The 264592-nt window shown below is 50.5% G+C and overlaps 4 protein-coding genes, 1 non-coding gene and 1 pseudogene across 16 annotated transcripts; 3 read left to right on the top strand and 3 right to left on the bottom strand.

The window, feature by feature from the left end:
- Positions 1 to 755: 755 nt before the first annotated feature.
- AK8 (adenylate kinase 8) lies at positions 756 to 133270 on the bottom strand. Its single transcript, XM_012744104.3, has 13 exons — positions 133137 to 133270; positions 130212 to 130296; positions 123242 to 123291; positions 120751 to 120864; positions 112090 to 112158; positions 94397 to 94478; positions 90405 to 90476; positions 88941 to 89141; positions 85327 to 85458; positions 77366 to 77455; positions 56167 to 56308; positions 2317 to 2397; positions 756 to 1115 (listed from the first exon to the last, which is right to left on the bottom strand). Exons 1-13 carry the CDS (start codon positions 133218 to 133220, stop codon positions 878 to 880), a joined length of 1440 nt encoding a protein of 479 aa, XP_012599558.1. The 5' UTR covers positions 133221 to 133270; the 3' UTR covers positions 756 to 877.
- Positions 133271 to 133812: 542 nt separating this feature from the next.
- SPACA9 (sperm acrosome associated 9) lies at positions 133813 to 143658 on the top strand. 3 transcript variants are annotated; one of them, XM_012744110.3, is made up of 5 exons: positions 133818 to 133966; positions 138935 to 139113; positions 141704 to 141906; positions 142523 to 142670; positions 143590 to 143658. In XM_012744110.3, exons 2-5 carry the CDS (start codon positions 138970 to 138972, stop codon positions 143599 to 143601), a joined length of 507 nt encoding a protein of 168 aa, XP_012599564.1. In that variant the 5' UTR covers positions 133818 to 133966; positions 138935 to 138969; the 3' UTR covers positions 143602 to 143658. The 3 variants fall into 3 exon arrangements, with proteins under 3 accessions (XP_012599560.1, XP_012599559.1, XP_012599564.1); XM_012744106.3 differs by having other exon boundaries at positions 133813 to 134031; positions 142523 to 143658; XM_012744105.3 differs by having other exon boundaries at positions 133815 to 133966; positions 142523 to 143658.
- An 853-nt stretch (positions 143659 to 144511) lies between these two features.
- Positions 144512 to 144628, top strand: LOC142874633 (U5 spliceosomal RNA). Its single transcript, XR_012922292.1, has one exon. It is a non-coding gene; the product is annotated as a U5 spliceosomal RNA (small nuclear RNA).
- Positions 144629 to 144865: 237 nt separating this feature from the next.
- TSC1 (TSC complex subunit 1) lies at positions 144866 to 197927 on the bottom strand. 9 transcript variants are annotated; one of them, XM_076009150.1, is made up of 23 exons: positions 197839 to 197927; positions 189264 to 189326; positions 180649 to 180834; positions 179169 to 179272; positions 178054 to 178206; positions 175530 to 175674; positions 171842 to 171996; positions 171394 to 171467; positions 164204 to 164379; positions 163400 to 163515; positions 162964 to 163075; positions 162533 to 162651; positions 160827 to 160896; positions 160246 to 160350; positions 159412 to 159970; positions 158214 to 158257; positions 157402 to 157553; positions 156481 to 156663; positions 154634 to 154744; positions 153750 to 153872; positions 151061 to 151248; positions 150814 to 150975; positions 144866 to 150360 (listed from the first exon to the last, which is right to left on the bottom strand). In XM_076009150.1, exons 3-23 carry the CDS (start codon positions 180752 to 180754, stop codon positions 149841 to 149843), a joined length of 3477 nt encoding a protein of 1158 aa, XP_075865265.1. In that variant the 5' UTR covers positions 180755 to 180834; positions 189264 to 189326; positions 197839 to 197927; the 3' UTR covers positions 144866 to 149840. The 9 variants fall into 9 exon arrangements, with proteins under 9 accessions (XP_075865265.1, XP_012599554.2, XP_075865264.1 ...); XM_012744100.3 differs by having other exon boundaries at positions 157402 to 157568; XM_076009149.1 differs by having other exon boundaries at positions 162533 to 162654.
- Positions 197928 to 205488: 7561 nt separating this feature from the next.
- LOC142874730 (uncharacterized) lies at positions 205489 to 205628 on the bottom strand (annotated as a pseudogene).
- Positions 205629 to 229787: 24159 nt separating this feature from the next.
- Positions 229788 to 240876, top strand: GFI1B (growth factor independent 1B transcriptional repressor). Of its 2 annotated transcripts, none has more exons than XM_076009152.1 (7): positions 229788 to 229956; positions 236436 to 236554; positions 237000 to 237131; positions 237589 to 237860; positions 238437 to 238574; positions 239529 to 239793; positions 240065 to 240876. In XM_076009152.1, exons 2-7 carry the CDS (start codon positions 236455 to 236457, stop codon positions 240241 to 240243), a joined length of 1086 nt encoding a protein of 361 aa, XP_075865267.1. In that variant the 5' UTR covers positions 229788 to 229956; positions 236436 to 236454; the 3' UTR covers positions 240244 to 240876. The 2 variants fall into 2 exon arrangements, with proteins under 2 accessions (XP_075865267.1, XP_012599598.2); XM_012744144.2 differs by having other exon boundaries at positions 239628 to 239793.
- The last annotated feature ends 23716 nt before the right edge of the window (positions 240877 to 264592 follow it).

The raw sequence follows: 264592 nt of genomic DNA on the forward strand, positions 1-264592 counted from the left end.
GCGCACTGCGGGCCCGGGATGAGTCGGCTGCTAAGCAGGACAGGCAGCGGCGGCAAAAACACCCGGCGGGCCGGATAAATGTCCTCGGCGGACCGCATGTGGCCTGTGGGCTGTAGTTTGAGGACCCCTGGTCCAACACATGGCCGTCCCTCTGGCGTCTGCTCCTGGGCCCTGAGGGCTTTGCGCACCCAGAGGGACTACTTCTGCCCACTCCGTGGGACCCGAAGGAAGCGGGCCTGGAGCAGCAGCTAAGGCTGTCTGGAGCTGCGCTGTCCAATGTGGCAGCCGCCAGCTGCATGCGGCTATCTAAATTAAAATTTGTGAAAATTAAAATGTAAAAGTCATCTCCTTGGTTGCACTAGCCACATTTCAAGTGCTCAATAGCCACCCTCAGCTAGTGGCTGCCCGTCTCAGAGTGCTGCGGGATGGCGCCGCTCTAGAGACGGTGGCGTTTGTAAAGCTGGCTGTCTTGGGTGCTCATGAGTCCCGGCACTGTGCTAAGAGCTTTGCTTAATCCCCCAGCAACCCGGGCGGCAGCTACCATCATCCTCACTTTGCTGCGAGGGCAGAGAGGCTCTGCGGGTTAGGTGACTTATCCAAGGACACACGTGTGTTGGGGCTGTGTTCCCCGGGTCTGACTCTGGAGACCCGTCTGACGCTCTGAACTTCACCACCTCCCTGGGCTTCACCTGTCCTGTGTTTCCAGACCCCAAAACAAGCCCACCTTCCAGCCACCTCACCTTTAGGACACGTGAGACTGTACCCAGCACTCTTTATTGGCTGTACCCAACACTCTTTATCTCCACTCTTTAGTGGAGATTTCCAGAATTTGGGGGTAGGGGGTGAACTTGTCTCCCTGGCCGATGCTCTGAACCCATCAGGGGACTTTCTTGGGCAGGGGGTTAATGATCCCACTCTCCACGTACTCGAAGACCGTGTAGGGGTCCTGGTCCCCGTTGAGGGTGATGGCCTGCTTGTAGAACTGCTCCAGGTCGGCAGAGTTCCTGTAGAACAGGTCGACCTTGAGCTTCACCTGCTCTTCGGAATCCTTTGGGTTCTGCAGGAGACGAGCCTGGATCTCCATGGTGGGAGGCGGCTTGTACAGCAGGTGGTACCTGCACAGGAGGGGAGAAAACAGGTGACCCATGGGCCGGACCAGAGGGCGGGGAGAAAGACACCGTGGTCTATTGCTGACCAAGTTGGCATGCCCTGGGCACCACCACCACCAGCAAACATTTACTGTGCACCAGCTGTGTGCACACGCTCAACGGGGGCCTGGAGCCACAGGGAGAAACAATATGTGGCCCCTGTTCGAGGGAGAGGATAGAGAGCAGTGACAGGACGACAGAACCCGCAATACACCAGGCGTCAAATTCACTGCGCCCTCTCTCCGCCTCCTGCCTTCTTCCTCTTCTCACCCTTCCGCACAATACCTATCGCGCACCTGCTCTGCGTCTGGCATCACACCTGCCGTTGACAGTGCCATGGTAAGCGAGCCGGCTGTTGACGCCGTGCTTACAGGCCTCACAGTCAGGTGGGGGAGTGGAGATTATAGTGGCAGCTCTGAGTAGAGGTGACAGGAAGTGCCACAGTCACAGCAGGGGAGATCCCAGGGACAGGGAGACATGAAGGCCACAGGATTTGACATGGGTCAGCTAAAGATCACCCCCTAGGAGCGACGACTGCAAAATCGGGGCTATGTTTTAGAAAAACCCTGGCTTTACCTTCCTGCCCACCCACCCACACTCTGGAGTCCCAACCAGGACGGTTGGGCGGTTACCAGGGAAGATGGCCGCACCTGCCCGTGTGCGATTGGGGGAGGTTTCAGTTGCATTTCAACGTGAATGCAACGACTGTGCTTGGTTAGTCTGCAGAACTCAGAATTCACCTGCTGCAACTATGGGAAGGCTCGAAGGTGGCCGTTCCCATGGGGATGTGCTTGTGCAACAGCCACCTCTGGGAGGCATCATGGCTCAAGCGGAGGCCCGGGGAACCGCACAGGGGACACCAAGCTGACGCAGCTGTCTCCCACGCTGGGCAGAGCTGCTGAACCCGGGAGAGAGCGGGTGAGCACTTCCCCAACGAGTTGCTACAGAGCTTTAGACATTCACTTCCTGGTTACTCTTCCAGGCAGGGTCAATAGATACCGCCCAGAAGAGCCAGTTGGATGAAGCCCATTTCTAGAGTCTTCCTCCAGTGGCAGCCGGTGTTATCCCGTGGCGGCTCCACCATGGCACCGGTCGGCCCAGGGAAGGGGCTCCCCAGCTGGTCCCCGGCAGCCCTTGCAGGGCCAAGCCCCAGGACCCCAGCACAGACCTTTCTCCTGTAACCGGATCGGTTCTCCTCAGCGTCAGCCGCTCGATGATGGAATCAAGTGGCACATTCAGGAAAAACACCCTACAGGAAAAGAACTATATTAATTATGTCTTTTATCCTCCGCATTTTACGATGGTTCGGCACCCTGGGGCCTTTCCAATCCGGGAGTGACTGCCCCTCCCAGGGCTAATCCCCAGCGATGCAAACAGCCTGCCTGCGACCACGCCTTCCACACACAAGCCACCAACCCAGGGCCCGTGTCCCCAAGCCCCGCCTCCGTCTGACTCTCACACCCCAGGCCAGTATTCTCCCTGCTCTAAATCAGCCCAGGGCCAGGAACCAGGCAGCGGGAGACCACCCTGTAGCCCAGAGCCCACCAAAATTATTCAAACTGCCCAGTCCGAAGCTTGCTGTGACTTGCCTAACCTGCCTCTCCGACTCCCTTCCTTGGGGACCACAGAGAAGGCAGAGGACCATGCTCTCCCCTCACCTTGCTGCCCCCCAACTGGCTCTGGGGCTCCCCACATGGCCCTGAGTGGCGTGGCGCAGCCCCTTCTCTCAGGGACTGTAAGAAACTCTCCTTCCCATGGCATTGACTTGTCTGTATCACCACTCGGTTACCTCTATAAACTGAATTTCAGGGACAATTAAGACAAGAACCAGCACTGTGGCCACCTGGGGAGAACCTGGGCTGGACTCCTCTCAGCCCAGACCGGGCATCCTCCCTGCAGGTGGGCAGAGCCGTCAGGGGTGCCAGGAGACCAAACCTGGAGCTCACCAGGGGAAGATGCGGGGCGGGAGGGCTCCCGCCAAGGGTGCTCTCACTGCCCTGGTTCGGGGACCGTCCCAGCCCCATCACTCCTGAGGCAGGACTCCCTGGGTGAGCTGCGGGACAGCAGGTGCGCCCTCCCCGCAGGACAACAGCGTGTCCTCTGGAGTCACACAGGCTTGGATTAGACTCCCCCCCGTGCACTTGCCGTGTGACCTTGGCCACTACCCCGCCTCGCTCAGACTCGGCTTCCCCGACCGTAACACGAGGCTAGTCACAGTTGCCCAGCGCTGCAGACTTAATGAGAGAAAGCGTGTGACGAGCTTGGCGAGGGGTCCCTGCGGACTCAGTGCTCAGGCGTGGCAGCGATGATCATTTCATCACCGTCATCGCCGGATACTGCCCCTGGGCGTTCATGCGCCCGATGCCCGGGCCCTGCCTGGAGGGGCGGGCGGGGTGTTTGTTCTTTCTCACTTTCTCTTTCACACAGGGGCAGGACACGCAAAGCCACAAGCCCAAACCAGAACTCAACTGAAAAGACAAAGTGTCCACTTCCCCTAACTCAGGACTCGCAGACTGGGAGCACCTGGGACTACATCTCCTGACGCCCCAGTTGAAGTGGTTTAATCCCAGCCCCGCTATTCTGGGCAATGGAACTCTTTCTTTGTAGAAAACCGCAGGAGCGTGGTTCTCCACTGGGGTGACTGTGTCCCCTCGGAGACAGTTTGCAATGTCTGGAGACGTTTTGGTTTTCACAGCTTGAGGGGGTGCTCCTGGCAGCTAGTGGGCAGCGGGCAGTGGCGTTGCAAAGCATCCTACGAGGTACAGCACAGGCCCCCACGAAGAACGATCTGGCGGAGCACATAAGTGCAAGGTGGAGAGACAGGCCTCTGGACCCGGGGTGAGCAGAGGGGACAGGCAAGAGGCGCGGCTGCTTTGGCCGGGAGAGGCAGGGTGGGGGCAAAGCCCCTGTGTCGGTGGCTCCTGCCCACAGAGCGACGAATCTCAGTGCTCAGACGTGGCAGCGATGATAATTTCATCACTATCATCACCGGATACTCCCCCTGGGCGTTCATGCGCCCCGACCGCCTGCAGCTGCATCAGAATCCTCTTTGACGGTATGGGATGCCGACTCCCCGGCCCAGAAATGCTGACTGGCAGGCACGGGCAGGAGCCCAGCGTTGCCCTGGCCACTGGGGCCACCGCCTTGGAGAACACCCGGGTCGGGGAGTCTGAACCAGGCAGCTGCAGGGCCTGCGAGCCCCTGGGAATGAGATGCAGACTGCTGACCGCACGCGGGAACGTGTGCTTCTCCGGGTGCTGGGTGGCTTCGTGCCTCTCATCAGATTCTCAGCGGGGTGCCGGTTCTCAGAAATGGTCACGAGCCACTGGTCTGAGCCAAAGCCTCACGTTTTGCGGAGATGAAGGACCTGGCCTCGGGGGACTGGGGGCGGTGGCAAAGCTGCGGCTGCCCCATCCCGCACGGCGACCTCGCGCTCGCTGCCCTGGGCTGGCAGACGCCTCCGACTGTCCTGATTCCCTCCCGGCTGCTCCCTGACCCCTCTCGTCCCTGCGGCCCGTTTGGAACACGTTTGCGTCATAGTCCCAAAGGACACAGTCCTCAGGTCGTAATCCAAATGTTGTGATCATGAGAGCCAAGCGCTGAGGGAGGGTCAGCGTGCTGCCCGTCGTGTGCGGGCTAGTCGCGGCCCGGCAGGCGGGCCCGTTACCTTGCTATCGTCGTATCTGGAAATTAAGTAGGTTTTAAGGAGAGGCACATGAGCTCGGGGTTGACGAGGGGTGGATTTGTGGACTTAATTGTAGGTGTCCAGTGACTGGATTAAGGAAAACCTGGACCCCTGGGAGGGCCTTGCTTCGGGTGTGTCTGGGAGGGTGTGCCCAGAGGGGTCGGACTGCCAGCCTGACGGGCTAGGCGGGGAAGACCTGCCCGCGGCGTTGGCGGCACCACCCGCTCCGCCAGGGCCCTGCAGAGAACGGACCCAGAAGGTGAACCCGGCTCTCTCTGGAAGCCGGGACACACTTCTCTTCCGCTGCCTGGGACGTCAGAAACTTGGCTCCACAGAAGGGCATCATCCCAGTGCTGACTCTGTGTGTCAGCACTGTGTGTGTACGTGAAAATGCTGAAACTTCCTCAGTATATTTTTTTTAAATTTAATTTTATTTGTGTTTGTGTGTGGAGACAGAGTCTCGCTCTGTCACCCTGGCTAGAATGTAGTGGTGGTGTCATAGCTCGCTGCAACCTCCAACTCCTGGGCTCAAGCGATCCTCCTGCCTCAGCCTCCCAAGTAGCTGGGACTACAGGCATGCGCCACCATGCCTGGGTGATTTTTTTCTTTTTCTTTTTTTTTTTTTTAGTGGAGACAGGATCTCGCTCTTGCTCAGGCTGGTCTCAAACTCCTGAGGTCAAGTGATCCTCCTGCCTTGGCCTCCCAGAGTGCTAGGATTATAGGTGTGAGCCACCGTGCCTAGCCAAAACTTCAATAAATGAAGAGCTGTCCTTGTTATACATCTACATTTGTGAAAGATACGATTTCTTGAGATCTCAGCTCTTTGGGTGACTGCCTACATGGTTGGGACCCATCATGGTTTTTGATCAATCTCGTTAAAAGACTTCAGTTGTGTTGAGATGAGAGGATTGCTTGAGCACAGGAATTTGAGGCCAGCCTGGGCAACATAGCAAGAATCTGTTTCTAAAAAAAGAAAGACTGAGGTTATCTGTTATGGTATTTTAGACGACCACAGTTATAAAGCTGAGTGCACACAGTCACCAAACATCGTGGTATGTGTTTATAAATTTCACTTTTTGACCTATTTCATTATGAATACTATTTGTCTGTTCATAACGTTAGACCCCTGTGACTGTCCTTAGTATGCCTTATGCTTGCAAAAATATGGATCTTACTATTGCCTATTTTATTGTGTAAAGCGGCCTGTAAAGTGTTCTGCTGTGTTTTAATGTTTCAAATAAATCCCATTTTTTTTTTTTTTTTTTTTTTTTTTTTTTTGAGACAGAGTCTCACTTTGTTGCCCAGGCTAGAGTGAGTGCCGTGGCGTCAGCCTAGCTCACAGCAACCTCAAACTCCTGGGCTCAAGCGATCCTCCTGCCTCAGCCTCCCGAGTAGCTGGGACTACAGGCATGCGCCACCATGCCCGGCTAATTTTATATATATATATCAGTTGGCCAATTAATTTCTTTCTATTTATAGTAGAGACGGGGTCTCGCTCTTGCTCAGGCTGGTTTTGAACTCCTGACCTTGAGCAATCCGCCCGCCTCGGCCTCCCAAGAGCTAGGATTACAGGCGTGAGCCACAGCGCCCGGCCTAAATCCCATTTTAAAATGTAAATTTACTTCTTCCAGAATTACATTTTCTGAATTTCAGTAAAGTCTAAAAGTTTGATCTTTTAGGATTTCAACATTTGGGATTAGAGAATTTGGGACTATGAACAACTTCTGAGCTAACTGGTTCCAGGGCTCCAGGGCTGGCATGAGGGAGGCCCAGAGGTCACCATTCTGAGCACTGGCTCCTCCTGGCCACAGGAGTTGGTTCATCGTGCAGGACCGATCAAGCCAAGACAATGAGAGGCTGCCCCGGAGCTTGCTGGGGAGAAGGAAGTCTCATTTCTGCTGAGGCTGCAAAACTGATAAAATGGAAGCCCAGGGCTGTCTGGGGACTGCACCCAGAGAAAGCCTACCTGAGAATGAAGCCCAGCCCAAGAGAGCAGAGAGATGGCGAGAGACATTGTTTGGACCCTGGATCAAGCTATGCCTGCAGCCAACCTCAACATTTCACTGACATGAATACATAAATCTCTTCTTTCGCTTAAGCCAGTTTGAACTGGGTTTCCTGCAGGTGCTACCCAAAGGACACCTAATAATACACTAGTCTCCCCAGCATCACTTGCTTCTAGGAAATGTGAGACCTTTAAAAGTCCCTGGTCCCTGAGCCAAATGCTCTCTCTGCTTCAAGGCCAGCTTCTCCCACGGCCTTTCGTCTCCCCTCTCACTTCGCCCACGCTGTTCGCAGAGCTTCGCTTCCGCCCGTCTCCGGGAAGCCCCCCACTGGCGCCTGGAAGCGGCAGCCGCCCCTCCACGCAGCGATTTCCCAGCAGCCCGGCGGGCTGGGAGCCGCGAACATCCACTTCTTCCCTGCACGTGCTCTCGATAATGACTTCCGTTCACAACGTGCTGCAAAATAACAGGCACCAGACACAACGCGCGAGGCCGGGGAGCGTGTAAACACGGGAGCGCAGGTGTTCCAGCGCGCTTTCATCCCTCACGCGCCGAACACGCCAGCCCCCCGGCACCGCAAGGCCCAACAGCAACACCAGAGCACGGCTGTCACCGTGGCTGGCGGCTGGCGGTGCCGCTCCGGCTGCCGACGCCAGTAGAAAGGAAGCCAGTTTGGAAATCCCTGATAATTGAAGCTGCTTCGTAAACAAACAAGCCCCAGTTGAAAAAATTTTAACCCAGCGTATCAAGACTGCTTGTCGTCATTCGAGGGAACGGCTTGTGAAAGGCTGGCAGATCAGAAGCACGGGGACGCCCAACTGGTACTTGAAAGGCGGCACTGGGAAGAGGCTCGCCGAGGAGGGCTGCACTCCACGCTGGAAGCTTCTGATTCTCCGGGCTCTCGGTGCCGCAGGGACCATGGTGCCACGGGGGCAGGGGGCAGGGCAGCCCAGGCCCCTCTGCAGGGGCAACTGGCCCATGCCTGCCGCCCTTGGCTATTTATTTACAACAGCACATCCAGCAAAGGGAGGGTGGTGAACGCAGAGAACACTCAAAGCCACGCCGGCACACACTCGAGCAGACACTCGCGGTGTGCCAGCGCAGCGGGCGCTTGGATTGGCCCGGGGAGGGCGCTGCGCCTGAGGCATTTCAGGCTGGTGGCTGCCTAGGGAGGGCAGGTGGCAGGTGCCCGGGAGGCCTCTCATTCCTGCTCCAGGTGGGGAGGCTGGACAACGCACCAGCACCGCCTCAGAGTCGGTTAGCAACGCGGAGCTCAGGCGCCGCCGCCCACCGCCACATTGGACCCGCACTGATCGGAGGGCCGCCCCCATCCTCGCTACTAAACCCAAACCTCCAAGGCAGGGTGTGGGAGGCCTGTGTTCCAACATCAGCAGCTCAAGTGGCTCTCACGCGCAGGTGTGTTGGGGAAGCGTGGCTCCCATCAGTGGGCTCACCCTTGGCCGCACACTGAGGCCTCCGGGGAGCTTTGAGGACACTGAGGCCGGGCCCCACCCCAGAGGTTCTGCCGTCGTTGGGCCAGGGTGAGGCCGGGAATGGGGATTGTTAAAAGCTCCTCAGGAGCCTGTAATGTGTAGCGAGGGTTGAGAGCCGCTGCTCTGATTCAGTCTTCCTAGCGTGCCAGATGGGGAAACTGAGTCCCAGAGAGCTGAGGGCCTCACACTGTCACCTGGGCTTTGGTGTCAGACACCCAGTGACACCACCCTCAGAGCGTCCCCTCCACTCACACTGCCAGAGGCTATGCTTGGGGGGCAAAGGGGCCTTCTTCCTCAAAGGCCCTGAGGCCCATGCCCTGCTCCGGAGCCAAATTCCCTGGAAATTAAGTGAACTGATGAAATTCACGCTGGACCCACGGATAGATTAGGTAAATCGAAGGGTGCGACGTACAATAACCGACTTTAAATGTGATGTCCAGTCCCGCCCAGAGGCAGGGGCCTGCCTGTGTCGGCCTCTGACCTCGGCCAAGACGCCCCCACTGACTGCGAGCGACACCCTGCGCAAAGCCCTACGGTGATGCGGGGAGCCACCGCCCCACGCCGCTGCAGCGCTGCTATGAGCGTGCTTTTAAAAACAGAAAAGAAGTGCTGGCGAGGACGTGGAGAAATTGGAACTCTTGTGCATTGCTGATGGGAACGTAAAGTGGCGCAGCCTCTGGAAAACAGTATGGCAGCTCCTCGGGAAATCACTCCTAGAATTGCCTATGACCCGGCAATTCCACTTCTGAGCACAGACCGAAAGGAACGGGAAGCGGGGACTTGGACGGATACTTGTGCAGCAATGCTCATAGCAGCGTGACTCACAACAGGCTAAAGGCGGAAACAATCCAAATACTCATCAATAGACGAGTGGGGACACGAAACACAGCCGTGTCCCTTAGCAATGGGGACGCATTATGAGAGATGGATCACTCTGTGCACGTCACAGGGGCGCTTACGCAAGCCCAGGTGGCACAGCCGACCACACGCCTCGGCTGGAAACCGGGCACATGTTACTGTACTGAATACTGCAGGCAGTTCCAACACAGTGCTAAGTGTCTGTGTGTCCGCACGTAGCTAGAGACGAGGCAGAGTGCAAATCTGGTAATGTGATCTTACGGGACCGCCGTCATGCACGTTCCATTGCTGACTGAGATGTTGTGCAGTGCATGACCGTACATGCAACGAGATATTATTCAGTCTCACAAAGGAATAAAGTTCTGACACATGCTCCAACATGGATGGACCTTGAGGACATTATGCTAAGTGAAACAAGCCAGTCACAGAAGGACAAACACAGTACGATTCCACTTACACGAGGAACTTAGAGTCGTCAAATTCATGAAGACAGAAAGTAGAATGGGGGTTTCCAGGGGTGGCGGAGGGGATGGGGGTTAGTGTTTAATGGGTATGGCATTTCTGTTTGGGGTGACGAAAAAGTTCTGGAGACGGATGGTGGTGATGGTTGTACAACCACGTGAAGGTACTTAATGTCACTGACCTGTACACTTCCCATACAGTTAAAATAGGCCAGGCACAGTGGCTCACACCTATAATCCCAGCCCTTTGGGAGTCCAAGGTTGCAAGATTGCTTGAGGCCAGGAGTTTGAGACCAGCCTGAGCAATATAGTGAGACCAAAAAAAAAAAAAAAAAAAAAAAAAAAAAAACCACACAAATTAGCCAGGGCTAGTGGCGTGTGCCTGTAGTCCTAGCTACTTGGGGAGCTGAGGTGGGAGGATCACTTGAGTTCAAAGCTGCAGTGAGCTATGATCGTGCCACTGCACTGTAGCCTGAGCATTAGAGTGAGATCCTGTCTCTATTAAAAAATTAAATAAATAAAAATTTTTAAATGGTTTAAATAGTAAATTTTATATTATATATATTTTTACCCCCCTCACTCCCACACATAAAGCACTACGGTGTAGTTAGCAGACATTATGGTGAAGGCAACAGGGGGAGAGGAGTTCTCTGACCTTGAATAAACTTAATAATTTAATGAAGTTCTGAATATATACATGTATAGAAATAAATGGACAGAGAAAAAAATATGAGCCATATGATAGTACTAGTTATACGCAATAATGTAAATGCAATACAAATTCTTTCAGAAGATAAAAGAGGAAGGAATACTTATCTTATTAGGCAGTCTTTCCTGATACCAGAATCAGACAAAGATATTACAATAAAACTACAAACCAATATCCCGCATGAACACAAATGCAAAAATCCTCAGTAAAATATTAGCAAATTGAATCTAGCAATATAGAAAAAGAATAATTTAAAAAAACCCTCACAGCAATTAGAAATAGAAGGGAAATTCATCAACCCAATAAGGGGCATTTATGAAAAAACTATAGTTTATGTCACACTTAAGGATGAAAGATTAAACACTTTCCCCCTAAAACTGAGAACAAGGTAAGAATGTCCACTCTCACTACTACTATTTATCATCATACTGTAAGTCCTGGATTATGCAATAAGATAAGGAAATAACATGCATATAAACTGAAAAGGAAAACATAAAACTGTCTCCATTTGTAGATGACATGATTCTCCAAATACAAAGTCCCAAAGAATTTTTTTAAAAAGCCACTAGAACTAATACGTTCAGTGATTCACAGGACACAAGATCAATATACTAAAAATAGACTTTCTAGATACTAGCTATAAACAATTGGAAGTTGAAATTAAAAAGTAATACTTATAATAGTATAAAAGTGAACTATCCAGGTGTAAAGCTAACAAAATAATATAATGTCTGTGTGCTGAAAACTACAAAACACTGATAAAAGAAATAACGACTTAAATGGGGAAGCTATACCATGTTCATAGACTCAGAGACTCAATATTGTAAAATGTCAACCCCCCTCTAATTGATCTATAGATTCAGCACAATCTCAATCAAAATTCCAAAAAAGTTTGTTGAAGATTCTACACAATTCTAAAATTTATATGGAAATAAAAAAGAATTAAGGCCGGGCGCTGTGGCTCACGCCTGTAATCCTAGCTCTTGGGAGGCCGAGGCGGGCGGATTGCTCAAGGTCAGGAGTTCAAAACCAGCCTGAGCAAGAGCGAGACCCCGTCTCTACTATAAATAGAAAGAAATTAATTGGCCAACTGATATATATATAAAAAAATTAGCCGGGCATGGTGGCGCATGCCTGTAGTCCCAGCTACTCAGGAGGCTGAGGCAGAAGGATCACTCAAGCCCAGGAGTTTGAGGTTGCTGTGAGCTAGGCTGACGCCACGGCACTCACTCTAGCCTGGACAACAAAGTGAGACTCTGTCTCAAAAAAAAAAAAAAAAAAAAAGAATTAAAATTATTAAAACAGTATTGAAAAAGAAGGGAAAATTAATTTTAAGACTGACTACAAAGCTATCATGATCATGACATGTGGGTGTTAGTTAAAGGACAGACACATAAATCAAAGGAATAGAACAGAGTCCAGCTCAAAAAAAAAATATGGCCAATTACTTCTAATAAAGGTATTAAGGCAGTTTAATGGAGAAAGAATGTTTTTTTCACCCATTGGCGCTGGAATAACTGGACATCCATATGCAAATCAATATCGTTATCATTATCAGCCTGACCCATACCTCACACTATATACAGAATTTAACTCAAAATGAACCTCAGACCTAAATGTAAAACCCAAAACTATCAAACTTCTAAAAGAAAATCTTTGTGACTTTGGGTTAAAGATTTTCCTAGGTATGACACGAAAATCATGATCCCTAAAAGAGAAATTGATAAATTAGACTTCATTAAAAGTCTAACAATTTACAACGTCTGCTCTTCAAAAGATAATAAGAAAATGAAAGGAAAGCCACAGACTGGGAGAAAATATTTACAAAACTCATATCTAATAAAGGATTTGTATCCAGAATATACGAAAATGTGAGCTATATGTACAACAAACAACATACTCGAGGAGGCACGAATAGATCCCTTGTTACCTTAGAATTTCCAAATTTGACATTCCAGTTGGGAAAGTCTGGTCTAGGAAAACAGTGTCCTGAAAAGGGGCCCAGCTGCCCGCTCCTTCCATGGCAGTGACACTGTCTGGGCTTTAAATGAAGACTCAGCCTCTGTCACAGGGAGCCCCTTTGGGGACTGACACACACACCCGGAGCACACGCTCCCCAGGTGGGCTGCAGCTGCGGCCGGCTGTGGAGTCATCACGGGGTCTCTTCGCGAGGGGAACTTTGCCACCGAAGATGGGAACTGGAGAGAAAGGAGAGCCACCAAGAACAATGCAAAATGACACCGTAGGTGAACACTCAGAATGGTCTGCTTATCTTTAACTAAAACGTGCTGCCCGTGACAGCACATCAGGGTGAGACGCAACACAGAAGCTGTTGCCAAATCAGTCTGCCAACGGTGGCAACCGGCGGAGTGCCCACACAGCACGGAGCAGGAGTGGCTGTGTTTTTGCGGGCTTGTCGGGACAAGATCTCCGTCTAGTCTGCAGGCAGAGACGAGTGTGAGCTCTACCCAGCAAATGGCTGCCTGGCTCTCTTTTCAATTGAGGTCTCATTAGCCACTTAGGGTCCATCCTGTAGGACCCGCCCTTTGGGGCTCACATTTGTCCACAGTGTAAAAGAAGACTAAACCGTGTAGTTGGGCGTCCGTGTTGTTAGACACGGGGCAGCTGTGGTGTACCTTGGCGGGCGCAGCAGGCTTGGGCGGCACGGGGCCGGAAGGAGGTGACTGAGAGGATGGGTGCAGCAGAGCGGGGGCGGGCAGCTGTGTCCATAGTCCTGGAGAGGAGTGACCGGGGGTTGGGGGAGAAGGTCCGGGAAGCCTGTACAGGGTGAGGCAAGGGAGGGTGAACACCCCGTTGCCTGGGAGGGAGCCCTCTGCAGCGTGGACGCCCGGACCTACGCTGAGGAGGGAAGAGGAAGATCAGTGAATGGGGTTGTAGATTTGGGGTGAGCAGCTAACGCAGGTGCTGTAATATACATGTGTCTTTTACCAAACGGCATTGCTAACTTAGTAAACAAACCATTCCAAGTCCTTTGTTATTCTTTACAAAATGTGCTCCTCTTTATTATAAGTGAAAAACAACAACAACAAAAAAAAAAACAGGCAGAGAGGCAGCATTCCTGTCTAGGGATGGCCACATTTGGGGACGGCAGCTAGCAACGGGCAAGCTGTTAGGGGGAGCGAATTGGAACGGAAGAGGAAGATGAGCTTTGAGGGGAGGGAGGAGAGCTGCCCTGGGAAACTGGGAAGAAGGGCAGTGCGTGTGCGAGTCGTGGAGAGACCGCCCACCGCACACGCGAGACCAAGACGAGGCCCCTGCAGGAGTCACGCTGCTGAGTCACCGGGTTGGGCTGTCTAAAGACGGGAGCTGGGGTGCCCTGGCCGGTGCTGTTCTCTGCTAAGTGCCGAGATATAATAAATAATATATATAATATATTACATATATATAATAAACAAGCTAAGGGTGAATGGGTGGATGTCGGTACGCGGCCAGCTCTGGTGTCAGGGAGGCCTAATTCCATCTCACAGAGAAGCGCCCCACGACTCACTGGGGTTGTCTCTCTGGTCCTCCAGGCAGGGGTCCTGGGCCGCAGGTGCAGGATGCAAAGATCCCCCTAACAGCCGCCAGAGAGGGCTGTGCGCAGGAGAGACCGCTGTAGGAAACAGTTTGGACAAAAGGCCTTCCTGGATTCCGGAAAAGGCCCTGGCCAGAATTTTTAAATGTTTGCTCTGTATCTTTTGTTTTTACTCTAGCAAGAATAAAATTTGCTAACTAAAGGCCAAACATCTCTACCTCTTTTTAAAACCCCATGCACTGTGCCTCCTGCCCTCAGGTAGCACCTGTGATGTCCCCTAACTTCTAGCTCCCCACTCCTTAAAAACGGAGGCTCCTGCGGGCCATTTCTTGTGTGAAACTGCACGTAATTGACAGTGGCAAATCTACCCTGGCTGCGTCTGAAAGCTCTCCAGGGGCAAGGCAAACGCTCTCTGTGGCTGTCATTAAATTAGCGAGCACGCCTGGTAGTTTACCACGTGCTGTACGACATGCAGCAGTCTGGTTTAAGGAGAATGACCCGGGTATCAAATTCCTGCACAATCCATCTCCATTTTAAAGTCATCTTAAAATGTCTGCCTCCTTCACCACCGGGAAGAAAGAGAATCATTCCTCCGCACGCCGCCACCCGGACGCTCCCCAGACGATAATGAAACACGAGTTGTCGGAAGCCACAAAGTTCTGCAAACTTCTCCCCAAAGAGAAAGGCAGATGAGTTTAAGGCAACAATGACAGTAGCCAAGCGGAAAGCTAGCCGGAACCTCGGAAGCAAACCCTGTAGCCGACATCCCTGTGGACCCGAGACCCTGGCCCTTCCTTGGGGTGAGGGGAGTGGTCGGGGGACCCGGTAGGGACAGGAGGTGTGGAGTAGAACTTTCCGGTAGGCCTCCCCCAGTACAAGTCACGCCCAAGCATGTGAAAGCCGTATGTTGGCCTTGGGTCCCGAAACAGGGTCTGTGCCTGAGACGCCTCGTCCCTGGGGTCAGGAAGCCACGCCAGCAAAAGGCCAGACCTGTCCTGAGCTCTTGAGGCTCTGTGATTTTTAAGTATCTTAATGTGGGCAGTTTTCACGTCCTCATGCCTATTCCCAACGACTGTTCAGACTCTTTTTTAAAAATTTAAAAATTAAAAAATTTTTAAAATCTGCTTTTCTTGTTGTTCTATTTGATCGGCACAATTTGATCACAATAAATGTGTCCTTCATAGCTCAGGGTAAATTCAAACATTCCCCAGACAGTGCAAATAACCTGTGTTCAGCCCGTCAGTGTGCTGCCCCAACAAGACTCTCCTGCACTTCTAGCCAGAACGGCCGGGAGGGGCGGTTCAGGAACTTCTCCCTCGGGGGGCCCTCTTTCTCGGTTGAGGCAAAGAGAGTTTCCAAAGGAAGCAACCCAGAGTGTGATTTGTGAACACTGTCACAACGAATAAACCACGATGCAGAAAATATGGTCAAGATATATTGTTATGACAAAAATCAGGCTGTAAATCAGCTGGGATAGTCTGATCCCATTTAAAAATGTATTAAAAAAGAGAGAGAGGCTGGAACATTAAGAATGATCGTTCCTGAGTAGCACTATGAATGATCTTTACTTTCCCTTTTTAGTTCCACTCTAAGTTGAAAAACTTTTTTTACAATATATTATGTGACATCCGTAAGGAGAAACAAAACAGAGTTTTGTCTTGTCTTGTTTTGTTTGAGCCAACATCTATTCACATGGGAATCAGGAAGAAAGAAAAATGTTCTGTGCCTCACCAGCAACACCCTGCCTTGCCTTGCGGGGGCCAGGGCCCGGCTCCGAGGGGGGCGGCAGGCTGGGGGGCAGCGGTGACGCAGTGGCGGAACAGGCCTGGGGGGGGGGCAGGGTCCACGCTCTGGTTTGGTCCCACATGGCACGGCCGGCCGGCAGTTTGCTGGTAACCCAGCTTTGGGCAGGGGGATGGAGCGGGAGGATCCCTGATTTGTAGCATTTGCCAGTGACCCTGGTGTAAATATTTTCAACATAGTCAATTTCAAGTTGCCAACTCGATGTCACCAAATGAGGGGCTGGTAGGAGACGGTCACAGTGCCGGCCACTCTCGCACACCCCTGAGGCGGAGCAGCGAGTACTGCCCCCATTTCATGGGTGGGGGCGCTGGTCGGTCAGACAGTCCCTGTCTGTCAAGTGCTCGTGTGTTGAGCCAGGCGCTGCAAACGCACCGTTTTCTTTAGTGCTCACAGCGCCCTGTGAGCTACAGGTGCTGGCATTACACTTACTTTTCATGTGAAAAAAACAGAGTCCAGAAAGGCCAGGTACTTGTACAAGGTTATTTGGCTAAAAGTGGCAGAGACTTGAACACAGGACTGATTGCTCCCAAGTCCATGCCCGTGACCACCCGGGTGCTGTTTCTCTCCATCACAGAGCCATCTTGCACTGAGTGGCCATGCATTACGGGCTGGCTTATTTGCTTTGAGGTGCGAGACACAGAACAGACGATCTGGGGAGGTGAGATGGAGGAGAGTAGGGATTCCTCAGGACACAACGGAAGAGCAGTACCCAGGAGGGAGGCCGGGTGTGTGGACTCGGCCTCTGGCCGGCTCTCCCCTTGCATTTGGGGATAAAGGACAAAGAATTGTGTGCCTCTGGCCTCCTCCAGAGCTTGGACATCCCCATCCCCTCTGGGGCCACATCCCGTACCTGCATGGGGGGTGTCCAGGTGTGGGACCCCATCCAGGCCTTGGAAAACATGGTCAATGAATGGCCGTATTCATTCTCGGGGCTGCACTCTTAATCGAAGGCATTCGGTTAATCGGTTGTCACGCTGGGAGGGGTGGAAGAGGGTGATGGATCCCAGTGTCCAGGAGAAGCACTTCGTTGAGGTGGCATCTAGTGTGTTTATCCTACTCTCAGAAGACAGTGGATCTGGGGGTCCCAGCCTTCACCTCACTCTCATCTGCCCATCCCCAAAGTACCTGGCACCTGGCAGTCCCAGCCTTCCCTGCCACGCAGGTGGGGTTGCCCTTTTTCTTCATTTCCTAGGGGGCCACAGGCACGTTGAACCACCCACCGCAAGACCAGCCGGTGCGTGCCAGGTCGTGGTGCACCCATCCCAGCAGCTCTCCGCTGCAGGTTAGGGCACAGGGGCACACTTTGAAAACCCTGGCCAGCGTCTTTCCTTGGCTCCAGGCAGACCCTGTGTCCCAATTCCTCCGAGCGTTGCTCTCTCACGCCCTGCACGCTCGGCGGGCCAGTGATCAGGGCGAGTCTCTTGGGGACAGGCAACAGCAGTGACCACACCCCTGGGTCGCCCTTCACCTCCGTGTGGGTATTCGAGGGGTTTGCCTCCCCACCCATCTTTGTCTTGTCCTGTGTGCTCACAAGGCAAAGTTCCCGCATGTTCCTGGAAACCCACCACCTTCCCTGGGCACTGGCCAGAGGCTGCACCACGCCGTCTACCTGGTGCTCAGAGCACCAATCCCCGCAGGGCTCAGGGTCCCCTTCCACAGTGGGAACACGGACCAACGCTGATCCTTGCACCGGTGTGGACACCAGTTAGGATCCACCGGCCGGCGGCAGCCCCAAAGGAACATCTAGGTCGGTGAACATTTCCTTGGTGTTCCTTTCCTGTGGTGTGGGCAGCGCTGGGAGGCTCCACTCAGATCTCTCCCACGAAAGAGTGTCCTGCTCAGCACGGCCAGCTGACAGCCCCAGCTGAAGTGTCTTTGAACCTTCACTTACTTTTTTGGTGGTTTGAACCACACTTTCTTTTTTCCTTGAGGCAGGGTCTCGCTCTGTCACCCAGGCTGGAGTGCAGTGGCGTGATCACAGCTCACTGTGTCCTTGAACTCCTGGGCTCAAGCCATCCTCCTGCCTCAGCCTCCTGGGTCACTGGGATTACAGGTATGAGCCACCATGCTCAGAGTCTCCTTTTTTTCATCTTTACTAAGACACAATTCACCCCAGTAATGTGTCCAATTCAGTGGTTTTTAATATATTCGGAGTTGTGCACCCATCAACACAATCTAAGTTTAGAACGTTTTCATCACCCCAGAATGAAACCCTGTCCCCATAGACAGCTCCCAGCCCCACAGCAATCACTAACGTGCTTCCTGTCTTAAAAGAGTCCGCCAGGGTTGTTTTCAGGATTAAAGATGATAATCTGGGTCGTCCTAACCCGCGGTGGCCCGCGGGCCACTGTGCCAGGCCTCGTTCACTCAGCCTGATGTTTTCAGAGTCCATCCGCACTGGAGCGCGTATCGACACTCCGTTCCTTTCTATGGGCAAACAGCGGTCCATTGTAGGGACAGACCTCATTCCGCTCTTCATCCATCACCAGCTGATGGGCTTTTCACCCAAGCTTTGAGCCAGGGTCACACGCCTCTGGAACAGCCCCTGGCCGGGGACTGAGCATGGCAGTGGCACCAGGCCTGGCTGTCTCTGCCCAGTGCAGCCCTCCTGCCGGGGGCAGCCCTTGCTCTGGAGCTCTCTGCAGAGCTGGCAGGGACTGCCTACGTCTGCATGTGATCCCGGCTGCCCTGCCCATCCTGCTCCAGCCCCTTTTCCTGGTAGGGGTGTCGCCTCCTCGTTAACCCTTTACATTCCTGACCCTGCCTCAGGGTCTGCTCCCCAAGAACATGTCCACCCGAAGTGCTTAGTGCATAATAATAATAATTCAGATAATTAATAATTATTAATTGTAATTAATAATTAATAAATGCAGATAATAATAATAATGCAGAATGTCCATGCGGGCCTACATGCCATTGCTCTTCTAAGACTGACCTCCACGAGGTTGTCCAATCCTCATCACTGAGTGTACGAGGCAGCAAGTGTCACTATAACAGATGAGGAAACTGAGGGAGAGAGTTCAGCAGCCTGCCGGGGTTCCCTAGCCAGAAGTGGCGGAGGCAGGATTCAAACCCGGGTGGCCGGCTCCAGTGTCAGTGCCCTTGGCGCCAGCACACCACTGTGACTCTGCTGAAGGACAGGGGACAGAAGGAGGGCTTGGCCGCCCACCGCTCGGCTCAAACCACGGAGCCCGGACGCGGATGCCGGGTTTAGCTTGTGCTCCGGGGTCTGCGCTGGGAGGCCCAGGTCCAGCCCAGCTGGAGTCAGAGTCATCATTCTCCACGTGAGCCGGTCGTCTGAAAGGGATTCGAGGCAGGAAACGGGGCAGATGCCCTGCCAAGGAGGCCCCGCCATGTGCCTCCGCTCTCGGCGTGACCCGCCACTGAGCCGACCCCACCGCCGTGGCTCTGGGAGCAGGTGTGTAGGACCTGCGGCCTAGGGCCACCTGGGAAGCACTCGCACCTCCTTGTCACTGGGGAGCACAGGGGTGGACCGGCGACTAATTTTGAGGTTTCCTTTCTCCAACCCAGTCTCTACCAATGACAAATACTGCTTTCAAATCTGTCTCCGTTGCAAACAGTCACATAAGCACATTCCGGCGTCCCTCAGTCACAGCACCGGCTCTAACCTCTGCCAGAATCCCACCCTGGGTCTTTCTGCTGTACTCTGTAAGGGACCGCAGAGAAGCCTTTGTGTTCACCCTTTCTGCAGCCACAGCGCTTGCACGAATCCCTCCATCCAAAAGCGTTTTACCTCTGGGCTTCAATTTTACTCCTTTGCCTTCCATTACTCACCATCATCATCGTCGTCGTCATTGCAAGCCTCTATTGGTACTCACAATGTGCCACGCGCTTGTGCTGAGCATGTTTCACACGTGTTGTCTCATTTAATCCTCGTGGGAAGCACGTGGCCCAGGCACGGGGATCCTGCCCGTTTCAAGGGTGAAAAGACTCAGCCCCCGAGAGGGGAAGGGCCGTCTCCAGGCCCGCCTGACTCCAGGACGCTCTGTCGCTGCCCTGCCATGTTCCCATATGTAAAACCGTCGTGCCTGTTCCCTGAAGTTGTTAGAGCACGCGTGTGGTCTCTAGTGAGAGTCAGGGGACGGGCAGCGCGTGCTGGAGCGACGTAGGGGGTGAGCTGGACCCCACCCCGGGCTCCTCTGTGTCCTGTGTTACAGGGCACCGGCTCCCTCCGAGGGCGGGACCGCTCCTTAGCTCGCCTCGGTAAGGACAGGGCGGCGCACGGCTGCCTCTCAGGGCTAAAGATAAACACCGAGGACTCCAAAAGACCCTTTATCCCCAATCACAGCTGCCTTGCCTAAGGAATCCGCCACTGTGGTTGTTAAACCCACACTTTAATTACTCCAAAATTATGTTAAATCCTTGCATAAATATTGCAGTGGCATCTTCTGAAGAATTTCATTACAGGAAGTTGGGTTGCTGCCAGCGCTCTCCACTAAAAAGTAAGACGAGAATAGACACATGCAAAAAAAGAAAAAGACGGATATTGTTTTCAAAATAAAAAAGCAAAGAGGTCATCCTTTGTCACATCACCCGAGTGTCAAAGAGAAACAGTCTCAGGGTAGCAGAAATCTCCCATTTTACAGACTGAAGGGGGGGGAATGCCCTTTACCCCGCCAATCTAATAGGTTTTACTTCTGGAAAAACCCAAATCTGATTAAATATTAATAACCAGTGGTATTAATTAAGGGGGAAAAGTCCATCAAGAGAACCCCAATATGTTTACAGTGTCCCCAGGAAACTGGGAAAATTCACAATCAAGTGTGTAAATGTTCTAAAAAAGGGTCCTGAATATTTTATGAATATTTGTCATAAAACAGAAATAATAACCACTGTGCAGAGCTATTAGAATTAATATTTATGCTGCCCGCCATGAAATATTCATGGGGACAGAGAAAGGGGGGCCGTAAGACAAGAATTAATTTACACTGGGCTCGGTTTACCCGCTGGCTTGATGTTTAAAGACGGTTGACAAGCCTCCATATGAATCCGCCAGTCACTTCCAGCAGGCTGAGGAGTGGAGGGGGCGGAGGCGGTCCGGGCTGCTGACAGCTCACAGATTGAGTTTCTGACAGCCCTTAAAAAACCTAAACGGCCCCCCACCTTTCTTCCCTTCTTCCATTGCCCAAGGCGCTCTGTTCTGCCACCGTTCATCCGAGCTCCCCTTCCATCTGCTGAAATTAACGAATTAATGAGCGCGATTCGCTTTACGGTGGGGCCCTATGAATGTTTACAGGCGATTAAATTATAATGCGGGGCGGCTGTATAATTCATGAACCAATTAAAGGAAGTGTTAGTTGATTTGATGGGATGAGGACGTACAAAATGCATTTAACTAATGGGGAACCGCGGGCTGCCCAGGGCCGGCTCCCTCTCTCGGATTACGCGGCTAATTGCTCGACTTTACGGGCCGGTCACAGATAGCCATGCATATTTCATTGTTCTCAAATACTTCAATTGTGCGCGTCCGTGTCTCGGCTGTAATGTGGAGAAGCCGGGCCAAACTTGGGTGTAGTTACAGCGCCCGGGCTGGGCCTCGGCAGAAACCCGAGCTGCCGAGTCGGGTGTCCGGCCATTAGGCGATTAAAAAGGCTCAGCATACGATCACCTTTGTTTCACTGCAGGTCTTCGGGACACTGGCTGGGGATGGCCCACTGGGGCCCGGATCCCCTTTTATTTCCCCAGGAGGAGGGACGGGAAGTCCACAGCCCCCTGTGCTGTTCCCACCCCACATGCCCTCCACAGCCCGATGTCCAGAGGGGTCACTGAGAGCCCAGTGTCCCCCGCAAAGACCACCTGGGGCACTTCCCAAGCTGAGGGTTTCCTCCAGGACTGACTTTGTCCATCCATACAAGGTGGCCACTCAGGGCTTCATTAAATGAGATTAGTGGCAAACTTGGACCCAAACTTGAAGCTCTGCCACCAGCTCTTGGAGTGCGCTTGGAAGGAAATCAGCAGAGAAAAGCAAATGCACCTGCCCGAGAAGGAGCAAGGTTACCCTGACGCTCGGGAAGAGCGAGGACGCTCCCACGATTCTGTGGGCTGCAGGACCGAGGAGATGACGTTGGCTGGCCGACTTCCCAGCTGGAGCAACAGGTTATCCAGGTCAGGGAGATGCCGCCTTCATGCCAACACTGCCAGCTGACTGTGCAGGGGGCGGGTGAGCCTCCCAGCACGTCTCGGATGGTCAGAGCCCTGCAGGCCTGTTGGTCAGTCCTCTGAGACGGTTCCCTTCCCTCCTCTGGCTTCCAAGGCAAAGCCTGGCTTTCACACGAGCTAAGCACCCCCCACCCCACTTCGCCACCTGCCCCCAAGACAAATTAAAAACCTTGTGCTGACCATCCTCAATACCCCTGTGGATGCCTAAGAAAGAATTTCTTTTGCTCCCACTTTCACACCCACAGCTATGAGTTTGGCCTGGACGCCCGGGCGGCGCTCACACCCTGCCCCAGACAGAGGGCTGCTTGGCCAGGGGCAGGCCCCGGGTTCCCCATCTAGGATGGAGAAAGGGATGGCAGTAGCTGGGGAGGATGAAAAGTGCTGACCCACGGGCTCAGCACTGGGCTGGCACATAACAGTTGCCCATGTTCTGTTAGCCGGTACTGTCATCTGATGTTAGAGAGTCCAACTCCACACCCAGGGAGGCTAAATCACCTGTTTTCTCCTCCCCAGAGGCACACGGCAGTAGGGTCGGCGTCCACCCCTCAGCTGCATAGTGGACACTGCGCTGTCAGATTTAGCAACCACTGAAGTCTACAAGAACACCATATGGAATGAGCAGATTCTCTGGTTCACGCACAGGGTGTTTCTTTGACTAAAATCCAGGTCGGAAAGGTTACAGGAACCCAAGGACCATGGGTGACAAGAACACCCAAACAGTCGCCACTTCAAGGATGAAAGAAGAGACAATTGCAAATTAAACATAAGTTAACTCATTCTAAAATATTTAATTGGGGCTTAATTTTAAAAGTAACTGGCGATTAGTAGTCAAGCTGGATTTTAATGCATTCCGGTTTAAAATAAAAACAAACTATCATTAATCAAATGCACATATCATCTCAGTATTCTCCATGCACAAGTGGGGAAACTGAGGCCCAGAGGAGCCAAGCAACTTGGTTCAGAAATATCTTTTAGGCAAATACTTGTACAAGTACAAAGATACATGGGCAAGATTTCCTGCTCCTGAATTACCTATAATAGCAAAAATCTGGACACACATATGTCCACAAACAGGGAGCTGTAACAAACTGAGGCACGCTCATCTCCGGCAGCTTTTGAAAGCAATGAGGCAAACCTGGAGAGAGAAAGCCAACACACCACTTTATGTTAAAAAAAAAAATTATGTAATAACATGTATGATCTGAGTCAGTGTATGTTTCACAGGAGAAGTAAATGTGGTAGGACAAACACAAAACTGGTTATCGTGATTATCTCGCGGGGGGGGGGGGTAGAGTGGGCTTGGGGGGGCATGAAAGGGTCTTTTTCCTTTATACATGTCTGTATTTGTTTTACAATGAGACTACTATTTCTACAATTAGGAGAAACACTGATTATGAAATCACAAGAAAAGGGTTATTTAAAAAAAGGAAAAGTGTCAATTTTAAACTACAGGACCAACATAATGGTCAAAACGCGTATGAATGGACTTTCTCCTGCAGATCACACAACATACGTACAGACTTAAAGTTCAACGTGTCTGAGCACCTGCCTCATCTCCTGTCCAGCCACCCTGATCTCGGCGTGGAGTCAGCACTTGCCTTCAACAAGAGTGGGCAAACCGGAGACAAGGACATGACAGATGTTGGCCACTGGGGACAAACGATGAGATGATCTCCCACCCAGTGCCAGCTTCTCAGGTGCCCAGCTGCAAGAGCGGTCAGGCAACAAAGTGTGACTACCTCAGTGCAAATCAGCGCCCCTGGCTTAAGAAAACTGACTTATGCTCATTCATGCATTCATTCATTCATTCAACAGATCCTTACCCAGTGCCTCCTACGTGCTAGGCACCGGCTGCCCCAGGCCCCTCGGATCTAGCGGTGAATGAGCCGGACAGAGCTCGAGCTTACCCGGCATGCTTATGTGCAGATGCATAAAGACTTTCTGTCCATGCTACTTGGGATTGCGCCGTGATTAAAACATGTAATAAGAAAGGACTAGTTCGCAACCGGCAAAGGGATGAGACAAGTTTTTTGGTAAATGTGGTTTGGTCAAGAAGGATGAAGTCCACACTAATGCCTTGGGTGGACAGTTTTCCTATGAAGTGGCCCAGTCATTAATCAGCTAATATTTACAATATTCCTTATGAGCTAAGCATGCTACGCAACATAATCTCATGGAATCTTGTCCCTGTAGGAGCTAGGCACGACCACCGTCCCCCCCTTGGTAGGTACTGACACTCAAGGAAGGTGACGAGCTGCTCAAGGCTGCATCCCTAGAAAAGGCAGGCTCTGGGTTCGGGCCAGCCGGGCACCCCGGCCTGAGCTGCAGCCACGGGCGATGCTGCCTCTCTGGGTGCTCCGACACCTTGTAAGCGCTCCGGCTCTTAGCACTGTGCCGAGAACATGCAGGCGCCACCTCGCCGAGGGCCTGGGACACGCGTGTGATCGTCGCCCCATTTCACGGATGAGGCCACTTGCCCTGTTATCAGCTACTGAGTGGCCCCCGAGGACCCACAGCTGCTGGACCCCAGCACCCCCATTATGCGTGTTTGCCAAATACAGGACTTCTCTAAGTGTTCTACCTGTATCATCGTATTTACTCTTGTTTGCTTTCTTCAGGCAGGTCTGTTCATCATTTACTTTTTATTTTTTTAATGTGAAATTCGCAGGACATAAAATTAACCATTTTAAACTGTGCGATTCGGTACGTTCACAATGTTATACAACCATTGCCTCTGGTTCCAAAACATTTTCACCACCCCGAATGGAGCTCCCCCCATTCCTCCCCCCCCCCCCCCCCGCACCCAGCAGTCATTCCTGCCCCCCTCGCCCCTGCCACTGGCAGCCGCTACCCGGCTTCCGTTCTCTGTGGATTTACCTACTCTGCACGTGTCATATAAATGGTATCATACAGCACATGGACTTTTGTGACTGGTTTCTTCCACTCAGTGTAATGTTTCTGAGGTCGTACTTACTCCTCTGAAGTATTAATAGTTCTATCACTAGCCCCATTTTACAGATAAGAAAATAGAAACCGGAAGCTCAGAGGAAGGAGCTTGCCTGGGACCAAGACGCTAGTCAAGGGCAGAGCCAGATTCCAATCGGGCCTGATTCACGAGCCCATGTAACAAGTGTCCCAGCTGTGACACTTTCAGTTTTGCTTAAGATGTTTTTTTTTTTTTTTTCAAGATAGACTGACTGAACGTTTCCTGCATGCCTAGCTCAGGTCCTAGGCGTCAGCTGCTCGCAAACCGCATCCCTCTCCCATGAGCCTCAATCCTAACTCCTGCCACGTGGCTCCCTGCGTCCTGGAGCCCACCCTCTGCACAGGGCAGCCCTCCGGCCTGGGCGTGCACCTCCCAGCTCCCTGCAGGGCCCCTCTCACTTCCTTCGGGACTCTGCTGAGATGTCACTGCCCCCGGGCCCACACGCAGAGCAGCACCCAGTGTCTTCCACATGGCCAGCTCTGTCCTCCTTGCAGCCCTCCCCCGGGGAGAGGACCACCGTGGATTTGGTTACGTTTGTTCTAGCCTCAGCATCGTCCCTGCAGGCACGTACTGTGTCGTGCTGCTGTCTGCTCTGATGTCACCTGCTAGAACAGTGCCTGGCACATAGTAGGTGCTTGATTAACTTCCTTGGTTAAATTATACTGCCCTCAGGAATCTAGTCCTTTGAAGGGTGGGTCAGAGCAGAGAGCAGTTGAAAGAACGAGTGGGGACGGCCACGGCCAGAAGCCACATGAGAAAAACTGACGTGGAGAACAGAGGCTACTGCGGCGGGCCGCTGGGACGGGCTTGCCGGGGGCTGGAGCGCGTACTTGCCATCTCTTTATCTCCTACACGACCTGCTGCCTCTGCCGTCCTTTCCTCGCAATGCTGACTGCAACTTTCCTTGCGTTGGTGCCATGAGCAGGCTCCGGGGGCGGCCCTGGGAGGCCCTCTGCGCCCACGCCTGAGCTGGCCTCTCCTCCCTGCCTCCTCTCACGGCCTCGCCGGGCCTCCCCCACCTCCACTCCGCACATCTTTCTGTTCATGGAGGTGGCAAAGACCCAGAGGAGACACAGCTCCGTGGCCTTCCCAGCATAAGTTATAGTACTTTCCTAAACACGCCAACTCTGGGGCGTCCCCCTGAGCTTCCCTTCTAGGAAGGCCACTGTTTCCTCTCAAACTTCTAAGTATGACAGAAGCTCTAACCTGTGCGCTAGCAAACACATAGGCTCAGCTTCTAGGCATCAAATAGGACCCCATGAAGTGAATCCCATCATGACACGGAGCTATCCTATGAAAGCAGCCTCCGAGATTCCCCGAGAGCCGCAGCCCTCCTGAATCTGTCCCCAACTTCAGGCTGCATCCAGAGAAACCAATGGAAATTAGGTGCAGGGTGCACCTTAGACTTGATTCTTTGCCGCTGTAAGAAACCTGGATTTGGAGGAATGAGGAACACCTGCCTGGAAGTCCTGACTAACCCCAAGGCCAGCCCTGTGTCTTGGCCTTGCCAAGAACAGACTCCCCTAATCGCCTACTGAAAAGAACCCAGGGTTAAACTGTTTATCTGGGTGACGCTCCCAGGTCAAACTTCTCAAGTGAACCTGCCCAGGAGGTGAAACCTGAATTTCTAGATAAAGCTTCTCCCTGTCCTGGGCTGGGTACACAGAACTGCAATCTGAAACGTCTGGGTTTTGGTGGCTGTCTGTGAACGAGTCCATTATTCCGGTCCCAAGCCTGCAACATCATGGTGGACTCTTTCCCCGGGGCCGTCTCCCTGCAACGCTCCCGCTCCGCCGCGCTGGCGCTGGTGAGCGCGGGCGCTCTCACGGGAGCCCTGAGCAGCCGCCCGCAGCGAGGCGGGGGTAGTGCTTGCGAACGTGCCGTGCAGTGTGTTTAGTGCAGTAAAGGGCTGTGACACGACATGTGTAATTAAGACCCTGTTTTTATAGAGTGTCTTTTAAAACGTTGGAATATACATATACTAAAATGCTAACATTTGTTACCTCTGGACCTTGGAAATATATTTACTTAGCCACATTCTCTAACCTTTCCATAATAAATAGATGCCTGCGTGATAAGAGGTTTGAAGCGCAAGTATGCAACAACCACCTTCGCCACATCCTGCCCGCACCCGGTTCCCCCAGTGGCTTCCCGTGCCCTCTCCTGGCACACGCCCCGCTCCCGCCTGCCCCCTTGCCTGGACGGCCCGCCCTGCCCCCTTCCCCTGGCTGGCTCCTTCTTTTCTTTCAAGTCTGAGCTTAAACCACCCTTCCTCAGAGGCGTCTTCCCTGACCACCAAATCCAAACCTGCCACCGTGCCCTGCTCACCGTGCCATGCAATTCTCATTCCGCGGAAAGCATGCTGTTGCATGGGTGTCTCTCCTCTGCCTGGCTGCTTAACGGCTGCCTCCTCCTGTGGGAATGTGCGCTCCCTGCTGTAGCCCAGGATCGGGGACAGTGCCTGGCACAGCGCAGCCCACGACAGATACTTGTGGAACGAACAAATCAAGGTGCGAGTCCTGCCCTTACCACCAAGAACCCAGCTGCCACGACTGGGCTGAACACCCACGCCAGGAGATCGCAGCAGCGCTATCGTGAGCTTTAGCCATGGGGAAGCTGAGGGTCAGGGATGCAAAGTGACCTCTAAAGCCCCCCTGGTCGGCCAAGGTCCTGGGCTCTCTTATCCTGCCGCTGCATTGCCAAGAGCCTCCCTCCCCGTCAGCGGCTGGGTCCGGCCCTGCGGGATGGGGGCTCGGCGGGCAGCAAGCACTGACCCTCCGTCTGGCCCCAGTGCCGGGCCCCACGATTCCTATCTGGGAAGAGTTTTAGTGGCAGCAGCCCAGTTGGATTTGCAGCGCAGCTGCACACTCTGCTTGCTTAGACGGTGAGTGTATTTAGGGAGACTGGGGCTGAGCCGTCCTGGACTATGCCCCAGGTACTCGTATCCTGGTCGGGAAGCACCAGGCGTGGCTCAGGCTGGCAGCTCCTAACTGGGTTCCTCGCTGGAAGACTATGAGTCATCCTCCCCTGGGTGGCCCTGTCGGGGATCTCCCCTGGGGAGAACAGGAGGTCCCTCCATGTTTACGAACAGCAGGAGACAAGTGCTCTCATGCTCATTCCTGCGGCCTCCTGGGTGGCGCTAGGGTGATGGTGGGGACAGCACGAGCATGCAGTGGAGGGCCTCCTCTTTGTACCTACTCTTCACCTCTCCCAACAGCCATCTGAGCCGTCCTGTTATCACTCCGTTTCACGATGGAGAAGGGGCCCAAGGTGAAATAACGGCTCCGACAGTGCGACTCAGAGGGCAGAGCTGGAGCTGGCGTCTGGGCCGTCGCACCACGCTGCTGTCCTCTGCGGGACTCGCTGCAGGCAGAGTTGGCTAACAGCTCCCTGAGAATCCACTCAGCTCGGCACAAACCCCCGGGAAGGAAGAAGAGAGCACGCAGCCACCCAGGGTCTCTGCTGCAACCGCTGCCACGGCGAACGCAGCAAGGTCAGGAAATGGGAAGCAGATGATGTCCTTTGATGTTTCTGAAGTCCCTCGGCCACAAGTGGGCACGAAGATGCATTTTGGTTCAGGCCGGAGATGGCTATTTGCATTCCATTATCTTTGAGCACATACAAGTGGGGACCCATGACGGAGCGAAATCAGCTTATTGCAGCGTGAGCCAAGGTGACATGGAGCAGGCCTTTGAGACGAGCGGCACCCAGCTTGTGACATGTGCGTTGACTCACAAGTGATTCTGAGAGATTGCGTCTTCCTGGAAGATTGGTAAGCATGCAAACAAGGGACAGACCGAGACCCCATCCCTATCTGTATTATGCGTTGGTGTGAGATGTAGCAGAAGCCACTCCCCCTTTGATAACTAGTTTCCATCATGAAAGCCTGAACTTTCCAGGCCCCTCGCCATCCCGCTGCACTCCGCGGCCGCCGGCTCTTTCTTGCGCTGTTTCCTAAGGGAGCACTCCAGCAAAGAGCAGCTCCTCTTCTCCCTCCCAGCCACACCTGTCTCGCATGATGGACCCACACTTTCCAACTGCATTCCATCTTTCTCCAGCCACTTAAAAAACAGGCCTTACAGCCAGAACATTACCGCTGACCCGATTAGCCATTCTTTGCTGATATTTTTATCAGCATCTTCCCTTCTTTTAGCTGACAGGAGCGAGCGCTGGCTGTCGTGCCAGGATTATTTGGATTACAACCTCGGTTGTTTAAAATATTTAACAAGCGTTTGTATTTTCCATGTGTCAGGGACCTGGAACGCCACTGTCCTGGCACCCCCTCAATTTTTTCTGGTCTAAGATGCCTTGCAGGTGCCAGGGGCCCTACCTTGCACCCCAAGAACTCTCCCTGGGGAGACTGCTGTGTGTTGAGCGCCCTTGAATCCCTTCCCTCCTGATCGATTGCGCAGGCTGAAAGGCAGACCCCAGAGGCGCACTTGTGGCAAGGGACCGTAGTTAGCTGTGTCCAAACCTGCCCATCCTGCTCCTGGGGAAGGGGCTTTGGAGGGCAGGACTACAGCCTGCCTCCACAGGTGGCTGGTGTCTGGTCTTTGCGTCTGCGGAGCCTGCGCTGTGTGCACACGGCCCTCATCCCAGGGCTTAATCAGAGTTTGTTGAATGAGTAAGTGGCCTCCCTATTTTCCGAGATCTGCAAATCACCAGCTGTAGCAGCAGCAGCCCCAGCAGCAGTTGCAGAATAGCATTCTGGGGCCGAAGAGAACCCCAGGCAATCTCAAATCCTATAGGCAGAGTTTCCTCGGGCCAATGGCTATTTCCAATTCTCAAAGATTTTCAATAAAAGAGGTTTATTCTGCAGCTGCTCTTGGTTTGTTTTTTTTCACCGTTGCCACCTTTGCAGACACTAAAATGTTCTTTTTGTCCAGACTCTTACTGGTGCATTTAAATTCCCTTTCCTTTTGTTTTCCTCTCATAGGAAATGTATAATAAAAACAGCAGCTTACTCGTCTATGGAAAAGACTTATTCTCCCAAAAAGAAGCTTCCAGATTCTAAAGAGGAAGTTTTGAGGCCAGCAGCTCAAGCCATTTTTTTTTTTTGTCTTTTGCAGTGTGCAGGGAAGGGCTGCTGCTGGGGGCTCAGCTCTTTCCTGGAGGCGCCTCTGGCGTGGGGCTCTGGAAACAGGGCAGGGAGCCCGAGGGGGACCGCCCGCAGCCTGGGAAACCATTGCATGCTCTCAAACTTCCACTGCCCTGGGTAACAAGTGACTTTTAGCTAAATTCTCCACTGACCACAAATCCACGTCTTCCCAATGGCGGGAGGGATCAGCACCCAGGGGCCACGCTTCACGCACGAACTGAACCTCAACCACCCTCTCACCAAAGCCGCAGCACCCCACCAAGATGCCTGGAGACATCCTCTTGCCGAGTGAGAGGGCCAGACTGCCCCACAGTCTGGACCTCAAAATGCCCTTCTAGGCCGGTGCAATGGCTCACACCTATAATCAGAGGTGGGAGGATTGCTTGAGCTCAGGAGTTCGAGACCAGCCTAAGCAAGAGCAAGACCCCAGCTCTATAAAAAATAGAAAAATTAGCCAGGTGTGTTGGCACACGCCTGTAGTCCCAGCTACTGGGGAGGCTGAGGCAGCAGGATTGCTGGAGTCCAGGAGCTTAAGGTTGCAGTGAGCTGTGATGATGCCACTGCACTCTAGCAGGCGTGACGGAGCATGACTTGGTCTCAAACAAACAAAAACAACAGAGCTTCTGTAAGCGCTGGATGCATATCACCTAGCTTATTTCTCACCATACTCTGGCAGGGAGCCTTTCCTGCCCACACGGCTGCTGCACCAGCCTGAGGGACCACAGCAGGTCAGGGGTCTCAGGCGCGTTCTCCACGCCTGGACGGCTTCCCCTGCACACCACAGTACACAGGGGGCCCCCTGAGCCAAGCACCACCAGGCTGCCTGGACTCTCCGTACCCAATAGTCCCCGGTGAGTGCTGTTGACGGCTGGCATCGTCCCCTCCCCGGGCCAGTCTGACCCGCTCCCCAGGCAGCTGCATCTCTGCCGGCTGGATCCAGATATCTGCAGGGCAAATGGCTTGACGCAGCACCGAATTGAGTGCAGCCCTCGATTGCAGCTTCTCAAATTAACGCCTGCACAGCCATAAAACGACTCACTCAAGATCATTATCGACCCTTCATATATAACTCACTGGATTGGTATCTAGAGAGTTCTGCCTGGCTGATTTTCTCTGTTCTTCTAACTACTACACAACTAAATGTTTCACAAGGCCATTTCTGCCCAAAATATTTATGTTCTCAAATGTTTATTAGCCTCTCCGTCATGATCAGGCTTTTATGAGCACTCTATACCAACTGTGAATTAAATACATAATTTCGGAATGATCGTATTCCAGTTTGGTGCTACATTTGTCTCTATTATGCTGCAGCAATTGCCGTGGGCACCCGACAGATGACAACTGAATGCGTTTGTCCAGGGGCAGCCAAAGTGACTGACATTTCAATCCAGAAGCAGCCACGGGGATTTGGTGATTGCCACCATTAGCAGGAGAGGCATTTCCATAGCCCACTGGGATGGTTGCAGGGTTTGGGAGCAAAGGGCACAGCTCCGGAAGGGCCCTCCCGCCCTCCCGCAGCGCAGAGCCCCTCTCCAGCCACCAGCCTCTGGGAAAGGAGCCCACCAGCTCACGGCACAGGAAGAAGACAGACAAGGAAAAAAGAGACGTTCTTCCTCTGATGAGCAGCACCAACTCTTTTATAGAACAATCCGGGCTATGCCTGGGGGCCTATCGGTTAATCCAATCCTCTCTGGGAAACACAGAAGGAACCCCAAGCCTGAAACAAAATTGCTACAGTTTATCATTCATATTTACCTATAGGTACTACCTCACTGAACACAACTTCACACGGTGTGCACTGCTAGTTCCACTTTGCAAAGGGAGAAACAGAGGCTTAGAAAGGCGACACAATTGCAGAGGTGAAGAGAGTCCTGTCTCGGGCCTTCACCGTTCCTGCCCCCTACACTGGGAGCCCTCCTTCCCCCGAACATCTCATAGCTGCCCGGCACTCAGCCTTTCCTACCACTTCTAGAAAGTGCTGTGGACACGCCAGCCAGCAGTCAGTCCTCGGGGGAGCCCAGCAGGTCTGCTCTTGGGGGAGCTCTGTGTCCTTGCTTTTCCTAAGTGTGTATCTGTGCTCCAAAAGGACGGGTGATCCTGGCAAGTCTCTACCACCCTCCAGATGACAGTGAGGACCTGAGTTAAGAGCAGAGCTTAACTGGAGATGCATCTTCCTGCATGCCAGATGCACACGACCTGTCCCGACCATACGTCAGCCTCTGCCCCTGCACCTAGCAGGGCTGCTGGGCGAATTCGCCTCCAGCTTCTCAAGCAGGCAGTGCGGGTCTCACGGGAACCACTTCCCTTTCCTGATGGGCCTTCACATGCATGAGGCTGTCACGTTTTAGCTGTGGCTAGCCACTCAAAGCACTAAAAATTGAAACGATTATCATTACTTAAATATTCTACATATCTATCCAAAAGTAACTGCTGTGGGTAACATGGCCATTCTTGAAATAAAACATTTAGGCATATTCTAAATCCATCATTGAGCCTAAGGAAAAAAATGTGCTGCCTAAAACTTAAGTTTCATGATGTTAAACATCCCCACAGCTTGAGCACACAGGTGGTAATTCAGCTGAACTGTACCACTGACTTAGGCAGGGCTGTGGCTCCAGGGACTGGCACAAACATTTTGTCTGGATGTCCTTGTGGTGTGCAACATGGCATCATTAAACTTAATTACCCTGATACCAAAACCAGACAAGGACACACAACAAAAAAGGAAAACTTTAGGCCAATATCCCAGATGAATATAGATGCAAAAATCCTCAACAAAAGACTAGCAAACTGAATCCAGCAGCACATTAAAAAGATCATTCACCATAATCAAGTGGGATTTATCCTAGGGATGCAAGGATGGTTCAACATATGTGAATCAATAAATGTGATGCATCACATCACCAGAAGGAAGGATAAAAACCAAACAATGAACTCAATAGATGCAGAAAAGGCATTTGCTAAAATTCAACATCCCTTCATGATTAAAAATCCTCAATAAGCTGCGTGTAGTGGCATGTGCCTATAGTCCCAGCTATTCAGGAGTCTGAGGCAGGAGGATCACTTGAGCCCTAGAGTTTGAGACTAGCCTAGGTAACATAGTGAGATCATGTATCTTATTAGGAAAAAAAGAAAGGAAAGGCATTCCATGATCATAGATAGAAAGAATCAATATTGTGAAAATGACCATACTATGAAATATCAAAAGTAATCTACAGATCTAATTCAATCCCTATCAAAATACCAATGACATTCTTCATAGAAATAGAAAACACAATCCTGAAATTCACATGGAACCACAGAAAACACCAAATAGTCAAAGCATTTCTGAGCAAAAAGTACAAAGCCAGAGGCATCACACTACCTGACTTCAAAATACACTACCAAAGGTATAGTGACCAAAACAGCATGGTACTGGCATAAAACAGACACACAGACCAATGGAACAGAATAGAGAGCCCAGAAATAAATCCATGTATTTATAACCAACTGATTTTTGGGGTGCCAAGAACATTTAGTGGACAGTCTCTTCAATAAATGGTACTGGGAAAATTGGATATCCATCTGCAGAAGAATGAGACTAGACCTTTATCTCTCACCATATACAAAAATCAAATCAAAATGGATTAAACCCTTAAATGTAAGACCCGAAACTATGAAACTACTAGAAGAAAACCTGTTGGGGAGCAGGCCACAGAGCTCTGCTGCACTGCATTTCCCACCTGCCCCTGTGAAAAACTGTCTTCCATGAAACCGGTCCCTGGTACCAAATAGGTTGGGGACTGCTGCTTTAGGACATCAGTCTGGGCAAAGACTTTTTTGAGTAAAACTTCAAAACCACAGGCAACAAAAGCAAAAATAGACATATGGCGATTACAACAAGCCAAAAAAGCTTCTGAATAGCAAAAGAATCAATCAACAGAGTGAAGAGACAACCCACAGAATGGGAGAAAATATTTGCAAACTATTCACCCAACAAGGGATTAATAACAAGAATATATGAGGAACTCAACTCAATAGCAAAAAAAAAAAAAGGCCAGATAATCTGATTAAAAATGGGGAAATGGCCGGGCATGGTGGCTCATACCTGTAATTCTAGCAGTCTGGGAGCCCAAGGCGGGGGAGATCGCTCAAGGTCAGGAGTTCAAGACCAGCCTGAGCAAGAGTGAGACCCCATCTCTACCAAAAATAGAAAGAAACTAGCTGGACAACTAAAAATATATAGACAAAATTAGCCGGGCATGGTGGCACATGCCTATAGTCCCAGCTACTCAGGAGGCTGAGGCAAAAGGATCGCTGGAGCCCAGGAGTTTGAGGTTGCTATTAGCTAGCCTGACGCCAGGGCACTCTAGCCCAGGCAACAGAGCCAGACTTTGTCTCAAAAAAAAAAAGGGGGGGGGGAAATGATGTAAATAGACATTTCACAAAAGATATACAAATGGCCAGCAAGCATATGAAAAAAAATATTCAACAACACTAATCATCAGATAAATGCAAATCAAAACCACAATGTGATATCATCTCACACTAGTTAAAATGGCTATTATCAAAAAGAAAAAAAACCAGATGCTGTGAAGGGTGCAGAGAAAGGGAAATTCTTATACATTGTTGGTTGGGAATGTGGATTAGCGCAGCCACTGTGGAAAACAGTATGGAGGTTCCTCAAGAAAACTAAAAATAGATCTACCGTATGATCTAGCAACCTGACTGTCGGGTATACAGCCAAAGGAAAGGACGTCGGTATATCACAGAGACACCTGCACCCCCATGTACACTGCAGCACTCTTCACGATAGCCAGGGTAAGGAATCAACCTAAGTGCTCATAGATGTATGAACGGATAAAGAAAATGTGGTGTATTTACACGAGGGAATATTATTCAGCCATAAAAAAACAATGAAATCCTGTCATCTGCAGCGACATGGATGGAACAGGAGGTCATTACATTAAGTGAAATAAGCCAGACACAGAAGGACAAATATTTCATGTTCTCACATGTAGAAGCTAAAAAAAAGTTGATCTCACAGAGGTAGAGAGTAGAATCGAGGTGACCAGAGGTTGGGAAGGGTGGTGACACGGAAAATGTTGGGCAATGGGGCACGGCCGCCGGCCGCCTCCCCGTGGGTCCGCATCTCCGCGGGCCAGCGCTGTGCGTGGCCAGTTGGAGGGCAGGCTGCCGGGGCTGGGCCCCAAGGCAGAGCGGCCCAGGGCCCCGCGTGCTGGAATACCCCTGGGGCCCACGTGCCACCGCCTGCTTCCGGCTGCGCTGCTTGTGTGATCCTGATTGGATAACTTTTGAATCCCACTGTTGCTGATGGGATGTTAAAGCTTGATGCTGATTGGATGTTAAAGCTTGTAGTTGATTGGACGTTTTTTGAGCACTACCGAGGGTATAAAAGCAGGAGGAGCACAAGGGCAGAAGGGCAGAAGCTCGGAAGATGGGAAGAGAGCTGTAACACTAGGTGGGCTGAGCCTGCTGGGGAAGAATAAAAGCTGTTCTCCGACTCTTCGTGTGCCGCTCGGTTTTTTCCCCCCAGTCAAGAGCTGTAACACTAGCTGTGCACATTGCCGCAACAGGAGGAGATGAAGAGAGGTTGGTTAATGGGCACAAATATGAAGTTAGATAGAAGGAACAAGTTCTAGTGTTCCACAGTACAGTAGAGTGACTACAGTTAACAATAATTTACTGCATATTTCAAAATAGCTCGAAGAGAAGATTTGAGACGTTCCTAACACAAAGAAATAGATGATAAATGTTCGAGGTGATGGATTTCTTAAATACCTTGATTTAGTCATTATATATTGCAGGTGTGTATTGAAATATCAAATGTACCTCATTAATATGTATAATTATTATGTATCAATAAAAAATCAAAGTAGTTAACTTTTTAACTGTGCATACCCTTTGGCTCAGCAATTTCATTTCTATGGATTTTTCCCAAGGAAATGACCAAAACAAATGCACACACAAAAACAAATACAAATGCATGTGCGTGTGTGTGTGTGTGTGTGTGTGTGTGTGTGTACATATGGATGCTGGTTGCTACATTGTTTATAATAGGGAAAAACAGGAAACAAACATCTGCCAACAGAGGGCATTTAAATACGTTATGATACATCTGCACAGTCTAATACTAAGCAAACATTTAATGAGTTGTAGCTTTATATGATGATAGGGAAAGATGTCCACAATATTTTATTAAGTGAAAAAGCAAGTTAAGGAGGATGTATGCATGATCTTATTTTTTGTTAAAAATTTCTGTGTTTTAAAATTCACTGGAAAATGAGTCCCAGCCTGTAGCAGTTCCTTAGTTGGTTCAATCAGCCATTTGTTAAAGAGTGAGCACAATGCAGCCCCTACCCAGTACAGGCCCTACCGCAAGGGGAAGAGGCAGCCAGGTAGGCAGAGCCCTGAGGGAAGTCGGGCTGGGAAGGCACGTGGGAGGGAGGGCCGTAGGGGAGGCCATCAGCATTTCCAAATGCAGCTGCACACAAGGTTCAAGAGAGGCTGAAAAGGCAGAGCAGTCCTGCTCAGTCCGGGCACCGTCCTGCCCTGCCCCTCCCTGGCAGAGCCTCTCTGGGCCCCCGTGTTTTCCAGGCAAAATAAGAGACGTCACTGATGGATGATCCCTGAGAGCTCTGAAATTGCCCGCTGACATCCTCCAACAGCAAGGCTGACTCGAACCCGAACCCGGAACTCTGGGGAAACTGGGGGCCAACAACGGTTTCCCCGGATCTTTAGCAGAATGGACCCCTCCCTCCAAACGCTCCCCGGGGCGGGGGCCACCTGGTCTTCGTGTCCCCAGCCTGGCACGCAGGGTGCCGTCGGCCGAGCGGGTGAGAGTGAGTGAGCGAAGGCGGGAAGCCGGCGTGCGAGGAGGTGCGTGCGTAACAGGGCTCCATCGAGGTTCCAAAGGAAGATTTCTCTAAAACAGGGTTTTCAAGGTGAGCTTGCCGGTGACAGCGCCACACGCTTGGAAGAAAACTCGGCAGCAAGGGTTCCCATCGCTCATTTTTTAAAAAGCTGAGCCTTTCAGCCCCGACTGCCACTTGCCATTCCTGCTAGGTAATCAGATCGCGGTTAATTAATAAAGCTGTCAGGTGAATCGCCCTTTCTGGTCATTAGTATCCTTTCAGAAAGAGAATCCTGCCATCCCGGCCCCATCCGCCCCTCGGCTTGCGGCGCAATTAACTTAATGCTATGCAAATGAGAGGCTCTTCCCGTCATTAGCTCATAGCCACCAATGTTAATCGCATAATTGGGCCTTCAACAGGGTAATTAGACACGATTCCCTCCATTAGTCTTACAAGGCTAATTATTGTTGAGAGGAGAGGGGGTGCTCCCAGAGCTCCACGCGAAGAGGGGCATCTGGTTACAGCAAGTTCGGGCAGAACGTCCGCCAGGTAAGAAACGGCAGTCACAATCCCCATCAGGACCTGCTGTCCCCACCCATCACGGGGCGGGGCCGGGCGGGAGGGGCGACGGGGACGTGGGGAGGCCTCTGGGGCAACCGTGCCTCTCGCCTGGGCGCTGGGATGGAGAAGAAGAACGTGGCATTCAAAAGCCAACGGGAAACAAACACCCGCCATCCTGGGGCCCTAGGCCCACGCAGCCCCAGGCCCCCTCGACAACGGTGTCAGCTCAGGTCCCTCGCGTGGTCTCTCTGGGCCCCGGCTGCTTCCTCTGCACTGTGAGGCGGGCGCACTGGGTGCTGGCCGGGGGCCTCTGGGTTCGACTTCTGTGGATCTGAGTTTCGGCGTGAGAAAAGAAAGCCCGGCGACCTGGCTGGGGCTGGGCTGGGGCGGGGTGACGGGAGACCTTGCTGACCGGTGGCCGGGAGTGCGGGGAGATGCGCTGGGCCTGGGACACATGCCCCGGCTGTAACGTGAGGCCTGAGGATAAGCGATGGCTTCCAAGACAGAAAGTGGGTCCTGTTTCAACAGTCAGATGACCGGCCGCCTGCCTCCTGGCCAGTGTGGGGAGGTGCCGTCGACGGGCCTTGAGGGTCCAAAAGGCACCGGGCTGGGCTGAGACCGAGGACGAGGCTTGGAGGAGCGTGGTGGCCTGCCCCTCTGAGGGCAGGTGTCGGCCAGTCCTGCTGCCTGCTGACCCAGCCTCTGTGCCTGGGACTCAGCTGGCTCTGCAAACAGGTGCCGCATGACCAGGGGACCCACGCAGGCTGGGCTCACTGTGCCTTCTGTCAAGGCCCAGCAGGCGGAGGGGTGGGGAGAGACCCCCGACCCCCCCCCCTCCCTGGGGAGGGAGGAGCTCACGGCCCAGGCCAGGTGCAAGCACTCAAGAGACGGGAGGAGGGGTTCTTTGCAAAGGGGACGGCAGGGCCAGGTGTGCACCTGTGTCAGGGCGTTACGGAGACTCTGCTGTGCCAGGGCTCCGAGCATGGGGGTCCAAAGGCCGCGTCTGAGTCCCGCCCCCTCCACCACGACTTGCTGCGAATGGGAGCAAAATGCCCGGCCTCTCTGAGCCTCAGTTTCCTAAGCTGAAAAGTACGAGTGATCCGCCCTTTCCTGGGTGTCGTCCAGAGGCTGCTGCGAGACTCACCTGTGTCAGACGAGCCCGCCCAGCACCTAAACCGGCGACTCCCAGACTTTTCTCCCCGAACCCCAGACTCAGAACGTGCTGCCTGCTTGATATGCTGCCTTGATGTTTTTACGGGCTGCATTGTGTCACCCCCAAAATTCACGTTGAAGCCCCAACCCCCAGAACCTCAGAATGTGACTGTCTTTGGAGACAGGGCCTTTAAAGGGGCGATTAAACTAACCTGATGCGCTAAGGTGGGCGCTGATCCAGTCTGCCCCGCGCCCGATGAGGGAGGCATGGGTCCCGCGCACAGAGGGACGCCTGGGCAGGCGGCAGGGGTGGGGTGGGGTGGGGAGGCGGCCGTCTGCAAGCCAGGGAGGGCCTCAGAGGAAACCCCGTCTGCTGACGCCTTCGTCTTGGGCTTCCAGCCCCCTGAACTGTGAAAAATAAAATCCTATTGCTTAAGTCACCCAGTCTGTGGCATTTTGTCATGGCAGCCCAGGCCAAGCAACAGATTTCTAACAGGCATCTCAACCTCACCGCGGCCAAAACCGAGCCCGTGGTCCCCTGCCGCAGCCCCGCTCCTGCGGCGGCCCCCCTGGTCGCAGAGGCCTGGCTAGTCCCTCCTGCCCCGCTGACACTCTCCGGCCACCCGCCGCTCTTCTGCAGCGCCCGGCCCGCGAGGGTTCTGACAGCGCAGTGGCCTTGGAAACGTCAGAGCGTGACTTCCTCTCGCCACCTGCACGGCCACCCCCCTGGTCGCCTAGATGATTGACATCGAGCCCCCCTCAGCAGCTGCCGCCTGGCTCCGGGGCCTCAGGCCCCCGATCCCTCTGACTCGCCGCCTCCCAGTCTCTCCTGCTCTAGCGCCAACAGCCTCCTCGGGGTTCCTTAAACTCGGCCGGGCAGGTCCCCACCTCAGGGGCTTTTCGCTTGTGGTCCCCAGGCCTGGCCACTCCTCCCAGACTCCTGGGGCTCGCGCACTCCCTCTAAGCCCCTGCGCACGGGACATCCGAAAGGCCTTCCCTTTCTGATGACATTGTGCAGACCACCGTCTCCACAGCGTCCCCTCCCGTCCTCTCCCTTCCAACTGCCCGTCTGCCCTGCTCCCCCCCCCGCCCCATCTGACAGGTCTCCGTAGCACCGGCATGCTATGCACCTGTTGGTCACCTACGGCCTTTCTCCCTCCAGCTAGAACAAGAGGCACACGATGGCAGAAGGTTTTGTTCCCTTTTGAGTCCCAAGAACTCAAGCAGTGCCTGCATGTGATAGATACTCCACAGGTATTTGTCGCATATCTCAATAAAGTCATCGCCATCTTACCTAGGAGGAAACCGGGGTTCAGAAACGATAAATAACCTGCCCGGCATCACACAGCTAGGATTTCAACCTGGCTGCCCGACCTCAGAGCCTCTTTCTTAATCACTGTCCTAGGACGCTGTTCCCTGTCACGAGAACAGCACGAAAAGGCTTGCGGAGGCGCAGAGCAAGGAGAGGCATCAGGGAAGGCTTCTTGGAGGAGGTGGCATTTGCGCTAAGCCTTGTAGAAAAGATAAAAGGTTTGGATGAAAGTCCCTGGTGTTTTGAAACAGCCTGAGTAAAAACTCTGCTTTTAGGAAACAGGAAGTAGGCAGGCGTGCTAAGGTGTGGCGGTGAGAAGGGAGTGGTGGATGGAAAAAAGAGGAAGCTTGGGCCCTCCCTCCTTCTTTGACTTCAGGACACTGGCTTCTCCTGCTCCCCCCACCACGGTAAGAGTGAGCTTCTGACCTGGCAGGTCTTTTTCTTATTTTGATGCATGCAGCCTCTTCCTAGGATCTGGAATCCATGCTCCTGAGACAGAGGCCCATGAGAGAAAAGAGGGCATAACGCCAGGGCCCCCGGACAGACGCTCTGCCCCACGGCGGGCGTGGGCTGGCGTGGCCGTGGCCTGCCCACGCTGCGGGCGGTGGGCTGGCATCTGCAGGAATCTCAAAGCCAATGAGGAGGCAATGCCCGGAGTTTTACAATCTCATAGAAAGTAAAGCTGCACTTCTATTTGTGGAAGACTTTTCTTAAAAGTTTTCTTATATATTAAATAATTTCTGTGATATTTAGGAAGAAGAGCTTCGGGCTTTTAGACATCTGCCACCCGGATCTGGCAGAGGCCCAAGCTTTTAAAGCACAATGCCGGGTTCAGCAGTTCAGCACTTTAGTTATGTCTCTAAGGAAGATGGAAAATTGAAGTACGTTCTGATGTCTCCCAAAGTCTCCTACGGGTAAAGAAAAACAAATATGATTTCTCCAAGTCATCTCAGCATCTCTGTCCTCCTGCCTTTCTCTGGGAAATGAATTTAAGCGAACGGTCGAGCATCGCGCCTGCCAAAAATGGGGGCGCCTCCATCAGAGCTCGACTCAAATGCCAACTACCCCGGGCGCTGTTCTGTTAAAGGTCACCTGTCATTCTCCACCCGCGGCCTGGAGATTGCTTTGGAGCTCGACTGCCGCGGCGGGGCAGGCGTGTTTATCTTCTCCGATGTCTCATTCAGCGCCAGCGCAGGCTGAACTGTTGCGGGTTGAACACAGCCCACGGGGTCCCTAATAAGAGCCTGGAATCCGCAGGGGAGAGGAAATTGAGACGTGCCAAGAGTAGTGAACCTCAAAGCGGGGAAAGGGACAATCAGGCCGGGTGGGAAGGGGAGGTTTTCCGGCCACGGAGGTTCTCAGACACCACAACAGGAAACGGGGAAGTCGTCGCTTTTTCTCCGAGGGACGCGTTGACCCAGAGTGACACGCTCAGAGCAGAGAGTGGCAAACAGACCCTGGAAACCTCTCCCAGGCCTGGTGGAGACGGCAGGAAAGCCAAACCTGCGATGGAGGCAGGGCTGGCGCCTCTCGGAAAGCTCTCGGGAAAACACTTTTAAATGGTAAATAAGCAAACTGAGTTTCAACACACTGCGTGAGATTGACAGTGTCTGTTCTAAACTAACAAAATGACCCACCAAGAACACACCATGCAGATCCCTTGTTATGCGGCATGGGCCCCTCCCTTCCTCAAGGTCACACTCCCCGCCAGGACAGGCCACCTCTCCACGGCCCCTGGCAAGTTCCCCCCACCGGCCGGAGGCGCCTTGGGGACCGCATAGCCCAGCCCGTTGTCGCGTGGGCTCTTTCCCTCTCTGCAAATCCACTGTATGTTTCACTCCAAAAGATCCTGGAGACTGCAGGCAAGGAGTTCAAAGGTAATGTACATTCTCCACGTCACTGCTGCAAAAGTAATTGCTCGCTCGCTCTCAATGACAGACAACACACCTAGTAACAGACTGTCATAAACTTAGCTTTAACCCAGGAAAGACGCAGCGCTGACCTCCCACATCGGCTCAGAGTCGTCCCCACCAGACTCCTTCTTACGCAAACACTGGAAATAAGGAGTAAAATGTCAACAGTCCCTAGGTGGGAAAATAATGGGAGAACTTTCCTTTTTCCACCCCAGCTCTTATTGACTGAGAGATTAAAATGCTACAACTCCAGGGGCTGTGGGCTGATGGCCTGTCACCGCCATTACTAGCCACATCCTTGGGCTGCAGGCCCAGGGGCTGCAGGCCCAGGGGCTGCAGGCCCAGGGGCTGCTGAGCTTCAGGCTGGGTAGGCCAGCTGCCGCCTCCCCCGGCCCAGCCGTGCTCTGCAGGCCCCGGCGAAATTCTGCAGGAGGCAGCACTTGCTTCTGCCACAACGCTCTGAGAGCCGCGGGGCTCAGGGCGTGCTGCTGAGCGCAAGTGGCGTGAGAAGTGCAGCGGTGACACGCTGGTGGCACAGGAAGGTTGCCCGTCGAGGGGGCGGAAGACCTGAAAGCGTGGACCCCAACAGCCCCAGGACGCACGTGACAGCAGCGCTTCGAGAGATGAAGGGCTGCAGGGACGGATGGCCTTTGGGTTGAGCCTTAATCTCTCCAGGGAACCTGCGCAAGTGGGCCCCGACCTCAGAAAGGAGAAGAACGTGGACTGAGGACAGGCCAGTCCCTTCTCGTCTGTCCCCACGCAGGGCAGGGGAGGCTCCTTCACGCGGGCTGCCGTGGCCCAGGTTTTGAGTCACGGCTAAAATCTCCTGTTTCCCTTTCCCGGGCAGTTTTCTAAGGCCCCACCCCACCACTTCTCTTATTATCTGGCTCCTGTGTGCCACCTGGGGACAGGTTCTAGACAGCTCCAGACAGCCACTGTGCCTGGGGCCTCTGAAGCCATCTAACTCGGCCAACCCACAGGGAGGCGGCCGAAGCTAGCGAGCCGCAGGCCGCCTGCCATCCGCGAGCTGCCTTCCCCGGCCCGGCTGCTGTCGTCCTGTCCCCGGGCACGGCCCCTGCGTGGCCTGGCAGCCTTCTCCCATTTGGAGCTGTGAGAAAGACTGCTGCCTTTCCCCTGTCTGAGTGTCACGGTGCTGTGCTTCCTGTCAGAAGATCTTTAAATCTCACAGGTGATGAAAAATACACGTTTTTGAAAGACTGGTTTCAAAGCTCCGTTCCAGCCTGCGAGGCCGTTCTGCCTCGGAACGTCCCAGCGTGCCGCGCTCCACGGGACCTTGGTCTGTGTGCGGGACCACCCTCCTGCCGCGCACTGCCAGGCGCCTCTCCAACCCCTGCCCGACCGGCGCACAGGGCGGCCGGGCCACGACACCTGCAGCTGGCGCTGGGCTGAGGACTGGTCTGACCTTACGCTTCGGAAGCTCCGGGCCCCACGGAAAGGCGGGAGTTGCAGTGCCTTAGTGACAAAGGCAGTTATACAGGCGGAGCCTACTCGAGCCGGGCTGTGCCAACAGCCCTGAGCATCACCTCTACAATCCTCTCACCGGACGTCCCCAGCGCTGCCGTCCCTGGTTCTGATTTGAGGAAACTGAGGCATAGAGGAGCTAACGGCCTGCCCAAGTAGAAGAGAGCCGAGAGGGTCGGCACTGAGGCCACACCCTTGTTCCCCAGCCCCGCCGCTGCCCCGTCCTGCGCCGCAGAACGCGCCTGGCTCCCCCAGCAAGCCCAGGTTCTGACTTTCCATCTGTTGCTAACATTATTATCTTGGTTGTATGGGGCCTTTTCCAGTACACGGATCCCACCCACACACATTTCCTCAGCTCGTGCGTCCACTCGGCCAGCGCACGGAGAGGTGAGAAGGGCGGGGCCATCGCCCCACTCGATGGTTAAGGAAACTGAGGCTCGCATAGGTTAGCTGGCGCCCCCTGGACCACTTGGCCAGTAGAGCAGCAAAGCAGGACTGTCAAACAGGCGGTGAAGGGGCAGGCAACTCTGCAGCGGGAAGCACGGGCTGTAAGAGACAGCAGCCGGATGTTTGAAGAAAGAGGAGCCCCCGCAAGAGGCACCCTCCGCCCCAGACGCTGCGGAAGCAATGGCCACTTCCTCCAAAGCCGTCCAAGCTGAGGCTAAAGCCTTCAGTCCCAAGGTGGACAACTGTCTAGCAGGGCAAGGGACATGGCAGGCCCTTGCTGCAGGCCCTTGCTTGCATCAGAGGGACGTGGGGATCCCGCGGTGGCCACCGCACCGCTACTGTTGGGACGGGGCTCGTGGCTCACCCATCTTTAAGGAAGGTCTTTCTTCCAAAAATGAAAGGCACCCGTGGAGCACACAGTCAATGATATGTATTCCAGCCCATGTCTGGCAAACTCTCCGATGACAGCGGCAAGGCAGGGTCACGCGGGTTCTATTAGCTCAATTAATGAGGAGTAAGATAAGGCTAACACCCTGCTCGTCCGCGGCTCAGGCGCAGAGCTGCAGTAATGGAGTTATTAACCTCCGTCGGCCGCCGAATTTTGCTGCTGATTCCAACTCCATTTCCTGGTTCAGGCCTCCATTAATGGGCTGTTTATTATCCCTAATCCACGCCAGGATCAGCTGCAGAACTATGAGAGCTTCCTGGAAGGAGCGGGTGATAATGAGAGAGAGAGAGAGGGAGAGGGAGAGGGAGGAAGGGGCAAGAAACCCTCTTTATTTTGCATTTTCATTTTCTTCTTTGTACTACTGCTCTCCTCTTAAGAAACTATAGCGTCCTTCTCAATTTTGACCAGATTAGAAACAGCAAAGTCATTATCCAAGGGTTTCATTGTTTTGTCCCCCAAAAGAAATTGTCATATGAAATGAAAAAGTAAGAAGCTTTTAAACCAAAGTAGAGGGCTCTAACATTTAAACTATATGCCAACTCAGTTTTTAATTCCACAATGTACCATAATATTCCATTGTTTAAAATTTAACATAATTGAAACCAAGAAGTCAAACCAGCATTTAGTGGAATGATTTTATCACTGTCGTTAAATGCCCTGATTAGAGCTTCTCAGTCTGCCTGGCTCAACAGGGTCCTGAACCTGAGGGTGATTTGTCTTTGACTATTTCAGGGCCATTCTGCCCCACAGGATGCCAGGAGAACGGGTCACCTTCCCAATTCCAACCCAGCCAGAGCCTTTGAAATGTCTTCCAGAGGTTAGAAGAGCAAGCAGATTGCTAACAGAAAAAATATTTTTAAATAGCAATAAGTTATTTATATCAACCCATAATGAGTAGATATAGCAAATACTCTTTGATGGTCATCCCTTCAATATGTGCCATTCTAGCCTTTTTTCATAGAGCAGGAATTCAAAACCACATGGGTAACCATCATAATCAATGTTTTTGTATACTTCTTAACTTGCAGACAAACCTGTAGCATGCCTACGCTGGGGTCATGAGTGTGTAAGTTGTTATGTGAGAACAGGAGAGAAGACAAACCCATGTCTCTGTGACAGTCTGCCCCAACAGGAGGCGCTGTGGGGACAGACACACCACACACACACACACACACACACACACACACACACACACACACACACACACGGAGCCAGTGCCCGTCAGCCTACGGTATGTGTCTGGCGCCTTCCAGTTATAAATCACACGCACACGTATTCCATTTCCTCCCCAGAGCAGTCGTACTGTGAGGTTAAAAGAGGAGAGATTATTGCCCCATTTGACAGATAAAGAAACTGAGATTAAGCGTGTCTTTGGCAAACTAGCTAGCCAGCACCGGGATAAAAGCTCTTGCATAAAGGATACAACGTCAATGGTTTAGAGCAAAGAGCTAGGCTCGGGGCTGGACTCCCCCTTGGTCTTGTCCAGCTGTGTGGCCTAGGGCAAGGGACACGCTCTCAGCTTCTCAAAAGCCGGGTGCCTTTTCCCTGAGCAAACCTACTTCATGTGGCTGCTGAAAGGATTAAATGAGATGTAAAGCAGTAGCCAGAATGGAACATTCTGGGCCAGCCTCAATGGACCTGCAGGACTACTGAGCGGAGATGTCCCATTCGGAGCCACCAGGGTTTGTCTGCAGGGCCTGGCCCCGGGAGATCAGAAGAGAAAGCAAGCTTCCGGACCTGCCCGGCCGCAGGCTGCGCGGTGCGCAGTGTTCGCCAGCCTCTCTCCCCTCCGCGCCTGCCACACACAGGAAATGCCTGTGTGTCAAACGTCCGCTTAGCCAAAGCCAACAACAACAAACCCAGCACCCAGGGAGAGCCAACGCAATGAGAAGAGACCCAACACTGTTTTCCCAGGGATGACTGAACCCCTCGGGGCTCCCCTGGATGTGGGCCACACGCGACCGTCTTATTAAAACAATGATTAACACATAAAAATGCAAAAAGTTGCACAAAAAGGGTCTGGGACACAAATAAGCTAATCAAAGATATCATTCTTGGGTGATTTTTTTGATAGTCTTAAAATTTAGTCCAATGGAATAGACAAAGAGAAATACTAAAGAAAATACTAATAAAACGCCCGCCACCATCTTGCTGAATTTCATTGCCACTGAGGCATCTAAGTCCCTCCTTTTACATCTTTTTCCAGGGATTTCCAAAAGATCAGGACCAAGACCTTGGAGGAGGGTTAAGGTCGCAGCTTGCCCCACCCCTCCCTCCCTGCAGCTCCAAGGGAAAGGACGATGCAAAAAAAATAGTTCTGCCTGATACACTACAAACTTCCCAACATCAATCAGAATCCTATACTCCCTCTCTGTAGTCAGCATTAATTTTAAAAGAAAATACTGTGCTACAAACTTGCAGCATGAAATGAATTATTTTACAGTCAGGCAGAGGGCAGAGTTGTGGATGTAGCCTTGGATAGTTCTTTGTTTCTTTCTTCTTCCTTTTTTTTTTTTTTTTTTTTACTATTATTATGTTTTAACAAACTTTATAGCCCATTTTATTTGTTCTCAAATAACTTTTTCTCCTTCTTTTCGACACATCAATTACTTGGTTTGTTTCCCTCACCGTATGATGTTGGAATCAAGAGATTGATACTGCTCAGTGGAATATAATTTAGTATTATGTGCCATGGGTTTATGAGGTAGAAGTCAGACAAAACATTGCATTTGAACACTATCCATTTATTAGTTCTAAGAAGAGATTTATATTTGACAAGGAGACAATAACTTTGTTTTCTGATAAGCCAAAGAGGTCTATTTTTGTGTCTAATACACAGAATAGCTTACCCTTCCCCAATAACTCTATTTACTAGTGTGAATATATTTTAATAAAATTGATATATATGTAAATTTATTTTAATCTAATTTCATCGAACCCTCCTAAAAAAGAGCCTTTGTAGATTGTTTTCATACCTGAATTATAGATTTCTGTGTCGTATTCCCAGATTGATTTCTGGGATATAATTCTGTCAAGATTTCCTCCTGGTGTCAAAAACAGCAACACCACAGCTAGAGTGTTTTATAATTGGCATCACAACCAAACCAGAATTATGGTCCTGATAGTCATCCCAGTGGTAGGCGGATTCATTTTAGAATATTTCTTTCTCTCTTTCTTAGTCTGCATCTGGACTTGAAGGTTTACGGCTAAAATTACTTTCTGAGTTAATCATAAAAATGTTTAATTGAGAGCTAAGGTGGTGGAAATGGAAGAGACAGAGACGAGAAAGGAGGAGGAAAAACACACCTTCAATGAATACCGGGAGGTTGATTAAACAGCAAGGGATTAAATCTACATTGTAAATAAACACATTTTTTCCCCTCCCTGTCCTCCACCCTAGGGTCAAATAAATTAAATTGGCATTATTTACTAAGTCTTTAGAAAGTGATTTTTACTCCATGGAGAATGCAGAGGTGTTTACTTGCAACCTTGCTCTAAATCAAATTGGTTCTTGAATATTCTTCCCTGTACTCTTTCGAACAAACATGCTGCCCTCCCCCACGCTGGTGCACAGGCTCAATAAACAAAACAGTCGTTTTCCCTCCAGGCTCCAGAAAGCCAGCACTAGATTCCCTCCCCACCCCGCCGTGTTAATGACACCCGACCCTGCCTTCTTTGCAGTGACTGTGGTGCATGTCCCCCAGTGCCTTTCATCCCCGGGTAGGGGACGCGCACACGCAGCCGAGCAGCTCGCGCTGGGGTCTGGTGCACCCTTACGACAGGAGAGAACAGAGCGCGGACGTTTAGCCACCGGGAGGTACTCAGTCCCCAGAACTTCACAGGCAGCTCCGGCAGTACAAGAGGATGCTCAGGTTAAGGCTGGGGCATCCCTGCTGCCCTGGACCTGAACAGAGGCTTCAGTCTTCCCAAGGGGGCTCTCCAGCCCGGGCTCCACGGAGACAAGCAGAACAGGGCTCGGGAGAGTCAACCGGGGGAGGCAGAATAGCGCCACCCCCATGACGCTCCCCTCTAACGCCCAGACTCTGTGAGTAGGTTGCTTTACATGGCAAAAGGGACTTCACAGATGAGATTAATTTAAGGACCAAGATACGATTAGATTCTCCCAGGTTATCTGGGGGGTGTGGGTCAAATCTACATGTGGGGCCTTAAAATCTGAGAGCTTTTCCCAGCTCTGGCCAGAGGGAGAGATGTGTACAGAAAGAGGGTCAGAGGGTGGCAGCACTGCTGGCTTTGAAGGTGGAGGGAGGGGCCACAAGCCAAGGAATGGGGGTGCCTCTAGAAGCTGGAAAAGACAAAGAAATGGTCCCTCCCCGGGAACCTCCCAAGGGAATGCAGCCCTGACAGCACCTTGACTTTAGCACTATAGAATTATGAGACAACACATTTGTGTCACTTTAAACCACCAAGTTTGTAGTCATTTATAATGCCAGCTATAGGAAACTAATAGACCAACTCACAGTATTCTTAGACAAATAACAGTCTAAGTCAAACAATGATTTATAAAACATATCTATCTTGGGACCCATGTACCAATAAAAGGAAAGGAAAAGGTCATAAAAGTTAAAAAAAAAAAAAAAAAGGAGGATAGATAATGAATAACCTTTACTCCAGGAAACATAAGTACTTTTCTTTCTTTCTTTTTGTAGAGACAGGGTTACACTCTGACGCCCTGGCTACAGTGCAGTGGCACAATCATAGTTCACTGTGCCTCAAACCCTTGGGCTCAAGTGATCTTTCTGCCTCAGCTTCCCGAGTATCTAGAACTACAAGTGTGAGCCACCGTGTGCCCAGCCCATAAGAACATTTTCGATAAAACCTTATCAGTATACTCAAAATTATTTAGAGAGAATAGGCTCCATGATATAGAAAAATAAAGAAAAGATGACAAGATTTTTAAAAATGAGATGCAAAGAAAGCTGACAAAGTTAAAGCAAAATACCTAAGAGAAAAGTAAAAGCATTATAGAAACGAAAAACAAATGAGAAGCAGCAAGAAATAAACACAACAGAAAATAATCAGCTATCCTGAAGGATGGATTTGAGAAAATAGTACAGAAAAGAAAAGAAAGAGATAAAAGCTACTAGGAAAAAAAAACAAAAACAAACCACAATGATGAAAAACAGTTGGTACGTATCTAGCATGCACATAATTGGTCTTCCTGAAGAAGAAAACAAAGCAAATGAACAAGGAAAATATTAATATGTTTACTAGAAAAAATTCTCCTGAAATACCATAAGTAGAAAGAATTCATAATGTCCAGAGAAAAGTAAAAAAGAGAACTGAGTCTGAGACTGGGCCTGGTGAATGTAAATGAACTTAAAAGGTAAGGGAGGGAGGGAAAGAGAGAAAGAAAGAGCAAGATCCTAAAAAGAAGCACATTCTCTGTGATGGAAAAAAATTCTCGCTGGTCTCAAATGTGACTGCAACTCCAGAAGATGTCAGAGACTGGATGCTGAGGGCAGGGGCAGGGTGGGGGAAGAAATACTATCAAAGAATTTTTTTGCCAGATGTTGTTTACAAATAAGAATAACGGAGACATTCTCCCAAGTATGTAAGAATTTAGAAAGTTTAGTATTTATATACCCTTGCTGAAGATGACTCAAAGGTATAATCCATTCAAATGACAGATAAATCAAAATTAATAAATGAGGAGGTTGAATTACATAAACAGCTGGTGTTGAATTCCTAATCTAGTTTTAGAGAAAATTGAAAACTTCATAAGTATAGTAATTATAGCCTAAACCAGAATATAATTATTATATTTCTAGAAAGAAAAGCTTAATCAATACCAATTAAAAAGAATAATCTGTGTATAATAGACTGGCACAAAAAAATTTCAGGAAGTATCTGTCCTTGCCTCCCCCAAAATGGAGAGCAGATGGGGAGGAGGACGAGGAGGGAGGGCGTGTCAGATCATGTTTCCTTTCAACTTTTATCCGAAGGAGTCAAGATATTCTGCTGCATCTCAAAATTGACAAATTGAGAAACATAGGTTTAATCAAATCATGCGAAGAGACTAGTAAAACTAGGAACAGATTAGATCATTTTCTAATGATCTAAGGGGGGAGAAGAGAAGTTAACAATAACAAAACTCAAAGAAAACACATACCAGAAAAAAAGAAAAGACAGCAAACAGAAGACACCATGTGAGCCCTAAATCAGCAGCAGGAAAGCTGAGAATCAATCCAGTCTTCACCAGAAAATGCTCAGAGGCTCCCGCTGGGGTGCCACTGTGGAACTGGTGGCGAAAACAAGAAGGACTGGTTGAAATTTGTCTGAGAAGAGAGTAAGCCCTAGAGCCCTTCCTCACTCCATCCAGCTGTGTGGGTATCTCTCCGCCACTTCAGTGCAAGTTAAAAACTTACTCTCTAGAGAGGATAAAGTACCAGCTCTTTGGACTGAAAAATGCTAAGTACAGATGACAGTCCGAGTCTATACCCAAAATACGGGAATTGGGTAAAAAGGTCCATACTACATGCAGCATGTGAGGCCTCCTCCCCCTACCCCACTTCCCACTGTCCTGCTTCTCCTCTGGTCCCCCCAGACCCTGGCAGCAAGGCCTGTGCCCTCCAGCAGGAGATTGGACAAGTCCTCTCTGGGGAGTCTAAGGGGGAGGTTCTGCACAAATGGCCTGATTATGTCACCCCCCCTCAGTGAAGGCTAAGTCTACGGGCTCTAGCATGCACCAAGAGCTCCCAAATAGCTTTTTAGTGTCCCACTTTTAGACATGAGCAAGCAACCAAGGGTAATCCAACATCTAGGGGGAAAAAGACTCTATCAAGAAAGACTGAGACTAAGACAAACAAAAATTCAACAGAAACAGACTATGGCGGAGGGAAAACCCTCCCCCCACCATTCTACAAAATCGAACATGTCATTAACACTTTCAAGAGAGAAACAAATCCATAAAACAAAATAAAAAAACTGCAAAAGAAATATCAGAAAACAAAAAAAGAGCTCTTGAATATTATAAAAATAAACAAATATTATAGCAAAAATTGGAAATTCAATTAAAAGGTTGGAAGAGAAGGTTGAGGAAATCTCCCAGAAAGAAGAGCAAAAAACAAACAAATAAAAAAAACCCAAACAAAAATTGACCCCCCCACACACACAACAAGCAAAAAACCCCCAAAGTATAAGAGAAAAAAAATTTTTTTTTATATATTTAGAAGGCCAGTCCTGGAGATCCAATACTGAAATAACAAAGTTACAAAGAGAAGGGGGAAAAAAAGAGAAAGAAATAATTAACAAAATAATTCAAGAGAATTTCCCAGAACTGAAGGATACAAGTTTCCAGATTAATTTCTGATACAATAGAGTAAATTTGACCCATACCAAGGATGTAAGTGAAATTTCGCTGTGAAATTTCAGAACCCTGGAGACAAAGGGAAGAGCCTACAAACTTCTAGAGGGAAAAAAAAGTCAAATATGAAGGGTCAAAAATCAGATTAGTATTGGACTTCTTTATAGCAACACTGGAGATTCAAAATTCTGAGGGAAAAGGATTTCCAGCCAAGAATTTCTCACCCGATCAAATCATCCAACAAGTACAAAGATAGAATAAAGACACCTTTAGATATGCAAGGTCTCAAAACATTTACCTCCCATGCCACCTTTCCCAGGAAGCTACTGATGGATGTGCTCAACCACAACAAGGTAGTAAACCAAGAAAGGAAGCCATGTAACACAGAAATGAAATATTTCACATGGGAATGGCGTGAGGAGAATCTTCAGTGTGGCAGTGAGTGGGAGTCCCAGGATGACATCTGCGTGCCAGTCATAGAAGGTGACCTCTTCAATTCGGAGCAGGTGTGTTGCAGGTGCAACAGCCTACTGCTGCTGTTGAACTAGCCTTTTAACCTGGGAAGCAACAGGAGGTTATGCTATGTCAAACCAAGCAACTATGTAAGAAAGAAGATAGATGTGTGATTCGGAAAACAGGGACTGCAACTCAGAAGAAAGGCAAAGGGAATTCTTCTGATTATAGTAAAGAAAAGTCCTAGAATATGAGCCACTTAATAAGCTTAAAGAAAAAACAGTCCAAACAGGAGAGGAATGAGTGTGACCAAGAAAAAAAAACAAAAACTGGAACTGATAGATTATATAATATGATGGCCTTTGTGGAAAATTATTCTGAGAGGCTATTATAAGGTGTGGAAATGATTAATAAATAGGTACAAAAAAAAAACTCGGTAAGTGAAAAAGAAGGGTGATTATTAACTTCAGGAAAAACAGAAGGTAAGAAAGGAAAGGCAAAGCGAACAAAGATCTAACTCTGAGCTGAGTTTCCTGGAAGAACCAGACAGCTGTCTGCCTGTGGCTCTCATTGGTCAGGACTTAGTGCTGTGGTTCCACGTAACTGTGAAGAAGACTGGAAAATGGGATCTCTTCTTTTGAGATACCATTGTGCTCCTCCAAGAGCTGCTGTTTTGTTGTTACCGATGAGGAAAAGTAGAATGAATATGGAAATAGACAAGTAGCTGTTGGCCACCGATGGCCACATTCATCATAAATGCATTTCACAATGGACACATAGCTAACATAAACCTTTATGCACTAAGTAACATAGCACCAAAATGAATAAAGCAAAAACTGTAGGAAATACAATAAAAATTAATAGAAATATAATGTTAATAGGAGATTAACAAATCTCTTAGTCCTTGAAAGGCTGATAGGTCACCCCCATCAACAAATAACAGCAACAACAAAAAAAAAGATGCAAGGATATAGAGGATCTAAATAATAAAATTATTTAATAAGTTTGGCTTAATATATACATTGAACTCTATAAATTAAAATTTAAAATACATACTATTTTCAAAAACCTGTTGAATTATTATCCACAGAATAATTTTCAAAAATTTAGAGGCTGTACTTAAATAAATCCTCCATACTCTTTACTAAAATGAAAAACTAACAATGAAAGTTGAAATAATAACAAAAATGCCAACTTCCTAGAAAAATTTTTAAACTCTCCTAAAACACTCTCAAGTGTAAGAAAAAATTAAATCATACTTTCAGAATACCTTTTAAAAAAAAAGAAAGAAAAGAAAACCCTATGAGACATGGCTAAAGTCATAAAAGAGGATAATTCAAGGCCTTTACCATTTCTGAACCAATCAAGAAATACAGAAAATAAGTGAATTATGCATTTTGCCTATACTTTGAGAGAAAGAACAAAATAAGCCCAACATAAAGAGAAGTCATTAATCAAGAGAAACAAAATTTCATGACTATACAATACAAGAAAAAATGTAGAATTGATAAATAAATCCAAGCTTCCTCTGGTAAAAAAAAAAAAAAATTAAAAAGTCAGGCTACTAAACTAATCCTCAAAAAGGATGAAAATACAAATACATAAAACAAGCAATAATAAAGAGGAAATAACTACAGATACAGAAGAAATGGGAAAAAGCCACAAGATATTCAAATTATGTTAATACCTTTACAGACACAGAGGAAAGGGGTGATTTTCTAGGGTAAGACCAAGCATGAGACAAGAGAGAAATTCAAATTGACCAAACACCATGAACAAAATCAATTTGTTAACAAGCTACCTTTGCCTGAAAGAGCCAGCTCCAAGAAACAGTTCGAAACTCTCCCAAATATGGAGAGACAATGAAAATCCATGAAATTACCTTATCACTGATACTAAAGCCTGACAAAGCACACAAAAAAAGGAAAAAAATTCTAATCCATATTACATATGGATATTAACACAAAAAACCTAAATAAAAATGTAATCAATGTAGCCCAGCAGTACCTCAGTCTCCCATAGCTGCCATAACATGTGAACACGAACTCAGCTGCTGAAAAACACTCATATTGATCATCTCCTAGCTTCTGTAGGTCAGAAACCTGCTATCGCTCTAACCGGGCTAAGATCGAGGTGTTAGCCAGGGCTCTGGTTCTTGCCTGGGCTTCACTGGTTGTGAGTAGAATTCGCTTCCTGCTCGCCGTCTCCACAGCTCCCCATGCCCAATCTTTGAGCCAGCATTGGCGTGTCGCTCTGAACCTCTCCGACTTCCTCTTCTTCCCTCGCTCAGAAGAAAGCTCTGCTTTTAGGGCTCATTGATTATTTTGGGCCCACCTGGGTAGTCCAGGATGGCCTCTCCGCTACGGCCAGGTGGATTAATTACATATGCAAAGTCCCTTTTGCTGCATAACGTAACATTCAGAGGTGCCACACCAGAGGGCAAAGACCATAACAGAAAAATTCTCTCTGCCACAAGCAGCACTGAAAATACAGTGTACCGTGCCTAAGCCAGTATCATTCTAGGAATGAAAGGCTGACTTACTGTTGGGAAACCTACTCACATAATTCATTACCTCAATACATCAAAAGAGAAAAAAATATTAAATTGTCTCAAAAGATGCTGAAAAAGTCTTTATAAAGTTCAACATCAACCCCAGACAATTTAAATCCATGAAGCTATACTTCTTTATAGAAATTGTATATACCTCAAACCAAAAGCCAGTAGTGCTTTAACGGTAGCATTACCAGGACAGCCCTTTTGGTCAAGAAAATATCGCCCTGTCAATAATGACCCTGATCTGCAAGTACTGCCTGACAAGAGTAAAAAGAAAAGTATAAACATTGAAAGGGAAGAGGCAAAAAGATGAATATTTGTAGATGACATAATCGTCCACCTGAAAAACCCAAGAAAATCAACTAAAGAACTATCAGGAATTGTGAGAGTTCTGGAAGGAGGCTGGAGTATAGAAGGAATAAGCCAAAATCAATGTCTTTCCTATACTCCTGAAAATCCATTGAGAAAATATGGGATGAAAACATCTTATATTATCAACAAGAAGAATGACAGATAACACGATACCTAGAAACACGCCCAAGAAGCGTGAGCCTGAAGAAAGTGCTGATGGTTTCACTCAGGGGCAGAGACAAGATATTGGCATGTCAAACTACAATAGATTAGTTTATAAACCTAAAGCAATTCCATTTAAAATTTCAACGTCATCTTCCCTTGTGCATGATACAATTGTTATGGCATTCCTTTGGAGTAACAGACATGCAAAGTAGACCGTAAAGGAGAGCAGCGAGAGGACCTTGTCCCGCACTGGCTACCGAAGGACAGAGTGTGAAAAACCGCAGCAGTTTCAGCCGCGCGGCACTAGCGCAGACGTACATAAATCCTGGGAGACTGGACATGCACGTGGACAGTGGCCAGATCATAGATAAAAATAGAACTTGAACCCACAACCTGCAGCAACCTGCCCAGGAAGCCAAACCGCAGTCTCTGGCGCAGCCAGCCGCCGCGGCCAGGACTGGCCAGTAACTGACAGCTCCCCTCGTCTTTGCCCATTTCCGGGTGGGACCAGCCAGACAGCCAACGTGCGCCCTTCACCAGCCGCGTGGGATGCTCTGCTCCTGCGTGGCCCTCCCCGCTCCCCCAGGCCCACAGCTCCGATCGGGGTGCGGCTGCCATGGACAGCTGCCCCACTCTGCCTGCCTCTGAAGTCTGCCACGGCACCAAGCCATGGCGGCCGCCCCCTTGCTACTGCCACGTCTGACGAGGCAGCCTTTGCTTGTTTTCACTCGGGTAGTCTCTGTTGCTTTCCACAATACATGCCGTTGTGGTGAACTCTCAAGTTCAAAATAGTAGAGGGAGGACAGACCACTCAACAACATTGACCAGTGTTTGGGAAAATATGGTTAGCCATTTGGGGAAAAAAGGAACTCGCACTGCATGTCCACATCAAAACAAATATCAGCTACACCAACGATTTAAATGTAAAAAATGAAACAGTGAAAACAGTGAAGAAAACATCAGCTGATTTGTGTAACAACCCCACAGGGCAGGCAGGGCTGTTTGGTATTTACCACTGTTTACACCTGAGGAAGCTCAGGCCCAGCCAGGGGAGTGAGAGGCAGGATTTGAACCCAAGGCCGACTCCTAGTCTGCAGGGCAAATGGGGTGTGGGGGCGTGGCAATGCTGTGACCAAGAGAAGTTCCACTTCGGGAACTCGTGGAAGCTGTCAAATAGACCGGGCAGCTCACCTGTTGGGTTCGTAGCCCAGGGTGTCCAGCATGTGCGCCTGGTCCTGGTCTCGCGGGAAGCCGTGCATCACCCACCCCTTCTGAATGCTGTCCTGGTGGTCCAGGCGCTGCGTCAGTACCTTCACGACGAGGCTGTCGGGAACTGCAGAGAAAGGAGGCGTGTGAACACGAGGCCGTCGCCGCTCCGTGGCCCGTGGGCTCCTGACCTCGCCTGACCGCAGATTGAGCTGGTGAGGAAGCAGGTTTAGGTGGAGCCACGTGGAGCCACCTGGACAAGGCTGTGGCTGCCTACTTCCCAGGTCCCTCCACAGTCCCTGCAATAGGAAGAACATGGCTGCCTGAGGTGAGAAATGCACTGGGTGGCCTTGACCTTGACCTTTCCCTGACCTCGATAAGATACCATCCCCATCTGTAGCCATGGTAGTTCCCAACCCTTCAGTGACATTCAGGCAGTTTTTAGCCCTGTCTTAGTCTGTTGGGGCTGCTGCAACAAAATCCCATAAACTGGGTGGCTTGGAAACAATGGGAATTTATTCCTCCCGGTTCTGGCGGCTGGAAGCCTAAGGCCAAGGCAGACTCGGTGTCTGGTAAGGGCCCACTTTCTGGTTCAGAGACAGTGCCTTCTCGCTGCATCCTCACATGGGGGAAGGGTTCGGGGTCTCTCTCTTAAGGGCACTGACCCCATCCATGAGGGCTCCCCCCTCAGGGCCTAGCCACTTCCAAAGGCCCCATCTAACGCCATTACGCGGGGGGTTAGGTTTAGACATACACATTGTGGGGGGACACAAACAGCACCCCTGCAGGGATCCAGTTTCTGTAGCAAACGCTCTTCAGGGAAGCACGTCAGCCCCAGGTAAGTTTTAGTTTCCTCAAACAGGGTCGCGCTGGTGGCCTGACGCTGCTGATTTGTGATCCACGAGCAACCCCAGCTTGGCCCCTTCCCCCAGTGCTACCCTCCTTGATGTTCAGAACCGAACCCCTCTCAAGGATCACAGCTCTAGTTATGACTGGAGACGGAAATGCAGTTCTACGGAGAGTGAGACAGGGAAGCCCCTTGTTTACTCTGCGGCAATTGACATTTCCCTGAAATTCATATCTCTCTTCCCAGACTCATTAAATGTCCTATGTTGCTAATGTACTGCGTTCTAGCAATTTGCACTGCATTTCCTGCACTTTGCACTCATTTTTCCAGAAATACTTGGTAAATATTACCACTGTTTGCTATGACTGTGGCCCGTGTGGAGCTGCTTCCTACAGGTACAGTGGCAGCGAACTTGACAGTTTCTCTGGAGGCTGCACGGTTCCCCTCCTGCCAGCCACCTGTGGGTCTGGCGAGGGGCCCTAATGCACACGTTTGAAACCTTTCAAAAGGACCCAGCTGGCAGCCAAGTGAATGTGGGAGTGAGAGATGCAGAAAAATCACCACTAGCCACTCTCCTCCATGGCTGCGACTTGCTGGGCTACTGCCCTGTCGCCAAAGAACCATAAACCTCATTCTAAGTAATTTGCATTTCCCTAAATTTGTTCTTTCTCATATCCTTCTTCAACCTTTCCCCCCCAGTTCCTAGGGAAGAGCAGAAAAGGGAATTTGCTTTAACAAGAACATCTGGCTATGCAGCATGAGTGGGAAGTTGACATACCTAATCCCATCCTTCCCTTGCTTAGAACCTGCGGTGGCTCCCCAGTGCTCCAGGGATAGAGCGGTCTGCTCTCCATGCCAGCAGGGCCTGGCCGGGTCTGGGTCCCGCCTTCTTCCGGGATGGCTGTCCCCGGCCTTCACCTCTCCTCGCACATTCCATCCTCTCCATCTTTCCCCCACACCTTTCCCACGGCCACAGAGGAGTGTTCCCTCCCCAGAGGAGCCTCCAAGGACAGTCCCCAGCCCGGGTGGCACCTGTCCTTCTTGCCCTTCTTCACTTGCCACCCTGTCGTCACAGGGAAGTTCTCTCTGGGTGATTCTTTGTCTAGTATCTGCCTCTCCCAAGACGGTGGGTCCCTTGAAAGGACCGCATCGCGCTCACTGCGTGCCTGGCACACAGATGTGGAGCACGCGGACGGGACACTTCCCTTTCCAAGCGCTTTCTTGACCAGACTTTGGGGCAGCCAGGTGGTGGGGAGGAAAGCTCCCCAATCCTGTCTCATCTTAGCCCTGCCCTTCGGTGCTGACTCACCCCCAGGCAGTCTCCCAACCTCTCTGAGTCTCAGCTTCCTAACTGCCCAAAGAGGACAACAGGATCCACCGTGATGGGGGGACACCACGCGTGACATTCAAAGATGGTGGCTGTCATTTTTTAATCCAGGAGCTGTGTGTCAGGAAACGGTGCTTCACGAATATTGTCGTGTCTCCCCGTGGTCAGGGCGTCTGAGCACAGACTGCCGGCGCCCGGGATGAGGGATGACTGACTGCAAACCAGCCCTGCAAGCCAGGGGCTGCCAGAGAGACTTGGGGACCTCTGCCTGGAGACATCTGCTTACATTTCAGGGGCTATAAACCTAGAGACCCCCTCCTCTACAGCCCAAAAGGGATGTTCCCACTCCAGGGTACAGCTGGGGGCGGGCTGGCACCACCGCCCTCCATGAGCTCCAGTGTCACCATGCCAGGCTGCTTTTCTGCACTGCAGCCCTTGTGCACCCGGGTGCAGCTGGCTCCTTCCGCCTCGCCCTGGGAGGAGCCGGGCATGGGAGCTGGGCGCGGGAGCCGGCTCCAAGAGCACGTGTGACCAAGTAATCAGTCTGTCTCTGATCCGGAAACCTTGTGTTTTGCGTACGGAGAAATGGAGAATAAAAACAGTGTGTGGGAGAGATCTGCCGTGGAGCTTGCCAGCCTAAGCCTACCTAGATGTTTACAGACACCGTCACCTACAAAGGAAGCTAGTGCAGAAATAAGCCTTCCCAGGGATGGGGACAGTCACTGGCCATCCGGGCCGTCCCAGGCACTGTGCTGGACACGCGTACGGCAAGCGAGACGACAAGGGCTCCGCGCTCCTGACGTGTGCGTTCTATGGGAGTCAGCCAGTGCACAGGTAAATAACCATTTCGGACAGGCATAGACACCATGAAGAAAACTGACCAAATGACGGGCTGCTGCTGCAGTTGCACTGGGTCTAGGCTGACCTGGAGGGAGGTCACGTTTGGCTGAGATCCGAATGGTGGACCTAGCTGACACCCCGGGCCCATCAGGGCTCAGCTGCTCGGGGGCGAGGACTGCATCGGGCCAGATATGTTCTGACTGTCGCCCCCTATAATCGGCTCTTGCTTGGAAGCCACGCCATGCCCCGGGGAGGTCTGACCTGCTGACCACAGCTCTCTCCAGGGGCCTGGAAGGTCACCCCCCTTGACTGCGCTCATTTCAAAGTCGGGAAAGTGCGGCCCAAAGAGGCTGTGGGGTAGGTGACCTGTCCAAGGTCATCCGGCCGGTGGGTGTCGAGCTGGCACAGGGCTGTAAGCCCTGGCCCGGAATGCCCCCGACTGCTCTGTACCTCCTTGCCCGGTGGCCTCAGCTTGGCCACTTACGAACCAGTGCAGGACAGTTTCTCACCCCGGGAGAAACCTGACTTGAGAGAAGAATGGAAGGTCAAATAGAAACACAAAGAGATTGTTTCATTTTGTTTTTGCCTGTTAGCGAACGAGTTCCAGGGGGAATTTACCAATTTGCATCAACATTAAAACGTGCGAGCCTTTGACCCGGCAGGGCTGTTTCTAAGAACCGACGCCATGAGGATGGCGGCGAGGAGGGAAACGTGCGCGCAGAGATGCCGCCTCAGCTTTGCTTACGACAGTGGCCGCTGGGAACCACCTAGAGTGCCCGCCAGCAGCGGACAGGCTGGATCTGGCCTGGTGCATCTGCGCGACAAGACGTCGTGCGACTGCTTAAAAACACCCGAGTGTGTGTTAAGTCGGAAAGACGCCTGTGACGGGTCTAGACGGAGGAAGTCCTGACAGGGCGAGGAAAAAGCAGGTAAATAACAGCCAAGGAGAGTGGACTGGGACGCACGTGCCTGAACAAGAGAGAAAGGAAGAGTTTCCTCTAAAAAAAAAACAACAAGCCATCTTTTTAACGGAAGACTTTAAACACACATAAAAGGTCGAGAATAGAATAACGAACCTGCCGGTTTTTAGAGGAAACTATCTAATGCCTGAGAGAGGTCGCAGTGGCCCCGTGAGAAACCGCTCCAAAGGACAAAGGATGCAATCTCCCCAGAAGGCCATGGGTGGCTCCCCACTTGCGGGGACCTGGGGTGTGGTGGCCTCCGTCCTCCTAGCGCCACCAGTTCCAGAAGCTCTGCCCGGAAGCCTGGCATCGCGGGCATCTGCCCACATCTGCCCATCTTGGGTAATCCTTCGAAAGCTCGGACCCCAGCACAAGTCCCTTAAACCTCAGTGTGGAATAGTGACCCTGTGTCGGCACAGAGCCTCGGCGGGGCCGCGTGGCTAAGAGGCCGCGGTGGTCCTCTCCCAGCACCGGTTTCCCATGCACGTGGGGGGCTCCTCCCTGTCGCCCCATCTGGGTCAGGACGAACCAGACTGAGGCCACCGCCCCTCCCACTCAGTGTCTCTCCCCAGGGGCAGCCGTGCAGGGCCCGGGTTGAAGGGTGAACCCCGAAGCCCCTCGGCAGGGTCCCCCACGCCCACCCGCGTCTCCCGCGCCGGCCCCTTCGCAGCTGTTCCGTTTTCTTCCCGTGGGCCGTCGACTCACTTCTCCAGCCCCGCACGGCCCGACCAGCCAGTTCAGCAAAAACGCAGTTTCTGCGGAACAGCTCTTGCCTGCCGCGTTCTGCCACAGGTTTCGAGTCCCTTGATAATGCTGTCCATTTGCCCTTTCTCCTCCTCGCAGACAGAGACTTTCAGTGTGGTCTAAAGTCTTTCGCCATTAAGTCAGACGCCTCGGGCTTGATTTCCGGGCTTGACAGTTAACATCTCACCCTTCATGCAAGCTAGCGCCAAGGGCTACCTCTCTGGAATGTCCTGTCAGCCCTAAATTTAGCAAAGTGCAAGATATGAGTATCCCATTATTTCGTGGTTTCGGATTTTTGTGTGTGTGTGCGTGTGTCTGCGCTCAAGATCTTCCATAAAAGATGGCAGTCCTCGAGTTGACCTCAGGTTGTTAAAATCCCCATCCACTTATTCCCTGCCAGGCTGGCTGTGCCTGGCACAGGGCGGTGGGGAGCCATGGATCCTCCCGGGGCCCTCACCCCCAGCCCCTCGCCACCGGCCTGTCTTGGAGGGAGGGGCCCTGTCTGAAGGCCCAGGCCCCGCACCAAGCTCCCTCCTGCACATCATTCCCAGGCTCCGGACAGGAGTGCCGCCACCCATGAGGTGGCGCTGGACCGCACCGGCTCTTCTCCGGCCACTGGCCTGACTTCTGTCACCCCAGTCATGGCCCGCAATGACAGCTGTGGGGCGTGGGTTAGGGGAGGGCCAGAGAGGGCTGGAGCCCTCCCCGCTGCGCCACGCTGCCGCCTGCTGTCTGCACACGGAGCCTGGCCGGCAGGGACTGCAGTTTTCTGTCCGGCAGTTAGTGTCCCCGGGGCTCAGTGGGGGGACACAAGGGAACTAAGGGTGCTGGCGTTGACACAAAAAGGTAGGACAAAAATGAAGAAAAGGAAATAGCTCCCTCACCCCGTGCTTAAAGGTAAAAAAGACCCAAGGTTGATTGATCGACACACAATAAGTGGGTTAACCTTGTTGGTGCCCTGGGGCATGTCGGCAAGAGCTGAGGACCTTATCACACACCCTGCACACGCCCTGCACACGCCATCCCTACATGCACGCTCACGAGCCCACCTACACACGCTATAACTACAAGACACAGTGCGCGTACTCATGCACTTGCCTACAGACACCCTCCGCACACCTCCACACCCACACTGCACACCCTCGGACCCCCACGCACACACGCCCACATGCACATGCACGCTATATACACCCTGTCTACACAGCAAACGCCACACACATCTACACATCCATGCCCTCCGCACTACACACACCTGCACACCCCACACACATACACCCTCCCCACTACACACACCTGCACACCCCACATGCCTAGCCCTCCCCACTACACACACCTGCACACCCACACCCTCCCCACTACACACACCTGCACACCCACACCCTCCCCACTACACACACCTGCACACCCACACCCTCCCCACTACACACACCTGCACACCCCACACACCTACACCCTCCCCACTACACACGCCTGCACACCTACACCCTCCCCACTACACACACCTGCACACCCCACACACCTACACCCTCCCCACTACACACGCTTGCACACCCCACACACCTACACCCTCCCCACTACACACGCCTGCACACCTACACCCTCCCCACTATACACACCTACACACACACACCCTCCCCACTATACACACCTACACACCCACACCCTCTCCACTACACACACCTGCACACCCACACCCTCCCCACTATACACACCTGCACACCCCACACACCTACAGCCTCCCCACTACAAACACCCACACACCTACACCCTCCCCACTACACACACCCACACACCCACACCCTCTCCACTACACACACCTGCACACCCACACCCTCCCCACTATACACACCTGCACACCCCACACACCTACAGCCTCCCCACTACACACACCCACACACCTACACCCTCCCCACTACACACACCTGCACACCCCACACACCTACAGCCTCCCCACTACACACACCTGCACACCCACACCCTCCCCACTACACACACCTGCACACCCCACACACCTACAGCCTCCCCACTACACACACCCACACACCTACACCCTCCCCACTACACACACCTGCACACCCCACACACCTACACCCTCCCCACTACACACACCTGCACACCCCACACACCTACACCCTCCCCACTACACACACCCGCACACCTATATACCCACACACCTACACCCTCCCCACTACACACACCCCACACACCTATCTACCCACACACATACACCCCCCAACTTCTTCCCTTCTTGGAGCCTTCCCGGAACTCAGGGTGAAGGGGAGCGTCAGGGCGGCTCCTCTCTCCCCTCCCAGCTCGCAGCAGAGCACCCGGCCGGGCCAGGTCCCACCCACTGCTGACGGCCCGTGGGAACCAGGTGGCTGGGAGACTCTTAGACAAGAACAAGGCTGTGCAGGAGAAAAAGGGGTGGCTTTGACTTTGTTTTAAATTTCCATTTCACACATCCTGGTGCTGGACGAAGCAGGGCTCACACCTCCCCAGGAATTCTGGGAGCTCTGCCCAGGCCCGCGACCTACTGTCCCTGTGGTTCAACGAAAACTAAACTCCCACCATTTCCAGGGGATCATCACTGCCGGATGGCACTAATTCCCGGCAGCTGGGGCCCAGACGCCCTCCGTGCAGCTGTGACCGGAAACCCGAAGTGGTGAAGCGCGGGACCTGCCAGGTGCTGCCCTTCCTGCGGCCGTTTGTTTGTGGCTTACTGCCACCTGCTGGCCGATCCTGGGTGCTGCACCCAAGCGACAGCTAATAATAATACACGGAACATTTCCAAAGCCGGCAGGGAGAGCCAGCACAAACCGAGCCTGCCGGATGGGCTGCACGCTGCAATTCTTCGGGGTGGGTGAGGCCCACTGGGTCCAGATTGCTCTTTGGTAAACTTAAGTCAAAGCTCTTGTCTCGCTGGGCCTTGGTTCCCCATGTACAAGATAGAATGGATGTCTTCTACAATCTCTTTAGGTTCTTGACCACAGCATTTACAATGGCTCGGCAGACAATGGTGCCAGAACACTATTTTTTAATATTGGATTTTTTTTTCAAGTCCAGAGAGTGTTTAATACATTAGCCCTGGGGGCGCAACCATGCCACCCCTCCCTCACAGGAGAGCCACCGCTCTCTCTGCCTTCTCCGCAATCCACCCGGCAACAGGCAGGGACAAGAGCAAGCCACCCCCGAGGCATCGACAGGTCCATGGCCGAGAGGCAGAGCTGCCTAACAGTGGACTTTTCAATTGGTCCCTTTCTAATGAAGTTTTAGATTAGAAAAAGACCAAAAGTAGACATGCTTCTATAAATAACGGGTGCTTCCCTTAGCAAATTAATAAAACTTACTCAATAGAAATGCTCGGCTAGCCACACTGAGCATAAGTTGATAATTATTCTTATCTTAAGAATTTACCATTTTTACCTTTTTTCAATGGAGTATGAAAGTATCTGGGAAAACGAGAAGGGGTCAGGGAGGCTGAGCGTGAGCTGGGTTGTTTCAAAGTGCGATGTATTCACTCCGTGTACACTGCAGATCAAAGAGTTTAAGGAACATGATTTTCCTTCTGTTTTAATGAATTCAAGGCTCAAAATCAGTTTTTTCTCCCATTTCTCAAGGGCAGCGAGGATGCTGTTGCCCACGCACTCTGTAAGAAGTAAGTCTTGCACTCTGCTGGGGAGGCATGAAGCGAAGCCATGAGCCCAGTTTTCTGGGACAAAAAAAGACACAATGGTCTATTTAACATGTATGAATGCTATAGAGCACACCATGAGCCTGGCGCTGTTCTAAGCACGTATTTGTTCTAATACAAATATTAATTCATGTATTTTTCACTCTATGAAAGAAGTGGTGACAGTATCCCACTTTACAGATTAGAAAATTAAGGCACAGAAAGAGGAAGTGACTAGCCCAAGGCCACACGGCTCACGGCTAATGGAGCTGGGATTTAAACCCAGACCATGCGGCTCTGGGGCTGCTCGCTCGGCCTCCGTGCTGCCCACCTGCCTTTGGAAGGAGCACTGTGAGGAGGAGCACAGGAGGCCTGAATTCCGCCCTCCACTCTGCATTCGCTTGCAGCCTGCCCTTGGGTGAGTCACTTCACCTCCCAACCAGGCTTTCCTCCTCTCTAAAAAGACAGGATTGGACTCTAAGGTCACTGGGGTATCAGCAAGCCCCGAGGTGGCACCTCTGAAGTCACCCTGTGGCTCCAGCTCCTGAGGATTTATGAGGCTGTTCTGCCTCATGGGCACATGATGTAGCCAATCCTGAACAAAACTGAAACGCTCAGATCAAGCCTTCTGAAGTGTGGCAGGTGAAACATGGCCACACCGTCTGTGCTACTCTTCCCACGGCGTGTGGGCACATATCCAATCCCCTTCCCCTTGACTCTGGGCGGGCCTGATCGGCTAGCTCCATGCATAGCATCAGGCAGAAGTGCATTCTGGGATTTCTGAGGTCCTAAGCCTACCCCAGCCTCCCACCCCAACCACTGCTGGCCTTGGACTGTTTCCCTGGAATGTTTATTCCAGGGGAAGCCAGCCCTCACATAAGACCGACTGACCTGAGGCTGCCATGCTGTGAGGAAGCCCAAGCTAGCCACACGGATAGGCCCCGAGGAGAGAGAAAGAGATGCGCCAGGCATGGGAGTGAAGACTCCATCCTGGACACACCAGCCCTAGCAGATGCACCATGGACACGAATCAAGGAACCGAGTTGACGCCAGAACCAGGACCCAGACGTAGGTCTTCAGATGAGCTAGCCCAGTTCTCGTTAGCAGTTGGAGCCATGACAACTAAGCCCAAGTCAGTGCAGAGGCGAATGGAGTCAAGCCCTCCCTGCCTCGCCCTGCCCGAATCCTGACCCACTAAATCAGGAGCATAATAAGCTACTCAGCATTTTATGCCACCACATTGTGGGATTGGCTGGTTACGCTACAATCGATCATTGGAGCACCAGGGTTATGGCAAACCGGAGCTTTGCCAGTTCCCAGCTACCACAGGGACCAGGCACCAAAGCTGGGAACAGTCACTGGAAAAGAACGAGATACCCAAAAATCCATATATGAAATATACCTATTACCCAACAGGACTTGCTACCACCAACATTACTGCTACTGTGACGACGATGATGATGACAACCCCATTACTACTACCAATAGTAAGTAATCAATAATTATTTGTTGTGGTTGTGCCATGCACAGTGCTAAACATTCTATAGATGTCAGTCATTTTATGCCCAAAGTAAGCCAATGCATTTGCTACTATGAAAGCTCACCTTGCAGATGGGAACTGAAGGGAGCTCTGACAGGTGAGTGGCTTGCCCAAGGTCACACAGCTGGGAAGTGGCGGTAGGACCTGGAACCAATTCCACATGATTCTAGAGCCACACCTGTCACCACAGCCTCTACTGGGCTGCAAGCTCCCTTCTATCCCGTCCCTTCTTCGTTCCTTCAAGACTAACAGGGTCTCACCTGTGCAGGAACCTAGGCATCAGAGGGTGGCGTCTGGGCGCCAGATGCCAGAGGGTGGGCCTGCCTGGTGCTGCCCACACCACAGGGACCCAGGTCAAACGCCGCATGCTCACCCGTTCATTCACAAACGTCAGCTGAGCTCCCACCATGAGCCACGCTGGGGCTGGACCTGGGGAGCCGCCTACCCACCCCCACCCCCACCCCGTGGAGTAGACAGTCGGCCCGCAGACGGAGCGCGGGCAGGAACTCGGGCTTCTGGGGTAGGGAAGGGCCCCAAACGAGGTCGATCTTATCCCCCAGTAAACCACCCACAGGCTGAAGGAGATGAGGGTTCTAGCAGCAAGGTCGCGGACGGGGTAAACCAGAAGCGGTCTGAGGCGAGAGGTGAGAGGAGGTGCTCCCTCCCCTGCCTTCTGCCTCGCCTGGCTCCCCCGGGCCTCCGCGGAGGGAGGATGGGAAGAGGATTCTCCTGTGTACTCCGGGGAGGCTCTGCCCCCCTCCGCACCTCCCGTGTCTGCCTATCCCCACCGTGCCACCACCCTCTCTGCCCAGTGCCCCCGTCAGCCTCACTGTCACTGCCCCCTTGCCGCCCGGGGCAGCGAGACAGGTCCCTGGGCCTCCCTCCCTCCACGTCCAGCACGGCTGTGCCCAGTTCCCTTGCACAGGGACACCTCGGTGATGGCTTCTAGGTGACAAACCCCAACAAGTCCTACGTCCCTGACTGTGGGCCACTAGGGGACCCCCCCCCCATCAGACCCTGCCACTGCCGCTGTCAGCCCCACTCCCAGCCTGACGAGAAGGCAGCGGTGTCAGCTCCCGCCAGTTGAGGACATTTCTGGACGGAAAGGGGCTTCGAGCCGCACCTGCCTTAGGGGGTCTGCGAGGGGCAGGAGTGCGGCTCCGGCCGTGCCGGGGGCTGCCCAGTCGCTGCGCCAGGAGACCTCCTGGCTGGAGAAGCAGGGCCGGGCCTCCGGGGTCGGGCCTGTCAGGCTCGATTTCACAGCTGAGTGGGCTGGAGGTCCTGTTCTTCTCCGAGCCACTGGGGCTGCCGGTGGAGAGGGAAATGCTTCCAGAAGCTCTGATCAGAGCGAGGCTGACAGTGTGTGCTCTGGGCTCTCCTCGGACTTCCCAGAAATGTCTGGGCTGGGTTTGGTTTCGCTTTGTAACCAGGACGCCTGACACATAACAAGCACTCGGGAAATGTTCAGTCCGGCAAGGAGATCTCGGCTGCTCCCCCGTGGTGGGCCCAGCCGGGTGACAAGACACAGCGAGACACAAGCTGGACCCGGCCCCTGCTCCCACGGCGCCCACTCTTGCTGGGGAGAGAATTTCACTGAATGGATGCACGACTAAATCAAGTGTCCCCTACTGCCTCAGTTTCCCTCCTGGACCAGCCATTGAATAAGACGCTTTTGGTGACAGGTGCTGCAGCCCTGGCAAAGCATCATTTTAACACTGTAGAAAGACAATGTACACTTTCGTAAGGAAAGTCTGGTTTGAAAAAACAAGAAGATGGGCCCTCAGGGGCAGGCGTGGCCCTGTGGACAGGCAGGGGCGCCGCCTGCCGCATCTCCCTGTCCTCCCTACCGGGCCCTCTGTCCTCGGAGCGCAAACCCCCTCTCGTACCTGCTGCCGTTTGGCTATCTCGGCCACGCTTCCTCCTGGGCTGAAAAAGACTCCTCCCTATTTTCCATAAGGAAATCTTTGTAGCAGTCCCAGCGGAAAAGTCCAAAGTTTGACTTGAAAAAGGGAGCTACTTCAAAAGCATTGTCAGGCCGAGGTGAGGGGTCCCCTAAATGCATAAATTACAGGGGGCATCCATTGATCAACCTCCAGGCCACCCTGCCCTGGGGGCTCCTGGTGTGTGTGGGGGCGCCAGAGGGACCCAGCCCGACATCTGGGGAGGCAAAGCAGAAAAAAATCCACGTTGAATAAAAAAGTAAATTAGTGTGTTTATTACTTACTGCTTGGACTGTGTGTGTGTGTGTGTGTGTGTGTGTGTGTGTGTGTGTGTGTGTGTGTGTAGAAAAATGAAAGAAAAATGTAGAATTTTTTCAATAATAAAAAGGGAGTTGCACTGCGGGGCCCCTAAAGCTTGTGAAAAATTAAACTCGACGGATTCAAACTGTCCTATTTCCACTTCAAAAGAGAAGAGGCACTGAGCTCTTCCCAACTTATCTTCAAACGCCCAGCACCCTAGAAAGTTTCTTTAAAAAAATAAAGGCTCCTGTTCCCCCAAGCACTGTACCGGTTACTGTACCCACTGTCTCTCCCTCTTCTAATTATACCCCTGTGAGTCTATTAATCAACTTGTAAATTATTTAGAGAGCCATGCGCTGTCTTCAGCTAGTACAAACACACCACATGCAAAGGCTTGCTGGAAACGGGCAGAGGTCCCTCAGGGTCTGCGCTCGTGGTAAGACAGCTTGCAGCTCACTGAGGCTGCTCTGCTGAAAACAAGAAATAACATTCCGCTTACCTCCTCAGACGGGGAGATTTATTTTTGTCTTTCAACTCAGCAACTCCTTGCAAGTTTTTAACAAAAGAGGAAAGCTGGTCTATTGTCGAATCTTTAGTGTGCATTTAGTGATAAGAATATTAATTCCCCCTAAAAAACGAAGCACTTCAGCTGAGCTCTGATCCATGCCTCCTGGGATCTGGACTCGTGGAAGGCTCTCGAAAACGCTCGCAATCATCCCAATTTAGGGCTGGTTTGGCTTGTTTGTGTGAGGGTGGCTGCGTTTGCCAGGGTGAGGTCTCATTACCGGAAAGGGTGCAAATTAGAGCCTCGAATCTCCCTCAAATCTCCCGCCTCTTCTCGGGTTCTATTAGGCCATGAGGGACCTTCTCCAGACAGAAATATTTAGGAAAACAGGGCTGTGCGGGAGGGGGCACAGGCAACACTCGATAATGATCTGTCTTCCCCGTTATCTTTTCCACACACTAGGACTTTCGCTTTCAGGGGAAAGTTACTACCAATTAAATAGCTGTCTTCTCACCTGAAAGTAAGCACTGGATATGTCTAGCGTGCACCAAGGAACTCGGGCCTTCCAATAACTGAACTATTAACACTTTGGCTGCTGGGGAGATGCTGGCAGGGTCCCTGGGGCAGGTCAGTTCGGGGCTCATGGTAACTGGGCCAACAAGCTGGGGGCAGGGCAGGCGCTGGAGTGGGCGGGTCTCCACTCCTGGAGAGACAGGAGGTAAGAAACGCTAGAGTCTAACTCAAAAATCCCACTCCCGGGGCCATGCCCTCGCTGGTGGGCGCCTGGCCATACAGTTCCGACACGTCTGGCTGTTTTCAGTCTTGGCCCTGGGTAGCCGCTCTCTAGAGAAAGCCCCAGCAATGTGTGAGAATGAAAACGGTTACCAGGGCCGGCGCAGGAGCCAACCCTCCGAACCGAAGACATGGCGGTCGTATCACGAATTAGGCCCAACAATCTAGAAGGAGGTTACATCTGCCATCAGTTGCCACTGGGCCCTAATTGAGGGCTGAAATGTCCATAAGAAGAGCTAAAAACAGAGCAGACTTCTTCATGATGGAAGAGTCTGAACAACACCGTGAGGCTGATGACCAGGGCGGGTTTTTATACTAAGAGAAAATCGGGCAGCAAAAACCTACCTAACGGGAACCATGACCACTATTCAGGTGACGGGCACACTTGCAGCCCCGACTCAAGCGTCATAAAAGCCACCCATGTGACAGAAACACTTGTAGCTCTTCATATTCTGAAATAAGAAATAATAACAATAAAGGATAAAAATGGAAAACCAGACATTCCCACAAGCAAAGACAGAATGGAGAATTTCCTTGGGAAGTTCTGGGTCTCTAGAATTCAGAAATTTCACAAAAACCCTTTGGCCGGGCGCGGTGGCTCACGCCTGTAATCTTAGCACTCTGGGAGGCCGAGGTGGGCGGATTGCTCGAGGTCAGGAGTTCGAAACCAGCCTGAGCAAGAGCAAGACCCCGTCTCTACTATAAATAGAAAGAAATTAATTGGCCAACTAATATATATATATATAAAATTAGCTGGGCGTGGTGGCGCATGCCTGTAGTCCCAGCTACTTGGGAGGCTGAGGCAGGAGGATTGCTTGAGCCCAGGAGTTTGAGGTTGCTGTGAGCTAGGCTGACGCCACGGCACTCACTCTAGCCTGGGCAACAAAGTGAGACTCTGTCTCAAAAAAAAAAAAAAAAAAAAAAAAAAAAAAAAAAACCCTTTGGAAGGATGAGGCCCTGGGGAAGGGGCGCGTCGTCTGGAGATGGTGGCCACTGTGACACACCAGTGACTTAACCAGAGAAGTGAGGTCTGCCAGCTCCTCTGTTTGGTTTCGGAGGGAAAAGAACCTCGGCTTCGCCACCGTGGGGCCCGCCGGCGCCAACTGCCTCATCTTAAATGATACAGAAACAGCTGAGAACTTATTTTTCCAAAAGCCCAGAACGGTTTTTGCTTGTTTTGTACCAGCGTAGAAGTGACAGGTGCTTCCCAGCCACCGGGCTGCCTGACTCAAGCCCGACCCCGTCCGCCGTCTGGGCGCACTCTCCCGTCGGCTTTAATGGAGTTGCCTGCATAAAGACCTCGCGCAGAGAGCCCCGGGGAATAAATTTGCTCTGTTCGCTGCAGCTCGAGTCAGAATGAGTTTAGGAGGTCAGACCTATATATTTCAAAGTCCAGGGCACAGAATAAGCACCTCCCCAGCCCTCCGGCCATGGTGCCGTCGCCAAGCGCCTAGGATCAAGGGGCTGAAGATGCGCTGAGACGGGGGCCCTGGAGTCCCTTGCGCGGTCGGTAAATGTGGAAGGATGGGAAATGGCACAGTTATTAATTTTGCTGCTGATTCGAAAGAAGGAGGTGTTGGCAGCACCTGTGAGGACAGAAAAAGAACATAACGAAGTCTACAGAGGTCATGGCTGGGACATCTTGAGGCCTGGAGTGGGGAGACAGGAGCAAGTGGCTCCGGGGAAAAGATGACATCTGGATCTGCTCGGCGGAGCCAGTGATGGTGGTGACGAGCACTGCGAGGGTGGCAAAGAGGCACAACAATGACAAAGCCAGGCGTCTCTGGGGCGCGCAGCTCCAAGGTGAGCGGAGAGAGGGCAGCAGCCGGCACTGGCAGGGTCTCGGGGAAGAAAGACGGCCACGGGGCCGGAGCAGAGCGCCCAGCGGAGGCGGCCCAGCACCCAGAGGGCCGTGAGGAGTGGCCCCAGGAGGGACCCGCATTGCCTGGCTTGGGGGATGGTGAGGGTGAGCTGGCTACGCCAGTGGCTTAGATGGTAGGAAGCCCTGGCAGTGACATCTGTTAGCTCAGAAATGCCAGGGGCCTCTGGCCCACGGCCCTTGTCATAATCCCTGCTCCACTGGGAGCTCCCTGAGCCATGCAGCCTTTTGGATTTCACGTGGGAAAGCTCCTCGCACGCAGCGGGGTGGCTGGTGCTTTCCCGTGCTCTCAGGAACGCGCCCGCACCCAGGGCGGAGATGTCTGAAATCCGCCTACGACTTTGAAGACAGAGAGCTGGGATGCCTCAGCGGATGGAGGAGCAGCCATTGGCTGGCTCCCTCGTCTAGAAGCTCTGACAGTGTTGGGATGCACCAACCTGTCCTCGAGTGTCCAGGAGGGGCCGTCTGGTCCCAGGGCAGCGCTGGGAAGATGGATTCCACTGCCCCTCTGCCTTCCTCCTCCCAGCGAGGACAGTCGCTCAGAGGACTGGCCCCTCCAGCTCCCATTCTCGGCTTGCTGCCCTCGCCCACTGTACGGGGGGATTCCCTTCCACTCCTGCCTCCACTCAGTCAGGGCTCTTCCTGGGCCAGGTCTGGGGGCCCATCTCCGGGTTTCCACCATTGGGGTGTGGCCATTTATTGGGTGGCTTGTCCCCAGGCCTGGCCTTGGGTGGGTGGGTGGGTTAGGAAGCCCCCCCATGACCTGGGATCCCACCATTTCTCCATTCAATGCTTCAGGCAAACTCTGGGGTCTGTCTCCTAGAGGGTTCAGAACGCAGAGTGTGGGGAGGAGATGAGGTCAGTCACCACCCCTAAAATCTGAACAGTGGCACACCAGCAGGCCAGGGGGCCCCCGAGTCACAGGTGGCACCGATGCTCGATTTGGGAAGCCGGGCGTCAGCCGGGCTGCCAACGGCAGTTACTCAGAACGAGCAAGGCTGTGGTTGGCGAAGCAGACTTTCCTTACTCGGTCCGACCTTCCCTTCAAGACCAAATCCTGTCGAGAATCATTTAAAATTTCCTTCCTTTGCAGCTGGCAGTGAAGTGGGCCCCTGCCAGACCTGGGTGGTTCCGGCGCGCCTCCAAGTGCGCTGCTTTCCGCGGCGCCTCTCCGCAGCCCGCTAATGAGACCCTGTTAGTGGTTATGAATGTAAATGCATTCTTTGTTATCCCTGCGAGATCAGGATTAGTGAAATGACAGAATTTATTGCTTCTGTTAGGAAGATATGATATTGGTTGTTGTTGTGTCTTTAATTTTGTAGAAGGAGCAAAAGTATAGAGCTACATAGTCTAAATAAACAAAGAGCTGTGGCGGAAAAACTCTAGCATGAAACATTGAAGACCGAAGCTATCGAGGTCTTACTGACTTTATAGGAAATTGGGGAATGCGCGGTCTGGCTCCTTTGTATTCACCAAAACACAGAAGGCAAAAAAAAAAAAAGCAGCCCTGCATCTGGACCACCCCGGAAGGGACTCCTCGGGTTTGTTGTTAGTGGCAGATGAAGGAAGCCGGCTATGCACAAGGTTAACACACTTTGACTCAAGCAACTTCATTTCTGTCTCTATAAAAGGAACTAGCAATAGGTCCCATTTTACCCAAAAGATACGGGTTGAATTGAGTAAAGAAAATAGTGTTCATATCTGGTGGTTAATTAAGGATCTGTAAATGCCCAAGTTCCTACATGACAAAGGAAGATGAGCCTGCCTGTCAAATGGTGAGGAGGTGGAGGAAGAAAACTAGAAGGCCAAGGGTTTCACGACACCATAAGAATCAACATCCTAGGCCGGGCGCGGTGGCTCATGCCTGTAATCCCAGCTCTCTGGGAGGCCGAGGCGGGCGGATTGCTCAAGGTCAGGAGTTCGAAACCAGCCTGAGCAAGAGCGAGACCCCGTCTCTACTATAAACAGAAAGAAATTAATTGGCTCAGAATCCATAGGAACATGTAAAAAAAAAAAAATAAAAAAATAAAAAAAAAAAAAAAAAAAAAAAAAAAAGAAATTAATTGGCCAACTAATATATATAGAAAAAATTAGCCGGGCATGGTGGCGCATGCCTGTAGTCCCAGCTACTCGGGAGGCTGAGGCAGCAGAATCGCTTGAGCCCAGGAGTTTGAGGTTGCTGTGAGCTAGACTGACGCCATGGCACTCACTCTAGCCTGGGTAACAAAGTGAGACTCTGTCTCAAAAAAAAAAAAAAAAAAAAAAAAAAAGAATCAACATCCTAATGTGACCACATGACCTCCTGGGTGACCATGGCACTCCAGGAAGTCTGAGAACCAAAAGCCTGTGATGAGTCGTGCTTCTTTTTCCAAATAATTACTAAAACTACAAGGTTATAATGTGCCTTGAAGTATAGAGATAAAATATAGAATATGGGTATAATGAAAAATTAACAGAAAAAAGCTAGACAACCACAATATGCAAAGAGCACTTACAAATGAATTAAGACAAAAAATAGCTTACTTGCAAAATGGGCAAAGGGAAAAGTAAGTTAATAGGCTAAGGCTATAAGAAGGTAGTTCACAAAAGATAAAATATGCATGACCAATTATGAAAATACGTTCAAATTTACCAACCTCATTAATAAAAAACCACAATTAAATACAATTAACCACAATTAAACAGAAATAAGTCTTTGTCATCTAACAAATCAACAAAGACTCAAATGACTGGCTGCCGTAGGTAGAATAATGCCTCCCACCCCTACATAAAAGATGCCCACACCCTCATCACCGGTACCTGTGAATATGTTACCTGACGTGCAGATGTGATAAAGTTAAGGATTTTGAGATGGGGAATTACCCCAGGTTATCTCGATGGGCCAACATAATCCCAAGGGTCCTTCTAAGACAGCGTCAGGAGGGTCAGCATCAGAGAAGGTGTGACAACAGAAGCAGAGGTCAGCGAGAGAGACATCTGAAGATGCTACTCTGCCGGCTTTAAAGACAAAAGAAGAGGCCACGAGCCAAGGAATGCAGGCAGACTCTAGAAGCCAGTGAGGAAATAAATTTTCCCTCGGTGCCTCAGGAAGGAAACAGCTCTGCTAGCACCTTAATTTTAGGGTTTCTGGCCTCTAGAACTGTAAGATAAATTTGTATTATTATTTATTTATTTATCTGGAGACAGAGTCTCGCTCTGTCACCCAGGATAGAGTGCCGCGGCATCATCATAGCTCACTGCAGCCTGGGCTCAAGAGATCCTCCTGCCTCAGCCTCCCAAGTAGCTGGGACTACAGGCACTCATTACTGCACGTAATTTTTTCTGTTTTTAGTAGAGACAAGGTCTTGGCTCTTGCTCAGGCTGGTCTTGAGCTCCTGGGCTCAAGTGAGCCTCTCGCCTCAGCCTCCCAGAGTGCTAGGAATTACAGGCGTGAGCCACCGCACCTGGCCTAAATTTGTGTTATTCTAAACCACTAAGTAAGTTAGAGTGATAGAAAACAAATACACTGGCAACACGCAGAGATGGCAAGGACACGGAGGAAGCGAGCGCCACACGCCGATGGCAGGACCGTGCAGCAGTGCAGTGTCACGTGTCACTGTCACTGACGGGCATTACCACTGACTCCGTGCACAGCTGACCCTAAGATAACCAGGGACGTTTGTATGAATACGAGTATGCTTTATAGTATTATTGAAGGAGAGCAAATTTGGAAAACACCTAAAGGTTTACTTTTTGTAATTTTATATTTTGAAATAAAATCCAAACGTACAGGAAAGCTGCAAGAAGAGTCAAAGAATCCCTGCCTACCCTTCCCCAAGATGCACCGACTGTTAACACTGCTTCATTGCCCGGTCCATAGTCTTTCTTTCCGAACCACTAGATGCTTGTTAGTGGGGAATTAAATTATCGTCCAGTCATACAGTGGAATATTACCAGCAAAATTTAAAACCATATAAATCTATGTTAACTTGGTATCACATTCATTCCTTATTCAACAAATAATTGAATAAATTATTTAGGGTGCTAATCACCACCACCACCCCAGTAAGTGGGAATGTGGCATGGCTGCAGGGAAATTATGCTTGAGGAGACACATCAGGTGCTCTGCCGCTGCTGCTCCTGTGACTTCCTTTTTTTTTTAAATTTTATTTTTTATTTAATTTTATTTTTTTTATTTTAGCATATTATGGGGGTACAAGTGCTAAGGTTACATATATTGCCCATGCCCCCCTCCCCCCTGGAGTCAGAGCTTCATGCATGTCCATCCCCCAAACGTTGCACATCTTACTCATTGTGTTTGTATATACCCAAGAAGCTTGGGGACCAGCGGCAAGGGTAGGTGGAGCGGTTAACTTCCCCCTCCCCTGCATCTTGGACTGCTGGTGGGCTCCCCAGCGGGAGGAGAGACCTGTGGACACCAGCCCAGAGACGGCCACCGCCAGTGAGCGGTGAGCCTATAGCAGACACGGCACCAGGCTCCTGTGACTTCTTAATAACAGCAGCCGCCCTTCAGCGAGCCTCCCAGGCGCTGCCCTGTACGTGACAGCCTGGCCTCGAGACAGCCCTGCACGCAGGGATTCCTACGACCACCCCATCATCAAGAAGCTGGGGGCTTCAAGAAGGGCAACGGTGGCTTCTTGGAGCCACATGGCTGGAGGGGGTGGCACTGGAATCTGACCCAGACTGGGAGGCACCAAAGCTCATACTGAATTTCACCCTCCCAGGGCCTCCTGCTTCCGTCTCATTCTAGGGACCACCGCAGAGACCTGGGGGTAGATTCACCCACGGACATGCCCCTACACAGGGCTTCGTGCCTGATGGATCCCACTTTGCTCCCCTTGAACTTCACCCTGGGGACTAGGACATCTTAAAGAGGGCCTTGGGAGAGCTGGCCAGGACGTCTCCCTGGGGGCCCTTTCAGCCTGTTGTCACATGCTTCCTCGCCCACTTGCTCTCTCTAGAAAATGGTAGGAGAAGGTGATGAGCTTCTGCAGGGAGGGGGTCCCAGCCAACGCCCACATTGCTCGCTACAACGGCAGCTCCTTCTGGGGTTGATTTTCTTCACAATAAGCATATGTTCAACCAGCCTTGATAGCTGAGCTTGTGCTGATGGCACAGAGGAGCTATAGCACTTTATGCAAGAGAATAAGATGTGGCGAGTGGAAAATCCACTGCTCCAGGGAGCAAATGTGGGGTCTAGAGCAGCCCAGCTGGGAACTAGCCGTGCGGCCTCAGCAGCTGGGTTCCTTCCCGCGGCTCATTCGGACTCAGGAAGCTGGACTAAAACCACCTCGGAAGCGCCCTTGCTGGGGCGGGATCCTGGGAATGCTTTCAGAGCGTAGACTGTCGAGAGGTTCTGGAAAGATCATCTGGGTCTGCTCCCCCGCCAGCAGGTGAGCATCCAAGTCCCCGAGGACCAATGCCAGGCAACCCTCACACCTGCAAGGCTGTCTGGCACTTCTGGCTTCTGACTGCTCATCACATTGGGATATTTGCCCACGGTATTTTCGCCCACAAATAATAAAGGATGCGAGAAGCTCCGTGGCCTCTCCTGGCTCTCAATTTTAAGGGCTGTCAGTTATGACGAGTAAACGTTCTTGAGAAACAGGAACGTTCTAAGCCACAGTGGTGACCCCACCGCATCCACACGCCACCTGCCTTGAGGTCAGGTGTGGACGCCAAGGGGCCGTACCGAGGAGCAAGCAACGGAGCCTTTGCCCACGAGAGAGACCGACTCCTGTTTCTTGGCTGTTTTCCCCAGTCTTGAGCCCCCAGATGCTCGGACGGCCTCACACAGAGCCTGTAAGGTCCCGGCGGCGAGTGCGAAGCGTCACCTACCTACCATCTGCTTTTCAAAAAAGGGCCGGATGAGCTCGCCGAATTGCGTCTTGTCTGCCACGGCCTCTTTCAGCAGTTGCCCGCAGCAGACTGAGGGAGAGAGGAACAGAAAGGCGCCGTTACACCCTAAACAGGAGGAAGAGCGAGGGGAAGGAACGCCCGTGCTGCCTGCTGGGGGAGCAAGGTCCCGGGGAGAAGTAAAGGGGCTTTGTCGTGCGTGTTAATTGCACCCTCTTGGTTTTCTTACCTCTAGGGCCCAGGAGTTTTCTGCCTATACTAAAGATACTAAAAGCCACCCTAAAGTTAACTGGATAGCATGAATGTTTAAGACAACTACCATCACCAAAACTTTATTCCCCAATAACGATATGCTTAATCACCAGGCATATGACAGCAGTGACTTAATCCAAAGTAGTTAGCAGCTTCACAGGCAAAAGAAATGTAAGAATAAAAGCTGACAGTAACTGAGACTCTTCTATATACCAAGTGCTGTGCTAGGTATGCTTCGTCTTATTCAGGCCTCCCGACAACCTGTTGCTTTTTAGATAAGGAGACTGAGACTCAGAGAGGTAAGCAGCCTGTTCTAGGTCACAAGCCAGTAGGGCAGAGCTGGGACCCAAACTCAGGTCTGCTCTGACCATGAAGGAGTAACAGGTAGTATATTTAACTTCTCTTACAGAGAGCTATGAAACTGAACAAAACAGACGAAGCAAGTTCTTTTGAATCACTGGGCGGCTGATAGAACAGGCCTGTAATCCCTGAGAGCGGGAAACACACAAAACGAGCCCTGGATTTCTACCGCCGGGCGGTTTCCGAGCCTCAGCACAGGACAAGTGCATCCAGAATGGAGCAGCGGTCTCGCTGGGTGGAGGAAACAAAGATAGGAGCTTGGGGCTTGGAGGTCGCTGGAGTTTGTGGAACAAGGTAAAGGAGAGGAGGGAGCTGTGCAGAGAAAGAGTCCCAGAAATCCCATGGGGACTCCCCGGGTCTTTGGTCAGCACAAACCCGCCCATGTGCAGGGTGAGGCTCCACAAGGCCTGGCAGAGAAAGCTGGGAAGCTGTGGGCTGAATGGAACTCGCACAGTGCCGGGGACGCTGGCGGCCAAGTGAGAGACCCTGCTCAACACCCCAGATACTCAGCTGAGACTCCGGCAAGGCCACACCTCACAGGGCTGGGGAACCTGCAGCCTTCAGGCGCAATGTGGCCTTCTAGACCCAGAAGTGTGGTCTTTTTGACCTAATTCAAATTTTGCAGAATAAATCCTTTTTATTAAAAGGGGCGCGGCCTAATCCAGGACTCATTCCAGATGCAGATGCAGTAGGGGCAACAGTTGTGCTAATTACTTGTACCTGTCGAGGTCAAGAATTCATTAGAGTTGGCTATAATGTAAATAATGAACATACTGAAACAGAATTAAGAGAAAATCCACCAGTAAAACCAGACTTTTCTAAGCTTCAAAGGAACATTTTGGCATCTAATCCCAGGGTCACAAGATTCCACGTTAATTGGGAAGATAACACAGAAAAACTGGAAGATGCAGAGAGCAGTAATCCAAATCTACAGTCACTTCTTTCAACAGATGCATTACCTTCAGCGTCTAACGGATGGTCTACATCAGGAAACTCACTAAATGTCATGTTAGAATCCCACATGGACTGCATGTGACCACCTGCCATCCCTTTAGTACAAATTAAGCTATTAAAAACACAGAACTATTTCCCTGAAATTCTGTAAGTACAAAGTCAAGATACAATGTGAAGAATTTGTTTTAAAACATCCTGTAGAAAGTTTATAAGAAAACCAGTATTTGAACAAATTGTGGAATATAAACACAACTATTTTTAAGTAATTTTTTTCTCTAATGTGTTATTTTATTTGTCCTGAAACTACTCTAATTAAAGCATATATATTTAAAAAAAAAGCGGGAGGGGGGTGCAGCAGATAAACATAAGCTTTCCTTGCCTCCTTTGGTATCTATAAAAGAAAAATCTTGAAATCAGAAGGCTGCAGTTTCCCCACCCCTGTGTGGCTGGCTAGCCCTAGAGTAAGAACACTCTAGTTCCACCTTAACAAAGCCTAAAAATAGGTTTCAAAGGGATTGAGTTGATCCTTCAATAAATTAACTGCCTGTTAGAATGCAATTCATTTAAACTCAATTCATTTAAAGTCACAATCCAGACTTTCAACACTGTGATAAACACAATGTCTAGCACATAATCAAAAACTCCTTAACATGTAAAAAAAAAGGCAAGAAAATGTGACCCCTACAAGAAGAGAAAATAGGCCATAGAATCAGATCAGGAGATGACACATATGTCAGAATTAGCACACCAGGAATTTAACATAGTTATTATAAATATATTTTAAGCCTTAAAAAAAGATAATTGAAAGGAGTAAACAGATGGAAAAATCTCAACAGAGAGTAGAAACTATAAAAAAAGAAACAGATGGAAATTCTAGAATTGGAAAATACAGTGTATTAAGTGAAAAAGTCACTAGGTGGGCTGCAATCAGTGAATCTGAAGACAGGAAAGTGGGCACCATAAAGTACCCAAACTGAGGGATGGGAAAGGGCTATGAGAAAAGAACAGAACCTCAGGAGCTTGCAGTACAATGTCAAGCAGCCTAAAATACATGTAACTGGAGTTCCAGAAAGAAGAGAGAGGAGGGAGGGAGGGAGGGAGGGACAGAGAGAAATATTTGAGAAAATAATGATAGGAAAACTTCAAACTCTAATAAAAATATCACCCCACACATCCAAGAGTCTCTGAGGTCCAGGCAGGATAAACACAAAGTAATCCACGTTTTGATACATCTTTCTGAAAGCTAAAGATAAAATATTAAAAGCAGCCAGAGGGAGGGGGGATGCTTCATATAGAGGGCAACAATGGTGGAAATAACCTAAGATCCCATCAGGAGAAATGTAAGCCAGAGGCAATGGAACGACATCTTTAAAGTGCTAAAATAAAAAAATAATAAAAAACCCATCAACATAGATTTCTACATGCAGCAAACACATCTATCAAAAGGTGAAACAGTGACATTTTCAGACATACAAAAGCTGAGAATTTGTCATCAGACTTTCACTACAAGAGATTTTGAAGGAAGCTCTTTAGGCTGAAAGAAAATGATACCAGATGGAAACTTGGATCTAAACCAAGGAATGAAGCGTGTTGATATGTGGATACATATAAAAAGTCTGTTTCCCCTTATATCTTAACTTCTTTAAAAGATATATGACTATGTAAAGTAAAAATAACTATAATATATTGTAGGGTTTGTAACATATATAGAAGTAAAATGAATGACAATGATAGCACAAAAGACAGGAGCAAGGTAAATGAAAATACACTGCTATTAGGTTCTTATGTTATACCTAAAGAGGTATAATACTAATTCAAAAATAGTCTGTGACAAGTAGAAGATGCATATTTAATGTTTAGTGCAACCACTAACAAAATAAAGCAGAGGGATATAGCTAAAAAGTCAATAGAGGAAATAAAATGCATTATTACAAAATATTTGGTTAATCCTAAAGATGGCAGAAAAGGAGGAACAAAGAATGGATGACACAAATAGAAAACAAAAAACAAGATAGTAGAATTGCAACTGATCATATAAAAATTACCTTAAATAGCAATGGACTAAACACTTCAATTAAAAGACAGAGATTGCCAGACTAGATTTTAAAAAATAGCAAGACCCACCTATATGCTGTCTACAAGACACATATTTAGAATATAAGACATAAATAGTCTAAAAAAAAGGGATAGATGATATACCATGTAGACATTAATCATAACAAAGTTAGAGTAGCTACATTAACATCAGACAAAGCAGACTTCAAGAAAATGAGCATTACTAGAGAGACCAAGAAACATTTCCTAACAATAAAAGAGTCATTTCACCAAGAACACAACAATTCTTACAATGGGCCTTCCATATCCATGTATACAGTTGGCCCCCCATATTCATGTTTCCACATTTGTGGATTCAACAAACTGCAGGTTGAAAATATTCAGGAAAGAAAATTCGTGTCTGTACTCAACATGTACAGACTTTTTTTGGTCATTATTCCCTAAACAATACAGAATAACAACTATGTACACAGCATTTACATTGTATTAGTTATTACAAGTGATCTAGAGATGATTTAAAGTATGCAGGAGGATGTGCGTAGGCTATGTGCAAATACCACACCATTCTGTATCAAAGACTTGAGCATTCTTAGATTTTGGTGTCAAAGAGAGCAAGAGAGGTTCTCGCTGGACCTGGGGGAACCAATCCCCTACAGTTACTGAGGGACAACTGTATGCACTTAACTAACAAATTACAGGAAGCAAAAACTCATAGATAAACAGACAAATGCACCTCTCTCAGTAACTGAAATAATACATACAAAATCATTTAAGGACATATGTTAACAACACTATCAAACATCTCATTCCAATTGACATTTACAGAACACTACATTCAACAATGCCAGAATACCTACTCTTTTCAAGTGCTCATCGGAATTCACCAATGCAGACCATAAATGCTGGGCTATAAAAAAGTACTAATAAATTTCAAAGGAGCAATATCACATAGGGTATGTTCTTTGATGACATTAGAATTAAATTAGAAATCAATAGCAATAAACAATCCAAAAAATCTCTAAATATTTGGAAACTAAGCAATACACTTGCAAATGATACTTGGGTCAAATAAAAAAACAACACGGGAAATTAAAAACTGAAAGACGATGAAACACAACATATTAAAATTGGATTCAGCTAAAGCAGTGTTTAGAACAAAATGTGTAACTTTAAGTGCTTATATTAGGAAAGAACGATTTAGAACCCCTGCCTACAGCCACCGCCCTTGACAACGTCTTATGAAGAAAATGCAGGGACAGTCTCCTCTCTCCTAAAGAATCAAAGTCTGGAAAGGAAAAATTATATATATATATATATATATATATATATATATATATATATATATATTTTGAGACAGAGTCTCACTCTGTTGCCCGGGCTAGAGTGCCGTGGCATCAGCCTCGCTCACAGCAACCTCAAAATCCCGGGCTCAAGCAATCCTCCTGCCTCAGCCTCCTGAGTAGCTGGGACTACAGGCATGCGCCACCATGCCCGGCTAATTTTTGATATATATTTTAAGTTTTCCAGCTAATTTCTTTCTATTTTTTAGTAGAGACGGGTTCTTGCTCTTACTCAGGCTGGTTTTGAACTCCTGACCTCGAGCAATCCGCCTGCCTTGGCCTCCCAGAGTGCTAGGGTTACAGGCGTGAGCCACTGCGCCCGGCCAAGGAAAAATAATTAATTATATTTGTGGTCAAGATGCTCAAATACGGCAAAAGTCTTTTTGCTGTTGGATTTGATGAGGCATTTTGAGAAGAAATGACGGGCAAAGGTGAGGAGGTGACAGTCCGGCCGCATGGGGATCCGCCCCGCCTCACTGCCCTCATGCCCCTTGGCCCGCCCGCAGGTCTCACCTGCATCCCACAGTTCCCCTTATTTTTTCTGCATTTGACCCTATCTGTGTCCTTGTACCCAGTAAAGTGCACAGAACACAGCAGGCACTCAAAGAGTAATATTAATAATATTAAATAATTAATTATCATTATTTGATTTATAAATTAATCAATAAAATAATTAATTGATCTGACATAATGTAATACTATTACATGATTAAATAATACTACTAATAATAAAATGGTTACTTCTGATTAGAAAATTCATGCTCGCTGAAAAATCGGAATTGTGTAATACACCACTCTACAGAGAGGTGAGCAGTTTGGTGTATGGATGTCTCTGCAGTTTTCTGAGCAGAGGCTCACGTACTTTTTTAAACAAAAATGAGATCACCCCCCTCCCCCCGATACTGCCGAGTGACATGCTCTCTGCCCCCGTCATTTTGCAATGTACCACGGACGGCCAGTCCCCGCGCAGGTTTCTTTTTACTTGCTGCCTGTTCGCACAGCGCCTGTTAACGGAGCTTGAGGTTGGCCCTAGTTTTCACTCTGGCTCTGCCACGTCTCTCTCGGAGGATCTGAGCGGGTGTTTGAGTGGAATAAAATCCCGGGAGCGAAATCCCGGCTAGCATTTTAACCAGCGGTGGCTTTTACCTTTCAGAGAGTTGTGCCCGTTGACAGTCCCACCTGTTGCGAATGGGAGTCTTTGGGTAAACTCTGTGGGAGTGCATGCTGGGTTCGTTTCTGTTTGTTTGCAGCTGTTGTCCCCTGACGAGCAGCTCAGATTCAGGCCGGGGCGGCCCCAGCGGAGCAGGGGGTGCCCGGAGCGCCGGGTGCACACAGGCCCGGGCAGAGACCTCGAGGCGCCGCGCTGCTCTTCCTGCCTTGGGTCCCTTGCACTGGTTTACTGAAATCTCGTGAAGTCTCGTATTTATCCAGGAATTTTGATAAATGAACTTTCTGAGTTAGCTTCCAAATGCTGAATTAATCTAAAAGAGTCCCATAATGCCTCTTTCATCGTGAACTTTTTTATTTTCATTTTTAGAGAATTCTAGGCAGGTAATTTCAGCTCTTCGTGATTGGTATACACCGAGCGAAATTTAAATTAAAAAAGTATTTTTCTCAAGTGAGAGTGTCTGGGAACGCCACACGGCATGAGGCAATTACTCCAATAAGTCGGCGTAGGCGGCCGCGGCTGTTTGTGGATCCCCTCTGTCGCCAGTGCTCTGGCGGCTGTAACTCTCGGACCCCCTTCGTGAGGACGAGGGCAGACAGGCGCACGAGCACGTGCAGCGGCAGGTAGACTGCCGCGCATTCCTGACGAAGAAGCCACCCCTAACCACTGCTGGAAGCCCAGCCTTACGATACCCTTCACAGGTGACATCAAAAGGAGAAGAAATGTTCGAAATAACTGGTTTGTTTAAAAAGAAAAACAAAACACTGATGCAAGGAAAAGTATTTTTTTCCCCTAAATTGTTTAATTTTCCATAGTAATAAAATTTGTGGTTCAGTTTTCTATCTTCATTTTATGGGTATGACTTTTGTCATTGATTCCTGGCTGGTGGCTTTAGAATTTTATGTTGGAGGAGACCTAATTGAAAATTTTATGTTGGAGGAGACCTATTCAAAACTTGATCCTGCTGGGATCATGTATATGTGTGTGTGTGCGTGTGTGTGTGTGTGTAGTGTGTGTATATGTATGTATTTGTATATGTTTCTATTTTCTCTGTATATTTGCATGGTGTGTTTGTGTAATTTGCCGGGTAGTATGCATATGTATATTCGGGGTGCAGGTCTTAGTAAATTACATAGAGGATTTGGGGGCCTGTGGAGCATGGGGAGGGGAGGCAAGGCCTTTGACTGCCTCCAGCCCTGCACCGTGTATCTGCTACAGTTTCTTCCTCCTTTCCAGGCCTTTATGCTCCTGAACACAGGCTGGCATCCAAGACCACCTGGGACCACCCCGGGAAAGACCTGGAGAGCTGATTTCAATATTTTCTCTCCTCCTGGTAAAATATTTATTGAAACTGTGCAGAGCAAGAAGTCTTCCTCTGGTTCAGAAATTGTCTGCCTGTAAACACACTGACCTGGGTTGGGGGAGCCAAGCGAGACCGGAGAAAATAAATAAACCGTGGGTTCCTATTATGCAAGGGCCAGGGCTTCAAGGGAGACAGCAGGGGCCGGACTGCAGAGCGCCTGGTGCGAAGCACAGAAACCGCCGCCAAAGGATGTAAAAAATGATGGCTGGGAAATGTGCCGGCTCTTTGGGCTGCAGACATGTTTTTATTGGTTAATGTTTTCATGGCAATATTCTTTCAGAGGAAAAAAGAAATCTACCCCCTCAAAGAGGGACTAACTGAAAAGTGCTAAGAGCAGAGAGCCGGAGAGAGAAGTGATGCAGACCCTTCCTACCGCCCCCCAATAAAACGAGGAAGCTGGGCAGGGCAGAGGCAGGGAAGGTTCTGGAAGAGGCAGCTCCCGGGCACTCACCGTTGACAAGGCTGTATTTCTGGGCCAGGAGGGCTGCCTGCAGACTTTTCCCACTGCCCGTGGGCCCACACAGCAGCACCCTTGGGGTGAACGGAGCATTGGATCGGTGGTGGGTTTGGACGTAGGTCAGAGCTGGAAAGACAGGATATGAGGATAATAAAGCCGGTCCTAAAGAAAGGGGAGCACGCTTACAGCACCTCTGCTTTGGCTCTTTTAACGGCAGTGATTATTTCTCTCTTTTACGGCACCATGGAAACCCTCTGTGCATCTGCCCAGCAGCCAAAGGCAAGGTGGCAGGCAGGGGAAGGAATGACTTGGCAGGCCTGGTCACCAGGGCGGGGAGGGGGCAGTGAAATCCACAGAAACCCTCCTCTGAGCACTGCCCTGGAATTCGTCTGAAACCTGGTGCGGGCGTCTGTCTGCACGCCCTCTAGTCGGACCCCGGGGCCGGGTGTGTTGCAGCGGGAGGCTGGTCCTGGGACATGATGGCGCACACTATAGGGTTGGGGGGCGGCGGCTCCACACTGAAGCCAGGCTGAGCCTCTCACCTCAAGCCCTGGGACAAGGCCGGTCTCCTGGGGGAGGGGCACACTGGCTTTCAGCCGGGTGCGCCCGAGTGTCAGACACAGGCTTTGATAAATGCATCAGGCCACGCGGGGGCCTAGCGCACAGGGACTTCTAAAGGACTCAGGAATTGGTGGAGAATAATTTGTGCAGCCGCACTCCAGTGACATCAACTTTGTTGCAAGTCTCCAAAGAGGCAGTGATCAAATAGGTCATCGGGTGTGCAGATGTAGCCGCGCGGTCCTGGCCCGTGGTGTGCCCCTGGCATTTGATGAACAAAGGAGTGGAGGTGGGGTGAGCGTCTCCAACAACGGGGTGGCCTGCATGGTGGGGGCGCTGGATATCAAGAAGCCACAGAGAAAAGCTACAGAACATCAAACCGGGTCACCTCCCGCCGAGCTCAGAAGAGGGGAGCTGTGGGAACAGGCCGAGGAGGCCGTAAAAGGGCAGCATTTCGGGCACCTGAGCGAGGGGAGCTCACGGAGCAGACGAGGCACCCGCCCGCACAGCCCCCGAGCCAGCCTCAAGCAGGGCCTCCTTCCCCAGCCCTCGCCTCCTGCCACGGTCCACGGTCAGCCCTGGGCGGCCCCGTTACACCTTCCTGCCCATCTGCCTTTGCCAGTGTGCCTTCCAGCAGATTCTGTGCTGGGCAAGAGCCGAGCCAACACGCCCCCTCCAGGAACACGCCACCCAAGAACCACCTACAGATGTGGCAGGATCCCCCAACCTCAGCACTACTGACACTTGGGGCCAGGTGAGCACTTATGTGGGGCTGTCCTGTGCATTGCAGGATGTCGAGAAGCATTGCTGGCCTGTGCCCGCTAGGCGCCAGGAGCACAACCCCAAGTCGTGACAACCAAGAAAAGTTTTCAGACATCGCCACACATCCCCGGGGTGAGGGATGGGGGCAAAACTGCTCCCAATTGAGAACTACTGGGATGTGTTCCTCGTGCAAATTTTGAAGGATCATTAGAGATACTACAGTCCCCTCTTTTTAGAAGTAAAGGCTCAAGTAAGTTAGAACTGAGTGTCTTCAAGGTCATGATCAGTGTCATCACCCCCATCAACAGCACGTATTAATTGCTGAGATCAACACTCTGCAGCATAACCTCATTTGTGTGACCCAATAGTCCCCCGAGAGATGTGTCATTCTTGTCCCATCTTACAGATGAGTCAATTAGGCTCCGAGACTTGGCAGAGTTGGGGCAACCCTCCCAACCTACCGCCTTGGGTAACACGCCCCCCCAGAGGAGCCCAGAGGAAGGGCCCAGGCAGGGCTCTCTTCATCCTCAGACCTGCCGCCATCCAGCGCATCCGAAAAGCACAAATGCTACAGGCAAAGCGGCCTGCTTACAAATGATGCTTAATTTACAGTAAATAACTAAGTTAATTAGAAGTAATGATCCCCCAGACAGTCTCAACATCTAATTATTCTTTTTAAAAATATGTGGTTGCCGGATGCACTGCAGAGAGATTAAAAAACAACACGGAGAGAATTTTGCATTCCAATTTTCAATTTATCTCTCTGCATTATTAATTAATAATAATTAATATTCAGACACTCACATTTTTATTTACAATTCCAGGCATGAATTCTTTATGAACGATCATATGAACTTTTAAATTTAATTAAGTAATTTGGAAGTAATTAATGTGTAAATGCAGAATATGCCATAAGATAAATGCTGCGGTTGTTTATCTTAGGAGTGCAGCGTTTGCTACTAAAGACCCTTCCGAGATGCAAAATCACTGGAAAATCAGAAGCCATCGGAAGCCTGGCATTTCTAAAAGCAGCATCATTTTCTGCTCATCCGCCGGTTGGTTGCCTACCCCCTTCAGAGAGCAAGGCCACGCCGCAGACGCCACCGGCAGCGTCCCATTTCCCGGCTCTGGGGACGCCGAGAGCATCTCTTGTTGGCGCAACAAGCCACTGGCAGGAGGGGTGCCGGGGGTCAGCGGGGAAGGGTCTGAGGGTGTTCAGAACCACCCCCTCATCAAGACAAAACTTCTCTCGGAGAGATCTGAGAGAGCATATGAAAAAGGGGCTTTATAAACTGTCAAGCGCCTTACCTATCTGGAATGTCACTTTTATTGTAGATGCTGCATGGACCTGCCATTGGAGGGAAGCGGGTAGCTGGATTTGGGGATGCCTGAAGCTCAGCAAGACTTTGGAAAATTATAATACAGCTACTTCGGGGCAGAGTTATTCTAACTTCCCCTCGCCTTCCTGGGCGGGACGTGGAATAATGGCAACGGCAATGGAGTCTGACGCCCCTGGAGCCGCCTCTCTGCACCGGCGGCGGTGCTCAGGGCTGCGGGCACCGGATTTGGAGACTCGCGTCTAATCCTCACCTACACCTGGGGCAGCGGCACAAGCTCAGTTACCAAGGCGGGGACGACGACGCGGAGGCTCAGCGGGGTTGAGAGCCTGGCTGGAGGCTGCGCGGCTGCCCGCGCTGGCCTGAGAAGTGACCGCAGCTCGGCCCTGCGCCTCCTCGCGCCGGCTGCCTGGGCCCGCTCCCGAGAAGTTGCGGGAACATGTGTCACTGCCGCGATGGCGGGCGACGCGGGGTGGCCCTTCAGCTGCTCATCTCCGCTCTGAGAGGACTCGCCACACCCGAGTTGTGCTGTGGTTTTGTGGCTTTTCGCGGGTGGTGGCTTTTGTTTTTGTCTTAATGTTTATATATTTTTTCTTTCTTCTCCCTCAAGGTCAGGCCCAAACTTCTTGCTACCATGTCCCTCCCGCCCGGTCCCTCGCCTCTCCTCCCCCGCCCCATCTCTGTCAAACCTGCTGTGGGCCAGAGACGGGACCACGCCTGCGTGCGTGTGGGACACTGGCCCAGGGCCCCCGAGGGGCGCTCCCCCTCGGCCCCCGCACACAGGCGTTGCTGGGCGGGAACCTGGGCCGCTATGACTGGACACCGGGGTCCCAGGCACATCCTGGACACTGGCTGCTCCCAGAGGGAGTGACGCTGGGCCAAGGAGGTGGAAGTTCATGGTGACCCCCGCCCTGGACCATGACTGGCGTGGGGCTGCGCGTTTGTGTTTACCCTGGTAGAAGACGTCCACGCACGGCTGGTCAGCACTGATGACTTTCAGGATTTTGGGGTACGAAGGGATGATCCTGACAATGTTCCTGTGATACTCCAGCAGCTTCCGAGCCGTCTCCATCTCCGAGATGCCAGGCGGCACCACCAGGCGGTTCTGGATGTCAGATTCAGGGGGCCAGTCAAAGGTGGTGTGATAAATCTCTGTAAGGAGAGAGGCGCGGGTAGAATCGCCCACTCCAGGGCCACCGTGGACGGGGCTGCATCTGGCTGGGATGCTTGCTGGCCTGGGGGCCAGGGGTGTGTCTGACTGCGACAGGACACAGTCACTCAACACCAGCACTTCCGGATGCGTCTTTGGCTCCGGGCCTGCCCCTACCCGTTATTGTTACTGGTGACAATGAGAAAACAATGGAAGTGACACTCGGTACAGGACAGGGCGGCCATGAACTTCTGAGCTCTCACTCTGTGCTGGGCACTCTGATATGCACCTACCTGCAGACTTGCACTTCATCCTCACAGCAATCTGATCACAAAGGTGGTTCTGGAATTTTCAGCCCCAAATACAGACGAGGAAACTGAATCTCAGAGAAGTATTCCACGTCTGCAGCTGGAAAGGGGCGCAGCCAGGGATCCACAAACCCAGGTCCATCTGCCGCCAGAGCCTGAGCACTGGAGGTCAAGGCCATGCCCACCTCCCCATCAACCCCCCTCAGAACTATCTGGTTATTTGTTTTGTTTTGTTTTTACTTTTAGACAGGGTCTAACTCTGCTGCCCAGGCTGGAGTGCAGTGGCACGATCATAGCTCACTGCAACCTCCAACTCCTGGGCTCAGCTAGCACTACAGGTGTGCACCACCATGCCCGGCTAATAGAGATGGGGCGTCTTGGTATGTTGCCCAGGCTGGTCTTGACCCCCTGGCTTCAAGCGATCCTCTGGCCTCAGCCTCCCAAAGTACTGGGATTAGAGGCATGCACTACCGTGCCCAGCCCTGTCTGGTCTTTAAGATCCAACTGAAGGGTCCTGTCCCCGCTAGCATTTGCCAATCCTCCCAGATAACACTCCTGCCTCACTCTTTGGTGTGCGCACCCAAGAACGCAGGGGGCACAGAGTTTGTCCCAGGAAGAAACAGATGCATCACCTGGTTCCCATGTGAGCTCAGCAGAGAGTGGGCTCAAGGTCTGGGTGCCCGGCGTCACACTCCACAGCCTACCCTGGTTCCGCCACAAACAGGGCTCCCCTTGTGACCGCAACGGTCCTCTTTTTCCTCATCTGCTGAGATGTATCGTCTCCCACGTGCCCTCCAGCGCAGAGCCCGGCCCGCGCACCTGCGCCCCTGCTTGCCCATGAGGCTCTCACGTGCCCCTCCGCGGGTGCCCAGGCCAGGGCAGCCCAGGAGAAGGCAGGGGGCCGTCATCACAGCTGTCTCTGACACCCCGCAGGGCGGGCGGGCTGCAGGGTCGTACCTCCAGTTTGAGGGTCGACTCTCTTCCCCAGGTTCCTCTCGATCAGGACCGTGTCCAGGGCGCTGAGCACCACTGCGCGGAGAAGAAAGGCAGTGAGACGGGCACGCGGGCAGTGGCTGCCGCGCATTCGGATCATTAGGACCAATAACTTGTTTCGTGCGTTTTTTTTTTTTTTTCTTTGCTGTATAATGACATTAAAACAACAACCATCGCCCATCCCCATAAATTCTGAAAAGAACGGTCCCATCAGATACGTCCACTGCCACAGATAACGCCGCGGGGAACAGCTGTGTCACGCATCTCTTTCCGAGTTCTCGAGTAGCTCCTCAAGACAGCTCCTGAGATACGGGATTCCCGGAGCAGAATCGCCAAGGTGAAAGCAAAACCCCGCTTTCCTCACAGCCAGCCCTGAATCCACGGAGCTTTGGGGAAAGCTCAACTGCGCCGTCTGGCCTCCTCCTCCTTGTCCTGCGCGGCCTGGGCTGAGGCTCGGGGCGGTGGGCTGAGGCTCGGGGCGGTGGGCTGAGGCTCGGGGCGGTGGGCTGAGGCTCGGGGCCTGGGCTGAGGCTCGGGGCCTGGGCTGAGGCTCGGGGCAGTGGGCTGAGGCTCGGGGCCTGGGCTGAGGCTCGGGGCGGTGGGCTGAGGCTCGGGGCGGTGGGCTGAGGCTCGGGGCGGTGGGCTGAGGCTCGGGGCGGTGGGCTGAGGCTCGGGGCCGTGGGCTGCACGGGGCGGTGGGCTGAGGCTCGGGGCGGTGGGCTGAGGCTGGGGCGGTGGGCTGAGGCTCGGGGGCGGTGGGCTGAGGCTCGGGGCGGTGGGCTGAGGCTCGGGGCGGTGGGCTGAGGCTCGGGGCGGTGGGCTGAGGCTCGGGGCCGTGGGCTGCACGGGGCGGTGGGCTGAGGCTCGGGGCGGTAGGCTGAGGCTGGGGCGGTGGGCTGAGGCTCGGGGGCGGTGGGCTGAGGCTCGGGGCGGTGGGCTGAGGCTCGGGGCGGTGGGCTGAGGCTCGGGGGCGGTGGGCTGAGGCTCGGGGCGGTGGGCTGAGGCTCGGGGCGGTGGGCTGAGGCTCGGGGCGGTGGGCTGCACGGGGCGGTGGGCTGAGGCTCGGGGCGGTGGGCTGAGGCTCGGGGGCGGTGGGCTGAGGCTCGGGGCCTGGGCTGAGGCTCGGGGCAGTGGGCTGAGGCTCGGGGCCTGGGCTGAGGCTCGGGGCGGTGGGCTGAGGCTCGGGGCGGTGGGCTGAGGCTCGGGGCGGTGGGCTGAGGCTCGGGGCGGTGGGCTGAGGCTCGGGGCCCTGGGCTGAGGCTCGGGGCCCTGGGCTGAGGCTCGGGGCGGTGGGCTGAGGCTGGGGCGGTGGGCTGAGGCTCGGGGGCGGTGGGCTGAGGCTCGGGGCGGTGGGCTGAGGCTCGGGGGCGGTGGGCTGAGGCTCGGGGCGGTGGGCTGAGGCTCGGGGGCAGTGGGCTGAGGCTCGGGGCGGTGGGCTGAGGCTCGGGGCGGTGGGCTGAGGCTCGGGGCGGTGGGCTGAGGCTGGGGCGGTGGGCTGAGGCTCGGGGGCGGTGGGCTGAGGCTCGGGGCCTGGGCTGAGGCTCGGGGCGGTGGGCTGAGGCTCGGGGCCTGGGCTGAGGCTCGGGGCCTGGGCTGAGGCTCGGGGCGGTGGGCTGAGGCTCGGGGCCCTGGGCTGAGGCTCGGGGCGGTGGGCTGAGGCTCGGGGTGGTGGGCTGAGGCTCGGGGCGGTGGGCTGCACGGGGCGGTGGGCTGAGGCTCGGGGCGGTGGGCTGAGGCTCGGGGCCTGGGCTGAGGCTCGGGGCCCTGGGCTGAGGCTCGGGGCGGTGGGCTGAGGCTGGGGGCCTGGGCTGAGGCTCGGGGCGGTGGGCTGAGGCTGGGGGCCTGGGCTGAGGCTCGGGGCGGTGGGCTGAGGCTCGGGGCGGTGGGCTGAGGCTCTGGGCGGTGGGCTGAGGCTCGGGGCGGTGGGCTGCACGGGGCGGTGGGCTGAGGCTCGGGGCGGTGGGCTGAGGCTGGGGCGGTGGGCTGAGGCTCGGGGGCGGTGGGCTGAGGCTCGGGGCGGTGGGCTGAGGCTCGGGGGCGGTGGGCTGAGGCTCGGGGCGGTGGGCTGAGGCTCGGGGCGGTGGGCTGAGGCTGGGGCGGTGGGCTGAGGCTCGGGGCGGTGGGCTGAGGCTCGGGGGCGGTGGGCTGAGGCTCGGGGCCTGGGCTGAGGCTCGGGGCGGTGGGCTGAGGCTCGGGGCCTGGGCTGAGGCTCGGGGCGGTGGGCTGAGGCTCGGGGCGGTGGGCTGAGGCTCAGGGCGGTGGGCTGAGGCTCGGGGCCCTGGGCTGAGGCTCGGGGCGGTGGGCTGAGGCTCGGGGCGGTGGGCTGAGGCTCGGGGCGGTGGGCTGAGGCTCGGGGCGGTGGGCTGCATGGGGCGGTGGGCTGAGGCTCGGGGCGGTGGGCTGAGGCTCGGGGCCTGGGCTGAGGCTCGGGGCCCTGGGCTGAGGCTCGGGGCGGTGGGCTGAGGCTGGGGCGGTGGGCTGAGGCTCGGGGGCGGTGGGCTGAGGCTCGGGGCGGTGGGCTGAGGCTCGGGGGCGGTGGGCTGAGGCTCGGGGCGGTGGGCTGAGGCTCGGGGCGGTGGGCTGAGGCTCGGGGCGGTGGGCTGAGGCTGGGGCGGTGGGCTGAGGCTCGGGGCGGTGGGCTGAGGCTGGGGCGGTGGGCTGAGGCTCGGGGGCGGTGGGCTGAGGCTGGGGGCCTGGGCTGAGGCTCGGGGCGGTGGGCTGAGGCTGGGGCGGTGGGCTGAGGCTCGGGGCGGTGGGCTGAGGCTCGGGGGCGGTGGGCTGAGGCTCGGGGCCTGGGCTGAGGCTCGGGGCAGTGGGCTGAGGCTCGGGGCCTGGGCTGAGGCTCGGGGCGGTGGGCTGAGGCTAGGGGCCCGGGCTGAGGCTCGGGGCGGTGGGCTGAGGTCGGGGCCCTGGGCTGAGGCTCGGGGCGGTGGGCTGCACGGGGCGGTGGGCTGAGGCTCGGGGCGGTGGGCTGAGGCTCGGGGCCTGGGCTGAGGCTCGGGGCCCTGGGCTGAGGCTCGGGGCGGTGGGCTGAGGCTGGGGCGGTGGGCTGAGGCTCGGGGGCGGTGGGCTGAGGCTCGGGGCGGTGGGCTGAGGCTCGGGGGCGGTGGGCTGAGGCTCGGGGGCGGTGGGCTGAGGCTCGGGGCGGTGGGCTGAGGCTCGGGGCGGTGGGCTGAGGCTGGGGCGGTGGGCTGAGGCTCGGGGCGGTGGGCTGAGGCTGGGGCGGTGGGCTGAGGCTCGGGGGCGGTGGGCTGAGGCTCGGGGCCTGGGCTGAGGCTCGGGGCGATGGGCTGAGGCTCGGGGCCTGGGCTGAGGCTCGGGGCGGTGGGCTGAGGCTGGGGGCCTGGGCTGAGGCTCGGGGCGGTGGGCTGAGGCTCGGGGCCCTGGGCTGAGGCTCGGGGCGGTGGGCTGAGGCTCGGGGTGGTGGGCTGAGGCTCGGGGCGGTGGGCTGCACGGGGCGGTGGGCTGAGGCTCGGGGCGGTGGCCTGAGGCTCGGGGCCTGGGCTGAGGCTCGGGGCCCTGGGCTGAGGCTCGGGGCGGTGGGCTGAGGCTGGGGGCCTGGGCTGAGGCTCGGGGCGGTGGGCTGAGGCTCGGGGCCTGGGCTGAGGCTCGGGGCGGTGGGCTGAGGCTCGGGGCCTGGGCTGAGGCTCGGGGCGGTGGGCTGAGGCTCGGGGCCCTGGGCTGAGGCTCGGGGCGGTGGGCTGAGGCTCGGGGTGGTGGGCTGAGGCTCGGGGCGGTGGGCTGCACGGGGCGGTGGGCTGAGGCTCGGGGCGGTGGGCTGAGGCTCGGGGCCTGGGCTGAGGCTCGGGGCGGTGGGCTGAGGCTCGGGGCCTGGGCTGAGGCTCGGGGCGGTGGGCTGAGGCTCGGGGCCTGGGCTGAGGCTCGGGGCGGTGGGCTGAGGCTCGGGGCCTGGTCTGAGGCTCGGGGCGGTGGGCCGCGGGGCCGGCGCGACTCACCCACGTGTCTGGGGATGATGCCCTGGCTCTGGATCGTCAGCGCCTGCTCCCGCGTCTCCGGGATGCCGTCCAGGATCCAGCCCTGGGGAGGATGTGGAGAGGTGCTCATCTGTTTTTTGCTTTTAGGCTTTTTGAGTTATTTCAAAAGGAATAGGATGGCTTTATAGACCAGAACTTTTAAGGCAAAAGAAAATAAATGTTTCTGATAACCGCATCACGCTTCCATAAAACTACTCTCATTATATTCCCTCTGGAACGCTATGTTTATGATCGTAAGCATAACCTACGTGCTATCTTTTACGTCCTGACTTTTCCCACCACTCACCGTAGCGCTGTGTCATGTTGGCGCAGCTCTCGCCGCCGCCATCTTCCACGGCGATACAGCGTTGCGCCGAGAGGTCACGCCACAGCTGCCTCACTAGGCCCTGTGGCCGCACATCTGCACCGCTAGCAACCGCTGGCAATGTTCACTGTCACAACACTGTGAACAGCTTTGTGCATATAGCTCTTTCTGTATTTTGGCTTATTTCTTAAAGAGAATTTCTAAGATATGGGATTCCTGGGACAAGAAATCACCAGGGTGAAAACAAAACTCCGCTTTTCTTTTTTTCTTTTTCTTTTTTTTTTAAGACAGGGCTTCGCTCTGTCCCTGAGCTAGATAGAGTGCAGTGGTGTCATCAGAGCTCACGGCAACCTCAAACTCCTGGCTCAAGTGATCCTCCTGTCTCAGCCTCCCGAGTAGCTGGGGCTACAGGCATGCGCCACCACGTCAGGCTAATGTTTCTATTTTTTGTAGAGACGGGGTCTCACTCTTGCTCAGGCTGGTCTCGAACTTCTGATCTCAAGTGATCCTCCCTCCCTGGCCTCTCAGAGTGCTAAGATGATAGGCATGAGACACCAAGCCTGGTCAAAATCCTATTTTTGTTAAAAACAAACTGAGTGACACATTAGGAGACCTGAGTCCATGCTGCTGCTCTGTTAGCTAACTTGTTACAAGGTTGAAATCCTTCAGACAGCAGCCCCTTCTCGGTACAGCTAGGGAAATGGTTTAGAAGATTTGTTTTTACTAAACTATTTAAATTCAACTGTGAAAGTAATACATGATCTTTGTATAGTAAGTGAGAAATACTGAAAAGCTGAAATAATAATACAAGTCACTGATAGCACCACAAACTCAAGCTAGCCACTGCTCTGCAGTTTGGTATATTTCCTTCCAGGCATCACACATGGATGTCTTTTTCCTTGGAAGTGGTGTAGGGGAGGAATCACACTGTGTGTGTGTGTGTGTATTGTTTTTTTTAGAGATCAGGTTCTCACTATTGCCCAAGCTGGATTCGAACTCCTAGGCTCAAGGGATCCTCCCGCCTCAGCTACCCGAATGGCTGGGACTACAGGCATGTGCACCACTGCACCCAGCTATACATACTATTTTGTAATCTGTCCTTTTCACATAGCAAAAACACTCCATAGCTGCCGGGCATTGCATGAATTGACCTGCCAAATGTTAACTAATCCCATATTGTGGCTGATTTAGTTTGATGCCAGTTTTTCACCATTATTTTAAAAATGCTATGCATACATCTTGATACATATCAAATATCCTCAAGATAAATTTCTAAAAGTTGATACCTTCTTTTTATGACTTTTGACAGATTTTGCCACATCACTCTACAAAATTGTGTGGCCAGTTTCTGAATCCGATGGCAAAGCGCCTATTTCCCTACATCTTTGCCAATGTTGGGCATTATCTGGGGGGAAATGTGTCCAGCAAAATATAGTATACCATTGCTGCTGAAATTTACATTTCTTTGATCATTATTTTTTCTGTACGTTCATTGGTTTTTTTGAACTTTTTTTCTTTTCCCAAATGTCTATGGATGTGATCAATCTACTTTCTCCTTAGGATTTCATTCTTTTATTTATTGACAAGAGCTCTTTATATATTATGAATATTAACCCATTTGGGCACAACACTATCACGAACCCTTTGAAGCAAATAATGTTGCCAACATTTTCCACAGTTTCTCTGTGGCCTTGTAACTTGGTGGATGGCAATGTTCTTAACACACCAGTTTTTGGCCAAATCAGTCACTTTCTTCTTTGGATTCTGACATTGTGTGGATACATAAAAAAAAGACTTTCCCATCCCAAAAGCTGATACATATTCACTTGCATTTACATTGTGTTCTCTTATGGTTTTCTCTTTATAGGTAAATACATAATAGAGCCACATTGTATTTTACATTGTATTTTATGAACGAGGTGAGGCCGTGACCTAACTTGTTTCCTGTGGTTCCCTGACCATCCCAGGGTCATCTGGGAGCAGCCTGTTCCTTCCCTTCTGATGTCACTTTGATCATGGTCTAAATGCTGATAAGACAGTGGCTCTGCCCTCTTTCTGCCTGTAGGTTATTAAATTATTTTATTTAGCCTTTTACATTATTATCTTTTTATAAGTTGTTATTATTATATCTAATGGAATGTACTCTCCCTTCTATTTTTTTTTTAAGAATTTATTCTTCCAGGTAAACATCAAAAATATTTTGTCAAGTTCCAAAATGGAAATTCAACTAGGATTTTGGAATGACATTAAATGTGTAGATTAATTCATGAAGAATTGACGTTTTTACAGTATTAAGTAAACACATTATCTTCTCATTTGCTTAAGTTGTTTTTTTATATCCCTCAGCAATGTTCACATTAAACAATTTCTAAAGTCCTTTCAAGCGCCAGGAGTCTGGAGTTACACGCACACACCTACGGCTCAGTGCTCTAGACTGGATGTCCAGATGAATTAGTAAAGAGAGCTTGGGCAGAGCGAGGTCAGGCAGCAAATCGCTCTGCGCCTCCCCTTGGCAGGGAAGGAGGTCAGGCCACCTGCCCTGCAGCCGAGGCTCCGGGCACTGGCCCCCAGGGGAGCCCCCTTGCCCCAGCCCCCCTCAGGCATTATGTGATCCCTGGAGTCAGAGGAAGGACAGACGTGGGTGAACTCAGACTCTCCAACTAGAGGTCACGCATAACCCGTGCTACCTGATTCACGGCACACAGCGTGGGTGACGGCGAGAGATGGCTTTCTTTAAAAACTAAATGAGTGCTCGCATTTCTTCAGCATTAAAATATTTAGGTTCCAACAGCCTCCACTGACAGTTAAGAAAAAAAAAAAAAAAAGAAAAGCCAAACAAATTTACAGCCTAAAGAGTGTTGGAAAAACCAGGCGAGCTTTTCATTAATTTCTTAAATTATACAGGAAGACTCACAGCCACAGAACCCCTGGTTTCTAGAACTAATGAAGCAAAACTGCAAAAAAAAAAATTTTTTTTAGCAGCCTTTTGCTCCCTCAAGTGCTTGTTACGGCCGGCCAGGTGCTGGCTGCGGCGCTGAGAGAGAGCACGCACCCGCGGACGGGCGCAGCGCCGCGGGCACGGGAGACCTGCGCCCGAGAGCCCCCGCCCACAGCTCTGGGAGCCGAACTAACATTTCCTGAACTTTAGCTGAATTCGTGCCTCCTTATTTTTTCTTTATTTGGATGGAATTGTGAGCCCATTGATTGCTTTTGCTAGTACAAGGGCTGGTTCTGTTTTGAGTCCCTTTTTGAAGCTGGAAGAAGGTTGGCGCTCCGTCTTCACTCAGCACTGAGAAAGACCTCTGCTTTTAATATTGCATTACTGAGCAATCATTATAATCTCGCCCATAAATTTGCAGCTGCTATCAGTATGTGGTCCGAAGCTTTTAGAACTATTCAGGGGAACAGCTCGCACTGACTTCTCACTGGAGAAAGCGGGCCTTCCAATTACACAGGAAAAGCGCAGCAAAATGAGGAACAACTCCCTAATTAGCCTGGCCTCACTGCTATGTCGCTCTGGTGCAGATGCGAAAATTTAGAAAGAAGAAGGTAGGGGGCTCTGCAGCGAGCCCAGGCCACCAGTTCTTCGGGCCTGCTCTCTCTGCCACAGAGGTGGGGGATGGCTGATCACCCAGGTGCTGAGAAACAAGGTCCCCAAGGAGCCCCTAGCACAGCACCCACGCCCCATTAGAGCAGCCCCGAGTTCTAGGGGAAGGTAGCCATGGAGGCCCATGTTGGTCCACACTGGTCCACCCGGAAGGGAAGGGTGCCTTGACCGAGGCCTGTGTGTGTGAGGGTGGGTTGATCCTACAGTGGCCTCAGCATGGAAGCTCCAGGCTTAGCACTCACAACAGATCTTTCCCAGAGCTCTTGCATTTAAAGAGGCTATTTGCCCAGCTGCAAAATAGATAGCGCTTTCAAGGGGAAATAGTAATTTTGGCCGAGGACACTTTGATGGCTGCAAATTCTGGCAAAGCAAGAAGTCATAAATCAGTAAACAGCATCCAACGGCCGCCATGACGGGGCACTGAGACATTCACAGCAACCCTGCCTCGCGAGGGTCGTGGGCCCGACGTCCAGGAGTGGCTCGATGCGGAGGTATCAGTCAATGCCTAATTAGAATACATTATCCGTCTTCCTGACACTTCAGTGAAATGTCTGTTCCACTCTGGAGCTGCAGCTTTGTTCAGAGCAGGTTAATTGATATTCTGATGCCTTCGCTCGCCATACCCCCGTGGCTTGGTTCTGTTTTATCACACATCAAAAAGGCCGTATGCTCAGGGCACTCCGCGCACCAGCGCAGAGCTGGAGGTCTGCACAGCTGCGAGGGGTATGGTATCACAGGAGGGACAAGCACCAAGCAGATGTCACAGATGAAAAAAAAGGAAGGAAAAGAAGCCAGCCAGCCCAGGGAGTGTGCGAGGCCCAGCAGAGCGCGGCCTGACGCGGTACCAGCGGTCCTGCCTTGTGAGAACACTGGCCTTCGCTGCCCTCCTGACTATTATTAAAACGCAATTAGCAACTTCACAGGGAAGACGCTGTTGCCCTCTGGGTCTCTGCCTTTTTGATGCGTTGCTGCCTTTCCTCTCCTCCCCTCTCCTCCCAAGACCAGCCGTGGGCGCTCTCCCCTGGGCGTCTCCCCCAGTGCTGCCCGCTCCAGCTGCGTTCCAACCGCAGGCTCCAGCCGCGGCTCTCCCTGGACCAGCGCCGACTCTCCGGTCCCAAGGCGGCAGTCTGAGGCTGGAGACGGGACTCCGCGCACCGGATTCACTCGGCTCCAAGTCACGAGCGTCACAAGAGGCATCACAGGCCCAACATTTCCTAGTAAAATATTATGTGTTTTCCTAACATATAAAAGAGAAAAAAAGAGATATTTTATCACCCAGGAAAGAAATGCATCTTAAAAGATCAAGTCTGGGACACTGATGTGTTCTAAACCCAATAGGGTGAGAACAAGCGGTCTACTTTGATGAGCAGAGAAAAGTCGACATCAAACTGTACCAGCTACTTGGGTTTATACAAAAATATGGAAGCCTTAGCCTGCCACGTAACCTAGGGTGCCTTCCATATTAAACTCCTCTGAAAGATGACTAGCAAGGACTTTTATTTCAAAGTTTAATCTCAAACAATACACGACCCCTGCAGCCATTCTGCGTTCCATGTGCATGGCCGCAGCAGGATGGGTTATTCCTTAACTTGCTCTGACTCTTCCACCTGGGCAAGGTGGTAATTGGGCTCTGGCCCTTTTCCGGGCACAGCCTAACAGTGACTATGCTCATACAATGCGGAAATATTCAGGAGTGATTTTTCTAAATAACAAACAATGTCGAATTCCACCGTTGCTAGCCAATGACACACGAGTGACCTTTTTATAGAAATGTGCAGATGCGGGAATCTCATTACTCCTAGGTCTGCGGGTTAGAAGCCACCCATCTCCAGCGTGTTAAAATCTGGTAAAGCAAAGACGGGAATGTTCAAGAGGCTTTTTGTTAGTTCCCAAATAGTTAAAAACATTTGAAGATCAAATTCACATCTAATGTCTGTGGTGTTCCTGAAGCCACTCCATGGAGCGAGACACAGTTTGAAGATCACATTGTCCTGTCCCCAGATGAACCAGTCTCACCCCAGCTCCCAGTCTGGGATGGCACCAAGACACCCCACCCCACAGATAATAACTCGCTTTGCAAATTTACATTTACTTCTCCAGTTCTGGTGCAGCGACAGGGATGATCCAACATCCAGGGGCCGTTCCCCTCAAACACTTTAGACCAAGTCCATGGTGTAGACCCACCTCTTCAGGAACAAGATTAGCCCTGGAGGGTGTCAGTTTCTCCCGGTGGTGAAAAGCAGGGGCTTAGGACTCAGCCTCAGCCATGGCCAGTGTGTGACTTTCAACCAGTCACTTCAACCCCTCTGGGCCTTGCTCTCCTCTGGAAAATGGGAGCAATAGTCACAATCCAGCTCACAGCTGATGGGAAATTCAATGAGGGCTATAAGCAAATAAACAACAACACAACAAGGGCAGTGCCTGGCAACAAAGAAATGACCCAAAGTTAACTCCTTTCATCCTTATAATTATACTTTTGAGAAAGGTGAACTGCGTTCTTTTTCTCTACCAACTTTCAAGAAAGAATCCCACTTAAGTTTGCAGAAAGAACGTGTGAGGAGGCAATCTCTCGGAAAGAGGAGCAACTGGCATGCTAGATGTGAACTGCGGGGAGAGGACTTGGGACAGACGCATTTCAGTTGGAACGAGGGGTCTAGTGAGCTGGCCGCAACTTCACATGCCCCTGAAGCAGGGTCATATCTCTGCCGGTGCTCCAGCAGGCTGTCCCCCCGCAGGGGCGTGGGCTGTCCCCCCGCAGGGGCGTGGGCTGTCCCCCCCCCCCGCAGGGGCGTGGGCTGTCCCCCCGCAGGGGCGTGTGCTGTCCCCCCGCAGGGGCGTGGGCTGTTCCTCTGGAAACCAGCTATTTCCTCATCCATAAAGCAGGAAATGGTGACAGTGCCTGCACTTCCCAGTGCTTAGGATTAAATGAGTGATGTGCCTCAAGCGGTAGCAGACAGTAGGTGCTAAATAAATGGTTAGCTCATTGTTTCTTCAGCCTCCTGGCATGCACCATGCTGATCATAGTTGACAACTAATTTATTTTTGTGTGTTGTTATTGTTGTGCATGTGTGTGGTTTTTGGTTTTCTGTTTGGTTGGTTTTTTTTTTTTTTTTTTAGTTTTTAGTTTTTTTAGAGACGGAGTCTCTGTCACCCAGGCTGGAGTGCAGTGATGTAATCATAGCTCACTGCAGCCTTGAACTCCTGGGCTTAAAAGCGATCTTCCTGCCTCGGCCTCCCGAGTAGCTGGGACTACAGGCACACGCCACCACTCCTGGCTAATTTTTTTGTAGAGATCTTGGTCTCACTATGTTGCCCAGGCTGGTCTCGAACTCCTGGCCTCAAGTGATCCTCGGCCTCTCAAAGCGTTGGGATTACAGGCGTGAGCCACCGCACCCAGTTGACAACTAATTTATTGATAAAAAAAAAACAGACCAAATTCAGCCTAAGGACGGGAGGGTGAGGCACTGCCGCCTTCCGCCGTGCCCTTCTGCTGCTGGTGCCGCCCGCTCTCCCGAGCCTCCCGCTTTGCTCGCTTGCTGTCGGCCTCTAGCTATGAAGAGGGCGGCGGCTGGCGGTGCTGAGTCCAGTCCCGTTTCCAGCATCCCCGAGCCTCTCCGGCACTCTCTCCTCCTCCGGAGTCTGCTCGCGCTTGCTCAAGCCTCAGGCTTCACCCTGCACGTTGATGATCTCTTCCCTCCCCGACCGCAGCGAGAGCATCAGAGGGTGCGCCACGTGCCCACGAAGCACAGGGACGCTCGTTCCTCCCCACGCTGCTGCTGCTGCGGAGTGCGCAGACAGGTGGTCCACACACGCCATGAACAAGGCCTACGTCACACCAACCCGCCCGCACGCCCGTCCGCCAGCCAGCCACGGCTGCGACAGGAGGGTCCGGAAACACCACACGCAAGGGGCGGCGAGGGTTTGCTCGTGGCACCGAGCCCTCGGCAGCCCCCGCCTCACTGCGGCGCACGCCGTGAGTTTTCAGAGTGGAGTTCAGACCTCCCCTTCGGATCCCCTGCAGAAGCCTCACTGCATCTGTATCAGAGGAACACGCAGCCCAGGGCCTCGGCAGAGCCGTTGATCAATAAAACCGCACTCCTTGGAGGAGGCAAGTGACATCCGTAAACCCGTGAGTGTCAAAACAACTGCAAGAAAATCCTGTGCTCCTACTGTCAGCGGGATGAAAGCCGTGTAATTAACGCCAGCCCAGTGACACCGCAAGGAGAAATAAAACAAACAGCTGGCGGTTCTGTGGACCGGCATCCAGCTCCTCCACTCCGTTAGCAATGCCACTGTAAAGCACCGACTCGCGGTACGGGCAGGGAAGCATAAATCTGTGCCCAAAAAGGGCGGGGTGGGGGGAAGACTCTAGAAACCCACCAAGTAAATTTTAAACTTTTGGTTCCACAGTCAGAAGAACGCTACATCATCTCCCCTTTATCATAACTGAGAGTCGCCATGACATTAGACGAGACCTAAACGGAGTTAGTCTACGAATGCAGAGTAGAATTTGCACTCTGTGCACAGTAAAGGAGACAGCCCCAGCCAACACAGTCACACTTGGGGCTAGAGGTGTGACCCTGCTTCCAGCACACACCAGAGACCTCATGCCTGACTCCAGGGAGCGGGGATGTGGTCGGGATTCGGCAGAATGGTCAAAGTTTTGCATTTGACAATGGTGCTCTTTCTTCAGCTCCAGGAGGGAGATTACGCAGAAGCAGACGTTTTGAACCTGATGCATTTCTAGAAGGTCTGATTTTCTGGCTGGTAATGTATCCCTCCTATGGGTCAGTGGGTGGGCTCCCCGTGCTGCAGCCTCCTTATCTGTAGAAGGGGATGACTGCGGCTCTTCCCACCCACCTGCCCCTGCCAGCCCTCCACTCTATTTTGAGCCCAGCACAACCTAGAATAGTCCAACAGAGCGGCCTGCGTCATCATGCCAGCGAGGAAGATCTCTTTCCATCTGCTTAGACACATTCCTATGTAACGTGACGCAACCACAGGAGAGACACCCCCACCTTTGCCACATGCAATTTGGCCTGCCCCAACTCGGGGCGAGGGGATTACACAAGGCATGGATACCAGGGAGGTGGGAATTGCTGGGAGTCGCTTGGGGTCTGGCTGCTGGGTGCAAAGGCCCTGGGGCAGGGCAGGGGGGCGGGTTGCGCGGGCGGAGGGCGAAGGCGGTGGGTGCCGAGGGGGTGGATGAGAGAGGTCCAGGGGTGACGCTGAGCCACAGGCAGGCCCAGGACACACAGGGCTCCAAGAAGAATGGGGAGCAATGGAAGGCCACATCCTCTATGAATAAAATAATCTTCTCTATGAATAAAATAACCTTCAGAAGGATGTACTTCCAAGAAACTGTTAACATTGGTTGCCTCCAGAGAAGCTACCAGGTGGCTAGGGAACAGGCGCGAGGGGGGACGTCAGTGCCTTCTGAATATTGAACCATATGGATGAATGTATTGCAGTTAAGAAAGAAATTCATTCATTTTTTTAAAAAGCGATCCCTCTGGCAGCAATATGGAGAAAGGAGTGGGAAGAAGCCAGGGTAGCTGCAGGGAGACGGATTAGGTGCCACATAAAGGAGGGGTGCTTAGGAATTCAAATAAAATGGAGCACAAACAGTGACTATGGTCAAAGTAAAATTGAGAATCTCTAGTTTGGGGGCTTCCCCCCAAATTTCCAGAACTCACTGCTGTAATCCTTGGCTTTCCTTTGCCATAGAGATGTGGTCTGAGGGTCTGGGCACATTCTGGCCGCAAGACCTTGACTGTCCCTGACGACTGGATGATGGGTCTCCAACAGACAGAGCCACCTCCTTTAGACAGCTCCGACACAAAGTGCTAATTTCTCCTTCTCTAATGCATTTGATGGTCACCTCAAAAAAATTCTTCAAAGAGATTGTATTAGACAAAAAAAGAAAGAAAGAAAACCCCCAGCATTAACTACAGAATCCTGATGGGCTATGATTGCATTATTTTTCCCTGAACACTATTCCCTGCATTCTTTTTGTGCTCTAAATTACCAATTCTAGTCCCTGTGTAGCTAAATAATAATAATTACCATATAAATGAATATGCATATGTGTCATTTTTCTCCCTAAAAGCAAGAAAGCCTGTTTATTTTGGATGAGGGTTTGTTTTGTTTTTGAACAACCAAAGCACATAATTAGAAGCCTAACCTCTTCCTCTTGAAATCCTGTCTCCACCGGGAAGAGATGAAAAGGCGCTGGATGCCCCTTGAAGGTTAGAAGAAATTTTAAAACAAATTGAAAGAGATATTTCTTTGCTCTGCAGGTAACAATGGCTTGGATATGATCAAGATCATAGACTGTAGGGCCAGAAGGGGCTTCTGTGCTCAAGCCCAACCCTGCGGTCCTACAGGTGGGGAAACTGAGGACCAAGGAGCTGAAGCTCTCACCAGAGTAACACTGCCCTTGCCTCCAAGATGCGGCCTTTGAAGCAAGAACAGAGGGGCTGACAGCACAATGCCGTGCTTACCTCTTGGTTCTGGGCTTACTGTGGGACCCTCAGCAAGATACACAACGTCTGCAAGTCGTCACTTCTGCATCTGTGAAGTAGGGGTAGTGACAGGGCCGCCTGTATGGGGCTGTTGTAAAGACACAGGCTGTTGTACTAGACACAACACATGGCCCTGGCTGCACGAGCCACCGTCCCAACCAACGGCAGCCATCAAGAACATGATAATTACAGCCTCTCTGCATAGTGCAAGGTGCACCTGCAACGTGATGTAATGGAGAACGTGTCAGATTGGGTGTCTAGGCAAAAACTAACACCATCATTAAAATAATCATAATGATACCCAGATTATAAATATTAACACAATCAATATATTAATTATAATGCCACATCATCGCATATAGTGTAATATAACTAATGATGTCAATGATAGTACAATTGCTATTATCGCAATAAATTTCATCATCAGTTTGACCATGGTGGTAGCCGTCGGTAAGGATGGGGGTGCTTGGTCTTGTACGCTGTGCACACTGCTGGCACACTGCTGGTACACTGCAAAAAGGTTGTGCAGACCAAGCTTTTCAATAAGGTCAAGAAGCATTTATAGAAGTTAAATGCGTGTTTGAGAGACTATTCTAGATCGCTGAGGGCACCTTTGGGAAATCAGAGAAAACCACCATATTTTCCCTAGAAACTATCACTCAGTGACATACAAAGATTAAAAAGACAAAAATAATCATAGAAACAAACCTGTCTGGGCCACCCGGATCCTATGTCTAAACCGTGTGGCATTTCTTAGGTCTCAGAACAGGGGAAGAAGGGCAGCCTGGGTTTAAGGGGGTGTGGGCAGCTGGCAGGACACACACATGACCACTCACCACCACCCTGAGCCTTTCCGTGTCTGGACTCCAGGTGGAATGCTTACGCGCCAGAGACACTTAAGTTGGGACGCAGTAACTGGTAACAATGTCTTACACAAAATGGTATCCTTTCCTATGTTCTGAGGTTGGAAAGGATGGTGACTTGCTTCCGTGCCAGTTGGTTCAGGGTCACCAACGATGTGACAGCACATTTCTCCCTTCCCTTCTGTCTTCCCTCCCTGCCTCCATCCCGTCCCTGGCCTCCCGTGGCGACACCTCCATGGCCAGGCCTCTTCCTGCTGTGCTCTTCTAAGCCTGTCCCAGCAGACATCGGGACTGCGCACTTGGCTTATTTATTTGGTTTACTGTCTGTCTCCCCACGACTGGAATTTGTGCTCCTTGAGAGCAAGGCATTTACCTCTTTTGTTCACTGCTTTGGCCCCCATGCTTATAAAAGTAAACATTTGTTGCATAAGAGAATAAATGATTGGACAGACGAGTACTTTTAGGAAACGCTGGCTGGGGAGGCAGGAAGGCCGACCATTCCTGAGAAGGCATTTGGTAACGACAGTAGTGAAGGGACACATATGGGTACCTGGGGACATGTGGGGGCCTGTGAATGGCACAAAGTGTGGCGGAGTAGACAGGCTTTGCACAACCTTGGAGCTCTTCACTGGGGCTGCCCAGCATGGCCTGACAGCCCCCGAGTCAAAGTGCCAGCGCTGTGCACCATGAGCCTGGGTCAACACTGGCCAACCCTGCCACTGCCCACCATGTAGCCGTGGGCACAGCTCAGGTCCTGCATCTATAAAATGGGCACAATAGTTACACTGACCATGCAGGGTCGTGTGAGGGGCTGCGGCGCTGGGCTGGTGCTGGGGTGAGGCTCAGATGCCTGTTCAGTTCAGGTCTCCAGCTTTTCTCGGGCAAGGTGCAGGGTCTGAGCAGAGGCGCTGGGCCCGCCGGCCCCCCTGCCTGCCTGGACCCCAGAGCCCTCTGCCTTCCAGTGGTCCGCTGGGCTCCGGCTCCCAGCCTCTGCTGCACCAGGGCAGCCAGTCAGAGCAAACATTCTTGACTGCAAGGAAGGGCCTGGGAGAAGAACAGCCAGATGCAGAAGTTCCTAGATCACAGGTGGTTTGGGGTCATAGTAGGTTAAAATCAAATCTTAAAAAGGAAAAGGAGGATCTTCTACAACTTGGTGGGGGAAGTCCTGCTGCCTTTGCTAAAACTGAGATGAACCCTGGAGCCACCTCTGTTGGGACTTTTGTTTGGAAGGGGTGGCGATAGTGGCTCACAGGAAGCCCACATTTTCCAGGACGACTGCTACTCCTGGGGACAGGAACTGCAGACTTACTCCCTTCCCAGGTGCTAGGAGCCGATGCTAATCCCCTCGGAGTCCCGGCTGCTGGAGCTGTGGGCACACTGAATTTGAAGCGCTGCTTGATGTGCAAGACTGTATGCAGCTGTGCTTTTAAACACAGCCTCCGCCCCTGCAGAGGGGCTCCAGTCCTGGGCGGCTGGGTACAGGAGCGCCACCCTGTCTCTGGGGCCAGACGCAATGAGTAGCTATCGCTGAGTAAAGGAGAAACAACTTAGCTTTAAGGATGGAAGAGAAGAGACGCAGACCCACTCGAACGCTTCCAGCCTAGCGACCGGCTATGCCAAAGTTTAGTTCGACCCTGCAAACTCCTCTGATTTGCAGATTGAGGCATAAGCGTGTTTTGTGCAGGGAAGTGCCAGCCCACTTCCCTCCCCTTTATTCCCTCACAAAAAGATTGTTTGGGCATTTCCTAGGTAAAAGGAGAGGGAAACCTTTAAAAGAGTGACCGATTAAGGTTAGTTTAACCGGTTATGGAGTTGGGGTGGGGCGCTGGGTTTTCTGGTCCCTGCCTGGGTCCCGCTGCCTTTTCCTCAGCCTCACACGGCCCCCCTGCAGTCCCCCAGCTTCCTTCTCTAAAGGCTTCTGTAATAACTCAACGCCCCTGGCCCAGGTTTTCCGTCACCATGGTCCCCATCACACCCCTCTGCACAACCGGCCCTGCCTTGGCCATGCTGGGCTCTGTCTCCCATTGCAGATGGGAGCCGGGGCAGATGGGGACGGGGGGTGGGGGGTGGGGGCGGGCGAGGGCAGTGGACTCTCAACCGGAACGTGCAGAATCGAGTCAGGTGGGCCACGAGGTGGGTGACAAGCAGGGAAGGGAGTTAAAAAGAAAGTCTTCAGCTAAACTGGCCTTTCCTCTAACATTTCCGAAAGGTAGAAGTTTGCTTTTTATTGAGAGTTGAAGAGAAGATGCAGAAATGGTCTCATGATCACAGGACAGTATTATTTAGAACAGTGGTGGGCAAACTACAGCCCCCCCTACTGGCCAAAGCTTGATTGATTTGTAAATAAAGTTGATTGATTTTGTAAATAAATTTTTTTTTTTAATTGGAGAAAAACTTACAAATGTATTGAACATGTATACGTGGGAGCCTTCAGAAGGAAAACTCCACTCCCCAGTGGGGTTTAGAAGCTTATCGGCCTCTCTGGTAGAATGGGTTATGGGGGGGGGAGAGGAATTCTGCTGGGGGCAAAAAGGGACGCCGGGACATTAATAAAGCTTTCCTGGCGCACAGCCGTGCCTTTCGCTTGCACATTGCATGAGGCTGCATCCGCGTCACATCAGAGCTGGGCATGGGCAACGGAGGCATGTAGCTCGCAAAGCCTAAAATATTGACTCTCTGGCCTTTACGGAACACCTGTGTCCACCCCTGATCGAGAACAGCCCCGAGCTCTGGGCGCTTGCCTACACCTGGGCAGAGGGCCGCCAGCGCACTGTGGACAGCCTGGGGTCAGAGGGAAACACACTGCTCAGATGCAGGTTTGAACCCCAGACTGCAGCTTGGGACCGTCTCCTGATGTACATCACACGGCCCAGGACCGCACGGAGCAAGCCTGTGAGCCGCTACTCGTCTGCCGGCACACCAGAAAGGCTCCTAGGCATCTTTTCAGAGTTGGAGCCTCCCAAATCAATTTTTGAGAGATAGAGAAAGAGAGAGAGAGAGCAATAGACTGTCTCTATGTCCGTGCATGTGTACATATGTATGTTTTTCTCTTTTTTAAAAAAAGCACACAAATTCCGATTCTGGGCGAGATGGAGTAAGCAGACCTGTTGCCCCGCTGAAAGTGGCTATAAAACATGTGTAGAGCACATGCGGCAGCTATTTGAGGACTCAAAAAATTATCCACTAGTAGGGTAAGAAAACCAGAATTCTAAAAACCACCAAACCAACATCTCCCGGCCTAGTCTTATGACAACCTGAAACCTGAACGTGGGCATCAAATGGGGACGGGAGGGCCGGGAGCTCGAAGGGAAAAGGTACTCCAGACACGAAGAGAGAGTGGGAGAAATCTCTGTGGGTTTTTCCTCTTCTCTGTTCTGCAGCTGCAGTGGCACAGCTGTGACAAACGGGGCCTGCAGGTGTCTGGAACTCAGAGGGAGGGGACGCTTCCTCTCCAGTCCCAAGAGATGGAGCAAAGCCCTGTTAACTTTTCCTCTCTCTGTCCTCCCACCACTTGGCCCTGATCATGGGTGCAGTCCCAGGAAGCATGTGGCAAAGCAGGAGGAATAAAGTCCCAGCTTTCTGGCCAAAAGACCAGGAAGAGGAGCACCAGGCAACGGGAAGTTACCAGGGCGACGGCGGAGAGGGGCACTCAGGAAAGCAACCAGATCCAGTTGTGCCTGGATCCACAGGCTCACCCTCAAGCTGTGCGTGTGGGGGTGTGGCCCTGAATGCATTGCAAAGACACTGAGAAATGAACTACGGATGCTAGAGCTCCCTGCCCAGGGCCGCCTGAGTGGTGCACACGCAGCACGGAGCTGCACAGCACGGCACGGTCACGGCCCAGCCCCTGCGCGGCACTGCCAAGGTGCTGAAAACAGGACTGACGGGGAAACCACCACTGCAGAGGCTGGGTTGGAACCTGTAGCCTCAACCCAACTGAATCGGTCACTTGCTAAGACAAAAATATCAACATTCATCACAGGACTTAGATAAGACCCAGAGTTTCATGACAACATTAAAAATGTCCAGGACACAAAATTACTCAACAGGGAGAACTAGGAAAATCTCTGCTCACATGGGAACAGATAACGGACATCACCTCCAGTATGACGCAGAGGTGGAATTATCAGACAAAGACTCTATAGCAGCAATTATTAAAAAGCTCCAACTAGTAAACAGATGGAAAGACAGAAAGTAGTCAAGAAATAGAAGGTAGAAAGAAGAAGCACATAGAAGTTTTAGAAGTGAGAAATACAATAACCAAAATAAAAAAACTCACTGGATGGGTTTAATAGAGGAATGAAAGGAAAGAAGAGGAAAGATTCAATGAACCTGATCATAGTTCAATATATATGACTAAATCCGATCAACAGAAAGGAAAAAAGATAAAAGAAAAAAAAAAAAAAAAGAACAGAGCCTCAGGGACTTGTGGGACAATACCAAAAGGTCTAATGTTGGCCGGGCGAGGTGGCTCATGCCTGTAATCCTAGCACTCTGGGAGGCTGAGGGGGGCGGACTGCTCGAGGTTAGGAGTTCGAAACCAGCCTGAGCAAGAGTGAGACCCTGTCTCTACTAAAAATCTAAAGAAATTAATTGGCCAACTAATATATATATAAAAAATTAGCGGGGCATGGTGGCGCATGCCTGTAGTCCCAGCTACTCGGGAGGCTGAGGCAGAAGGATTGCTTCAGCCCAGGAGTTTGAGGTTGCTGTGAGCTAGGCTGATGCCATGGCACTCACTCTAGCTTGGGCAACAAAGCGAGACTCTGTCTCAAAAAAAAAAAAAAAAAAAAGTCTGATGTTCATGTCATTAGAGTTTCAGAAGGAAAGGAGAAAGAGTATGGTGCAGGGAATTATTTTAAGAAATAAAGGTGGAGCCCAAGTTTAATGTGGAAATGGCAATAAAGAAAAAAAATAAATAAATAAAGGCAGAAAACTTCTCAAGTTTGGAGAAAAACAATAAACCTATACATTCAAGGAGTTCAGCAAACACTGAAAAGAATAAACCCAAAGAAATTTATGCCAGACATATCATAATTAAATTAGTGAAAACTAAAACCGAAGAAAAAAATCTTAAAAGTAGCCAGATAAAAATGATGCATTACTTATAAAAGAATCTGAATGACTGTAGACTTTTCATCATAAACCATAGTAGTCAAAAGTAAGTGGAACAACATTTGCAAAGTGCTCAAAGAAAAAAACTGTCAACCTAGAACCCTAAGCCCAGAAAAAATGTACTTCAGGAATGAAGGCAAACTAAAACCATTTTCAGATGAAGATTTACTCTAAAAGAAAAGCTCATGGAAGTTTTCCAGACAGAAAAGGACCCTTAGAACATGAGGAATGAAGGAAGAGCAACTGAGACGATAAATATCTGGATAAATACGATAGATTTATACTGACCCAAATCTCCTCTTGGATCCTTTAAAATATGATGAAAGAAAGCAGAATTACAACTGTCTGACGGGACGTTAAATGTGCACACAAGCAATGCGTGAGAGAAAGGGGCTTACTGTGCGCTCGGCTTGCAGTGCTCAGATGCTGGCTGGGAAAAGGTGAGCATATACACCGTAATTAGTAGGGCAGCCACTATGAACAAATCATACAGAGGTAGTAAAAAAACTATGAATGATAAGACAAACTGCAGACTGGAAGGAAATACTTACAGCTCACACAGTTGACCCTCAGTCTCCCCATCCGTAAAAGGAGGAGCAATAGTGCCCACCCAACAGGGCTCCGGTGAGCACCCCCTGCCCTCTCCCTCCTCCTCTGCACCCCAGGAGGCTGACCTCCATTGACTGCTTCCTTTGGACTCCTGTTCTGTGGCTTAAGGGGATCCCACGGCATGGCACTGGTGGGCAATCAAAGGACAGGCGGCAAGAGTTTGGGAGACCCTCACTCATGCTCGCTCTGCTCCTGCCCAGTTTGGCAGTGGTCTATCTTGCCACCGGCCTATGGCAGCCTGTCCCCTGAAGCTCCAGCAGCTCTGAGTCCCCCTCCCCCTGCCCCTCCAGGTCCAGGGGCACAACAGCTCCCTGCCGTTGCCAGTCCCTGGGCGCTTCACCACCGCTGGTCAGTGGCCTTAACTCTCCCACACTTTGCAGTTGTCCTCTCATTACATGCTCCCTTGTGACCCCTCCAAGCAGGAGCCCTGACGGCCCCTCCCGATTCCACGCCGCTCCCTTTCCCCCAACGAAGGTGAAGTCCACGTCCGCAGACTGGCCTTGGCCAAGCTTCTGTTTGTCCGCTTTGCCTTCTGAGTGTGCCTCCGTCACCTCTCCCTGGGGAGATGGACGCCCGCCCCTCGCCCTCCCCTCTGGTTCTGGCGCCAAGACCCCATCTCGCGGGCGTCTTACCCGCTTGATGCAGTCCTCTTCTTCCAGGCGATCCTCGATCAGCCGGACGAGCAGCGCGCTGGGAATCATCTAGGGAAAGACCACATGGAATCAGGGTCCAAACCTGCACCTTGGAGCTTAAAAGGACACTCACTGGCAGGTGTCCCTGACTGACCACCCTGCCTCTGCGAAGCCCGGGCCTGCCGCCTGCCTCACCCCTCCTCCAGCCTCCGCTGCCACACCTGAGGCCTGGAACTTTCTCCCCCTCCAGCACCTCTTTGATGGGCTCCCTGACCAGGTGTCCTCCTCTTCTCCTACGCTCCTGCCAGAAGGCCCTCCTCCCCCAGTGACTCCAGAGTGCCCTCAGAGGCTCAGCCCCAGTGCCACTGCTTGCAGGACAGCCCCGGCCCAGGTTGGGTGCTGCTTCCCATGGCCCATAATCCTGGATGCCAAACTCCATTCTCGCGCTAACCGCATGGCAATCCAATGGCCTGCCTGCGTGTCTGTGTCCCCAGCAAGTTGCAAAGTCCCCTAAGGAAAGGGACTGTGTCTCACTGCCTCTGCACCCCAGTGTGTGGGAGGGAGCCAGCCCACAGGGCCCGTGAGAGGCCATTGTGTACGTCTCCTCCCTAACCCACGATCCAGGACCTCACGCTGGTATTCGAGATGGCCATGGTGCGAGTGTTTACACCACAAAAATGGGCAAATGCTACAAAAATGCCTTTGCCCCAGAAAGCTAGTTGTTACATATCAACCAGCAGACCAAAGCCCCAAAGTAGCGTCAAGGACTTAGGAAGTGCTGCGGACTGATAAACTAATGAAGCTTCAAATTCCTCAATTCACTCAACGAGCAATACTAAGGCTGGCTGGCATTTGCTGAGCACGTACTATGTGCCAGGCACTGGGACCAAGCACTGCATTATTCAGTTTTAATAACGACTCTGGATGATCTGCACTATTTTTACCCCTTTTCCGTAGATGAGGAAGCTGAGGCTCAGAGCGGTTAGGCCCCTTCCCCAGGGTTACACAGCCAGGGAGGAGAGAGGCAGGACTTGCGCACACGCGGGCCTCGCCAGAGCGCCGGCCCAGCCGGGCTTGGGAAGGACAGAGAGTTGCAGGTGGCGATGCCCGTGGGGAGGAAGCTGGAGACAGCCTTCCTTCCGCTTTCTCTCTTCTGAATTCTCTCTCTCTCTGACCAGAATCCACCCCCCAATTTTCACAGCCAAGTCTGATCTGAACCTTCTCACGAAGCCTCCAACAGGGCAGAGCCAACATCCCTGGAAAACCCACACTCGAGTGCTCCCTGGATCTGCGATCACTCAGAGCATGGGCTTCTCCCCAGCGCCCCAAACCTTCTGCCAGGGGAGGCTCCCAGGCCAGCCCCAAACCGCTCTCCCCAGACTGGCCAGCCCGGCCTGCTGGGAAGCGTGGGGAGGGCTCCTGGCTGGTGCTGGCCACAGCGCCAAGGCCCGGGGCCACACAGCTGCGTGGTCGCGGGCACACGAGGCAGGGAAACCCCTCACACTCCTCCAAGCTGGGGGTGCTGCGTGGGACCACACAGGCCCAGGGGGGCGTGTGCCTCTTCCTCATTTCCTACAGGGCCCGTAGGGCTCGTGGTGGCCCAGTGCTGCGGGAGAAAAGCTGTGACCCTTAATTCTAGAGCCCACACTTGCCAGGGTTTAGAGTGACAGCTCCTGCCTCCATAAAGCTGCCATGTCTGCCTGGAGTGCTGTCAGAGCATCTAAAGGGACGGAGAGCTGGGACATCACAGCGCTTCTCCAGCAGGCTGGGTGGAGCCTTCGGGGCCTGCTGGCTTGAAATGGCGCTTTCATGAGCATCCGCGCACAGGGCAGAACCCGTCCACGCTTTGCTTTCACTGTGTCTGGTGGCAAGGGGCTGGGGAGCAGATAGACTTCGGCCACCTCTAATTGTTGAGGCGTGGCATTCCTCTACCCCCAAATAACTTATTATCTGTGCCCAGTGAACCAGCTGGAGTGCCACTAGAACGTGACCAGTTCTAGTGGTCACTAGGAAGGTCAGAGGAGGGGGAGTGAGGGGACCTCAGAGGGAGTGCCACTAGAATGTGACCAGTTCTAGTGGTCAGAGGAAGGATCAGAGGAGGGGGACTGGGGGAACCAACCGGACTGGGAAGCTGGGGTGGGGCCTGGCGGGTTCCTGCACATTCAGGTTCTCCTGGTTCTCAGGGAGGCGGCCTCCTGCCCTGCCTTTTCCTTGAGCTATGTGCACGGTTCAGGTCAGAGCAGGCTGCGCGTGGGCGTGGGAAGGTGGAGATAAAGGGCCTCCACAGGCATTCACGGGGGTGGGGTGGAGGTAGGGGGTGGGGTGGGGGGAGGGGAGGGCGAATGCATGATCCTGACTGGAGGAGGCTAATGCTGGCTTCAGGAGGAGCACGGGGACTCTGAGGGCGAACTGGCCCCGGAGGCCCTGCCAGCCCGCTGCAGTGGTAGACGCGGCCACTCGCGTTCCCGGCGCTGGCTGCACACTGGGGGCCCCGCACAAGTGGCGGTAGTGCTCTGAACCTCTCTCTCCTTGTCTGTGAACTTGGAGGCCAGGAAAACGGGCTTCGGAGAGTTGCTGAGGTGACAGGTGCTGAGCGTGGGATGCGCCTGGCGCCCGCAAGGCTCAGCGGCGCTGTGCAGTCGCTACCCCGTGCTCTTGATGCACCCTGCCGGCTCCTCCCTCGCGGAGGGCCCACGAGGCCGCGGCTCCTCTGGGGGAGCCCCTGGGGCCTGGTCTGCGCCTCCCTCCTGGCAGTGCCTCCCAGGGCCAAAAATCTCCCCTGCTCCGCAGGTACCTCTGACGAAGGACACGGAAGTGGAGATAAATTCTACCCGCTGCGTGCACCGCGGGGGTGGGAGCTCCAGCAGGGCCCTTCTCACTGCGCAGAGGCTCGCCCTCCGCGTGGGAGCTGCCGCCCCACCTCTGCCCAGGGCAGGCGCCTCCTCCTGGCTACCTAACGGCTGCTGCCCTCCAGCCAGCTGACCCTGGGCAAGTCGCGACCTCTTTAGGCCTCACACACCTCACCAGTTGAGATCAGTAACAATATTGCTGTTTTTGCTTTTATTTGTTTTTTCCACATACCCCACTTCCAGTAGCACAGTCGCCCAGAGTTCCTTTGAGGAGTCACCCTCTTGCTCTTCAGCCTGGATGGTTTGGGTGGGGTCAGTCCCACCCTCAGCTCCAGGGGAGGGCCCTGAGTGGTCCAAGCTGAGCAGCATATCCCACCCCTGGCTGCTGTGATTGCTTCAGAGGCTGCCTGTGACCCAACCCCAGCCAGGGAAAGTCAGGCCCAGGACATGAGTACAACCCTACTTTCCACTAGATCAGAAGCTGGGAGAATGTAAAAGCTGGAGCTTCAGCAGCCACTTTGCAGGCATGAGAGGTGTGCAAGAGAATGAAGCCAGCACAGAGGGAAAGAGAGAAACCAGGCTCAGTTCCAGAACGGCTTTTCCAGGGACGTGGAATTGGAAGAAAAAGGCAGAGCAGCCAGCAAGGGAAGGAGGGAGCACTTCTGCTGGGAACCAGACTCATAATGTGCTCGCTTGAAAGTTATGGGGCCACCACGTTGTTATAAAGTGGACAGCAAAAGTCAAGAGTGAAGGCAAGAGGCAGAGAGAGGATGAATGAATGATGCATAGAGAAAAGAGGAGAGCAGAGAGGCAGGAAGGAGGCTAGCCAGCATCCAGTCAGTCCCTGGTTCCAACATCTCGAGATAGCTCTGAGTCCTTATAATACCGTCCCCCAGCACCTCCCATTCTTGCTTAAGCCAGTGGTTTTCAACGCAATCACCCGACAGGATCCTGGCAGGGTTTGTGAGAGCACAGATTGCTGGGCCCCACCCCAGGAGCTATGATTCGGCAGGTCTGGGGTAGAGCTGAGAATTTACATTTCTAACGAGTTTTCAGGGGATGCGGGTGCTACTGTTCCAGGGATCACACCTGGGAATCAGTGGCTTAAGTCAACCCCAAAACTGAAGAAGCCTACCCATTTGGGAGGAGTCGCTGAAGAGGGAGGGTGTCTTTCTGCCAGTGCCCATTTCTTCCCAGGTATTGGGGAGCTTCCCCAGGTTGGTGAGGAGGGGTGGGTAGGAAGCAGCCCTGCCCTCCATTCCACATCACCCCTCCCCTATCTTCCTCTCTCCTCCCATCCCCTTCCATTCATTCTTTCGAGTCCCCTCCCAACCAAGGACAGAGCTGCCTTCCATCCTGAGGACATTCTCCCATTTTCCTGAGATTCATCTCCCCTCCCTGACAACACCCACTCAGGAGGCAGCATTTAAATAGGTATGGGGACATTGGGGGGTGCTAGCTAGGGATGGGGGGGTGCCAGCCAGTCAAAGAACACAGGTTGAAAGGTAGCAGGTCCTGGTGGGGCACAGCGCCACCTGCAGCCTGCGCAGCAGGGGACAGGCTGGTGGCTTTGAGCACAGCTACTCTGGAGTGCCCCCCTGCCGCTCCCCGCCACAGTGCTGTCTCAGTGCCAGCTTTGATGTGTCACATCAGCAGCGGGGGCTTTCAGGGGGCCGCTTCTCTAAGCCCTGCCAAACTGTCTTTGCAGGAATCATGCTTCCCTCCTTCCAGAGCTCTGTGATGCTCTCCCACCCCAGCCCTCCAAAGCTTGGCATCTGGGGGAGAATCAGGGACAAGCTGATGAAGTCCAGTGGGGCTGCTCCTCTGCCTGCCCGGTGGCACCACAGCACCCAGCTGTGTCCTTGCTCCTAAGGGCAGCATTGGCTGTATTTGCTATAGTTTGGACCTTCCTCTCTCCCCCTTCCAGCTCCCAGAGAGGGCTTCAGGGGCTCCCTGGGGTCTGGGGGCAGAATGACCGATCTGCTGACCCGAGTTGCCCCTCCCTGCAAGGATGCACTGCTTGGCTGTTTGGGGGGCAGCTGAGTGTGCGGGTCCCAACACTGGCTCTGCCCTGCGGGGTGTCATTTAATTCCTCCAAGCCTGAGAAATGGCAAGCCTGAGGAGGGGGAGGACATGAGCCTGTGTCTCACGTCCCATCACCAGGCCCCACTCTCAGTGACCCTGATGTCCCTTTGTCACCATGGTGGGTGATACCTGCTCAGAGGTCATGGGCATTTTGAGCTACCGTATGAGCTTCAGGGGCAGGTGGGGAGGGGAACAGTTGAGGTCATCTGTCCCCTCTGGGTGGTTGGCAGAAAGGGCAGTCTGACTTCCTGCAAGGCTGCCCACAGGAGGCTGGCTGCCTGGCCTGGCTCTTGTAGGTAGTGGGTTGGCTCCCTGGGTAGGCCACTGCGGACTGTGGGTCCGAGTGCTATCTTTGTATAAGGTCTGGCCATTGCCCCCAGGGAATCAGCATTCAGTCTCTCAGTGGACTAAAACATCTACAGGTGAAATGAAATGCTGCCTGGGTTTGCTTTAAGATACCCTGGGGCAGGGGCAGTAGGTCAGGGCAGAACATGAAACCAGGCTGCCAAATGTTAGCTGAAGCAGGTAATGGATCCGTGGAGGTTCTCATACTATTCTCACTGCTTCTGAATATCTTTACGATATTTCATAATAAGCAGTTAAAAACAAATAAGCTGTTTCCAATCCCTGGCCAACTCGAATCCCCTGTGTCCTGAGGGGCACCCCTGCCCCTGTGGGTTTGATGACACTTGTCCTGATTCCAGGCTCTCCACGCCTTGGAATGTCAGCATGCCCTGTGGGAAGGCTTTGCTTAGTGGTTATGGCTCCATGAAGCCCCTAAATCGTGCAGCCTGCTCCCCCTTCCCAGCCGAGAGCCAGTACCCAAGACTTAGTAAGTGCTCAGAGTTAATCTAAGTGAATTAGTCCACCAAGACACCATTAACTGGTTGAACAAAATGAAGGCTCCCTGGCCCCGTGTCCCGGCTTGGGTTTGGTTTCGTGGTACGGTCAGTCTCCCTCCCACTGGAAGCTCCCAGGGCACGGAGAAGGAAGTCCTCTTTGGCTTTCTCATGGCACTGCACAACAGCGCTTGGCAAACCATAGGTAATTAGGAAGAATTTCGGGAAAAACTTGGAAATGTCTAAAATGGAGATGTCTTAGTTAATACCAGCAACATAAGAGAATTCCGCTTAGGAGGGCAGAGCCGAGATTAGCAGGAGAAAATAAGGTATTTTTGAAGGTATTACTGCTACTTGCAAAAGCAGCCATAACAACTCCAAATGAGCAGACAATTTAAAGGGGACATTTGATAAGAGGCCGGGCCTGGCCTGGCAGGCAGCCTCGCCCTGACGCGCCCGCTCTGCTCTTCAGAGCTTTTTACTCCTCCATGAGGCCTGACGTCCTTGGCTGTCGTCTTCCCTCCCCCCGTATTTCTGGACCAAGGAACCCCAACAAGACACCCTTGAAAGCACTTCGATGTGGTCTGAAATGTGTTGGTAATTAGCGTAATGAAACCCGGGAGGAATTTCCTTAAACTCCCTCCACTCTGTTGAATTTGATGAGCCTAATAAAAGCATCTTCATCCTAGAAATAAGCCTGCCTCTCCCCTGAAAGCTGATCTTCTGCAGAAAGTGAAATGACCACTTTATCTCTAAAACCACATTCCTACCCGCAAAGGCTGGTGTCCCCCTGAGGCTGTAGCCGCACGCTCTGACTCCCCTGGGGGTGGCTGGCCCTGCTGCGTGAGGCCCTCCTTCTCTACCGAGTTGTTGTCACCGGCAAACCTGGTGCTGGACCGTGCCCACGTCGTGCCCCTCATTTCTGAGAGCTGCCCTACCCCACCCAGGGGCCCTCACGGCCACGTCTGAGCTCCACGGCTTTGCCAAGCCCTCTCTGCACACCCCTCGCCAGAGCTGACCGTGCCTGGGACACGTAACCAGCTCACCCCGCAGACCCCCTTGCCTGAGAACGTGGCCTTGAAGCTGCCTTTGTGAGTGGTTTGAACTGAGGACACAGGAGGCAGGAGTGGAGTGGCCGGGAACATGGCCGAGAAAGGCAGAAGAGAGGAGGAGGAAACTGCAGGGAGAATGGAGATGAGAGATGAAGTGCCTCAAAGAGGTGGAGAGAGGTTGAGGCCCCGATTCCCGGCTGCTGAGCCGAGGAGCTGGCCACCGCCTCCACCCAGGTCCCAGGAGTGCCTGTGTCCCCCTTCAGGTCCTCTTTCTTCACTGGGCAGCCCAGTGGATCCCTGCTCCTTGACACCAAGGGCTGGCCACAAGAGTTGTCCTGCTAGCCACCATTCACTGGCGGCCCACGAGGCCTGGAAACTCACTTCTGAATACTGGGAGGAAGAGCAGCCACGTGACCATGTGGTAAAGACCTTACCCACTGAATGAGGACGGGGACAGGATGTAACCAGCTTTCAGCTGCAGCCCCTGCAGAGCCTGGTGGGAGACCCCGAGTTCTCACACGCTTGGTGGTCAGGCCACGGGCAGACCTGGATTAGCCATTACACAAAATAAGCCCTTGCTTAGGGCACCGGGAAAGGGGGCACCAGTGTTCCCCCCTCCACCCTGGCAGATCATGGCTTAACTCTTTCACTGCCACACTCAACTTTTGTCCAATTTTTGGTAGTTGTGTTTATCTGCTGTGCTCGACTTTAATCTGCATTATTGAAAAAAATTTCTTTGCCATGGTGAGTGACTGAAGTTTATTCCGCTTGAAGGTGCTGTCACATCCATTTCTGTCTCATGGGGTGACAGTAGACACAGCTGGCTGGGTCTGGCTGGTGTTTAACTCATCAGCTGGCGTGCAAACAAGGGCCTCGTGCCCGGGGTTTGAAGCAGTGGAAGGGCGAGGGGGCCTAGGCCAACAGGCCTCGGCCCTGCCTGGCAGCCTCGCGCTCATGACGTATATAGGCACCTTTAGTGTTGCTCACAAGGTCCTTACGTTCCCTGCTGCCCCACCTCACAAACAAGAGAAAGCCTGTGTCTTAGGAACACCTGAAAGAGCACATCCCTGCTTATCTCCAAAGGGAATTTTGTTCTTTACTTTTATTTTTTAGAGACAGGGTGTCACTCTTGTCACCCAGGTTGGAGTGCAGTGGCATCACCATAGCTCACCGCAGCCTGGAACTCCTGGGCTCAAGTGATCCTCTTGCCTCAGCCTCCTGAGTAGCTGAGACCACAGGCGCCCCTCATAGCATCCAGCCAGAGGGAATTTTGATTTGAGTTTCTCTTTCTATTACAGAAAAACAATGGGTCAAGCCCTATATTTCCCTTTAAAAGACATTTTTCAAATATAGAGCTGGTGGGATTTTAGAAACAGAACCTCCAGTCCTCCTGGGATGCTCCCCCATAGCCATGGGACAGAGGGGCAGAGGGCAGGCACTGTGCCACAGGGTGCTGGGCAGCAGAAGGAAGGTACAGCACACAGGGACAGCTGGATGGCTGCCCTTCCAACTCCCAGCCCCGCTCGGCTCACACACCCTGGCGCAGGCCAACGGCAGAAAAGGAGCAAGCCAGGACCATTCCATTCAGACAAAACAGCTTCCCTGGCTCTATTAACGACCCTTTCCCACAATGGAGACCTCGGCTGGCTCAGTACCCACTGGGTACCACTCGGGCCCTAGCTAAGAGTCCTCTCCTTCCTGCCACCACATGCCACCGGTGTGTCCCTTGAACCCCCGGCATTCTCTTTCACTTAACCAAAAAGGAAATGGGACCCCGCCCAGCAAAGGCAGGGAGCACTGTCCTCTGGCCCCACCCCGCCCCAGATCCAGTCCTACCTTGGTTCTCAGATACTGCCTCTTCATCTCAGGGTTCATGAATTGCAGTTCTCTTCCTATCAAGTTCTGCATGCTGAGGAGATTGCTGTTAAGGTGTTTGCAAAGCCACATTGCCTGAGGAAGGGAAAGAGGAAAAGGAAATTTTAAGCAAAAACAATTAATACAAGAATAGTTTCATGAAAACGTCCAGGTTCTTCCCTAGTCTAGGAAAGGTTGGCCAGGGGAAGCACAGTCATTTCTGGCCGGAGGAAAGCCACCGGCAGACAAACCCACAAGGCACATCCCAGCCTAGGGATCCTGCTCGCTCTCTTTCCTTCGGCCAGCACGGATCTAGATGGAGCTGCAAGGCACACAGTGGCTACACTTCGAGCTGCCCTTGACACACCTTTTCAAGCTCTGTGGACTATGAGGTTTTAACTCAAGGGAGGTTTAGAACAGGAACTGTGGGGACAGGACCTAAATATGGGTCGCAACCCATGGTCAACATTCACTGTTTCTTTAAGATCAGGAGATGACATATTCCGGGCAACTGAATGTTCAGTTCATTGTAGTCTTCAAGGGAGGAATATGTTTTAAGGAATAACAATGAAATAAAATATTCTTAACACCAAAATTATGCTGACGACCATTTCAGCATTAGGAAGGCCCTTCCAGGTCCCCCTGGGTTGGCGTGACCCTTCATTCTTTCTGTTCCTGCTGCTAGAAACAATCAGTGACCGTATCAGGAAGAAGCCCTGTAGAGCTCTCTATTTGGATTTTACTATATATCATCTTAGATTTGGGTGTCTCCACAGGGCACTCAGGGGCAGGGACAGCACATTCACCAAAACTCCTGCAGCTGAAACACCAGCCGACAGCTGTGAGCCCCTTATCAGGGAAGACAAACTCAGTCGCCCTGGCCACACTGGGACTTGGCAAAAGCAGGTCTCGGGACTTGGAATCTGCTCTGCCCAGCAAATTCCTACCAGTGACCAGAGAAGAGCTAGGACTGGAAACAGAGCACAGGTGGCCCCAGAAAGTCAAATGCCAAAGACAAAAGTCCTTCACCAAAGGGAGGACCTCACACTGAGCCACCAGACTCTTCCCGAAAACCTACTTTAACAAGCACGTTTGTCTAAATGCAGACTCCGTCATCCTCATTCCCGATGTCAGAATCACCGGGGCAGCGTATTTCAACTGCTAGTTGCCTGGGCACTGTCGCGGGAGATTCTGATGAGGTCAGTGTGGGGGGCAGCCCAGGAGCAGGCATTTTTCAAAGCACCCTGGTAATGCTGACACCGGGCAGGTCTGGGAGACCCTGGCTTCTGCCAGCGAAACAGTGGGAGCGGCTGGAGTCAGAGGGGTAGACTGCAGAAAGGGGTGGAAGCTGACAGCCCGACACTGAAGACTCAGGTAGGAAACTACAGAGAGACAGACAGATGGATGGATAGACGACAGGTAAGTAGGACAGCTAGTCTAACTCCAAAAGCAGAGCAGATGCAGGTGAGTTGGTGTAAGGATCAGCCATCTTAACCCCTGTCTGGAAGAAAGCCAGGTGCCAGTACCAGCCCCCTCACACCGCCTGTGACGAGTGGCCACAGCGATTACTTAGTCATGGAGGATGGGTTCACTGACGCTCACTAACCAGGCTTTCAAAAGGCAGAAAGGCTCTCATCTCAGGTGACATAAATTTTAACATGTTTTTGGCACTTGGAAAACGGACCTTAGAGATTGAAGCCACGGATGGCATGAAGGTCACCAGCTCTGGGAGGGAGCGAGGAACAGGGTGAGCAGGCCTCGTGCGTATCACAGTAACAAAACAATTAATTCATTAATTAATAATAATTTACAATTTTTAAAAATTAACAAAGTGAAGAAAAAGGGTGTGTGAGGTGGGCTCAGGTATTTGCTGTACGTTTAAAGTTGTATTTTTTATGCCGAAATAAAATAAATAAATAAATAAAGTCGTATTTTCTTTAAAATGGAAAGAGAACAAACAAAGCAAATATGGCAGAATGTCAATTCTGGGAGTTGGGTACGTGAATATGATACAGTTTCTGTGCTCTTCTATTTGAATTATGAAATATTTGAAATATTTCATAATTAAAATTTTGAGAGAGAGTTTTAGCAAAGTCTATGACACGTACGTGCTTGTTTGACCCAGCACTTCCACCTCTAGAAATTTATCCCATGGATAAAACTAGGTAAGGTGCAAAGAGAGTGTACATGTAGGAATGAAAAAACCCAGGAAGGGTTTTTATTTTAGCAAAGATGCTAAGGTAATGCTTATCTCTGGATAGTTGGGGAATTACATTTTTGTTTTTCTGTATTTTCTAGGTTTTCTACTATGAACTTACAACTACCTTTTGTGATAAGAAAATAAGAAGGAGAAGAAGAAAAAGAAGAAGAAAAGCTCGGTTATGCTGCAAATTCACTGAGGTGCAGTCTTATTCTAGCTCTGGAGGATAAATGAGATATTACAGTATTACAACACTTAATATGATGCACTTACTATAGTTGTTTTCCCCGAGGCAGGTGGACCTAATATTATAATCTTCGGCACTGTGGAATAAAAAGATTTGAATGTCACCACTCAGCATGACAAAGCAGCCTCCCACGTCTGTGGTATTCTGGGCATACTTATTTCCTCCCCAGATTTCATTTTCAGCCAGTGACACGGCCATTCTTAACGCAGCGGCTCAGAGATGCTCTTGCCATAGAATAGATTCTGTGTTTAGAGAGGTAAGCGATCACTGAGATGGTTTATTCTTCTATCTCCAAGGGGACATGGACACAGTAACTTGTTTGCCAAACTAATAAATAACAAGAACAATTGGGATTTCAAGCACCGTAAAGCATTTTAAACAGGGACTTTGTTTCAGGGATGCTTTCTCAAATAAAGCAGTATTTTATGTAAATCGACCTTTGAAGCTCTTTTTATGTTTATGCCTTTTTATTTAGCAAATTGTATTCCCCATCTTTTACAGAGGAAAATAATGGGGAAAGCCTGGAGTGTATGGGCCAAATTTATAAAACCCAAGAAAGGAAAGTCTTTGTTTTCAAATATGGATATTTCTACGCAAATGGAAAAAACTGGCAGCGTATCGTCTCAGCTCTGGAATATTCTTGGCCCCGCATAATTCCTAAAGGAGCTGCCAGACTATTGGGCAGACGCAGGGAAATGGAACAGGGGCGACCACCATGGGGAGAAGGCGCTGAAAGGCACTCGCACTTGGGCCAAAACAAAGGTAACAGGCGGGGCGTCTGGACAGATGAAGCCACGCTGACTGCCCGCCCAACGCCACCTCGATTGTGCTACTTCTGTGCTACTTGGGGGGAGCAAGTAACCTCAGCCTGGCCCCCGACCCACAGGGATGGATGAACGGATGTTTGCTCCAATTCGAGTGGCCTCTAACATCTTTATGCAGAGTCCACCACGGCCAGGCCACCAGGAGGAAATCTAGTTCATGCAGATGGGCGGGGGTGGGGCGTTACCTTCTAGTTTGGGGCTGGACACAGAGAAGGAATCAGCGTCTGTTTTATTTAATGATCAGCACATCTACACCCAGCTAGGCTGCTTGGTTTTAAATAGATCTTTGCCCAAATTCACAGCACCTTCTCATTTTCAAGGAAAATGTGGAGGAAGAGTTCAAGATAATTCACTGATTCACTGCACAAATCCCCACGCGGGGCTGGATGCTGCCGAGGAGAGCAGGATGGGCCACAGTTCCCGGTGACACACTAGCGAGGTAGCCATACTGGACGACAATTGAAAGGGAGGTGGCCTCCTATTAGCCCCGGTCTCTGGCAAGGGAACTGCCACCTCCTCAGGGACATGAAGGGTTGGATACATGTGGCTTTCTGCTGCTGCTTTGGTTTTACATGTTCCTGATTGCTTTAGAATGAATGCCCTGTTGTTTTCTACGTTTCTATACATTTATAAATCTGGCCCAGCAGCCCCCTGACATGTGAGACATAGGTAACTCGCAACTGTTAGTGGCGATGTGAACCACGGGGCGCCAGAGGTGGGCAGGCCCTGGGTAAGAGCACCAGGTGTACCTCTTCCAGCCTGGGTGGCTGCCAGGGAAACACTGGGGTGCTCCAGCTTAGCAAACCATTGTGACACTTTTCTCTCCAAGTCAGGCTTGTGCTGGGTGTCACCTGCCCACCACAGTACAGTGGACACAGCTCCCGGTCTACTTTCGCCCAAAGGTCTCTGTATCCCTTTAAGTTCCCTTGGACTGTAAGGGGCATGGCCTCTGTAGAAGGCTGAGAGATGTGCTGGTCATCCAAGCAGCCTTTTCCTCCAGAGCTCCGTCTGGCTGGGGCTGCAAAGAATTACCCGGGATCCCACAACAATCCTCTCCTTTAAGAAGCCTTGGACTTCTCTTATTCTTCCTGTGTGTGTTCCTTCCACGTTCCTACCTTGCCACCTGTCATTTCCCCATCAGGAATGTCCTCCTCACCCCCACCCACTCCACACCCACGCTGGGCCCGTACTGTCTCTTCCCTCTCTGAGACCCTCGCTCTCCTCTTCCCCAGAGGCTCATGACCAGTGGCTTGCCATTGCTTGCCTGCCACTCTGGTGAGGTTCATGCCCCTGCTGAGAAGCCAGGGGCACTGCTGTCCCCCACAGAACAGGAAGCTCCCTGAGGACAGGGACAGAGTCTCATCCTCCTTTCCTGTCCCCATGGCAGACAGAATTGCAAGGAGCCACACACACACAGCATGGCCTTCAGCAGCAGCCTACTCGTCTGTCCCCATCTCATTCCTTGGTCACTGAGTATTTATCACCTTTGTCACCACCACTACCCTGCCTCACAAAGGGTCCCCTGCTAGTCAGTGTTCTCGGGCACAAGCCGCAGGACCCAGGTGTGGCTGAGCAGAGAAAAGAAGGACTTTCTGCAAAGAACCAGCGTGGCCCAGGCTCCTGTGCAGGCGGGGAGCCAGGTCCAGGGCTGCCAGCACCGCCCAGGAACCAGGCCCTGCAGGGCCGCCTGGAAGAGTACCTCCCGGACCACAGCCCAGTCTGGGCTCACCTGACCGGTGAAGCTCAGGCCACAGGCCCAGGCCCTGGCATCATGGAAGCTGGGAAGGCATTTTCAGCTACTGGGGTGGGAGCCAGGGCAGGGATTGAGTGGCCTATTCTCTGCTCTGGGCCTTCCAGGGTCCTCCCCTGGGGAGGAGAAGCAGCCACACAGGTGAAAATGCCTCGTAGGACAAGTCTGGAAATGAGGTGACTTTGGGGACACATGATCAGGTGAGAGGATGAAAGAGGACTGGAGCTGGGGTGTCACGGGAGGTCTGGGGGAGGGGCAGCAGAGAGAGTGGTCAGGGCTGAGGGGCTCAGGCCATGAGGTGGAGGACCACAGGGAGAGCATCTGCTTGGCCAAAGTAGCATAAGGGAGCAGCAGGGACCCTGGGTCCGCTCCCACGCCCACTGCCTGCTACGTCTCCAGGGCTCTGACCGCAGGCCCCGCTGAAATCCCTTGGAACATGGGCCAGATTCAACAAGGCTCAGGGCTCGCAGACCCCAGGCAATGTGGCTCGATGAGGGCATTTTGGGAAGGAGTCTCATTCCTGAGTCACGCGTTCATCTTGACAAAGTTACCAGGCTGCAAGGCTGCAGGGGAAACCCTCCCCTTCCAGGTTCCTGTAAGTGGCACCCAAATTGTACACATCTATGGAAATACTTTAAAAGGGGAACATCCACGGCCTTTCTCCCCACCTAATTTCTCGCACACATTTATGTGATTAATTTCAGTTTCTTAAAATCTAACACCTTGAAACTCCAGCCCTGCTCATGAGTAATTATTTATAAACAGTGTCATAAAAGGCTGCTTGACTGCCAAGAGTAATCAACTTCTTCAAACCACTTCAAAGGAAATCAAAAAACCTTTCCATCCACGGATCCTTTTGAGGTTTAACTAGGAGCATGATTTAAAATTCACAAGAAAACCCTTAGGTATTGGAGCTCTAATACACAGCTTTCTTGGACAAACGTTTGATAAAAAACGAAACATACCATTATATACACCATCGCCTGCTTTAATATTGCCCAGGGCTACTGTAAATGCTCACTTTGTACTAAATCTGCTTTTCTCTCAGCAAAGGGGCTGCCAGCCCGTGTGCCGTTCCCTCACGTGCACGCTCACCGGGATGAGTCCGGAGCCTTCTCTCCCTCTACACCCGTCACCGGCCATGTCGCTGTGTGTCATGGTTAACCCTGTGCCCAGTGAGAGCAAGGGCTGAGGTCCTGGCTCCAGTTGAGGCTACTGGGTGGCTGGAAGGAGGCACAACAATCCGACACAGCAGCCCAGGGGAAGAGCCGCCCTTCGGATGCCATGGCACCTCCCCGAGCCTCCTGCACTCTTCTAGAATGTATGAGGATTAGGCTTCTCCCCACCCCTAGAAAAGTCACAAAAGCAAGGTGGTCTCCCTGCCTCCCTTCCTCATTTTTGCTTTATGTGTCTGTGAAGCCTTGTGCAAGGGGAGGGAAACCCACAAATGTCCCACTCTTCTTTTCATGTAAGCAGCTGGGACTTAAGCCAAAGGATAAACATGTTCCAACATCCATAAAAGCTGCCAGCCCAAGGCCTGCCAGTGAGGGTGGAGGGCATGGGGAATGGGGTTACTGGGATCCAGTGACTCTACTCCCTGACAGCGTCTGGGCCCAAAACCTTGACTCTGGCTACTCAGGAGGACAGACAGGGGGCCAGCCCTCAGCTAGCAAGTAAATGAGGCAGGTCTGGATTCTCTGGCCCTGCATGAGAGCAGTGGAGCAGGGGTGACGTGGAGAAAGGAGTGAAGGTCCCGGGGAGAGCCATGCGTGAAAGCCTTTGGAAAGCCTGAGTCCCATGAGCAAATGGAAAGGGGGCACTAGACAGGCGGGAGGAGGTGACCAAGGGAGGAAGGCGGCAGCGGAGGTGGCTGTCCAGCAGTGTCAGCTGCACTGCATCCAAACCAGACAGAGATGATGCTTCCACTTAAAATCCTGATGAAGGGCATAGTCTGACACTGAAAACTAAATTTGTACACGGATGCAAGATCAAAATGTAAAGAGAAGATAGAATCTGCCTCAAATTTCAGGCTCTTGAATTTCCAGGCTGGGGGACTAGCTAAGCCTTGAGGTTACTAGTTTAAGAGCACAGAACATGTCGCGTACACAGGATTTTCAAACCAATGGTAGAAAGTGCCAGTGCAGCCCCAATCTCCCAGTGTTCAAATGGTTATATTATTATAAAGCACTATTTTTAATTTAGAAAAATCTCATTAAACTTTTCACAAGTGGAAATTCAACCTCTCATCCCCGAAAGCCCCCCACCTGCGGCGGCATCAGGACCTGCCATTCCCTGGGCCACCGCTGGCCAGGCCAGAGCTTCACAGCCTCTCCCCCACTGGACCAGACACACCCATCTTACAAATGAGGAAACTGAGGCCAAGAGAGAGCAATGCTCTCTCACTATCTCTTTACGTTTGAAAGGGGGAATGAACCAATGATCAATGAACTGAAGGGTCCCTGACACGGAAGGATCCCTGTCAGCGGGTGGCAGGATGGGCACAGGGCACTGCACAGCAGCTGCTTCTGCACGCTCTTGGTTGACTTTGCCTTCGCTTTTACTTCATACTCTACTTTTACTTTAGCTTTTTTACTTTCCTTTTGTTTTACTTTCACTGTGTGCTTACTTTCCCTTTGCTTTCCATTACTTCTTTGGTGGTGGCAGCATCAGAGAGGCGGGCACGGGCACAGATGCTGCCTGGCAACACCCGGGCTCAGCTTCAGGGTGGGAGCAGGGGGGATGCAGAAACTTCTTCCTCCAGCACACGGAGCCCAAGTCAGTGAAGCCTGGGGGACAGCTGGGTCTGCAGCAGTAAGGAGCCGCCAGGAGGGAAGGGGGGCTTAACCCCACCCTGCAGAGCAGGTCAATCTGGAGGAGGCACCATGTCGTCCTGCTCCACGTAATAAACAGCCACGCAGAGAAAGGAGGCATCTGAGAAGAGTCACTGCAGGGCCAGGTAAATTCTATCAGGACAGGGGAGGGGGTGCTGGGGAGGAGCAAGTTCACAGCTCAGGAAGGTGGTTCTCCTTGCCCACTCTGGCGCTGCTCTGCCTGCACCTGGGGCACATGGGCTCTCAGTCAAGTCAGCTGAACGTGGGGATGCCCAGAGAATCACCCGCTTGTGCCTAACTAGAGGATCAGAAAAGGGCCTCTTTGCTGGGGCTGTCTTTGAACCTGCCTGCTTAGGCCCATGAAATGGCACCAGGATTCAAGAAGCCCCTCACTCTGTTTCCCACAGCCAAGCCTGGGACCGCATCAGGACCTGTGTGTCTGGCACGTGGAAAAGGCCAGTGTGCCTGGAGCATCTGCAGGCTTGGCGCCTCCTCTCTCTAACATTTTTTTTTTTTTTTTTGAGACTGAGTCTCGCTTTGTTGCCCAGCCTACAGTGAGTGCTGTGGCGTCAGCCTAGCTCACAGCAACCTCAAACTCCTGGGCTCAAGCAATCCTACTGCCTCGGCCTCCTGAGTAGCTGGGACTACAGGCATGCGCCACCATGCCCTGCTAATTTTTTCTATATATATTAGTTGGCCAATTAATTTCTTTCTATTTATAGTAGAGACGGGGGTCTTGCTCTGACTCAGGCTGGTATCGAACTCCTGACCTTGAGCGATCCACCTGCCTTGGCCTCCCAAACTGCTAGGATTACAGGTGTGAGCCACCGTGCCTGGCCTCTAACATTTTTTAAAAAGCTACTCAGTGTCATTTCTTACCTTGGGCCTTCTGAACCCCACTGCAGGGTATTTCAGGCCTCTGTCCTTAGCTGCACCATGTGCTAATTCCATTAGTGTTCTGGTGGCTCCTTCAAAGTGGGTAGCGCTTCAATCAAACAAACATAACTCCAAGACACCAGTTCCTCCTGCCCGCTCACACAGGACAGAGCTCACTTGGCAGACTGTGGAACCGAGGCAGGGCCCCTCCTCGAGTGAGTGCTTTCCCCCTCCCCGGTTGTGCGCTCTGGCCTTGGGTCTGGCTGACCTGCACTAGTCGACTGCAAAGGTTTGGGGAGCTCTGAAACTCATTAACGGCGCCGATAATGAGACCACCGGAAAAGCCCAAGCGCTTGGCTGTCTAGGCGGACCAGAAACCAGATTTACACCTGACAAGTGGAGTGATCAGAGAGCTTAAACCCAACAGGCAACATCAGTTAGGGCAGGCGAAAGCATTAATAATTTATTCCACGGGCCATTCCGAGGTTTTCATTTTAATAACTTGGCAAGAGAATTTTTATTAGTTGTGCTCCAAAAGAAATTAAGGGATTTTTCAATTAACTACCGCTGCAAGTTGTCAAAACCCCTCCCCACCCTGTTCTGGCCTCCGTCAGGCACAGGTGAGACAGAGTGGTTTCTCAGCTGTGCCCAGGGCAGCAGGGTCTCCTGAGGAAGAGGAGGAGAAAGACGGAGAGGACGCGCACCAAGTGCTCACCATTATCGTTATTGCGATTCAAGTGCTTGATCATGAAGGAGACGGGGTCCTCGGGCTGGTGGATCAGGAGTTGCTCCAGCATGGTCTGTGGGCACAGGGCAGACAATGAGGTAGTCAGCAGGAGAACCCTGGTTGCCATGGATACCAGCTAAGGGGCCTGCTCTCTCTCTGTGCCCCACCAAGCATGCCTTCAACCTGGGACCCAGCCCCTGCCCCCGCTGGCATCTGCTTGGGTCCCCACGAGCAGAGGCGTGAGAGGGGCTGTGTGGGTGCTGCTGGGGAGGCAGCACCTCGAAGGGGGCAGAGCTGGGGGGCCCTCTCCCCTGGGTCCCTCCGTGCTTCCCCTACAAAGTCTTCCCGCAGTTCTTCTCACGCACTGTCCTTCCCCCTCAGGGCCTCAGGGAATGCTGTTTCTGCAGCTCAGGATGCCTCGTCCTCATGCTTGTCCTGGCTAACCTCTCAGGCCTCAGACACTAGGAGCACATGCACCAGGTACATCTGTTGGATATTCCTGCACCTGCCCCATGTCCCTGTTCCTTGCCTCACCTTGTCCCTGCCCATCCAGCCACCAGCCCCCAGCAAGCTATGGGTTCTGTGGGCCTCACTGTCTTCCTGCACACTCTGGCACCCCAGTGCCTGGCATAGTAACAGCAGATGCCCAGTGCAGATGTCTGCTGGGGGACACGGCCATTACTATTACCTGCGTCCCTCTAGAATGGGACAGAATATTTACCCGTCAGATATCTAAATAGTCCTGGGATATCCTGGCCATCTAATCCAACTGAGCAAACATATCAAGGGAAGCTGCTTTTAGGGCTGCAGAACAAATGGCACGGAAATGAACTGTGCAGCTGGCAGGAGCTGGGCTGCTGTCATAAGGGGCATCCTTCCGCCCTAGGGATGAGCAGGGAGGGGCTTTCCCCCTCTGGGGCAAGACAGAGTGTGGGGCACTAAAAAGAGCACTGAACTGGGAGACATCCTGGTTCTAGTCCCGGCTATATCTCGCCAGCAAGTTCCTTCCCTTCTCTGGGCCTCAGCTTCCCCACATGTTCAGTGGCACAGTTGGACAAAATTCATGTTTGTATATTGCCGATGCAATTGTGTGACATGATTCTAGACGGTTTACACGTGAATATTTTTCATTTCGTTTTTAAGTAGTTGCATATTTAATGTGTACTGGAAAAACTGCATCAGATGTATAATTTCGAGGATATTTCTTAGGATGGAGCAAAAGAAGTTACTTAATTTTTTAAAAAGTGCGTTGATTTCAAGAAATGATTGAGTTGAAATGAAAATGTGGCCATGGTTATGTGAATCTATACATGTGATAAAATTTCATAGAACTGTAGATACAACAAACAAATGAGTGCAGGGAAAAATGGACAAAATCTAAATAAGGCCTGATGTCCAGGCAGCCATATTGTGCCAGTGTCGCCTCCGGGCTTTAACCATGCACTATAGTTATGTTAGAGGTGGTCACTGAGGAAGCCTGGAGGAAGGGCAGACCAGAAACCTATACTATTTTTTAACTTCCTATAAGTTTAAAATCATTTTAAAATAAGAAGTAGGCTGGGCATAGTGGCTCATGCCTTTAATCCCAGCACTTTGGGAGGGTGTGATGGGAGGATCTCTTGAGCCCAGGAGTTTCAGGCTACAGTGCGCTATGGTGGTGCCACTGCACTCCAGCCTGGGCAACAGAGCAAGACCCTGTCTCTAAATAAATAAAATAAAAACTATAAAAAATGGAGAAGGTCAAAACCAAGGAGGGAAGACACACATGACTAAGGACTGGAATACTGGACTAAAAGCTTTGTTGGGCAGTTCCTCTGACAATTGCTGTTGAAGACACTCCAGGTTCTCTAGAGCAGACCATGGGGCCCCAGGAGCTCCACCGTCCTACCCACCACCTGCCAACTTCTACAATACCTAGCTATTTTATTTGTGATTGGACAGTCAAGCAGTTTTAGGAATCTCTCCCTCTGTCAGTTAACACTTTCCAAAGGAAGCATATGTTTGCTTGAGAGATGGACTCAGCTCCCTAGTGTGCAGGTCGGAGGTCACACGACCACAGGCATAAACATGGCTGTGCCTCTGCGGATGGGGTGTACCCCCAGAAGCAGACACATGTTCTGGAAACTGAGCTCCAGTTTCCCTTTGGCCCTCGAAACCTTTGAGTGGCTGAGAGCTCTTCCAGTCCAGCTCCTAAAAGCCTTTATTTCCTCCACTGGCTGCAGAAGGAAAACAGGGGCACAGGCTGGGGGTGGGGGTGGGACCTAGGGCTTTGCGGTCACACGGTGAGGTGGGGGCCTGTCAGGCCTGGAACCCAGGATGAGCGCTTCGGAGTTGTCGGGCACCTGGCCCTGAGAAGGGGTCAGGATGGGCAATGCTGCTGTTCCTGGAGGTGGCCACCTCAGAGGATGGGGATGCCTCCTTTAACTCGGACACCTCCAGCTCCCGAACTTGTACTGAGAGGCTGCCCCATACAATTCGACAGACTGGGAACTGCCAGCGCGGAAGAGCGCCCTGAAGGCCACCTCTTGCAACCCAGCATTTTCCAGAGGGAGAAACTGAGAAAAGGCAGGGCCTTGTTACAGACCAGAAGGCCACCTGGCGGCAGAGCCAGGACCACATCCTGGCCCGAGTGGCTGTCAGGGTGTGCGGGCGACCGTTCCGTGGCCTGCTCCCCTTCCTCCCACCAGGCTCCGCCCGGGGCAAACCGGGCAGGGCCGGGGAGGGGGGTCTTCAGCCCGAGGGCGCCCGAGGGGTCACAGCGACACAAAGAATGGGGCACCCCCGAGGTGGGCTGCCTCGTGAGCGAGCAACTCGGCCCCCCGGCTGCAGGTCTCGTCGCGCCCCCGACATCGCGATAGAGGCTCCCCCGCCGCCGCCGCCTGCGTCGTGACAGGGCAGGGAGACCCGGGTCACCTGCATCAACTCGAAGATGTGGTTCGCCTCCCCGTACTGGGGCATTTCCGCTGGGATGCGGTGCGGGGCCGTGGTCGCATCCATGTTGCCGCTGCGGCGCGCCGCTCCCTAGTAACCGCGTCGCTAGGGCCGCCGCGCCGCCTGCGTCATCACCGCGCGCCGCCCCGGCAGGCCCCGCCCACAGACCTCGGCCCGGGCCCCGGGTTCCCGCGCGCTCCCCAGCCCCGCCGCCCTCGGCAACTAGCTCGGCAACCTGGACTAGTCCTTTCCCCTCCCCCGGCCTCTCCCCGTCGTCCGCGCATCTTAACGGGCGACGCCCACAGGTCGCTTCCACCTGCGCCTTCTAGGGTCAGGGCTGCCCCGGGCCGGGCTCCCCCAGCGCGGAGACCCCGCAACACCGCGAGGGGCCGAGCGGGGCCGGGCGGCCTCTGGGTCAGTCACTGCGCCCTGGCCCGGGCGGCGGAAGCTTCGTGGGCCGGCTCTGGCTCTGCTCTCCGTGCCTCAGTTTCCCCGTCTTTAAAATGAAGAGGCTGGAATAGATGTGGGGGAGAGGCGTCCATGGGACGGGCCGCAGGGCCGAGGGCCCAGCGTCCGAGCCCGGGCGGACCCCACCTCCGGGGCCCAGGTGGGGCGGCGCGGCCACGTGACCCCATTGCTATGGTCCCCGCTGCAACAATCGGGTTGCGGCCCCGCCCCCGCCGACGTCCGCACCCCCAGCCCGCCTCGCAGGTCCTGGAAAGGGCTTCCCTGCGCCTGGGGGCCCCAGACACCCACGAGTCACCCCAGCTTCTGGGTCTCTGAGAAGCGGCGACGCTCGTAGACACGCAAGGGTAAAGGGGGCCGAGGGCGGTCCTCGCCGGCCCGGGGCGCGGAAACCGTGGAGGAAGAGGGGAAGGTGGGGGGCCGCGGGGTGAAGGGGGAGTCGGGGCGAGACGCGACGGGGGAGGGAGCTCTGTGAGTCGTGTTGGTTCCCGAGGGCCGGGGTGGCCTGGTGGTGGTCGCAGCACTGGGCGCTCTAGTGCACGGACTGTTAGTTGAACTCTTACACTGTGCTCTCCACAAACTTGTCTGTGTGCCTCACGGAGCAGGGGTAGGCATAACCAATACCGACAGCCCAAGTTCAAGTCCGGCTCCACTTCTTACGAGCAGTGGGAGCTGGGCACGCCGTTGACCTGTCCTGTGCCTCCCTCCCCTCCCCTGTGAAGTGGGGACTATGGAAGGGGGGGCTCATGAGCTCCTCTTCTTAAGTATTAGCACCTGACATGCAGTGAGCACACAATACATGGGGGCTGCTATTAGTAGTAGTATCTCATTTAATTTTTGCAACAACCCTGTGAAATAGGCACCTTCATTCCCGTTGGACAGATGAGAAATTAGAGGATCAGAACAGTGAAGAGCAGTTGGCTGGGTGCCTTTGAGTAAATCATTTCCCCTTTCTGGGTTTCTTTTCTCAGTTGTTGATCATAGAGCATTAGCATCAGAAGTCCCCTCTCTTGAAGAGCCTGTAATCTAAACTGCCTCATTTTACAGATGGATAAACTAAGGCCTAGGAAGGGGGAAAATCTTGGCCTAGGGTCTCTGGTTAAAATCAGAGGCAGGGCCAGGGCTTGAACTAGGCATCCCGAGGGCAGCCAACGCCCTTTGCTAGCAGTCAGCAGCCCAGAGGAATGCCCCCCAATGGTAAAAAGCAGCAGTGTTGCCTCTTCCCCCCCAACCGCTTCCTCAAAGTGTGCCCACCTTGGCAGGCTTGTCAAACCCACCTGTAAAGATAGCCATGGAAGAAAAGGAAGCTGCCTCCCCCTGAACAAAGAATACAACAACCAAGCCTGCAATTTGCACTGGAGAGGTTCAGTTTGCTTCCTGGACATTTCTGAAATGACTTGCCTTTCTCCTCATTTATTTTAAGCCCTAGGCACTTTTCATACCATGATTTAATCTTCTGTAGCAGCCTGGAAAAAATACAAATCAATTAAAGCCCAAAACCTATTGGGTAATCATTTTTTTCCCTCCCTCCTCCTCCCCCAGATTGAAAAGTGCCTGCACCCTGTGCCTTTCATCCACACCAATGTGGCTGTAGTGGCTGTGGTTCAAGGGATGATCACTTTGGATAGCTTATTACAGCTCCTCTCGTGACATTCCTGGTGTGCATGTCACAAGTCACTAGGATCAAGAACAGAGTCAGTTTTGCTCTCAGGGACTCTTGGGGCCACCAGCCAAGGTAGCACTGTATCCCTGGAGAACTTGGAAGGCCCAGGAGGGTGGCAGGCAGCTGGGCACACAAAGGATAGCCCCCTGAATGTGAGTCCTTATTGCTTTGGAATGGGGAAGATGAAAAGTCTAGAGGGAGTAGAAGTGAGACCCAGGGCTGTACCTAGTGGATGAACCCTAGGAGAAGTTGGCAGCTTTGCAGGCCCTTGGTGTCCTCCTCCTACCCCTGCCAAGTCAGTCTGATGTCTGGTCTGTTTTGTCTTTAAGGCCATCTTTGAGGGAGAGAAGGGGGAAGGGAAGTGTCCAAGCTGAGAGCCTTGACTAACTTATCGGCAAGTCCTGGCTTGCACACTTCCTTATCTGGCCTCAGCTTCATTATCTGTCGTGTGGGGATAATCGTGGTACCCTATTCTAGGGCTGTGGCGAGGGCTTGAGATAATGCATGTCTCAGAGCCCTGGCAGTGACCTGCTGCTCTCGGGAGGATTGGAGCGAGCACCCTTCTTCAGGCCAGGATATCGTTGAGGGCCGGTGTGTGGCTCTACTTTACCCTGCCCGTACCCAGCCTCCTCCTGCAAATGGCCCACTTCCCTAAGGTCCCCGCCGCTTCCCTGCTCATGTCCTCCAAATCTGACAGACTGTGCATTTCACTGTGAGCATTGTCTGCCTCTAGGGTGAGGAATCTGGTCTAGTCTGTCCAATGCTGGACAGCCCAGCACCTGATAGCACCCGGCATGTAGAATGAACAAACAAGTCAATGAATGCGCGAGGTGCTTTCTACCCCCTTGGCTTAGAAGCCTTCAGTGTTCTTCCAAACAGATAGCCTCACACCCAAGGTCCCTCAGCCTGACCCCATCTATTGTCTTCTCTGCACCTGCTGACAATGTTCCCATGTACCTGTCCCCCAACCCTCTAGCCCAGGGTCGCCCACCACCCACCTGCTCCAACTCTCCAAGGCCTGCCTTTTCAAGTCTAGGTTCGAACCTCTCTCCTCCAGGAGGCCTAGCCCTCAGCAGCCCCTGCTGCCGTTGAGGTACCCACCAGGCCTGCTGTGCGTTCCCTCACCATTGCATGCATGCTTTGATCACAGTAGCACCGATGGCGCCAATGACTGGGCCCCACCACATTCCCGGCTCCAGGGCCCACACCTGTCTCGTGTGATGCTAACCCCGAGGCTGGGAGGCTGACGCTGTTGTCTCCCTGCAGCACGTTAGGACACTGAGGCTCTGAGACAATCAGTTTGCCCAAAGTCGGCAAGAAGGGGTGGAACCAGGATTGGAACTGGGCCTGTGTAACCGCAGGGCCTTCTCAACCGCCACCAACCGCAGCTCTGAGCATGATGGGGAAAGGCCAGGCCAAGAGGGCACACTCCCCTCCTCCCTGGGAACCTACCTGTGTGCCACTCTCCGGCTTTTCTGGGGCTTTGCCTTCGGAGTCACCTGTGAGCCCTGGGCCAAGATGAGGTGGCAAGTGAGGCACCCACCTTAGCATAAAGTTTGGGGGGGGGGAAATGCAGAAAAAATCATAAGTATTGTAATGCCATATCCTTTAAAAATCAAAATTAGTGCCAAAAGTCCATTTGAAATAAAACCAGAAATTTCAATAAAGACAGGATCAGTATCACTGATTGTTCCCTTTGCCTCAGGCTCCAGTATGGCACGCACAGCAATCCTGTTTCTCTAAGAATTCTGATTATTTTGTCCTTTGGGACTCTGCTAAGTTTTAGTTTTTAAAATATTTGTATCTGGATTGCTGAGTTTTTTGCCACTCCCTTCAATCCCGCGTGGAGGTGAGTACCTCCCTCGCCTGACCCTAGTGGGGCCTCCGTGAGCCTCACGTCATAGGAAGCGCAACAGAAAACCACTGCGCCCGGTCAGCGTGTCTGCTCCCCCGGGGAGGAGGGACCAGCCCAGAGTATGGCAGGTGCTCAGGAAACCCTGGTCCCCACCCACTCCCGCAACCCTGTGGCCCTTCCCTCCGGCAGCCTAGCTGGAAGGAGGCCCTGGCCCACCCCAGGGAGCCGGAGCGCCTCCGTGTCTGTTGGCCACACTGCGCTGTGGCTCCTGCCTCCGAAGTGCTCTCTGTATTCCCAGCAGGCCCCCCAGCTGTGTGCGGTGTGACTGTTGAGGTCCCTCTTGAGGTGGCTCCTCTAAGGCAGCCTTGCTTCCTTTGAGCTCCATGGCTGGGCTCCGCCCCGCTCAAGGGCCTCTTGCCCCGTGTTCTGCAAGTTCTCTGACTTACCTCACCCATCATTTCGGGGAGGCATCTTCTGGTCTATTCTTGTGTTTCCTTTCGTTCCCCCGAGGCCATCTCCTCTTGCCATAGAGACCCCCCGCCACCCCAGATCCAGCCTTGCTCTGGGCCCAGCGGAAAGAAATGCTTCCAGGCTGTATCCTGTTCTTGTTCCTCTCTGCCTGGGAACTGCCTGGAGCCTGAACATGCCTTCCCCACTCTAGTCCTCACCGGGTGTTCTAGCCCCTTCCACTTCATCTCACTCAGACCCTACCTTGGCACAGCCTCCTCTGACCCCTGCTCAGGTGGCACCAGCTGGTGTGTCCGAGCCTGGACTCCATGTGTGCTGGTGGCAGTGGAGGAACAGCTGGATGTGGCAGCAATGAGGATGCTGGTTAAGTCTCAAGACGCCTGGGACCCAGAGTGTCTCGAACAAATTTGATACGACGCCCCAGGCAGGTCTTTTCTCTCTGAACCTCAGTTTCCCCCCTAGTTGAAAGGAGTTGACCTACTGAGATCCCTTCCAGCTCTTAGATTATATAAAGAAGTGGTCCAAAGCACGTGCTCAGCAGAATTGTGATGATCTAGAGTGTAGAACCCACAGCCTTTTCTGCTCACAGGATTCTAGACTCGTGTGGACTGCCCCAATCGTGACAGGCAGGGACAGTGTGTGAGGTACCAAAAGAGATCACTCCCCGCAGCGTTAATGTTACCAATCAGGGTGATTCTGACTGGTTAACACTGGAGCAGGGAGGAGTCCGCCAGCCACCAGCCCTGCCCGCGGAATCAACAGACCTGCGATCAGGGGTCCCGCCCCAAGCGCGGAGCAGGGAGACTGCAATCTTCTCAGACTAGATAAGCAAGTGTCGACTGTTCTCCCTGCTTAGCTCCCGGGAAAGAATACCCACTGACTGCAGGGTGGGCAGATGTTTTAAAATAATGTGGTCCAAACTGATAATCAGCCGGTTTTACATCTGTGGCATAGCCCTTGATCCGAGGCTTTGCTGACGCCACACTCAAGGTTGTGTGTGTGTTACCCACAATCTGGAGAAACTGAGGACCAGCCGAGGGCAGGAAGTCACATTTCATGGCAAACACTGTGTCCACAGGGGGTAAATGCTGAGGGTCAGGCGTAGCTCTCTCGTGGACAACCTGGGGGGTCTTGAGCAGGTCGCCTCCCGGGGTTTCTTCTCAGCGAAGTGGGGATGAAAACAGCCCCTGCCACTCAGGGCTGTGGGGGACACTCAGCACAATGCCCCACACAGAGGGGCCGTGGGCGTCCTCCCCGGAGCATCCTTCCCTCTGGAGGTGGGCTGTGTGTCTGGCCCCGGGATCTCATGGTGCTCCCCTTGCCCCTTAGATCCCTTCTCTCCCATGTGACCGTGGAGGAGGACGATGAATGAGGTGAAAGAATCCCTTCGCAGCATCGAGCAGAAGTACAAGCTCTTCCAGCAGCAACAATTCACCTTCATCGCTGCTCTGGAGCACTGCAGGGAGAACGCCCACGACAAGATCCGGCCCATCTCCAGCATTGGACAGGTGGCGCCCCTGGCAATGGCCACGGGCGAGTGGGTGGGGTCACGAGGGACTTGCCAGGCTCCCAATTCCAGGGCCTCAGGAAGCTCCGTCCCCTCTCAAGACAACTGAGGCTCAGAGATGGGAAGCGCACTGTGCCCAAATCAGGACCCAGATCCTAACTGGTGCAATGAGTCATTCATTCATTCCCCCCCCCCCCACCACCAAATATGAAAGTGAATATCACAGCGTTAAAGATGTGGGCAAGACTCAGCCAGCCAGGTGTAAATCCTGGCTCTACCACATGCCACCGCTGTCACATTGGGTCAGTGAGTTGACCTCTCGGAGCCTCAGTTTCCTCGTATTATGTGGATCCAGTGAAATCATCCATGGGAAATGGGATTTGTCGGTGACCAGACAGATATGGTCCCTCCCATCAGATTCTGCTGGGGTTTGAGAAACATACTAAGCACATCCCTAGTCACTTTTGCAGATGTTTTTGTTCAACTTGCATCTCCTTGAGGTTAGCTGCTGTCAAAGTCACTTAGTAGGACTTGGAGGCCTCAAGACCAAATGAGCCTTCCAGGAAGTTAGGGGCTTGAGCTGCAACGTGGTCAGGACACACACAGGCCAGACCTGGGACTGAAAAGATAAAGGGTGACTACTCAGAGATGGGCTGGGAATGCGGTTCAGGGCTCAGAACTGCTTAGGAGAAGCAGGGTCTTGGAGAACAACCAACCCTTGCTGGCAACATCTTTAAAAACTTTTCTCTAGCTTTTCTAAGATATCTCCCTCGATTTTCAAACTTGAAACGTGTTAAATGTATGGGAAAAAAAACACCCATATAACCTTCACCTAGATTCACCAATTTGGAACATTTAGCCCCATGTGCACAAGCATGTGCCCCTGAACTATCTGAAAATAAGCTGGCTACATCCCTTTTGCCCATCCCCCAGCAGCTCAGCCTTCTAAGGGCACTGGACAGGTTTTCACTACCCAAAAGTACAGCCCCCACCGCCGAGTCTACATCAGCGCTGTGGGACCCCTGCCGGTCTCCTCCTGCACAGAAAGGAGTGGCCTTCTTGCCTTAGGTTCAACCGAAGGCTTCTGGTAAGCATGGCCTTGTATTCCGACTCTTCATCTGGAGTGTTGACTCTGTCACCTGCCCTCCCTGAACCAGGTGTCCAAAGGCTGCCTGCTGCTCTGTTGTAGTTACAACGTGGGGCAGGCTCCTCCTCCTTGCTCCCCACAGCTGCCCCCGCAGGAGTGTGTGAGTCTAAAGCCTCTCCCCCCTTACAAAGCTGCTGTGGACCTGGCAACGCTTGGGAAGGAACCACTTCGGACTACTTGGGAAGCCATCCCTTAGCAACAGAAAGCAACTGGTTGCAGCACGGAAACCCTGGGTTAGACATAGAAATTTTGGGGTGGGGGTGGGGCAACATGTGGCCTTCTGGATCCCTGAGTGCATGCAGCCTTTTGACTGAATCCAGACTTCACAGAAATTAAATCCCTTTGATAAAAGGATTTGTTCTGTAAAATTTAGATTCAGCTGAGGGGCTGTACTTGGGGATCTGGAGGGTCACATGTGCCCTTGAGGCTGCAGGTGCCCCTCCCCACCCCCTACTCCACCATCAGATCACAGAGAGTAGAACTGTTTGGCTGTGGAATGGGTCGGTTAATCTGGCCTAGACCAGAGCCAGTTTCCCCAACACAAGATCAGGCCTCCCGGCCTGGCCCACCCACGAGAAGCAGAGTCACTGGGTGGCCCAGGGCAGCCCCGGAGAAAGAGTTTGGCGCGAGAGGGACCCATCCCCCTACCAAGGAAAAGAGCTGAAAACAGATCAGAGTATCGATATTTTTAGTTAGTACCTTTTATGGCTTAAGAAAGGTTTCCATACTTCTACATCTGAAACATATTCACATGGGAGTTTTAAAGTTTTATTTTTGGTATTTAAGCCCTTGATCCTTCTAGAGTTGACTTGATTTTCTTCACATGGATAATCATTTTCCCCAGCTCCACTTAGCGACCTGTCCCTCCTTTCTCTACCTTGTAAGTACAGTACAGCTAGAGCCCAGAGGATTCCTGTTCCTTCTGTTTCCTCAGTATGGGAGGCCCAACACAGCGTGGGTCCTCTAAATGGGACCATGACATGAAAAGTCAGGGAAGGGAGCAGTCCCCTTTGCTTGAGGAGGTGGCTGGGTTAAGTGACATGGGGACTGACAGAGGGGCATGGGCTCAGAGCCACTGAGTTGGGGCAAAATCCAGCTAAGCCTCTACCGTGGGTGCCATGAGCAGGTTGTTTCACCTCTCTGAGCCTCCAACATTCATGATACTCATTTGTGAAATGAAGATTTAAAAAGGTATCTGTTCAGCGTGGAGGGTTTAGGTGAGGAGCAAGACCAGGCCTGTAAAGCACTTTGTGTGCAGCCTGGGACGCTTGATGTTAACTGTATACGATGGTCTGTATGTTAAAATGCTGAAGCATCGTTTTCATCCCCGCCATGGGTCTGGGAGGGTGGGAGGGAACAGGGCGGGTGCTCCTGGATGTTTGCCCATAAGCCAGCCAGGGCATGGTTGGCATCTCCCCAGCTCACGCCATGTTGGTCTTTGCAGGTGCAGAGCTATATGGAACACTACTGCAACAACTCCACGGACCGGCGGATCCTGCTCATGTTCCTGGACATCTGTTCGGACCTGAACAAGCTCTGCCAGCGCTTCGAGGCCCTGCACTCGGGCACCCCGGTCACCAATAACCTCCTCGAGAAAGGCAAAACCCTTGTTAGCCAAAGCAACGACTTAAGCAACCTTAGAGCAAGGTAAGTCCCTTCTGGTCCCATTCTTGAGGCCTCGTCATGTGCCTGTGGGAGGCTTTTGCTGAGAGGGCAGTGGCTGCGCTTTTCCTCTCCTCTGTCGTGTGGATCAAATGACTACTGCCCAGACTGCCCCGAGCAGGAAACCCTAGTCCCCATGAATTTGCTGGAGTGACTCTGACTCAGTGAAACCTCCTCTTTAAAACTGGTCATAGGACCCGTCTCATGGAGTTAGCACCAAGCAAAGGGAGAAGGGGTGATAGAGCAGTTGTTCCCAGAAGCCCACAGAGGCCCTCACTGATACGCAAAGGAGCGGGTGCAGGAGCACCGCGACTGCAGGTCCTCCTCAGAGAACCCCCAGCACAATGTGCCCGAGGCTTGAGGCAGTTCTGTAGATGGGTCAAGGGGATGGGACCAGCAGGTTCCTCTGCCCCTAACCCAGGTCTCTACAAACCATAGGTTAGTGGTTCACAACTCACACCTGGGGCTCCCGGCCCACAAACCTACTAAACCAGAATCTCCGGGGACGCAGAGCCTAAGCATGGTGTGTGTCCAGTTCTGTGCCACCGTATGGTGAGTCCCTGGAGCGTGGGCTCAGCTGGCCCCTCTTGCCATCTTGCAGATACCCCCACGACGTGGTGAACCATCTCAGCTGTGACGAGGCCAGGAACCACTACGGAGGCGTGGTCAGCCTCATCCCCATCGTCCTAGACTTAATGAAAGAATGGATCGCCCACTCAGAGAAGCTGCCCCGCAAAACGCTGCAGCCTGTGAGTGAGCCCTGGGCACTCCAGGAAACCACGGGGAGAGCCACTCGTCCTGTCCAGACCACAGGCACCCAGCTTTTGTTCAGAAAACACAAGTATAGGCAACTCACAAGAGACAGGGGGAAAGACAAAGGATGTTCTAAACCTCCCTGGAGACCACCTGGTGGGAAACTGTAACTCAAAACCAGGGGCCTGCTCTGTGGAGGGGTGCTTTGTTATGGAATTTGCTTTCTACTGACTGATCCATTTTCTTTTGTGCCCACAGTCCCTGCCACTTACTAATTCCAAAAGAGATCAGCCAATATATTATTGAGAAACTCTCTCCCTCTCTTGCTTTAACTTCTAACTTTTCTGCCTCTAAGCGTCAGGCTCTGTGCTGATGAAGAGGATCCCCACTTATACGAGTTGCCCAAAATGTAGTGTTGGTAGAGGGTGTCCCAGGAAATCTGGTAATGAGGAAGGACACTGAGCTGCACCCCCAGGTCCTCTCTGAGCCACACCCACCACGGTGCCAGGCCTGGCCAACCTCCGGGCCCCAGCTTTGCAGTGAGCTGTCAAGCTGGAGGAGAGCACCTAGCTCCTTGCCTTACCAACCAGCCACAGCCATAGGCAAGGCACACGCTCTGTCTGCCAGACAGGATGCTCCCGCCTCCAGGATGAAGTGAGGGTCAGCATGTCGAAGTCCTCAATGTCTTTAGTTCTCTGGACCAAAGCCAAAGAGGAACAAACCCACCTCCTTCCCCTCCTTTACTTGGGAGAGGGGGACCATGCCAGAGGCTGGAAGAATTCTGATTTTATGGCTCCTGTATGAGGACAATGTCCTGGTTTTCACATCACAGTCAACCCCCAAACATTATAAAATGTGTCCCTGGCTTCTGAACTTGCCCAAAGTAAGTCTGACTGTTGGTTTTTCCCTTCACAGGGGACGACTTAGCTTCTGTATTGTTGCTTCCTCAGGGAGAGACAGTCAAGAATAAAGTGTTCTACCACCTCTCTGACTGGCTTGGTTTCCTGGGATTTGTCCCTGAAAGAAAATCTATATTTCTCCTAAGACATCCAAGGACACTGGGCAATAGCCACACAAGCAGAACCACAAGCAGACAGCAGAGAGAAACCACTCTAGTCAGGTGCACACCCATGCCCATCTCTAGAAAGAGTCCACTTCTAAGAGGTTCATGCCAGCGATCCGCAGAGGGCCAGCACTGAGACATTTCTCCAAGGGTGGAAAGTCTAGTTAAGAGATCTATTCAGACACGAAAATCTGAATTTTCAAGACAAACTGAAACCTGCCTGCTCTGAGTCTTTGTCTCAAAGGAGTTGCTTCCACCATTAAAATGGGCAGAGCAATACTGATTTCCAGACAGCCAGGCAGAAAGCAAGCAATTGAAAACCACACTACAGACAGAGCAGACAGGCTGCTCCTTACGTGTATGTTCCAAGCCGAGAGATCCTAAACCAGGGTAGATGTTGACATTGGTAAAGGCGCAGTTTTCAGCCTTTTTCCAAAGCCTTAAAGGGCATGGAGAAGGTGGTGATGGTAGCTGCAACTGCTTCCTTGGCATACTCACAAAACACAACCAGCATGGCTCAGGGTTAGCGAGCGAGCTCTGGGACACCTGCCAGTGGGGTTCCACCAAAGGGACTAGAGGAAACCTTACGTGCTGGCCAACCACCAGGAATGCAAGCACCAAAGGCAAGGCCAGGGGCAGCACAGATTCTGTAGGCCCCCTGGTTTTGGGGCTTTCTCTGGTAGAGAAGTCTCAAGTCACCCTCTCCCCCACCATACACTTGGCCATTCTTTGGGGAAGAGCACGAATTTGAGGCAGATAAAGATAGAATTTATGATACTCTGGTTTCTCTTCAAAACGAATAAATCTTTCGCCTTTTACTAAAGATTTCCGTGGAGAGAAACAGTTATGAGTTGGTAACCAAATTTTTTGAAGTCTTGCTTAGGCAAGGCTAAGTAAAAAAATAAATAAATTAAAAAAAAAAAAAGATAGAATTTATGGCTGTGTGCCACATAATTTACCAGAACAAAACAGGCCTTAGAGACAAAAGCTTGACTCTATTATTTGTCAGCCCCTCTTCCAGTGACTCAAAGCTAAGACCCTCGTGCTTCTGTATCTCTGGACTAGTGCTGCACTTCACCTCTAAGTCTCCAAGGCCAGCATAAGTCACTCCAGGTCAACACAGCAGAGTAGTGCAAAACAATAAATTTTTATTTGTTCACAGTTAAACACAAGCAACTGCCTTGACATTTTAGAACATTCTAAGAAGGACAGCAAACCCTTTTGATTCCAATTCCCATTCACTAAGATTGTACCATTTTCTCTTGCAGTTCATATTTATGGCATCTGATGTGGATTGTTTGACATGCTTTTAAGATCGAGGTGGGAAAGTTTAAACCTTTTGACCAGAGATGACTTTCTTCAATTTAACTAAGAGCAGTCAGTTTAAAAAACCTGTTTCTTTTCACTGATGGGACCCCTTCAAACTGCAAGTTAGCCACATATGGTTCATCCATGATTGAGTTATAAAAATTAGATTATGTCTTAGCAAAATCTGTTCCTCCGTAATATATTTGTGGTCCATAGAAGTCTTCTGAAAAGTGATCACTGATTCTTCCTAGTGCAAAATGCCTGGCTGCCTCTTTGATAAGCCAAAGTATTTGCTACACAGAGCAGCACCGTACCCTCCTGTCCAAACACTGTGTGGAGGTGGGGAAGGGAAGGGAGGGCTTGGTCTGGGGGTTCTCAAACTCTTAGGGTCTCTCCTCTAAAAGATCTATTCCAATGGTTAAGCAGCCTACTTATCCCAGAAGATGGATAATTTTGTGGCATTGGGAAGGAGGGAGAAAGCTCCTCTGCCTTCATTTACTCATTTTAAGACCAAAAGCAGTTGTGGGTGGCGGTGCTCAACTATCCCAGGCAGGTTTCCTTGTAGCTACAGCCACTCTTCTCTCAGGTGAGCACGTACAGACTGGACTGTAGGACAGCATGGAAAAAATGGAAACACAATCCCTTGGGCACATGGAAGGTTCCAGACAGGGAAAGGAGCTACGTGGGAACGAGGGTCACAGCAGCAGCCTAGGGGCCAGTCCCCAGCCTAAACTTGTTCTTTTACCTACAAACAAGAACTTAATCAAGTGCAATCAATGACTTTGCAGCGATCTGGGAGAAGGGTCAGGGGGCACGTGTCACACAGAACTCTGGATGTAAACATACACGAACATCTTCAGACTAGATACATTTCCCTAGTCATCGCAGGTCAACTTTAAAGCATGTACGTCGCAGAGTGAAGACGCAGCAGATGAGGAGCACCGACACGAGTCACCACACACAGGGCAGCTTTCTCCTCCACGAGAGGCAAGGCCTCCTGGGTGGGATGGGGCTTCTCCCGGGACCACTATCTAGGAGTATTGGTGAAGAATGGGCAACAGATACTCCTCCACCCAGCCCTGGACGGAGGCTTCACTCTGCCCAAACCCTCCTCCAGCCCGTTCACACTTCATCCTGCCCTGTAGTGCTTCCAGTGAGAAAAACCCAGTTTTCTCATGCAGTACTTTTGTCTGTTTTTCAGTTCTTTCTGGCTGCAAGTGGTATGTTCTAGTATTTGGTAGAATTCACATTGGCTAGTCACGACATACTTCGGTTCTATTGTCTACACAGAAACACATACCCAGCTTTCTATTCTTAACTGCAAGTCTAGCCTCTGTGGTCCAGCTCACAGAGAGAGATCCTTTCAGCCCCACAACCATTTCATGCGTACTCCTCTGAACAACTTCTAGAGTTTTATCTTTCTCAAAAACACACTGGCAACTACACGTGCTGTCGCAGACAGGGACAGCATGAGAGCCTGGGACTTTGTTTCCTGTCGTTCTGCTCATGCCGAGTGATGTGCTGGCCTCTCCGGCCACGAGGCTGGTGGGCTAATTTTTCTAATTGTCACTGGCTTCCAGGACCTCCAGCAGTTTACCTTCTATGAATAGTTTGGACTATTTCTCCCTAACCACAGCACATAAATTTTGGCTCGCAAAGTAGCTCATCTATCATCTCTCCACTCACAGAGCCTAATAAGAACCTTCTGCAGCTTATTCCCAAAGGTTGGGCAGTTTTCTCTCCTGAAAAACTGTTGGCAAACCTAGCAAGGTCACTGCCTGCCCACCTGCCTTAGTAACACTGGTCCTAGTACATTTTTTAAAATCTCTTGATCCAAATGACCTTGACCTCCTACCTTTAGGTTTCAGTCAGTTTTTGTATATTCATGACCACATATTTCTTCCAGTTCCATAGTAACAATTTTTATAGATTTCATGGTAGCACCCTGTCAAAAGCTTTTGAAAAATCCATAAAAGTTCTATCAAATAGAGATCCATGTGCTTATTTACCTGTAGGAGATTCAGGAACCCATTTTCTCCACGTCTTCCTGTCGCCCTCGCCCCCCTTATTGTAGTGCTTCTTTTAGAACAAATTCTGTGCTGCACAAGCAGCAGACTCCAGTCTTCTCGGGGCCTGGGCTGACCCTGGGTAGCGTCAGGTGGGAACGAGGGCAGGTTATGTGCATGGGCCAAACAGCTCAGACAGGTCTGCTTGCTCACAGGGAGCTGTGGACGGAGCCCATCCAATCCCGACAGTTACGATTACCAAGCTGCTTCGTCCGTTTCTAGACGGGCTCTGCCTTAACACTAACTGTTCTAATGCCTTTGCCCAGCCTGAACTGTCTCCCAGGAGTCGTTCTGCTACCACCTTTCCATCCTTGATCTACTCACTGCAGCACGATCAAGTGACCCAAGGACTCTTGTCAAGTCTATCACTTCTAAAACAAAATAAAACCTTATTATTGACCCTGGAGTCCATCACAACATAAAAGCCTAAATTTTGGGGTTGTGTAACTTCAACATGGCTCCAGGTCTCAATCCCCCAACCTTGGTTGAATAAAACTCACAGCCTCCTAGAAATCAAAGGCACCTGAACTGGAGCTCTCCTGGGTCACCCTGGTTGTAAAGGGACAGGCAGGGTGTAAAAATACAGGGAAGAAAGGAGGCAGCAGGCAAGTGCCGAGGGCCCTGAGCACAGAGGCGTCTGAAAGCCTCTAGCCTGGGCCTCAGTCCACTTTACCATGCTGCCTCCTTTCTTCCCTGTATTTTTTTATACCCTGCCAGTTTTTTAAAAGTGTTTTTTTCTTTTCTACATTGGCATCTTTCCTTTGCCAGTTAAGGTAAGGCTTTAAGTGCCTGGTACCTTTGTTCTGTGGCACAGATCTCTCAGGCTTGAGGAGGGGAGAGCAATTAAAGCCAGTTTCAATAGTTAACCTATGACATTTTTTCCCTTTCTGCATTTGTTCGTATTTTCCTTTTCTAAAACTGAACCAGGAAACCAGAACATACTGGATTTTAAGCTTTCCTTTGGACAAAGCTGAAATTAAATGTGTGGCATCACCAACACTCCACGCTGGACATCCAGCGGCCATGGCCAGACTGTGACAGGCACAGAGCAACTGGGGACATGCCCTGCCACGGGCTAGGAATCAGTCACAGCCAGGACGCTGCCCTGAACACTTCTCCTGCCAGTATAGCCATGGTGACATGAGTCTCTAATGGTCTAGTTCCCTTTAGCTAGGGATGCTAGAATATTTATTGCCATATTTAAAAAAAGAAAAGACTTTTACCTTCATGTGCTGAAAGCTTCCATATGCAGTAAAATTTCGTACCATTACAGTTTCTTTTATCTCTTTATGACTGAACCGTTCTATTCTTTTTACTAAAAGAATGGAAGCAGAAAAACCAAGATCATTGGCTCTTTCCTACCAACTCTCTCCTTGCCTCAGCTAGGAGACTGGGCACTAGGCAACAATTCTTAGGCTTCTAGCATTTATTTCAGGAGCACTTGTTGAGTTTGGATTCTCTGCCACTGCCAGTTTGCTGACTGGTGTCACCTCATGCTCTCAGGAGCATGTGGAGACAGCCCAGTGGGTACACACAGTCAGCCTTTGTCAAAATTCTCTCAGACTCTGCTTTACATTACTCTGCCATTGCTAACGTGGGAGAGTGTGACAAAATCAAGCTCCTTGGAGAGCTGGAATTGGTATGAAAAAGCAGCTCCCTTTTTGGTGGCCTAGAACCTACTATAATGAGACAACACTAACAGCCTGAGAAACAATGGTCACATAAACTCTGAAGAAACTCTTTGGACCTCCAGAGCCTTTCTGCTGTAGCATCACAAAGAAGCTGACATAAACAAGAGGATGTGTGAGCACAGAGGGAGGCAAATAGAGAAGAGACGATCTAGTGAGCTGAGACTGGCCTGAAGGTGGAGTTCCTTGAGCACAAGCGCTTCTCAGGCAACATCTCCAAGTGACCACTCCTTGCCTCCTGCACAGAACAGGTTTTCCCACCTACACACCAGCCTGTGGTCAGAATAGTACCAGCATTCAAGCAAACACCAAATAAATAAGAGGTAGTGGGGGAAGAAGGGACAAGAGCTTTCCCAAAGGGTAAGTGTGGTCTCCCAGTGCCAGCTCTAGATTTTTCAAACAGGCTTTTGTTCACACAGAACTTTCTAGGAAGCTTATCAGAACCACCAAAAGAATGTAAGGGTGAATAAACCACTGTTTTTCTAGATCTACTGCTTTAGATGCTGAACTTCAGAATCAAAAAGCAGTGAAAACGTCTCACATGAAAGCTTTCATGTGGAGACAATCAGCTTTGCAGGCTGCGTCCTCCTGGAAGGGACGGAGCCAGACTTAGCTGCAATGCCACAAACTGCCTGGTCTAACCGAGAGCCAACCCAGTTATCTGAGCCTCAGGAAAGCAGAAAGTGGTGTGTTAGACTCAAAGATTAAATTTGGCCTCATATTGCACAGGTTCAAAGGACGCAACCATTGAGGGGGAAGGAAGAAAATAAAGCTACTGAGGAACGCAAACTGGCCTCGGATTAGTACACACTGCTAGGTAAATGGAGGAGAGGTTTGGGGGTGGGTCACAGGGAAGGTTAAGAGGCATTTCAATGCCAGATCCAAACACCATTCTGCATTCAGTCAGCTGTCAAGAGGACTCCATCCCATTTCCACCACGTGAATTTGCCACTCAGACCCTGGGACAGGAAAGCTTTGAAACGTGCACTCACGCCTCCTATTCTGTGCCAATAATACGCAAGGTAACACTGACCCTCATCCTTAGCTGTGCTCATGATGAGTCTCATTGTAGTCCATGATACGTAGCTGTCCAACACTGTCCGGGGTTGGGGGAGATGGGTGCGGGCCATCTAGGTTCAGGGGAGTCTTGGCTTCCACACCCAAGTCTTTGCCCAGTTCTGTCTTTAGGGTTTCAGAAAGGCTACTGATGGTCAGGCCGTCCTCATCACACTGGCTCTCACTCTTATTACGAAACAACTCTCGGGCCTTCATACCCAGGAAGCTTTTTGAACTGGGAAGCGAGCCAACAGTTGTAGGGATGCTGCCAGAGGGCTCTCCCATGGCAGTTTCCCACCGACTGCTAAATGGTCCTGCCCTCTGGTTTGGGGGTTTCTCTGGGGTGGAAAGCTCGCTGCTGCTGCTGCTGCCTCCACCTCCTCTGCTTCCACTGCTGCCCCAGGTGCTGCCAGGCCTGGGGGCCTTGGTCTCACCGTTGTGGCCAGATGCCTCTTCATTGTGCCCCACCACGGAATCTGAGCAGCCATCATCACAACAGTCAAGCCTGTAAGAAATCCAGGGAGGAGAAAAAGAGTTGGTGATTGCAGCACCCACGTCTGGGAGACATGAATTACACTGGCACTTGCTCACACTGACACTGGCACTTGCTCACACTGACACTGCATTCCGAAAGCCCACTCTCTGCTGTACAACCGCATACTGAAGCAAGAGATCTCAGCAAGAGAAACTAAGTCACACCCAGGGACGCTGGGTGGCAATCTTAAATATGAACACTTCCTGTGGCCATGTCGAGGGAGTCAAGGCCAGGACAAAGAACATGGGAAGATCACTGGACACTCTGAAGTAAGGCAAGTCAGGGTGGCGCTCTGGGTGGAGGGAGCCGAGTGCTACAGCCCAGTCTCAGGAGCTGCAACTGTTTCCAACACCAGGTGACATGTCCTCCTTCTGTTAGTGGCAGCTTAATCCCAAGGCCACTAACAGAACTCTTTGTTCCTACCTTTCTTCTGCTGCTTCAGCTGCTTCTGTTTTCTCTTCTTCAAGTTTCTTCAGGAGGCCATCTTTCTCCAGCCTGCCATATAAATCTAAGATCTCCAATTCAAACACCTGGGTTATCCTTTTCTGAGCCTCATACCTGCTCTCTGCGGCCTGCAGCTGTCCTCTGAAAGATACAGACCAGCCCAGAATATGGAAGTGCCACTCAATAAAAACACATCACTGCAAAAACCTTTCCTGATGAAAGTTACCTTGCCTGGAGTTTGACATCCTCTAAATATTTCTTCTGTTCCAAAAGAAGGTGGTCTTTCTTGGCCAGATGAGATTCCAGTTCTAAGATCCGTTTCTGGGAGGTATCAAGCCTCTGATTCTGCTGGAGAACATGGCTTCTGTTTTTTTCTAATTCTTTCCGATATGCAGCCTTCATCATTTCTACTTCCTGAAAAGGAGACTGGAATCAGTACTTACAAAAATGAACATACTGTATCCATTTTGAAAAAAACAATGTAATAAGCTTTGAGAAGGTGCTTTGGTACACTGACAATAAAAATATAAACTAAAATAACTTTCTGAAAAATAAGCTGGCAGTTAAGTATTATCCTAGAAATCCTTCCTTGAAATCTATTCCTAAGGAAATCACTTAAAATGTGAATACACATTTTGCACACAAAAAAAGTCGTTACAGAATATTTATAAGAGCAAATAACTGGAAACACAATTAAGTTTTCAGGGAAACAGGTAAATTAAAATATACCTTATATCTGTAAGTTTTAAAAAATGATACGGTATCAATAAAAAGATAAAGACTACAAACTGTGTGAACAGTATGATCAACTATGCAAATATATACATTTGCAAAATACCAATGCAATGAAACTATGCCAATATTCAATATAGTGGTATCATGGGTCATTTGCTTTCTCTTATATTTTTCTCTCTCCTAACACCAGCTGCAGTACAGCTAGAGCATGCGACACAAACGGGCAGGCTTGCTCAGGGAGAGCAGCCTTTGCAGGTTAGGTACCTGAGAAGGCTTGCTGATCAGCCGAACAGGCAGCCTGCCTGCAGACAGATGGGACAACTGGAAACCCAGCGCAAGTGCACACTAATGCTCAGAAAAAGGCAAACAAGGATACTTTTCTAACAATCCCGTGTTACATTTGTGTAGGTGTGTTTATTGTGGTAAAATGTATATAACATAACATTTGGCACACATTTGTTTTTTAAAAAAGATAGCAAACCCCAAGAAGCGAGGAGGAGGTAAGCTTTCACGAGGTCGGGCCTGCCTGAAGCTAACTGGTAGCCCAATGCTTCCTCAGGGCAGGTGCTCAGAATCGGCTAGCAGATAATGTGGCTGTCCCAGCTGTGCTAAATGGCACCAGACTGCAGCACAGGTTAGGTGGACACAGATGACTTTGTCTGAAACAACAGTTCTTACCCATGGCTGACCACACAAGGTATCAAACCAGGAATGTACACGCCCTCTCACTAATCCTCACAACCACCTCAGGGGCTGCTTTGCCCAACCCCTGCCAGCCGTCCCCCACCTGATTCTGAGACACCCACCCCTCCTCCTCCACTAGACAGAACAAGAGCAACCCTAGCTCCAGGTCCAGGCGAAATCCTGACTGGTTCAAGCCAATGACTGGGCTGCCAATGGGCACATGACACAATCCTGGATGACAAAAGAGACAGGACATGTGTGGAGGGTCTCTGGGAAAGGTTTTCTGGCTGAGAAAGGCACACGGGAAGAGAGGGTCTCCTCTTCTGTGGGGCATCACTGTGTCTGCCTGTGATACCTGCACCTGTGGCACACACCTGGCAGCCATGAGGTCGGCCAGCCAGAGGACAGGGCCAACAGGATAAAATAAGGTGGCACAGAAGAGTGGAATGAGCCTGGCCCTGTGATGCTGTCCCTGAATTGCCAACTTGACCAACCTGCAACTCATTTGCCTTGGGATTTCTTGTTAAATGAAACAATAAAATTCTTCATTGTTAAGCGAGGCTAGTTTGGCTTTGGTTTTGGGATTTTTCTTAGAGACAGTCTCGCTATGTTGCCCAGACTGGATGGAACTCCTGGCCTCAAGCAATCTGTCTCTTAGGTCTACCCCCAGCCCTTCCTTTTCCCAAAGCCATTATACCTCAAAATAAGTGATAGCTGGTTTCTAGAGGAAGTTCCACACATAACATCCTTCTGCAGGGAGTCTGAATCTGAGATCTGAGAGGAGCTGGGAATAAAGAGTAACTCTATTGTGGAAATTATATCCCTCTACTTCTAAGGCTACTCTACATTCGGCCAAAAAAGGCACTTTATAAAGCGCAAGCACAAGAAGTCCTAAAAAGAAGGCCTGTGTGTGATGGAGAAGTTAGTGACAGGAAGCATCTGAGCATTTACTATTAAAATTCTATTCCCAACTCATTCCCTAACATTACCTGAGGCTATTTATAAAGTGACATAAAACTTCTGCCTTGACGCCACTGGTGAGGCACTAATTAACGTAAGATCATCCCAATGCTGGCCTTGTTGCCAGGACTGAACTACCATCTGCAGAAATTCAACATTAAGAGGAAGAAAAAAATGACATGTACACCAATATATACCCACAGTCCTGAGAGGTATGTTAAACAGAACTGCTTCCCCATCCTTCTTCTCTAACTCTTTTAAAGAGGACACAGGGAAGAGAAAAGAAACACTTTTATATCTACTCTGTAACAATTATCATTAGGTGCTTTCTCTTACACCCAACAAGGGGAAACAAGCTCACATGGTGGCTGGAAAGGGCTTGTATTGCTGGGCCAGAAGAGGTGAGAGCAGACCTGAGCCATTGCTCCATCTTTTAAGAAACAAGTCACAAAGCCACTCAAATGATGCGCCGTAGACATACTGCCTGGATCCAAAGAGCTTCCCCCCTAAGGTCTGGCTCCCCAAGCCCCGCATACCTTTGTTGTGTCTGAATGCTTGTTCTGCAGTTGTTCCAAATACAGCTCGTTGACCTCTCCAAGAACCAAAAGCTGCCTGTTCAAGAATTCCATCTGCTGCTGGACTGACTCACTATTTGAGAGCTAACCAAAAAACATACAGAAGCAGAGTAAAAACTCTAATACTAGCACATGGACATTAAACAGGGAGTCAGCTAAGAGCATAATATTTCAATGCAAAGGCAGAGTAAACAACTCCCACAGTTTTAAATCCCCTTACATAATGGCAGGTGGGGAGGACGGCACCCAGTGGCTATAAAAACAGACAGAAATGCACTTTAAAACTGTGCCTTGCAAAGGGGAAGAAGCACAAATACACTACATCAAAAGTGACCTCCATAGGATACCTGGAGAAGACGGATATGTATTATGACAACCAAAGCAAGAACGTTAGGTCCAGTGGGATAAAGTCCTAGGGAAAACCCACCCATTCTCAAGTAAATGATGTATAGGGAGTGCAGTGAATCCCAAAGGAGGACTCACAGCTCAAAAACTCGAAAAACTTTTTACATTTATATAAACAAGGTATGAAGAAAGAGTTCCATGGGATATATTAACACACAGCCTATGGCTTAGGCTGGATATGTCTTTGCCGTGGGGGGCGTTGTCTACGCACTGCAGGACATTTGGCAGCACCCCTAGCCCCTGCCCACTAGATGACAGTAGCACCAAAAACACCAGTCTAGAATGTCTCTAGACATTGCCAAGTGTCCTGGGGGTGCAGGCAGGATTACTCCCTGTTGGGAACCCCTGACACAGACACTCAAGTAATGTATTTGTCCTATCTGAAGGAAGAACATCAGCAAATGGTGTCTGAACAGAGACAGGTCTGCCTCATTTCTTACCTTCTGAGATACCTGACTGAGCTGCAGCTCTGTGTGACACACCTTGTTGTTGGCCTTCTTCAATTCTATCCGCAGCTCCGCAATCATGTTCCTGCAGTCCTCCAGCTTTGTCTACCCAAAGAGATGTGGACGTGAAGTCACAGCAGCACCGACAGGCCAGACCATGAGCCTACTGGCCTTTGGTCCACAGAGACCTGACAATGCCTAGTTCTCAACTGCTCTACTATTCTTGGGCCATCAGGATTGACTTTTTAGTTTTAAAAAGTAAGTTATGGTTGATTTATGAGTTCCTTACTGTTTAACAAAAGACCTTAGATCAGGGCTCCTCAAACTTTTTAAACAGGGGGCCAGTTCACTGTCCCTCAGATCGTTGGAGGGCCATTAGAGACTGCGGCGCACATTCCACACATGCACACTGTGGGCCCAGGACGAGTTGCCTGCTAAGCAGGACAGGCAGCAGCAGCAAAAACACCCAGTGGGCCAGATAAATGTCCTCGGCGGGCCGTAGTTTGAGGACACCTGCCTTAGATGCTCAGCTCCCAAACTGTGCACCAAAGAGCCTTGGGATTATGTAGCAAATTCACAGGGATGCAGCGAGATATTTTAAATTTTTGAGGAAAACAGCGACACCTGTTGGACACCCTGTGAACTACTAACTCACTGGAGTTGCCCGTTCAGTATTAGCTGGTATGTGTTCCCGAGGATGACGTCGTTATCTTTCTGAAGCAGTGATAAAAGGCACCACAAGAAAACCAACACGGGCTGGACGTGGTGGCTCATGCCTGTAATCCTAGTTCTCTGGGAGGCTGAGGCAGGTGGATTGCTCAAGGTCAGGAGTTTGAAACCAGCCTGAGCAAGAGCAAGACCCCGTCTCTACTATAAATAGAAACAAATTAATTGGACAACTAATATATATAGAAAAAATTAGCCGGGCATGGTGTCTCATGTCTGTAGTCCCAGCTACTCGGGAGGCTGAGGCAGGAGGATCGCTTGAGCCCAGGAGTTTGAGGTTGCTGTGAGCTTGGCTGACGCTACGGCACACACTCTAGCCTGGGCAACAAAGTGAGACTCTGTCTCAAAAAAAAAAAAGAAAAAAGAAAACCAACACAAAATCAAGGTGTCACTGTCCACTCTGATTTCAAGGCCTGAGACTCTGTGCCATGTCCAACAGGAACACATGTGGCATTAGTAATTGCAGTTATTTTAAAATAAAATTTTAAATTTATGTGTATTATTTCCAAACAGCTACTAAGTTGTTAGGACATGAATATCCACTAAGTTATTTAGATATACTTAATGACTAGAAAGATTGGAGCTATGAACCAAGAAAGTTGGGGAACCCCTGCCCTAAATAAGATTTTATTTATTTATTTTATTTATTTTGAGACAGAGTCTCACTTTGTTGTCCAGGCTAAAGCCTAGCCCACAGCAACGCCAAACTCCTGGGCTCAAGCAATCCTGCTGCCTCAGCCTCCTGAGTAGCTGGGACTACAGACATGAGCTACCATGCCCGGCTAATTTTTTCTATATATATTAGTTGGCCAATTAATTTCTTTCTATTTATAGTAGAGATGGGGTCTCGCTCTTGCTCAGGCTGGTTTCGAACTCCTGACCTTGAGCAATCTGCCTGCCTCGGCCTCCCAGAGTGCTAGGATTACAGGAGTGAGCTACCGCGCCCAGCCAGTAAGATTTATCTGAAATAAAATATACCCATGATTTCAGGGAGAAAAGTACTCACCTTAATTAAGCTGAACACAGTGACCACACTGAAGGAAACACTTCCACCCTCCTCCCCACAGCTTCCCTGTCTTCTCTTGGTTGACCCTGCCTGGAGGTGCAGTTCATACCTGCAATTCCTGGCTCTGGTTGTAGAATTCTTCTCGGTCATGCTGCAGCTGTCGGATCTGGCTGTGGAGCTGTGTTACCACAGTGTCACGCTGCTCCTGAAGCTGACTGTATCTCGCTTGTTCTTTCTGCAGACTAACCTTCCACATCTGGATGTCTTTCTCTTGTAACTTCAACTGATCTTTCTAACAGAGATCAGAAATGCCATCATTTTAGCTGCCTTCCAACAGGAAGGGAAGTGATGCTTACGTTTAACACAGATTGCAAACATTTCTTCATCTAAACCGTCATAAACTACAGACCCAAATATGACAGCTCACCACTGTCTTACTTGGTTTGAGGTCAAGATATTCCAAATTTCACATCAACAAATGGATCATAAGTTGTTCAAAGAACCTTTCTTGGGGATCAACTTGCTTCTAATATTTTCGAAAGTCCTAACCACCAAACACTAAGCAGATGCTTACTGACCTGATTTCTTTTAACCATTACAACTTAAAAATTAGGCACTGCTATTATTATTTCCATTTTATACAATGGGAAACAGGCTTCAAGAGGCCAAATTACTTTTCTAAGGTAACGACCAATTAAGCCAAGATTCAAACTCCAGGTCCGATTGCTATACCAGACACGCTGAAGTTTCATGTGGAGAAATAATCGTTTGACCCTTTTATCATCATAGCTAGTTATAAGCAAACAAACATACAAAAAAGTCACTCGTCCCCATGGTTTCTGAGAGCTCCAAGGGAATTCCAAGATCTTGCCATTCGTATCTTCATCTCAGAGACTCAGTGGCCTACCCCCAGCCATACCCATGTACAGAGCTGGGACCGGGAACTGACCTCACTGGCTGCTACTCTTTACAAGCTGTCATGCTGACCCAAACAAAACAAAACTGAAGTCCCCCTCTCCCGAGTGCTCACCATAGCAGCATTATGTTCCTCCAGAGCTGCTGCCTTGATCACCTTGCGGAGGAGCCGCCTGTTCCGAAGAGCATGCTGCTGCCTCTTAAAACGCTCATACAGTAACTGGTTGTGCAGTAAAAGCAACTGGTCTCGGAGGGTACGGATCTCATCTGAGGGGGGAGAGCCTGATTTTAAAGCAGAGGGAGGGTAGCGGAAATGCCTTTTATATATCGTTCAATCAAGCTCCCCATCCACATGTGTTCTTCAGCTTAAGAAACACAATTTTTTAAAAAACAATTTTTTAAAAAACACAACTCACTTTGCAAATGACCACTTAGTTTCCAGCAACAGTCATTCCTTCGGGGCTAAGGTGGAGGGAATATTTACTACCTGTCTCCCTTTTAAAGGAATGCAAAGGGTTTTATCACGTGGGATGACTCTCTGAGAGCTTTATTTTTTCCCCCACAAACCTGGATCATACATTTCAGACACCCTTTCTATTTCCCAAGGCCCTTCCCTCACAGGAGTGTTCTCCCCCAAGAAGACTCCCCAGTACTACTCCCTTCACTTGGGCCTTCCTAAGGGCAGCCTGGCGTGGAGTCTGTGCTTTTTACATGTCTCCTCTCAAGCACCCAGTACTTGCCACTTTTCAAAAATTAGAAACGCTGACTTTGTAACACTTGAGATCCGTCAGCCAACAAGATAAGCCGGCTGGCGCAGCAGCCAAGGGGAGATCTGTTTCCTACAGGGCATCTCCTTCAAGGGCAGAAAAGGCAACGAGCAAGCAGAAACCACACAGGCTGGATTTGGAGCTAAAGTAACAACTTTACCTCCAAAGTGGGTCCAGTCGACAGACTTGCTGGGTAAAGACAACCTAGGAAGAAAGTTTTTGAGTGATAAAGTTACCGATCTTACCTAGAAAAAAGCTTATCTGGACTTTTATTTGCAGCAAGGTTAGATCACTTCCTTGTGGTCAAAATCCGCAATGACATAAAAGTTTCAAACTCTACATCCACACGGAGTTAGAGAAGCCCTCCGGCGGATGGAATGAGCAGGCGGCCGGCTGTGTAAAACCGTCTCCACAGTGGGGAAGGCCAGTGCTGAGCTCACGTGGGGGCCTCGGGCTCAGGTCAGCGCTCCAAAGCAACTGAGTGGGAAACACACTGACAGCTGCTCTCAACCCTCTGCTGAAACATGCAGGGAGTAGTTCCGTATTGAGAAGCTACTGTCACCAAGTTTAAGAAAAAAGTAGGTAATTTACCTCAGACTATACCAAATCTCATTTTTAAAAAACAAAGTTTAAATACTACAATCTCTGTCAAATTCCACCTTAACTATTATATAGAAGAAAAATAAAAACTAACATCCCCAAGCACCTGTTTTGAAACGGCAGAGGATTTAAACTCTGGACTAGTTCCCTTATCCCTTCCCTGGATATGCTTTGAAAAGGGTCACAAGAGGGGGACTGAAAACAGTGTCTCAGATTTCCTTCTAAGGAACCTCGTATGCTTCTGAGGGGAGCTGTCAGGCCACTTGCACTTGCATAAAATGCTGATGATTTTATCTTCTACCTAATGAAATAAGATACCAAAATAGAAAGTAATAATCTACAACCAGACAGGGAAACACTGTGACAAATAAATTCTTTGAAATACTATAATGTTATTTATAGCCTACAATGCTCAGAGCAACACTGAAAGCATGTGAGTGCCCTCATGGAACAGCCTATACTAAAAAAAGACTCATTTTCCCATAATATGCCGAAATAAAAAAAAAAAAAAAGAAAAGACTCATTTTGAAATGGACCATTATCCTACAGAATTATCCCAATTTAATGTGCATATGTAGATAATAGACGTGGTCACATATATGAAAAGGCAATAGACTAGAAGGACATCTGACATCTGACACAACAGATGCCTCTGGATGAAAACATGAAGAACCATTCTTATTCCCACCCTTATGCTTTCTGTATTTTATAATAAAATGGGACATTCAAACACAAAGAGAAGGGTTCAAGCCCCTTACTTGTTAAGCTCCTTGCTGTGTGCGTCTGCTCCCTGCTGTATCAGTCTATCCAGTACTTCCATGGGGGAGGTAGAGGGCAGAAAGTCTTCCTCTGTGTTTCCTTTTGCTTTCTTTAACAGTTCCTCAGTCTTCTTGCTGACAAAGTGATAGGCAGTCTTTGGCAATGCCACCTCAAAAAGATGATCATAAGGGGGAGGCTGCCCACTTCCAAAGCCCATTCCCCTTTGAGGTGGAATTTTACAAGGGCTGGGAGTGAGGATACTGGTCTCCAAAGAAGTCTGGCGTGCCCTGTCTCCAGCAGGGCTTTCGTCAGCACTGCCACAAGGTAGATCTATGGGGGTGAAGGCTTGCTTTGGTGTGTCAGGCCCAAGCTTGTCCAGGGAGGAGTGTAAAGGCTCAGGGTTCATGCTGGCGCCCTGAGCACTGGAGGCTGCCGAATGGGTCTTCCGCTGAGAACCCGGGAGACTGTCTCGGTAGAAGGGAGAGTCAAAGCCTCCTCGAGGAACCACATGTTCAGCCTCTGCTGTAGTGATCTCAGAGAGTTCTTTAGATATTGCAGCTTCGAGGAGGAAGGGAAACAAGAGAAAGCCCAGTAAATATCCAATCTGGGAAAGGCCAGGTAGTTTGGGTTGCATGCTGCCGTGTGCCAATGCCACCCAGAGGGGGGATAAAAAGTGGCATCTCTTTACCTGACATAGGTCCTATGCTAAAACACCCATCTTTTTCCCCCAAGAAAAGAAAAGGCAAGTAAGCCTGTGAGCAGTGACAGGAAATCCCAGTTGTATGGCAAAAGGAGGGTCACGTTCCACCTCACAGCAACCCTGCATGCATTACCTTCTTCTTTATCTTTCTCAATGCTATCTTCTTCAGAGGCCAGGTCACCTAGAAACCCGGGAAGGTCACTTAGAGTGACAGAACCTTTGCTGCCGAGTGGCTCTTCTAAAGAGAAACAAAGACAGCTGAAGTCACAGAAATACAATGTAATGCCTATACGTGTAAAACTGCTCACATGGTAACAGACAATGTCCCTAATAATTCTTCCTGCTGAACCGAGAAGGCTGGAACCCTTGGGCTACTACAAAAGGCTAAGATGTAATAAGTAATATATTAAAGGTGCCAAATATAATCCCATAGAAAATAAAATTCTCAGTTCTTAATGTTTCCAAGAACAAATAAAAACACACAGTTTGACCAGCTCAAAATACTTACAGGTACATCACTGCAGTAACTTAAAAGCACTTTTTTCATGTTATTATTTGGTTGGCTTTTAGAATTCACTATTTGTTTCATTATCTCTGGGCTTTAGTGTTTTATGGTATTCCAGAATTTCCTTGTTTCCATTTAACTTTGTTTTTAAATGCACACAACCCAATTAGAAGAGACAAGCAAGGCCTATCATGACCCAAAGATTTTACCTAATCCTCTGTCATTTGGAAGATGGTGCTGTCTGTGTAGACATGGCCTTGCAGAATCTGTTCTCTCTTCCTGAAAAGATAAGTACCATTTATATCACAAGGCAAAAAATTGTATACATGTTCTCTAGCACATTGTAAAGAAGTTCAAGGTTAGCCCACTGATTCTCAACTGGTCTCAGGATGCCTTCTTAAATGATTGAGAATACCAAAAGCTTTTGTTTACATAGTTATATCTACTGATTACTGTATTAGAAGTTAAAACTAGGAGATTTAAAAAGCATTTATTAATTCTGTTAAAAGTAACAAGTCCATTACATGTCAATATAAATAACATATTTTTATGAAAAATATCTATATTTTCCAAAACAAAAATAAGCTTACTGAAAAGAGTGGAACTGTTTCACACTTTTGCAATCTCTTTAATACCTAGCTTAATGAAAGACAGCTGAATTCTCATATTTACTTCTATATTCAATCTGTTGCACATGTTATTTTCACTGAAGTATATAAGGAAAATCTGGGGGCCCATAAATATGTAGTTGTAAAAAGTAAATATATGTGAACAGACTTTTCAAATAATTGTGGATAATCATCTTTGATATTACACCAAAACTTGACTAGAGGTAGTTTCTTAAAAGTTATTTACAAGTGGAATCTGAAACCATATAAATAAACTTTTCATATTGTGTTAAAATCCACTGGCCTACCTTATACTTTGAATACACTTTTTACCTATGTACAATTCTATAACATCATACATTGGACATTTGGAAAATACTGCTTCACCAAGTTATTTAGATCTGGCAAATGTTGAAATACTTCATTATATAATATCAAAAATCAAATTATTAACCAAGCTTCCCAATCTCATCATAAAAGTCTTGGAGGAGCTATCAAGTTCACGGTAGCAGATATTAGTTTTTTAATATGCTAATTCTCACCTGAAAGTTGATTTTTACCATTGGCAACAAACACTGTCAATTGTTTATCTTGAGTGACAGACTTGGTTCATTATTTAAGAAACTGCCTGCCAAGTATACAAGTCTGAACAATCAGTTTGTAAGTCATTCCCTTGTTCTTTCAAATAAAACTAGTGCCCCATTGAAAAAAAAGCTAGTTCAGTTCTTAATTCAAATAATTACATAAGGACCTGAGATTACCATAATTTAGTATGCAGTAAATGTGCTTTATGCATATCTCCTATTAATATTTTGTCACCAAGAATATTAAATATACATGTTCTCAAGGGCCAAGATTTAATAAAATAATTTTTACTGCCTAATAAAGGAATACTCATAAATTTTTAATTTTTTTTCTTTCTTAAAACTGAAAGAACATGTCAAGGAAGAATGCAATGCCCACTAGTATAGCTCAGTGCCTGCCTTGATTCAAGCTAAGGTGCCACCATTTCATATGCCACCGTCTTTGTACGATCAGTGCAGACGCCAAGAGTGGGAAAGCAAACAGCTTCATGTGACTATGAGAACAGGTCTCATCTACTGGATTCTCTAAAAGGGTTTTTGGACCCCAGGGGTCAGCAGATCACACCTTAAAAGCTGCTGTTTAGTCTATTTTCAATTATTTTGAAATAAATCTATCACGTTTTAGGTTGGAATTCTATCTATTTAGCTCAATTAGGCTTCCCAAAATGAGGCTTGAAGCAAGACACTGTGCTGGGCTGGGGGCAGCAGACAGCTCGCACTCACTTTCCTGGGGGGTGTGGCTGTGGCCTGAGGGAGTGAAATGTGCACGTAGTCATCGGTGTGGCAGAGGGGGGCCGGAGGAGGAGAGGTTGCTGGGGTTCCCAGAGGAGTTCCTTTTCCACCTGCTCAGAGACAAAGGCACAATATATATGAACATTGACCCCAACTATTACAAAAATTCCCAATTTTTTTTCAGCCTAACTTACTACATATAAAGCTGCTAGAGTTCATTTTCTCGGAATCTATAGAAGTCTTTTTTTTTTTTTAAGGCTTATTTCATACATTCAGAAAGCCCCGGAGGTTTGCAATAGGTGTCAAAAACAGATTGACAACTACAAGTAGTCCCCAAACTCACTATTAGATCTAAGAGACAGCTCCTATCATCAAAGGCAGCTCCAAACCAACCAATCAAATACAACCTAAGACATACATACCAGTTGTACCAAAGACTTTACTGTAAGGGTGTGACAAATCAGGTGGGACATTTCCAGGAGAAGTTGGAGGAGTGGTCATACCACAAACCATAGATGGGCTCCAAAGAATAGCCTGGGAAGTTAATAAAGTACATCAGCAATGGCAAATGAATACTAAGTCATCCACAAGGTTCATACGCATAGTCAGTGTTCAGTTTAAATTCAGCATTTTAACTTGAAAAATGCATCTTATTAAAGCTTTATCAAAAGACAAGTTGCAGTTTGTAAATCAAGACTTTAAGATGCACCCAAGGAACTTTCTTTGCTACTATCATGGATTCTTAAAAGTGACTCCTAAAAAGAGCAGTGTGAAATTTTTCCAACAATGTACTTGACCCAAATGGTCAGCTTCACAAGAAAGTAAAGGAGAGAGCAGGCACACTATTTGACACTATACTTGTGGCGGCTCAGTTATCAGCCGTGTTGACGGGGAACTCAGAGTCTGAGGTAGCTGCCCTGGCGTATTTAACAACGTCAGCCGAGAAGTGGAGGAAGGGGTAGAAGTAGCACTCCCTAAAATAAAAGGGAAGAAACAAGGGGGTTAGTGTGTGGTTTTAGACTCTTCTGATAAAAAATGATGGTCCTCTAGATCATTCAATAATATTCAATTCTCTATATTTAAAAAACCTGAGGGACTTCCTGACATCCCTGGGTACAAACTAACATCATTTAAAAGTTTCTTTAAATGCTCTTTGGACATAAAGTTCAATCAGGTTTGATGTCTAGCTAAACCCCAGAATAACTTGAAAAAGCACAATACGGATGACAGCTTCAGTGGGTGCAACTTATGGATATAGCCTAGATTTTTATATGAATCCAATTCTAAATTGTCCAGACTAATTTAAACTGTGTCAGTGCTACAGCCCAGTAGGCCTCACTCCAAGTGTCTGAAGAATAGAAAGATTCCCTTATGAGGCAGGGCCTAGACATCAAATACTTAAACCCATTTTCTTTGTTAAGTGTTGAAGACATATCACCAAATCTGTTGGCATACTATCAGGTAGGAGATCAAGTAGATCTAAGTTAAACTTAGAAGAAAAATTAATTAGAAGAAAATAGAGACAAATGCAAATTTAAAATATTAGGGGGAAAGTTCCTAGGAACTGAACTAAGTCTTACTCTAAGAAAACATCAACAAAGATAAACAATGCTTTCCACAGACAAAATTGTAAAACAGATAAGTACCAAAGTCACTTTTTACCATAGCTATTCTGTGTGTCAACATAAGGGCTGGCGGTGACATCAGCTGAACGATGAGGAAAGCGGGCTGAGATTTGGTGAGACACAGAATAGCCATCTTCATACGAGGCTTCTGTAGGGTCCAGAGAGATTTTGGCACACTCTATTACAACGTCATGAGTTTCTAATCTCTTCCACCTGTAAAAGGCAATCAAAGTCAAGAAATGCACATTGTAATCCACTCAATCAATTCAATTAAATACTTGAGAGTGCCAACTCAGTGCCAGCTACGGAACTACAACAGCAAAAAACAAGGCAGAACCACAGCAGCCCAAGTATGAAACAGCAATAGTATACGATTTCTTCAAATCCATACTCTCCCTATTTAAAATGGTTATATCACATTAACAGAAACTAATTTGAAACAAAAATTGCATCAAGAAAAGACTAGGCATAGCCTAAAAATAGAACACAAACTATGCAGGGAAGCCACCAGAGGAAAATCTCCTCTGGGGCAATGGTAACCAGAGATCAAGGAGGCCTGGAAACCACCAATCAGCTGAGACTTATGGCCAATTTACAGTGTTCTGTCAAGATACGAATCCGCCCCTAGTGCAGAAATACAGTACAGAAAGATAAACTAGAAAAGATATTTTAAAAATTGTCTGAAGATTCTTGTTATGCAATCCACAGTTCCACTTCTAAGAATCTATATATCCTATAGAAACAGACATACATCAAGATGTACAAAAATGTTCAGCACAATACAGCTTGTAATGAAAAGAGAAGAAATAACCCAAAATCAAACCAAAAGGATATATTCTACAGAAAAAATAGTATTATACCACCATGAAAAAGCATGTGTTCAGCAGGTCAATGGTTGCCAGGAATGGAGGAGGAGACTGACCACAAAGGCTATGATAGAACCTTTTAGGACAACAGAATTGTTCTTTATATGACAAAGGGAGGCCGACATGGGAGGATTGCTTAAGATCAGGAGTTTGAGACCAGCCTGAGCAACAAAAAGAGACCCCCTACAAAAAAACAGAAAAATTAGCCAGGTGAGGTGGCACATGCCTATAGTCCCAGCTATTCAGGAGGCTGAGGCAGGAGGATCACTTGAGCCCAGGAATTGGAGGTTGTAGTAAGCTATGACTCCAGGAGACAGAGCAAGGCTTTATCTCAAAAAACAAAACAAAAAAAAACCAAATTAACAGAACATTTAAAATATGAATGCCTACTCAAGTATAAACTTTCTTTTAGATAATATAACTTCACTAAATGTGTTTCTAACTGGTGAATTCCAGGAGAGATTTTCATTTTCTGTTCCAAAGTTTACAAAGAACAGCACAGCAACACTAAGGATACTCCATGGGTTTATCCTAACAAGATGTATGCTCCCACACAATTGCTGGCAAGTGCTCATTACAACTTAGATGCTGAAAATGTGCTATTAGACACAGAAATGAAGGTGTCCAAGGTGTGGGGAGAACACAAGGTACCTTCCCTTGGGCAAGCCTTTCCATTTCAGGGTTGCATCTTCACTCACTCCCCAGTTGGTTACTGGCAGTACAAGGTTACCGGGGGCAGACCCCTCTTTACACACTCTCAGCGTGACTGGACAGTGACTCAATGAAAGCCAGAGTCGAAATACTTATGTACACATAGGAAGATTGGTTTTACGGCTAGGCACGATGGCTCACGCCTGTAATCCCAGCACTCTGGGAGGCCAAGGCAGGAGGATCATTCGAACTCAGGAGTTCAAGACCAGCCTGAGGAAGAGCGAGACCCTGTCTCTACCAAAAATGGAAAGAAAGTGGCCAAACAACTAAAAATAGGAAAAATTAGCCAGGCATGGTGGTACATGCCTATAGTCCCAGCTACTGGGGAGGCTGAGGCAGAAGGACAGTTGAGCCCAGTTTGAGGTTGCTGTGAGCTAGGCTGATGCCACGGCACTCTAACTGGGACAACAGAGTGAGACTTTGTCTCAAAAAAAAAAAAAAAAAAAAAAGATTGGTTTTAGAAAAGAAAATGAGAATCATAATAAAGTAGAAATACAGTTAAATGTTTTATTTTAATCAAAGTAATATATGCACCGCGCCCGGCCAAAATTTCCTTGATTCTTAAATGGACTTTTCATATTATTATCTCTGAAACTGTGAACTACAGTTAGTTGTGTGTTAGTTTATTTGGTATTTTTTCTCAGATGTACATAAAATATAAATACATCCAATGGCATCTTAGATTTAATGAAATACAGTAGTTTAAAAAGTCAATATAATACTAAAGGACACCTCCCACCTCTCTCCCCTGCCACCATGCTGGTAGTTGTTTCCAAAACTGTTATCCTACCTCCATATTCCTAAAGAATATGCCCTATAATTTGAATATGCCCTTTTAATTTAAAGAATATGCCCTTTTAATTTCTTGATTTATAAACTGTAGACATCATCTATTAAATTCCGATTATGGGAGGTGAAGACTGAGGTTATTTCCATATATCCTTTCCCTGCTCCCCAGTGCTCTCAAAATAAATATATTACTGTTTTTGTTTTTTTCAAAATTGATTTCAACAATTATTATGACTACCTACGTACTATTCATGGCTGAGGCAAAGCATATACTATGATAATACTGCCTTTCTTGTTCAATTTAGTTTGTCCTGGAGTTTTATTTTTCTGTTTTCCTCAGTTTTCTATGTATCATTAATTCTTCCTAAACTTATTTTAACAGCTCTGAAACTATGCCTAATATAATTTCTACATAAAGAAATACAAAGAATCTAGCAGGATCACTCCCCCGTCTCCCTAAAGAACTCTGTCCTGGAGCCCTCCCTCTCCTCCTTCAGTCTGCACTGGCTGTGCTTAGCACTGCTGTGCAGCTGTGATCCCAACATGGTCCCTGACTATGATCCCAAGCCAGGGCCCTAGGTTCCTGGACTCTGTGTTCTCCTCCTCCTCGATTTCACTCTCATTTTGGTAGAACACATGCTCCAGTGGTGAGAGAAGGAAGGGCATACAGGAGGTAAATCTGAGTCCTTGCATATCTGTAAGTGTCTCACACTTGACAAGCAATTTGGCTGGGTATAGAATTCTAAGTTGAAAAAACTTTTTTCTCTTAATTTTGAAGATATTTCAAAAGCTAACATCATTCTGATTCCTGATCCTTATTAAGTGTTTTGGGTTCTTTCTTTCTCTGAAAAATTTATCCCTGGCATTTTGAAATTTTACAATATTGAGATTTGGTGGCATTCTTTTTCACTGATCCAGCTGGCACTAAGTAAGCCCCTTCAATTTGGAAACTCATGTCCTGCAATTCTAGGACATTTTTTGGTTATTATTTCTTTTACAACTTTATCTTACACTAAAGTTTTCTCCTATCCCCTCCTCCACTTAATTTTTGAGACAGGGTCTCACGATGTTGCCCAGGCTGGCCTCAAATGATCCTCCTACCTCAGCCTCCCAAGTAGCTGGGACAATAGCTGTACACCACAGTGCCCAGCTCCTCCTCCCTTTTCAAAAGTCTTTTTGGTGGATGATGGACTTCTAGGCTGATCATTCTAAATTTCTTTTCTCATATTACCCATCTCTACACTTTGGCTCTGCTTTCTGAGATATTCTCAACTTTAACTTCCAATTCTTTTACGGAAATGTTTATTTTGGCAATCATTTCTTTAGTCTTGAAAGATTCCTTTTCTGTGGCATCCTGAACTTTATATATACACAAATGCCTTATCTTTGTGGCTATTGTAGACATTTTTTTCCTATCATCATTGTTTCTTTATAGCTCCTTTTTCTCCTCTTTATGTTAGTCTTTGTCTTTCATGTTAAAACTTTCATCAAAAGCCAGATAATCTCCCTAGCCAAGGTGAGTGTGGCACTAGAGGCTGACTGAGGCAGCTTCCAAGTTAATACAGTTGGTTGAACATATGCACCCAATTGTACAATCTCCCGAAACCCCACCGTCTGAAGTTTTGTTTGACTGCTTGTTTTTAAATATAAACACACATGGAGGAGAGGAATGGGGAGAAAACTGCACCTCAAGTTTTTGAAACTAGAAATAGACAGGCAAGTGGTAGCTGACATAGCAAACCCAAGAAAGCAGAATCCCAAGCTGCCACTGTTTCAAAGCGAGGAGTCAACCTGATTATACTGCAGAACCCCTATAAAGCTGAAGGCCCAGAGAAGCAGCAGGTGGATGAGGCAGCTAAAACACAGAAGACAGGTGAAAATGGGTAGAGGAGCAGGGAGAGCCCCTGGATCCTTCCCCAACTCCACGCTCCTAGGCAACAGCTCTTTTCACACCAGAAATCTGGATTATCCTCTAGAGAGAGTAAAACAAGGAGTTTCTGGACGAGGTATTCCAGAAACAGTTGAGAGCATGAGTACCATTCCAAACAAAGGGATTAAGTGAATGTATATATTCTGAATGCCAAGACCAACAATCCACCCCTCACCACCAGCCTCTTTCTCCCCAGTGGCAACTAGATCCTTGAGCCTGAAGATCAGATGACTCTTTTCTAAAAAATTTAACCAGTTCAAGAAGAAAACAAAACTGACATCTCCAACAGACGCTCAGATCAACATACAAAGAAGCTCAAAGTGAACAAGTCACACCAATGTGAACAGAGCTCTTTAGTCTCCCCATGCAAACATAAGGAGATTACTGGATCTTTGCAGAAAGCTTCAAGGATTTAAAAAAAAACAAAACAGAAAAGAAAGCAGCTTAGAAGAAACAGGTTATGCAGGGAAAAGAAAACTCTCTCAATACATAAATATATATATTAATACACACACACACACAATCCTGTGTTGCTTAATGACAGTGACACATTCCAAGAAATACATCATTGGGCAATTTCATCATTGTGTGAATATCACAGAAGTGTCCTTACACAAACCTAAATGGTATAGCCTCCTACACACCTAGGCTATGTGGTATAGCCTATTGCTCCCAAGCTACAAACCTGTACTGCATATTACTGTATCAATACTGCAGGCAACTATAATGTAATGGCAAGTACTTATATATCTAGAAAAGGTACATGGTATTATGGTAAAAATAGGGTATTATAATCTTATGTGACCACCATGGTATACGTGGTCCATCACTGACTGAGATGTAGTTATGGGGCACATGACTGCACTAGGATTTCTAGCAGGAAAGACAGACACAATGGGAAAGAAAATCAAGCACAAAATAACTAAACAAAATTTCCTAGAACTTAAAGAGCTTCTAGATTGAACAAGAACAGACTCATTCCAAGGCACATCACTAGGAAATTTCAGAATATTATGACAACAAAAAGAACACTTTACCAGCTCCCATAGAGCAAAATAAAGCAGATACAGATGATCAGAAATAAAATGTCTTTGGATTTTAACCGCAACACTGGAAGCAAGGTGGCCATGGAATAATGCCTTCACATTACTTAAATGAGCCCGACTCCCAACCTAGAAGTCTACACCCAGCCAAACAATTCAACAACTGCATCCTTTCTCAGAAAGCTACTAGAGGATATGTTCCATCAGAAAAAGAACAAACCGAAAAACAAGGCATGAGATACAGGAAATGGGAGATCCTGTGCAGGAGAGAGGCAGAAGGAAGCCGCAGGAAAACAAGATGACAGGTGGGGACTAGGCACAGATGACAACCAGTTCAGATCAGAACAGACCTGCCAAGAGACAGGCAAGGTGCAGGCCCTTATCAAAGCTCCTGCTGCTCTGTATGATCTTTTTAACCAAGGGACAGAGCCAGGTGACCCTGGCCTAGGTAACTTGTCTGAACTTGGCTTGTCTTGACTACATACAGCTGGAGTTCCTACTCTCCCTTCTCTGCCAGATCAGCCAAGGACATTTATTTTATCCCACAGAAGCATTCTGCTCTGACCTGCTCCTGAGAGCCTGAAGTGGCCAACACAGGACAGTCTCCTCCCTCTGCCATATTTCGGTAGCACATCCAGTACCCAGGCCTTGCTAAGAGTCCTGCCAGACACTCTGCTGCGGGTAAGCCATACATTTCCCAGGCCTCACTAATGACCTTGTGGATGACTTCCCAGAAGGAGCTGTAAAGTCTCAAGGAAGGAGAAACCTGACCAAGACCCAGACACACTGGTCCTCCTCTCATCTTCTGGAAACCTTCATGTGACAGCAACAGAACTGCCCTTTCCTCAGCCAGGCTTTGCTTCCCAACCAGCTTTTCCAAACAAAACATGGTAAAGCTATAAAGAGTGAGAGAACAATTAATATAAAAAAGCAAGAATGGTAATTGTCTCTGAGGTGGGACAGAGCATAGGGAGAAAGGGGGCTTTTGAGGAACTGGCAATGCTCTATTTTTTAAGCCAGGTACTAGCTACATATGTTGGTGTGTTATTATTAAATTGTACATATGCATTTTCTATACTTCTCTACATACATCTCATAACAAGCTGTTTTAAGTTGACTAAGGCTCTGTGTGGCAGAGGAAGGCTTTGTAGAGAGGTAAAATTCAGAGTAGAGGAAGCTGGCAATGAGCTAGATTTTTAAGTGGAAGATACTCAAATGTCAATATGTGCAGGTCAGTTTCCCCAAAAATGGCCCAATCCCCTAGCTGGGAAGTATAAGCCAGAGAAGAGTAGAGGGAAGTCATGGAGCCTCCCACAGCCGTGTCTTTAAATTCTCTTTCATTCCCTCCCTCCAGTCTCACCCTCAGCACCATGCTATATAAGCCACTCTCCACCGTCCTGGTACCCTTAAATGAGGAGCCTTGCAGGTGCAGTTTCTCCAGAGGACAAACCTGGGAACTTCTACAGGGCCCCATGGAAGACACCAGTCACCTGGCCATGCAGGATGGAGAAAGGGCCTCAGGGAGCCCAACCACTCTACACACGATGTTCTGCAATCCACTTGGCTTCAGCCACACACACTTCACCTCCTTCCTCACACATCACTGGCACCACCAAGGCACAAGCCTTTCTGATGCTCTGGGGACAGGCACTTGCACTGCAACTTCCTCCACTCTGCTGAATGAGCTATCAGTCCTCCAACTGTAAGGCATATGTTATAGACTCATACAAGGGACTTAGCTGTGTAAGTTCTTCCAAATGGAATGATTCTATAAGTAGAATATCTATATTGCCAAATGATACCTCAACAGAGACATTGCCTAGATCACATTTTCAATCTCGCAAGAGATTCTTTAGAATTCTGTCACTAGGTAGTTTAGTTTTCATACCTTCGAGGGTCCAGTTCATGGTCCTTGGATCCAGTCACTAATTCCGGATGAATTCGCACATGTTCCATCATTGGCTAGAAGAGTTTCGGTTGACAAATTATAAAGCGCTGAACATTTGTTGTATATTCAGATGGTGGAATATTATTTGACAATAAAAAGGAATGAAGTACTGATACATGTTACAACACGGAGGAACCTCGAAAACATTAACTGAAAGATGCCACAAGAGACCACATACTATATATATAAGCCCATTTACATGAAATGTCCAGAATAGGCAAATCTACAAAGACAGAAAGTAGATTAGTGGTTGCCTAGGGATAAGGGGGCATTTGGGAGAAAGTGGAATTTCTTTTCAAAATTTCCCTACCACCTAATTTAAAAGGGATAAATGCAGCCTGTCTAAATAGTATGCTACATATAAAATAAATGAGCAGTTTTAATTTACCTTGACCACTTCTTCAAAAGTCTCAAGGTTTTCTTTCATACTATAGTGAGAACGCAGAAAGGAGACAAAGTTGCAAGGGTACATTCCATACAGGCGATGAAAGAGCGCATACACACTGGCATGTAGATGGACGAGATAGACTTCTGCCACATGGCCTAAAAAAGGAAACCGTTGAGAGAAGCCTCTTAGTTGGACCCAAGATTGAGCAAGATTGAGGTGTGTAAAACAGACATGAACATGTGACTGCTGGCATGATTTTTCTATATTTTTTTCAAGACAGGGTCTATCTAGCTCTGTTGCCCAGTGCAGTAGCATGACCATAGCTCACTGTAGCCTTGAGACTTTTTTACTTATGTATACTCCCACCTCACTCCAAAGATAGTAAAAGTGGTTTCCTAAAATACAGATCTGATCACAGTAGACACTCTTATTTAAAATCAACCAATGGCTCCCCATGGCCTTTGGATAAACTCCAATCTACTGAGTGTGACCCATAAAGGCTCTTACTGATCCACTCTCTGCCCTCCTTTCCAGTCATTCCCCAGAAAGGACCCCAAACATTCTTGCAGTACTGAGCTACCTTCATGGTAGTTACTCTCCCTAAAATTGTAATTATACTTTTCTATTGCCAAATTCACTATGAGTTTCTTGAGAAAAGGACTGCCTTATCTCTGTACCCTCAGTGCTTTTGCACCATGCCTGGCATTTAATAAGCATTCAATATTTGTGGAATGAATGTGTGAGAACCTTTTAAAATCAGTATGCAGTCTTAGTTATGCAGATTTATAACTGAGAGTTAAAAAACTATTACCTAGAAATTAGCTTAAAGAGCAAAGAATGGGAGAAATTGAAAATTCACTTTATTTAGCCTTACCTAGACCCTACAGAAACCCCTGTGCCCGCAGGGCACATAAAGGTCCTGCATAATAATGGACAGACTGCTCTTCTTCCATATTGAACTTCAGTTGGAAGAAGTGAGTCTGGTCTCAAAATGGAGCTAAAAGTGTCACTCAGGTGCCCCTAGCCTGACTTTGGCCAAGGCCACTGCAGCCACCAGTGGGAGGAGGGCTATGATCCAAAGCAATTAGAGCAGTTGAGAAAACTGTTTATTGGTGGCCTGAGCTTTGAAACTACAGATGGTGGTTTAGGAGAATATTTTGAGAAATGGGGTACACTCATAGATTGTGTGGTGGAGAGACCCCCAAACGTTCCAGGGGCTTTGGTTTTGTGATTGACTCTTGTGTTGAAGAGGTGGATGCAGCAATGTGTTCTCGGCCATACAGGCTGATGGGCAGATAGCAGAACCAGGAGCTGTTTCTAGAGAGGATTTCACAAAGTCTGCCTCTAGAGAGGCTTTACAAAAAGCCTAATGCCCACCTAACAGTGAAGAAAATTTTTGCTGTTTTTTGGTTTTTTTTTTTTTAATTTTAATTTTTCAAGAGAAGGTGTGTCGCTCTGAAGCCCTGGCTAGAGTACAGTTGCTTCATCGTAACTTATTGCAACCTCAAATTCCTAGACTCAAGTAATCCTCCTGCCTCAGCCTCCAGGGTAGCTGAGACCATAGGCACATGCCACACCTGGCTAATTTTTCTATTTTTTGTAGAGACAGGAGCCTCGGTCTTACTCAGACTGGTCTCAAACGCCAGACTTTGAGCAATCCTCCCACTTCAGCCTCCCAAAGTGCTAGGATACAGGTGTGAGCCACCACACCCAACCTGCTGGTGGTTTTAAAAAAATACAGAAGAATAGATTAATAACTTCAGAGAATATTTTGAAAAATATGGCAAGACTGATACCATATAAGTTATGGAAGACAGGCAGAGTGGAAAAAAGAGAGGATTTGCTTTTGTAGCTTTTGAATATCGTGATACAGTTGATAAAATTGTTGTTCAGAAACACCACACTCTTAATGGGCATAATCATGAAATGAAAAAGGCCCTTTTGAAATAAAAGATGCAGTCCACTGCATCACAAAGAGGTCGTGGAGGTGGATCTGGCAATTTTACGGGTCATGTAGGAAACTTTGGAAGTGGTGAAGGTATTTTGGCTGTGATGGACACTTTGGTGGAAGAGGAAGCTATGGTGGCAGAGGTGGTAGCAGCAAGGTTTAGTTACAGAGGATGTGGTGGTGGCAACTATAGCAGTGGTCCTTTATAGTAGTAGAGGGGGCTATGGTGGTGGGAGACCAGGATATGGAAAGCAAGGTGGTGGATATGGTGGCAGTAGTGGCTGATATCATGGTTATGATGAAGGAGAAAATTGTGGCAGTGGTAACTATGGGGATGGTAGGAACTATGATGATTCTGGAAATTATAGCGGACATAGCAATCAAATTATGAAAGGGGGCAGTTTTAGTAAAAGAGATGCAGGCAGTCCCTATGGTGGTGGTTATGGATCTAATGGTGGAGGTGGAAGACATGGCAGCAGAAGGTTCTAAAAACAGCAGAAAAGCTCTTAGCAGGAAAGAGAGCAAAGAGTTGTCAGGAAAGCTGCAGCTTAAGCAGGCCTGTCATGACCATAGTTTCCAGAAAGTGCAAGTATCAATTAATGCAACGCAGTGTCAATTAGATGTATATTCCTGAGGTCTTTCATCTGTTGTAGTTTTGTCTTTTTCTTTTCATTACATCAGGTATATTGCCCTGTAAATTGTGACAGTGGTACCAGGAATAAAAAATTAAGGAATTTTTAACTTTAAAAAAATGAACCATCCCTTTCTCCCCAAGAAGATCCTGCTAAATAAGCTGGCACCACATGGACCTGTGCTTGTTATTTAATCCTATACAGGAAGCCACAGCATTCTGTCTCACAGGTCTTACATATTTTATCCTTTTGATATAAATATCTCATGCTGGGATAACCTAAAGATTCTGAATTTCACATGCTTACAGCTTCTGAATCACTTTGAGAGAGCTATACTACCTGCCAATATGAAAAAACCCACTGTGTTTGGAACTGGATCGCTAATTAGGACATGCTGCATTTCCCTCCCCCTTCTGTAGAGACCACAAACAGGTTCTCAGAACTAGATGTTTGTGTTCTATCACGACAAAAGAGTATGACAAAAATGTTCCTACAAGCATAGTCGTATATGCTACCATGTAGATGGAAGCTGTTTTCTAGACTGACTACCAGAAATCAGTAAGTTTTACATCCTACCACTCGATTTCTCTGACACCAGTCCTTTTAAGCCAATAGAATAAAGAAGGTATCTCAACAGTCATGCTTCTTACATGTGCCTAGAGCAGACAGGCCCAAGGTACTGCCTCCTCTGTCTTGTGAAAACCACTCATTTCAGCTATAAATTTTACATGTCCATCCCTTACAGCTGTGGTACTCAACCCCCAGGCTGTGAACCAGGCCACAGAGCTCCACCACACCCCTCCAATATATCCGTGGAAAAATTGTCTTCCATCAAACTTAGGAACCAGGTGAGGGAGCAGTGAGCAGGAGGTAGTGGTGAGCAAGCAAGCCAAGCTTCATCTATATAGTCGCTCCGCATGGCTCACATCACCACCTGAGCTCCGCCTCCCCCCAAACCAACCTCCCATCTGTGGAAAAGTTGTCTTCCATAAAACCGGTCCCTGGTGCCAAAAAAGTTGGGGACCACTGCCTTACAGCACACGACCTGTTAATCAATAACGAAAGCATTCACCCCGTAAGATCTGACAGGTACATAGGAGAGCTGTACCTGGTTTCTTCAGGCACCAAGATGAAAGACGGCCAAAAATATCAAAGAAATCAAGAAGATGCTGTTTCCCAGACTGTGGAATCATTGGTAGCATGGTTATCAACACCAAGACACCTGTAGTGAGGACGACCACGTCGGTGTCCATCTGCAGAAGGAAAAGGCAAGCAGGAAACCCGTCAGGAAGAGCACCAGGATCAGCACTGCACAGTATGTGATGAGGCTCTAAATACTGAGGGGATCACCGATCAGAAGTTCACTCACATGCTCATGTCCCTAAGGATTTTGAGGGGACATTAAAACAGACCTAACAGATAAATTGCTAAGTCCTGGCTCTACCGCAGTGAGTCTATGAGGACCACTTACAACACACCTATACAGACGCATCTGGGAGATGAGCTTAAACTGGACTTAGGGACTCCCAAGGCCTGAAGCCTTAGGATGTTTTATTTATAGTGCTTGGACGAAAGCACAAGAAGTTGCTTTTTAACAGAACACAGGAACGCTGCTCTGAGTTCATTCATTGAACCACACCTAAGATATTTACTTTTTATGTCAATTAAAAAAAACCAACACCATGACAAGTAATTCCATATTTTTTAAAGGATGACAGAAGAATAACTGAAGAAGAAATTACTAACATATAGTGCTATAAAGAAATATAGCACTAACAAATCAACTTAAAGGTTCACTTCATAGCAATATTTAAAGATCAGCAAATTAAAAAGATATGGAAACCTCTGGCCATGCCTATAGTTTAAGTCAAATAACTTTAGGCTAATTAAAGATATTTAACATCCAATGGATGATAAATCAACTCTGACTAGCCACAGAGCTCACCCGCTCCACAATTAAATCATGGCTCTTTGCCAAGAAGCTGAGGTTTGGATTTATTAAACAAGATAGTAATCAAAAGATTACCATGCAGGCTAAGACATCCATTATTCCTATTAGAAAAGGAATCTACAAGTCTGGAAATAAAGTTTTAAATATACTTAATTTTTATATCAAGCACCAAGCCTTTTGTTATGGCAGATATCTAGTAAGATGATTTGGGTAGGAGAATTGCGAATATAATGGGAATGTATATTCCAGCAAAAAGAACTAACTAATTTCATTTATCATGACATACTAACTGAAGGCCTGGGTAACAGTCTGTGATTAATATTCAAAGCTTACCGTTTTGGAAAGGATAAGTATTTTGCTATCTGAACCAAACGTTGTGCCTTAAAACTGGATTATAGTCTCGTCAATCCATTTGCTTAAAAAATACTAAGTTGTTAAAACTATTCCTGTTTTTGCTTAACATTAAATACATTTTTATACTACCCTATCAATGTGATTCCTTGGGACCCACCTCTAGGGATAATAAAACAATTACCCTTCTTGGCAGACACAAAAATCAATGTGCATGGTGCTGTATCAGATGAATCCAATGGCACTGCCATCCTGGAACAAACACTACTGGACAGTTTCATGTCTCTGTGAGGTACAGGCAGTTAATATTAACCACATTTTCTTATTTTATAGATAGGAAACAAGTCCAGGAACTAAAAGAGATTAAGCAAATAGCTCTGAGTATTGCAGCAAGCCACTGTTATAACTAAAACCATAAAGTTCTACTTAGGTTTTTGACTCCCTGTGTAGAAAAATACACAAAATTTAGTGCAAAGATAGAACACAACTCAGTAAGACCAATAAAATCTCAATTATAGCTGCAACCAGAACATACTCCTAAATGGTTAAAAGAAAGTTAAAGCCAAAAAAAAAAGAAAGAAAAAAAAAAAAAAAGTTAAAACTATTTTTCAGGCCGGGCGCGGTGGCTCACGCCTGTAATCCTAGCTCTCTGGGAGGCCGAGGCGGGCGGATTGCTCAAGGTCAGGAGTTCAAAACCAGCCTAAGCAAGAGCGAGACCCCGTCTCTACTATAAATAGAAAGAAACTAATTGGCCAACTGATATATATATAAAAAAATTACCCGGGCATGGTGGCGCATGCCTGTAGTCCCAGCTACTCGGGAGGCTGAGACAGAAGGATCGCTCGAGCCCAGGAGTTTGAGGTTGCTGTGAGCTAGGCTGACGCCACGGCACTCACACTAGCCTGGGCAACAAAGCGAGACTCTGTCTCAAAAAAAAAAAAACAAAAAAAAAAAAAAAAAAAACTATTTTTCTATTGGCTAAAAGAGAATTTAGAAACAGGGATTCCCAAAAGAGACTCCAGTGTATTTTTAACTGAAGGAAAGCTCAACAATGATGAAATCAAAGACGTGTGGAATAACGTAACATTGAACCCATCTGATTGAAACTTTACCATATTTGGTTAACAAGATATTGGAGAGCCATTGTGATATACTTGAGAACATACTAAGTACCAACTCTGGACTGTGTTATATTTGAGAAAAGCCAAATGCCTAGAAGTTTATAAATTCTAAAAGTTAAAATCTAGCTTGCTAGTTTTAAGTCACTAAAAATTTCAGAAACTATACACTCATAAAGCCATTTCACTCAAACCCTTTAAAAACATCCTACCTTGAGACATTTTAGTAAAGAAGGCAAAAGAGGTGCTTGAGAGAGCTTATGCTTCCACGATGGCTGTAGTCTTATGACATGCCCCAGTAACGAGAGGATGGATAAACGAGTGGCAGCTTTGCCCACATATTCGTTAATTTTGTCCAAGAGGTGCTGAAAATGTAAAAGAACAAGGAAAAGCCTCACATGAATATATGCAGTTGACAAAAATAAAGTCAGCAATGATGTCCTTAAGTATCTCAAGTCTTCCCGCTGATGTAAAGCACGAGCCAAGCAGGTAAAGAGATAAAATTCAAGATTTTTAAAAACACTAGCAAACAAACATTGCTGCATTTGGCCTGAGAGGGGTCAGCCAGTCTGCATTTCATGAAAAAGATCCCCATAATACAGATCTGCAAGGAGGAGGAGACTTCACAGCCCCTCTCTTGGAACTACAAAGAGGCCGCTTATTACTAAAGCAATTCAGCCTACATGGTTTGGCCCCAACCATAAATCAGGTAGTAGAAGAAGTTACAATTCAGCCCATAGTAAAGAAAAAAATAAGATGCATTATGAAAGGCACACAACGGCAAGCTCTTCAAATCCTAGTGAAGTCGCTCTCATACACAAATTCAAGACTTACCAAAGTTTGTGATTACAATGCTTTGTTAGCTATTTACCACAAACAAAAATAAAAACAAAAGGAAAATACAAAGGGGCCCTCCAAGTGCTTGGTGCTAGGAAACAAGACTTGTCCATTTGCCATGTTAATTACCTGCACTTACATGTTGTCATATTGATAAAAGCCTAAAAATCCCATTGAAAGCATGGTTTGAAAGATAGGTACCTATGGGTCAAATTGTCACTATACAATTATAGTATTGGAATTATTGGACTTCTTTAGACAACAGTATCTTTAAAAACCTCTAAAATATGTTTTATTTTGTAAGCTTTTCAGGAAACAGGGTTCCTACAAGTTATTTTTCTATGCAGTTATAATCTGGGAACAATGTCATCTGTGGCATACATACAGACATTAAAAGAATAAGCTCTGGACAAACTGTACAGTGGATTTGCATAGAAGCTGTTACGCTACTCTTAGAGAATGTAGTGCCCTATTATATTTCAGTGCTTACCTTATCATGTGGCTCTTGCAAGGTAGTCAGGATGTGCAATACCGGCTGCGAATTGGTTTCCAGATAATAATCCACCAAGGTGTTTACAAGCATAGGACCACGGTCTAAGTAAAGAAAAGGGCGATTTATGATATTTATTTCCTTTAATATTCTAAATTTACCTCAAATACTTGCTTGTCACAAATTCAGAAAATGTTTCTTTTAAAAAAAAAAAAGAAAACGTTTCTTTGTGTGCTACCAAAAGTTTTATGTAGCACTATATTTCTGTCTCCTTTATTTATTTATTTATTACAAGAGGATAATTCCAAGGTTATGTGCCTCAAAAACCATAAATACATATTAAATGCTTTGTTTGAATTACAAAAAATAACCTATGGCCATTGTTAAAAATGCAGACTATATAAAAGTACATAAAAGGGAAAATCCTCCTTACCTTCTGCCTCCCAACCCCCTCTTGGGATTATACCCTTAAGTTTGATATGTGCCCTTTCAAACCCCTTCCTACTTATATAACCACACATGAACGTGTAGCCCTCATGTCCATACAGATACAGTTTGCATACATATATATTCTTCCCACTTAACAATGTGTTGTAACACCTTCCTGCGTCAGCAACTATGACCTATTTCACTCTTTTATTTTTAAGAGAGTGGGGGTCTCACTCTGTCACCCAGGCTGGAGTGCAATGGCACATTTATAGCTCACTGCATCCTCGAACTCAAGGCTTCAAGTGATCTTCCTGCCTCAGCCTCTTAAATCCTGGGATTATAGGTGTGTGCCACGGCACCCAGCTTTATCTCATTCTTTTTACTGACCTCCTAGTGCCCCCAACATGGCTTTACATAGTTTAACCATTTACCTACTGAAGGATACTGGGCTTTTCCAATTTTTCACTGTATTTCATTCAAGGATATAAGATACAGATTCCTATAAGTGGGCCAAATGCTATGTTTTCAAATTGATGACAGGTACTCCAAAAAGGTTGAACACAATTTATACTCCTGCTAACATTACCCGTTTCTATGATCAGTATTTGATTTTTGCCAACCTGCTAAGCAAAAGAGGCTACTGTTTAAATTTGTATTTCTCAGATTAAAGAGAGGTTAAACACTTTTCATATTAAAAACACATAAATGATTTACAGTTGAAATAATACGTTTGGAGCATGCTTTAGAGTATTTGGAGGGTGGTGGAGAGTCAGGGAGGTAAGACTAAGCAAGAAAGGCAGAATTGCTGAAACTAGGTTCGTGGGGTCCACTGAATGACTCTCTCTCACTTCTGTCTGGGCGTGTATTTATTTCCATAATTAAAGTTTCAAACACAAACAGAGTGAATCAAACAATATATGCTCTCTTTTGGTGATTTAAAGAACTCTTCAGAAGATGAAAACTAAAATTTACCAGCAGGATTCTATTCGGCTCTAGGTCAATCTCTTCTTTTTAGCAGATAAGCTTAAAAAGGATTTTTTACTTTGCTAACCAGAACTGAGGTTCTCCTTGAAGACAGCTGTCACGTCATCTCGCACACCCAGCATGGGGGAATCCAGCATGGAGAGGAGCTCCCCGACGTTCGCTTGTTGGGCCATCCTCTTACACGAATGTGCTGTGCCGGCTCCAGGACGTGCATTAAAGGTTCTGAAGGCTCTTCATTGGGGCTACTACCAGACTGAGAAAAAAGACAACCAACAGTGTGACTAAATGGCCCCATTTTTCCCGACAAAAAAACTACCTATAAGACAAACCAGTGAATGTGTCCAATGCAGTGAAAAGTTTGGCCAGAACTTTCTGATTCAAACAGTCAATCAGTTTGGCTGGTAAAAGAAGATACGGTGTACGAATAATTCTTTAGCAAATTTATGAAGAGGAGTTCCATGGAATGCGACAATCAGAGAATAACCTGAAAAACTGATAACAGTAAGACCGATCATCACAGCAACTTAATGACAGGGCCATATATATAAGTTTTCATTCCTACTTCTGATTCTACCTTGAGTTTTGGCTAAGACTATGTTTATATTTCAAATCATTGATCTAAAAAGTAGACAAATTGTTTTCAGAAAAAGAGCTAAAAGCATACTAATTCCTTTTTGACAATCTTATCAATATCTAAAAGTTAGTACAGCTGGTTAGGTCACAAGTCCATCAAGTCTAACACCCAGCATGAACCAGGGATCACTTCTGTTTTAGTGTATACTACTTGTCCTAGACATCTAGTGCACACCCAAATGCCACTGGTTACAGGGAAAGATTGGTACCATCAGAGCAAACCTTCAAAAACTCACCCTTTAAAACTCCAGCTCTTTATGGTAGTGGAACAGCTGCCTTATCTAGATATACAAAAAGCAACTCATTCCCCAAGTGTTACTATATACACTTATGATTGATTATTTCTCCCTAATTTGGTCTCTGAAGTTGTATTTGTAAAAATAAATCATAACAGTTACCATTCATAAGACAGGTAACCATACACTTTTTACAGACATCATCGAACATACTCTTATACTACTACCACGTGAGTGGTACTTTTGTCCTCACTGTACAGGGAGAGGAACAGAGATCAAGCCATTTGCTCTGGGTCACAAAACTAGCAAGAGGTACAACCAAAGGAGAATAATTGGCATTTGAACCCACATCTGCCTGACTCCAAAGCCCTGAACCCTTAAATGTAATATTAAGCTAACTCATGGTTCTGATCGTCCAGCAACTGTGAGGTAAGTAGGCATTGTCCTTATTTTACAAATGGTAGTAATGTGGATACCCAAAAAGGATAAATAATGTTGTTAAGATCACATGGTAAAGCAGAACTTAGATGGCCCAATTCCCAGGCCTTATACATGATTGTACATGTCATTTGCAGCCATATTAAAATATATTCCTATATGCTTTCCTTTGAGTAAGCAAAAGTAGCAGTTCTTAAGCTTCAGTGTGCATCAAAACCACCTGAGATGCTTGCGGGAAATGCAATTTCCTGGGCTCATTCCAAGACTGAATTTTGGGGCTCAGACACCTACATTTTAATAAAGCACCTCAGGTGAGGTGCTTTATTAATCACTTACGTGATTCTTACGTAAGTGATACACAAGTCCTATATGAGAAACATTACACCAAAGAAAAATCCAACCAAAAATCCAACTTAAGCTCCTTCTGCAAGGATGCCAAATTTAAATTAACAATTACCAAATTTAAACTAGAAACTGTCAAATATAACTTAATATCATCCATGCTCTCATTTAATTACAACCTGATTGTAATTAAATGAAAGCCACTGATTTGGCTCTTCGTAAATCAGAAGTTCATTAGTCAGAAAAAAATTAAAATGTCTAAATGCATTTTTAAGAGCAAATCATGATGTAGGAAGCTGCTGGCTCATACTTATAAATATAAATCTTACAGATAAATTACAAAGGAAGTTAATTTCAAAGGGCTCAGAGGTGTGAGACCACAACTGGTAAGATTTTATTATAAGGGTTCAAAACAAATTTTATCTTATTCTGAGTTGAATTAAACTTATAAATGAAGATAATATCAACCTGACAGGTTTACTGTTCACTCAGAAAATTATTTTTTTTATTTTTATTTTTTTTGAGACAGAGTCTCACTTTGTTGTCCAGGCTAGAGTGAGTGCCGTGGCGTCAGCCTAGCTCACAGCAACCTCAAACTCCTGGGCTCAAGCAATCCTGCTGCCTCAGCCTCTCAAGTAGCTGGGACCACAGCCATGTGCCACCATGCCCGGCTAATTTTTTTCTATATATATTAGCTGGCCAATTAATTTCTATTTATAGTAGAGTCGAGGTCTCGCTCTTGCTCAGGCTGGTTTCGAACTCCTGACCTTGAGCGATCCACCCACCTCGGCCTCCCAGAGTGCTGGGATTACAGGCGTGAGCCACCTTGCCCAGCCCACTGAGAAAATTAAATGAGATAATGTATGTAAAGAAATTAGCACAGTACCTGATACAAATAAACACTCACTGAAATAGTACCTATATATTATCATAAAATATACTAGTAAAAATATTTGGGCCACCACTTTCAAGATGACTTTTTAATAGCACATTTATCTAGCTAACCCCCACATTTATTTCTACTTCAGGTAAATCACAAATGATTCTCAATTAGTGATAAAGAATGATACTCATAAATTTTAAAAGTTATTTTGTTCCTAAGTTTGGCTTTGTTCCAATAAAACTGCTACTTATCTACTCTTGGCCTAATGAGACTCTGAGCTTGGGTCTTCTGTGCAGAAGACGACACGTGAGATCAGGTCCCCAAACGCAGGCAGAGCACAGTGACGGGGGCACAACTTCAAAGGAGGAGGGCACCCATCCAGTCAACCTGGTGATGACTGTATAGGCTAATCGGCTTGGGCTACCTACCTTGTTTTTCAGAAGGTTTTATTCTAAAACACATTAGAACATTTTTGGCAATAAGCTTTTCTCTTAGGTTCTAAAATTCTACTATTTCACCATATTTTTTAATCCCCAGGAAAAATACAAATCTTGGGTTTTGTGTAAGATTCTTCACATAAGCGACTCACGTTCAAGCATTTCTGACATTCTAAAAAGCCCTCATGAGAGTTAAATCATAAGCTTCTGGAATCAGTTCCATAACTAGAATCTCTCTCCTTTTTAAATTCATTCAAATATTTCTTGAGTGTATACTAAATGCAAGGTGCTAAGTAGTGAAGATAGTACAATGTCAGAACTACAGGTATTCTGGTAGAATAAAGGACATGGTTCAGTATGTACCCAAAGGAGGGAAGGGACCAGCTCACTGGAGTCAGTGGGAATAGTGGTGAATGGGACAAACACATGTTAAACACACTTTACAGGCTTTGGAAGAATGGCTGGGAAAAATCACTTAAAGGTTAGCCCCACAGGCACACTGAAGCATCCACTTACAGCCAGGAAAGTCTCTTTTCCATTTTGGAAGTAAGCCACCAAAGAAAATAGCATATAGGAGAAATCAAAAGACATTATCTGGTGAATACCTTTCTGTACCCTACAGGCTATAAAGCAACTTTCCACTTAGGGTTTTTTGGGTTTTTTTTGTTTTTTTTTTTTTTTTGAGACAGAGTCTTGCCCGTCTCCTGGGCGAGAGTGCCATGGCATCAGCCTCACTCACAGCAACCTCAAACTCCTGGGCTCAAATGATCCTCCTCCCTCAGCCTCCTGGGTAGCTGGGACTACAGGCACGTGCCACCATGCTCGGCTAATTTTTTCTATTTTTAGTTGTTTGGCTAATTTCTTTCTATTTTTAGTAGAGACAGAGTCTTGCTCTTGCTCAGACTGGACTCAAACTCCTGAGCTCAAGCAATCCTCCTGCCTTGGCCTCCCAGAGTGCTAGGATTATAGGTGTGAGCCACCGCACCTGGCCTCTAATTAGTTTATTATCTTTAGTGAGAGTGCCACAGAATCATGCTATAGATGACTTTATTCATACTGATGACTTTATTCATAACCTTCAATGCCTACTCCCCACTCCAAAGCCTATTACTTTGCCGTCTTCTAATCTCAATAAAAGGCACTACCATCAGTCCAAAGCAAACACCCAGGTGACATCCTTGACTCTTCCACCACCATGTCTAACCTGTCAGCAAACCCACTCATTTTGCTGTCTCCTTTGCTATCCCTTTTCTAAGCTCCATCACCTCTCTCTTGGAAAGAAGGGAGCAGCAGCCTCCCTCACTACTTTCTCTGCTGTATTCACACCACCCTGCAATATATTTACAACCAAACAACCACGAGAGACTCTGAAACAGGAGTATCACAATCTATCACTCCCCTGTTTAAAATCATTCAATGGCTTCCCATGGAGCTAATAAGAGCCAAGCTATCAACCCCTCAACCTCCCTCTGCCTCTTCATTTCTCTGCTCTAGTCTTAGTCTTCTCAAACACATGAAAACTGGTTCCTTCTTGCATTTGCTGTTCCCTCTATGCCTGGAATGCTCTTCTTCCACTTCCTTGTGTGGCTGTCTCTCAGGTCAAAGCAGTAGCAAGGGTCTTAGCCACCACCTTTGAATAAAAGTTACTTTCTAATTCATGCAGAACCTTAAACCAAGTTTAAACTCTACAACAGGTCATCAGACTTGATCGAACAGAATACTTATGACCTTAACAAGCACAGAAAGTAGGGATTTACCAAAGTTCTATTTCAGTCTCTATATATTCTGATATTTGTGTTTGACCTTGGTCTTTAGAAGGTTTGAAAGTTGAACAGCCAAATGCCTTTACAGCAATGTTTCTGGCATCCTTGACTTTGTGTGTGTGTCCATGGCACTCCCATTACACCTATCTACATAACATCAGTGATGTGGACGAGGAATTAGAAGATTTAACAGTAAGTTAACATCTGAATATTCACTTTCAAATAAAGGTAAAATATTCTAAATGAAACATCCAAGTTCTGTGTGTAGTACATTGAAATTCTGTCAGTTTAAGTATAACATATATACTTACTATTATTATAAAAGTAAAAACTGCAATTAATGACAAACATGATTTTTATATTAAAACAACTAAAAACTTTCAAATAGTTAAATATATCAGTAATATGAACATTAAGAGTAGTTTAGCTAGGTAACTTTATAAATAACAGTATATGCTATTTAAGCCAAATGTTTTTAAAATTTAAATAACTTGGGCCAGGTACGGTGGCTCATGCCTGTAACCCTAACACTTTGGGAGGCTGAGGCAGGAGGATCACTTGAGGCTAGGAGCTTGAGACAGGCCTGAGTAACACAGTGAGACTCTGTCTTTACAAAAAAAATAATAATCAGCCAGGTGTGGTGGCACTCTTGCAGTCCTAGCCATTCAGGAGGCTGAAGGAGGAGGATCATCTGGAGCCCAGGAGTTCGAAGCTGCAGTGAGCTGTGATCACACCATTGTACTGCAGTCCCAGCAATAGAGCAAGACTTTGTTTCAAAAAAAAAAAATTAAATTAACTCATGACTAAGTAACAAACTAAATGATATCTTAATTCTAACTTTTATAGAATTGTTTTGTAGTATTTATTACAAAGTAACTTTTAAGCACTGAATTTAATTTGTAGTCCTAAAAAAAAGACTTTAGAAGTGCTTCACATCTTGTAAGGATGAATTACATATATTCATTTATAGTTTTTGCCAAAAAATAAAATGTCAACTCTGTCACCTCAATTTTATATGAAGAAATCCTTAATCATAGTCAATGACATCTATGATGTAAAAAATGTGCATGTAAGCCAAACATAAAGAATGTAAAAAATATGAAGAAACAATGTTAAGAAAAAGTGAAATACTCAAAACATATTTTGTACTCACTAATCAAACTTCAAAACAGACTTTACAAAAATGCTTCATGACAAAATTTCTTGAGGTTTTGAGTCTATAGAGGCTAAAAATTTAAACAAAAAGCTTGTCAAAATGATTGCTATATATGTATATAAAGTATAATGATCAAATCATAAATATGTATAATTACTGTGTGTCAATTAAAATAATTTTTTTAAGAGATACAGTCTCACTCTATTACCCCAGGTAGAACTCCTGGGCTCAAGCAAACCTCCCACTTCAGTCTCCCAAGTAGCTAGGACTACAGGCACACACCACCATGCCTGGCTAATTTTTAAATTTTTTTAGAGATTGGGTCTTGCCATGTTGCCCAGGCTGGTTTCAAATTCCGGGCCTCAAAAGATCCTCCTGCCTGGGCCTCTCAGAGTGCTAGGATTACAGGTATGAGCCACCGCACTTGGGCAAAAAAAAAAAAAATTTTTTGGACAGGGTCTCACTTTGTTGCCTGGGCTAGATGCAGTGGCAGCACAGTGTCGTCATCACAGCCCACTGCAATCTCAAACTCCTGGGCTCAAGTGATCCTCCTGGCTCAGCCTCCCGAGTAGCTGGCACTACAGACATGCACCACCAGGCCCACCTAATTTTTCTGTTTTTTGCAGAGACAGGGTTTCACTACATTGCTCAGGCTTGTCTTGAATTACTGGCCTCGAGTGATCCTCCCACCTCAGTCTCCCTAAGTGCTGGGATTACAGGTGTGAGCCACGATACCCAGCCCAAAATTTGTTTAAAAAGAGGAAAAATGTATTATAACCAAGAGCCTACATGAAAAAAGAAAAATGCTATTAAGAGTTAGATTTCTTTCCCCCCAAAAAAGATGACTGCTTACGTTGCCAATAATTTTTAGTAGTTAAAGAGAAGGATCTTTGAGGCTTGCCAAGTTATGAATCCCAGGTACAAGGTTCCTTCTAGAAAGCCATCTATCAGAAACCTCCCTGAATTCTGCTTTGTCCCAAAAGGTTAACAATGGGACTCTATGTGGCAGCTGAAGATGGTATCACACATTGGTAACAAGTGACCACAGGAGCAATTTAGCAGCTGATAGTGCTCACAAATATTTTTCCTACATTAAAATGTCAAACTTTTAAAATCTGACCATTAAAATGTAATACAATTGTAAGCATAAAAAATGTTTTTAAAAATCTGAGATTTACTTCTGTATCCCAGAACCTACATTTTATGATGGTGATATTCAGCTTGCACCTCAGTGATGCACCTCACATGTGACCATGTGACTTTAGGTTCAAATTCATATTCAATGGACCTCTAAAAATAGAACATAGCCAGGCATGGTGGTTCACATCTATCATCTTAGCACTTTGCGAGGCCAAGGCAGGAAGACTGCTTGAGGCCAGGAGCTCAAAACCAGCCTGGTCAACAGAGTGAGACCCCATATCTATAAAAAAATTTTTTTAATTAGCTGGATGTGGTGGTACGTGCCTATAGTCCTAGTTACTCTGGAGGCTGAGGCAAGAGGATCGATTGAGCCCAGGAGTTGGAGGTTACATTGAGTTATGATCACGTCATTGCACTCCAGCCTAACAGAGTGAGACCCTGCCTCTAAAAAAGTTTAAAAATAAATTTAAAAAATAATGAAATATAAATGGAACAGCATGAAGTACACATAAAAAAATTGAAAATGAAAAGTCAAACTCAGAAGACTTGCCCTACTTGTGAGAGAACGATACTTCCACCTTCTTGTTAGACAGCCTACAATCTGTATTAAGTCCCTGTGTATGAACCAACATGAATCTATAAGCCAAAAATAAATCCCTACCTTATTTCACAATTCCTATGACACAGGCAGACAACAACAGAATACAGTAAATAGCAACCAATGAGCCATGACACAAGTCACATCAGCTATCTGTGTATAAAGACAGTAGACCAAACAACTCCCTATCTTCTCTATACCCTTCCTGTACACACACAACTCTGCTGCATTTGGTATTCTTGCTGGCAAACTCAAAATTATAGTTTAGTGATTAGTCAGTAAGACTAAATTCATTTCCACAGAAATACCAGAGCCTCAATATTTATGAAAGGTATATTCTGAGACTTTGGGATTCCTCCAATTCCTAAAAGCCACTATAGCATATAATTTATCCCCCAAACTAATTTAAGACAATTAACAAATGCAGCCATGTTAAGATGCAAAAGCTCATTTGCCAGATCAGGGAGTCTCAGCTCAGAGCCTACATTAGGATCATCTGGAGAGCTTACACAATCCTGAAGCCTGGACCCCACTCCAGAGCAGGTTAAGGGTTAGGGTCCAAATACCACATTTGGTATTTTCTTTTTTTTTTTTTAATAAACCCATGTGGATTTCTAAGGTGCAACCAGAGTTAAGAACAACTAGTTAACTGACCTATGCCAGCACACAGGCTTCAATTTAATTTGACAGTTAAAGCCAAACTTTGCTGCTGGACAGAAGTGATTTGAGTCACAGGTCTATCAAGCACTAGCTAGTCTCCCTTAGGAAAATTACATTAACATCTTTGAGCCAGATTTCCTATAAAACAGGGATACACGGAAAGTGTGGCTGTGAAGAAGAAAACAAGTAATGCAGTGCCTGGCACTAAATAAACAATTAATAATTATCAGTAATTTGACTAATTGCTCCATAGATGGTTTAGTTCCTGGCAAGTAGCTAAAACAATAGATGTGAAATCTCTGAATGCAAAAAAGCCTCTATGTACTAGTACAACCAGGGGCAAGATAACTAATTCCTTCCCACCTTCCTCCAGCCAGTGGACTGCTCATCCCTTACCTGTTCTGGGGACAATTGGTACTTCAGTTTCCAGGGCTGTCGACCTGGTGTCTTTCATGGTCACTGAAGAGAAAAAAACATATACAGATACATACATATGTATATAATAATCTTACAATTAACCAAAATCCCAGATGCAATCAGAAGTGGGTTTGGGGTTCATCTGGTACAAGCTCCTTCTACCCTGTCCCTGACAGGTGGCCATCTGGTTTCCACTGGAATGAACACTTATAATCATCAGGAGCACGTGCCTCTCCCTGTCTACGTTTCTGAACAGCTGGTTGCTGGAAAATTCTTTATATTGTGCTGAACTTGTAATCTCTGCCTTTGTTAATGTCTATTAGAGCTATAAACGAATGGACAGGATAGGCTCCAGAGTTAGAGAGTTCCGGGTTGAAATCCAAGCTCTGTCACTTATTAGCTGTGTAACATTTGGCTATTTATCTCAAGTCTCTAATGTCTAACCTTAAGTTACCTCATCTGTCAAGTGAGAATAATGGTGTCAACCTCACAAGGCCGAGGGGGATCAGATGAGCGGATACGCCGCACAGCCCTGGGGGCAGCGTGGGCACACAGTAACTGCTGGAGGAGCTCTGCGAGGCAGGGCTGGCAGCAGGAGCCATGAGGGCACAAGCACTGAGTGGACCTGCATCATCTCACTGCCCGCCACCATCCCTCCCCCCACTAGCCTTTCAGTTCCTCGGCACCGCACACAAGCTGTCCCTGGGCCTAGGAGACTCTTGCCTTGGCTCCTCCTAAACCTACTCTTCATCCTCAGAATCTCAGCTCAGACATCACTTCCTCAGAGAAGCCTTCCCAGGCCTCCACTCCCACCACCCAGACTAGGTCAGATCCCCTGTCATATACTCTCAGCAGCCTATATTTCTTTGTGTCACTTACCACAACCCAATTAACGAAGTGTAATTAGTTACTGAATATGTCTCTTTCACTAGACATTACGTCTAGGGAGATGCTGCAGATTATTCAGTACTGCATCTCTACAGTGCCCAGCACTTGCTGACTAAATACTAGGGGTTAAGACATGTCTTAAATAAATGTACAAACCTAATTCCACCTTCAAGCAGCACAATGCAAGTCTAATCCTTCTACATGACAGGCACAAGATATTTGTGAACCTTTTACCCTTTCTGTCCAAATTAACTCGTATTAAATATCCACATTAAATATGAGTATACATACATTCAAATTTGCTTTTAAAATATGGGTCCTACAAAGATACTTAGGCATGATCTGATTACTAGATTATAAACTGCGTGAAGACAGGGACTGCCTGTTTGAGACACTCAGGGCCTGTCATGGTGCCTGGCACACAAGAGGCAAATATACACTATTCAGCTCAGCTAAGGTTTCATCAGTGTCTTTGGTAGCTGTTCCAGGGTTGGATACGGAGTATGAAAGGGAGCCTCATATATATTCCCCATTATGCCGAGCCCTGGAAAAACCTGGAAACAGCTCTTAAATACATAATCTTGGTCAAAGTCAAATTAGGGGATGGAGCAACTCTCTAACAATTAAAATCTCTTGCTCCAGATGAAAGGGTAATTATATTTCCACATGGAGCACATTCCAGACAGCAAACTCCAGGGGCCCTCAGCAGCGCCCCCAAGCGTGTGCGCAGAGCAGCAGGCAGGCTGGCCCTTCAGAAAGGCTGACCACACCATGCAGACAGGGAGTGCTTGCCTGGCCACATGCACTCCAAGTCAGAGAGCTGGAATTACAGTGCAGGAGCCTCTAATCTTCAGAATCTTAAAATCAGCTGTTTGTTAGTCTACTGAGTTATATAGACTTCCTCTTGGAATTAATCCAGTTGGACCTTTTACCTGAAAAGAAATATCTAAGGCAAGGGTAAAATTAGGATGCACACAAGATGGGATCTTGTAGCCTGCCCAGCCAAGATCACTGTCCTAGATAAAGGCACTACCATAAGAAAGTAGAGTGTTTTCTTTGTCCAGTGCTCCATGTTAAGACTTTTACTGTCTTTATCACTATGCTAAAAAAAAATGGTAATGGTACTAAATTGGCATTGTTGCTACGGCAAAGGCTACCTACCATTATTTATATTTTTAAGTGTTTATTTACTGATTCATTTATATTTCAATCCTGCCCTGTAGGGGTGCTACCACACAATTATTCTAGTCAGTAAAGTAAGATGTGATGTGTGAACCTCCTGACAGGAAGTGAGGGGCATGGTTGGAAACACCTGTCAGAGCGGAACAGCAGCTTCAGTGCATGTGCTTATCTTCAAAAGCCAAATTAAAAAACAGACATGCCCCTAGATCTAGATTTTTCCCTCTTTGATATCTGACTCAAAAGTTGTATTCTCACTTACATGCGACACTGCAACTTCACTTCTACAAGCAGTCTTTTTGAATAAAAATAAAGCACAGGTTTGAGAGGGAAGATGAGGGCTCTGTGTTTTAGTATCTTGGGATGAAACAAAAGGAGTACAGGTCAATTTGTTTTCACAGTTCATCTTAATTAATTTCGTTCTTTAGGTGTTTACAGATAGACAGCACACATGCCTGGGATTACACGCCAACTCCAGACTAACAGCCATGTATAGCTGTCATAAGCAGAGCCTATAAGCATTATTTTCACGTATCTCTGCCCTAGCCAAGATGCATTACAAGCTATGGGCTAAAAGCTATATATACCTTTAGGAAATACTAGTGGTAAGTACCTAAAATGTATTTAGAAAATATTTTATCTGAAATTATCAGTTGAGTTTTCAGACTTTTGGAAAATAGTGCTATGATGGGCCTAGAAACTCTCAAGGATGTCTCAGAAATATAAATCACATGATATAGGCAACTGCATTTCAAATCACCTAAGATAATTTTGTACACATTTGCCTATGATGTAAAAATGCAACTATAGGTAAAAGCGAAGGCAGATGTCTCTTCACTATAACTTGTTTTCTATATTTAAGTTTTTATTTATAAAAATACAAAGACAATTCAGACACAGGCACAGGCACAGATGAACTACCTCAGAGTGAAGTACAGTCTAGATACAGCAGAAACACTACACTGCTATGTTAATGCTCAGCTCTGGCTCAGGAACTTTCAGGTAATTTCTTGGAGTAATATTTTATTAAGTGAACAAAGCCGCCTTCAGCACAAATGCATCTAAAAAGGGGAAGATACTTGCTCCAATTCTCTCTTCCTACAGATGCATAGAAGGAAGGAGAAAAGTAGGAAATACTAGTGAGAGTAAAATAGCTGATGGAAAAACCTGCCAACATGTGTAGTCACCTGTGATTTAAATGGTCTCAGCAATTGTAGTTCCTCTCAAGGTCAAACTGGGGCAAATCCAACTTGCCAGATTCTCCATTCAGAACTTCTGCCATTAGGGGCCTTGATGGACCATTTGCTAAAGCTTATATTCTATTCCAAAAGTGAAGAATCCTCTAGTAACTTGCCTATAGGGCCAGAGCTTGATTTTGGTAAAGAGTATCTCTTCTACAAATAATGGTATGTTTTGACTTTCTATTAACATGAACAAAATTATTTACCAAGAAAATACAAGCCAAACAGGTATGTATGTTTCAAAAAGTAACTATACAAAGCTTCCCTTAAAAGAAATATGAGCAAACTGTAGGATTTCTTTAGGTTTCAAGTTTATAGGACCAAAAGAGAAATATTCTAGGGAAGAAAGATACAGGGTTTGATAGTCAAGAACAATGGTTTTTAAAATGTTGTCCTCACACCACCAGCATGAACATTCCCTGGGAATTTGTTACAAATACAAATTCCCAGGTTTTGCCCTAGATCTCTGAATCAGAAACTTTGAGATGGGGACCTCCAGTTGATTTTGATGCCCACTAAAAGCTCAGAACCACTGGTCTAGGAACAAGAAAAGAGGGATGAAGATAAGAAACATTCACTTATATATCTGCTTTGAGGTTCAAAAGGGGGAAGAAATAATGCATAAACCTGGGAAAAAGCCCTGTGGAATTCTGCCAGGTGCTAAAGGTACCAACACAGATTGAATGCCAAGCCTGACAAGCATTTAGCAGGTTACATACCTGAGTTCTCTACTTCTATTTTCTTTTAAAATGTGGCACCTAAGATTAAATTCCCAGTGAAGTGTACAGAATCTTTCAATACAGAAGTTTAACAAAATGATTTATAACACAAACAGTACATAAGTCTATCTTTAAAAGACATGGGTGTTCCAGCTTTCTGGCAAAAAAAAAAAAAAGAAGAAGAAGAAAGAAAGAAAATTGTTTTTAATAAAGCCCAAGTCCATTTTTAAGAGCAGTAATCTATCTAAAATCATCAGTTGAGCTTCAAGTTGGGTCCATAAAGTCTCTGAAGCTGTATCCAAAACTCTGTGTCTGTATTTTTTCTTTTCTTTTCTTTTTTGGTAGTGAAGGACATAAAGGGTAGAGGAAGGGACATTTAGTCCTGTTTCCCACAGATTTTTCAGAGGGTAACTGAGCACCCGCAAACAAAAAAAAGTTAAAAACCACTGACCTGTGAGTTAGTTTATGAGATTAGCAGATCAGGCAGTTTATCACAGTGGAAGATTAAATGTTTGGGCTCTGGAGTAACCACACAGGGTTCACAGCCAGCTTAGCCCCTGAACAGTGACCTTAAGGCAACTTACTTCAAGTCCCTAAGCTTCAGTTTCCTCTTCCTATTCTGCCTCTTAAGGATGTAGAAAGAGTTAACAGGATCAGACATGTAAAATACTTAGCACAGTGTCTGGCACATAAATACTTAATAAATATAAGCTTTATTATAACAATATTACTACTAAATAAAATGTACTGCTGGGTACATAATACTTAGCATTCTATCCATTTAACAATTGGTATTTGAAACATTGATAAAAACATTCTATAACTTAAAATGGATACACTTCAAGTTTGTTACTGTGCTCTGTGAACTGCTCAAGGTAGCACAGGTTTTAATGACTACAGACATGAAAGTCACTACCTCTATTCTTCCTGTCACTCCCCATGGTGTCTTCTATCACATCACCAACAGAAGGGCAAAACTGTCCCCTGTCACTCAAATACTTCAAGGCCTCTATTGCCATTGTATTTACTTGAGAAAGTGACCTGTGAGTTGTAGGCCTGTAACTACCATGCCTTGTTTGGGATCAAAGCTGGGTTTTTAAGGCACTTTACTCACTAGATGTCAATCTGAATTCATTCAACTTTAAAAAGTATTGTTACCTTTTGCTACTTACCTGTATATAACAAAAGTTAGCACTACACAAGAGAAGGGACAAGAAGAAATTGACAATGTCCTGAAATAACACATCTCTTACATACAGTATATAAAATACAAATCTTTATTATCTCTCATGAAAACAGACATTAAAATAAACATTAAATTACTAATTTCCAGCAACCACAGTCTTAAAAAATAAATCAGAGAAAGAATAATCTCAAACTGCTGATGGTAGACCTCTTCCAGATCAACTTAAATGGTGAAAAAAATGAGCAGTTCATGCAAACCAAATTATATTAGTTACCAATTGATGATCTGAGGTAAAAAAGAAAAAATTCTCAAGTGTTTAAGTATATACTACATACAAATTTAAAGCAAACAGCTACAGATTTGAATGTTATTGAGTATACTTTTCTTTCTTGCCTACAGCTATTTTAAATGACAAACAAAACTAATACAGATAAAACTAATCTTTCAAAGAGAGATCTGTAACATGAGAACCTTATAGAGAATTACCTTCTAAAAAATATGATGATCTAAAGGAAAGGATAAGCAGGTTTTCACCCAACTATACGGGCTAACAGTCACCAATTTGCTTGGTTATTCTAACACCATTAACACTCTGATTCAATCAACTTGGTCAGAAGGTTTGGCTGAAGCCCCAGAAGGACTTTAAATCTCAGAAATTTAGAATAAGAAATATTCATTAATTTACAATCCAACTCCCTTTCTTCACAGATGAAGAAACTGAGGCTGATAATTGACTAGTTAAAGGTTGGAAGCTATTTGACTCTTTAGAAAAGCTTGAAATGGTTGATGTAGTGCTGTATTTGTCTCTTTGGCATCCAAGAATAGCCAATTAATTCCAGGAGAAGCTAATTTTAGTTCACTATGGCCCTGGAACCGGGAAATGAACATACCTGTAGCCTAACAAACTTCGAAAGAAGACACAAGCTGTAAGATCAAGGCAGCTCAAAATTAAGAGCCCCAAACTCACCCAACACTATATACATCAGAGGTTAGAAGCTATTTTAAGAAATGTCTCTGTAATAAATTACAAATTAAAAGAAAATAGCCAGAATAATACTTCAAACCAGTGGTCCTCAACCTCTAGAGCACGTCAGAAGCAGACTTCTTCCAAAATATATACACAAAGTGTCCTCAAAGACTGAATATGTAGGTCTACCTACTATGGGGCCAGGTATCTGTGCACGGAGATTCTCATGAACATTATAGTTTGAAATCCCTTGTTTCCAGAAATTTCATTATTCCGTACACATTACATATATGGGAGTACATTAGATTTGCCCTAATAAGATTATTCAGATTCATCTCACCAATGAAACCAGGCACACACAGAAGGCATCATATTACACCACAACAGACCCACCACACTGGATCTTTGCTCTTAACCCAGCGAGGAAGAGTAAACTGAGTCACAAGATTTGAGATACTCCAATATAACGGCTAGGAGCCGCCTTCTTTCTAACTAGGAATTTAGGAACATACCAAGCATTTATGACACCAGGAAATACAAGAAGCAAAAAAAGCTTACATCATTTGCCCTTCTAGGCACGTGATTTAGGAGTGTTTGGGGTATTAATTTTAGTAAGAGTATATTTTCCATTTACATCTTCTATAAATACCCCTTAAATTTACACCAGGTGGTTAGAGGAAGATTCTGCAGTTCCCCAGGGCAATAGCAAATAATGTTTCAGTGTTTCTGAGGAGTCTCATTTGCCTGATGCATGACTGTTAAAGGTACATTTCCCTACACAACCCTAAATCAGTTTTCATATTTGCATATTCCAGGTTTACTCAGGAATGCTCAACTTAAGAATCACAGGTGGTTGCTCAGTAAATCAAAGGCTCCCAGAAGATTAGGTTTTATAATGCTTCCTGAAATTTACAGCTCCACTTTGCCAGCCTGTTTGAATTCAGATGACTCCAAGTTGATCCCAAAATTATAAATCAAAGTATCTCAGAAGAGTATTATTCTATTTTAGTACTTTTACAGCTTACTCTATGTAAAGTGAAGTGCTATTTCTATGCTACTAAAAAAAAAAAATCCAGCAAGGATTTTAGTAAGACTTCTTTCTGCAAAAATCTCATCAGTTTTTATTTAAAAAACAAATACTTTTCAGCCTAATTTAGACTAACAAGTTTACATGCACAACACTGCCATCCCAAAACAAAACCTAAGGCAAATAAGCCAAGTGCACCCCCCCCATCAAAATTAAACACACACATGTGTACAAAACCTCGGCTAACTGATTAATTCTAATCACTTAATGACAGGTCAGCTTTGATCAAGTAACAGATAAATAAAACTCTAGTCTTTGGAATCAGTCAGACCCCAGTTCCACTCCAGGCTCAGATACTTCTCAGTGTGTGACCTTAGGCGAATCACCCTACTGTCCCCAGGCCTCAGTTTCTTCCATCGGAGGTGTTAATAGTAGTGGCTGCCTCTTGCATTTGTTGTGAGGACCAAAGGAGATGATGACTGCAAGTGCTCCATAAACGCTAGCTGTTGTTATTGGCTAGGAGGACTGCGTCCCCAAGTCTGCCACCCCCCCAATTCAAGACACACGAAGTAAAGCACTTTAAACAAGAAACACAAAGAGCGAGCTTTAATTCTACAAGGGATCTCCGGTTGCAGGCTCTCTTCATCCTCCAGTTCCTCAAACGAATGAATGAGTGCCTAGGAGTTGCTCTGCAAATAGCTGTCTCTTAAGAATCACCTCTGCTGACTTTAAGGTAACTGTCTTTCACCACCAATTAAACACCCACAAGCACACCAGGAGCGAGGCTCTCCAGTCATGCAAATTTCAGCGGAGACGACGAGTCTAGGCGAGTCCCTGATGCCCACAGGCAGCCTCCATTCATTCTCCCCCCCACCGCAGACCCCTCTCCGTAAGTCCAGGGTCCAGCCCCACCCCGCAACCCTTCCGCTCCCGCCGAGCGCCTCTCCCCTGCGCTCCGCACCCCGGGTGAACCTGTCACCCCACCGAGGGACCGGCTGGCGAGGGGGCCCACCTCACCCCTGCCCTCGGCACCGAGGCCCGGGGGTGCAGCCGTCCCCTCGGCCGCCGAGGAGGGACGAAGTGCCGGCCGGGCCCGCCTCTCCTCCCCAGGGACCCGCCAGTCCCGGCTGGGCCTAGCCGGAGATAGCGCGTAATAAGAGGGAGGGGAGAGCTGCCCGAATCCCCCTTCCCCGGGGTCCCTACCCAGCAAGTGACCCACTTAGCCCACCCCCTCAGAGGCTCTCAGACTGGGATTACGATGCCAGGGCTGCCCCAAGAAGCCCCCATAAAAAGGAGGGGGAGACACCCCCATACTCACCCACCATCTCCTCCCCCTCAGCTGTTTACCTCACAGTTCCTCCAGCCTACAGGGCGCCGCCATCTTGGACGTACGGCACCTCCCCCCGCGGTGAAATGTCCACGGCCGGCCGCGGCCTCCGCCACGAAAAAGAGTCCCCAGCCAGGCCTAGCCTACTTTCCGAACCAAAGGGCAGGTGACCCTAGCCCTAACCCTAACCCCAACCCCACCGAATGGAAGAGGCCGTTCCACTCATTAATGAGGAAGTGATCTGGCCGAGAGAAAAAAACAAGAAGAGTTTTTTAGGCAGGGGGGCGGGGACGGGCGGAAGGATCCCGCAAGGTTGCCGCTGAGCGATCTTGTGACTCTGAAGGAGGCAAAAAGAAGGCCCGGCACGGCGGGAGGAGCCACGCGAGAACCCGAGGGGCGGGGCGGCGGGTCACGTGGCCGGGCGGGCGGGAGGGCGCTAGGAGAGGCGTAAACAAGCCGGCCCGGCTGGGTGTGGTTGCGGCGCCCCCCTGCCCGTCCTGCGGTCCCTCAGGGTCTTCCTGAGGCCGGCCACGGAGCTGCGGTCCCACTTCCCAGAGAGCCACGGGGGCCCGGGTGGGCGGTGCAGGGCCTGCCTTGAACCCCAGGGGTGCGGCAGCTCGCCTGGGGAAGGAGTAAAAAGCTGGGCCAGGCAGCCCTCTTCCCTTGGCAGCGACTTGCAAAGCCGCCTCTGGCCTCGGCCTCCGAGCCGTTGCCACCTCGCACCTAGGCATGACATCTGTGGAAAACCCACCCTGAGGAGGAGGAGGCAGCGTTAAAATCAGAACACCGAGATTCATTTCCTGCTTTGCTGCCTCCTCACGGTGACAAGGCTTGACGTCCTCTAAGCCCGTGTCTCCCTCTGAAATGTGCGTGATAAAATTCGTGAAGTGAGGAATCAGGTGTGGAAAGTGTTCAGCTCGAGCCCCACACCTGTGCCCGGTGGCTCACACCTGTAGTCCCACCAGCTGGGTCTGAGGCGGGAGGGTCGCTTGAGGCCAGGTGTTCAAGACCCTACCTGGGCAACATAGTGAGACCCTGTCTCTAAAAACAGGAAAATAGGAGGTGGCCCTTATCATGAGACAGGATATAAGTGTGAGAGATGGGCCGGAGAGTGGGATGAAGTCTCTGGTATCTGAAAGGCTTTTGAGGGAAGTGGGCATCAGGCTGGGTTTTAAAGGAAAAAAGGTAGCTTTTATGAAACAGAAATGGGAGACGCAGCTGGGAAGAGAAGAACATTCCAGGCAGAGGGAACCGAAGGAGCAAGAGCCTAACAGCAAGGAAATTCTGGGTGAGTTATGGGAGTACCACGTTTTGTCATAGGAGCAATTGAGTCACAATGCAAAGCAGACTGTGGTTAGGAGCCAGGTGTGTGAGTGGCCAGGGTAGTTGGGCGTTGTCAATTCCAAGCAGGTCCAGGGTGGTCCAGGGCAGAGATGCTGCTAGCCAGTGTGGCATCTTTAAGAAAATTAGAAAAAGGCACCCTTTCTGGACCCATAGCCCCTATGAGCAGAACCCTGACTGTGTTTTGGCCACTACACACCTACCCTCAACCCTCCTGCGGCCTTTGAGCAGTGAACAACCTTTATAACCAAAGGTCTGGAGCTGTGCAGGCTCATGAGGGAGGTAGGGATTGAGGTAGGGGTTCCACTGGTCTAACATGGTCACCAGAGGCAGCCAGAGGATGCCAAGAGTTCTCGATTCAAACAGGCCAGAGTTTGAACGTAGGATTCTGCCATTGTACCAACTGAGTGAGCCTTAGTCTCCTCGTCTGCAACATCAGGGTAATAATAATGCCTACCTAATGGGGATTTGGGTTGGATTGAGAGAGATATTAAGGTATAACTGGCATAAATACTCCTTCACCTAATGTTAGTTTTGTTAACTCTTAGCAATGTTCACCCTCAGCATCTGTCACTCCCAGCACTGGGTCCACAAAATGCTAAATTCTTCTGTGTAACTGCCCAAACATAATCTACCTGGGGGCCACAGATGCAAAGGTTGGGGGAGAAGGGGGGGAATGTTGGGGGGAAGGGTCTGGGTTCTCAGTTCCACCAGTCAAACCATTTCACAGGAGCAGATTGCTGCCTTTGCACTTGCACCAGGGCAGGGACTCGAGTGTGTTCATAGATCTCAGACCACTGGTGACTGGGAGAGTTAAGGTTAAGGAACGGGGTGTGGGGACCAACCAGCACTGCCCCAGAGCTCTGACCCAGGAAGCCACCCCATGGTTCCATGACCTCATCCTTCCAGAATGCACTCCTCCTCGGAAGGGAGCAGTGAAACACAGAGCTCATCAACTGTTCCCTCTCAAGGGGGCCATGATCACATTGTTACTGTTTATACAGTGTCTGGAAGAAGAATGGTAATTGTTATCTCTATATGGACCACCAGGGGCTTGTGAGAAGAGGCTGGAAAGAATAGGCAGAGACAGCCCTCCCACCATCTCTGGCCATTTACCAATCTGGGCCACCTGGATATATTCTGCTTTTCTGGGGTTGATTTTTGTCACTTGCGGAATAAATGTTAATCAGACCACTGTCTTCCAGGCATTACCCTGGAGCCTCCTTGTGATGGGCTTCCTGGCCAGCCTGTCTGAGCATGAAAAGGGCTGAGCCAATGGGTGGTGCTGACTTGATGCATATGGTGGACATCTGTTGCATTTGTCTGTGCAGCATCCCTTCCCCCTTCTTAGAGGACAAATTGTCCTTACCTAATTCCCCAGGTGCTGGAGGGCCTGACAATTACAGTACCACTCCTAGGTCACAGCAGGTGGACCAGGTCTAGCCAATCTGAAATTCCCATCATCTAGCCAAAGTGATTGGCCTATGTTTAGACATGTGACTTGAGCTGGGCCAATCAGAGTGCTTCTCTGGGTATTTATATATGAATGCTGAAAGAGAGATACTCTCTTTCCTCGCTAAACTGGCTTAAGGGAGCTGTGGCCTCTCCCTCCTCCTGTCCTGCAGCAGGCAGTGTGAGAAGTCTGCTCAAAGATGAAAAAGACACACAGAGACAGAGACAAAGAGACAGAGATGGAAAGGAAAATGCATGTTGCTACCGTCTTCATTTCTAGAGTCTCTGAGACCTGCCTCACCCTTGTCTTCCAAGTGCCATGAAGCAATTTATTTTGGCTAATGCTGGTTTCAGTTGCGTTTTTGTCCCTCGAAAACAAAAGGCCTTCTGGATGCAATGGGATTTGAAGGCCTTTGGAAGGACACCACTAGCCAAAAATATTTCCCTCTCGGTGCCTGAAGCCCAGCCATTTGAATTGTCTGTCCTCTGGCTTCAGTTTTCAGCTGTCTCTGTGGCAGCCTTCTGGCCAGGTGCCCTGTCATCAGTGGCTGCCCATCTTGTGCAGGATCGAGTCCAAGCTCCTGGCAGTAGCCCCCACGGCCCTCTGTGTGCAGCCCTGGCCTTTCTGTTCCCTCACTGTCTAGTGCCATGTCCTCCATGACCCTGGATCACCAAGAGGTTTCACACCGCCCTCCCTTTGCTCAGGCTGTCTCCTCGGCCTCCTACTAGATAGCCTCCCCAGCCTGTGGACCTTCTGAACTTGCCCTCTGACCTCCTGTTGCATTTGACCAAAGTGAAGCAATGTCAGGGTAGGGAGGCAGGACCTTCCCACCTGGCCTGGCTGTGACCCCCAGCTCCCACCACACTGTATATCTCACCCTGTGTGTTAGAATTGGCTCTCTCCACTTACTCGTCACACCTAGAGGTGATATCAGCTCCCCACCCTCACTCGTCCCCAGGTACTTCACCACTCTTTTCTCTGAAGCTGCTCAGACCTGTCTTTTTAATTATACCTTTGAGGGTACTACTATTTCCCACCAGCATCCCAACTGCTACACCCACTTCCAAGAGAATCTGCCCCTGGCCTGAGCTACCCACTGCGAACCAACCCAAACGTGCAGACACACACACACACACACACACACACACACCACTGATGGGACCTGTATGGGGTAAAAAACCTTCGTTGCACTGAGCCAGCCAGATTCTCCTTGTTGAGAATTTGCACTGAGAGACCCCAAGGCCGGGACAGATGCTGTTGGTCGAGGCTTGCAACTTTGCATGACTGCAGGGGCCCATTCCAACTGCTGTGCTCCCCGGCGTACAGATCACTTAGAAGACACCTCGTGCGTGTGCCCTCTGGGGTTGTGCAGTAAGACGAGACTGCCATGGTGCATGGAAGGCCATGTGGAGTTAGTTGGGTGCAGCTGCAGCCCCCCAGCACCCTGAGCAGCAGAGGTTAAGCAGAAAGAGAAACCGGGAGGCTTGCTGGGGAGGCCAGCATACCCAGACCAGAAAGGAGCAGATGCGATTTCAGGGGCATAGAGCCCTGAGAGGAAGAGAGCTGTAGGACAAGTCCATTGCCTGTGAGGCCTGGCCGTATTTCCTGCTTTGGTCTGGAAGATGCCACTTCGCTTTTCAATAAATTTCACTTTTATCTGAGCTAGTGTAAGCTGGCTTCTGTTCCTGACAACCACGGCCAGAGATGGCCAAGAATGTTTCCTTCCTTCTTCACCTGGATCACACCTGTTCTTCCTCCAAGACTCCACTCAAATGTGACCTCCACCAGGAAGTCTTCTCAAAACCTTCAGAGTGGCGTAAGGGTCCCTGCTCTGAGCCCACCACCCCCACCACACGTATCCCTCTGTTCCTGCAGTGGAACTGCCTGGTACTGAGGTTGTGTCTGGGGGCCCGTCTCCCGCCCAAGGCGCAAGTCTTCTGCTGCCCCGGGGAGCGGGGAGGACAGGGGTGGGTGGGATGGGCAAGGGGCCCCTTCAAACATTTCTAGTTCAAGGTCAAAAGCCAGAGGCTTTGGGGCCAAGTGTAAGAGGGATGGACCTTTCAAGACTAAGGATAAGAAGGGGTAGTGAGTTTGGGGGTCCCAAGAGTGGCTCTTGCTGGGCGGCGCAGTGTCCATGGCAGCCCAGGCACCCTGCGGGGGTCGCCCACCTTCTTGGTTTGCTACTATTCCTCCAAATGGAGTGAAACTTACTGTCTCACAGTTCTAGAGGCTGAAGTCCAGATCAAGGTGTCAGCAGGGTTGGTTCCTTGTGAACGCTCTGAGGAAGAGTCTGGTCCAGGCTTCTCCGCTGCTTCTGGAGTTTGCCGGCCACCTTCCTTGTTCCCTGGCTTGAGACACATCACCCCGATCTCCGCCTTCCTGTTTGCTTGGTGTCCTCCCCCCCCCCCGTCTCTTCGCCCAACATTTCCCCTTGTTATAATGACGCCAGTACTAATGAATTAAAGGCCCACCCTATTCCACTATGCCTTCATCTTAGCTAATTAATTACATCTGCTGTGAGCCTAGACATAGTCACATTCTAAGGAACTGTGGGTTAGGACTGCAACGTATGAATTTTGAGGGGATAAACAGGTGCCAAGGGCTGAGTTAGTCACTCCACCATCCATGGGTTGTGAATGGGCCCTCTTTGTTTGTTTGTTTGTTTTTTAAGAGGCAAGGTCATGCTGTGTTGCCCAGGCTGGATGGAGTGCAGTGGCCAGATCATAGCTCATGGCAGCCTCGAGCTCCTGGGCTGAAGCGATCCTCCTGCCTCAGCCTCCTGAGTAGCTGAGACTACAGGCCATGTGCCACTATACCCTAATTTCTAAAAATTTTTTGTAGAGACAGGGCCTTGCTGTATTGCCTAGGCTGGTCTCAGACTCCTGGCCTCAAGTGATCCTCCCACCTAAGCCTCCCAAAAGTGCTGGGATTACAGGTGTGAGCCACCGTGCCCAGCTCCTCTCTGATTTTTATGCATACATTATTCATTCATTCCTTTTTATCTTCATTCCCCACATCTGGGTTCCATCCTCTCTCACAAGCAACCATTCTAATGTGTGTAATGTGTATCCTTTCATATGTGTGTATTTTAATTTGTGTAAATGGAATTACATAGATGTTGTAGATGGCAATCAGCTTCTTACTTTTTCTGCCCCACTCAGCATTATGTGTTGAAGCTCTGTCCAGGTTGCTTTGTATATATCTAGCCAGTAACTTCTAACCGCTGACAATTATTCAGTGATGTGGATCTACCCTAATCTACACTCCACTCTCCCAGGGATCAACACCCACAGTGCCACCAGAAGCAACACTGTGATAAATGTCACTGTATATATTCCCTTATGGATCCAGCTGAGGATTTCTTTGGGATAAACAACAAGGAGTAGGCGGGTCATAGGGTGCATGGACTTTTTAGGATACACCACCAAATTGTTCTCCAAGACACCTGCCCCAGTCCACACTCCCACCACACATCCACAAAAGTGCCCATATCCCTGCCAACACTTCACATCGACTAGCTCTTCAATGTTTTCAGTATAACAGGGCTAAAGTGACATGTTCTTGTTTTATTAACAATTTGCCTGTCTGGCTTAATGAGATGGAGCCTTTTCATATTCTTTTTTTTTTTTTTTTTTTTTTTTTTTTTGAGACAGGGTCTCACTTTGTTGCCCAGGCTAGAGTGAGTGCTGTGGCATCAGCCTGGCTCACAGCAACCTCAAACTCCTGGGCTCAAGCAATCCTCCTGCCTCAGCCTCCCGAGTAGCTGGGACTACAGGCATGCGCCACCATGCCCGGCTAATTTTTTCTATATATATTAGTTGGCCAATTAATTTCTTTCTATTTATAGTAGAGATGGGGTCTCACTCTTGCTCAGGCTGGTTTCGAACTCCTGACCTTGAGCAATCCGCCCGCCTCGGCCTCCCGGAGTGCTAGGATTACAGGCCTGAGCCACCGCGCCTGGCCCATATTCTTGTTAGTCTTGTGGGTTCCTCTCTCTATAAATTGCTAGTTCTTATCTTTTGTCCATTTTTCCAGTACAGTTGGTATTTTTCCTTGTTAATTGGCAGGAGAGCTATATATATTCTATATATGTGTTCCCCCTTATTGGTTATAGATACTTCAAGTGTCTTCTCCCAGTCTGCTACCTATGCATGAACTATCTATATTGTGCCTCATTGGAAAAGAGTCATTAATTTTGATGATATCAGATTCATCTCTTTTTCTTTTTGATGTATACTTTGGGTATTTGAAGTGTTGTTTGAGAATGCCTTTTCTAACTCTTCATCATAAAAAAATATTCTTAAGCATTCTATATATTTGCATTCCTTTGGAAGGCCAAGGTAGAGGATTGCTTGAGGCCAGGAGTTCAAGACCAGCCTGAGCAAGACCAAAACCCCATCTCTACTAAAAATAGAAAAATTAGCTGGGTGCAGGGGCGTGCACCTGTAGTCTCAGCTACTTGGGAGGCTGAGGCAGGCTGATCGCTCGAGCCCAGGAGTTTGAGGCTGCAGTGAGCTATGACATGCCATGGCACTCTAGCTGAGGCAACAGAGTGAGACTCTGTCTCAAAAAAAAAAAAAAAAAGAAAGTAACACAAGATTATATAATATTGCCACAGACATAATAGATGTAAATCCTAAAAGAATAAACAATAATTTAAAAAAGAAGAAGAATTTACTTTAGGGTCATTTTTAGAGAAGGATCTGCCTGGTTCTCAATTTGACACCCTCACTAAAAATAAATGAGTTCAAATTGTATTAGCTTCTAAAACTATCATACTCAAGAATTGCACAGATTAAAAAAAAAAAAAGAATTGCACAGATGACTGAGATATGCCAATACCGCACGTAAAAGCAAGTTATTAGATCTTTCTAGCATCTGTCTCATAGTTCCTCCCCACGGATCTGACAAATAATCCTGTGAATAGAGCAAAACCACAGAGCACAAAATTTACTCTGTGAGGCATTTCCAAGGATGTGTAGCTACAGAGAAAGCCCCATTAGCATAGACCTCAACCAATAATTTTTTAAAGAAATAAAAAACTGAGAAAAAAAAAATCTCTAATGTTTGCCCACATATTTACTATAGTTGGCATTCTTCATTTCTTTGTGTAGATTCAGTTTTCCATCTGGTATTATTTTCCTTCTCCTTAACTTCTTTTATTATTCCTTATAATGTTAAATGCATGCAACAAATTCTCTCAACTTTTATCTATGTGAAAAAAGTGCATTTCCCCTTTATGTTTGAAAGGTATTTTTGCTGGACATGGAATGCTAGGCTGACAGTTTCTTTCTTCAGCTTTTTAAAGATGTCATTCCATTGTCTCCCAGTCTGCATAACTTCTGAGGAGAAATCTATGGTAATTCTTACCTTTGTTCCTCTGTCGTTTTTTGTCAGAAGGTCATCAAGGTTTTTAACATAAATATTTGTTGACTGATTGATTGGTTGGTTGATTGATTTAAAATCATCCTGAGTGTATTAAGAGTTAATCATCCTGAGTGTATTAACTCATCATTAATCATCCTGAGTGTATTAACTCTTACACATCCTGAGTGTTAAGAGTTCTCCAAAAACACAGAACCAGTAGGGTGTGTATGTGTGAGTGTGTATGTGTGAGTGTGTGTGTGTGTGTGTGTGTGTGTGTGTGTGTGTGTAAGGAATTGGCTCATATGATTTTGGAGCCTCACAAGTCTAAAATCTGCAGTGTGGGTTGGCAGGCTGGAGACAAGGGAAGAATCAACATTGTGTAGTTCAAGTTCAAAGGCTGTCTGTTGGCAGAATTCCCTCTTGCTTGGAGGAAGTCAATCTTTTGTTCTATTCAGGCCTTGAAGTGGCGCATAATGCTCTGCCATCTGCCTTATGCAATGTCTACCTGTTTATTTTTTATTTTATTATTATTATTATTTTTGAGATAGAGTCTCGCTTTGTTGCCCAGGCTAGAGTGAGTACCCTGGCGTCAGCCTAGCTCACAGCAACCTCAAACTCTGGGCTCAAGCAATCCTGCTGCCTCAGCCTCCCAAGTAGCTGGAACTACAGGCATGTGCCACCATGCCCAGCTAATTTTTTCTATATATATTAGTTGTCCAATTAATTTCTTTCTGTTTATAGTAGAGACAGGGTCTCGCTCTTGCTCAGGCTGGTTTTGAACTCCTGACCTCGAGCAATCCACCTGCCTCGGCCTCCCAGAGTGCTAGGAGTACAGGCGTGAGCCACCATGCCCAGCCAACTCCACCTGTTTCAATACGAATTCCATCCATTAAAACCCTCACAGAAACATTCTGAATAACATTTGACCACATATCTGGCCACTATGGCCCAGATGAGTTAAGAGATAAAATTAACCTTTATACTAAGTATCTAGAAAAGCAAGCGTCTTAGCTTCTTAAACTATGTTTTTTTGTTTTGTAAACCATTCTAAGAAAATTTTCTTCGTCTAAAGAAAACTTTCCCTAGTATTGTAACCTTAGTCTTTTTTTTTTTTTGCAAAGAAAAGCATTGATATAGATTAGAGAACTGTCATTTCCATAAATTATCTTCCAAAAAAGTCTTACTTACCAGGTAGACTGGAAAATAAGAAAATCACGTGTCAGAATAAGATATGAATGCTGGCAAGGAGAGCTAGGCTGCTCAGTAAATGCTGGGAAATATACTAAAGATGCCAGCCCCCAGCACAGATTCCAGAAACCTGTGGATGTTCTTTCGTCCTTTCCTGCCAAAGTACAGCAGTTTGACTTCTCTAAGTATACTCTTCAAAATGTACCATCTTTTGCTGGATTTCTTCAAAACTGCACGTATATTTCAGGCCTTTCCTCTTTGTCTTATCACCACCAAAGAATGTAGTTTTAACTCCTTAACTTATGTATTAGTTGTCTATTGCTGTGTAACAAATAATTCTGAAACCTGTAGTGGCTTAGAACAACGTCTATTATCTCACAGTTTCCGCGGGTCGGGGATGTGGATGCAGTTTAGCTGGGTTCTGCGACTCAGGTCCTGGGCAAGCTTGCAACCCAGGTGTCAGCTGGAGCTGTGGTTTTCCCAAGGCTCTACCGGGGAAGAGATCTACTCGCACGCTCACACACGTGGTTGTCAACAGGACTGAGTTCCCCAAGGGCTGTTGGCCCGAGGACTCCATTTCTTGGCCAGAGGCACCCTCAGTTCCGTGTCTCATGTGCTCAGGGTGTAGCAACTGGCAAGCAAGATGGAAGACACGGTCTGTCATAACCTAATCTTGGGGGCCGGGCGCGCAGTGACTCACGCCTGTAATCCCAGTGCTCTGGGGTTGCCGAGGCGGGCGGATTGTTTGAGCTCAGTAGTTCGAGACCAGCCTGAGCAAGAGCGAGACCCCATCTCTACTAAAAATAGAAAGAAATTAATTGGCCAACTAAAAACACATAGAAAAAATGAGCCGGGCATGGTGGCGCATGCCTGTGGTCCCAGCTACTCGGGAGGCTGAGGCAGGAGGATCGCTTGAGCCCTGGAGTTTGAGGTTGCTGTGAGCTAGGCTGACGCCACAGCACTCTAGCCCGGGCAACAGAGTGAGACTCTGTCTCAAAATAAATAAATAAATAAAACAATCTAATCTTGGAAGCACGACCCCCCATCACTTTTCCATCCTGTTCTTCAGAAGTCACTAGAGAGTCTAAGTGAGTACCCAAGGAAGTGACCACCCACACTCAGTGGGAGGGGACCACACGGGCCGTGACTATCAGGAGGGGGAGCTATTGGGGTGATTTGCTTCCCACACTGAGCATTGGACATTCCTTGCCTGAAAAGCTCCTTCCCCTCATGGCCGCCCTGACACCTTCAGACAAAGTGGCAGCTCCTTCTCTGGGCCCCATAGCACCCTGTTCACACATCTGTCATTCCAGGAATCACAATAATAAGGTAACAGCCAGCACTTAATGCGGAATTACTATAAGCCCAACCATCTTCTAAGCACTTCACAGGCATTAAGTGAAAAGCACACAGTTGTTTTGTGTGTCGATGCAGAGAAGCATTCATTCAACAATGACGTTATCATTGTCTCCTCTGCACTTCTTTGCTAAGCATGGGGGAACTCATTAGTGAGCAGGAGACAGTCCCCAAAATCAAGAATCTTACAGGCCAGGATCAGAGACAGAACAGTGCAAAGGTAACTGACATGCCACCTGGTACATGTTGTGTTGAGTGTTAGTAGAGGACAGTCTCGTAGCAGACACACCCAAGACCATTGGTGGCGGTGGTAATATTTCAATTCGAATGTGAAGAATAAGTAGCAGTTAGCCAGGAAGAGAGGGAGCGTTAGAACACTCGGGGCAGAGCAAGAGTAGGTGCGATAAAAACAGCAGGGAGAACGCCAGGAGCGGCATGGTGGGAGGAATCACAAGGAAGAAAGGGAGGCGAGAAGTACTGACGGCAGCAGACAGGTGGCGTGTGTTGAGTGCCAGGCACTGTTCTGTGGCTCTGCATAGATACATGTAACCTTCAGAATAACCCTGTGCACCAGATGTAATTTTGCAAATAAGGAGACTGAGTCACGAAGACTCGCCCCAGACACCAGCTAATGAGCGTCCAGTCGTAATCACTGGAGGGCTGGTCGCGAGGGGCCACCGAAGGCATTTGACCCCGGTCCTGAGCTTGGTGAGGAGCCGTGCGGATTTTAACTGGGCTGACACCTGCTGGGGCATGGAGAGTGGATGGAGGGCCGGCACAGGAGGTGGGGAGGGGCCATGTAGGACCGTGATGTGGTACTCCAGGGGCGCGGGGATGACAGCCTGGACTAAGGTGGTGCAGTGGGAGATGGAGGAGGAGGAGGAGGAGGAGGGTGATTCCAGGATTTTGGCTGGGATATGAGTGGCAACATGGGTTGATGTCACTTTGGGACCAGCTGACTTGAGATGCCAGAGAGACAGGCCCAGTGGACATGGTGTGGAGTTTAAACTCAAAGGCACAGACCAAAATTTAGGAGGTGCTAGTGATCAGAGGGTAACTGAGGCTGGGAGAACAGGCCATGGCAGCCAAGGATGTGCAGTGGGTGCACCAGGCCCCAGGGTGAGGATGGAGAGGGCTGGCCTGAGCCAGGGACCTGGCTCTGCAGCCCAGCTGGGTGGCTTTGGGTGAGTCTCCAAGCCTCAGTTTCCCCATCTGTAACACGGGATGACACCAATACCTTAAATGCCCACGCCGAGGCTTGCTAGGACAGTCCAGTGAGAGACACACATGCGTGCGTAACAGAGTGCCCACCTCAGTGTGAGCGCTCGGTGTGTACTAGGTTGTGGCCTGCTGCGTTAGTTCCCTAGGGCTGCCATAACAGTGACCACAAACCGGGGAGCTTAAAACGACAGAAACTTATTCTCTCACAATTCTGGAGACCAGAAATGCTGCAATCAATGCGTCAGCCAGCAGAGTCGGTTCCTTCTGGAGGTGCTGAGGGAGGTGCTGTTCCATGCCTCTCCCAGCTCTGGGGGGTCACCGGGAATGTTTGTTCTTTGCCTGGGAGCTGCATCACTCTAATCTCTGCCTCCGTCATCATGCGGCCTTCTTCCCTGTGTGTCTCTGTGTGTGTCCTCTCCTCTTCTTTTTTTTTTTTTGAGACAGATTCTCGCTTTGTTGCCCAGGCTAGAGTGAGTGCTGTGGCGTCAGCCTGGCTCACAGCAACCTCAAACTCCTGGGCTCAAGCGATCCTCCTGCCTCAGCCTCCCGAGTAGCTGGGACTACAGGCATGCGCCACCATGCCCGGCTAATTTTTTCTATATATATTAGTTGGCCAATTAATTTCTTTCTATTTATAGTAGAGATGGGGTCTCGCTCTTGCTCGGGCTGGTTTCGAACTCCTGACCTGGAGCAATCTGCCCACCTCGGCCTCCAAGAGTGCTAAGATTACAGGCGTGAGCCACCATGCCCGGCCCCTCTCCTCTTCTTATAGGGACACCAGTCATTGGATTTAGGGCCCACCCAATCCAGTACGCCCTCATCCGAGCAGAATTACACCTGCAAAGACCCTGTTTCCAAATAAGGTCACATTCTGGGGTTCCGGGTAGATATGAATTTGGGGGGGACCCTATCCAAACCCCTATACCTGCTGTCAAGGAGCATGGGGCCCAGCAGATGAGATGGGAGACAGGGACCAATCCTACTGTAATCAGAGTCAAATCCAGCCCCACACTGACCTGCAAAGTGCTGCAGGAGACAGAGGTCAAATTTATTGGCAAGGGAGGGATTTGAACTTTGTTGTTTTCTTTGAGGATTTGACAAATGCAGGTGGGGCCGACAGCTTCGCAGCAGGAGGACCCAGCTTGAGCACAGGCATGGGAGCGAGACCACATAAGGCTCGTTTGCTTGATACATGGTCAGATTTAGGAAACAGGAGACAGGAAGGCAGGATATGGGAGGACCTCGAGCGCAAGAAGAAGCCTGACTGTGTCCGCAGGCTGTGCGGAGCCCTGACAGTTGTGAGCCGAGGAGAGAAGGAAAGAAAGTGTTGAATGTCGGCAAAGGCTTACTCTCCACGTTGCTGCCTGCCAGTTTACCTTTGAGAGCCTGGGTTACCTGTGTCCCTGGGGAGGCCACCTCCTCCCTCACATCCCTGCTCTCACCTCTGGACACCCCCTGCGATCAAACGTGTGGGGCCACGCTCCGCAGTCCCTTGGGCGTGGAGGAGTTTCACGGCCACCTCGAGACCATCTCTCACCCACCCCCACCCCAAGGCAGACGCGTTCACAACTAGAGCTTTGGTTTTAGCTGCGCCTCCCCGGAGCATGTGCAGTGACCATTTGGAAAAAGATAAAGTTAGATCCCTTGTTCACACCCCGCACCAGAATAAACTCCAAATGGATCCGAGCTCTAGGTGTCAAAAGTGAAATCATACAAGTGCTAGAAAAACACACGGGTGAAGTCTTTGTAATTGGGAGTAAAGAAAACCTTTCTAAAAATGGCTAAAACGTCAGAGGGAATAAAAGACCGATAATTTAGATGAGCTCACACAAAAAAAAATAGAATAAAAGCAAACTGAAACAAAAACACTTTTGGCATGGCAGAAAGGAAATAAGCAAAGTTAGAAGACAAATGATAAACTGAGAGAAAATATTTGCACAGAAAACCTCCCTACTATAGGGGAGCTCCTTAAAAAAAATCTATATTTTAAAAAGCCAATTATTTGATAGGGGGAAAAAAACAGGCAAAAGACATGAACAGAAAGTTCACGGAAAAAGAAATGTAAATGACTGGTAAACACATAGAAAGACTTAGCCTCACTTATCAGTAAGGGTAATGCAAATTAAAGCTACCATTTCTATCCTATCAGATTGGCAAAAATCCCAAAATTTAGCAACCAACCCTGCTGGCAAGGATGTGGGGAACAAATACTCTCTTCCTGCGGTGGGAGGGCAGAGTGGTGCACCCTCTATTGAGGGGACTTTGGCCATATCTAAGGACATTCCACGTGCATCGTTCCTTTGGCACACCATTACCCTGAAGATACACCTATACACACACACACACACACACACACACACACACACACACACACACACACAAGATTCTTATGGCATTATCTATAAAAGCTAAATATTGGAGACAACCCAAATGTCCATCAATAGGGGACTGATTGAATAAACTATGGCACAATTAAGTACTACGCAGCCATAAAAATGCTAATGTCCTGGGAGGAAGCAGAAGGCATCGCTTGAGCTCAGGAGTTCAAGACCAGCCTGAGCAAGAGCAAGACACCATCTCTACTGAAAATAGAAAAAATAGCCTGGCACAGTGGCACCTGCCTGTAGTCTCAGCTACTCAGGAGGCTAAGACAGGAGGATCCCTTGAGCCCAGAAGTTAGCGGCTGCGTTGTGATATGATCCTGCCACGGCACTCTACCCAGGGCAACAGAGCCAGACTCTGTCTCAAAAAAGAAAAAAAGAAAAAAAAATGCTAATGTCAAGAACCAAGATTTCCAGTGTAAGAGAAAAGAGACACAAACATAAAATCAGTGTTGCTTTTAAAAACGTATAGCGCTAAATTCAAACTGGGAATCCTAACAGGAGCATGTAAAGGCGTCAGAGTCAACATGGAGTCACTTGTGTCACAAACACTGACGAAATGGAGCCAGGGAAGGCCGTGAGGGGAGGGTCGTCACGAACAAATGCCCGGAAACAAGAACCAAAAGCCCCTGCAAACACCACGCCTTGCACAAGGACCGGCACAACCTCACACACAAAAACGTACTTCTGCAAGGACACCTGCCCAGCAACTGCCTGTCCGGTCTGGAACTGGCATCCCCCTTGTTACTGATCCTTGTAGCTGAGGAAAATTATCTCAGATGTCATACTTTGTAATCCTTCTTACTTTTCCTTTAAAAACCTTTGTCTTCCTTTACCTCCCTGAACAGGCACATAGTATCCAAGGCACACGCATCCCCATCGCAATGCCTGTTCCCAGGGAAGTAGTGTTTTCTTTTCCTTTCCTTTCCTTTCCTTTCCTTTCCTTTCCTTTCCTTTCCTTTCCTTTCCTTTCCTTTCCTTTCCTTTCCTTTCCTTTCCTTTCCTTTCCTTTTTCCTTTCCTTTCCTTTCCTTTCCTTTCCTTTCCTTTCCTTTCCTTTTTCCTTCCCTTTCCCCTTTCCCCTTTCCCCTTTCCCCTTTCCCCTTTCCCCTTTCCCCTTTCCCCTTTCCCCTTTCCCCTTTCCCCTTTCCCCTTTCCCCTTTCCCCTTTCCCCTTTCCCCTTTCCCCTTTCCCCTTTCCCCTTTCCCCTTTCCCCTTTCCCCTTTCCCCTTTCCCCTTTCCCCTTTCCCCTTTCCCCTTTCCTTTCCTTTCCTTTCCTTTCCTTTCCTTTCCTTTCCTTTCCTTTCCTTTCCTTTTCTTTTCAGACAGAGTCTCACTCTGTTGCCCAGGCTAGAGTGCTGTGGCATCAGCCTAGCTCACAGCAACCTCAAACTCCTGGGCTTAAGCGATCCTCCTGCCTCAGCCTCCCCAGTAGCTGGGACTACAGGCACGCACCACCGCGCCCAGCTAATTTTTTCTATTTTTAGTTGTTGGGCTAATTTCTTTCCATTTATAGTAGAGACGGGGGTCTCCCTCTTGCTCAGGTTGGACTCGAACTCCCGAGCTCAAGCAATCCTCCCGCCTCGGCCGAAGCAGCATTTTCTTTTACAGAGTCTCCCTGTCTGCTTATTATTTAGGCTGGCGAAGACATAATTAGAAAAATAAATAGGTAGAAGAATCCATTTCCTGGTTCTGAACGCCGAAACAGCTTAGAAGCAGACGCCTGGTAACAACGGGCACCTCGTCTTGGCTTCCGTGCACCAGGCCTCACCAAACAGAACTGGGCTCAGAGAAATGGCTCCAGAGAGGCAGCAGAAGTGCAAGGGGGCCACCTTGTGTCGGAAAGCAAGGACGGGCGCGTGGACTGACGGAGAGGTGTCCGACACCCTACTGAGACCAGTCTGGCAGGGCTCTCCGTGATAGAGTTTGAGGAAAATGACTGTCGTGGGTTGAATAGTGACACCCGTCCCCCCAAGATGTGCCTGAATCCTCATGCACAGTGCCTGTGAACGGGGCCGTATTTGGGAAAGAAGGTCTTTGCAGATGTAATTAAGTTAAGGATTTCAAAATGAGACCCTCTTGTATTAACCTGTGGGTTCTAAATCCAACGGCACATGAAGGAAGAGGAGACCAGACCGGAAGAGGAGAAAATAAGACCTACCCATAAAATAAGCCCTAGCAGGATTTCTAAGCATGTGCGCAATAGAAGCCCCACCCCGGAAAACAAGACCTAGTGACGGGTGTGGCCGCGCAGCGCATCTGCACAACCCGTGCATTTCGTAGCAGCCCTTCTCATCCACCCCAGGAGAGCTCTATGGCTCGACATGAGAGATCAGGGCCAACGGTTCCAAAGGAAATAGAGTCGCGAGAAATTCAGGATGGAATTCGGGGTTTGGAGAGTTATGATGATGTTCCAGAAGAAGATGACTTAACTATATTTGAATAAATGTAGGTTATTGTACCGTACTTAAAAAAAAAAAAACAACATATCCTCTGAAAATAAGCCCTAGAGTGTCTTCTTGAGGAAAAATAAATATAAGACCCTGTCTTATTTTCGGGGAAACACGGTAAGTTCTTAGTATGCAATACATCATTCAGACCTCATGAACCATCCCGTAAGACAGGTATTGTTCTTTACCTTGCTTACACATGAGGAATCTAAGACTTAGAGAAGTTATATAATCTGCCCAAGGTAACACCTTAACTCATAAAACTGAGAATCAAAACCAGACCTGAGTGCAGAGTCTCTGTTCTTAGCCATTATGCAAGTCAGACACCTTCTTTCTGACTATAGGGTTGTTCCCACAGCTTCCTGCAAAGGTGTCCTCAGGCTGGCCCTGGGGCTGAGCCACAGCTGCTGTCCTGGTGATTCCCAACCCCAGATTTTATTTTTACTGAGGATGGGGGGAGGGGCACAGTCCTGGGCTGGAGGGCAGAAATTGGGCTTCTTGTTGCTGTTCCGTCTCTGGACACAAGAGGGTGCACTATCAGCAGGCATCTCTTGCACTAGGCCTCCCTTGCCCCATCCGTAACATGGGAAGAATAATCCTAGTTCTAGTGCCTGCCAAGATTACTGTTTCTTGAGATCATATATGAAAGAAATCTGCATAAAAGATTAGCATGTATTAGATGATGTATAGACCTAGCCCCCAACCAAAGTTCCAGACTTAATTCCCAAAAGTTCCCAGCAAACTTGGAAAACCTCCAAAGGATCCTCACCTCCCTGCCTTTGTTCATGCCTTTCCACATATCTGAAAGGCCTCCTCATCTTCACCTACCATAATCCTACCTATCTAAAAGGCCTAGTTCATAGGCTTCCTCCTAGAAGGTGTTTGTGGACAGCCGTCCTTGAAGTGGTCCATTTCTCCTCCCTAATCTTTGGCTGTAAGCACTTAAGACAGGCCTCACTCCTAGCCCTACCATATAATTACTGATGTATGGGGCATCTCCTTCATGGAGGACAGGTGTTGGTTTCTGCTTGCCTAATTAATATCTTATCCCCCTTTTAGTAACAGCAACTTGATTTTCCTCTGGTGAATGACCTTCCCTCACTTTTTTTTAATCCATATGGTTTGGATGGGGTCAACCCCACTTCCAAATCCAGAGGCAGGCATGTGACGTAGCCCTGTTCAGGGTTACTAGAATGGGTTCAGTGAAGGGTGGGTGACTCAAATAAAAGCACTGAGAATTACTCCTAGGACTTTTGTTAGGACCATTGGCATAAAAAGCTCTATGTTTGCTACAATTGGATGTAAACATGGAATTGTGAGGGGCTTTCACATGGAAAATAAAAAATTCCTGAGGATGAAGCCACCCAAGAGCAGGTTATAGAAAGAGACCTAATCTGAAGGAGAACATTGTTGGAAACCCTGGGGTCTTAGATTCAGCTATTCCTGAAGCTATTAATAGAAGTAACCTGCGTAGGACAAATAAATTCTGTGCCCTGCCCATATTCTTTTTTTTTTTTTTTTTCCTTTTAAGCTAGTTTGTGTTGGGTTTCTATAATGTAGATTTGGAAGATAGGAACACATCCTCAATTTGGCTATGGACTTTAAGGGGCCAAAGGCCTGATCTTTTTTTTTTTTTTTTTTTGAGACAGAGTCTCACTTTGTTGTCCAGGCTGGAATGAGTGCTGTGGCATCAGCCTAGCTCACAGCAACCTCCAACTCCTGGGCTCAAGCGATCCTCCTGCCTCAGCCTCTCCAGTAGCTGGGACTACAGGCATCCACCATGCCTGGCTAATTTTTGTCTATGCATATTAGTTGGCCAATTAATTTCTTTCTATTTATAGTGGAGATGGGGTCTCGCTCTTGCTCAGGCTGGTTTCGAACTCCTGACCTCAAGCAGTCTGCCCGCCTTGAGTTCCCAGAGTGCTAGGATTACAGGCGTGAGCCACCGCGCCTGGCCTGATCTTTGTAACTTTACATCTCTTAGCGTGGTACCTGGTAAGACAGAGGGTCCTCGAGGTGTGGTGGCTGATTCTTTCAATCTTACTTTCCCTGAGCACCTACAATGAGCTGAGCTAAGCACTGGAACCACAAGGAATAATTAGACATAGTCCTTGCCCTGGAGGAGTTCTGAATTTAGTACAATGAGGAGGTGTGAAAAGGAGCACTTTATAATATAACTTGGGCTATAATAGAAATCAGAGCAAATTTTTGTGGGATTCCAGAGGGTTGGAGGTTTGGAGAAATGGGATGTGTCACCTCTTTCTCAGAGGAGGTGACATCTGAGTCGAGTTCTTAAAGAACAAATAGAAGTTTCTAGGCAGAGAAGTGGGCATGGGGGAAAAGGGTCCCAGAAATGAGGTTTTCCAGGTGGAAAGAACAAGATTATATATTAATAAATATAAAATTAGGCCAGCACGGTGGCTCACGCCTGTAATCCTAGCACTCTGGCAGGCCGAGGCTGGTAGATCGCTCAAGGTCAGGAGTTCGAGACCAGCCTGAACAAGAGTAAGACCCTGTCTCTACTAAAAAAAGAGAAAGAAATTAGCTGGACAATTAAAAGTATATGTATAAAAAATTAGCCGAGCCGGGCGCGGTGGCTCACGCCTGTAATCCTAGCACTCTGGGAGGCCGTGGCGGGCGGATTGCTGGAGGTCAGGAGTTTGAAACCAGCCTGAGCAAGAGCAAGACCCCGTCTCTACTATAAATAGAAAGAAATTAATTGGCCAACTAATATATATAGAAAATTAGCCGGGCATGGTGGCGCATGCCTGTAGTCCCAGCTACTCGGGAGGCTGAGGCAGGAGGATTGCTTGAGCCCAGGAGTTTGAGGTTGCTGTGAGCTAGGCTGATGCCACGGCACTCACTCTAGCCTGGTCAACAAGCGAGACTCTGTCTCAAAAAAAAAAAAAAAAATTAGCCAGACATGGTGGCACATGCCTGTAGTCCCAGCTACTCGGGAGGCTGAGGCAGGAGGATTGCTTGAGCCCAGGAGTTTGAGGTTGCTGTGAGCTAGGCTGACGCCACGGCAGTCTAGCCTGGGCAACAGAGTGAGACTCTGTCTCAAAAAAAAATCAAATCAAATTAAATTAATAATAATAAAAACAGGCTAGGCGCGGTGGCTCACGCCTGTAATCCTAGCACTCTGGGAGGCCGAGGCGGGTGGATTGCTTGAGGTCAGGAGTTCGAAGCCAGCCTGAGCAAGAGTGAGACCCTGTCTCTACTAAATATAGAAAGAAATTAATTGGCCAACTAATATATATAGAAAAAATTAGCCGGGCATGGTGGCGCATGCCTGTAGTCCCAGCTACTCGGGAGGCTGAGGCAGGAGGATTGCTGGAGCCCAGGAGTTTGAGGTTGCTGTGAGCTAGGCTGACGCCACGGCACTCACTCGAGCCTGGGCAACAAAGTGAGACTCTGTCTCAAAAAAAAAAAAAATAAAATAAAATAATAATAATAATAATAATAATAAAAACAAAAACAAACAATCAAAAAACCTTTCAAAACCTGCTGACCTGTCCCTAAAAGTCAAAGGTGTTTATCACTATCTTACAGCCATGCTTTAACATGCATAGATCTAACTTTATTTTCCCCCTCCATCCCCCCACCCATACCCATGCTGCAAAAGCTCCCTTCCTCTCCATCGGTACCAGCTCCTTGAGCGCAAATTCTTCAGTTTCTTTATTCGAGTCTACCAGTTTATGCTTTCATAGCAACATATGCATGCAAAATACTAAGTGGAAAAAAATACCCATTTAAACTTGTTTATGGTAGATAAAGAGTAGGAAACTTGGTAGAAGTTATTGAAGAAACTCTATGTTGCCCAAGCTAAATAGATGTAAGAGATGTATTTGGCTCCCAGTATAATTAGAATACTAATAATATTTACTACCTACAGAGATTTTTCTGTTTCGTTCATGCATGCATCTTCAGTGCCCGGCACATCATAAGCACTCAAACATTTGCTGAATGAATGAATGAGTAACGTGTTATAATTAACATGGGATACCCTAACACTGATTTATATTGAAAACACCATGTACTATAAGTGTTTATTTAATTAAAACTCCATTGGATAAAAAAAAAAAAAATTAAATTAAAATAAGTCCAATGGGCCGGGCGCGGTGGCTCACGCCTGTAATCCTAGCTCTCTGGGAGGCCGAGGCGGGTGGATTGCTCGAGGTCAGGAGTTCGAAACCAGCCTGAGCAAGAGCGAGACCCCATCTCTACTATAAATAGAAAGAAATTAATTGGACAAATAATATATATAGAAAAAATTAGCCAGGCATGGTGGCACATGCCTGTAGTCCCAGCCACTTGGGAGGCTGAGGCAGAAGGATTGCTTGAGCCCAGGAGTTTGAGGTTGCTGTGAGCTAGGCTGATGCCACGGCACTCATTCTAGCCTAGGCAACAAAGCGAGACTCTGTCTCAAAAAAAAAAAATAAGTCCAATGGCACCTGTCCTTACAAGAGACAGAAGGAGGAGAGACATGGCCACAGAGGGGAAGGCCGGGTGCAGACAGGTGAGGAGGCAGAGACTGGAGTGATGCAGCTACAAACCGAGGAATGAGGCCGGGCAGGGCGGCTCACGCCTGTAATCCTAGCACTCTGGGAGGCCGAGGCAGGCAGATTGCTCAAGGTCAGGAGTTCAAGACCAGCCTGAGCAAGAGCGAGACCCTGTCTCTACTATAAATAGAAAGAAACTAATTGGCCAACTAATACATATAGAAAAAATTAGCCGGGCATGGTGGCACATGGCTGTGGTCCCATCTACTCGGGAGGCTGAGTCAGGAGGATGGCTTGAGCCCAGGAGTTTGAGGTTGCCGTGAGCTAGGCTGATGCCACGGCACTCACTCTAGCCTGGGCAACAAAACAAAAACAAACCGGGGAACGCATGCAGGGCTCACAGGCCACCAGCAGCACTAGGAGGGAGGTGCGGGTCCCAGCGCATCCTGCCCACACCTTGATCTTAGACTTCTGGCCTCCAGAGAGAATAAATTTCTGTTGTTTTAAGCTACCCAACTCGTAATTATTACAGCATCCACAGGAAACCACTTACCATAAAAAGCAATTCCTGTAATTTAATGTAAAACATTGAATAAACAAAAATCCATGAATTCCTAGTGATACTCAAGTTGAAGGGGAAAGAAAAAGGGGAGAGAGAAGAAGGAAAAAAAAAAAAAAACTCCCAGCTCTGTCAACACTTTGCCATGAACATCAGCAACTAAAGAGAAAAGATTAATCATTTACACTCTCATTTTCAGAAAAACTGTGGTTCATTCCCAGTTAATGAGACAAAGCTCTTCTTTACAGGGGAAAAAAAAAGCCAGATAATAAATGTAGAAAGTAGAATTAGAAGAATGACTATTTGGGGCCGGGCGTGGTGGCTCACACCTGTAATCCTAGCACTCTGGGAGGCTGAGGCGGGAGGATCATTTGATGTCAGGAGTTTGAGACCAGCCTGAGCAAGAGCAAGACACCGTCTCTACTAAAAATACAAAAAAAAAAAAAAAAAAAAAAAATTAGCTTGGCAACTAAAAATAGAAAAAATTAGCTGGGCGTGGTGGTAGGTACCTGTAGTCCCAGCTACTGGGAAGTGGCTGAGGCAGGAAGATCGCTGGAACCTAGGAGTTTGAGTTTGCTGTGAGGTAGGCTGACACCATGGCACTCTAGCTTAGGCAACAGAGTGAGACTCTGTCTTAAAAGATAATGATAATAATAATAAATTTGCAACCACCAATGAAGTAATTGGCTCCATCAAAGATCAGAAATAGGTGCTGAAACCAGTAGGAGGGCTGTGGGGAACAGGATGCTTGTGTGGTGACAAGGGCCTACCCCACAGATGGCTTCTCAACTCATCTTTATGGTGGAGAGAGCTGGCTGTCACCACTTCAGCCACACCTAGCATCACTAAGGTGGGACAACCTGATGTTAGGTACCTCCTAATGCAATGAAGCCCACAGCATCCCCTGTGCCCAGAACATCTAATCAGAATCTAATCAAGCCCAGGGCCCAACTTCTAGTACGCAGGGTGCTATGGTGTGAGTGTCCTCTCCAAAACTCACGACGACATTTAATTGCCATTGTGCACGGCAGATAGATAGGAGGTGAAACTTTTAAGAAGTGATTAGGTCATGAGAACACAGCCCTGTGAATGGACCGATGCCGATATGGTGGTTATCCTGGGAGTGGGCTCCTGACAAAAGGACGAGGTCAGCCTCCACCCTGGCTCTCTCTGTCCTGTGTGCTCACTTGCTTTCTGCCTTTCTCCACGGGATGATGCAGTACGAAGGCCCTCGCCAGGCGCAGCCGCTCGGTCTTGGACTTCCCAGCCTCCAGAACTGGGAGCCAAATACATCTCTTTTCTTTATAAATGTCCCAGTCTGCGGTGTTCTGTTATAGCAGCAGAAAATGGACTAAAACACAAGTGGAGGAACAGGTTGAACAGGCACTGTGAGGAAACCATCAGACAGATCCTGAATCCGGAACCTTCTACCTGACTGGCCTGGCTCTTTCTTTTAAAGGGGAAAATGATTATCAAAAGAAATGGGTAGGGGGCGCTATTCCATCATAGAGGAGACTAAAGGCGTCTTGAACCAATGCAGTACTTGGAAAGTGGCTAGATCCTGATTCCAAAAGAGTAACCATAGAAGAAAACTGGGGGAAATTGCAGAAGTGTGCATATGGACTGGATATTCGATGACACTGGGGAGTTATTGATTAGGGAATTACTTCTTAGGTGCGATCGTGACATTGTAGTTACATGACTAACAAGAAATATCCTCATTTTTAGGAGATATATGCTCCAGTGTGAGTGAAGTGTTATGGTGTCTGCAATGCATTTTCAAAATGCTTTATCAAAACAAAACACATTTGTATCTAGTTATATAGGCGTATGGAGAGATAAGGTATATTTGACAAATGCCAAATATGAACTATGGACTATGGGAGTCAGATACACAGGTGTTCATTAGATAAAGTTCATATGCTTTTTTGTTTGAAATTTTTCATAATAAAAGCTTGAAAAAATATTTGAAGATCAAAGCATAATTAGACTACTGAGCAGAGGGAAGTCTGAGATCTCAGCCTCCATGAGGTGCTAAGAGTCCCCGGGTTCTAGGCCTGGCTTCTCCATACCTCTGCTTTCCCCATCTGTGAAAACGAAGGCTTCAGAGGCATGGTTTTCTTGTGTGTGTGTGTGTGTGTGTGTGTGTGTGTGTTTTAATTAATTGTGGTAAAATACACAGAGCATAAAATTTACCATCTTAGCTATTTTTAAGTGCAGAGTCGAGTGGCATTAAGTCCGTTCAAATTATCGCACAACTATCACCACCGTCTGTCTCCAGGACGTTTTCATCTTGCAAAGTCAAAACTCTGCACCCCTTTAACACTAGCTCCCCATTCCCCCGTCCCCCAGCCGCCGGCAGCCACCATTCTCCCTTCCGTCTCTGGGACTTTGCTGTAGGTAACTCCTATAAACGGAAACACACCAGATTTGTCTTTTGTGATTGGCTTATTTCTCTGAGCATAATGTCCTCAGGGTTCATCTCTGTGGTAGCAGGAATTTTATTCACTTCTAAGGCTGAATAATATTCCATTGTGTGGATGGAACACGTGTTGTGCCTGCCTTCCTCGGTCACGCAGACTTGGGTTGCTTCTGTCTTTTGGCCGTGGCGAACGGCGCTGCCGGGAACACGGGTGTGCAAACTGGGGGTCTACGCTCAGAAGCGAGATGGCTGGATCCGCATGGGCTGGCTTATAAAGGGCTCTCTCCTGCTTTCCGAATGAGATTACAAGGGTCCTCTTAAAACTGCAAACCGTTCGTCCTGCAGAAACGTGTTCACAGACCACTTTTGAGGATGTATCATCTATCGCAGGGGTCCTCAAACTTTTTAAACAGGGGGCCAGTGCACTGTCCCCCAGACCGCTGGAGGGCCATTGGAGAGCGCGGCGCACATTCCACGCATGCGTGCTGTGGGCCCAGGACGAGTCGGCTGCTAAGCAGGACAGGCAGCGGCGACAAAAACCCCTGGCGGGCCGGATAAATGTCCTCAGCGGGCCACATGTGGCCCTCGGGCCGTAGTTTGAGGATGCCTGGTCTATCGGCACGGGACTACTCACCCCAGCATCTACATCGAGGCCAAGGAGACCTGTCCGCACTGTCATGGGTTGGTAAGAAGCGGCAGGGGGAGATCAATGCCCATCCTTCAGGGCATTTCTAATAAGACCCTTGAGAAAATCACAGAATGCAAAATAGATGTAAATCGGGTGCAAATCCTGGCTGCTGGAAGGCTCCTTGTTGGCTGCACCCCCTGGCCTCCTGCCTTCCAGCACATGTCAGGAGAGCCCCGGGCTCAGATGGGAATAGAGGGGGCTCCTCCCCAGACGGGTTTTATTTCTAGTCCTCTGCAGAAGGGTTCACATTGTCGTGAAGTCTTCCCGTAGGATTCCTCATTGCTTCACCTGTTCCTTTGAGGCTTTGCTTCCTGGGACTGCAGAGTGAAGCTGTGCCCCAGGGCTGACCCAGGCAGGCTGGGGAGAGTAAGGGCCTCTTGCCACTAGGCAGCCACGGCCACTCCTCTGTCTGCTGAAGCTGCCCAGGCCGAGGCACCTGCTGGGGTGCTGCTCCACTTGAGTGGAGAGGTGAGAACCCATTGGGAGATTTTCACCCTCCTAAGGCCACCTAACGGACACGCACAGCTTGTTGGGAAGAGCACGGACTGGCACACAACCGCTGCACAGCTAGAAGGGGCAGGAGGGCCCTGCACTAGCGGCTCAGGCAGGGCACCCCACTTACGGCTGTATGGACTTGGCCATGGTGCCGGCCATGCCTGGGGGTTGGTTCTTGGCCTCCCATCATAACAGTCACTGATTCCAAGTGGCAAAATGGTCCCCCGGACTAAGAGATGAGGCCCCTAAAGTCCCTGCACCCTATCTGGCCCAGGGGAAATGTTCAGAAACACTTCCGTTCGTTCCTCCTCCTTCTCTGCAGCCTGAGAGCCGGGTTTCTGCGAGTCTCCGGAGAGAACTCGAAGGCGGATGTCATCGGGAGTTTGCGGAGCAGCGGCCAAGTGTCAGGTGTGCGTCATTAATAATGGACCCGCCATGTAAATTAGCGCAGCCCACCTGATCGGCATCAGGCTGGCACCGCCCTGCTGCTTGCCCCAGCAGCGAAGGCTGCACTTGCCCGTGCCATCACAGAGGGAAAAGGGCAGGGGTTTGCAGACAGCTGTTGAACATTTCTGCTGAGAAATAATAACTCACACATTTAAACATTTTAGAACCTATAAAATGTTTCTGGGGGTCTCGTCTCGTTTGCTACCTACAACAATGCTGATGGAAGCCCGTTTTACAGATGGAAAGTCTGAGGCCTGGGGAGGCCAAGCAAGGCCGTGCAGCTGGTGTGTGTCAAAATCGGGCCGCAGCCCCAGGTTGGCCCATGAGAATGCTGCTTCCCTTTCACCCTCCTGACTCTGGAGCGTTAGCTGTTACTTGCCCTGAGACTGCCGCTGGGGATTTGCGTTCGGTAAAACGAGATGTCCGGACTGGGCGCGATAAACAACGGTCGCTACTGTGAAGTCCTTGGAAAGGGAGTTAGGAAGCCGGGGTCCCAGTCCTGGCCTCAGTTTTCCCTTCTGAAACAACCCCAGGTCGTTTCACCCGCTGCAGGAAGGCCTTGGTCCTCTGCTCTATCTGCTCAAGCTGTGACACGTATGTGCCAGGTGGCCCCTTGCTGGACCAAGGCTGGGAGTCCAGAGGCTCTGGACTTTTCTTCCCCGGGCGGCTCACCGGCCCCCAAGGACTGAGATGCAGCACCCCGAGTGGAGCTTGGCGGCTTGCTGAGGGCGTCGTGCTGGGGCCTGGCGGGCTGAAGCCCACACCCGGGCCTCCCGCCCAGAGCACTGGGCTTCAGGACTAGCTGCAGCTGCAGGCCAGAGGGCTTTACTTTTGCTTGAGGGAAACCGATGGAGACTCTCTGAGGAGGATTCCCTGCTGGGGAGGAGCAGGCAGACGTCGTGATCGAGCATCCTGTTATTTCCTAAGCCCAGAGTGGGTCTGTGTGTTGGACACCACCCCCCGCCCCAGGGGCTGCTGGGAGGCGTCAGGCGGGATTGCAGGGCCGGCTGCTGCCTGCCTGTGCCCCAGCAGTGCCCAGCACCCGACCCCACCCAGCTTCCCTGTGCCCCTCTCTCCTGCCACGCCCCTCTGAGGCAAACCTGCCACCTCCAGCCCCCCAGAACCTCACCCCATGGTCTCCCACCAGAATATTGCCCATCCCCATCTGGGGCTCCTGGAGGCGGCAGGGTTGGAGGGTTGGGCCCACGGCCCGGGAAGGTGTCATCTAACTGTGTGGTCACTCAAAGCAAAGGGTCAGCAAAGATTAATTTGCATTGGAAAACATTATACGCAGGCACGAGTGAGAGGGGTGGAGAGAGAGACAAAGGGGAAGAGAGAGGGAGGGAGAGATAGGAGAGAGAAACTGAAAAAGTATACATCAAAAATGTTGAAGCCAGGCGTGGTGGCGCATGCCTGTAGTTCCAGCTACTCAGGAGGCTGAGGTGGGAGGATTGCATAAAGCCAGGAGTTTGAGATCAGCCTGGGCGATACAGTGAGGCTCTGTTCTCTAAAAAAAAAAAAAAAGTTAATGTTGAAGATGGGATGGAGTGGTATATTATTTCATTTTCTTATGTCTACTCTGATCATATATTGCGCTTATAATTTAAACAGCATGTATCTGTAGATAGATGGTTATTTTTACTGTTTTCAGACTGCTTTCTGCTGGAGGAAAAGGAGGCAGGAGTGCCCCCGTGTGGCAATACGGTGAATTGGCTCCCCCGTGGAGTGGGGCGCCTGGGCGGCAGGGCCAGCCGAGTGGCAGGCACCTGAGTGCTGATGCAAGTGGGGCTCCTGCACCCCGGCTGCCTGCAGCCCCTGGCAAGGAGCCTTGGCTTGGAAAGCATTCCACAATCCCCCAGTGACCGAGTGGACGTTTTTCATTTCTCTGCCTGCTGCCCACTGCGGTCCACCCTTCACACGCACAGGGGGACAGAGCAAGCCGGCACTTTTCTGGCACCAAGTTGTGCACAGAGGAGATGGGTCCCAGGGCCCACCTGGCTCTGGGAGCCCCCAGAGGGCAGGGACCACTGGGGCTATCCTCCCGCTCCTGGGGCTGGTGGGCTCAGCTCATGATTGTTGCATTCTGAGCCCCGGCCAGAAAGGTGCCCAAGATCATGCAGCCAGTGCCCTGTGTGCTGTGGGCCCGGTGCCCGTGGGCACCGCTCATCCATCCCCCCCGCCCGCAGCTTTCTGAGCCCGCCTGCACTTGCCTGGGCTGTCTCCGTACAGGGCTCTGCCCACTGCCCGGCCCTTGGCAATGGCGGTTCCATTTGTTTAGCCTGGATTGTGGTCCTGTAGGCCAGCGGTGACCGAGGCCCGGCCCATGCCCGTTGCCTGCTGAGAGAGGACCCTACAACCTTCCTGCCCTCAAGGAGCTGCTGGTCTCACGGAGAGGCAAGCAAGTCCCCATGAGTAACCAAGCAAGACAAGAACCCGAGGGTTGTCATGGTGGGCCGAGTCCTTTAGGCCACAGGTGAGCCTATGGATTGCGGGGAGTCCAGGAAGTCTTCCTGGAGGAGTTGAGAGATGAAGTGGGCTGCAAAGAAAGAGACTGAAGAGAAAGAATGTCCCAGATGGGTGACAGGAGGGGCAGAGAGGCCAGACTTGGGATTTGGCCTCCCTTGAAAGAACATAGCATATTCAGGTGATAGTGACAGGACAGTTAGAAGGTGGACGGGAGAAGCCACAACCCCAAACACCTTCCTGTCGTTGCTCTGTGTGGTGACAACGGCCGTCCCCACCCAAACCCATCCCTTCCTGCATTCTCTTAGTTCCTGTGGTTTGGGCAGGAGGATCTGCTGGCTCTGGCCAATGAGAGGCCCATAGCCCACCCCCTGGCCATGATGATTGGTGCTGGGATGTGTCAGTGATGAGGCTGGGCCAATCAGAGCCAACCCTAGGACTCTTGCTGAAGCTATAGAGAAAGGGGCTGTCTTTCCACTGGAGTTTCTAGCCTCCTAGATGTGTAGCCTGATCATGTCGGTGGAGACCTCAGCCCGAGGATGAAGCCAGCACAGAGGAAAGCAAAGCCAAGAGATGGAGAGAGAGAGTCATTCTTTCCTTGATTCACCCATTAATTCTGTGAATACATCATCAGTGTCTCCCATACACTGTTCTCAGCATTGGAGATCCGCCGTGAGCCAGGAAAACACGACCCCTGCTCTTGCAGTGCTTACATTCCTTGTGGGAAGCCAGAGCAAAGAATAGATTAAAAGGTAAATAGATCAGCAGGATATTTTCAGATAATTATGAATGCTAAGAAGAACAAAGGGTAGGGTGATAGACTAGAAAGTGATTGGGGTGGGGAGGTCCCACCTTAGTTGATGGTCAAGGAGGCGACATTTCACCTAAGAGCTGGATGACAAGAAGGAGCAGGACATGGGGGGATCTGGGAGTTGGGGCGTCCAGGCAGAGGGGACTGCGAGTGCAAATGTCCTGGGGCAGGAATGAGTGAGATTCCAGATAATGTCATCTGAGCACCTGGACCCAACTGTGTCAGAAGGTGACAATTCTCAGTGACATGAACTAATTCTTTTGTTGTTATTAAATGAGTTTAAATCGGGTATCTGCAGCTTGCACCTGAAAAGTGCCATCATTTGAAAGAACCGACATTGTGAAAGCGGTGGAGTGCCAATCTCTGAAGCTGAGATTTTTGTCCTAAAGGTAGAGGGAACTTATTGAAGGTTTTTAAACCAGGGAGGAACTTTCCTGTTCTTGTTTCTTGTTTCTCTCTAGGCTCGTCTCTCCAACGTTGTACCCTTCCCTCTCCTTCTTCCAGTCTCCACTCTCCCCTTACTAGCCTGGCTGCTGTCGGTTCCCTGAGCTCTGGCCTGCAGCTCTTTGCACAAGCCGTTCCTCTTTTGAGATGCTCTTTCGCACGTTCCTTCTCCCAGCTAGCTCAGCCCGGGCGTCAACGTAGACGCGACTTCCTTCACTCACCTTCCAAGTCTGGGTCTATTTCCCAACGCCCCCGTGCTTCCTTTGCATACCGTGTTTACATGACAGCATTTGTCACCCCAAATTGTAAACTTCAGGCTGCTCTGTCCCACTCACTAGACCAGAAAGGAGCATGTGAAGGCTCCCATAGGGTTCTTGTTTGAAACTCCAGCACCTGGCAGGTGTAGGCACTCAGTTCACCTGTAATAGGTAAGAGAGGGAGGGAGGAGGGAAGGTGGAAAAACCTGACACGTGAAAGGTACCCAAGGGTAACTGTGGAATGAATGAATGAATGAATGAATGAATGGGCATGGGGATGCAGATGTGTTTTGGCCCTCGGGAGAGCCTAAATGAAGGTGCTGACTCCAGGGCTGCCTGCTAAGGGCAATGGTGTTGTCCCTTCAGGGGACATAGAGGCTGGGGGAGTTCAGTGCCGCGTGGGCGGGGGCTCTGGCCTCAGTGTGCCTGGGCGCGGGCCTGGCCTCCGCTCTCCCAGAGAGGAGAGCCTGCTGGCTCTGCCGTCACCTCCAGGCTGGGACCCTGGTCTGGAAGGAGCGTCCCTGAGTCTGTCACTCAGGGAGGAGGGCGAGGACCCTAAAGTGGATCACAGCCTTAGAGCCGCAGGTGAGCTGTTCGTGCCTGAGATGGCAGCTTGATGGTCGGGAACACCCGGAACGACCGCCCGGCCCGCGTGGAGGAAGCGTTTGCTAAGGTAAACCACGAGGAACTGCAAACCCATCGCAGATATTAACAGAGGCGGCAAAAGAATTTAGGAAGTGCTTAAAATGACATTCAAAGGAAAAATGACACACTGGTTTATGACAGCAAAATGTAGGTATGTGTTTAAGTGAGAACACAAAGAAATTGTGTTGACCCGTTGAGGTAGGGAGACTTTTTTAAAGTTCTCTGCATAATGGCAAACAGTTTGAGTTGATTGCTGGCAGCGTACAACCTCCAAAGAACACTCAGGATGTTTCCCCAAATCCCCCTCTCCCAAGAACCCAAGAAGAGAGACCGAGGGTCCCCGGCCTGCGGTGGGGACCTGCACCCCAGCACTGGGCCCTGGGCGACCCCACGCCCCGTCGGCTGTGGCCTCCCAGCTGGCGCTCCAGGGCGGGGCCCCAGCAGAAAGCCCTCACCTGAAACACCCCTTTCTCTTCCCTTCGAACCTTGGACCTGCAGTGTCATTCGGGGCTTCCTGTCGCCAAACTTGTTTTCTTTATGAGGGAAATATAATCTCTCCGTGCTGGGGCTGGAAGAGCATGCAAATCAGCCTAACAGTGCTCTGTTTTGTGGAGTCCTCGTCTTATGCAAAACCTGCTGAAATAAATCAGTCATCCCGCAGGCGGGAGGAGGCGGGAGGAGGCCGGGGGTGCAGAGTGCGAAGAGAGTGGGGAACCAGGGGATGGGGCTCCGTGCCAAATGGGATGAAATGCCCGGGCCGGCCAGCTGCCAAGCTTTCTCCCTGGGGATCGGGACACCCCGAGGCCCCCACTGGCCACCCCATCTCTTCTGCTGCCACCAGATGGCGGCACACGCGGGCCCTGGGACCCAGCGCTCAATCTGTACTTGGGCCGGGGCAGGCCGAGGGTCCCAGGGCCCCACCTCACCACCATACCTCCGCACCTGTGCCGTGGTCCTGTGGGGGGTGGGGGACACGGGAATTGGATGTTTCTTCTGGGACTTGACCTCCGCCATGACAGGAGGGGCTTCTGCAAGCGTGGTCTGCAGCCCTGGGCTTCGCGTCCCAGTGCCCCTCCCTGGCTCTCATAAGCCTTGGGACGCTGAACTCGGAGAGGGAGGGAAGGAGGAAGGAAGATGGGAAAGAAGAAAGAAAAAAGAAAGGAAAAAAAGAAGAAAAAAAAGTTATGACTTCTGTATACAAAATCAGGTTTTGTAAGGAAATGCTTTATTTCAACTTTAATTTTCTAAATTTAACCATTTAGCCATCCCTCTCTTGTCACCCAGATGTCATTCAGAATTTCCGGAGAGAAGCAGTGCTGCTCCAAGAGTGCAGGGTTAGAAACGAGAATTCAGAGTCTCCAGCCCTGGAAAGTTTTGATAAGCAAATACGGCCGGGCCCGCGCTCCGCCATTGGCTGCAGCTTCGCCGCCAGATTTTGACACAAATAATCAGATTGAAAATCAGGGAGGGGAACAGAAGAGGAAAAACACACATACACAGAGAGAGAGAGGGGGAAAAAAAAGGAGAAGTATCTATTTGTGCAGAGAGTCGTGAAGTTGACAGAGTGAGGACCAGTCTCCGGGGAGAGGCTTTGCGGTCCCCACCCAGGGACGCTCCTCGGGGCTCGGGAAGGGAACCGCTCCGGGCAGGTGAGTGCTGGAGAATGCGTTTCTGTGCTTTTCTTTTTAAATTTGCATGTTGGACAACACAGACTGTTTCAAAGCCGGTTACCGAGTTCCTTCTGCAGTTACAGGAAGGATAAGGGGGGCTGGGAAGCCTCCTCTGCAGGGGGCAGCTTTGGTCCCTCCAGCCAGGGGAGGAGAGGGGTTCGGGGTCGGCTTGTCTGCTGTGCTTGGCTCCCACCCCCTCTTCAAAACTTGATTTTAGGCTGACAGAGGTCACCTACTTGCGAGAAGCCATGCCTACAGCCAGCTCTCCCAGGGACCTGGCCAGTGCACGGGGAGGTGCATTTCCAGGCGCCTGAGTCTGTGACTCAAGGACCCTGTCCTGGGCTGTGGGAAGGTCCCAAGCCCCAGGCGACCTCCACGAAAGTTCCCAGGACGCTTTGAGAGTCGGGTGCCCTCCCCTCCAGAGCCTGCCAAGGGGAGAGGACAAGGTGCCCCCCAGCCGCCAGGACCAACAGGACTGGTGGGGAGGTGCTGTCTCGTCTCTCCTTTCTCTGGGACTGTCGGTAACCTTTTCTGCCTAATTTTGGAGAAAAAGCCTGGTTGAGTCTCTGGGGGTCTGGGGAGAGAGGATCATTCTAACATACGGCTTGCAAAGGGGAGTCCGAGGAATGACTGTGACTATGTGCCCATGTGCATTTTTCTGGGGAGAAAGTTCGCAGCTGTCATAGAGCTGTGGGGGCAAATTGACTGCAATCTCTGGATGTGGGTCTGGTATTAGACGGCTGATTTTAGAAGCTAGCCGAGCTGCACCTGACCACCTGGGTTTGCCTGCATGTGTTTCTTAGTAGGCAACAGGTAGAATGTTTCCAAGTCTAGCAAAGCGGTGAGTTTCTGGTTCTCAGAGGTGTTGCAGAAACAATTCTTTGGACAAGCAGGTGTGTCACTCTCCTAACTTTCTAACTCTCAGATTTTGGGGTCAATGTGCTGGTCTCCCTGCAGAAAGTTCTCGGGGAACATGGGAGAGCTATACCGGTTCAGGTTTGATTGATAGAATGACTCAAAGCCAGTACAGACCATTTTCCCAAAGCTTTCGGGAGGGCAGGGTGGGGTGGGTGAGGAGTCCTGTTGGAGGGTACGTGGATTTTCAAAGGCCCTGGGACCAGATCACCCCAGATCGCCCGCAGGAAAACGGCCCGATCACATGCGATGCTTCACCCTCGGCGACACAACCTTCTAGACCCTTGGCAGGAACAACAGAAAACTTTTCCCCTCTTAGGCTAGAGGGAGGCTTTCTGTTTGTGTCTTTTCAGGAATTCAAACCAACGGGAGCTGCTTTATCCTCTGATATAGAGACAGGCAGGCAGCGTTTCGTTCGCTCACTTTTGTTTTTATTGTGATAGAATGCACATAACATAAAATTTACAGTTTTAACCACGTTAAGCGTGGGGTTCAGCGACATTAAGTGTATTCACGTTGTTGTGCAACTATCACCACCATCCATCCACCGGACTGTTTCGTGTAAAACCGAAACTTCACGTCTATTAAACAATAACTGTCCCGTCCCCTTCCAGCAGCCTGTGGTAGGGACCTCTAAGCTAGTTCAGTCTCTGTGAATTTGCCTCCTGTAGGTGCTCGTATATGGAATCACACAGTGCTTGTCCTCTGTGACCGGCTCATTTCACTGACCGTAATGTCCTTGAGGCTCATCCCTGTTGTAGCATGTGTCAGAATTTCCTTTCTAAGGCGGGATAATATCCCCCTGTGTGTGTGCAGCACATTTTCCTTGGCATTCGTCTGTCGTGGACACTTGGGTGGCTTCCACCTTTAGGCTGCGGCGAATAATGCTGCCCTGAGCATGGGTGTGCAATGCTTTGGGGTCTAGACCCAGAAGTGGATTAACTCGCTTTCGACATTGCATTGCCTGAACTGGGGAGGAGACATTTGAGAATAAATAAATTTCAAATGAAAGTAACTGTTCTCTGCTGTGCCCCCTAAAATCACCTGGGCTCCTTCCCCCCCCCCCCCCGGCCCCCCGCCAACTCCTACATGGAAAAGTTTTGTTGTTTCCCCAGGAGTCTTTACATAGAAAGGAAGTCGAAAGGGTCTCGGCCGTCTTACCCAATCCGCCCGAAAAGGGAACCCGGGTGACGAGTTCTTTAGTCAAGGTGGGTCAGTCCCCTCGCCGGAGGTCAACGAACCGTACGCGGGATTTTAGAGCAAAAGGGAAGTTTAGAAATCTCTTAGCCCAACCGTCCCTTTTGAGAGATAGGAAAACGAAGCCCCAGGTTGGCAGCTGACGTGGCCACAAGCTCAAGGACTCAAATAGGACTCGACCCCTGGGGGGGACACGAGGAGCCCCCTGCCCCCACGAGCCCCGCAGGCCTGCTGTCCTGGCTCCCCTGGAAGCGGGGGCCGGGCCCGGCCTTGAAGGGCTGTCCCCGTCCGTCCGTGCGGCAGCCCTGACTGAGATTCTGACTCAGGGTCAGGGGACCCCCTATCGGGATCGGGGTTTGCAGGGAGATGTTAACAGTGGCCTCCTTCCGGAGCTCCGATACCATCAGGGCCGCTGTTTTATGAAGAAATCCTGAGCTGCTTTCATAATCTCTGCTCTCAGCTCTTTCTCAGAGCGGGTGCGTGTGAATCAAAACCGAGTGGTTGTTAATTAACTACAGCATAGGTGATTGGTTCCTGTTTTTTTTTTTTTTTTTCCAAACTCGCCTAACTGGGGCCAAAAGGAAGTTCTTTGGGTCCACTGGGCCCCACCGTGGGCTCGAGGGCTCTGCGCCGGCTGTGCCGTCGTCGTCACCTCCCGGCTTAGGGGAGAGAGCCTGGGGGAGGCAGGTCGAGGGGTGCAGAGCTTAGGGAAGATCACTGGGACAGGCCCGAGAATCACCTTCCTCCAGCCGGGGAGCCCCCGAAACCGGGACCCCCTTGCTCCTTGTGTAAGTGAGAAGGCTTGGCCCGTGCTCGTGAGTGCTAGAAATTGTCCTTGCCGTGGTGCCGCCCCCGGGTCGGGTCGAGTGTTGACCTGGGATCTCCTGGGGCTCCGAGCCCCGTGGAAGGCCAGAGCTTCCGGACGGGGAGCCCGTTCCTCGCCTGCTCCTCAGGAACCGCTCTGGGACCTTGGGGGTGACAGCAGTGTGATTTCCCCCTCCCGCCCCAGCATGCAGCCGCCCGCCCCTCGTGCTGCAGGCGTGCTCCTCGTGCTCCTGGTGCTCCTCGCGCTGGCTGGCGCAGGATCCTGAGGCAGACCCCAACCGGCCGGCAGCCCCCGCCTGACTCTGCCATGTCCCTTCCCTCTCGAAGCCTCCGTTTTCCCGGCATGCCACTGCTTCCTGGCCCGGGCATGGGATTTGATGACAAAGGGCACAGCAGGCGGCTGCACCATTGCCTGTCGCCGTGTCCTCCTTGGCACATCAGCTCAGCAGCCCGGCTGAGAAATGACGGCCACTGCCCGGTACTCGCCCAGGCGGCACTGAATAGACGCCCGCCTGGCGGCCTGGGCCAGCCCCCAGCCCCCGCTCCTCCCCTGTGAGATGGGAGAGCCAGAGGGGCTCAGCTCTGGGCCACGCAGGACGAAAGGGGTGGGAACCAGGCCGCGGACACACCGCTCTGTAGGAGCACTTCCTGCCGCTCCGGCCCAGCGTTAGTGCAGACCTTTGGTTCTAGCTGGTGTCCTCATGCACTGTGTGTGCAAAAGCGGACCACCTTCTGATAAGCAGGCCAGGGCCCTGCTCGCAGAGACCCCCCAAAACAAAGTGCAAGGGGAACCCAGTGCCCCCAGCCCTCCCCTCGCTCATGGGGGGCCCACGCCCCTCCACCCAGGGTCTGGCCTCCCCAGGGGGTTTCCTGAGGTGCAGAAGAGTTAGAAGGGGGAAGGAAGGGGGTGTGGGGAGCCCTGGGGGGGCAGGGGAGGAAGACGTGTCCCTGGGAGATAAGGCTGTGGCTGCCCGGCCCGTGGGGAGACCAGCAGCCCCCAGCCCGAGCCTTTGTTCAGAGAGCGAGACTCTGACAGCAGGAAGGGACCCCAGAGGCCTTCGACCTCCCCCCTCCTCCTTATTTTAGAGCTGAGACACAGTCGAGTCTGGGGTGTGTCCCTGGCTCCCTGGGGACTGCTGGGGCACCAGGTCCAGGGCTCCAGCTGTCCTTTGGGCGCACCTGCTGTGGGCCGGCTGCTGGGACCAGTGGCGCTGCCGTCCTGAAGCTGCTCCTCAGGTGGGCAGAGATACGGCCGCCCCGGGACCGCGCTGAGCACCTGACACATGTGTTGACGAGAACTAGGGGTCCTTATTGCTCCCAGCAACCCCGCCAGGCTGGGTTGTGATCCCCGTGTATAGCAAGCAGAGGCTGGGCCTGGGCTTGTCCCCTGGGTGGAGCCGCCACAGCCCACACTCCCGATGTCCCCTCCGTGGGGCTCTGGGCAAGGGGGTAGGTAGCACTGGGCCCTGTCGGGGTCCCTCTTCTGCCTGGGCTGGGGCATCCCCTTGGGGAAGGGGTGAGTGCCGGGCCCGTGCCCCGAGGGGAGAGCTCCAAGCTGCCTTTTCTAATCTCCCGCCTCCCAGCCTGCTCCTGGGCCTGGCCTTATCACCGTTGCTCCGCAGAGCTGAGGTCCCTTTTCCCGCCTTCTCTCAGCCTATCGCCCCTGCAGGGTGGGTGGGGGTGGGCTCCCCGAGGCCTCAGGAACGGGACTGGCCTTGGCTGAACACTTCTTCTGAGCTTCGGCCTGGATGCAACGCAGCGGGTAGAAGGACAGAAGACCGAAGGCGTCACGGGCTGGGTGCAAGGATGGAACCATTCTGGGGCCAGGAGAGGCCCTCTGCCCCAGAGGGTTTGCAGGGGAAGCCAGGAGTCCCGGGGGAGTCAGGTGGTCCATCTCTGCCACTGCCCCACCCCCACCTGGGGCTATGGGCAGGTCCCTTGACCAATGTGGTCCTCCATTTCTCCACCTGGCCCTCTGACCAGCATGCTCAGTGACATTCTGGGCTGGGCTGCCCACTGCTCAGCTCCTGGAGTTGGCTCGCATTTGCCCCTTCCTCTGTCCACAGAGCCTCAGGCCTCCAGGTGCAGTGGAGGGGGGGGTCCTTGGGCCCCTCCTTCTGGGGATCAGACACTAGGCTGGGGCTGGGGACGAGGTGCAGTTCTACTCTGGCCGCCGCCGCTCCCAGCCTGCTGGACAACGTGGATTTTCAATGGAGGTGCCCCTGGCCTGCTGCAGCCTCTCTGCCAGGCCCCGTGACAGGCACTGCGCACATAGGATGCTCTCGTCAGCACCGCAGTCCTGCACGGCCCACCCTGCAGAAGACGAAATAGGCCCAGAGAGGTTAACTGTCTGCCCCAGACGGCACAGCCCCTCTTTCTGTGGCCTCTGAAGGCGGTTCCGCTGGGACTCGAATGCAGCTTTTCTGCAAGTGGGGTCCACAGTGTGCCGCGTGTGGGGCCCGCTGCCCCTGCCCTCCCCTGTCTGCGCCAGTGCAACTCGGGGCGTGCCGGTGGGAGCGGGCGGCCCTGCGGTTGTCCAGCGGGAGAGCGCATCAGCTTCCCAGCCAGGTAGCAGCGGGCGGGGTAGGATGCGTAGCTGCCGTAACAAAGTACCACACCCCCGTGGCTTGGAAACAACAGAAGTCTGTTCTCTCGTGGTTCTGGGGTCTAGACGTCCAAAATCGGCTCCTTCTGCAGCTCCAAGGGAGCATGTGTTTCATGCCTCCGCCGGCCAGCCCGGGCGGTCCTTGGCTGACAGAAGCAACCTCCAGTCTCCCTGCCGCTGTCGTCACATGGCGTCCTCCTGTGTGTGTGTGTGTGTGTGTGTGTGTGTGTGTGTGTGTGTGTCTGCGTCTGCGTCTCTGTGTCCAGGTTTCCTTCTTTTTATGTTTTATTTATTTATTTTTTATTTCGGCGTATTATGGGGGTACAGATTTTAAGGTTTCAATAAATGCCCATTCCCCCCTCCCCCCACAAGTCTGAGTCTCCAGCATGACCATCCCCCAGATGGTGCACATCTCACTCATTATATATGTATATACCCGCCCCCCTCCCACCTGCCCAATACCCTATTACTGTAGTACCTATGTGTCCACTTAGGTGCTGCTCAGTTAATACCAGTTTGCTGGTGAGTATATGTGGTGCTTGTTTTGCCATTCTTGGGATACTTCACTTAGTAGTATGGGTTCCAGCTCTAACCAGGAAAATATAAGATGTGCTATATCACCGTTGTTTCTGAGAGCTGAATAGTACTCCATGGTATACATATAAGCACCCAAGTCACATTGGATCTGGGGCCCACTCTAACCCGGTACGCCTTCACCTTAACTCGATTACATCTGCAAAGAGACTCTCTTTCCTCCCCTGAGGTCCTGCCTGCAGCTTCCCAGTGGGCGTGCACCCTGGGCGCAGGGCGTTATTCAACCCACTGCCGCTGGTGTTTGGTCTCAGGACGAGGCTGTCAAATACGGAGGCGCGTTGTCCTCTTGTCCCTCCTAACTGTCCCCTCTCTCGCCCCGCAGGTGTGGGGTGCGCGCTGAGATGCCGCGCTCCTTCCTGGTGAAGAGCAAGAAGGCGCACACCTACCACCAGCCCCGCGTGCCGGAGGATGGCCCGCTCTGGCCTCCTGCCCTCCCGCCAGGTGAGTCGCCGCAGCCCAGGCTGGGCCCTCTGCCCGGCGTGGTGGGGAGGCGGCAGCCTCTGCCTCTCCCAAGACTGGAGGCAGGGCTCAGTCAGTGTGGCCGAATGAATGAATGAACGATGCACTTGTGTCCCGGATCCCTTAGGGTGGTGGGAGACTGGATTGGAGCGAGTGCTCAGGTGCTGACATGCAGGGCCTAGCTGGAGGTCCGGTCTAGGGCTGGGGTTGGGGTGCTCGGAAAACCCAGACCGGCCCAAGAGCTCTCAAGCCCCTCCTGGCCTCTCTCCCATCCCCCAGCCTGGGCAGAGCCCCCGGCGTGAGCAGCGGCAAGGGGGTCTCTCCCTGAGTCCTCCTCCTTCTAGGGAGGGAGGGCCCCTGCCCCACCCCCCCCCGGGGCTCCCCAGAAGCCACAGCTTGTGACTCTGCTGCCCTTGTCTCCCCGCAGAGGCCCAGGACCAGGTCCTGGGCAGCGGCCCCGTCCTCAGCACGATGTTCCCAAGCCGGTGCCTCGACTGGCCCAACCTCAAACTGGAGCCGGAGCAGGACCAGAGCCTGGCCAGGGCAGCCTCGGCACCGGGTACCAGCCCGGGACCCCCGGCCACTCCCAGCAAGGGCGGGCGGGGGGAGGAGGAATGGTCCCCTGCCGCAGGGCCCCTTGGGGCTTCGGGGTCGGGAAGGACCCACAGAGTCACCGGGACGCAGCCCGGGCTCTCTGGCTTCTGCTGGGACCTCCCGGCTGGGGAGCTGCTCCCGGAGGAGGGCATCTGTGGCCAGGGGGTTGGGGGTGGGGAGGTCAGAGGGCGCAGCTGGGCGGGCCCACGTGGCGGGTGAGGTGGGCACCCAGGGGTGAGGGCGGACGTGTTTCCGGGCTGGAAACCTGAAGAGCCACAGACGCCCGCGCAGCGAATATCTGGGGTCACGCGCTGCACCCCCCAGCATGCGGCCACCAAGGTGGTGGCGGGTGGTGGAGGATGATGGGGAGTAGGTGCCCCATTCTTAAATGAGTCACCAGGCATGTGTCCCTGTCTCCGCAGAAGTCCCCACTGTGATGTCCCGACCCCAGGACGGGGACTCGCCGCTCTCCGACTCGCCCCCGTTCTACAAGCCCAGCATCTCCTGGGACACCCTGGCCTCGTCCTACGGCCACGGCTACCGGCAGGCCCCCTCCACCATGCAGTCGGCCTTCCTGGAGCGCTCCGTCAGCCTGTACGGCAGCCCCCTGGTGCCCAGCGCCGAGCCCCCCCTGGACTTCGCCCTCCGCTACTCCCCGGGCCTGGAGGCCTACCACTGCGTCAAGTGCAACAAGGTGGGCAGCTGGGGCTGGGGCGTGTGCCCTGCTCTGCACCCCACCCTCCCAGCACACAGGCGGCTGCAGAGGCTCCCAGCGGGGTGTTCCCTGTGCCGTGAGCCTTGAGACCCTGGTGGGATCAAGGATGCAGAACGTTCCTCTCATGACCCCGACCCTGTGCTGAGCATTTGACATGCGTGAGTCCCGGGAGGCAGATGAAGGGCTAAGGTTCAGAAAGGTTAAGTCACTTTCCCAAGATCACACAGCAAGTACGTATCAGAACCAGCATTCAAACCTGACTCTGGCCAATGCCCAGCCTTTCACCACCAGGCTATTCAGCCTCTAGATGGGCAAGGAGGGGCCTTCCAGATCCCCTCTCTCAGCTCCCACTATATGGGCAGGAAACTGAGCCACAGAGAGGGCGAGGGACCTCCCCAGGACACACAGCAAATGAGCAGCAGGACCAGCCGTCCAGCGCCTCTTCCCTTGTACGCTCATCCTTGGCGGGAGCTGGGCACGGAGGGGGCCGTGGCCCCCGGGCCTGCCTCCCGCCCTGCAGCCTCCGGTGGCCTTCTGCTCTGTCCCTGCTCCCAGGTGTTCTCCACCCCGCACGGGCTCGAAGTGCATGTGCGCCGCTCCCACAGCGGGACCCGGCCCTTCGCCTGTGACGTCTGCGGCAAGACCTTCGGCCACGCCGTGAGCCTGGAGCAGCACACGCACGTGCACTCCCAGGTGGGCAGCCGGCCGGGCACAGGGCCCCAGCCCCACTCCCGCTCTGTGCTCCCTCAGGGAGCCTGGGGGCTGTGCGGGTCTCTCCCCCTGCCCCCGAGGGTGACATGGGATCTCAGGGGTCCCCTACCTCCTGCCTCCCTAAGTCTGAGTCTCCAACACCCGCCCTTAACACACTTGGGTCTCTGATAGACCGAGCTGGCTTCACTTACAGCTGGAAGAGCCTCTCGCCCTGGTGGGATTTCGGGGGCGGCGATATGTCTGTGACGGTCAGAAATGACCCTGCCCCCTGGGTGGCCAGGACAGGTGTCTTCAGCTTCGAGGCCCTTGGTTCTTACATCTTGGAGTTAGGTTTAAATATCCATCTCACCCTCCTTAGCCCCACCTACGGCAGGGACCCCCTCTTTAGTAGCCCTTCCAGGGAGGGCACCTGAAGCTGACATGGGTCGCCAGCACCTGGGTGGGCCAGGCGGGGGACACTCACGAGAGCCGGGGCTGGAGGGCACCACCACGTGTCCACCGGCACGCCTCCAGCTGCACTTTGAGGTCATCGCTATTGCTGTCCCATTGTACGGACCGGGAAACTGAGTCTCAGGGAGGTCACCATGACTTGCCTAAAAGCATGTGGCTGCCGAGAGGCAGAAGCCAGAATTGAGCCTCAACAGTTGAGACTCTTAACTCACGCTCCGTGCAGCCCATGAGCACCCCCCACCACGTGGACCTCACCCTGGGTGAGCGGTCATGAAACGTGAACCCCTGAAAAAACTCCCAGCTCAGTTGGTCCACCGGGCAGTCAACAAACATGCGCTGAGGCTTATCTTGGGTAGGATAAGTGTGACAGTCACAGGGAAAACTCGCACAGGGGGCCCGTCAGGCTCCGGGTCCCATCCGAGAGGCAGGGATCGGGCGGGGGTCCCCGTCCTGGAGGCCTCCCCAACAGAGTGTCCTGTTCCTCAGGGCATCCCGGCCGGGTCCAGTCCTGCGCCCAGCTTGGCACACCCGGGCCGTGAGGCCCCGCCTGCGCCTGACCCCCCAGGGCCTCGTTTCCCCCGGCAGGAGCGCAGCTTCGAGTGCCGCATGTGCGGCAAGGCCTTCAAGCGCTCGTCCACGCTGAGCACCCACCTGCTCATCCACTCCGACACGCGGCCCTACCCCTGCCAGTTCTGCGGCAAGCGCTTCCACCAGAAGTCGGACATGAAGAAGCACACCTACATCCACACCGGTGAGCCCGCCGCCCGCCCGCGTCCCCCGCCCGCCCCGCCCGCCCCACCCAGCGTCCGGACAGAGCGGGGGGCGGGGGCTGGAGGCTGCTGCCTCTGGTTCCCCTTGGGGCTGGGGTGGGGTCTAGTCACAAAGGGGAAGCCACCGCTGGCAGAGGGTGAAGTCCTGGAGATGGAATTCCGGCAGGGCAGGGGCGGCAGGCTGGCCAGGATGCCCTGACTCCCCCCCCCCCCCCCGCCCTTGCTGTGCTGCCCCCAACCCCCACCCCACAGGTGAGAAGCCACACAAGTGCCAGGTGTGCGGGAAGGCCTTTAGCCAGAGCTCCAACCTCATCACGCACAGCCGCAAGCACACGGGCTTCAAGCCCTTCAGCTGCGAGCTGTGCACCAAGGGCTTCCAGCGCAAGGTGGATCTGCGGCGGCACCGTGAGAGCCAGCACAATCTCAAGTGAGGCTGCGCCAGCTCCTGGCACCCGGCCAGCCTGCCCTGAGGTCCTGTCACCCGGAGGCCAGACTCACGCACCCAGATCGCCAGTCTCCTGGAGATGGCTCCGGAAATGAATCTTTAAGCTTATGTTGAGACTCATGAAATTGCTGTGTGTCTCTGGGCAAGTCACTTTCCCTCTCTGGCTCAACATTTCTGCTGCTGCAAAGTGCAGGAGCTGGGCTGGGTCTTCCGAGCTGAAGTTGCCTACAGGTGTGCCCAGGTGCTTTCTTCTGGCCGAGCGCAGGAAGCGAGAATACCCCCAGGCAGACGGGGATGCCGTGGACAGACCAGAGCTGGGCCCCACGGAGACATCCTCCCCTGTCTGTTGCCCACTGGGCTGGGATCTGGTCACCTTGGATGTTCCGGGCCTCTTTCTGGCTGCAACGGATGGTCAGAGCTGCCTCCTGCAGGGGATGGTGCCCCCCTGCTACAGCCAGCTGGGTCCCCTGTCCCCACCGCTGCCCAGCGCTCAGCCGGCCACAGGGATTCCAGCGCTGCCATCAGGCCACGGGTCTGCAGAAACCAGCGGTTACTGATGTCAAAGCCTGTTCCTCTCCACTGCTGTACATGAAAATAAAGACAGATTTGTTTGCATGTGAGCCGCGTCGCTAAGCGCCTGCCAGGTCCAAGATACTGCCCGAGGCTTTGCGGAGGGGCCCCGGGAGCCCCCAGTAGCGGAGAAGGCTGTGGGAGGGCCGCAGGCACGCTGGGAGACCTGCACACGGCCACCCCGTCCAGGCCACGATGAGAGCTGCCACAGAGGCGACAGAACCCCCCAGTTACAGGGTTAGAGCAGCAGGGCCAGGTCAGTTTCCTGTTGCCGTGGTAACGAACGACCACAAACTTAGCGGCTTAAAACAACACGGAGGCGTTCTCTTACAATTCTGGGGGCCGGAACCCCAAAGGGGTCTTATGGTCAAAGAGGGCAGAGCCTGTTTGCTTGTCCTTTTCAGCTTCTAGACTCCGCCTGCCATCCCGGCCCGGGCCCCTTCCTGTGTCTCCAAGACACTTCACTGCGACCTCCGCCTCTGTCGTCCCCTCTCCTTCTCCTGCCGCGTCCTTCTTGTCTCCCTCTCATGAGGGCCCTGCGATGACACCAGGCCCCCCTGGATAATCCCGGAGAGTCGTCCCATCTCGAGGGGACGCAGTCACTGTGGTGGGCTGGATCTCGGCCCCAAGGGTGAGGTCTCCACCCCAGTGCTGGGACCCGTGTCACCTTGTATGGCAAAGTGCACGTCACGGCTCTGCCTCGCTGGCTGCGTGGCCTCGGGGAGGCCTCGATACTCTCTGGGGCTCAGCTCCCTCCTCTGTGGAACGGTGAGCCCAGCAGCCCCGCCACGGATTCGCTGGGAGCAGGGGGAGGTGCTGCCACGGCGTGCACGCGCCCCTCCAGGTCCCGCCCGCCGGGCAAGGTGCACCCGAACGCCGCCTCCCCCCCCCCCCCCGCCCCCGGAGTCTCCCTTGGCCGTCCAGCCGCAAGTTCTCTCTCTTCTGGCACCGAACCACTTGGGCTCCCTGCTCGCAGCCTAGGAGCCACGGAATGTGGAATGGCGTGGTCTGTGGGCAACTTGCCCCTCAGTAGAAGGTAGTCCCCCCCCACCCCGGGTGCCAGCCCCCGGCGCCACGGACACTTCTGAATGAACCATTCGCAGGTGCTGAGTGGCCGAGGGTTCCCCGCAGTCTGTCACCCCACATAACCCTCCACAAGGGAGGTGTCATTATCCCATTTTACAGATGAGGCAACTGAGGCTCAGACAGGTCAGCCATAAAAGAATGCGGACAGCAGGGCTTACCCTTTCCCAGACAAAACAGGATATTGACAAAGAAATGCTGTCGCTGTCAGGTGATAGAGCCTTGGGTTCCTGAGCCAACTTGACTGAGGTGTGTTGACCACACAGAGGCTCGTGAGGCTCAAACGGCACATGGTGACCTGCCCCAGCAAGGGCCCAGGTCCCGCCAGCAGTGCTCGGTTCACACATGGGTCTGCCTAGAAGCCGTTCGTGTGGATCGTCTGGTCCTTCCTGCCACGGGAGAGCGAAGGACACGTCCTCGGCCTCGTGCCCATGGTTGCAGAGAGGACCTGAGCTGGCCGGACGTGCCCCAGACCAGCCCGGCGCCCCAGGTGTGCCCCACAGGCCTGCAGGGTTCACCTGCTTTACAGAGTAGAGACCGCACTGGTCAAATGACTCTGGGGAATTCCGGGTTACCGTTAAGTGACATCCTTTATTGAACTGCTTTTTAGAGCCAATAATGTGTACCGCACACCTGTCCATCTCCACGGGGAGGATCTGGGTATTCAGTGTTTTTCTAAGATTTACTTCTTTTTTTTTTTTTGTTTTTTTTGGTTTTTCCCTGACAAGCCTTGGAATTTTCTAAGATTTAATTTGGGAACAGAGAGAGAGGAGTAGGGAGAGATTGGCTTCCTTGCCCAAGGTCATGCACGCAGCAGGCAAGGGCAGAAGCGGGGTCAAGAACATATTCCAAGTCTCGGCTGTCTCCCTGAGCCTCCCTCCCACTGCGACCGACGTGAAGGCAGTTCCTCCAGTCCTGTCCGCTGGGGTGGGCCTTTGAGGCCAAGGCGCCTGTCTACAGCCCCACAGAACGGCAAGTCCTAGCGACACCCAGCTGTGTTCGTCTGGCAGGACCCTGCCATGCACTTCCTTCCAGAAGTTCTTCCTGCTGCAGCTATGCCAGCCTGCCAGGGGTGCGGGGCAGTGGTGACTACACAGCAGAGTGGGCTGGCCACCTCCCCCGGCTCCCTGCTGCTGTCCCGCCCACCCAGCTCTTGAAATTCGGGGAAGAGGGACTCTAGCGGCCAGAGTCTCAGAGCCAGCAGAGCTTTGGGGACCTCCTGTTCCCACCCCTCCTTCTGTCCACGGGGACGGTGAAGCCCAGAGAGAGGAAGGGACTTGCCCAAGGCCACACTGCAGGGGCTTGGCCGGGAAAAGGCTCCCAGCTATCTGGTGAGGACCTTGCCTTGCACCGCCTGGGGGAGGGGGCAAAGTGCAAAAGTGGGGGCTGGGGTGCTCAGTGCCCCTTACACACACACACACACTGCTCAGAGTATCTTACACACACAGTGCTCAGTGTATCTTGCACACACACACACCCCACACGCACCCAGGGGTGGGAGCTGCTTTGCATGCTCCTTGTTTGCTAAACAAAACCAGACCAACATCAGGATTTTAGCCCCTTGTGCGGCAGGGCGGGGCACGGGGCTGAGCTGCGAGGGGCAGCCAGGCAATGCTTACTCATCACGGGCTTGGGTTAGCGGGACCCGGTTGGCTTGTCTTGCCCCTCCACCGTGTGGCCGCTGCAGTGTGCGTGGCGTGCGGGGTGAGGTGGGGGCCACAGCAACCTCAAAGCAGCGGGGGCTGGAACCCCATGTGCACATTGCAGTGAACCGGGGCAGGTCGTGGGGAAGCCCCTGGAACCCGCTTCTGAGAAGATTCAGCCCCGGCTGGAGAGGCTTGCTGGGGGCACCGTGTCCCTACGGAGGCAGTGGCAAGGGCTGTGGGGGTCGCCGCCCCCTCCTCGTGTTCTGCAGGGCTGCCGCAGCATGGGCCTCCCAAGCAGAACTGGCCACGCCCCGAGAAGGCAGCCCCTGGAGACGGGAGCAGACTGGGGCGCACCAGCAGGGAGCGGAGTTCTCCGGGGCGTTCTGTCTCCTTCCGGACGCAGGGCCTGTGTCATCACATGGGAGGCGACTCCGTAGGTGCAGTGGGGCACCCCCATCTGTTGTCTGGGACTCGAGGGGACTTCAAGCCCCCCCATTCTCCACTTCCCATCGGCTCCCCCCCCCCCCGCTCCCCACTTGGCCTGAAGTTTCTGCTACTGAGCCACGTGTGAGCCACGTGTGAGCCACGGGTGAGCCACGTGTGAGCCATGTGTGGCCTGAGAGGGCACTGAGGGCTGTGAGGACTGGCCGTGGCTTCCGTGTGCCACGCAGGGAACCAGAGGCCCACAGAGGGGAGGTGGTAGCCCCAGGCCACGTTGGCAGTTGGTGGCAGCGTCAGAATCTAGTTTCACCCTCAGTCTGCGGCCTTTCCACAGGGCCACTGGACCACAGGGCTCCAGGGGGCCCCATTTCCGTGGAACGTGGCCACGTGGGCGACACCGGCTCCTTAGACTGCGGCACCGACCCCAGCGGGTGTGGGTGGGGTGTGCGAGGTTGGCACTGGAGACTCGACTTGGAGTGTCAGTTCACTCAACGGTAAACAACAAAACCAGTATTTCCACGTTAAAACTAACCAGCCATGTCAGGGAGGGAAACGCAACATGCGAACTGATTTTCAGATGAAATGTCCCGTTAGAGGTGACAGCTTCGGGCTGCCTCTGCAGCCCCTGCACTTTGCATTCCCTGTGCAGGGAATGTGGGGAAGACCCCCCTACCCCCCACCCCTCCCCCTGCCCCCAGGAGCTGCAGAGCTCCATGGAAAACACCCATAACGATGGAAATGCAACTCCCAGGGTCAGCCCGGAGGTGTGCGTGCGTGCGTGCGTGCGTGCGTGTGTGTGTGTGTGTGTGTCTCAGCTGGCCGTCCCCGTCTGCCCTGACCGTGTGTGCTGGCCTGCAGGAAGGGCGGACAGACTGAGGCAGGGACTGGGCGCTGGCGGGGTCCGGGCAGTGGAAGAGGGCAGGGTTCTGTATGACCCGGAAGTTCCCTGGAGGCCAGACCCCCATCACCCAGAGAACTGGGCCCTAGCTGCTCGCTATGACCTGGCCTTCACGGGTGACCCCGGAACCCTGACTGCGCAGCTCCTGCTCCGTGGGGTGTAGTGATGTCCACCCCCAGCGGGAAGCAGGCAGAGCATGGCGTGGGCGGGGGGCGGGGGTGGGGGTGTGGAGGTGGGGTGGGGCGGGCAGCTGAGGAGCCATCATGCTTGATAGGGACTGTGACCCGGAGACGAAGTTAAGAGGTTGATGGGAAGTGACCAATGCTGGCGGCGTGCTAGTGCGCTGTGACAACACACAGCCGTGTCTGAGGATGCTGAGACAGACAAACCTGAAGAAAGCCCACGGAACCAGCGACAGCAGTTGTTTCCGGGGCTGAAAAAGAGGGCTGGATCTCACCCTCAGTGCTGCCGACAAAAGCAGCCTGCATTGGTTGTGTGTTTTTTTAACTAAAACAAATACAAGAGAAAATAGTTTTGCAGAATAAATGTATCGATGGAGGAAGCTATTCAGATCTTCAGTGAAAAAGTGGCTTCGGCCGGGCGCGGTGGCTCACGCCTGTGATCCTAGCACTCTGGGAGGCCGAGGCGGGCGGATCGCTCAAGGTCAGGAGTTCAAAACCAGCCTGAGTGAGAGCGAGAGCGAGACCCCGTCTCTACCGAAAATAGAAAGAAACTAATTGGCCAACTAAAAATATATAGAAAAAATCAGCCGGGCATGGTGGTGCATGCCTGTAGTCCCAGCTACTCAGGAGGCTGAGGCAGGAGGATTGCTTGAGCCCAGGAGTTTGAGGTTGCTGTGAGCTAGGCTGATGCCACGGCACTCTAGCCCGGGTAACAGAGAGGGACTCTGTCTAAAAAAAAAAAAAAAAAAAATCAGTATACAGCCCGTGATTCCATGTTGTTAATTCTATGCTCGCGCACGGAAGGAAGTGTGCAAGGATAAAACTCAGTGTATCAACAGCAGCTGCCGAGTAAAGGGGGTTGTGCGTATTTTTTCTTCCTATTTTTCAGTGTGTGTATTTTATTTTTCTGTAATGGGCATGCACGATAACATTATCACGGGCACTAGAAAAGAAAGACTCTCTCAGCTCAAAAATAATTTCCTGGCCTGAAGGTTTGCCTTTCTGGCCCCTCCCTCCAAGCTTCCGGCCCCTCCAGGCCCGGACAGGTGCACGGCTCCGTGCACAGGTGCCTTTCTGCTTGGCAAGTGCTGGCGGCTTGCCCCACCCCCCTCCTGGGAGCCACCTTTGGGGCCAGCACCTAGTGGGTCTCTAACAGGTTCAGGATGGACGTGCAACCCCCTCTGCTCCTTCTTGGCAGCTGGGGCGGAGCAAGAGTCTGGCTCAGGAAGGGAGGGCGGCGTGGACGCTCGGTTCTCCCCCCTGGCCCGGGGCAGGGGCTGCCCCACACGGCCTCCAGGGGTGTCCAGCTGGGGCCTGGGGTCCCCGGGGCTGGGGGACTGCAGGAAGGCAGCAGGAGGGAAATCTGGGGCAGAGCATGTTCCAACCCGGCCGTGCTCAGGTTTGGCCTGATAAGTTTATCACCCGGAGCCGGCCGCCGACCGTTAGCCTGGAGCAGGCCCGCGGGCCGGGCAGCAGGGTGCTCCCGGGCCGATAGCGCCTTCCAAGCCTTATCAGGGACCTGGTGGCCCAGAGAGCGGGAGAAGGGGAAGAGAGGAGAGAGAGAAAGAGAGAGACTTCCACCTGCTGCACTCAGAGGACAAGAGCCAGGGAGGAAGAGGCCACCGAGGTTCCTCGGGGGCCCCTGATATAGCACAGCCTCCAGCCAACGCCACCGGAATTTAACCCGGTCACAGTCTTCCGGGCCACTGAACGGTGCTGATGCGTCGCGGCTCTTCTGCAAGAAAAATCCCCTTTTCTGGAAGGGGCCGGTGCCCCCGAGCCCACGAGGCAGAGCGTGTGGGGCAGGAGGGCAGGGGACCCCGGGGGCTCCTCTCACCCACCCCCTTCCCCGCCAGCTTTCCCCCACCCCACCCCCGCCCCCCAGGTCGCGGGCGAGCGTCAGACTCACTTTACCTGCCGTGAGGGCCTCCAGGGTCCACCAGGGAGGCACAACCTGCCGGCATTATCCTCCCCGCTCACGAGTGGGGACGCAGTCTGAGAGCGAGTGTCGCAGAGCAGGAAGGAGGACGAGGGCACGCGGGAGGCGGGCAGGGACGAGCAGGGCAGGAGGGGAAACCGAGGCCTGGAGGCCTGGCAGCTTCCTGATCTGCGTGGAAAAGTCGCACGTGAGGCCGGGCTGTGCTGGCAGCCGGATTCAGAGCGGGGCAGACACCAGTGTCCACGGGGTCATCGTTAGGGACTGGATTTTTTATTCCCTTCTATGTTTTTTCGGTTCCTACGATAACAATGCTTTTGGGTGGGTTGTGGGGGAAGAAGAAAGGTGATCTGTTCCTCTGTTTCAAGAGGGAGAGGAGAGAGGGTCCCCACTGAGGCTCCCGGGCCTGCCGGGGACAGTCGGCCGGGCCCCCAGCGCGGCCTTAGTCTGCAGGCACCCGGCTCTGCCCGGCCTGGGGCCGGGCCTGGCCGCACCTGCGGAGCCAGACGGGGTCCCCTGGGGTCGCAGAGGGGGCCCGGGACCCTCACAGAGGCACAAAGGCCACGCTGACGGGCTGGAAACCATCCGTTCGTCAGCCCGTACTTACCAAGGGCCTGCCGCAGCCAGGCAGCACTCTAGCTGATGAGGGCGGGCAACTCACGGAGCCCGTCGTCCTCTTGGGGCTCTTGGGAAGCCGAGGGTAAACCGAGCGGGGGGACACAGAATGTGGGGCGGGTGGGGCATCGAAGGCGTGGCGATGGCAGGCCAGACGAGGCCAGGGAGGCCTCCCCAAGACAGCAGTGTGGAAGGAGAGCCAGGGGTGTCGGGGCCCTGCTTGGCCAGGAGACTCTGGTCAGACACTGCCCCCTGGGCCTCAGTTTCCCTCATCTGTAAGATGACACTTGTGGTCTTTAGAAATCTCTAGATTCAGCCTGCGAGCTCCAGAGCCCCAAGATGTCCTTTTGTCGATCCTTGAACCAGGAAACGGAGGGTGGAGGGCGAGGGTGGAGGCTGCGCGCTGGGAGGGAGAGCGTCCACGCACGGGACTCCGTCGGGGGAAACTGGGGAGGCAGCCACACACCGCGTACCGCCTGTGCCACTCAGACCTCTGCCCGGCGTTGCCGGTGATAAGCGCCTATTTCTAGTGTTCATTGCGGGCTCACAGAGTGCCAGACGGTGCCGCAAGCATTTTGTGTAAGTAAGTTCACTCTGAGGAAGGCGCTCCTCTCATCCCCATTGTCCTGATGAGGAAACTGAGGCCAGAGAGGTTAAGTAACTTGGTAGGTCCACGGAGGGCTCACTGTCGCCTGCACCTGTCAGCACTGACCCCGAGCCTCTGCTTTGGGGTTCCCTCTGCCTGGGGGGCTCTCCTCCTGCCCTGTCGCCCGGTCCTCGCAGGGCTGTCCTGGGCCCGGCGGGAACCTCACTTCCCCCAGCTGCCTTCCTGGCGGCTTTCTGCCCCCGCCTGTGCTTGTGGCATGTCACGGCATTCCCCGCGAAGCAAGGCTATGCGTGGCCTGGGGTGTGTGACCCATGCAGGTCAGGCTGGACCCCCAGTGCCCCAGGCACCCCCAGTCCAGGGCTGGGGAGCACACAGGGAGCAGGGCCGCTCCGTCGTGGGAAGGACCGATGCGTGCCGCGCTCACTGGCTGTCCCTGCTGACCCACGGCTGGAGCCACAGACGCCAGGCTGAAGCTCAAAGCTATTTCTGCAAAGCGTGACTTGGGACTTCCTCCCGGATCTCTTAAAAATAGAGGGGTTATCGTGGCCGCCAGGCCCCTTCCTCCACGTGTGGAACCCTGACATGATTTCTGGGGAAGGCCTGAGCCCCCGGCCTCTCTCAGCCCGGCGAAGACTTATCTCTGAGCTCAGCTGGGCAGCAGGAAGGGAGCGAAGCGACCACCGCGGGCAGCTCTTCCTGCCCCAGAAGCCCCTTTTGGGAGCAGCAGGGGATGTGGCCACTGACTCAGGGGCGCCGATCACCCCTCTTCTCCGGGGCTGTGGTTGCCCACCAGGCTCCAGGGGAATCAGAAACCACGCAGGTAGGGCGTCCTGGGGTAGCCTCAGGCACTGTCCAGCCCTGTCCCCCTGTGCCCAGTGCAGCCCCCACCTCTGCACACTGCCGTACAAGCGCTGGTGGACGTCTGTCCCCACTACGTTGCCAGCCCCTGCCGGGGACCAGGCACCTGCAGGTCAGGCCACTATGAGTGCAGGTGTGCGGGCTGAGGCTGTGGAACGGAGGGGGAGCTGGGGCTCACCTCTCCAGCCACTGGGTCCCCTCTGCAGCAGAGAGGGCATCCCTGGGGCCGGGCCACCTCTTCTGAGATTTCCCCCCACCTTGCAGACCCCAAACTTTTAGAGACAATAGAAGACAATACCTCTCAGAGCCTGGAAAGAGAACCCCAAGACTCTGCTCAACAGGGATTTGGGGGGCATCCACTCTGGGACCAGTAGAGGAGATGCCCAGGGGTCTCTGGGAGCCTGAGGGGGTCACCAAGCCCTGCCCTGGGGGTCAGGGAAGTCCACCTGGAAGAAGCAGGCAACTGCAAGACAAAGAGTTTGATCTGTCCAAAGTGGAGCGCGTGCCTGAAGCTAAGGACACAGCAGGTGCAAAGCCCTGGGGGAGACAAGAGGCCACTCCCGCTGAGGGGCTAGGGGCCAGACAGTGCCCCTCGCAGGGCCTCAGGAGGCCAGTGTGCAAAACTAGAGTGACTCAGAGGGGTCCTGGGCACCGTCCTGTGGGGACTCAGTGGCCAGCCACTTCCATCTCGGCCACTGTCACGCCCCTGTCCTCCGGTCCCTGACAGCTCATAGGATGCTCATGGAACGTGCCCGCACTCGCCCGGCCCTCCTCTGGACTCTTCCAGAAAGAAGGTTCAGGATCCCTGGGCTCAGGCTTCCCAGGGCAGCTGTCCAGAAGCCTCCAGTCTTAGCTGGAAACCGTCAAATTCAGGGTTTCCTCCTGGCCTGAGACTTATCCGGGCCTCCAGCTGTCTGCCCCCAGCCCTCTCCCACCACCTCCCCCCAATGATTCAGCAAATCTCCCCTCCTCAGAGGAAAAACAAGGGTGAAAAATCACAATGTCAGATTATAAAGCCCCAACCGTAGGGCCGGCCCCAGGCGGGGAGATAAGGGTCATGTTCCCCACCCTCAAAGCCCCTCCGGCAGATAAACCTTTTCACGTTGGGGGGCTGCAGGTGTGGGTGGGGAGCGGAGGAAGTCCGGCCAGGGGACACAGGGCCGGCCACCCTGCAGCGAGCTGGGCAAAGAGGAAGCAGGCGGCTGGCCTACCTAGCCCAGCGCTAGGGTTGCCACACCGCCCCCAGCCTCAGAGGGAGAAAGAGAAGGGCGGGGGACTTCTCAGAAAGTTCAATGGGAGGGTACCCCATTAATGCCCTCTGCCCCAGGGGTGTCCCTCTGCCAGCTCAGCCTGAAAACCTGCAAACCTGCTGCCCTGCAGGGCCGAGCTGCCCTGGTGTTGAGGAAGTGCTGGAGCCTGCCCTCCACCCGCTGGGAGCTGGGGTGCCACGTCCAGGCTAGGCCTCCTCTGGGGAGGCCTGGCAGGAGCTGAATCCAAGTCAGCCCCATCACCCCGGAGACCTTTCCAGGGGGAGCCTTGGCGGACTTGGAGGCCTGCCCTGGGGGAAGGACTTGTCCCTGGAGACCCTCTGCTCCTGGGGAGGAGGCTGGGGGAGCCCGGTCACTGGGCTTCCTCTGGTGACGGAGAAGAACAAAATGACAGATTTGAAGTTGGGCTTCGTGGTGGGCTCTGTCGCCCTAAGCAAGTCGTTCCCCTACTCCCAGCCCGGCCGGCTGTCTATAAGACGAGCGTGGTAACAAAACCCAGGGCTGGCAGGGCTGGCCGGGGGAGTCAAGGTGCACGTGGCACAGTCTCTGGTCTCTGTTTCCAGGCTTGGGGACCAGTATCTGGCTGGCATGGAGTGGCGTGGGGGCAAGTGGCGCACAGCACTTAGTGTCGGGGCTAAGCATCTGGCTGCCCAGTGTTATAGAGTTTTCCAACATTGTTTCCCCGAAAAGCATGGGATGACTCTCGCGGGAGAGGTCGAGCAGACACCGGGCAGTGGCCTTGGTCCCAAGTGCCTTCTGCCTATGGAAATGCTCTGAGCAGACTGGGAGCTCCTCAAACCCCTGCCTTCACTTTGAGGAAGTCCCTTTCTTCCTCCAGTGCTCCGCTTCCCGAGCCGCACGAGGAAGAGCGCCCGTCCGGTCGGGATGCCGGGAGGTCCCGGGTCCCCTCACTACAGCGCTGTGCAAAGTACAGACCGCTCAGTGGGCGCGTAGCTGGCCCGAGGTACGGACCAGAGAGGCGCCGCGAGCCGGTGGGCCCTACGGCAGCACCATTCCCAGCAGCCAGGAGATGGGGACCCCGGGTGTCCATCCGTGAATGGCGGATGAGCAAACCGTGGTCTATCCACACAGCGGAGTGTTGCTCGGCATCGGAAAGGAAGGGAGCGCTGACTGTGCCACACGTGGAGGAACCACCATGCTGGCTGCTATAAGCCAGACACGGAGGGACAAATACTACGGCTCCACTTACAGGAAGCATCTAGAGTAGCGGCATTCATAGAAGGTAGCACGGAGGTCGCCAGGGGCTGGGGGAGGGGCGGGGAGTTAGTGTTCCATGGGGACAGAGTCTCAGTTCTGGAAGGTGATAGAGTTCTGGAGACGGGTGGGGGTGATGGCAGCACAGCAATGTGAATGTGCTTAATGCCACTAAACTGCACACCTAAAACGGTTAAGATGGCAAAATTTGTTATGTGTATTTTAGCACCAAAAAAGCAAGCAAGCAAGCCAGTGGGCACAGTGTGGTGTCTGCTGACTAAAGGCTTGGGGACCGGAGCCTAGCCCCAAAGGCCCCCACCTGACTGCAGACGCCAGGGAGCCCTGCTCTGGGCTGGGGCCGGCCGGCGCCCGCAGGGCCGTGGGGGACCTGGGGGACAGCCGCTTCTCTCCGGGCGAGCGTCTGAGACCCACGAGGCAGCGGCACTGGAGTCCCAGCGTCCTTGCCCCCCTCCCGTCCAGACTGGCGTTGTCCGCCTCTGAGCCCCTGGGAATGCCGTTCCCCGTGCTCGGAAGGCAGCCCTCTCAGTTCTTCCCCAGCTCTTCACCGTCCCAGCCCGCCGCACCGGAGAGGAGCCCGTCCCTCCCCAGGTGTGGACCCTCATGGCCCCCTGAAACTCTCTCCTCTGGCGCTGACCATAACTCTCATGAAACAGCTGTCTGTGTCACTGTGCCAACGCTCCACGGCCTCCCCACACCCAGCAAAGAAACACTTCCCGCGGGATGGGTGGGTGGGGGGCACGCACGCTAACGGGTCCTCCCTCCTCTGAAGGGCCAAAGCGTGGGGAGGGCCCAGGGCTGGGTCCCCGAGTGGGAGTGTGCGTGTGGGTGGGGGTGGGCACTCGCTTCCGAGCCTTGTGCCTGGGACTAGCAGTTGGAGTTCGAACCACTGTCAGTCCTGCCTGAGACCAGGCGGATTGTGGACCTGATTGAGAACTGAGCCCAGGGCCCAGAGCAGCACCTGGAGGACAGCCCCCAACCTGACCCGATCAGACCCTCTCGAGGATCCGGGATGGCACCACCCACCCACGCCGTGGCCTGGGCTGGCACTAGGGCAGCACGTCCTATGTAAATACCCCCGTTTGACAGCCATGGAAACTGAGGCACAGGCTTGTGCAAGGTTTGAACTTTAAAGGACCTCTGCCCAAAGGCTTTTTTTTTTTTTTTGAGACAGAGTCTCACTTTGTTGCCCAGGCTAGAGTGAGTGCCGTGGGGTCAGCCTGCTTCACAGCAACCTCAATCTCCTGGCCTCAGCGATCCTCCTGCCTCAGCCTCCCAAGTAGCTGGGACTACAGGAATGTGCCACCATGCCCGGCTAATTTTTTGTATATATATTTTTAGTTGGTCAATTAATTTATTTCTATTTTTGGTAGAGACGGGGTCTCGCTCAGGCTGGTTTGGAACTCCTGACCTTGAGCAATCCGCCCGCCTCGGCCTCCCAAAGTGTTAGGGTTACAGGCGTGAGCCACCACGCCCGGCCTTGCTCAAAGGCTTTTTAAGCCTAAAGTTAGCCCTGCCCAAGGGACCTGGGGGTCAGTGCGGCCCGCGGCCCACTCTCCAGACCCCCCAAATAAACAAGTTCTGGGAGCAGTGAGCCGGAGGAGGTCAGGAAGGGATGAGCCCGGAGGCCGCGTGGGATGGGTAGGAGAATGCCCGCCCTGCACCTTTCCTTCCCTCTCCACCTGCGCCTTCTCCCCTCCCCTCCCCTCCCCTCCTCTCCCCTCCTCTCTCCCTCCTCTCCCCTCCTCTCCCTCCTCTCCCCTCCTCTCTCCCTCCTCTCCCCTCCTCTCTCCCTCCTCTCCCCTCCTCTCTCCCTCCTCTCCCCTCCTCTCCCCTCCTCTCTCCCTCCTCTCCCCTCCTCTCTCCCTCCTCTCTCCCTCCTCTCCCCTCCTCTCTCCCTCCTCTCTCCCTCCTCTCCCCTCCTCTCTCCCTCCTCTCCCCCTCCTCTCTCCCTCCTCTCCCCTCCTCTCCCCTCCTCTCCCCCTCCTCTCTCCCTCCTCTCCCCTCCTCTCTCCCTCCTCTCTCCCTCCTCTCCCCCTCCTCTCTCCCTCCTCTCTCCCTCCTCTCCCCTCCTCTCTCCCTCCTCTCCCCCTCCTCTCCCCCTCCTCTCTCCCTCCTCTCCCCTCCTCTCCCCCTCCTCTCCCCCTCCTCTCCCCCTCCTCTCTCCCTCCTCTCCCCTCCTCTCTCCCTCCTCTCTCCCTCCTCTCCCCTCCTCTCTCCCTCCTCTCTCCTCCTCTCCCCTCCTCTCCCCCTCCTCTCCCCCTCCTCTCCCCCTCCTCTCTCCCTCCTCTCCCCTCCTCTCTCCCTCCTCTCCCCTCCTCTCCCCTCCTCTCCTCTCCTCTCTCCCTCCTCTCCCCTCCTCTCCCCTCCTCTCCCTTCCTCTCTCCCTCCTCTCTCCCTCCTCTCCCCTCCTCTCTCCCTCCTCTCCCCTCCTCTCCCCTCCTCTCCCCTCCTCTCCCCTCCTCTCTCCCTCCTCTCCCCCTCCTCTCTCCCTCCTCTCCCCTCCTCTCTCCCTCCTCTCTCCCTCCTCTCCCCCTCCTCTCTCCCTCCTCTCCCCTCCTCTCTCCCTCCTCTCTCCCTCCTCTCCCCTCCTCTCCCCTCCTCTCCCCTCCTCTCCCCTCCTCTCTCCCTCCTCTCCCCCTCCTCTCTCCCTCCTCTCCCCTCCTCTCTCCCTCCTCTCCCCTCCTCTCCCCTCCTCTCCCCTCCTCTCCCCTCCTCTCTCCCTCCTCTCCCCCTCCTCTCTCCCTCCTCTCCCCTCCTCTCCCCCTCCTCTCTCCCTCCTCTCCCCTCCTCTCCCCTCCTCTCCCCTCCTCTCCCCTCCTCTCCCCTCCTCTCTCCCTCCTCTCCCCCTCCTCTCTCCCTCCTCTCTCCCTCCTCTCTCCCTCCTCTCCCCTCCTCTCCCCTCCTCTCTCCCTCCTCTCCCCTCCTCTCTCCCTCCTCTCCTCTCCTCTCTCCCTCCTCTCCCCTCCTCTCTCCCTCCTCTCCCCTCCTCTCTCCCTCCTCTCCTCTCCTCTCTCCCTCCTCCCTCCCCATCTCGTCCCCACCCCTCCTCCCCTGTCTCTCCTCCTCTTCTTCTCCCTCTCCCCTTTCCCCTCTTCCTGGCAGGGCTCCAGACTTGAGTGATTATTCCCGGCATCAAGCGGCGGGTCCAGCCCTCCAGCACGCCCCCGCCCCGCCCCTCCTGGCCCCGCCCCGCCCCCACCTGGCCCCGCCCCGCCCTCGCCTGGCCCCGCCCCGCCCGGCCCCGCCCCGCCCCGCCTGGCCCCGCGGCGAGTAAGGGGACGGCGCCCCCTGGTGGCCGCTCCCGCGCGGCGGGGCCTACGAGGCTGCGGGGTGCGCGGGGCCGCTGGGTCTCTGGCTCTCCCCTCCCTTTAGGGGTTCACTCCTGCGCGGGCGGACGTGAACTCCGAGTCTGGTCTGGGCCCAGAGGGACCCCACAGCCGCCAGCAACGGGGACAGGGGGCGCAGGTGTGCTGCAGAGAGGGGCCTCTTCAAAGTGGGGGGGCTGCAGAACCCTTCCCGGAGGGTACCTGGAGCTGGAAGGGGAGTGGCGGGGGCAAAGGCACAGAGGTCGGGGTAGGAACAGGACCCCCCCAGAGGCTCTGTTGAAGGTTTGGGTTCCGCCCCAGAGCCACTCCCGCCAGGCAAAGGAGGGATCAGATTCGGGGTTTGGGGGAGACACGTCCCCAGCTTCCAGGCCCGGAGGGAGATCAAGAGCCCCTCGAGGGCGAAGGGAGCCCTAAATCTGAGATCTGAGGGTGGGGGCAGTCGGGTAGCCCGTTCACGAAGGAACAGCTCATGGGTCCAGGTAGCCAGGTGGGCTGGAGCATGGCCTGAGGCCTGGAGGCCCCCCGCAACCCTGACACAGGCCAGTCTCATGGGGGAGACACATAAATTGTTGTGGTCCCAGCGGAGAAAACTTTAGAAACTTCTGAAAAAAATCTCAGATGCACACACCCTCTGGCCCAACAATGCCTTACACACACCTGGCCCCGGCGAGACAGGAGGGTGCAGTGATTCACCGCAACTGTGTTTGCGTTCCGCCAAGGTTGGAAACAACCTAGGTGCCCAGCAAAGAGGGCTGGCTAAACACCGCAGGGGCTGGGGAACAGCGGGCCTCTGTTCAGAGGAATGAGGAAGTGCTGTGTGAATGGATGTGGAGCAATTTCCACCGTGCACTGCCCAGTGCAAAAAGGAAGGTTGGAAGAGAGCAAGCCTCCATTTGTGGTCGACTAATTGAGAGTTGGCTTTAACAGATCAAGGAGTCATATTATAATCTGGAGGGAAGCCGGTAAAAGCGTGCACAGTTATTTGTAACAGGACAAATTGAATAATAAAAGCCATTTGCGGGTTAGTTGTTTGTTGTTTTTTTTTAAAGGGGGTAGAGAATAATAGATACAATTTTGCTTATTTTATTTTTTTATTATTTTTATTTATTTATTTGCTTATATTATTATTTTGCTGTAGATTGTCCCCAGAGAGATAAACAAGGACGTGACAGCATTAGTCACCTCCAGGGAAAAGATGACCTGTGTCCGGGGAAAGGGGCGGGAGCGGACTTTTCACAGAGTGCCTTCGGCGTTTCTGGACCCATGTGTGCGTGGCTGCCCGTCCCCCGGAGGGAAGTGTGGGTGCCGGTGGGAGCCCCCCCGAGGCTGCTCCCGTAGGTGAGGGGAGAGGTGGTGGGAGCTGAGTGAGGGTGACTGACACATAGGAGGAGATGACAGGGGGGACTGAGGTGGCCGGCCGTGGATGGCGAGGGAGCGGGGAGTGCAGGGCGACACCCAGTTTCTGGAGCTGCCACTCGTGAGAAAGAGGGTCCTGGAGCAGGAGGCTCCGGGAAAGGGGTCTGGGCAGATGCGGGATGAGTTCAGTTTGAGCATCATTTGCCTTTTTCCCCTTTGACTGTCCAGGGTCCCCCACCTCCCTTCTGAATAAATGCCCCCCTGTGGGTGGTCTCAGGACCCTGCGGAGTGAGTCCTAGGCTCAGGTACTGCCCTGAGATCACATCCTCTGGCAGGTGATCCCATAATCTGAGCCCCACCCTTCAAATGACTGCCCCATCTGGGGAGTTCTGGTCTTCAGTAAGTGATGCAAAGAACCCACTCACTCTCCGGAGCCCATGGGCACCCTGTCACTGGTTTGGTGGCGTGACTCACTACAAAGGAACCAGGGAATTCTTTGGGGTGATTGAGATAGTCTGTATCATGATTGACATGGCAACTATGTTTATATAGTTATAAACTCATCATACTCTTAAACTGGGTGTATTTTATGGCATATAAATCATCCGTCATTGAAGTTGATTTAGAAGTATATAGATGGCTGGGCGTGGTGGCTCCTGCCTATAATCCTAGCACTCTAGGAGGCACTCTGGGAGGCCGAGGCGGGTGGATCTCTTGAGCTCAGGAGTTCCAGGCCAGCATGAGCAAGAGCGAGGCCCTGCCTCTACTATAAATAGAAAAAATTAGCTGGGCGTAGTGGCGCGTTCCTGTAGTCCCAGCGACTCGGGAGGCTGAGGCAGGAGGATCACTTGAGCCCAGGAGTTGGAGGTTGCTGTGAGCTAGGCTGACGCCACAGTGCTCTAGCCCAGGTGACAGAGCAAGACTCTGTCTCAACAACAACAAAATAAATAAATAAATAAATAAATACTATGCAGGTGTACCTCATTTTATTGTGCGTCACAGATACTGTAATTTCACAAACTGAAGAATTATGGCAGCCCTGCATCAAGCAAGTCTACGGGCACCATTTTTCCAACAGCTTGTGCTCACCTCATGTCTCCGTGTCACATTTTGGGAATTCTTGCAATATTTCCAACTTTTTCATTATTATAATATCTGTTAATGGCTATCTGTGATCAGTGATCTTTGATGTTACTAACGTAATTGTTTTGGAGTGCCGTGAACCACACCTATATAAGACGGCAAACTTAATAAATATTGTGTGTGTTCTGACAGCTCCACAGACCGGCGGTTGCCCCATCTCTGTCCCTCTCCTTGGGCCTCCCTAGTCCCTGAGACACAGCAGTATTGAAATTAGGCCAATTAACCCTGCAATGGCTTCTAAGTATTCAAGTGAAAGGAAGAGTACTAGGTCTTTTACTTTAAATCGAAAGCTAGAAATGAACAAGCTTAGTGAGGAAGGCATGCCAAAAGCCAAGAGCGGCCGTAAACTAGTCCTCTTGTGCCAGTTGGCCAAGCTGTCAATGCAAAGGAGAAGTTCTTGAAGGAAACTAAAAGTGCTACTCCAGTGAACACATGAATGATAGGAAAGCGAAACAGCCTTACTGTTGTAGCTGATATGGAGAAAGTGTAGTGATCCAGGTTGGGCGCAGTGGCTCATGCCTATAATCCTAGTACTCTGGGAAGCTGAGGTGGGAAGCTCCCTTGAGGTCAGGAGTTCGAGACCAGCCTGGGCAAGAGCAAGACTCGTCTCTATTAAAATAGAAAAAATTAGTCGGGCATGATGGTGTGCACCTATAGTCCAGGGTGTGGCAGGAGCATCGCTTTTTTTGTTTGTTTGTTTGTTTTGAGACAGAGTCTCGCTTTGTTGCCCAGGATAGAGTGAATGCCATGGCGTCAGCCTAGCTCACAGCAACCTCCAACTCCTGGGCTCAAGTGATCCTCCTGCCTCAGCCTCCCGAGTAGCTGGGACTACAGGCAAGCACCACCATGCCCGGCTAATTTTTTCTATATATTTTAGTTGGCCAATTAATTTCTTTCTATTTATAGTAGAGACAGGGTCTCGCTCTTGCTCAGGCTGGTTTCGAACTCCTGACCTCCAGCAATCCGCCCGCCACGGCCTCCCAGAGTGCTAGGATTACAGGCGTGAGCCACCGCGCCCGGCCAGGAGCATCGCTTGAGTACAGGATTTTGAAGTTTCTGTGAGCTCTAGCCCCGGTGGCAGAGTGAGACTCTGTCTCAAAAAAAAAAAAAAAAGTTGTAGTCATCTGGATAGAAGATCAAACCAGCCACAGCATTCCCTTAAGCCAAAGGCTAAGCCAAAGCAAGGCAACTCTCTTCAATTCTACGAAGGCTGAGAGAGGTGAGGAAGCTGCAGAAGAAAAGTTCGAAGCCAGCAGAAGTCGGTTGCTGAGGCTTAAGGAAAGAAGCTGCCTGCATAAAACACAAGTGCAAGGCGAAGCAGCAAGTGCTGATGTAGAAGCTACAGCAAGTTATCCAGAAAATCTAGTTAAGATCATTGAGGAAGGTGGCTAACTAAAGACGAGATTTGCAATGTAGACGAAATGGCCTTTTATTGGAAGGAGATACCATCTAGAATTTTCATAACTAGAGTACCTCATATAAGTGGAATCATGCAGTTTTTGACTTTTTTGTAGCTGGCTTGTTTCACTGAGCATAATGTGCTCCTCAAGGTTCATCCCTGTTGTAGCACGTGTCAGAATTTCCTTCCTTTCTCAGGATGAATAATATTCCGCTGTATGGTTATACCATATCTAGTTTATCCATTCAACCATTGGTGGATGCTGGGTTGCTTCCACTGTCTGGCTATTGTGAACGGGGCTGCTGTGAACATAAGTGTCCAAATGTCTCCGTGAGACCCTACTTTCAGTTCTTTTGGCTATATATCCAGCAGTAGAATTGCTGGATCATATGGCAATTCTATTTTGCATAGTTTTGAGCAACTGCCATACTGTTTTCCACGGCGACTGCACCATCTCACATTTTTCTTTCTAAGTTTTACACATCTGCTGACTGGTGAAATTTCCCACAGACTAGCTTTTGGCTCTGAATGTCACACTCCCTTTGGCCTTGGACTTTCATGTTTGTTGCCACATCAGTAAATTGTCACAGACAGTGGTGCACAGAGTGCGCACTCCTGGAAGCCATTCTACACGGGCTGGCCAGCAGTACCTTAACTACACACAGAGATGACTGCCAACCACACACATATACTCCACTCAGTCCAAACTAAATGCATCCCCATCTCAACTGCCCCGTAGTCAAACCCCCCAAATCCCTGTGACTGCTACAGTCTGATGGAGAGCAGGTCCGATGGAAAGAAACGGAAGTCTTAACCAATTGCAGTTTAAATGTCTTGCTTTTCAAGTGTTTATAAAGACAACATTCCGGCAGCCGCGGTGGCTCACGCCCTGTAATCCTAGCACTCTGGGAGGCTGAGGCGGGAGGATCGCTCAAGGTCAGGAGTTCAAAACCAGCCTGAACAAGAGTGAGACCCCGTCTCTACTAAAAATAGAACGAAATGAATTGGTCAACCAAAAAATGTATAGAACAAATTAGCCAGGCATAGTGGCTCATGCCTGTAGTCCCAGCTACTCGGGAGGCTGAGGCAGGAGGATGGCTTGAGCCCAGGAGTTTGAGGTTGCTGTGAGCTAGGCTGATGCCACGGCACTCTCTCTAGCCTGGGCAACAGAATGAGACTCTGTCTCAAAAAAAAAAAAAAAAAAAAAGAAAATATTTAACTTGGGAACCTAAGCTCTATTTATGAACAGACTTTGAAATTCCGTCCTGTAGCTTAATTTGCTTTGAGACAATAAGTTGATTAGGAGGAGAAAGTCCTTCGGAACAGTTTGTCCCAGTTGGAAATAAAAAAAAGTTGTGAAACTTCTGTATAGCTGTATAGAAACTTTTACCCATCATCTGTGACCCAGTGGTGGGACTGCGTGGGAGTATTCTTGGACCTGTGTGTGTGTGTGTGTGTGTGTGTGTGTGTGTGTGTGTGTGTGTGTGTGTGATCGGACCTGATCGGGAGCAGGCTGCTGACCCCTAGCCCAGCACAGGCCTTGGTTAGGCTGCAGGCGCCCTAAGCCCACATGGCCCTTTCTTCCAGGGTGTCGTGGCTGCCGATGACCACCAGGTGGCAGTGCTGCCCAGGAAGACGCTCGGTCGCCGCCTCGTGGCCAACAGCCAACACCACACCATTCCCCATTTGAGCGCGCCGCCACCGCCCACCCGCCTGGGGAACGCGACCTGGCAGCCCAGGAACGAATATTCAGATTCTGGGGCCCGAAGAAAACGTCCCAAAGTCCCCCTTGCCCCCAGCTGGTAGAGGATCGTTACCCTCCCACCCTTGGTCCCCTCCCAGAAGGGGCTCCCCAGACAGTATTGCGTATTCAAGGCTCCGGACAGGGGTCAGCCCGGTGTCAGGCCGCCTCCCCTCCGCTTGCCCCAAGCTGGGGGACGGCTCCAAGGTGCCACCAGGACCATCCCGAGGGGCGCAGAGTTTAAAGTGCCACAGCCCAGCCCGGATTGCTGAACACAGCAGGGCATTCTATGAAATGAATGTTTGTGCCCCCCGCCCCCAGATATATATGTCAGAACCCGTGCTGGGCCAGGGGTCAGCAGCCTGCTCCAGGTCAGGTCCGACCACACACACACCCGGATCCCATCACATGGGGCTCCGCCCTGCCAATCAGCCAGCAGCCCCCCTTCCCCGTGGGACACCCGAGCACACAGGACAGCTGTGTGCCTTCCCCGAGGTCAGCACAGCGGGCAGCAGGGGCTGCCACTCAGTTGGACACCCGGGCCACGTCCTCAGAGCTTCGGCCAGGACTAAGGATGGAGGGGAGTGGGGCGAGGGCCACACCCTGAAATGGTGTGCCCCAGCTGCCCAGGGAGGATGTGAGCCTGTGTGGACCCAGGTGAGAACTCAGCTTCTGACTTGCTGGGTGCTGGAGGAGGCGGCTGGGGGCATTGGGGAAACTGCTGGAAGACAGCTAAAATTCAGCGGGCTCTGCGCTTCCCTGCCGCCCTCATTGCCTGGTATCTCGCCAGGTGCGGATTTCCTTTATTTGCCTGCAGTCTGCCCCCACCAATCAAATGTGAGCTCTGCTGGGGCCCCGGCTGGCGTCTTCTCTCAGTTCAGCCTCTGGGCCCAGCACAGGTCTGGCGCAGCGCAGGCAGCGTGTGTCTGAATGGCACCTGAGTGGATGCTGATTTAGTCGGCTCTGGCTGCTATAACAAAAATGTCACGGACTGAGGGGTGCACACAACAGAAATTTATTTCTTGCAGTTCTGGAGGGGGAAAGTCCCAGGCCCAGGTGCGGGCAGATACGGCGTCCAGTGAGCACCCTCTTCCCAGCTCGCTGTGTCCTCACACAGCAGAGTAGACAGCGAACATCCGTCTTGTCTCTTCTTCTAGGGCACTGATCCCATAGGAAGGCTCTGCGCTCACGACCTAATTACCTCCCAAAGGCTTCACCCCCTGCCCCATCGCCTGGGGGTCAGGGCTTTCACATACAAATTGGGGGGAGGGAGCGCATTCAGTCCATAGAAAGAAAACCCTGCTGCGATTCAGCCACCCAGGCTGGGCTGTGGCACTTTATACTCTGCCCTTAGTGATGGGTGTGGGTAGTAGCTTGGAGAGGTCCCCCATGCGGGAATGGATGGCCCCCACCCCATGAAAGGGATGGCGGTGAGACCTGCTTTGCAGCGAATGACCTCCAGTAACTTGAGAGAAGAAAAATCGTCCCACTTGTGACCGAAAATTACATGACCCAAAATGGATCTTGAAATGTTCTGGAAACTCAGATTCTCTGTCCTCCTGTATTAGTTTCCTAAGATGGCTGTAAAAAATTGCCACAAACTAAGTAACTTAAAACCCAACAAAAATGTATTACCACAGTTCAGTTCTGGAGGCCAGAAGTTCAAAATCAAGGTGACAATAGGATTACACTTTCACCCAAACACCCTCCACAGCATGTGGTAGCAAACTCACTCCTGTGATAGCGACATTTATCCATTGATGTGGGCAGAGGGATTAAGTTTCCAGCACATGAAACTTGGGGGACATATTCAAATTATAGCAGATATCCTGAAACCAGGCGGAGAAAGCACCCTCTCAGTGCACAAATGTTAAGTGTCGCCATTGCCTGTTCTGAATGCTGCAAGGTTTGGGGGAAAGTCATAGCTGCTTCTTTAACTGGGTTCCTGATCCCTCTTGGCCTCTCTCTGCTCCCAGCCTGGCCTTACTGCCCTAGCCACACCTCTGACCTCCCCTCGTTGCACCAGGCAGGACCAAGTAGCTGTCCTCCAGAAGGTTGGTCTAACGCCCTGGGGTTGGTCCCTTGTCTTCCCTGCACCCACAGCCCCACAGTCCCTCTCCTCAACTCCTGTGCACTATGGGGCCACACCCCTCTCTGATAAGCCTTAATTTAGCATGGCTATGACCATGCCCTGACCTAGGATCTGGATCGAGCTGAGGGATCACATGAGTCGAGTGGCCTCATTCACTTGTTCAGTATTTCCTGACCACCTGCTGGCCTGGGCAGACAGTGGCAAACCAGACAGACATAGCCCCTGCCTGCCCTCAGGAAGCTGACACTCTGGTGGAGGAGAAAGGCCAATAAAAAACAACAACAACAACAACCCTCAGTGCTTTAGGCTCCATGACTGGGTGAGCTTGGGTGTCATGGGCACAAAGGATAGCACCAAACTAGTCTTTAGGAGCCAGGGAGCATTTCCCAGGCTCATCCTAAAGGATGAGCAGTCAGCCAGATAGTAGGATGAGGAACGGGTGGGGTAGTTATTGGAGACAGGCACGGAGTGAGATTTCATTCTAGAAAGATCACTCTTGCTTCCAGGAGAAAGATTTGTGCAGACAAAACTGGAGGGTCATTGCACTGTGGGGTGGGCTCACTAACATCCCAGGTGGTTTGGTATCAGCTTTGTAGGCTCAGAAACGTAATTCCTCCAATATCCAGCGGTAGGGGGTGCTGTATTTAGCAAATAAAAATACACCTAGCTAAATCTGAATCTCAGATGAACAATGAATAAATGTTTGGGATATTAATATATTCCAAATATTGGACGAATTTAAATTTTACTGTGTCTGATATTTTATTGGCCAACTCTACTTATAATGACAAAGTCTTCAAGACTGATTCATGGACACCAAAGTCACAAGGATCTGATAAATACAATAATTTATTGGTTTACAATTGCAGACAAGGGTAAAATATCATTATTCAGATTCTCCTTTCTGGAAAATGAAACCATCAAAAGATTGCTTGGTAAGCACAGAATGAGAAGAAAAGGACAGGAGATGTTTGAAAGGAAATTTCATCTCAAGGTATGGAAAATTCTAGAGAATTACCCTGGCCTTATGACACAGAATTATCTTTGGTGGCAGAATGGGCAGTACCCAGTGGAGAGGCTGGTCAGAGACTACCACGTCCTCATGGGCAGCTCCCTGTAGAAATACGCGGTTCTTCTGGCTCATCCATCACTTGCTATTTGTTGGCTGATTCCTTCCTCCTTGTACTCTCAGGGGGGCGCTTTCTTTCAAAGATTCGGGGCTCCTGGCTGAGCCTTACAATTATAATATAATGACATATATTTCACATTCGGGTTGTACTTTTTTCTTTTAAAAATGTATTTAGTGGGCTTTGCAGCCTTTTCTTGCATTCTTAGATCTATCTACAACGATAAAGTAATCTTTTGATTCAGAAATCACTTCAGAAACTTGGGGTACCCATACCCCAAGGCGTCACGTGCTCTAACCTTTATCTCTCAATATCCTCAAATCCAGTCCCTTCTCTTCTCACTGCCACTTCCCTGACCCCCGGCCGCAATCCTTGTCTTGGTTATGCAGCCTCTGAGTTGGTTTATTTGAATCCACTTTTGTTCTCTGATCTATTTTCCCCGCAACAGCCAGAGAGGTTTTTCACTGCATCATACATGGGATCACAGTCCTGCCGCGTACACCTTGGAGGGCTCTCCACCGCACTCGGGCACAGCAACTGTCAGGCCCGTCCTTTTCATGACCTGTCTGGCCCGTGTGGCCTCTGACCCCTCACCTCCCCCACTTTGCGCACAGTTCTCCCTCCCGTCACTTCTAGAAGGGGCCACGATCCTCACTTCAGGGCTCCGCACCCACCGTCCCCTCTGCGCCTCCACACAGCCGCTTCCCACTGCTCTTCCCCCCGTTAGGTTCTGAGTAGTGCCCAGCACACAGCAGGCGCTCGATAACCCCCGCCTGCCTAACAAATGAACGAGGGCCGCCCGCAGTCCGCC

The sequence above is a fragment of the Microcebus murinus genome, chromosome 12, assembly GCF_040939455.1.
Source record: "Microcebus murinus isolate Inina chromosome 12, M.murinus_Inina_mat1.0, whole genome shotgun sequence".
In the NCBI taxonomy this organism is placed as follows: Eukaryota; Metazoa; Chordata; class Mammalia; order Primates; family Cheirogaleidae; genus Microcebus; species Microcebus murinus.

Coding starts and splice junctions, on each gene's coding strand:
- AK8 (XM_012744104.3), bottom strand. CDS start 133,220: ATGGATGCGACCACGGCCCCGCACCGCATCCCAGCGGAAATGCCCCAG. Junction 120,865..123,241: donor CCTCGGGGAAAACAACTATA/GTAAGTGCATCA, acceptor TCCCTTCCTCAG/GCAATGTGGCTTTGCAAACA. Junction 85,459..88,940: donor CGTGGACGTCTTCTACCAGG/GTAAACACAAAC, acceptor CTGTCTTTCCAG/CTCTGACCTACGTCCAAACC.
- SPACA9 (XM_012744106.3), top strand. CDS start 138,970: ATGAATGAGGTGAAAGAATCCCTTCGCAGCATCGAGCAGAAGTACAAG. Junction 139,114..141,703: donor CCATCTCCAGCATTGGACAG/GTGGCGCCCCTG, acceptor TGGTCTTTGCAG/GTGCAGAGCTATATGGAACA. Junction 141,907..142,522: donor TTAAGCAACCTTAGAGCAAG/GTAAGTCCCTTC, acceptor GCCATCTTGCAG/ATACCCCCACGACGTGGTGA.
- TSC1 (XM_076009147.1), bottom strand. CDS start 180,754: ATGGCCCAACAAGCGAACGTCGGGGAGCTCCTCTCCATGCTGGATTCC. Junction 158,258..159,411: donor CACAGCAAGGAGCTTAACAA/GTAAGGGGCTTG, acceptor CTTTCTTCCTAG/GTTGTCTTTACCCAGCAAGT. Junction 150,976..151,060: donor GATGTCAAACTCCAGGCAAG/GTAACTTTCATC, acceptor TGTATCTTTCAG/AGGACAGCTGCAGGCCGCAG.
- GFI1B (XM_076009152.1), top strand. CDS start 236,455: ATGCCGCGCTCCTTCCTGGTGAAGAGCAAGAAGGCGCACACCTACCAC. Junction 238,575..239,528: donor ACACGCACGTGCACTCCCAG/GTGGGCAGCCGG, acceptor CCTGTTCCTCAG/GGCATCCCGGCCGGGTCCAG. Junction 239,794..240,064: donor GCACACCTACATCCACACCG/GTGAGCCCGCCG, acceptor CCCACCCCACAG/GTGAGAAGCCACACAAGTGC.